The sequence below is a fragment of the Molothrus aeneus genome, chromosome 6 (assembly GCF_037042795.1).
Source record: "Molothrus aeneus isolate 106 chromosome 6, BPBGC_Maene_1.0, whole genome shotgun sequence".
NCBI classification, from domain to species: Eukaryota; Metazoa; Chordata; class Aves; order Passeriformes; family Icteridae; genus Molothrus; species Molothrus aeneus.
In genome coordinates this window covers 23,532,724-23,801,828 of record NC_089651.1, presented here as the reverse complement: position 1 = coordinate 23,801,828, position 269,105 = coordinate 23,532,724, and the positions used below count along the sequence as shown (strand labels likewise).

Sequence of the window (269,105 nt, the reverse complement as noted above, 5' to 3'; positions counted from 1 at the left end):
GATGAGAACAACAACAAAAGTTAATCAGTAGCATGGTACTACAGAGATGGAGTGCATTGGGATTTCTTTACGTCTGAAAAGAGGTTGCTCTGCAGCACCATCTTGTCACTAAAAGAAACTCTTAAATGTACTAATATCTGGACAAGACAACTTTTAGTTTAAACTTAAAGGCTTTCTTCACTCATTTCCACAGATGTTAAGGTAGACAATAGAATTCCTTGCAATGGGAACCTAGGACCCATGGTCTTAGGAAGATACATAAAGTATTGGGACATAGAGATGCAATCAGGAGCAACAGAGTTTTTAAGGGGAAAAAAAAGCCCTGCAGAAAAACCCTTGCAGGTTTAGCAGGGTCTTGTGTTCTGGGAATCAGCAAAGCTCCAACTGTATGGTCACAGTGAGACCTGATATGGTAGGCACATGCAGTAAGATGAGAGGCTTCTGGCTGACACATCTGATTGAAGCTGCTCTGAGATGAGTTTCTGAGCTGGATAGTGAAGCCTGATCTGGCCTGACAGAGCTCATTCTTGGGAGCAGTCTTCAGTACTCCCTGGTTTCTGTTGCTTTTATTCTACTACCTTAATGGTGCCTATGTGCCATTTCTGGGATTACACACACATGTGCTGGGGAAGCAATGCAGGTAAAAGTAACTGATAGCATTTTCCTCACAGCTATTTTTAAACAAGTTGAGTTCCCCGATGCCATTCATGGTGCAGCTGTCCTGGCAGTCATACCAGGAGAGCTGATGTAAGGGCTGGCTGCACACCAGGACAGGGAGAACTGTGAGGGGCTGTTCCTGAGGCCAGCAGCCAGGGCCCTCATGGGGCATAGCCCATTCCCACAGTACCTGACCGCAGAGAGCTGGGCAGGCCTGGCATAGCCTGGATTTCACCAAGAATTGAGATAGCTGGGCAAGCTCATGGTGATGAGGTAGCTTGAAGTCAAACTGGGTCAGGATCAGGCCCAGTGATTGCCAGGTGTGTCTGTGATCATAAGGCAAGGCAAGCCTGAGATCAGGCTGATGAACCAGCCTACAGGTAAAGATCAACAAAGCACAGCCAGAGACTACTACTGCTCTAACGTAGCTCAGACAGGGCCTGGGAACTCTGGGCTGAGCTTAAATGCAAACACACCCTCCCCAAACCCCATGGGCAGGGGCTTTGGGCAGAGCTGCAGGGGAGGCTGCTCTGGACAGTGAAGGTCTGTTAGTGCATTCAGGGCCCTGACTGGTGAAGCTACACAAGGGCACGAGAGGGAGTCTCTGGTGCCAGGTTGTGTAAGCTGCATCTTGTGTAGAGGAGGAAGTTCACATGATGAGAGTGCATTGGGAGTGTTTGTGTTCATGTTGGCTGGAGGTGCCTCAACCTGAGTTGCTTGCTCCTGCCCTGTCATCATCAGTTATGTGGTGCTGCTCCCCTTCTCTGCTTGTTTCTTTCTTGTGTTTGGGAATGGGATGGGCATCAGTCAGCAGGCGATGAGCAATTGTATTGTGCATCACTTGTTTTTCTTGGGTTTAATTCCTTTTTTCCTGTTATTATTATATTTTACTTTATGTCATTTATTAAACTGTTCTTATCTCCACCCACCAATTTTATCTTTTTCCAGTTCTCTTCACCATCCCAGTGAGTGGTGTTGGGTTGGTGGCGTGAGATGTGTGATGCTTGGATGCAGGGTTAAATCATGACACAGAGAAATGGCACATGCTCAGGAGGAGCCAAGCAGCCTCAGAGGCCAGTAGGTCAGTGTGTAGGTCAGTGTCACACTTTGTCTCTGCTGGTCTGTGCCAGGAGACCTGGGGACATACAGTGCCAGCTCCTCTCCTCCATGGAGGAAGCACGGTTTCTGTTCACTGCATTGTGCCCTCAGAATGCTTGCTACAGCAAGGTTGCTTCAGCTACTCTACCTCAGCAGGGTCTCTTGCAGGCCTTCAAACCCATGCTGGTTACTCCAGATCCTGGCAAGGCTGCTGATCCTGTCCATCAGTTTGGCATAAAAGCAGCAGGGAGAGCATGCTGCTGGTCTGAGAAAAAATCAGTTTTTTGTTGCCTTTGTCAGTACAGGAAAGGCCTCCTGCTGCTGACTGTTCCCTGTGAATGAGTGCTGTCACTGCACTGTTCTTGCTATTTCCTGCATCTGTTTCTTTTGCATCTCATGTGCTTTAGTGCTGAATTTCTGAGCTCCAAGCTGGCAGCCTGTTCTTTGGCTCTCAGCTTCCCTATCCATCTACATCCCAATAACATCTTCCTCTTTCCTCCTGACTGCTGTGACACCAGACCCTGATTTAGCCTCCAAATCAGAGATCCTCTTCTGTTATCCACCTCTGCCAATAAAAGATAGTTCCCAGCATTATCCAAGGCAGCAAAGGAAAGCAAAGGATGATGACCAGGCATGATCTTGGGAGTCTGCCATACCACCAGGGACACATTTTCAATACAGGAGTCTGGTAATCTAAGGGCATGAGGTTACTGTGGAAGAGCTGGAGAGATTCAGGAGGGAAGTGCTGTGACGGGGATAAAACATGCCCTGAACTTTCAGGCCTGAGCCAAAGGTAAGAAGTGCTTCTCTGTGAGTCTGTCCAAAAGCAGGGTGGTAGAGGGGAAAAAGAGACCCTGCTCTTTTCTCACTGCCCAGCAAAGAACATGGGTGATAGGACTGTGCAGGAGAGACATGAGGTGGCTGAGTCCTCCTCTCCTATTCAGACCCATTGGCCTCTCACACTTTTGTTGAATGAAAAGTTTTGGGAAAGGAGCTGGCCAATTTAGTAAACTACCCTAAAAGTAATAGGGAGATGTAGTTTCCTGTAGTTCACAATGTTGGGTGGAGTACCAGAAATCTACAATGATGCCTTGGGCAAAGAAGCAATTCCTAACACATATATTTTTAAAATTTTTTTTCCTCCTCTTTTACTAAGCAGTTCACAGACACTAACTAATCCATGTGATTTCCCTTGGGGATAGCCAGTAACTCTGGGAGAAATCTCTGCTCAGTGTTTCAGGGCAGCCTGGCTATTTTCAGTAGTGGAAGGAGCAAACACAGCCACAAATGGAGGAGAGGAAAACTGAGTAGAAAGCATTCTCACTACAACAAGGGACAGGTTCTCAGCAGGTATGCTCCTTCCCAGCTGAAAGGGAGAGTGTGTAAGAGGATGCTCCTAATTATCTGTGGTTTCAGGGATCATATGGAAAGCTTTTCCTTGGGTTAGGTTAGGTTTCTGTCAAGTCAGCTAAGTGCCCTGCCATGTATTCGCTTGGATTGATGCAAGGGAAGCAGCTGGTTGAGGGTTGTGGCTGACCAGGCTGCCAGTGTGCTGGACTGGGTGTAATTAGTAGCTGCCTCCCTAGGAAAAAGTAAAGCACCAAGGCAGGCAGTCATGTCACTCACTGGCTCCATGCAATGCTTCTAGCAAGATCTAAGAGAAGGCGCTAATACAGTATGTGTACAGTGAATAAAGTTCACAACTTACACAATTTTACTGCAGTCTTGCAAATGTTGAGGTTTGGAGAAAAGCCAGCAAAGGTTGAAGGAACACATAATTTAAGGAACACAACAGATGGGTAATAGTGAGAAGTGTAGTCATGGATGGCTTGCCCTAATTTGGGGTTGTGCTGCAGCCAAAAGGCTGCTCCTGCTGCGCGTGCTGTCCCTTGCACCCACTCTGGGAAGTGGCAGCTGTGGGTTGAGTTGTGTACTGAGCCCTGCTTAAACAGTGATTGTCATTGCATTGCTGAGCTCATCTTGGGCTTGTGCAAGTGCTGAATAAGTAAGGCAAGGGCTACGAAGTCTTGAAAGGGAGAAGAGAGGACTGTCCCTTTCTGCTGTGCCAGACAGCCTTGCTGGGCTGCCAGAAAAACTGCTGCAGTTTGATGGAAAGGGTGATGGGAGTGTAGGGCCAGGGCAGGAGTGTGCTGCTCCTGAGTAGTTGTTAAGTGAATGTCTGTGTGTATATACATGAGTATCTTCAGGCTTTGGTTACTCCATTTCCAATATTAAAGTTAAATGTTGATTTGCAATTGTTTGGTAATATTACCTCTGGCCTGGCAGGTGCTTTGGACCTGGGAAGCTTTAGATATGCCCCAAAGTAGGGGTATGCTAGCTGATGTGGCCTGGGGTTTCCTGGATCTGAGGACTAGTTTTAGATCTTGCTGTGGTGGTCTGTTTGGAGATGTTACAGGTGTCCCTGCTGGAAGCAGGCTGTTTGGCAGGGGACAATCACTCAAGTGATGGAAGACATACACATCACACCACATGGAAGCAAGGTGAAAAACTGAGAAATGAGTAGACCCTGAGCTCTCTTCTTTCAAGGGCAGTTGACAGCACAGGCACTAACTTGCCTGAGGTCAGAACCAGCAGGGCTGTCCACCCGTCAGACATGACTCTTCCAAATTTTCCAGTAGGTGTGTAATCTCTCTTCCCTGCAGATCACCCCACTCAGGAGTTTCCTAAATAAACTGAATCCCTTTAGTACAGGGACTAGTTGCCTGCAGCCCCTACAAGCATTGGGAGTGTGCCTTAGGCAGAAGACTGACCCATGAAAGAAAGGCAGGCAGAGCTGACCAGAAGACAAGGTAATAAGCAAGGCAAAATGAGAAAGCTCTTTTGAAAACAAAGGATTTTCAGAGTGGAATCACCACTGTCTAACAGGTCACTAGGACTGAAGGATTTGGGTGCAGGGGGAGTAGGTAGCAGTACTTCAGCTCCATAGGTGGCTGCAATGTGTAGAGGGGATGCAGAGCCACTGGTGAAACAAACATTCATAGAATTATGGATGCAGCATTCCTTAGGAACTGTCTGGCACTGTCTGTGGTGAAGCCCTGAAGAGAATCTGAGAGAAAGGGCTACTGTGGTTACAGCTGGGGGCCGTGACTGCTTCAGTGTCAGCCTTCTGCTGCAAGCAGGATCAATAGATTCAGGAAGGAGGTAAAGTCAAAGGGGGAGAGTGGAGGACCTGGAAGAAGACTTCCAGCTGCTTGGACAGAAAGAAAATGCAGGAAGGAAGGGACCACAGGATGTGTAATTAGGACCCAGTGAAAGTGCTGAAACTGAAGAGGAGAGCTTATGGATCCCCACACTAAGGGGGAAGAAGTATTGAGCACCACTACACTGCCTGTTGAGCTGTCTCAAGCTGCAGCTATAATTGCCTTAAGCTGAGAGACTGATAAACCAGAAACCTCTGCAAGCAGGGTTACTGAATGATGAAAAGCAGGACATGGCCAAAAAATAGATGTGCTGAAAGCCACTGAGGTGATTTGCCTGAAATTTAGTTTGGAAAACTTCACTGGAGCCATGTTGCTTAGTCAAGATGTTCTAAAGATAACTAACCAGTTTCTTCCAGTTACAGAACCTACTTCACCCCCCACCCCCTTCCCCTCCCTTTCAGCAAGGATTTGTTCATCATCTCATATTAATCCTCTTTGATCTGCTAAGAACCTAGGTAGCTTGGTAAAGTCTCACTCCCTTGTAGCCCTGAGTTTTTCAGCTCCTTGTAGCCTGGACCTGGGCAGGGCTTCATCACATGGTTACAAGTTTTTTGTTGGTTTTTTTTTTTTTTTTTGGTTGGGTTTTGTTTGTTTGTTTGTTGTTTTGGTTTTTTTTTTGTTTTGTTTTGGTTTTTTTTTTGGTTTTGGTGCAAGGTCCCTTTGAAGACACTTTGCCTTGTATCATGCCATCTTACTATTCTTGTTTATTTTGCACAACCTTTGCTGCCAGCCTGCAGTGGGTATTTTCCAACCACATTTCCATGGGTCAGGATGGGGTTTGTGGCACTGGCTTTGTCTCACGTTCAGCCCCATGATCTGTCAGCAGCTGGTCTCAGTGCAGTTACCCTAGAAATGATCACCTATGGGTCTGAGTGGAGTGTTCAAGCCCATTTAAACTGCAACACCAGCTTTCTTGGCAAGCAGAAGAGATTTCAGCAGCCTGCTGTCCCTAAGCATAATGCCAGCAGGTCACAAATGCAGCCAAGGCAGCTCCAGTTCACACAGAGCCTGCACTGCAGTCGGGGGAGCCTGCAGGAGACAACAGAGCTGAGCTGCACAGCTGTGGCCTTGGGCTGGACCTGCAAAGAGAGCAGAGCAGAGGTGGTGCAGGACACTTTTTAACAGCACCAACGGGTCTCTATGCAGGATTGCCACATACTTGCACCTGCCTCGCTGCTTAGTGCCAAGCAAAACAGCCACAAGGACACAGGGGATGGGAAGTGGGATGGAAAGTAAACTAAAGCAGAAATGGCCCCAAGCTCCAGGCAGGGCTGTGGGAGTGCCACCCCGAGCTGGAGGCTAACCACAACTCAGCTGCCATCCCACTGCACAGCTGGCCTGTGGGCTCTGTGACCCAGATTTTGCCTACAGGGCAAAACCTTTACTGGGTCAAGCGAGCTCAGCTGCTACTTTGGGGAAATGGGTGTGATCTGTCATAGATAATCTTTAACTTCCTCTTCCTACAAGATTCATCAACAGGAAATCCAAGCTTTGCATGATAGTTCTAAAATTCTTTTCCAGGAAGATGCCAGAACCAAATGAATTATCTGCTAACCACAGGTGTATGTGCTTTCCACAAGGAATGGCTTTATTAAAAAATAAAATATGACTAGATAATTATTCATTGTGTGGCCCATCAGGCACAGAGGTGTATTTGTATTTTCTTTTACAAAAACCATGGGGGAAGAACAGGCTTCACTGGCCTTCTGGAATTCAGGCACAGCAATTAGTTTCTGTGTACATGTCTCTGTTCACACACAAAACTTTTGGCATGGCACGGAAGTTTCAACTAGAACCTTTGTGGTTAACTAAAACCTCATTTGCTTCTGTGGAAAACCAAGTATCCAGGTAGAGCAATTACTTTAATATAAGATCATTAGATGTGGGTTGGTTTGGGGTTGTTTTTTCCTCCTTCCCTCCAGCTAGATCTTCACTACACAGGCTCTCTTTTACTAATCCAGATGGTTTTGGGTAGCCAGGACTAAGTGCCATGCCTGTTTCTGAGGTATAGCCCAGCCAAGCAATTTTTCATTCTCAATGTATTGTCTGCTGTCCATTACTTCAGCTCTCGGCAGGAATTTCTGATGTGCAAACAGTCATTAGAGAACTTGTTCACATAAGATACAATACGTCACAATTTCTAGAAACCTTCAAGCAGCCCACTATAATCAGGTGGTCATGTTTTCCTAGGACAAACAAGCCTGTTCGGACTTTGTCCTGTGGAATTTCAGGTTGTTTGTACTGTAATCAGAGGTTCTGTTCACTGGACATTTCTGTCCTTTAGCATGTTATGGCCACCCCTACCTCCATCCCTAATTACAGCCAGACTAGAACTCAAATAGAGTTAGAAGTAAATTTTCAATGTCATCCTCTGTAGCTCCCTTCTACCATTTTTTGACCTTACATGAAAGTCTAGCACTAGTGTTTGAAAGATGCAGGTTAATCAGGGAAACTTCAGTATTGTTTACAGGACATCTCAGGTCATTTTAGTGCTGTTTTAATCTCAGTTCTCTCAGAAGCCTGCCAGGCTCTCTTCACATTCATGTGTGCTAAGACAAAGGAGCAACAAACCATTCCACTGTGGGTCAGCAAGTGTAACACTTGCAATTACTGCACAACACTGTATTTTTACCTGGGACACAGAACTGAGAGCAGACTGGATCTTTAAATAAATCCAAGTGCTTATACACCGACATGTCTAATTACATGACATAAGCTTAGAGGCATCTTCAGATATTGAATCTAGAATACTAACTAAATTCATAGCTAAATCCAGCCATTTTTAATGTCTGTTGCTTAGATATTTAATTACCTTTTGGAAATACTTTCTCTTTTATTGAAAAATGACATAATAGACTCTGAGCAAAATGCCTTTTTCTTTTGGTTTGCACCCCTCTTCCCCATTCATGAAGTACATTGCTAGAGATATTTCAAGCAAAACTTTCCAACTGTAAGTTTCTGTGGTCTCCCATCTCTTTGTTCCTGGCAAACTACATTTCAAGGCATGTAGTATGCTGTAAAAGGTTAATTTCTGTTGTCAGCCAGGCAATGAGATATTTGTGATACATTAATCTTCATAAATTAAGTGTTTGAATATGTCTATCCCCTCCTCTGTTTCAGTCTACATTTTGGTTTACTAGCTGCTGTTAACACAATACTGGCCATTTAATCTCGATGTTCACCCATGACTTCAGCCTTTCTTATGTGTAGCACCCTTTTTCCAAACAGCTCTGAAGCAGATCATCCCAAGTGGTTGGTGGAGGCTAAACTGAGTTCTGTGAGTCTGACTGAGCCAGGTCACTCACACGTGCTAGGCCAGAATAAGAATGTCACTACAGAAGGTTACTACAAACTCAAAATGCATTTCAGCAGCAGTTTCAAGCAGATGTGCTAAGTAAGCCATTTTTAAGCAACTGCTTGTTTGCCTTTGTTTCTCTGGCAATAGGAGATTTTCCAATTTTTTGTTCCCTCAAGCTCTTGGGTTAATCAGTCCCTATGTTGGAATATACAGAGCAGGTCTTCCCAGCAGCCTCACAGGCTTTCAAAGGCATGAGGACAGGTGAGATAAAGATGTTGGATACATCCTCCCTGCTGAATGGCACTTAACAACTGGGCATAAGTGCACTTGCAGCAATTCAGGACAAAAAGGGGTGTTACCCCTCTATAGGTAATTTGTGCCAGCCAGCAGGCAACTTCCACAGTGCAACCCTCATCACAGTGCAGGGGTCTTTGGCAAAGCAGGGAGTGCACTTCTAGCCCTGTGTAAGCCAGGGCTAGATATTGGAAAGGAAAAAAAGAGGGTCTCTGCTGTGCACTAAGTGCTCTTGAAGAGAGGTGTAGCCAAAATAATCTAGATGCATTAGAAACCCCAACATACAGAAGTGAATTTAGGAATCCTAAGCAGAACAGCACTGGAACATGGCTGTTATTTTGTTAAAACCAGCCTTCAGCATGTGTCAAAGACCATTCTAGTTCAGGGAGCATTCAGTCAACTCCAACTTGCTGCACAACAGATCTGTACAGAACTCATTAGCCTGAACAGCCACACCATGCAAGACAGAAGCTTCTTTCTCCTGTGCCTCAGCTATACTATCATTCATTCCTGGGGTTATCCCAATAGAAATGAGGGCAGTGAAAAGGGATGTTCAGGTTGTAGCTGTGTAACTTTTACCAGCTGTCTTATCAGGGAAGCCAACAAGTTTGCAGGTGAGGGATACTGAAAACTTATAAAATACATGGGAAATAGAGACCTTTCTGCCAGTCAGCTTGATGGAGCTAAAAAGGGTAAACAATAGTAGAAGTTCCTTATTACACTGTATATCAAAAATTCATTGAACAAGAAGCCTGGTGGCAGGGCAGACCTCAACACCCAATGCACTATGGATGCATGTGCACTGAAGTCAAGGAAGTATGCTTTCTCTCTTTTATAACGCTCCATGAAAACACCTCCTTTCACTCAGTGCAAGTCAAAAGGATCTGTTTCTTTCTGCACTCCTACACTACTGTAGTGCTCAGAAAAGTCTTTATTCATCCTTGTTTATTTTTTAGAAAATCCCTACAGATCTAGATGTTTAAATGAAGCATTAGTTACATGGAATATGTGCCTTTAAAGTCCAGAAGCTGCAGGATATACTGCAAAGGCAGGTTGGGGCCAGGAGTGACCCAGTGACCTCGGCAGGAGATGCTGGTATGGCTGTGAGGCACTGGTGCGGCAGCAGCAATCATGATCCAACCTTCTCAACATAATTAGCAGGATAGAGTCCAACTTGACCAGTGAGAAGTCGGCCTTTGCACCAGCCCTGCTCATCTTCCTCACTAATCTTCATTAGTTCTTCACCTAAAAGTAAGAACAGCCATTAAGAGGCAGCCTTGAGAAAGGTAGCATGGCATTTTACCCACCCAAGATGACTTTATAAAAAGCAAGACTATTGGTCTCAATCATCACACTCTTCTCCCCTTATCAACACCCTTATCATAATGCAGTTTAATCAAAGCCAGAATCACTGATCTCTTCAGTATTTATACTCAGTACTACTACCTTGGCCAAGGAACTTAAACAGACCTTCACTTCTTCTATTCAGCATCAGAAATCTTTTGGCCCTATAGTTCTCTGCCTGCTTTTCTCTCCCTAAGGAACATGCCTACCAACCAGAGTGATCAGACTGATCTGAGACATTTTTTTCTTAGTGGCTCCTCTGATAGGCAAGTGGGAAGGAAATTCAAGAAGCTGCTAAGCTCTGGCTGGTAGGACTCAAAATGTCTATTCCATGATGGAGTGTCTGGTTTGGCCAGTAAGGCATGAGATCAACTGATTTCTCAGACTATGACCAGGAAAGACCTTTAACATTCCCACATCAATTTTGGGAGGGGCAGAAAGATCCCCTCCTCAACCAATAGTCATACTTCTGCCAGAGAGGGAGGGCTGACTGCATCAATAGGCACATCCCACATTGGCAGAGTCTCAGAAAGTCACTGCTGTTCCTTAATGGTATGTGTTGCTCAGAGCTGATTCAAAAAGGAGATGACTACAGCTAATAAGTCATACCCCATTTCATCTGCTGAGTGGAAAGAAAGAACAAAGTCAAGTTCTAGAGCACTCATATTGCAGGATATTTTAAAGCAACAAGTTAATGTTAGGAAGTTTACTAGTATGGTAACACTGCAGCACAGATATTGGCCTCAGGCACAGGGCCCTGCTACTGAAGGACTTCAGTGACTTCCAGTGAGTGTGTTTTGGAGAGCTATAGCACACAGATACCATGTAAAACTCAAAACAAGCAAGATCAGAGACACTCCCAAGATCATGATGTCCACTTGAAGATGAGAGGAGGCCACATGAAAACTTAAATTTAACTAAAGGAAGAAAAGGGGACAGGTCTGTCTGCTCCAGCGCTCAATCCTCTGCTGCAGGCCAGGATCTCCATTCATGAGATACCCATTCTGAGCAACAGTTTGCATAGCTGTTTTTTTCCCAGCTGACCTCTGCCTTCAGTAGTACATGTCAGTCAGGTGAGCTTCTCCCAAAATATCTATCTTCACATTATTTGAAAAAACAATCCAGAAAAGCCGTGTAATTTTTATATCAATGGTGCAAGGGAGAAACATTTAATAAAGGTTCAAGACACAATTCAGAATAAATGCCCTAAGAAGAGGCAGGGGTCTGCTCTCCCTGCACTCTGACCAAGGCCTAGGCAGTCTCTTGCCATGTGGCCTCACTACCTTATGGTCTAGAAAAAGCTGGATTTCCCACTGTGTCATCCACCTTGAAGGAGCTGGCAATGGTCAGACCAAGGGAAGAATAAAGGTCAGTTTTCAAGTGGACATCCAATTCTTACAGAGTGTTGCAATCATTCATTGAGCCCAAGTGAGGACAGTGGAAGGTTAGTAAGAGATTAGTGCTTCTGTACCTGCTTTAAAGCTCAGCTCATCAGCCTCCTGTCCCGTGTAATCATAGAGTGCTCGTACCCGTACACCTGGTACCTTTAGGTCTTCCTCATGCCCGTTGGCATCCAGGCACTTCTTGGGAGTGTCCTCATCTGACCACTCTGAAATGTCTTCCTTCCCTCCACTGTGTGCGTGGAAGGTGAGAGGGGACAAGATGGTTGTTAGTGGATTGATCTTTCACCAACCTTCTCCTGAATCATGCACCACCCTGACTCCCCCTGAGACTGCTCTGCTATAGGACAGGGTGCAAGAGGCCCAAAAGTCAAGCAAGGGCAAACAGGGAAGAGAGATCCCAGAAGATAATAGATTTTGTTGAGAGCACCCTAGCATTAGAACCCTGAGGGCCAGGAGGATAACTCACTGTCAAAGTATTTTTACACTCACACACACTCTTCATGACCTCCTCCTACTCTAGCAGACGTTCTTATACAAGGAAGGCCAGTCCTAACTGGACAGCCCGGCTGCATCCAGAGTTATTCCAGCCAAGAATAAGACAGAGAGGAAAAGCTGTGTTTTGCATCCTGACAAGATGTCTGGAATTATGTTTTCCAAGTCAGGGACAAGAGCAAAGGGGAAGAGCAGCAGAGGACAGACACCTGGAACCCAAAAAACCCTGCAGAGGCTATGTTCCATACTAACTTCACATTGGTTGGTGCCTTCAGGGTGTCATAGAAGAGACTGTTCTGCTCCTCTTGATAGGAAAACCTGTAGATTGGCAAATAGGGCCCTTGAATCCAATTGACTGTGAAATACAGTTAGTGGCCTTGAAAAATATCTATATCCCCATTCTTCTCTGCTCAGTTCACTTCTTCTTCTCCGCTCAGCCAGAGTCTATCTTTTAAAGCAGGACAGCTACTGTTACAGTAGGATGAGTCTGTGCTGCTTCTCCCTATTCTCCAGGCTTGCCTCCTGGCAAGGGAAGCAGCTATACTCAAACTTGTCAGGTACTGCTCAGCACCATACCAGGGAAAAACAATAAGAATTTGTTACTTTCATTTAGGAAACCACACAACCCCCAACTTTTCTCATCCTGTCTGGGAGGAAGAACTGGGGAAATGCATGCCAGAATCAGACAGCACTAGTCAGGATTGGGCTAAATCTTTTCACTAGAAGGATCTTTACCAGGAAAGCATTTTGTGAGGCAGAATGTGCTAGACAAAAAATCCCAAAAAACCCTACAAAACAAACCCAAAACCAAACAGCTACCCTAAACAGCATTTTCTACACGGCCTTTTTCCAGAATGCCACAGGTAAGGCCATGGGCAAGAGACAGGAAATTAAAGAAGAGATTACTCTTTATCAACCCAACTCATTCATGACCCTAGGCAGGACTGTACTTTTCCTAACATGATATATCCCAGAATTCAGCCTTTACCTAGTCTGCAGAGGGGTCTGTGAGACAACACCATCTCGTGTAGGCAAAATGCTGGTCAGTGTGACATCATCAGGCATCTTGCCACTCTTCTCCTTCTTGGTGATTTGCCTCTGTGTTTCGAGGGACCATTCCTGTCCAGGGAAAACCAGTAATACCATCAAAGCCACTCAGATAGAAATACTCTGTGCATCTTTTCTATCCAATACAGAACAACAGAAGACCAGGTTGTACTTCAGTAGCAGCTGAAGTGGTCAGCTCAACAGCCTTGCTGGTATAGCAGGCTCATTTCTGTTGAATCCCAAGCTGCAACAAGAGAGGCTGTGAGAAAATCATCACAGAAAGCTGTCCCACGGTCCTGAGCACCACTTCCTGTTCTCTGACCTTGCAGTTGGATGGCTGGAGTATAGCTTGGCAGCCTGCGTGTGCCCCTTTGGGCAGCAGATACCTTGCAACACAACAATTTCAGAAGAGCCCAACATCCTCAGCCTGCTGAGCAAAGACATGGTCTTTCCAACACAAGACTAGCAATGGCCAGTTTCAGCTGAGCAGCTAATTGTTTGGAAATAGCATTACCAGAGTCTAGAATGCTGCCCCACCTCAAACTGAGGCCAATTCATCGCCATGCCCGGTCCATGAGTGTTGCGCCACCACTTCAGGTCCTCCTGGTTGTCTGCAGCCATGATGACTTGGTGGAGATCCCGATACAATGCATGAAAGCTACAACCAGAACAGACAGAACCACCAGTAATCAAATCCCTCAGCAATTTCCCAAAAGCCAAGTAGGAAGTAAAAGATTAACCTCGTGCACAATTACATAGCATCCTCAATCTCGCAGGATTGAGCATCACCTATTCAGCCCTAGGAAAACACAGCCTCCCTTTCTGGAGAGTCAGCCTGGCAAACGGGACGGGCTTGTTTGGTGTGGCAGTGCCTAACAAGTGCCAGCACAGCTCATTAAGTGAGCACTGAAATAACTTGGCACACTCACACACATGGACAGGGAAGTGGCTCAGATTTGTTGTCTATAACATAAAGGGGGCAGAGAAGATTTTTGGCTACGCCTGTTACCCCTGTGTAACCTCTGCTAAGGGCAACTCGTGGGCATTACTTCACAAAAGGTCTCTCTACTAAGGGCAAAATGGGAATGGAATAACCATCAATACTAGACGGCAACAGAGCTACTACATTCCTTGGCCTGGGATTACATACATAGCTACATGAAGCTTTTCATAGGATAGAAGTACACACACAGGACAGTACTGGAGAGTAGTGAAAAAGGAAGGGTTCAAAGGCAGAAAATCCTCTCTGGGGAGCCTGGTGCTGCCTACAATCACAGACCCCAGCACTTGTCACTCTACAGAGACCAAATGCCAATTCTAATATACACTTGAAAGGGGAAGAAGTGAGATCTGCCTGATGCAAGCAGCTTCCAGAGACCAGAACTGGCACCCCTCATCAGAGCCTAAGCACTCCAGGCTGGCAGGATTCCCCTCTGCATCGGGGCCAGTACCTTTCACTGGTGGAGAGGTTGAGATGCTGGTGCAGATTCAGAAGCATCTCCTTGAAGAAACACAATCGCTTGCGCTCTGCCTCCTGACAGCCCTCAAACACTTGCTCCATGTCCTCCATGTAGCGGGGATTGTAGCGATTCAATTCTTCCAGCATCTTCTCATACTGATCCTTGCACTGTAGCAGGAACACAGCAATGGTGAGATGTGTTGCCCTGATGGCAAAGAAGTAACAACCCTCCCTACTCTGGCTTGGGACTGATAAATTTTTCCCCCCTGCACTGTTGAAAAAATACACCAAAGAATTAAGAAATCCTACAGCTGATGTGCCAGTCCATTGCTCTCCTAATATTCTTGCAAGTTCCCTGGTTTTCCTTACTACTCTCTTTCATACAGGACCTTCCACACTTTCCCTCCTGTGAAGGGACAAATCAGGTATTTTTGGTAGCCAGGTCTTCAGCTCTACGGGTTCCACTCCCTGCGCCAAATCCCCTACACTTGTTTCCTTTTTTATTTAAATTCATTTATAAATTAGGATCTTGCATAACTCCAAAGACCAAGATCTTAGTTACTGAAGTCTCAGTCTAGCTCACTAAAACCTCAGATGATGGGATTTCACATCTTCTTACAGGCTTCAGCTGAGTAATTTCACGGAGGGACATTCCCACCAATGCTTCTCCTTGAAAGAAGTGTCCTTGTGACCCCCATCCATAGAACACACACACCCCCACACACACCTTCTCAGCCTCCTGAGTGCACTTCTCTACACGCTCCTGCAACTTGCGCATCTGCTCCTGGGAGACAGACGAGTCTGCCTTGGCATGGTTCTCCCTTGTATGGGCTGTTTTCTCCTCCTTCCGGGCTGCGTGATAGTTTTTCTTAGAAGTCTCCACCTGCAGGAGAAGGGATGCAGAAAAAGCTGTGATCCTGCCCACATTGATCCTCCAATACTCAGAGGAGGCATGTTAACATTTGTTAGAGTCTGCAGCAACCTAACAAGAATGCCAGTTCAACATTCAGTAAACAATGCTTCAGTGGGAGTGGTACCTTCAAATGATCTCTTTTTCAGCGCTCACCTGCTGTGCAGGAATACAAAACCTGTTGCCAAAGTCTTCCCAAATGGGAAGGAAGTTATAAAACCACAAGAACATGAGATCCTCGAGAGATCCATCCCTCTCTGGGAATTCTCTGCTACTCTGGCTAACCTAGTTTGTTTGTCCAGTGGCTCTTGAAATCAGGCAGCCAGCTCAACTACCTTTATCTCTCTTTCCTCATTCACACTTTGCTTACATCTTTCATCTTCTTCACCCAGGGTTTCTGGGCTTTGCGGAACCCATCCTCTGCATCCTTTGTTTCCTTGAAGCCTCCAATCATCTGCTTGTGGTAGGCCTCCTTCTGCCAGGCCTTGATCTTATCGGAATCTTCACCAGCCAGGTGGTTCCGCACAGCCAAGTGAATTTCACTCAGTTTGTCTGCAGCTGTCAGGAAGGCATGCCAGGCCTTTTCCAGAGTACCATACTGCGGACCTGCAGGAACAAGCACCAGAGAGACTCTTATACCTACTGCCCACAGAAGGGAATGCAAAATCTCTTCCTCTTATATCTACCAGTATGGAGTCACTTTCTCATCCAACAATTCAGCACTGACTGGTCTCCACAGTTCCACCAGGCAGCATCTAGACTGGCTGGTAGAGCTGGATGAGATAGGGATTTCTTTGGGCAGCTTCAACTGTCCCAGACAGTGCCTGCTAGGAGAAGGTTTCTGTAGAAAAAATTCTCTTCCCAAATCTGGCTTAGGCTTCAGAGCAGAGAGCAACATTAATTCATGTCTGAGGCTAGGCTTCCAACAGGTCCTTTGGGACATCTGTCCCATTGTTTCCTGTTACTTTGTGAGACACTATCAGTTTGAACACACTGCCACTAAATCACAGCGTTAGTAGTTATTCTCAGACTGCAGGAGAAGACAGCTAAGCCATCCTTAAAGGGGGTATCTCCAGCTTGATTTAAGACATGGACTGCCCAAGGACTTGCCAAACTAAGCACCAAGTTTTTTTATTTTTAATAAACATGCACATGGCAAGAGAATACATCTCCAAGTGAATCAGAGGACTCACTCAAAAACAGGCAAATACACAAAAAAGACACCCAAGAAAGTTACCCCCTTCCTGGGGAAGGGAAGCCTGTCCCTCAAGGAAACAATGTCACCTCAGTAAAAGATAGCACTCAAAGAGGGGAATGAAATGATTGCTTCCTGTTCCCAGTCTGATATGCTAACTTTACCTCTCTCCACATTGGTCCTCCACTTACGGGACCATTCTGTTAGCTGCTGGGCATAGTTCTTCTCTATCTTGGCTCGCTCCTGGAAGCAGGAGATAAGGTCATTGCAGAGCCGGTAGCCATCATCCACACGTTTCACTGTCCGCCTGTAGTTCCCAGCCTGAAACGTCACACAGCATTATCCTTTAGACCGTACTGACTTTCACATTCCTACAGTACACACAAGAGCAGGTCCATCATTGCACGGGGAGGGAACATGGGTCCTTCTGAAGCATCTGCGCTCAGACCCTCCTCTGGCAGTCTCAGGCAGACACAGCACTGGAGGGAAGAAGCTGAGATGCTTTGCTTGCTTCTCTCACAGCTCAGATCAATGTCAGCTGAACAAGGAACTCTCATTCCACAGTATCTATGGAAGAAAGACTCACTACTGCCTGCAGTAACACACAGCATAGCACTGAACCTTCCCACAGCTCCTCCCTTCCACTCCTCAAGGGCAACATGTCACCACAGACCTGGAACTCAACCCAATTCCAGTGGGTGGTAAGATGACACTCCTACCTCCCTCACATTCCAATTATCCTTCCTTACCTCCCAGAAACTGCCCCCAGGAGCCTCCCCGCCAGCATCATCTTCTGATGACATCACCCTTTTTTTCTTGCAGCAGAGAATGTTTGCAGATTTCAGTTAACCTGAGAAGAGAGAAAAGTGATTTCCATCATAGCACTTGGCTGAGCCTTTGCAGACAGCATAGTTCTCCGTGGCTCTTGGAGCTGGAGGAGCCCAACTTGCTGCCCTTCAGTCAAGTAGTGTCATCAGTACTACTCTAGCTGCAGATGGCAAGGTCCAGCAAAGATGCCTAGGGCTGAACTGGCCTCCTCCCTGCAGACAAGAGGCCTCCTTGGCAGGCCTGTAACACATTGGGAAAGGATATTGTAGAAGACAATCTTGCCAGCCTTGGCTGTGCAGATATCAGACATGCTCATGAATCCAACACTCTTCAGCAGCACCAAATACTTCTGCAGAGATTCTGTTCTTAACCAAAGCCCTGGAGAGGGTAACAGTAACTGAGGTAGCTAAAGCTATTTAAAATCTGCCTTGAAAGACTTTAAATAAAGTCTTGTGTCAATGGAGATGACTCCAGCTTCCCAGTGTGACTCAGGATTACAGGATTACAACTGACTGGGGAAAACAAGGCTGAGCAGTCAGCAGGCAGGCATGTCTTGAATGGGGAGGAGCCCTATAAGCTGCCCACCAGCTGAACTGGGCTTGAGCAGAAGTACAGAAATGTTCTGGGGCATACCCAGCCAAACGGCAGCACAGCACACATGCCTGTTACCCATCAGCACTGCTTCCCTAGAAACATCCCTGCACAGCTGCTCTTTTCACTACACTCACTGCATTAGGCTCAAAATCTAGATTGGAAGGTAAAAGGTTCCTGTCATTCTCTGCTGTCTCAGAACTTCTGCCCATTTCCCTGTGCACTGCCAGTTTGTTCCTGACGTGGTATGGAGCCATGAATTCCTTGGGGAGAGGTTCAGGGTTGTTCTTGTGCAAGAATGAGAGAAGGAGTAACAGGACCCAAGCCCAGTCACTTGCTGACAAACCCAGGTCTTTTCAGACGAGCCCAGGTTAATGCAGCATGCATGGCCTTTGCTGACACTTCTCCTCTTGCACATTCCTAGTTATAAAAAGCTTCCCTCACACCCCAGAGAGGTATCTGCTCATTCTGCCAGCCCACAGAGCACACAGCAGAGAAGAAGATCAGGTCAAGAGTCCACATCTCCCACCTCATGCAAATCCTTCTTGGTGGCGTGAGCCGCATAGTGAAGCGCCCCAACCCAGACTTCAGAAATTTCCCACATTTAGCTATGTTTGCCCAGTGTCATCCCATGGAGTGTGTCAGAAGTGTATTAGTGCTGTTCCTCTGGCCTTCTTCAGAAGGCTGGAAATGCTGAAATCCAGTCACTAAAGCAGGTTGTTAAATGGGATACGACATCCAGGTACACAAACCTTGAAAAATTAATTCCTCCACCATGCCATCAGCTGTCCCTGTCCTCCCTCCCCACATTTGTCATCTGACTGCAAAGCCATCTTACAGCCTCCAGGGCACGGAACTCTACTCCTGGCCCCAGTAACTACATACCTGAAAGCTGAAAGCGAGACGCTGCTGCAGAGGAGCAGTGGGAAGCTGGCAAGTGTGTCTCAAGCTCTTCAGACTATAAAAAGACTGGAGGAGACAGAGATGGACATGGTCAGACACTCCTTTGCAGGGATGATGCCTGTTCTGATGCACACAAAGGGGTGTCCCTTTTCTACCAGCTACTTAGGAAGGGCACCCTCTGATATAGCAGCTGCACCCACTGTGCCTCCCGAGATGCCATGTTCCAGCACGTAGGAGAGATGCCAAATCCTTGTGTCACAAGATCTAGCCCCAGAGAGAGTTAAAATAGAAACACTGGGGTGGCTGACAGCACTGTGCAGGAAAGGCAGCATCACAACAGCTGAGCACAGGGAACGGCTTGGGCCAGAAAGACCTAAAATAAGCACCCAGGCACCCCACATGGGGCCTGCTTCCCCTCACTGGACAGTGTCCATTTTAGCAAACCCCACCGCCTTCATGCCCTTGCTGCATACACTTTTACACAAAGCTGCCTTTGGAACAAAGAGAAAAGGACACACACATACCTTCTCCAGTCTCTTTTACTAAAGACGAAGATTTATACACAAGTCAAAGAACTTGATAACTCTACATAAAGAAAAAAAGAAAAAGCCACCAAGTCACCAAAATGCATATTCTGGTCTACAGTTCCTTTAGTACAAGAGCACCTAGCACTGCACTGGTAGAATGTGGCCCTCTAGCAGGAGAGCTTTTTTGTCCCTTGCTTCTGTAGGCCGTTCCCATCTCATTCTCAGAAATACTTTATTTTGCCGTATGGCACAGGTAATGGTATGGTATGGTACAGCCTTCCACAGAGCAAAGAGAAGTAAAAGGTCTGCAGAAGCTAAGAAAAGCCAGGACAGAACAAGATATTTTTGTTTATCTCACATTTACATCCCTGGGGATTCACCTCAATCTAAAAAGTTTATTTATTAAAAAAAAACCCAGACAAAAATAACAAAAAACCTCAACTACAGACAAGCAAAAAAAAAATCCCTTCTCAGTCACCAGCATGCACTCAGCTGAGGCTGGAAGGTTAGGGCAGCTGAGAGTAGAAACCACAAAACATGGAAGTGGGATCTTTAGCCAGATGATAAGTCCATTATTGAGAAGAAATGAAAGAAGGTAGGGAAACTGAAGGAAGGAAAGAAAAACAGACTGGGTTATTGCAAACTATTGACTTTTGGTAAGGAAGGGGAAGGCAAGAGGTTGAGGGGGAAGAGTTGTGACTCTGAGTCGTCCAGGTCACTGGATTAAAGGTTATGGCTTCCCTGTAGTCCCTGATAAAACCAGACTAAACATTCCTGAAATTGCTATGATTAAAAAAAAACTTTGTGAAGGTATGTAAAAATGTATTTAAAACCCATCCTTTCTTTCTTTCTCCTGATGAAGACATAGATCAATGATACATGACACATGAATGCTGTATCACTTTTTCCACGCTACTCCCCCGTCCCCACTTTATCAGGAAGCAATGAATCACAAACATGCCTTCCATCTCTTCTTTCCAATTCAGGCTGACTACATGGCACTATAATTTGGGGGGTAAATGTGGAAAGCTGTTGTATGGCAGTATATGCTTGTTCATTTGAGGGACAGGCTAAGCAAACATCCCAAACCCTGAATCCATTCTTTCTGCAGTTTCCATGTTAGAATTTGAGTCACATCTGCTTGCTTTCTCAGGAGCTACAAACTCAAATAAGCAGATTTACTATCACTAACAGGCTCTGAAATATAATAGTAGCTGTGCTAGATCAGACTAAGGTATATCATGGCCTCATAGCCTTTCAGACAGCAGCCAAAAGGAGGTACCTTCCCTCACTTTGACAACAGAGCAAGCATACATGATGCCTACCTGCATGCTCTCCAAGCCTCTAACCACTTGCTGACAGGAACTTCCCTGAGATGGATGTGCCACCTATGAATGAGCACTCAACAGATTTCTCTTCCATTAATTTCTTCAACCTACTTTTGAATTCATATGATTTTGCAGCATCTGTAATATCATATGCCAAAGCATGCCACAACTTAAGGCTTTACTGTAGTCATCAGCACAGTAGCTGGGGGGAAAATACAATGAAGTGATATTTTTACAGACTAATCTACATGACCTGAGTAAGCAGTCAGTTGAGTACATATTTCCATAGCAGTTGTAAAGCCTTTATAAAAATCCAGAAAAATCCAGCTTGGTAGAAGCAAAAAGGTCAAAGAACAAGAAGGACCCTTTCCTGCTGGGCTTTTTCTGGACTTTACATACTTCATGAGTCCAGAAGAGTCAGTCAGCAGATCAAATTGGATCTGCATGCAGACATAGGGAAGGTACTTAGTACTGCACAGAGGGGCTGAAAAGAACAGCTGCTGCTGTCACCCTGAGTGAGCCCTGGATGAGCTAGTAGATTGCCAGTCCACCCCTTCATGCCGATCTATTCCTGAAACACCACATGGTGTGAGCCACTAAGTGTTTGAGACCAGGGAAAACCCAAGTTCGACGGGAAGAGTAAATGTATGTGCCAAAGCCTGGACGTTGTTTTACAGCAAAGTAAAATGACAGGGATACCTCATGGACAGCCTGATTTAGCAAGAGCCACCAAATGATTCAGGAGGGCTGGCAGAGCCTGTACAATATGAGAAATGTAGCTGGAGTTATATTGGATCAACTAGAGTTTTGGAGTGTTGTATGTAGGCCAGTACCACATACAAGACTCCTCCTGATGCCACTGCCACCTCTGCTAAGAGGAGGCTATCTAGCAAATCATATTTGCAGGGCAAAGGAATGTTTATGCCTACCTTCCCACCTTTGTTTATCAGCTCTCACAGTTAAGAGCTACTTAAGACCTCACAGCAGCTCCTGCAAGATAAGGTCTCTGAAGAAGAAGGAAAGAGTGACTACATTGTCATTCATTTCACACCTCCAGAGGATTAATGGATAAAGGCATCACAGACACCATACAACCAGCAACATCAGGCAAACTGAACTATGCAAATGACAGCTACAAGTATTTCTGCTTGCTGTGTTAGAAAAGATACCTCCCTTCTTCTCCCACATACCTGCTCTCACTTAGGAGCCAACATAATTATTAGGCCACACCTGCTATCAACTCCCTATTAAGTTATCAAAAAATGCTTCTTGTTCTTTAACTGCAGAAAGATGGAATGGCTCATAACTGTCTCACTGGTAATGAGCTCCACTCAGGAAAATACCTGAGGCCTCATTGTGATAGAGCTGTTTCTACCTTTAAGCCATATTGTTATTCTCACTCGTGATCCAGTCAGGGACACGTCTCAGACCACACATCCCTACCCTCAGACCAAGGTGTCAGGCTAAAAAATTCCCTTTCAAAAACATGTGAAACCCATTATGCATTGTAGGGTGTACCTTGTTGCTTCATGCTTTCACAGCATCTGTGCAACAGGGTCCTGATCCACAAAGAAAACTTCTAGATCCAAAAGTAATAATAGCTGTTGTCCATTGAAAGCTTTCCCTCAGGAGGTAAACCACAGAAATTCTCTTCCATCTATACCACATGCCAGTACTTCCAGCCTCCAAATGCCCAAGGCACCACTTCTATGCATTGCCTGAGAATCCTTATGAGCAACCGTTTTCCTAAGTTTCCCAAGATCAAACCTCTGAACTCTACAAGGGCTCAAAGGGCTGCAGTCCTGCAGGAATTCATCCACACAAATAAAGCTTGTATATTGCACCAGACAAGGCCTTCTGCTCAACTCCTCTTCCCTTTCCCAACTACAACAGCAAATGCTGGATACAGACACATGTAGGAACAAATTGAGTAACATTTATCTAGTAAGTGAGGCTTTGGTGAAGACGTTTTTATTGTGGATCAATTTCTATATAGGTGCTAAAGCCAAGCTAAGCAAAAGTTTTAACCAGTAATAGGTTGCTACTAACTAATTTCCACCTCAAGACAACTACCATCAGAAAGGAGGAATTTGATACTTTCTGCAACCAATTTGTTTGATTTCCGGGTCATTCTTCTGTACAGTACTCCAAGGCATTATTTTCCCTCCAAAAACACTGGCACTCTAGTACAGGTTGCAGATAAATGTTTCGATCTGAACAATCCAACCACACAAAATGGCAGCGCCCCTTCCCTTACAGCATGAAATCCCTTTTTTTTCTTCTAACTTGTCAGAATGAAACTAGAGAGCTGAAGCCAGGAGGTTCCATGTCACTCCAGCAGTGTAACAAACTCGATTGCTATTGCTACAGCAGAGCTAGGAAGGTCCCCAACAGAGAGAATGAAATGGGGCATGGGACAGGGTGTCCTTTCCAGACTCCCCAGCTCTGCAACTGCACATCCAGTAGCTCTGCACCAGTAACTGGGATGACGTCCAGTAATGTCCTCTCCACTGCCATTATGTAGGCGGTCTGGTATTTATAGGCAGACACTCACCTTTCTGAAGAGGGGACAGTTCTTGTCTACTGCTAGAAAGAATGCCAAGTAACACAAAGATCCCCCAAAAATTCCCTTAGAGGTATTTATCTTATTGCAGTGTCATGCCCTCAGCAGTCACCTGACTGGGAAAGGGACTAAGCCAGTGTTTCCCAGCCTCTCCCTAAGGACTGAAGCCTGCCAGAGCTGTCTAATACAGTTTCAGGCAAGATTTCAGTTTCAGCTCATTTCTCCAGCCAGGGAAAGGTCAGAGAGACAGCAGGCAGAACAGTAACTACACAAAGAGGTCACTAACAGAAGCCCATCTCCCAGCCCATGATTCTCTAGAGATCATGTGGCTGTCCACTAGCAAAATTCTCAACGATTATACAAAATTCTAAAACACAGACAAGATTGAAGAGCTGACCCTTTGAGTCCAGACCACAGCTTCTTTAGCTTAGTCTTCACATTCAGATCAAGTTAATGTACTGATGACAGGCATTCCCCATGTGCCACCCCAAGCTGTTTTCAAAGTGTTCATGCAGAACTCAATCCTTTCTACTATTAGCTATTCCCTGTCAGCAGCCAAGGCTACAGGACAGGCTTCTACTAATACACTGCTGCTGATCTAGGGGTTAAGATTGCCGGCTGACATAGCTTTACCAGACAGAAACTGTTTTACCAAGAAAAAGAAAAAAATCTGCTTTTATTTCCAATATGATGTAGAGGATCTTTAACATTACAGGAACACAGATCTATTCTGGTTAACATGACAGTATGAGACAATGTTAATGAAGGAATGTAGTGGGCTATCAAGGTAAATGTTACATTTTTTCTGAGTTGTTCTTTTTATTAAAAAAAATAAATCACAATCTCAAATACAGAGCTGAAGGAGGGAAAAAGCCAGCAGTGAACCATTGTGTACCATACTCAAACAGGGCAATAGGCTATGTTAATTTTTATTCCAAATGGCTGCTGGTATAATTTAAACATGTATGTTGTATCTACATGTTTAGCAGCTGCAGCTGACTTCTTAGTAAGAAGCCACACATACAAGTTACCAGGAACAGCACTACCCTAGCTGCTTTCTTAGACCTGTTAACAGCATCATTGCTGTTCCACTCCTTAGTCACAGAATGCCCACTTTCCAGCTCTCACACTCCCTCTCTTACCACTCTCTCAGGGCAATATTTTAACCCAGGCAGATATGGAGAACCTTTAATTGCTACTGTCCCACTCTTTGGCCTCTTCACTTGTTTGCTTCTACGCTGGATATTTCCCAGGGTACTTCCCACCCTGCTGCATCAGTCTCTGCAAGCAAACACCAAACACATGCACTTCCCTTTTCCAGATAGGACCCAAACAACTGAAAGTTCTTTTTTCCTAAATCACTGATAAACAGGTGTTTAAAGCTCTAGTAAAAGCTAGTATATCCCTCCTTAACAGTCTCAATCCACACTGAATGCAAACATTTTCCAGGATTTAATCTACATCTTACCTGGTAATGTTCTTTTCTGCATTTAATAACTGGTAAGATCAATAGTCCATTCTGTAACACAGTTGCCTGGAACTTTAAGTAAAGATAAGTTATTGCAGTAGCAGGTTGGACCAGTCTATCCTCTCCAACTAGGCTTGGAATAAGAAGTTTGGTTTGTTTGGATCTTTACGTGAACAACACTTATCCAAACAGAATAAAATACCCTGGACTCATCTAACCCTGAGTAAAGAAGGCAGAAGCAATAGGAAGTGGTGAGCAGGGGTGTTTGCTGTGGTTGTGGATGGGGAGTGGGTAGGGGGGCAAACTCCAGTAAGTTCCTGCCACTGGAATATTCTCCTGTGATTGAATCACCTTGCAATGCCAAGAGCAGGGATCAAGTTTACATGAATGCATTAGAAGTCCTAAGGAAGCAGACTGCCCTCAATGCAATCAAACTTTGTGGGAGCCACAAGCCAATTAGCTCCATTCTAACAATGAGCTTCTGGAGGTTTCTTGCTTCACTAGACTGCACAGCAGTCAGAAATCTCCAGCCTTCTCTGCTACCTTCTCCCACCTGGAAGCCACAGTGAGTTTTTAACTCATTTGTAGTTCTGGAGCTTCTGGGTTTCCTTTACCAACAGTTGTATTTTCCACTGGCTGCTTTTTGAGAAAGGGGAATGGGAGATAAGAGTTGGAAGAAATTTGTCCTTCAGACCAAATGTGTGACAATCATGGTAAATTATTTCAAAGTACTGCATTTCTTTATCTATGGCTGCATCAAATAGGTTTCTGGTTTTACATGGTAAAAGCTGATTTACTAGAACTGCTTATTATGTGAATACTTTCCTTCCAAATATTCATATAATGGAGACAAAAACATTGAAGATCATCCTCAAGGCATTTCTGAAGTTCATCCAGTTCCCTGAAGAGTTTTGAGTCCCAAACAGTGAGTAGAAGGGAGTGCAACCAACTCCTTGACTTGAGAGCTGAGTAAGATAAAACTGAGTGCTAAGGCATCTCTCATGGTAAAGAAGAACGAGGTTAAAGCATCATACCCATTGCTTCTGTTCCAGGTGTGACCAGTTCCTCCACTTTGACAGCAAGGCTCTTTTTTCACCTTTTGTTACCAGAGCTAGGTTTATTCTGCAGGAAAATCTAAACAGCATAAAAACAACTGCAAATTAAGGCAGATTGCAATACCATAAGAACTGGAAGGACTGCAGAGTAGCTTTTACACAGAGTCATTTTGCATTTTTTATGGGACCAGATGTGAAAAGAATGCATCCTTTGCTCTGTGGACTGGAGAGAACTTATATTCCCTTTGTAGCATCTCCTGGTTCAAGAAGAGTTTGGCAGATCAGCCACTTTGGAGGTACTCCACTTCTAAACATATTCATACACCTTTCTGACAGATTTCCCAGAGATACAGGTAACAAGGTTGAAGTAGGAAAGCCATTAGGAACTGGCCTGCTCTGTGGAGATTCATCCTTCATTGAATATTAGAATGGTTTTGGTTGGAAGGGACCACAAAGATCATCTAGTTCCATGCCCATCTCCATGGGCCTGGATGCCTCCCATTAGACCAGGCTGTTCAAAACTCCATCCAACCTGGCCTTGAATACTACCAGGGATGGGGCATCCACAACTTCCCTGGGCAACCTGTTCTAGCAATACTTTACTTAAAGAATTTCTTCATAACATCTAATCTAAATTTCTCCTCTAGTTTAAAAGCATTTCCCCTTGTCTGATCACCATCTGCCCATGCAAAAAGTTGCTCTCCCTCCTTATATAAGCTCCTTTTAAGTACTGAAAGGCTGAAATTCTTCTACTGAAAGGCTACAAATACTTCACACATTCTTCTTGAAGTTCATTGCCCTGCATGTCATGGAGCAGCTTTTATCTACTTTCATAGTATCTGCACAGAATCTGCTCCTTAGTATCCGTAGTGCCTCTTAAAATAAGTTTTTGGATCTCAGGCTGAAAAACAGAACTGTTAACACTTCAGAACAGAACTCTTAGCACTTCATATCCTAAATTTTATTCAGAATACTTTAGGACAACACAGGCAAACAGGGCAGTCAGCCCAAAGTGCACACGTGACAGGATAGATTTTAATGTTCAGCATCACTGGAATGTCAGTTGCTTTCTCAGTCCACTGCCCAAAGGAATGATTTCAGTTTCTGGTCCTCAAGATTCAACCTGACATGTGAGGGAAGAACACTGGAAGGCTTTTTAAAAAACCACAAGCACAACAAAGCAATCCAGTGAGCTTTATTTCCCTGCAAGGCTTCCTGAAGCAGCTCAAAACCCTAGCTGTTTGCTTGCATTGGAGTAGAAGCCTGCTGGAGTCAACAGCAAGGTTTCCCATGGGTTACCATAGCTCACCAGTCCTTGTCCGAGGCAGAGCTGACTGAAAACATCAAGAAGCAGAAGTAAATACTTTCAATCATTCAAGGAGTCAAATATGCTACATCTTCTCTCAATCATCCATGAAAGCTTCTTGCCCTTCTCAGAAAAAGCAGCAAGGCCACTTCAGAGCTCTGCACAGCAGCACTGCAGCTGGTGCAGCTCAGCACCCTCAGGAGTGGGAGAAGTTTGGCTCAGCAGCAGGGGTACTGTACTGAGGCATGGCAGGAAGCTACTACCAACAGCAAATCATCTGTAGGTGACTGAAAGGACTATGTCCCTGAGAGCCCAGGAGGCAAGTACTATGTCTTCCTGCAAACAGGAGAGACACAGCTTGGGCGAGCTCACAGTAGGGACAGGACTGAGGAGGCTGAAGGGTTGCCAGCACTGTTACTTCTGGGTTGCCTGCAGCAATTCTAACTCCTCTAGCCTGGAAAAACTCGGTTGCAATAAATAAGAGTCCTACCACAGTCACCTATTAAGAGAGCATAAAATCCCATACAAACCTAATGCCTCTGGATCCAGGCCCCCGGTACCATGGAGATCTCTCACATGCCTTTTCAACAAACTACAGTGCCCAGTGACAATCACTAGATTTAACACACAAATTCCAACTATCCCAAGTCTGAAAGGCTCATTCCCATCATCCCATTCACAGCAAGGAGAAACCAGTGAAGGCTCAAATGTGGTTAGGATGCCAGTCACATTTACTGCCTTATAGTGGTGCCCAGCTACTGGAGATCAATGTACCATCATTGAAACAAAGCTGGATGATTACAGCAGAGAATGCACCAGGTTCTTTGCACAACATTTTCCTTTATGCTGCTGGAAAAATTTGTGCCCAAACAGTCAAGAGTGTATTTTGATGTTAAATTACAAAGATCACCATGCTGCAGGGTAGTGGCAAAAAGCTACCACTTGAACAGCTTCTTAACTGCTTCAAGGATGCCAAGTTCTTTTTTAATTCTTCGAAGAGCAAAATCCTAAATTCTTTGTGGAAACTTCCAGATACAGCAGTCACTGTTTTCTGACCCATCCACTCAAGTCTTAGACTAAATATTAAGGGTTTTTAAAAATCTATCTGTCACAGTTGCCTCTCACAGAGTACCCTCTACGCCCATCACACTGAGTAACTAGCGATAAAACAGCTTGCCTGATCACAAAGTCTGTTTTAAAAAGATAAGAGCTCCTTAAAGGGCTTAAACAGCTCTTGTATTGTTCAGGCATTTCCCCATGAACTCTCAAGAGCAGCCCAAATTCACAGATCACTGATCAGCTGATGGCAAAAATAGAGGCAGTTTATTAATGCTCTCTGATCAAGAGTATAGCTTTTTCCATTCGGGCTATAAGCAGATACTTTTAGCTTTTGTTCAAACCCTGGATGCTAGCCATGACACAGACCAAATAGTTCAAACAACAACTGAATAATCTCCAGCCCTTGAGATGGCCAGAATAAAGAATATACAGTGTTTGCCATGCTTGCTGATATCATGAGTTCTGACAGAAGCTCACATCACCCCGTTGTGGTGGTAAAGGCATTCTTACAGCTTTGCATCTCCTAAGAAGTCCCATTATTGTATTACTGTGTGTATATATATATAGTATTACATAATCATATAATATATATACATTATATATATGTATATATATTATTTTATTTTATATATATATATATGCATGCATGTGTGTAAATATACATTGATTCTCTAATACATATTTATTTTCTTTTTGTTGTAAATTTATGAGCATCCAGGGAAAGCCCAGAAGATTCAGGCTAGGTCCACAAAAACCTAAAATGACTAAAAACACCAATCATTATCCTGTGAAGAAATTAATTTGGGTCCATAAAATTATCAGGCTTTTATGACTTGGTCACACACATGGTCTGCCAGTGACCTGCAGCATTTTGGTGCAGTGCAGCCACACACAAGCCTATTCACTTGTTGACATTTGATAATAGAGTTCCAGGTGGGCAGTTGTTCTCACCCATATACATAGATGATACACTCAGGTTACTGCTTTTTTCAGCCTGAGAAGAAGACAGTCTTCACCTGAACAAGTGCAGGCAAGCCAAAGAAGCTCAAACACACAGATCAGAAGAAAAAAATTAAAAAGCCAGTAAAGCAATACAATGGACCAGGCACAAAACAGGGAAGGCAGCAGGCAGCTGATCAAGCTCACACATTCATTCTGTTCCAAGCTGCAACTCAAAGGACAATCTAGTAAATATTTTAGGGAACTTCTAGAGAAATACCACTAATTACACAAAACACTATCAAAGCAGACTCCATCTCACACAAAGCATATTGTGGACTTCAGGGAAAGGTGAATCCTGGCATGAAAGAATGTGCCCAGTTACGCAACTCATGGGGAGAAGCTCCACTTTGACTCCACCCAAAGACCAGCTCACACCTGGAGCACGGAGTATCTGGACCCTGTCATTTTAGCCCACACACTGCAGTTGTGCATTCTGCTCTCATTCCTTCCCGAGAATGACTTGAGTCACCCACTGTAAGGCTTAGTGACACTTCAATGTCAGGGTGGAGTGGGAGGCTCTGCTTGGGTCCTGTACTGCAATCAATTACCATTGTATCAGAAATTCCTTTGTGTGAATTAGACCAGCAGCTGATTTGAAGGAGAGAGAAGTTCACTTCCAGTTTCAGGAAGTAGGGAGCACCAGTTCTATAAGGTGGGTCAAAGAGTGAACAAAAAGGCTAGACTACTTCCTAGGGCCAGGAACAAGGGTCTGGCAGTGGTCAGCTAACCTCAACCTCACCCGTCCCACCAAGCCCTGAGCCTTCTTGCATACCTGAAGAACTGAAGCAAGGAAAGAACACATAGTTGGCACAGAAAGTGGTGGAACAGGTTAATGTGTTTGGGCCACGCTAGCTTCACTTATCGATAGCTTTGCAGAGACCTTGGAACCCTCCTCCCATACCCAGTGACAAATCAGACTGTCTTCTCAAGCGCTGGATATTCAGGCCCACTAATACCCTCCCTGTTTATCAGCTTTCTCCTGCCCTAGTCTGGAGAGGACACAGTAACCCCAGCAGCCTGCCAGGGGCCCGGTGACACAGCCACAGGCAGCATCCCTGATGCCTGTCCCTCGCCCTCCCCTCACTGCTGTGGGCAGCCAGAAGAGAGGAGGAGGACGAATAAGGACAGAACGGTCCCATCTGCCGAACTTCTCCATTCAGCTGCCCAGAGTGCGGCTCACAGACCGGCAACAAGGACACCGGAGACAAGGGACTGCAGCCCCGCGAGCCTGGGCCCCGGCGCGGCCCCTTTCCCAGGGGGTCCTGGGAAGCCGCTTTAACCCCACTCTCCACAGCGCTGCCAGCGCCCGCGGCTCCGGTTTCAGAGTGGGAAGCGGCTCTGCGCGGATCCGGCACAAAGAGGCCCCTGTCCCCGCGGCGGAGCGGAGGCGCGGGCTCCAGAGGGAAGGAGGGGGAGCCTCGGCAGCCCCCAGTGACGGGGCGGCGGCAGCGGGCCGGCCCCGGGAGGCCGGCGGCGGGGCACCCGGCGAAGCTTAGGAACGCAAAGGGAGCGAAACTCTGGCAAGAGCTTCTCCAGCCCCTCGCGAACAGCCCGCCGGGACCGCAGCCCTGCCGCCCTTCCCAGCCCCGCGCGCCACCGCTCCCGCACCTACCGGGGGTCTCCGCTGCGCCTCCAGACGAACCCCACCGAGCCGCCTCCCAGTCCCCTCCTGCCCACAGCCAGCGCCCAGCCGGGTACCGCCTCCCCCACCCGCCCCCTTTCCATGAGGAAACTTTTCCCTCGCAGTTGCCAGCGCGTCCCAAGACGCGCTGCCCGCCGCGGGAAGGCGGCGCTGGGACCAGGACGGGCTCCGCCGCCAGGGCTGCCAGGACCCCCGGCACCCCACGGGGCACAGGACCGAAAGGCGCCGGGCCCGGGAGAGCGGAGCCCGCAGCAGTGACGCCGCCGCTTACCTCGCAGGCGGCGTGGCACGGCGGAACGCTCGGCGGGCAGCGGCCACCTGGGGGAGGGACTGGTTGAGCCCTCCCCCTATTTCAACCGCGGGACTCGGGGGTCCCGCCCCGCCTCCAGCAGCGCCCGCGGGGCGGGCCCAGGCTCGGGGTGCTCCGATGGCAGCGACGGGGCAGCTTCGGCGCAGCTCCCGCCTCCCCGCCCCCGCCGCCCGGCCCTTGATCCAATTAACGGGAGTGGGCTCTGCCCAGGCATGTGGGGTTGGAGGAGGATGTGGGGAGGGCAGCGCCGGTTTCTGTCGTCGTTCCACCCTGCCTCCACATTGGGAAGGGCCTGCAGCCGTGGGGTGAGGAGGGGGCTGAGGGAAGTCTCCCTGGCCGGGATCCCCCTCGTGGCGGGGGCGGGAGGGAGGCAGCTCTGGGAGCTGCCCTGAGTTCGGCTCCTGTCCGTGAGTTCGTTCATCTGTGTGCTCTACCGGGCAGATGACCTGTAGGGCCCGGAGCTTACCTGGTGTTGGAGGAGGAGGTTCCCCAAGGCTGGCTTCCACCCAAGTGAAGTGCTGTGGTCTCGCTTGTGAGAGGGGTGTGGGTCACTCTCCCTGGGCTTAGAGGGTGGCATCACCTCAGTTCGCCTTGGTATTCATCTTTCTCTTTTAGCCCGATATTGCTAACTGGTTTCAGTTACTCTTCCATTTCTCTGAAAATCTCTATCTGAATAATCCGGACCTCATCATTAAGTCCCCGAGTGCAATTTCTCTTGAGGCCGGGCTTGTACAAAGAGCACTATGAGACCTTGCTGGCCCGCCTCCTCTTGACTGCTTCCAAGTGACTTGGGACACAATTCCAAGGCCCAGCTGTGGGTTTGTAGTGATGTTTATTCAATTGGTCGAAAAAGGAAAGACTGAAGAGCCTTGCAGAAGGGAGAGAGGAAAGACCATGCCATAAATCTTCCACTTCTCTGGAGTACTTGGGTATTTTTACAAGTGCCCTAGATTTCATAAGAGCCAGAAAATAACTGTGCTGATGCCCTTCACATACAGTGAAATTCTGTGTTAGAAAGTGGATATTAGAAAACATTCCACTTAATTTCTTCTGAGACCAATCCTCTGTTAACTTTTACCAGCATAGGGTCCCTGGAAGATGGACACCCGACAGGTCATTGCTTATCATGGGTGTATGAGTATCCTATGAGTATCCTTTAAAGAAGTGAAGAAAGATGCTTGTCTTGTCCTCAAAGTTAATAACAGTTGAGAGTATAAGCAACAACATTGTCTTTTACTAAAACAAAGTTGAACCCTATTCTTTGGCTTAGATACTCCCTAATTCAATTAAGATCTGAGTTTTTGATTTCCATTATCAAATTAATGTTACATTAATGAAGGTCAAAAAAGGTAAACTCCTGTCATCCATTAATAGTCTATATTCAGTGTTTGCCCTTGTTATGTTTGCATACTGATTTCTATATTGATATCCCATGTGCATCTAAGATAGTGTGTCTAAGACAGATGCTGCCCATGTGGGACTTGGCCACCACCAATACTGATTGCAAGGTGAGAGTGTTAAATAGCATGGCTGTTACAATCCTGTCTTCCAAGGCTGAAATGGCTTGGAGAAGATAGGGTGCTTGGGTAAACGAGGCCATAATGGTAGTGATTTTTTTGTTCATTTTCCTGGTGTGGGCAGCTTAGCAATGGTCATGGAAGAGAAAGAGGTCAAACAGCATGATATTTACTCCTTCATCTCTAGGGTTTTATATTTTATTTTACTTTTTCATGAAATATAGGCTTGTTTTCATATGCATGGCAAACTCTAGTTGCTCTGATGATATATACATCAGTATATATAATTTATATATTTGTATATGATTATACATTTGTATATAATTGTATATTTAGTTAAAGTAGCCAAAATTATTCATGCTTTAGACAAAGATCCTGGAAACAAGGAGGCAGAACACCTAATGGTATTACTAATACTACTAAGCTGATCTTAGTTACAGTATAGCTTTACTGGACCCAGTGACAACACAACTTGATTCTGTGAGAGAGAACCATGTCCCATGACTGAGGTAGAGCCTCAACATAATTGTACATCCGAGAAAAGACATAATAAAAATAAGCCTAATATCCTGCCCATGCAGAATTCTACTCCTCTGACTTTGTTGCATACTGCAGTTCTAAAAGATGAAAGAATATTTTTTCAAACTAGTCTTTCTCTTGCTTGCTCAGACTACCATCCAGACACTGAGCTGTGAAACATCAGGGCAGTGGCATTTTTTCTGTGCATGAATTGTGTACTGTTGGCTGTTCTTGCCCTTAGCGGATAATAATTACAAAAATATCCCATGATTCTCTAGAGAGAAATCAAACTTGGTGTTAGTCATTGACACAAACACTCTATTTAGCATGTGACCTCATCGTGAGTACTGTGTGCAGTTCTGGGACTCAAAATTTGAGAATGGTGTTGAAGTCCTTGACTGTATCCAGAGTTTGGCTTTCCTAAGTTGGGAGAAAGTAGGCTCAGGGGTGACCTCACGGCTCCCTGCAGCTTCCTGAGAAGGGTAAGTGGAGTGGAAGATACTGATCTCCTGGGATCCAGTGATAGGATGCATGGGAGTGGTTTAAAGCTGCACCAGGGGAGGCTTATACTGGACATTAGGAAGCATTTCTTTACAGAGGGGGTAGTCAAACACCAGAACAATCTTCCTAGAAAGGTGGCTAATGCCCCAAGCTGTCAGTTTTTAAGAGGCATTTGGACAATGCCCTTTATACCAGGCTTTGACTAGGTCAGCCCTGAACCTGTCAGGCAGTTGGACTAGATATTCACTGTAGGTCCCTTCCATAGGCAATAGCCTTTTCTACTCTTTTGTATTCCATTCCATTTCTAAAAAATGCTAACTGTGATAGCTCCAACATGGAAATCTGTAGGTTACACTGTTTTTTGCTAATGGGTACAGTTGTAAGACAAATGCTATGTATTACAAAAGTGCCTGATGAGACTTTAAGATGTTCTAATTGGTTTGATGTGTATGTCCAAAACCAGATTGTATTAGTGATTATCGTTTTTGTGTATGGCATTCTGATACAGCAACTAATACAACTTTGTTACTGTTCAGGGAAAGAGCATAGAGACTGAGTATTTGTTGTTTTTCTGGGGAGTTTTCCTGTGCATTTTCTGTTATGTGAGAAAATCCACAGGTAACTGTTGTTATAGCTCAAAAAATAGTAGCACTTGAAACCAAACCCTACAGAAGGCATGACTATGTACAGCTACTTTAGAACCTGTGTTCTCATCCTGTGTGGATGACTGTACCTTAATTACTCAGCATAGTTACTGGCAGGCCTGAAGCCAGGGAACCTTACTGCTCCAGAGATGAGGGATGAGGTTCCCCATGGTACATGGCCCGCAGACAGCAGCCTCCTTTGCAGGTGCGGGAGGGAAGTGCTGGTACCTCCCTCTGTGTTGGTAGAGCTCTTCCTTTCCTGTTCTTGTCAGCTTCGTCATGTAGCATCTGGTACTCTATGAGCTGCTCTCGACAAGACTGTTATCAGCTTTTGAAGCGCCTTTTCTTGTTCATGGTCCTGATGCTATTGATGATGTTGTGTTCCAACACCAGGTGAATTTTCTTGTGGAAATGCTATTTTGAATTTTTTTTTGATTGCCGTGTTTGGGGCCCTTACCAAACAGCTTTAATAGGACAATTTGATGCTCTACAAACTAATGAGGGGCATATGATTTTACGTGCTGCACCAAATAAACAAGAGGCAGACAAAGACAGATCGCGCGTTTCAGGCCGGCTTGGCCCTCGCAGCCGGAGGATCTCTCGCTGGTCTCTCGCTTCCGGGAGCCGGAGGTGCTGCTCATGCTGAGGGCCGGGGAGGCCGGCAGGGGTAGGGGCGGTGGAGGCGGGCAGGGACTAGACAAGCACACCGAGTCATCCCCGACCTCCCCCGTCGATGGCGCTGCCCCTGCCCCTCTGCCTCGCCACGGCCGGCGAACTCGGTGCCGCTCCGGGGGCAGGGCCGAAGCCGCTGTCCCCCGTTCCCGCCCCGGTTATGAAACCGCGGGGGAGGGGCCAGTGCCGGCCGCCGGCCGCGGCGGCGCCGGGAGAGCGGAGGCCGCGGGAGCGCAGGTGAGAGCGGGGTGGGCTTTCCGCCCAGGCCGCGGGGGCTCCGGGCCGCGCCTGGGGCTGCAGGGCGGCCCCGCGCTAGGCCCGGAGCTGCCGGAAGGGTAAGAGCCTGCGCCGTGGCCGCCGAGCTATATTTAACACGGGCAGATATCCGTGATGGCCATTCAGGAATTCTAAATAAGCTCAGCGAGAGCACAGGCTCAGCCTAGGGATGCTTTGCGGGAAGGCGCTGCCGCTGCGGAGGGCATTTGGGGCACGGCGCGCTGGTTGCAGAGAAGGCTGTGGAAGGCCCATGCTTTTCCTCAGGGGCCTGCTGGTGTTGTGGCCGGCATAACGCGGGACACGAGTGGCTGAATCCCACCGCCGTCAGAAGAGCAGTTCCGGTGTGGTTGCCAGGCAGTGCAGGAGCCCAATCCAAATACCAGGTGGTGGTTGTGAGGAAAAGTGGCCATTATGGAGGAAGTGCCTTCTGAGCCCACTTGTTGCAAGGCCAGTCAGCCCTGGCCATCGTCACAAAAATTCTGACCTTTTGCTTTGCTGAATCTAAAGAGCTCAGTGTGAGTTACCTGAGAAACATTTAGGGTAATCTGTGGTTTCACAGATGTACTTTATGCACATCTTTGGGTTTTGGGTTTAAAAGTCTGGTAGAGGCACATCTGTCAAAACATAATCTAGTGCTTTAGGATACGTTAATTTTCATATGTGAGCAAAGAAGATTTTATTGAACCTGTTTCTCTCTTCAGTAGAGAACAACAAAAAGCTAGTGTCATCCAAATGAAAGAGGATACAGGTCTAATCACTACCTTCAGACTAACTGGGATATGTTCCATTCCAGTTTTTCTCTCTGTCCTCTGGTTAGAAGTGTATGACAGTCTTACCTTCCATGCTTTGTTTGCTTTCAATGGTCAGACAGAATGGCTCCAGTGAACCAGCCAAAGGACAAGAAGCGTGAGAGGGCATGTCAGCATTGGCCAGAGGAGGCAAAATCAGCTGGGAAGAAGAAACGGGACTATGGAGAACGAGGGAATGAGAAACAAGAAAAGAAGTTGTTTGTGAGAAAAACACCTAAACCCTCAGGGAAAATCGGTAACATTTCTTCAGGTTCTTATTTTTTTCTCCCTACCAGATTTACAACAAATAACAGGCATTGACTAGTTGAAGAGGAAGAATGCCAAGAAGCACGTTCAGACATGAGTGTTCAGATGGGGTTATGTTGAAGTAATAGGCAGACTTGTGTTGGGGTAGTACATCCTCCAAGTTTTTGTCTAGTGAGTGTGTGTGCATGCATGAATGTTTAAGTTTTGAGACTCTATACCCCTTGATAAAAGCCCGAAGCACTGAAGATGCTGTTACAGCTCATTTGAGGGTGGTCAAGTTTTATAGAATTCCTGTATTACAAGATCTCTGCTTTAGTGTTGGACAGACCAGTCTTGGTAATACATTCTTATTGTCATGCAATTCCGAATGCAGTTGTTAGTTTTAAGGCTGGTGTCCCACAGCATCCAGTCTGAACTGGTATTTGAACCCCATTCTTTTCCTGTTCTAAGTTTTGCTACACTAAGTAGGAATACTTTCTACCTCTGTTCAGATTATAAAGGACAGAATTTCCTCTATTTTCTTCTGCTTATGTGCATTTTTTTCCTTTAGTGACTAACTTATGAAAAAGACCAAATCTTAATGATTTTTCATGTCATGTGGAGTTGTGATTAATTTCTAATATACTGGAAAGTTTAATCCTTTGCATTTATTGAGGAAGTTGTCTAGCCTTTATCTACAGCAACTTCATAGAATCATTTAGGTTCAAAAAGACCTTTAAGATCATAGAATCCAACTGTTAACACAGCACTGCCAAATCCACCACTAAACCATGTCATTAAATGCCACATTTGCACATTTTTTAGAATATCTTTAGGAATGAGGACTCATCCACCTCCCTGGGAAGCCTGTTCCAATGGTTGACAACTCTTTCAGTGAAGAAATATTTCATGATAGCCAATCTAAACCTCTCCTGGTGTATCTAAAGACCCTTTTCTCCTTTCTATCACTTGTTACTTGGGAGAAGAGACCAACTCCCCTCTTGCTAAGCCTCTTTTCAGGTGGTTGTAGAGAGCAATATGGTCTCCCCTCAGCCTCCTTTTCTCAGATAAAACCTTTAATTCCATCAGTGATTTAGGAGATCAATAGGGTTACTGCCATGTGGAGATACTATGTGTTTTCTGTACGATTTTGGCTTAAGGATCCAGAAATTACTGAAGTGTTTTTCAAAAGTCAGAGATAAAGGATTCTATGATTTTTGCACATTTCCATTGTGTGGTCTGTAAGTCCAAACTTGGAGAAGTTAGCAGGGTGAACAGTGACTGTGGAGGCAAAATGCTCTGTTTGAAAGGAGATCTGTCTATAATTGCAAATAGTTAAAACATCTTCTGTAGTTAATTTAGCTACATGATTTTATTGAAACTTCATGACCGATTTTTGTATTCGGTAAGCATCTGCCATTCCTGTAAGATACTTCAGAAAAATGAGGCTAATAATATTTTTCCCTTAACCCTTTCTTAAAAAGATTAAGACCTTTGTATTTGAGCTTTCTGGTTCTGTGTTCCAGTTTGTATGTGTTTGGAATTTTTTTTCTCCTGATTCATATATGACAGTTTCTGTTTCTTAAAATTAAACTACCTTTTTAGAGGGTTTCTTTCAGCTGATCCTAAAAAGGCCTGAAGCTTTGTTTCTTAATAAGTTATCCTTCATTGTAAAATGGAATCTGAAAAAAACCCCTCAATTTCTGTTGCCTCTGAAGAAGGAACTGTGGATACCAATTCTTCAGTGAAAAAAAAAGCAATTAGAATAGAAATACTTATGTAACTATTTCAATGTGTGACAAGTGTTCTCACTATGTGAACAAAAAAGTGTGCTTTTCTCCATCATTGCATTAAAGAAAGATTTAATTAGGTTCTAATCATATAGGATGATCTGTGTGTTTTCAGTCTTCTGTGTTTGTTTTTTTAAAATAAGTGTCCTTAAATGAAAATAGCATTTGTGTTTCTTAAGAAATGCATTTGACATTTAGTTTGCCTGGGACAGACCATTGTTGTGGGGATGATTAGATCACAGACATGGAACTGAACAGATCTAATTTTTATGTAAAGGTCCCTGAAGACAAAAATTTGGAACATGAACAAAATCTAGAAACAAGCTGTGCTCTCAGCAAAAATCACTCAGAACAGAAAGGTTTTCAGGCAGTGAGGCATCAGCAAGTCTATTATCAAAAATAAAACTGGCAGCGCTATAAGCAGACTGTATGGGCTACAGCGTGAGCAGACAGAAAGTTCTGATTCACAGCAGGCTTTTCAGGAACTGTGTGGGAGCTCATGTTGCCATACTTGGGAAATTTTCAGGTGTTCCTGCTGATCACACATGTGACTTTTCTTTTGCTGTATGCATGGGCTTACCACCTCCCATGGCATATTTCCAAGTTGCTGGGGCTTTGGATAGCAGCATTGCATTTTGGGTATGAAACATTGAAATTGTATGTTGTCCAAGAGGTGCACCATCCACCTGTGGCATTACTTTAGTCCTTTCCTGTTATCTTTTATAAATCTGTGGGAAAGAGAAGGAAGGTTTAACAAGAGGAAGTATACACAAATCTCTGGTGGCCTATGGACTCCATAATTGCAGAAGCTGTTGCACCTTAGATGTGTAAGAATTATTTAGAAGCTTTTATCTTGTGGCTGAAGCTTTTCATGGATGTAGCAGAAAATGCAGATGTCTTCCTATATTGTTTCTATTGAATGAGCATGACAGGTGTTGCTAATCAGTAGGTTTTACTCTTTTCCTCACTGGCAGGTTGCAGTGGAGGTGGGTTTGTGATGAAAAACAAGAGAGTCCTTTCCTCTCAGCTCGAGCGGCGATGCAGCATTGTTCATTATGTCTACCAGAAAATGCTGGGGGGCTCCATTCAGGCACAGCTCAGGCAGGTGAGGAGTGTACCCTTCAGGACCTGTTGGACATCTCAGCTCCCTACATCAAAAGGTCTTCAGCACAAGCAGAGGAACTTTAAGGAGCCTAAAAAGTTCCCCATGTACACAGTTTGTGGCTCCAATTTTGGTGCACCCTTATGTTTCTTAATCCTGTAAAATGGAAGAGCTGAGATGACTTTCCCTTTTGGTTGACCCAGCCCTGCCAATTTTTATCCTCTGTTAATTCTGTACTTCCTTGAATCATATTTAAACTTGTCCACTCTCCCTGTTGAGTTATTGCACAGTGATACTTTTGCATGCTGGTGTGACTGTTTTGTCATACTGTTCTTGTATCCACACTACTTTGCCAGTCTTGTCACGTTGTTGATTTTTTTCCTCTTCACAGACATAGTCTTCAAGTCCATAATGTTTTACTGTTTTGTAGAGCCAAATGCCTTTCATTTGAAAATTAGTTCTTCCTGTAACATCTGTAGGTGGGAAGCACCTGGGCGAGCTTTGTTGTTAAGATTTTGTGTGAACATATTAACATACATGACAATTAGAAATTGTTAGCATTCCTCATTCAGAGAATCTCAGGGATGCTTGCAAAAGTCATAATTCTCTTTACCTTTTGTAACAGAGATTGGAGCTGGCTTTTCTGCGTTCTCTTTCCTCATACTGCCTCTTTCGAAGAGCAAGTCCCTTTGACAGGAGAGTGACATGTCTGGAATGGCACCCAACACACCCCAGTACGCTAGCTGTCGGTTCCAAAGGTGGAGACATCATCCTTTGGGACTGTGAAGTACTTGCTAAAACCTGCTTCATAAAGGGGGTAAGCCTTTGTATGTGAGGAATGGGTGGGAGGGAAAACTGGAGTACTATGAAATACTGCAGATAAAAACTGAGGTTTGTTGTGAGAAGCACATAAGGGTCTTGGGTTTTGAAGTAGCTAGTTATGGGTAGGACTGAGATGCAACAGCATGTCTGTTCCCAAGTCCCAGACTATTTTAGCACTGGGGAAAACTGAGGCATGGTGATTAAGTTCATAATGAAGCAGCACTTGGTCTGTGCTCAGTGGAAAATACAGCAACTGGCAAAACCAAGGGATGCCAGAAACAAGTAGGCAGAGAAGGTCTGTCTGGTTTAGGTCTCGATCTTTCTCTGCTCACCTTTTATTGTGGCAGATGAAGAAACATCTTTGGGGAAAAACAAGGTGCCTTCATCTCAACAGAAAAACTAAGATAGAATGAATGGTGTGTGCATCTGGCATACCCCCTCACTGCTGTATTCAGCCATTTCCATTCCAATAGGGGATCAAAGACTTTGTACCTTTTATCACTCTTCTAAGTTAAGATAGATACACATTGAGAGGTCTGTCCTCCAGAAATTCCAGAGTCACCTTTCTCTTTTTGTAAATAGTGTGGTGCCAGACAGCAAGTACCTTGCCTGGGGACTGAAGGAATTGCAGATTTGTCCTCCAGGAGGGCAGCTCCTGGTTTAGACAACCATCATGTCAGAGACATGGTTGTCTTTCCTGCTTAGAGGACTGTGGTGTGTTTCACTGTTACTGTTAAAGACATAGCAGTGCCTGCAGACTTACAGAACACACTTTTCTCCTTCCCCATCACTCAGTGGATTTTTCTTTTGTTCATCCCCTTCCTTGTAGATGGGAGCTGGAGGGGCCATCACAGCAATGAAGTTTAACCCTTTTAACCCTAGTCAGCTGTACACTGCGTCAGTTGCCGGCACTACCACCCTGCAGGATTTTAATGGCCATACTGTCCGGGTCTTCACCAGCACCGAGGACTGGGAGTAAGAATACAGTAATGCTTTGGGCCTCTGTGTCCTGCTGGCAGAAAGAACTACAGAGAGCAGGAGAAACAGGGAGAGATATGTTTGTCTCTAATATGTGAGAGCTGGGCTTCCTCTTCCCCATATACATGTCCTTTATTCTCTGAATTTCAGGGAGGCTTATTCTTTTTATTTTTCCTTGAAATGGGGTAGTGGGTAGGAAAGAGCTTTTCACTAGTGGGGAGGGACTCTTTGATGCTGCTCTTCCTGTTGTACATGAGTGAGTGGGGATCCAGTGGATTTCCTTACTTGTGTGTTCTTAACACATCAGAAAGCTCTGTGCCCTGGGGACTGTCTAACCTCTTCATCTGCTAGCAGTGCTGCTTGATGTCAGGTGGTTTTTACAGGACAATTCATAGTTCTCTCCACAAATACCACTGACTTCAAGCAGTGCCTGCCATTAGGGTCACACCAGTTAATCCCACCAAGCTTCTGGTGCTTGTCTAAAATACCAAAATTGAGTCTGGGTTCCTTCAGTAGTGAGTGAAAAGAGGAGATGAATTGCTAGAAGCAGCTGTGAGAATTATCTTCTCAAGACTGTTGTTTTTTCTGTGGACTCAAGAGGAAGCCTGAGATCTTCAATTAGTTACTTGAGTTCTGTGCTTAAAGGTAAGTGAGAGAATTTGAGTTAGCTTTCACTTTACTTTCCCCCACCTAATTCTTTCTGAGTGCAGCTTTCATGGTTACTTTTTAATTTGTCTGTTCCCCTGCAAGCTTGTAATAGGGCAGAAGGTGAACCCAAGTCATGCTGGGATGACTGGTGGGGTGAGCAAGGAAAGATAAACTGCATCCTGAGACCTAAGCAGTTGTTCTGTGAGCAGCAGATGGAGTGCATTTGAGTAGCAAAGAGTTGAGGGACTCCCAGGTAGCGCTCTTTTCTTCTGTCCTTGTGTAGGGCTTCCACTTTTCCTCAGTAGACCAGCTAGGGGAAAACGACATAACAACAATAACAATACAACATAACATAGAACATAACATTCCTGCCATGGGGTTAGCTTAAGTAAGATTTGCACTTGGCTTTTCCTGCTTGTTGGTACCTTGAGAAAGACCAGATACAGCACTGGAAGCAGCCTAGGGAGCTAGTCAGTGTAGTCTCTGTAAGAAAAGCTTGGTGCTGGGCTATGAGATTTTACATGGTTTATGCATGGAATGGTGCTGGTGTTGCTTGTGATCTCCTAAGCATGGTCTGAGCGAGGTAGTTCACTGCAGATTAGTCCTACCTCCATACAGAAGCAGCAGTCCTTGCTGCTAATGAGGTTTGCAGCCCAAACTTTGAAGGCTCGGATGTATGTGCTCGGATTTGAAACAGGTTAGAAAAAAAGAGTTCTTGTGTATGTGCTCTGCCAGAAAGCAGTGCTTGTACCTAGAGAAACCGACAGTGTGTACCAGGAGGTGACTGTTGAGTTAAGATTTTCACTTTCACTCTAACCTTGATGTCTCTTGGCTTTGTGTGTATTTCAGAAAGGGCCAGGAGATTCTCTCGGAGACATCAAGTTCAGTCCTTATGAGGCAGAGAAGCTTTATGTGGCATCAGGTGATGGCACCCTAAGTCTGCAGGATCTTGAGGGCAGAGCGGTGCAGGTGATCTCTCGTGCCCTGGACTGTGGCCATGAGCATCATAATGTTTGGTGAGAAGAGGGCACTGCAAGGTTAATTTTCTGTTCCTTGGGGTTAATGCTGTGTTGCTTCTTCATCTCTGCCAGTGTTAGGAGACTCTTGGTATGCATTGGTCCCATGGGGGAGCTTGGAGAAGACAGGGTCCTGGTTGCTAGGCATCACAGGGCACGTAGGCTTTTACATTAGCTGAGCGTGCCACGCACATCTTCCCATGTTACTTTCTGGTGGTGCCATCTCCTATCTTGCAGATACTGATGGCTTTTCACTTGATGAAATATGAGGTGAGAAGAGCAGGGTAACTTCCTTCTCTTCATTGTTGTCAGTAGTCTGTTTTGTCAGTGGCAGCTCAGGTACCGTAAGGAAAGCCACACCACATTCCTGCACAATCTGAGTTTCAGTTTATTGAGTTTACCCCGTGGCCCTTTTGCAGACTTCAGGCTCATCATGTTGACTTCCATGGTCTTGAATTCTTAGAATAATGTATCTTGTAAGTGAAGCTTTTGCAAGAAGTTCCCAAAGGATCCCAGCTCTATTCTCACTGCCCTTCTTCTGGGAGAGCTGGCATTAAGACATATGTCTTGATCAGATAAGTTTCTATTTAGTTTTGTTTCCTGGACCATGAAGCTGAGACAGTTTGATGTGCAACTCTTCAGTCCAAAGCTTCTGTCTTTACTGCTGCTTCAGTGTTTTGTGGAAAATGTAATTTTAAAGCTGTTTCTCCACATTTGTCAAAGTCCCAAGGATGTTCTGATCTTTCCCAAGGTATTTTCATGTGCAGGCACAAAGTGGTTCTTCAGTCTCAGTTATGTGCCACTGTTGCAATGTGTTACACTACACCTAATAAGCACTTCAAAATGACTTTGAAGTTGTTTCACATTCAGTCACAGACAAAACATTGCTGATAAGCCGTCCTTCTTCCTCATACTCAGACCCATACCACCAGGCAGGAGATTACAGTTACAATCTGTTGCAGTCTCCCTTGTCAGGGAGATGTGAACCAGAACTCCACTGCCTTCACTTTCTTGAAGGAACAGCACTGATTTGTGTCTTTCCCTCTAGTTGCTGGTACTGCAGTGTGGACGTTTCTGCAAGCTGCCGTGCAGTGGTGACAGGTGATAATGTGGGCAACGTGGTCCTGCTCAGCACTTCCGGTGAAGAGGTTTGTATGGCTCCATGCAGCATCTCCTCTACAGGAATCTTCATGGCTCATGTGCTTTCCTACTCTACAGGGACCCTGCAAAGAGGAGCAAGTGACTTGCAGCTCAGGAGATGAGTTCACTCATTGTGTGGGTGGTGAGAAATCCTCCACTTCTGCCACCCAGTAGACATTTTACATTGTTGAGTATAATGGTAATAATTTCTAAACAAGGAATTATTACCTGTCATGTGCTGCCCCTTCCTTAAGAGTATTTGCTACTAGCCAGAGTAATTATAGGGTAACCTGAAGATGTGAGCACCCTCTGCCAACAAGCTTCACACTTCCAGAAACTTAGTGCCCTGATGGGAGTAATTTAGGAGGTACTGCTTTGCTGTGCACCCTTCCATGACCTGAGGGTAGGCACGGAGCAGTAATGCAGTGAATGTTGGGATGGAAATTGCACTCCTGCCGTTGGACACGAGAGGGCAGGCAGAGGCGCAGACTGTGAGTCTGGAATGTGGTGAAAGAGGAGAGAGTACTTGGAGTGGGCCCTGCTTCGAGTCCCTGCTGTACTGTCACACTGGCACTGCCCTCTCTGCTGCATGTAAGGGTAATGTCTGTAAAAGTTTGCCACCCAATGATGTGTGGCTAGAGGCAGCTGTGCAAAACAGTGGGCAGAGTCAGGAGTGCTCCAGGTGACTTGTCCGTATTCAGTGTTAGTTGCTGACTTACTTTTTTTTCCCCCTGAAAGAATGTGACAGTCTTTTCTGCAGTAGGGAGATATCCATTATTCTAGAGAGGATAGGCCAGCTTCAGCCCTTAGATGAGAGATAACCTTCTGGCTTTGTATAGAAATTTATTCATGGCCACTTTGTGTTTAGTTGTTGTTGTTAATTGAAATATTTGTCCTACCCTCATGTTTCTTTGGTGACATGTTTCTAGAAGCCAATTATATCTTCTCTCACTTTTTTTTTACTTAAATGAAGGTTTTTTTGCTTTTCCACACAAAGCAGTTCCTTCCATCTTGTTATCTTGGCAGCAGATTTTCTCTACATGTTCCAGTTTGTTTAAATCTTTCTGCAAGTGAAAGGCTGGCACTGCTTAAGGTCTTCCAGATGTGATCTTGCTTTGTACAGTGACACTAATATTTCCCTCCATGAAGGCCTGGGCTTGTGTTTTCTTTTCTCATAGCTGTAATAAATTGTCAGATCAAAGTTTTTCTAGAATGAAATAGTTATTTCCCAAGGTCATTCTTTTCCTTTCTTGTTTCCAGTGAATACACTCTTGGTGAATTGTAGAAGATTTGTTACTCTATAAATGTGAGACCTCTTTACTTGGCACTAGTAGATTATAATTTCATTTCTTTACTCCAGATCTTGATTATTTTGTTCTACATGATTTTCTGTTTCCTGCAGGTCTGGAAGCTGAAATTGCACAAGAAGAAAGTGACTCATGTAGAGTTTAACTCCCGATGTGAGTGGATGTTTGCCACAGCATCTGTGGATCAGACAGTCAAAATCTGGGACCTCAGAAGCATCAAAAACAAAACAAACTTTCTTCATCTGCTTCCACATGAGAAACCTGTCAATGCAGGTGAGTTAAGGATTTCATTGCATGTTCCATTGCACTGGATTTCTGCAGAGAGTCCGCTCGGCTCAGCTTTTATTGTGGTGGCAGTATTGGGTTTTACTCAGATTCCAAGTTGCATGGTAATTAAAGCAAGGAAGATGTTGGGAATGTGTGGCCAGAGGCAGGGAGGTGGCTAGGGCAGCTGCAGCACCTTGTTAAGACTTGCCATACAAACTGTGACACTGTACCTTAGAAGTGAGTTTGAAAGGAGCAGTGGCTGAGATTAGAAAACTGAATTTATTGGGGCAATCCCTTTAACAAGAGCAGAGAATGGAACTCAAACCTCTGTTTCTTGGGTGCAACTTCACCAGTTGATGGAAGTCCAAACTGCAGGTATTCATCTCATTATTCCACTGTCTTTCCACTTGAATGAGCAAGTTCCTTTCTTTGCAATGTTTCCTCCTGTGATTCTGAAATGAGAAAAAATTTCTTCTTAGGTAACCCAGCATGGTAGGTGTCAGCTTTCTTTTTGTAAGAGTTTTGAGTTTGTTTGAGACAGGTAGTCTGTCCTGTCAGAGTCTTACCTATTGGGACACACAGCCATATTCACATATCAATTAAAGAAATAGTGATGGATTTTCAGTCAGTGAAATGTGACACATTTCTTGTCAGTCACAGCATTGTGATCTTTAGTTTGCCTTATTGTCCCACTTTCCTAGCTTACTTCAGCCCAACACATGGTGCCAAGCTTCTGAGCACAGACCAGCACAATGAAATCAGGGTTTACTCATCTTCAGACTGGACCAAGCCACAGCATCTGATTCCACATCCACATCGGCAGTTTCAGCACCTCACACCTATTAAGGTGAGTTAAGTCTAAGAGGAGCATCATGCTTGGTGCTAGCAGCCATCTGCAAATCAAAAATGGTCTGATTTCTGGTCAGGATACTACACTGGTGGGTGGATATTTACACTGCTGCAACTCCCAGTGGAGCAGTGTTCCTCAAGCTGTGGGTGGGATATAATAAGAGTTGCTCCCAGTGTCAGTTGTCCGGATTGTGTCAGTGCTGAGCTCTGTTCCTTTCCCTAAGCTCTCCATGACTCTGTTTCCTGATCAGGCGACGTGGCATCCTCGCTATGACCTCATAGTGGTAGGTCGCTACCCAGACCCCAAGTTCCCCGGGTACACGCTGAACGAGCTGCGCACCGTGGATGTGTTCGATGGAAACACCGGCGAGATGGTTTGTCAGCTCTACGATCCAAATGCTTCTGGGATCATCTCGGTGAGCTGAGCGCTGCAGCTGAAAGGGCTGTCAGTAACACTGCTCTGTCTGTGGGAAAGAGGCATGGCTTAGGGACTAGAACAGTATCCAGTTTACTTGTGACAGACTCATGCTGCCATGGGATATGGCTGCCAGCTAAAACTGCTGGCTCAAGCAGGGCTAGCCCATGGTCCTTTGTGGGGCTTTTGTGATACTCTTAGGGAACACTTTTTTCCAGATGGTTTGTTGCTGTTATATAAGCTGTGGTGCTCTTATGACTGTTACATAAGCAGTGATGCTCTTACAGACTCTGTGTTTTCATTTTCAGCTCAATAAATTTAACCCTATGGGAGACACACTGGCTTCTGGCATGGGTAAGTGAAGAGAACCTGGGGCACTAAATGTGTGGGTTGTAGTCCCAGGAAAGGGCTGGCTTGTTATTCCATGCCATCCATGAAGCAGTAGAAGAAAACAATGGAGGGGGAAAAGCCTTTTCCTGCTAGGCTGTACCATTTCCCTTTGTTTAATTTATCTCATTTCCTAGGCTGCAGAGCCAAGTTTAGTCAGCTTTTCACAGGCTGTGTGGGATTAAGTTAGCTGGCTATAGATTTAGGTCTTAGACCTGTGACAGATGACACTAGGAATTACGTATATTTCTTAGTTAGATCAGATTTCCATGGCTATGTGGACACAGCATCTGCAATAACTATTTTTACATCCTCTATACTTTGGAAATACCTTAGAAAAAATCTTTTTGAATTTCTGGGATTTAAGTGACATAGCCTAAGGTATTATGATTGATGCAGAGTTTCTGATATACAGTATTTAATTTTTCTTCTCAGGCTTTAATATTCTGATCTGGAACCAGGAGGAGATGGCAGCCAAGAAGCATGAACATCTCTTGAAAGCCATGACAAACGAGGAGATTGAACCATGAGAGAACAGGGGATTGGAAGCTGGAGTTCATCCAGACGTGGAGGGCAGGGACAGGCAAACCCTGGCACAAGCAAACTCAAAAGCTAAGTTAATGTCTGGGGAGCTGCAGGAGATGAAAACAAAAAGCAGTGATTCTAAACCGCAGGGAAGGAAGTAAAAAGAGACCGGATCTAGAGAACTGCTTTAGTATTTTGATCCTTTCTGAATCCCAGCATACAAATTGTTGGCAATGGGAGTATTAAGCTGTGGAATTAGACTTTGTCCTTCCTCCCCAGATCTGATGTTGCTTCCGTGATCCTCTTGGCCTCTCTTTCTAGAAAGTTATGTCAGTACTTGGTTCCTCCAAGTGGAGTTACTGCTCATTTTCTGAGGCACTAGGAGAACTTCAAAGACGTTCCCAGATCTTGCTGAAGTTACTGCTTTCAGCCTACCATATCTGTTTGTCATCACTTGTCACAGGTTCCCATTTCCTGTAGTCTGCAGTGGAGCAGCTCATGACAGGGTCCCCAGCTTGTTCTAGTCCAACCAAGCTGAGAAACCATTTGCTAACAGGATTAACACCCTGAAAAGATAGAATGTTCACAGGGGTGAATTTGTGGATAGCTTGGGTATCCTAGGAAACACCAAGCTTTCCCATATGCAAGCTTGGAAAATGTGTTGGTCAAAACATCAGGCTTAGCCTGTTCTCTGCTTGCAGCTGAACCACAAAGAACGGGATTCCAGAGGTCTCTGTCATTGATTGCAAGGACAGTATGGAGCTGGGCACCTACTGATTCTGTAGTTTCTATTTTCAGAGTTCTAGGCTGTTTCTTGCCAATGATTAGGCATTTTTTTTTCACCTATGCCTATGTGCTTCAGAATGTTTGGTAAGAGTGTTATAAAACAAATGAGGGATTTCTTCCAAATACCCCTGCTCAGAGCCAAATCTCAAGACTGTTGTTAAAGGGTTAAGTTTTGCTTTTTCTACTTTGTTTACAAGGCTGCTGCTGTCCCAGAGGTTGATGGGATGGGATGGGCTCCAGGCCTGTGCAGATTCTTCACATTCACGTTTATAGTTTTGCAATATTAATATCAATAAAATTTTGTACTAAACTAAAATTCTTTGATAGAGTGGCTGCTTTGAGGATACTGCTGAACTGCTTTCATAGGGGAGAAGTTTGAAACCTTTATACAGGAGGGCTATGAGACATAGTAGTGGGTCTGCAGCAGACCCCTCCAAGTTGGACAGGATGCATCATAAGCTGTATCCCTGAATAGCTGCTGCAGTCAAAACCAGTTTATGTCAAATCTCCCTGTGTGATGTGTGGGATTGTGAAACAGGGAATTCCTTTGGGGGGGGTATGCTGCAGTAAATTGTCTGCTTTCCAACACTGAGCACAGTGGTGCTAACCCTGTAAACTCCTAGAGAAGAGGAGAAGAGTTCACTGAGAAATTGATTTTAATAATGAAATGTATTGGAACAAGTACAGAAAGTCATTCACAGTCAAAATGTCTAAATCATCATAAAAATCTTTTCTGTGTGTGTGCAAAATTTGGTGCCTTTAAAAATAACAGGTCTGGTCCTTTTAAATGCACTTTCTATTACCTCTTTCTTGTGCCTGTTCTCACAGGCAGTAGCTTTTTCTTTATGACTGTCTTGCTGTGCAGGAGACCTAGTCTGTATCTTCAGAGGACAAAAAGGTGAGGAAGATGCTGAGAACAGCAAGCTGCTTCTGCTGATTTAGGGTTCCCATGCTGGCAGATGCTGATTACGGTGTGGAGAAAAGTCCCCATGGTACTCCTTAGGGGGAACAAAAGGAAATGTTTGTAACCTAAGAACTGGCTTCTGTATCCAAGAGGGGAAGGGAACTGCACCAGAAAGGGAAGTAAAAGTAGGAAGTGAATGTGCAGTTTCACCACGTGAAGAGCCTGTGCTTCTGGTGCCTGCTGCAGTCTCATTTTCTGCCAAAAACTGCAAGGCAGGTAGTGAGCACTTGGTGTGAAGATCTCTGCAGCAGCTGCAGTGTGCAGAGAGGCTAGGCTGGAGAAAGAATCACACTTTGGACAAAATGCCCAAAAGTGTGTCAAATAAAGGAATCCATACTGGCCTGCCAATTCTGATCCTTAATGTTTGTTGTCCATCCAGTAGGGAAGATAGGAAGAAAAACTATAAAACTTGGCATTTAATCTAGTCTTAGGTAAACAGCTCTGCTACATCTCTTAATTACAGCATAAAAACATTGTGCTAGTAAAGCATATTCCTTGGACTGAAATCTGGATTACCTGGAGTACTGGATACTCCCTTTAATAAGTCCTTGAAGTTCAGATATGGGAAGTAAAATTTAAACTTGGGATCTTTAGACAGAAACCAAGTTTCTTATCTAGAGGGACTTTCCTTTCTAGAGCAACATTGCACAAGAAATTGAGTGTGGGTTTGCTTCGGTCACAGAAATTGCTCTCTCTCATGAGAGAGCTTTTTTGGGTTTACTCTTGATTCTACTCTGAGCCCAATCCCAGGACTGACTGAAAACTGCTAGGTTTTCAGGCTTGTCCTGATTTCAGTACAGTCCTCTCTTGACCCACAATGTGAAGAGGGGAAAAAAACCCCAGTTGCCAGCAGCAGCTACTTGACAGCAACCTCAAGAAACGCTTTACATTTCTCCCATCATCTGCAGAAGTTCCCTCTGCATGGACAGTAGATGAGTCTTGGTGCATTGTTGGTGAGCTGTACCCCCAGCTCAAGTTCAGACTTTCTACCATCAGCAGCTCTATGATGTGAGGGAAAAGCACTCAAAGTGGGTTGACCCTGAAGGGAAATGCAACTGGATGTGGCAGCTACTGCACGCCCAAGCTTCTCTGCCACAGCCATGGTGAGTGGTAACGTTTACAGTCACTTGAAAGGAGGAAAACTTGAAACTGGCCATGTTGGGAATCATAGACTGGGTAAGCTGTATGAGGACCAGAGCACCACAGAGTATATTGGCTTCAAAGTTAAGGTGTCATTTCCTTAGAGTAGCTCAGTTCTTTTTCTCAGTTATTTCCAAAGGATGTCACCTTTAGAAAGTATCCAGAAATCAAGTCCAGTTCTGTTCTGGGAAGTAAAGGCCAAAATAGAAGAATGCTGAGTAACTGAAGGTGCCCAATCATCCTTAGGGGCAACACAGCTCCTTCCTACTGCCTGGGAAGGAGTTGAAGCAACTGTCAGGCCTGCTCTTCTCCTTCATTGGAGACGTGCCGGTAGCCAGGGGGCTGAGACTGTATGCGAAAGAGTACAGTCAAGAGGAGAATCAAGAGGAGAAGGAGAATGGATCCACACACAGCCAAACCCACAAAGAGCTCTGTAAGGGAGAAAATAAGTGGTCAGCACGGTATCACCCAGACTTTCCCCTTCTGCCACACTCTGGTCAAGCCTGGGCTCACCTGTGTCATGCATGCTGCTTGATACCTTGCATTCCTGCTCCCAGTCCTGGGGCACAACAGGATCTGTGAGTTCCAGGAATCTTTGCAATGGGCATTTATGCTGACAGCCAGGGATTGTCAGTGGGAAGGGCTCCTTCCCACTCTCATTCCGGTAAAACATCTCCACGGAGAAGTTACTGAAAACAAAATAGAGCAAGGTGGTTTTTTTTCTCTAGTTCAAGTCATCCCTTCCCAAAAACTAAGTGTGCACACCCTTTCCTTTATTCTGGTGATAAGTTTTCCTCATGAGTCTTCCACTAGGAGCAAGATTGCATGCCCCAGGAGTGGAGCCTAGCCTAGGTGTCTAACCCTCAAGGTGAAATCACAGCAGACGTCTTTACTGCAGCCCTCACCCATCATCCTCTTGGTACAGTTCAAATAAATGACATGAGGCGTATGGTGCTTGGTTCTTGTTGTAGACATCTAGAGCCGTCTGCAGTGCCACAAGTGTGGTGTCATGCTGAGAAAGAGGGAAAAAAACCAAATCAGTCACCCTTAGGGATGTGTCAGGGCAGCTCAGACCATACCAGTAATGGAGAAGGCAGTGCAGAGGGGACGTCACCTTTGTAACTTCCATCTGGAAATGGGAGAGGAACTGTACTGGTAGAACAGTGGTCTGTGATGGTGCCAGAGAAGGGGAGGAAGTGAAACAGCCATATACACTGTTTTTCTGAGAATTAATCTCTAGAGAGCAATTTGGAAGAAATACTTGGCCTTTCAGGCAGTAGGCTGCTGGAAAGGGGAGACAACTGTATCCACACTTCTGAAACATCATATTTGAGTAGCATCAACCCATCTAGCAAATAAATAGTGTCTCCTTAAAGTCTGCCAGTCTTGTTCATGAGCCTGAGCTAACAGGAATAAGGACACATTGGGAATTTTCCTCAGGGATCCCAGAAGAACGATGCCAAATGCTGCATCTCCCACCCAGTCAGAGGCAAAGATGCATGTCCTGATGACTGCACGGGGGCTGTAGGGAAGCTAGAAAGGGTTAAAACTATCACCAAACCCCAATCCCCTGCAGGCAGGAGGAGATGGCTAAAAGCCAGCCCCAGCTTTAACTTACCGCTGAATAGACAAGCAGTTTTAGGTTCTGATGGGCAGAAGCATTTGCTGCTTTGGTTAGATTTTTCCTTATGTGATCCAGCAGGACCCCTGAGGAATGAGAACAGCTGGTAAGAGGCAAAAGCCAGAAAGAGCAGCACAAGGCTCCCTCCCTGGTGCACTCACCGCCTTGCAGACGAGCTTTTTCTACCCGGTTGTGGATCCCAAACAGAAATTCAAAACCAAAGTCTTTTAGTTCCTTCAAGTGAGTCATGACTTCTGGAGTCACCCATCCAGGCAAATCCATTTTGTGTGCTTGCTAGAAAGAGAAATAATATGCATGTGCAGGTAGCACAGGTCACAGATTAAACAGAGAAGGGGAGGGTGTCTAGAGACCTGCCCATACTGCTGCTACTTTCCTACACTATTTTAAATATGCAATATAATATGCCCCTTTCCTATTTGTGCTTTTGAACCTCACACTGCTATGCTGGATACAAAGAATATATGTGGGTTTTGGTGTTATTCCAGAAAATAGTAATGAGAAGAATAAAGATTGCAACTTAAGAGCTCCATTTCTGTGAAAGCACAGCTGGAATGCAAGGTTATGTTCTAATTGATACAATAATCTTAGGGCATTAACTTTACATGTGGGTAATTCTGCCCTGCAGATGGCATGCAGTCGAAGGAAAAAAAACAGGTAAGTGAGTGAACACAAACTCAGGGTTTCTGGTGTAGCTGCACCTATTTCCCTGGAGGCTCTGAGGACCACTGAAAGACACTAGACAAAGTTAGCAAGTGCTCTGTGGACAGAACAGTGGGATGCACCACTGACAAAGCCGTGTACTCAAACCCAGGAGCCCGAGAACTGGGAACCAAGAGAAGAACTTGCTTTGCAGCCAACCCATTACATGAAAGGATTAGTTATAATGGCAGAGAAACAGCAGTTGTGGTTTCCCGGCATTACTGAGAACAATTTTCTTTGCTGCATCCCATTAGATTTCCGGAAGTTGAGGCTCAATATCCTTAAGGGCACATTCTGTCTGAGTGGTTCAGAGAAATTCCATCAGCAGCTTGGATATTTAGTTAGTTCTTCATTAATTTACAAAGAGAATCACCGGTAAGTTCAGCTATTTCTTGGACTTTTTTATTGTCTCCGTCCAGATAGCAGAATGACTCTACTGGCAGAGGTGAGAAAAACAATCCTCTTCAGGGCACTTTTTGCATGACTTACTAAAAAGGAGGAAGACCAAAGAAGCTGAAGAGACCAATCAGCCTGAGGGTACAGTTCTGAGTGAGAAACACTCTTTCCTTAACAACATTCTGGTTTTGCTTTGGGACTGTGGGCTGTTCTCAAAGTTCTTTGGGATTATAGTGGTTGTCACCTGGCCTTCCAGGCCCAATCTGCAAGTTCGTTAAGTGACTCTTGAAAACGAAGAAGATTTGAAATTCTGGATCTCTCTGACCAAAGGATATTTTTTTACCAATACATGTTGATTCACTGTGATTGTTACAAGATAGGAAATGAGATTTGTGATACAAAGGGCAGATTCACATAGGACAATGCAGCTTTGGACTGGAATATTCTCAGCTTGTAGCAACCCAAGCTGCTACTTTACATAGAAAAGTGCAATTCCCTGCTGATTTATCTTTTACACCCCCAAAATAGTGCACACCACTGTATACCACTGCCAGCAAGCGAAGCAGTCTTGCACTCTCATAGAATTAGTGTGACACAGTGTCAAAATGCTTTGGTTTACTGTGTCCATAATTCAATAATTCACTAGTTTGACATGAAAGATCACGCTGTACAGTTATACACTGAGAAACTTGTGTGTAACAACTTTAAGTATCCTGGATTTGTGACCTTTAGTTTAGCGTTACCACAGCACAGCTAACCCAATTTCTGATTTTCTTTACGTCTTCGTGAGATATGTTTTCAACCGAAATCGACTCAAATACTGAGTTTGGTGCCCCCATCCCAAATGGTAAAGGGTAATATCTGTCTCTAGAGTCTTTCTCTGACAAAGGAAAATATGTCAAAAACAGATGTGAGTGAACCCCGCTTAACTTAGGATAGCATTATTTTCTTTTAGATATGGCATTAAAATAAGCACAGAAAGATAAGTGATTGATTTAAAAAACCAGAGAGGTAGAGATATCACCAGGAATAGTCCTAATTAAGGTCCCAACTTAAATAATAAATTTAATGTTTCTTAACAGAGAATCTCATTTCTATGGTATTTGACTTAGGCTGGTCAACAGACAATCTAAAGATTTCAGATTGCAGTCATTTTCTAGCGACTTTCAAGAGAGGTAGGGCTTTTTCTGACTCTGGCATGATATATATCTGAGCTACAGAGTGGGAGGTTATAGGGTGCAAAAATAGGTAATTCTTGGCACATGCCTCTAGTGAGTGGGAGCTGTTATTATTCTGAAATTAGAACATTACTTCTAATTGTAAGGTGAAAAGTTGTTTCACGGGATTTTGTAAAATAATTTCCACCAAATCCAGTGAATACTAAAGACCAGATTCCAGTGGGTGTAAGATGATGGCCAGACTTACTTCACAGAACAGTGTGTCATATACACTCCATATACTCTCGAGAGAGATATCCCGGATCCCAGTCTCCTTTGCCACCATCTCCAGGAATTGCTGTAGGTTGGACAAAAGAGAAAGGTCTTCAATTTTCTAATCTCATACTGTATTATATGCACTGGTATCCCTTCCCTTTTCTCAGAGCTCTGATTATATGGAGGTGATAACTACAAGCCTAGAACCACCTTATTCTCATGTAAACAGTCACTTACCCAATTCTCTTTGGTCTTATTTATGTATTCTGCTGAGTGCCGTGTTTCAGTCTGTAGCTGTTCATACCGTGGACAAGGGGTCAAAGGGAACTTCAGTAGCTGGGCAGAGACAAGAGCAGCCAGGTCACCAAGAATGCTGGAGTACAGAATTTGCAGTAAACATGCACAGCTGTAATGAAACCCTGACTGCATCTATAAACAGCCTCAAGTATTGCCTGCTGACATACTCCCGATCATGTGTGGTCTGCTCAGGTGTTGCACCTGACATGTTGAGTGAACCCAGCCCCTGAATTCTCTCATCTTCTTCTGAAAATACGAAAACCTCTGCAAGGTAGGTCCCAGGAGAAGTTCAAGACAATCTGAATCAAGACTATAGCAAATATTTTTGGACACTACACTACTTGAGTAGTCAATACATGTCTTTGAGATGAACTTACCCTTTCATCAGACTCAGGGACTGTGTGCACAGGGATAGGCTGCCAGGAGATGTTAGGGTTGAACATCTCTTGTCCTCCTGGGGGATAGAGGCCTGCCAGATTGGCCTCTGCACTCATCAGTGTCCGATCACAGTCTGTGCTGCGGATGAAGATCTGCCAGGACAGGGACAGTGCACCATTACTAACGCTCCTGCAAGCGGTGATGCTCAGGCACAGGATGATGCACTCGCCCAGGAACACTGCCAAGTGCCCTGCAGCTGCTCATGGACAACAGGGGAACAGGAGTCAAAGGGACCGAGCCTGCTGATGTTGGCCTGGACAAAGCTGTAAGGACACACACAGAGACAATCTGCTGTCTAATACTGGAGCTGTCTGGTCGGGATCAATGGGATACGCAGGTGCAGCGTGCAGAGGTTAGAGATAGAAAGGAGTCTGAATCTGAGTCTGAGGAAGGTTCAGAGAAGAGGAAGACAAAGATGCAGAAAACTATGGGTACAGATAGGAAATGTGCCATATTTGCAGAGCAGGACTGAGGCAAACTCCTGCATTCTGCTGTCAGTTCTAGGAATGACTGACTGTGCTCAGGAAAAGAAATGGCTTCTTCAAACCTCAGTTTTTCCATCTGAGAAAAAAAGACAAAAGTGATCCGACTAACAGGAGAGTAAACAAAAACAGGGAGTGCTGGGATTTTATCTGATCATTGTGGGCTCTTGGGATTAATGGGCCAAGACCTGACCATTCTAGAGCTCAGAAGAGAGAGTTCTGAGCCAGAAAAAAGGAAAAATGAGAAAAATACAGCAATGTTCAGAAGGTCAACATGGCAAAACTTTAGTATTCTGGTATCTGTGTACTGAAAACAGTTAAGGGGAAATAGAGAAACCAGTGATAAAATAAGAGGACCAACAGGAAATCATAAATAAATGTCCCAGGAAACAGCATGTTTGATCCAAAACAAGAACAAAAAGCCTGAAGAATGAAATATAATGTAAAGATAGTGATTTTTTAAAGTGTTAGGACAGAATAGTAAAATATATATATACTCTGTATAATACCTCTCATGTGAAGTGTACATCAGAAACTTTACAGTCACAAGAAAAAAACCCAACTGTCTGCCCACTTTTACCTCTTAACAGTGGCTTGAAAAAACTGACCCTGTACTCATTAGACGGGTTTGCTTTTATCCTTGGTAAGCTCTGAAGAAATGAGATATTTTAAAAGATAAGGACCTAATTCTAGAAGTATCATAAAAACCCCAAGCAATTAAGCCCTAAGTGTACATGCTTTCTTCAGCACCTTTTGCCAGGCTCCAGCTTGTCGCTGAGTCAGGTGACAGACAGTCATATGGTGTCACCCAGAGGCAACACTTCTTACAAGGGAGGTTGCTCAACTTGAGCAAGGGTTCAGGCTTGGTTAGCAGAACAGCTTTTGTTTGCACATCTTGGTTTGTTTTTCTTTCTCAAGCAAGAGAAGGAAAAGAGTTCCAGCTTGCAGAAGGTGTATAAGAGTGAAGTATGTTTGGAAAGGAAATACTGAGGATAGTTAAAGGATCTGTGTTTGAGACAATGCTGGAAGTTTTGTTGATGAAGTAAATGTCAAAGAAGGGATGTAATCTTAACTGTGACAAACTGGGTTCTTACTGGGAAGCCCTAGAAGGGGAGAAACGTGGAAAAGTGTATGGGGATTCTTAGTTTGCCCTGTCTGTATAATCAGCTAATTGAGCTCAGATAAAATAACTGAAGTGGTGCAGAGCCTGTAGTAGGGCAAGAGGTCTTGGCTGCCTGCTGTCCATCTGAACAAGCCTCTCATCTGGACACCTGTTCATGTTTTCAATTGACTCAGTACCAGTTGATTATTAGCAGAGGTACTTGGGAGGACTTTTTATTTCCTTACTTTTTTTTATCTTTTATAATTTTGTCTGTGCTTAGTACATGGTTCCACAAGGGCTCTGTGACTTTTTCCAAAAGAAACCTACCAGTTTCTCAAGAACTATTATAAAGTGTGAGGACATCCTAATGAGAGAGAGGGGAATGAATAGCTTTGGGCAACTGTCAATACTTTACAGTTGAAAGGAAATGAGAGGGTCATTGCTGGCCAGTAACTACTACTAATATCTACTCTGGTAAGATTGTACCTCAAGTGCACTGGGGAGGGCAGGGCCAACACGGGCTGCATTCTTGTGAGCTATTGTAACAGGAAAAGAAAATCTCATAAGCTCGAGTAAGAAACAAATACCAGCTACAACAAACATTGCTGTTTAGTTCCCTGGACTTCAGAGTGAGTGGCTCGAACAGTCCCACAACTCTGGCTGGATTTGCCTTCCCACCCCGCGGCCAGACTCAGCACAGAGCCTGCGTTTGGGCCCTTCTTCTTCCTCTTGCAGTGGGAACGGGCTAAGAAACGAAAGTACTTGGAGACGAGTCCCGGCGCTGGCGTTTCCCTTCCCAAAGGAGCCACCCGCAGCCCCAGCCCGCGCGGCGCCCCGGGCCCACCGTGGGGCGGCCGAGAGCGCCGCTCCCCGAGCCGGGGGGCTGGCACTGACCTCCTGCCGCCGGTACGTGTCGCTGAGGAAGTCGCGGTAGCGCCGCCGCAGGGCCTGGCCCAGCTCCCACTGCTGCCGCATCCCCACCTGCAACGGCACCGGGCGTCACCGGCGGTCCGGACCTCGGCCCGGCCCCCGCCGCCCGCCCCGCCTCGCACCGCACCTGCGTGAGCTGCCCGAATCCCTGGGGCCAGGCGCTCTCCTGGTACGGGTCCCGCGGGAAGGCCTTGATGGGCGAGCGGTCTCCGTGCCGGTACACCTGCGGGCGGCACCGCGTCACCCCGGCCCGGCCCGGCCATCGCGGCCCGGCCCGGCCCGACTCCCCCCGCGTCCCCCCGTCCCCCTCACCAGCGTCACGAAGCGGAGGCTGCGGGCCCGGGCGGGCGGCGGCTGCAGGCACAGCGCCAGGAGCAGCAGGACGGCGCCGCCCCGCCCGCCCGCCATGGCGCTCGCACACCGCCCGGAACCAAGCGCCAGCGGCCGCCGGCCCGCGCGGACGGCGTTTCGCAGCGCACAGCCCGGCCGCGCTCTCGGCGCTGCGCCCGCCCCCGAGGAGGAGGATCCCGCCGGTGGGAGAGCCCTGCTCAGGCCCCTGAGCCTCGGGCTCGCCGGGCTGGCGGCCCTGAGTTCTGCTGTCAGCCCTCCGGAGGCTTCGCCCTGGGCTGCAGCCGCGCAGGCGCTCGGTAGGAGCGGCGGGAATGAGGGCGCTGCGGTGTCACCCCCGCCGCAGCTTCGCTCTAGGACACGAGGTTTCGCAGTGCTCTGACGCTGTGCGTGTGCTCCTGGGTAAACTCGTGGGCAGAAGTAGGGAAGGCGGCCTGGCGCGCAGTGCCCGGCAGCCGTGAGTCGCTAATCGTCGCATCCCTCCGGTCAGCCTGAGGATGCCCGTGTGGAATGGAAAGCTGCTGCTGCTCCCTGGCAAAGAGGCTGCCCAGCGTTGGCGGCTTTTGCCCAGTTTTGGTTGTTCTTTACGAAACTTGGTCGAATTAGACGAGTGTGAGATGAAACCCGGCTTCTGCTGCCGCCTGTGCACCCACTGGATCGTTGGTCGAGGATCTCGTAGGTGCCGTGTAGAGGGAAAAATCATTGGCAGTTAAACGAATTTACTGCTACTTAGTGCTTGCCTGCACGCAGAAGTGTATAGAGAGCGGTGAATGAGGTTCTCAGCTTTCTCTTTTGAGGAAAGAAGGAAACATGGCTCTCGCGTTTGCAAAGAAGTCTTGGAGTCATGAAGCACAGCGGCTCATAACCCAGCTCTTTGGTACCTGTTTATTTGCTTAAAACTTTCCGTAGTTTGCTGCGTTAGAAAGTTGTGTGTAAGGTCTCAGTAAGGGTGCCAATTGTTTGTGAAGCAGGGGGGTTATTTCAGGGCAGGGTTGGTGCAATACACGAGGCTCAGCTGGACGGAATAACGTGTTTAATTTGCTCATGCTCGAATGCTTAGTGAATTTAAACTGAATTCTATTTCCTATCTCTAGGACAGCACGAAGCCGCGTTCTTTTTTTTACTCTGTTTGCCGATACCGCACCACTGAGGAAGTTCTTGGCGAATGCTGGAAGGAAAAGGTTCTCTGCGGAGGGGGAAGGCGCGCTGTTCCTGCAGCACCTGCTTTGGGATAGTTCTGTTGTTGCAGCTGGTTTTGCTCCGCTGCTGGGGACTGAGCTGAGGGTGGGCGGGCGGGCGGGCGCGGCGCGGGAGGGGCTCCGGGCCCCCGTGCGGGTCCCACCGTCCGGGAATCACCCGCGCTCGGAGCCTTCGCGTCCCGCGGGACCCGCGGGGGCGGAGCGGGGCGGGCGGCGCCTGCACGTGACCCGGGCCCGCGTGACATCACGGCAGCTCCGCCGCGGCGCCGGGAAGAACGCCGGCAGGAGCGCCGGGAGCAGCGCCGGGCCGGGCCGCCCCTCCCGCCCGCGGCTCGGGCACCTGCGCCACGGGGGGCGGCGGCCGCGCATCGCCGGGAGCCGCGGCCCGCGCCGGTAACTTTTCGCGCTGGCTCTGGGGGCGGCGGCATCACCTTCTCGCCGCCCGCCGGGCCGTGACTCACGGCGGGGGACGTGGACGCGCTGTCCCGCCCCGCGGCCTGCGCCGGCCCGAGCGCCGCAGCGTTCCCTGCGACCCGGAGCCGGCGGCGCAGCGCCGCCCGCCCGCGTCCTGCTGCCGGCCGGGCCGGGCCCGGCGGCGCTGGAAGGTGCTGGAAGGAAGGGGGACGGCGGCGGCCCATCCCGCTGAGGCACCCGTGGTCTGGCGGGGTGCGGGCCGGGCTGGCGGCCTCAGCCCAGAGGGGCCCGGCGGACGGGATGGAAGGGGTCACTCTCGGCCTGGGTCCAGAGCCCAGCGCCGGCCGTAATGCGCGGTGTCTGCCGGCGGGGACTGAGCGGTCGCGCTGTCGGAGAGAGTCCCTTTGCTAAGGGGGTCGGAGGCGTCTGGGGAGCGGAGTCAGTTTCTCGTGGCTACTGTCGTGCGTCTGAAGAGCCTGGGTTTCTGTCTGCTGTCTCCGGACGTGCTGTCAGGAGATGTTTACTTGCTTTGTGGTAACTTGTTAGCTTTCCACTCTGCTCAGCTTGAAGTTCTCTGTGTCATTCACCTGTTGCATCCTGTCAACCCAGGTTGCGAGTTTTCTAGGACAGAAACTTGTCTGTACGGCTGTTAGTTTGCATGGTGCTGTTAAAAGGTAACTTTGCTTACATTAGTGGTTACTCTTCATTGTGCTGTTTCACTGACGCTTATGCTGCTGAAGTCCACAGATCTGTCAAGAGATGATTTCGTTATGGGCTGGAAGCAAACCTTGGATCACTGGTGAAAGAGAAATGCTCTGTCTCCTGAAAATTCCTTCCCTTCTTTTCTTTTTCCTAAAGGGACAGCTGGGCTCTTCCCTGCAAGGCTTTTTTTGAGGGAGTCTCCAACACTGAGTCACGTTTCTGACTAACAGTTTGGATCACTGTGTGTCAGACAGTTTCTGGCTATGACTGCAGGTTATGTTTGTCTGTAGGGAAGAGTCCTCTCGGATCTGCTTCGTGTTCCAAGGTACGTGGAGTTGATCTGCTGTTCCTGGCTGTCAGAGAGAGGGCTATACCTGAGCACAGACAAAAGAAAACAGAAAGCCTGTTTTTTATTTCCTTTACTGAATGATGGGGCTTGATTTTTTAAATTGAGTCTGAATCAAGACATAACCCCCTTGCTGAAATAGAAAAACATTCCTTATATTTTAATTATAGAAACAAAAACTGTTTGAAAAGTTCAGCCAGTTGTTGCTGAGCTCTACCTTTCTATCATTTGGGTTGTGGAAGGAGGGCATTGGATGTGGTACACATTGTGCAAGGACCAGGTGGAGATTGGCCTTGGTACACTTCTTTGTCACTGCACCTGTGGCATATTCACCAGAAGATACTGCTGCTGTAAGGCTTGTAAGGGTAGACAGGCTATGTGGCTTCCTGCTGTGACCCCTTCTTGGAATGTAGCACTTGCAGTGATACTTCTTTCTCATACATGAATATGCCCATGCATTCTTCTTCATACAGGAAGGCCAGCATTTGCAGGAGAAAAACCAGGGTGAAAATATTTAACAACTTTCTCCCAGACCCCCAAAACAAAAGGTGGAGGAAACAAACCTAAACCAGCCTGAGGGAGGATGGAAAATGGGTCATTTTTGAGCTGCATGGGAGTTCTGTAGCTGCCAGAGGAAAGTTGCAGCTACTCGTGTTGTGAAGGGATGCAGAGAGAAGTACCACAGCAGGATCTATGTCTATATAAATTGCCTAATCTAAAAAAATATGGACAGGAAACTTTATCACAGAATTAGTGTGTCCTGGCAGTGTGCCTGGGGTTGCTCTTGCTTGCTGTTTCCAGTTACTGCTGCTGCAGCTCCCTGTGCCTTGTCAGCATGTTTTCCTTACCAGCTGGCTGTGCAGGGAGGCAGGGGGAGGCTATGCAGGACAGGCGTGCAGCCCTGCGAATACAGAGCAAGAGTTTGCTGCCTTGTCCCTGTCTTACACCTGCAGGAAGAGTGTGTTTCCGCTGTGGTAAAGTTCATTTGATTGCTATGACTCTCTTTTCCTTTCTCTTGGATTAGTCCTCACAACTCGGCATACTTGTTCTGAGGCAAACAGAAGGAATTTTGCTGTTTGAATGTTAGCTCAAATGGTGATGGTCTCACATCTTGGAAGTATGTCTCTTGTAATTAGATCTGGCCTGTGATTGTATGGCTGTCAAGACTGACAGTTTTCAAAATTTCAAGTTTTGAACTTAAAAATCTTTAACTCTTGCTGTTCTTCAGACGTTGTGATTCCATCTGTCTAAGGAGAGTGTAGAATATAATGTGCTTTGTCTTGGGTGCATTGAAGGATGATCCTGCTTTCTGCTCTGGAAGCAGCTGCTGTGAAAGTCTCATTGTTGCAGATGTGTGGGTCTTTGCATGTTGAATAGGAAAGCTTATCAGATTGTTTGTCATTCTCCCTCTTCTCCCTCCCCCACCAAGTAATGAGATTCACACACCTGACAGCCTTGGAGAAAAGTCAGTCTTCCAGAACTGCCATAGGTGTTCCTGCCCATTGCTGTGGGGGTTGAACCTACCTGATTTTTTAGGTCCATTCGAAACCATTTTATGATTCTATACAAAGATACTTTGTTTCATTGTGGGAGAATTTTCTGCTGATCTTCTGTAGGATGTGTTGACTTGTTTTCCTTACAGCATAATAACTCAGGAAGGCAGATTCCCATTCTCTTGGCTATGGAAACTGTCTCAGTGTGAAGGAACTTAATTTTAGGTGGGAATTCAGGGGAGTGCTTCCTTCTTATAGGTACAGGTCTGCATTAAGACCTGCATTCTGCTTATGAACAGCTTGAACTTGATCATTAGATCATACTTCTGCTGTTTGACTTAAGTACTACGAGTACTGTTTGACTTAACATTTTCATTGTAGTTATTTCAGGTTTCAGAGATGTGTTTAATATTGTTAAATGAAAAGAGGCTGTCCATGTTCAGTCAGACCTTAAAAATATATCAGTTAGAAATGGAACAACGGCTTCCTTTAGCATTCCTGTGTCAGTTTTGTTCTGTGACTTCCTGTGACCAAATACTTTTTTTCCCATATTTGGAACATAGACAAATTTCTTTCTTGTGTTCCCGCTGAAAGGGAGACACCCCTAAAGTTAGTGTAACTTGTACTTTTATATTTGGAGATCTCAAAACTAGATTTCCTGTAAAGCAAAATTACTTGCTTAATGGAGTGTCAAAAAGAAAATTTTACAGTGATTTACATAATTTTGGTGTAATATTATAAATCACTTTGGAGTATGCACTGTCAAACTCTTAACAATCTTATTTGGGGAGGACAAAGGTTAACTAAGGTAGTGCACAGAGGAGAGCAGAGCGTTGCAGATCTTCCCAGTAGGTTTAAGGAGGGGAAAAAAAGAATGTTTATTTAGTGGGAAGTCGGTGAAGAAATGAAGAGAAAATGTTAGAGAATGAGAAATCTAATGCTTGTTTTGAGCAGACCGACGCTAGTGCCTATCAGGATTAAGTAGGAGAACTATCTTGTGGGATTTGAGAATTGAAGCAATTTAAAAGCCATGTTGCAGAGTCAGGTTATATTTTGTACTCATAGAAACCTCTCTGAGATGTAAATAAGGTGTTAGGTGAGTATCAGATTGATTGCTAAAGCACATGACTGACAAGAGAGTAGGTGTCTCCTGGCACATAAGGCTTTCTGGTTTGTTTTAAGATTTAAAAAATATTGGCAAATTTGCTCACAAAATTTCTTGAAACCAATAGTGCATGGAAGCCTATCCTCTCCCTTCAGGGAGCGGGGCAGTGTTGGCCCACCAGTCCTCCTGCAGCTGTGAAGCAAGCAAGGTCGATTGGTTCAAATCAAGGCTTCCCACTTGCTGATAGAAATCATGATTAAAGTTAGTGATTTAAATAATTCATTTAAAGTTTTTTTTGCATTTGGTAATTTCTTAAAAGGCAGCTTTAGTCTAATCAGTTAGGCTCATCTATTACTGCTTCTTGCCAAACAGGACGATACAGTGTATCTGCATACATCTATTTATGCTATTATATCACAGTAAATGTTTACATTACAAAATGGCCAGTTGTAATTACTGGGTGAATTTCTTTCCTCGTGAATTGTACAAAACTGCATTTGAATAACAAGGTCAAATCAAATATCCACTTTTTTATACTTATACTATAATCACACAAATCATGCGCTGGATACATAAGAAAAAATATCCTTGCTGGAGTGTGCTATTAAATAATAGGGATTCTATCAGGGTAGTGTTATCTGTATTTAGCAGAATGAACTGTTTAGTTTTGGTAATTGTCTCTTTCCAGATCTTAGAATGAGCATTACTCATTGTTCCTTGTCTTGTTTTCATTTGGAGATTTTAAGAGAGAGGTACCTTTCAGCCATTTTATGCTGCCTGCACCACCTTTGAGTGAACTGAACTAATTTAATAAGTGAATTGAAGAAACTAATCTCTCTGCCTTTTTAAGAAAGAATTGTTTTGTACTGACTCTGCATGACTTTCTGGAGTTTAGAGTTAGACTTTTTAATCATTCTCCAGTAGCCATGTCCTGCTTGAATAGGGCCTGCGTGTGTTTAAATGGTTGTTTTAGATTTAGTCATAATTTGCCGTTGACTTAGAAAATAAATTAACAAGTGTAATCTTGAAAACTGTGTGTAAAACCAACTCAAAGGAAAATGTTTGGAATTTTAAGTATTCTCATCTAGAGCTCTTATGAAACGAGGGTGAACAGGTAGGCTTCTGTAACAGCTCTGTAGTATGTCTTGGTTGCCACAGACATACATGCAGAAATGTGCCAGCCCCCGAAGGACTCCACATGCCTTGCCAGAGATTTTTGCTGGAGGATCTCACAGCCAGAGAGGCACATGTAGTGGCTTTTTGCACGTCTGCCAGCAGAAGCTCACATGCAGCTTTGTGTGGGCACATGAACTTGCGCTGGAACAGCCTTTGGGACTTGCTGTGGTGGTGCATGCCTTGACATGCAGGCACACATGCACACTCAGAGTCCTGTGGGCAGCCCTCAGCAGCGTGCATTGGCTTGCATGAGAAGTGCCACCGAGGCAGGGCAGTTCAGCTCAGCCAGCTGCAAGCTTCAAGAGTACAAGGAGAAGCTGTCACCTGGCCCTCAAAAAACAACTTTGTGATTCCAGTCTTCTGATTGACTGCTTCCCACCTTTGGCTGTTGTGTGCAGGAAAGGAATAATATGTTGATTTCTGTGAAAGGGCTAGGGAGAAGTTCAAAAGATGGCTTTTGTGTTAGCAGCTGGTGAGATGGACATTCTCAGGCATCTGCATGTCTGGACAGGAAGCCAGGTAAGGATATGATAAGTAAGGATGTAATTTAAGGTCCATATAGCATGAGGACAGGCAAGGTTGCACTAATGTGCCTTCAAGGAAGGTGTCAGAACTCCTTCCTTAGCAAAGGAAGAGGGAACTTCTGTTGTGAGGTGTGTTTTAAAATGAAAAATAAAAATTTAAAATGTAAGATATAGAATAGCTATAGATCATACAAGGTAGCCTCTGTTATCAGTATGTGTCTGAAAAGCAGGGACATAACTTTCTGGCCTGTATGAGACTGAAAAAAAAATTTCCTTGGTCTGCAGAAAGCTCCCAAGCTGTTGTTTGTTCCTGTAGAAATTGAACAGGATTGCAGAAAGGAGAAACTTTTGCCTGAAGAAAATGTTAATTTTCTCCCTAGCGGTTGTACTTTGAGGGCATTTTCTAAAGAGCTGCTTTTAAGCAGCAGACTAGGGGTGAGGGTTGAAGAAAAAAACAAGAAGAGACTGCAGATTTTTTTTCTCCCTTGTTTCAGTATCATCTTCCGCTGCTACTCCCTGATACTTGCTCTGGGTGGTGCCTTTAGCAGTGTCCCAGAATCAGTGGACCATCCACACCCTTCTTCCTTGACACAAGGATCAAAATAAGAAATGGAGCCACTTGTTGGCTTAGTCCCATTGCCTACTCCCACACACTTGTACACATGCTGCAATTTGCAGTCTTGATCTTGGATTTGCGCTTATTTCTGGGAAGTCAAGGTTATAGGAGTGCTCTGATAGGATAACACTTGCTGGCTTCCTGCAGACTCTGCTGGGGCATCAGTCTTTGCAGGATTGCTGGCTTCTCATTTGTCCTTGGGTCATGTGTGATGGCTTCCTTCTTGTGGCGGGGTTGTGCCGAAGTTGGGAGTAGACTGCAGTCCTTGCAGCAGGATGCTTGTGACAAACTCAGATGGTCTGATGGTTACCTTCTTTTGCATTTTTCTGTTAAAACCTTTGTGCAAACTTTCAGTCTGTTCTGAGCTGTTACTGGGGAAATAGGAAAACATTGTTCTGTTAGCACCTCTGGCTCTGTGTACCTTGGTAGGGCACTTTGTGCATGGATGAGGGTGAGGCCTCCTGGGTGCTTGGAGGCAAGCTGTGAGGAGAGTGGGTGGCTTGCTTTCCCATCTGGTGGGTGTGCCATCAGCGCAGCCATTTCACTGGCTGGGGTTTCAGCGGTGGATTCTATCCGGATCTGGACTGTTTTTGAGCTGAGTATTTGTGGTGATGTCAGGCAGTGTGAGAAGGGAACATGACTTGGCAGGACAAAGTCTGCAGAAAGTTCAGCTCCACATTTGGCCAAGAGCCTCAAAGGCAATGAGATTGACACACACATTCTGCTACACAGCCTGTCACACGCCCTCTCACATGCTCCCTTCCTGTCACACAGATCTCTTTATCTCACTTTCAGACCTTTAACCCTTCCCTCCTAGCTTCTGCTTGGTGAGTTTATAAAACTCAGAGAAGTCCTCCTTCTTTTGTTGACACTGTGGCTTGTAAGGGTTCAGTTGCAATGACCCCCAAAGCAGAAATAGCCTATACAGGCCGCAATCCAGAAGAGTAGTCAAAAGCAGGGCAAGTTTACTTTGCAGCAAAGCTCTTAATAGTCCTTTATTCTGACCTGCCCCCCTCTGCCAGTCTTTGCTTCACTTTCTTGGCAGCTCTTCTGATCTCCTTCATTGCTGTGCTGCAGTCTTCTGGCTGATCTATGTTTGGATATGTACATCTGCAACCCTGCCTCTCTGCTCCTGCTCTTCTAAGAGCAGTATTAGCAAAACCTAACAAAATAAACCCCTGATGATGCTTGAGTTGGGAATAGACTACCAGTCAAGCTTAGTCTGAAGCAGTTTAAAACTCTGTTACAGTATCCCTCTGATGTGTTCTTTGTATGGGTATTTCAGTAGTACTGTAATTTCTTCCTGACCTCTGTGCTACATCTAGGGATGATCCTTCTATGAATGGGAATCAGTGCTTTTCCCCTACTGCCCTGAAGGGAATCTTAATGAGTTTCCTGCCTGTTTTGCAATCCAGTACTGTATTTCTGGTTTGCCTGTGAGCATTAGTATTTGTTTGGATTGATGCTTTTGGATGGAATGGTGTTTGGATACAAAGTGTTATATAGAGACTTTATTAAGAGGTTCTTTCCCAGAAGCAATCTTGTATCAGTTATGGTGATGTGCAGTATGCTGATGGAAGTACTCCTGGGGTGGGAGGAAAGGAGGAAGTCAGTAAAATGAGCAAAGAGTTTTACTGTAAGCAGCCTTCCCCTTCTGTTCTTTCCTCTTTTGCTTCTCTTCTTCTTGTCCTCTAATTTCATAGCTGGTAGAGGATGGAGAAGACCAGTTTGAAAGAGAACGTAGTCTGGACAAGGGATAGGAGTTGAAAGCTTTTAACTTCTCTTTTTGTTTATCTTTTTGGCTTTGTCATTATATATGCTATGGCTCTATGTGTCTTTTGTCATCTTGTCTTCCTGATAAAATGGTGCAGCTGCTTATTTTTTGCTTTTGTCTGTTTTAGTAGCTCAGTGCAGTTAGTGGACTGTGCCATGTTCCTGCTCAGAGGAGTCAACAGCAGTTTGAGTTTCTGTGTTGAAGAGATGCACTGAGACAGCCTGGGGAGCTGAGGAGATTTCCCTTAATAAAAAGTGCTTGGCTAGAATAGGCATGGATCATGAAAAGCTGTTCTCTTACTGCATAGTTGAGATGAAATAATTTTTTAAGGAAACAGGTAAAAAAACCCCGGTATGTTGTGGTATTACTTATCACTACCATTTTCTGTCTGCAGGAAAAAGGCCTGCAGTACTCTCTTCTAGACATAATCTTTATTGATCCTCTTGTTCCTTATGGACTAGGTTTAGCCCTTTTCCCTGGCATTTCCACTACCAGGATGTTGTTATTTTGGGTATTCTTTTTTTTTCTTCTTTTTTTTTTTTTTTTTAAGTTCTGATCTCATGCTTCAGATTGGAAATAGCATTGGGGTGATTTCTCAAATCTGCTGTGAATCAGACTCATGTTTCCCTGAAGCTGGGCTATAACGTCTGTGGGACTGAGGGTCATAAAAGAGGAATGTAGGATTCATGGTAGAGTCTTTGGTCTGTAATATGGTGCTCCCAGAAAAGTCCACAATTATTAAAGAGAGAGGCTTCTCTAATTTTTCCCACTCCCTTCCAGCTTCTATGCAAGCCCCATTTAAAAAAACCCAGCTTTTTGGACCTAGTTGGTTATTTTCATTGCTTCTGATCTTGGTGACACTATTACTTCTTGCCTCTTTTAAAAACTGTTCTCTGGGAAGACAAAGGAAGCCCTGGGTTATAAAACTGTCGCTTCAAAGAATGCCTGACTGTTATGTTTTGCATAGCTACGTATAATTGTGCAGAGCAAGATATTGATGGCTGAATAAATATAGAGAAGGCATCCAGAAAGAAACTGAGTCTGTGGTCCTGTTTTCCATGATGTCGTGCAGTGGCATTTATAAAGAAACAGAGATGGTGGGGTCAGATTGCATTTTTGGCCTTCAAGTAGGATGTGATGAACTATTGCTTCATGAAGGGTGTGTAAGAGCTGGTCAGTAGCAGGATTAATGAGCTACAGACACCTCAACTTTAATTTTCCAAACTGAAGGGGGATTTTGTTAGCAGATTATTTTATAGTAGGAAGTTTTATTGGTTGCTTGAACACTTTTTACATTTGGGTTTTTTTTTGTTGTTGTTTTGGTAGTGATTTTTTTTGTTGTTGTTGGTGATGTGTGTATCTGGTGTTGTGGTTAGAAATGTGAAGGAATGACACTATTAGCCATTACAGGGACCCTAGAAAGAAAAACAGACGTGTAAACCAAAACCACATTTGCATAGATTCATGTGCAAGGGGAAAGAAGACTTACTGCTAGGATAGCTACATTTGCTTGGAGAAATTGAGTGCTACTGGCAAAAGAATGTTGTTTCCAATTTAGAGTGAGTTTCCATAGGAAAAAATTGCTATTACAGTTGATGCTGACACATTGTGTGGACAAGGACCCAGGCTGGATTTCCTCCCTTCTGCTTCCCCAGAAGCGGCACAGAGCTGCCCTTTGCTTTCTGCTAGCAGGAGGGGGCAGCTACTCTGAGTGTTTGATCCTCCTGGGAGGAGCACAGATGGAATTTTTCCTGTAGGAAGCCCCTATCAGAGACTCAGTCCTGCTTCCTGCCATCTGAAGGTTGGTGCTGATAGTAGTGTTGAGCTGTCAGTGAGCTGGAGTCGTGGCCAGGCACAGGGGATTATTGCAGTTCAGCAACAAACAGCAAGTTCTGCTCATGTTCATCCCTGTGAGTGCTGCAGAAGCTGGTGTCCCTCTAAAGTGACTCTGCTTTGTTTCCTCCCCCTGTTGAGAAACTGGCTACACAGCTCATCTGGCCAGACAGAGCTGAGGAGGGATGACTTGTCGTTTTACAGGACAGCATGGAGGGAAGGATGGAGGGATGCTGCTGCTGTCACATCTGTAAGCTGCTGTAAGCCTGTGCATGTCCTGGTTTGGCCATTCCTGTGGTGGCTATACTCTAGGTTAGCCAGAAACTTGAAGGCTGAGGTAACAGTAGAAAGCCTAGAAGGGGCTAGAGATTTTTTTTATCTAGATCAGGGTTATGTTGTTTTCCAGAGTTCAAAGGAACTTGTGTCAATGGCCTTTTAAAGGAATTCATGGCAGCAAGGTGGCTACATCACTCCTGATATGACTTGTTATTCATTTCCAGTTCATTAACCAGGGAAAAGTCTTATCTTCTTACCATAATCCCTTCCTCCCTCTCCTTGTTTCCCTCCCCTCTCTCTCTTCCCTTCCCTCTTCTTCTCACTCTTCCCCTATCCACGTGCCTGCCTCTTTCTGTCTCCTGTTGTCAGTGGGAGTGATATTTCCTTGCAAACAGGAAGAGAGGCAGGAGCAGCCCTGTGTGCAGTGTGAATGAACTCCAATAACCTCGTCTCCTTTCTCCTCCTTGCAGAACCAAGGACATCTGGCAATTGGGAGAGAGGGAGGGAGGGAGGAAAAATAAAGGCACAGTCCATTTCAGAATCTTACCCACCCTGAAAGTAGTCACATGTATGCTCTCTTTTCCTCTTGCTCCTTGTGTTGACATGGCTCTCTTTAATCAGACAGAAACCAAGAGTTGAAGGGAAGGGCAAACCCAAAACCTCAGCCTTTGCCAGGCAAGGTATAATGAGAGGCAGGTGAGAGAGATCAGGGAGCACCTGTTTCTGGATGAGGCATGTGAGCAAGAGAGCTGACTTGCAAAACAGTTGCTGTTGGGGGTGAGCTTTGCAGAGCGTGTAGTTCCCTGGGTGGGACTGGAGTCAGTGCATTCTGTCATCATCTGATTTAAAATTTGGGAAGCCGTATTTCTAAAATGAGGGAGTCCATAGGTGCTGCAGGAAAGAAACAAATATTGTACTCTGCAGATCGTGGACAAGGAGCAGGTTTGGTTTTTTTGGACTTTTTATGTGGAGCAAAGCAGAAATAGTTCAGGCTTATTCTGCCCTGTTTTATTGCATTGTGTTTGGTCATACAGTTGTGCCTTAAGATTCTAATTCAGTTTGCTAACCCATTTATTCACTTATTTCAGTCCTACATGCCTTATGTAGGGTGAAACTGGCTTGAACTCCTGTTGCTACTACCATTGTTTGTTTATAATAGACACTTCACCTACAGAATAGCTAAGTCATATTAAGTTCAGATTCATAAGTGTCCATGGAACTGTCTGTATTTTGGTTGTAGTTATAAGTTCTAATCCTAGAAGGAAAGTTATGGAGACTTCCAGCTCCCAGAACTTAGCTTTAGGGTGTTTTTCTGTAATAGGAGCCAGACTTTTCCCTTCAGTGTTCTTTTAGAGATACTGTCTTTCAGAGTAACACCTTTCTTCTCTTCCCAGTACTCTTTCAACCAAGTGACATACATTTGTTTATTTTAATCTTTTCAGTTATTAGTCACTTCTGCTGTTGTTCTCTGAACTTTGTGGTGGTTTCCGTGCCTGACCTGGGTAGGAGACAGCGTGCCTTGTGTTGAGACCAAATGCAACCCAGTGAGAGCTGGATGCTGCAGTAAGCCCACTTCAAAGGGAGAGACAAATGCCTGGGCAAAGACCATGCCAGGAATCAGCAAAGTTATGGGTAATAAAGGAGTCGGTCAGCAGCAGGAGTAAAACCTAAAGTAAGGTGGGGGACAGAGGTAGAGAGGCAGGCTTTGGAAGTGATGTAGGGAGGGAGAGGTGGCAATTAAGACCCTTAATTTGAGGGCAAGAGACCAGAATGCAGCTGCACAGCTGGGAGTGACTTGTAGGACTCTTCTGCATAATTGTCAATGGTAGCAACAACTTAAAAGGCTTACAAAGCAGTGCTACAGTCTTGGACAGCTGCTCATGGTCAGCTGAAGCTTAGCTGGACAGCGAATGAAAGCAATCAGGAGGCTGTGACTTTATCAGCTTGGGACTGACGGTGGCTCGCAAACTCTTTCCAGCTTATGGTTGCCTTTATGCTTCTGGGAGATCAAAATGGATAATGTGATTTCAAACTCTGTCCCTGTAGTTCTCTGAGAGAGGGATTTACAGCAGGGCAACTGAGCTAGTCTGTTCCCTGAGTGTTGCAGAACTTTTTTCCATTCTTTGTAGACATACTCTTCAAAGTCATTCTTCATAGTGTCCTGTTGCACTGCTTTTCACATTTTGCATTTTTGTGATTTGTCTCTCCCACTGTCAATCTGAAGTTACTATTTTTCATGTGACTTTTGATAGTCTTCACATGAAGTATTACTTAATTTTCAAAGTGACAGATTAATTTTCTGTCTTGAAAGGTACAAGGTGTCTTTTTCAACTTTTTCCTAATTGAAACGTGTCATATGTATACTTTTGCCTCTCTCATAGACCTCCTATCTGTTTCAGCATTTTTTTGAGAAATGTGATGATGTAGAGGGAAGGAAGAAGAATGAGCCAACATGAGCTGGGAATAATCTTTGTTTCTCTGAAGCAGCTACAAGGTAGTACCAAGATCCAATGGAAGATTTGTGAAAATACTCTGGCTGCTACACCAGGCACAGTATAGGAAGAGCATTAGGTCACAAAATATGGTTACTCTGTATGAAAGGATTGGAACAGTGATGTCTCTCAAGGGGCTTAGTTCTCTGCTGGTGCTGTAGAGTCCTGTGAAATCTCAGTCTAACTGGTGTTGTTTTTTTTTTCTTGGCCATGCTTGGCCATCTGCAGCCAGCATTTGATAGCCAATGTAGCATTATCACTGTGTCAGTTATGCATTTAGGTTTCAGCAGAGGTCATTATGCACTGCAGTGGGCCCAGCTTTCAGAGATAAATGCTAGCAGCCAAAGTGAATCTATACTGCATGTCAGAGCACACCTAGAAGCCAAAATGCCAAATTATATCCCTGCTTTAGTTACCTCTGAAAGATAGCCCTTCCTGTCAGTTCTATTTGTTCACCAACAGCCTATTAAGGCCCCTGCAGAGAGGTGCTGTCCTCTTGACACACAGTGAGCACAGTCATGTTAGCATATGTGTGCAAACATGAGGTCTCTTCCTCATGATGCTGACACGCTGCAGAGTGGCTGCTTGTGATTCATTACAGAACTGAAACATAGCTATATATGTTTGCCTTGGCAGAAACTGTAGGATATTGTAATTTACAGGGCCAGGACTGCAATGAGTAAATCCTGTTTTGAAACCTCACAGAGACTTGAAGAAACTTTCTAAAAAGCTACTCTGAAGAAAGAGCATCCATTATTTGGAGGTAAAGGGCTTGTTGTACTGTTCCTCTGATTGTTCATGTGTTACACGTGAACAGTGAGTTTCTTCAGAGATGTGCTTGCATCTGTACTGGTTCCTGATCCTTAAACTCCTCACAGAAAGTGCCAAAATAAGAATACCAGGGAGAGGACAGCACTCTTTAGCAGAAGGCTCACACTAGCTGCATTTGGTTTCTATATATTCTGTGCTGCTCAGTGATATCTCATTTACTGGCCCCAGTGATCTGTAGCTTAGTCTGTTGATGATGGGTCAGATCAAAGTCTTCCAGAAGAATGTCTAAGTGCTTCAGCTGGCTTAGAGGAAAGACTCAGCTGAGGGAATGGGATGAGATTGTTGCTGGAGGAAGTGATGAATGTTTCTGACATTCAGCATGAGGTACAAGAGCCAGGGCTGCCATCTTTAGTCTCTGAAAAAGCAGTACTTTGTTGTAGGAGTGCTGACCTAGAGACCATCAGTATCGGAGTTGTTCTGTTTTCTCAGAAAAGAAGGGGAGATGGAAGAAATGGAGCAGGGTGAAGCTGATGGCAGCACATTTCAGAAGTGTTTAGTGTTACATTTGAGACCTGAGTGGCAAGGGCTAGCAGAAATTTGTTTCCCTCAGCCTTTCATCTCCACATGTTTCTTCACTGGAGTATGTCTGCTCATCAGGTTACTCTCTTCAAGATGCTGCATTTGAGAGAAGCAATTGCTTCATCATTTGTCACATGGCCAGTCCTGGTTTCTGAAACTGAAGGAGTTGAGACAGACAGTGGGAAGCAGCATAGCTGACTGTGTCAAGAAGACAGTGTTCCCTCTTGCAGTTAGGGCTTGCATCACCTTTCTGCATTTTTGGTTGAAGTGGTGGTGCAGATTGGAAGGTGTGAATCTCTAATAACATCATTATTAGTACAAAACTTGGCAAGATTTTTAGTCCTATAAAAACAATCTTCATGCATTTCTGTGAAAACTAAGCCTCAGGCTTGTCACATAGCCTCTCACTTGTGTGCGTGTGAGGAAGATGCTCAGTAGGCTTCTTTACCTAGCACCAGAGTGCTGCTGTTCACTGTTAGGTCAGTTTTTCAGCCTGCAAGTGTTATTGCACCTACAAAAGGATAAGTGCTCTGTCTTAGGAGCAGAGAAGACAAGTAACCTTTTCTATCTGGCCCATTCTGTTTTGGGAAGGTTGGAGGCTAGTGCATGAAGCAGAAACACATTGGGTAGTTCTACAGTGCAGATAGTGGCTTCTCTGTTGCTGTGTCCTGGATGTGCACATGGATTTATAATCCCCTCTCTCAGTAGCTTGCAATCTCTCAAGACACTCCTTTTTGGTCTCCAGATGTCTTGCTGACAGCAAGTTTCACTCTTGCAATGTCAGTCATTGTGCAGATCACACAGTTCTGAAATCCCATTAGACTGTACCCTTCTGTTGTTTTCTGGAATAAGTTTCAGTTGAGGCAGGGGTGCACTAAGAATGGGTCACTGTACTGGAGGTCTGGGCCTGAGCACTGTTACTCAGTCCCTCAGATGGGTGATCAAACCCTTCCTTTGAAAAATTGCTGCAGTAGTGCTGCTGGTGATTCATTCTGCACAATAATTAATCTTTGAGTGAGTCTTTTGCGTGGTTTAAAGGAATGTGGAGATGCAGAGGCTTACTCTTAGCTTTCTTGTTTCATGCCCAAACATGTCCAGAGACATCTGTGTCAGCATTGCTGAGGAGCTTACATAGGACTAGGAATACAAATTGGGTTTGGATTTATTGCAGTAAAGTTCCCATCTCCATCTGATGCTCTATGCTGCTTCCACAAGGTTTTCAGATTCTGCAGGATTTACTGGGGAGACTTTTTTAAAGAAGTTGATTGTAGTAGCCACATGGTTCCTTTGAGGACCATGAGTTTCTTCAAATTGCTTGCAAATCACATCAGTTAGGTTGTACTATCCCATAGTAGGACTTCCTTCTGTCTGTAGGTTTAAGTTTCATATTTTCCGTCACTACTTTTATCCTAGATAGTCTGTTTCTCCAGCTCCCTTAGGGGGAGGGGAGCTCTGAGTTCCTGATGCAGTCTGAGGCTGTGTTTACAGATGTCACGTGAATTAATGTGCCCTGTGGGTTTTAACACCTGCATCCACAGTGTAATTGGAGATGACAGGATCTCAGCAGGCCTGACAATGTGACTTGCTTTTATACTTGATGCCTGTTTCAGAATTCTGGGAGGTGGTTCATTTTTAGAAGCATTGCTTTCATCTTTGTTTTTGACATTCTGAGAAAAGTTGTGTGGTCTGGTCCAAATACCCAGGAGGAAAGAAGGGACCTGGGACAGTGGTTTTCTGCCTCTTCGTGGTGAGCACTTGAGTGTGTGAGGCATGCCCCTGCTTGCCTGATGCTCTTGTATCTGAACTGCTTCAGAGCTTTCTGTCACCTCCTGCCTTTCGGGGACTGATAGGCTTCCAGTCCTGAACTCAATCATTCAAACAGGCCTTTCACGTAGTTGCTTTTTAAATCAGTTAATCTCTTTAGCTTGCATTGGTAAATCACTGAGTTAAGATGAAGTGACGTTCAACCAGCTTAGGGGTGTTTACATTAGCAATTTACATGAGTTTCACTGAATCTGTGCGATCTACTGAGTTGGCTCCTTTCTGTGCAGGTGGGGCTTTTTGGAAAAAGTGGTTGGATTTGCTTTCCAATTTCCAGATTCTGTAGTGGAGTTAGGGCTCTACTAACTGTAATGAAGATGCTTTTCAGTATGGTTTCTAGGTTCCACAAAAGGGTGTCCTCAGAAGGCTGGTGGTGAATCCATTTCCTGAGAATGGCAACATGGCCATTTCCCATAGGGGGGATGCTGGCTTTCAGTTTCTTACTGTAGGTGAGGGGAGGATTTGTCATCCTTATCTTTGATGCATCATCGACCTTTGTCAGTCTTCAGCTACTGATACTAATATGGAAATTCAATGTTTTGTAGTCTGCTAAATAGTTGTTTGAAAAATCTCTTTTCCAATTTTCTATATGCTCTGCAATGCATGCACCAAAATTCAGGGCAGCTGGCAGCACTGAGCTATTTGTTACTGGAAACTTTAACAAAGGCCACTGGTTATAATGTCAGGAATTTCCCTCTTACACACTTGGAGAGATCAGGGATGAAGTGCACTGGTAGTGTTGGCAGTAATGAAGACTTGTCTCGCTTTGATAAATCTGTTGGCATTGAAATAATAGTTTTGCACCTGGATATGCTAGTCTTGTATCTTTTCCCACAGTTTGTTAAAATAGTGTGTTTTAAGAGTGGAAACATTGATAAAACAAAGCTAATTACAGAAATGAAATCTTGAAGCTTGCTTGTGATACAGCTTGTAATAGATTTTGGAAGTTAATAGTTTCAATAGTTGAACTCTTGCCTCTTTTGCATCTGTTTGTTTTTTCCACAGGTACTTCCTGACTTTCAGTAGTAGAGAGAAACTAAGGACTTTGAAGATAGATGCCTGTGGCCCCTTGCTAGGCAGAAACAATGCTGCAGCGATGAGATTATAGTGAGCCCTTCCTGTGTGGCTTCCATGGGTCCCACTCAACTCAGCACACAGGATCATGGGAAGAGAGTGGCAAGTGTATTGGAAATGGAGGAGGAAGGGCTTGCACTCTTCCCTGGCTCAGAGAACCCCCCTGAGCATGCAGGTATGCAAAAATTCTCACTAAATCTATGCAAGATAAAGACTGTCCATTTTTTCAGCTGTAAGCAGCATTGCTACTTGGCAAAATTTTAGGACAATTTCTACTGTGCTTGAAGCACTCAGAGATGATGTCTAAGAATAGAGTCAGTTATTGATAGCTGAAGACTGGGTTTATCTATGTGAGAAATGCGTTGAATATTTTGCTTATTTGACCTTCTAGAGACTAGGTCCATGGCAGTAAGATAAAGATTTTTTGGGCTTACCAAAAGCTGCTGAACAATAAAGCTTTACTACAGGTGACAATCCAACAAGGGTAGGTGGTGCAAAGAAGTGATAGGGTTTTGCAGGTTGGTGCAATGGGAAGACAGTAGGAGTTTCTCCATGTATTTCTTAGGTTAACTGAGGATGAAGAGTATCAGACATAGAACTGAGATTCTGTAGTTAAAGCTGCTGCTGATAGCCACAATCCTACACTTTCAAACTGTAAGAAGACTATAATATCTCTGGATAGGTAACACAAAAAAAAAAGGAAAGTTTAAGTGCATAGGATCATCTTCTTAATGAAAATATGACAAATTAATGTGTTTGCTCAGCAGTGAGGCAATGGGCAATCTTGATATGAAACAAAGAGATAATCTGAACCTTGAATGAGGATTCCTCAGTGAAGTAGAAACAAAGAGAGTAGTTAAAAGGTGATATGAGATTTTTCAATAAAAGTCCTTAAAATGGGTCTGAGGACTTGAAAAGAAAGCAACTGATAGATTAATTCCTTATGAAAATGTAAGGAAAAAAGACACAAAATGTGGAAAATACTAAATAGGAAATCTACAGAGGAAGGAGGACCCTAATGAGAGTTGAAGGTTCAGAAGTGGCATTCATGCTTTCTTTATACATCTTACATTATTTCTGTAATATCTTTGACTACAGAAAATAACAATAATCATCTATGTAACTAAAATAATTCATGCTCAGAGATGGAAAGTAATTTGCATAGATCAAAGAATAAACCTATCTGTCTCAATAAAGCAGTCATAGAAAATGTAATAAAAAATTTATGTAATGTCTTAGAGACAGCTAAGAAATCCAAAAGAGGGACAGATTTATCTGTGGAAGTCATTGGAGTACTCTGATGTTTCTCAGAAGCATATGAACATCACTTAAGGCTTCAGCAAAGTTGTTACACTAGTTAGTCTGCCATTACATGTGTTTATACTAAGTAATCTGAAATAACTGTAGGCATTGCATCATTTTTACTTGGTAGTGTGTGAAAAGAAATATAGTTGAACAAGAGAGAAGAATATCAGAAATTTAACCTTTCTGATGACATTTTCTTGCTGTCCAATCTACAATGAGAAGTGCAGGCCAAATTGAGTGACCTCCAGGCCTCTGTAAAGTCAGTGGTATTGAAAATCAACACCAAGATACTTATGGCTGGAAACTTGTATTGAGGAACACAGATAATAATGTCTGAGAGTGACCTAAAACTGGTTACCATTTCAGGAACTTGAGCAGAATAGTAAATATAAAGACAAGTAAGGACAGAAGTATTGGAAGAGTAAGTAAAAAAATGAGACATGCAATTGTAACCCTGATGCTGGTCAAGAAATGCAGTAGCCTTTTTCTTCAAACTAAGCAGTAACTCCAGTGTAAAGGCTTTCCAGGCATATCTAAACATTACCTGGAGATTTATCAAGACATGCTGGTTGTAATCTTTATAACAGCTGCCATGAATCAATAATATCTGACACTCACAAAAATACCTGCACTGTGAGCTGTGTAGAGTATCAGATGTCAGCATAGCTAGAATTAAATGGATGGAAAAGAGAGAAGGCTAATAGAAGGGGAATGCACATGTAATATCGGCAAGCATTTGACTGGAGTGCTTAAGGTAAGATGTGTTGGAGCAGAGCAAAGATGTTTTCAAAATGCAGAGCCACTGATAAGATTAAAATCTCTCAGAATGTTATAGGAGGAGTTGGGAGCTGCTGCACAAAACCAGCTGAAATGTGAAGCAGTAGTTAAGGTGGCATATTTGAGATAGAGCAACAAGCTTTAGTAAAGGAACTGTCACTATGAGAGTGTTTCAGCTTTAGGAGTGGGAAGCGCCCTTCTTGAAGAGGAGATGCTGGCTTCAGGATTCCAAAGGCTCCCAGAGCTTGTGAAGTGTACTGCTTGTGTGCCTATTGCAGCTAACTCCACAAGCTGCTGTCTTCTGTTTCAACAGTTTTCCCAAGTGTTCAGTTACAGGGATTGTCTGCTCAGTCTGGTTTTTGTAGGGTCACAGTTTCAGCACTGGCTTTCTGTCACTACTGAATTGAGGAAATATTTTTCCTTATTCTTGTCCATATGTATGGCAGAAAATAGAAGTAAAAGAACTTGAGGTGAGTTCTGAAGAAATTTACTTTTTGCACAGTCTTGGATTTCAACTCAACTTTTTTATAGGTCTTTCTCACATTAGTAACATAACTGTAATTGGAAAGTGCAGAACACTTGGCCTCAGCGTGTTTTGGCTCTTTCCCTCTTTTATGGAGAGGAACAAATGTGAAGCTATATTTGTTTATATAGTTGAGGTGAAACCTTGTGGATTATGTCAGTAAGTTTGTTGCAGAAGACTTGTGTGCCCAGAAGGGGTGTGTGGCTGGTAGATAATGGGTTTGAGTAAGGATGTTAGTTGTCAGGAATGGGGCTGTCAGCTGCGAACACCACACTTCCTTCATGTCTGTGAGTTTACTTTTCTTTTTTTTTCTTTTCCTCGCTACCGTTCATTTTGGTAGAAAATCCCCCCTTGAAGCGGAAGAAGGGCCCAGCCCCTAAGATGCTGGGAAACGAAGTGTGCAGCGTGTGTGGGGACAAGGCTTCCGGCTTCCACTACAACGTGCTGAGCTGCGAAGGCTGCAAGGGCTTCTTTCGCCGCAGCGTCATCAAGGGCGCGCAGTACGCCTGCAAGAACGGCGGCAAGTGCGAGATGGACATGTACATGCGCCGCAAGTGCCAGGAGTGCCGGCTGCGCAAGTGCCAGGAGGCCGGCATGCGGGAGCAGTGTGAGCACTGGGGGTGGGGATGGCACAGCTGGGCTCTGGGGACCATGGCTGTAAGGCAGGGGGCAGTGCCAGTGCTTGGGGAGGGGGGATGTGGAAGGTGTGCAGGCTGAACATTGGAACATGTGTGGGAAGTCACTGAGAGCTCAACAAGGATCACTTGGGGAGGTGAGGCTGTTAGTGGAACTCTTAACACCCAGCCCTGCTTTGTTCCTTGTAAGAACTTGTGGAATATACCAGCAGAGGAAAGACTCACATGTTCATCAGGGTGCTGTAAAGTGTGTCAGGCACATCAGGCTTGTGACCAGGACTGTAAGATTGGTCACCGTGCTCCTTGAACAACAGGCACTTTTCTTTGCTTCCTACTGTGAGCTTGCAAAAGAGGTCAAGGGCAGCACCACAGTACTGCAGCTGTGTTTGTGCATGAGCTAATCTCATTGCTCCCTTTAGTGATCTCTGCTATTTTTCTCACGCTAGGCATAAGGCTGCTGTTTCTGAATATTCACCAATATTCCTGCTTGCATATCAGGAACAGCCCTCTTTAGCCAAGGTATCCAGGTTTCATCCCTTTGCTGGTCAAGACTGACTGAATGAATGCTCAATTAAAGTTAGATCTGTGTGAAGTCTTCTTTTTTGACAGTCAGCACCCAGAACAGCTAGGAACAGTGGGTGTTTCAGAAACAAAAAATAATTTTGCAAAAATTAAGTGCCAGTGAGCTAGGAGACGTGCTGTTCAGTTTTTCAGCATGAAACGCAGCACTTCATATATCTTTGTCTCACTGGTTTTTATCAGCATTATGTGTGTTGTCTTTATCCCATTTCCCCGTTTCCAAGAGATACAAAACAGATGTGTTTGAAAAGCAATGCAGTAAGACCACTTGTTCACTTTGGTTCTCTTTTGTTGCAGGTAGATAGAGAGAGCCTCAGTATGTTTCTGCATTTAATCATTGTTTTGTGTTGAAGACAGCTCAGGAAAATTAGGTCAAATGGAATCTTGGTGTTATTATCAAGAACTTGGCAATACTTGTTGATGCTGTAATCCCCACTGCAAATTTGCCTTGTTAGTTTTGACAGAAACTAAGGGCTTTTTCCTCCAGCTGTTTCACTTACAAGGTCATTCCAGAACTTCCCCCCTAGTAATTGCTGGAAACATTCTTCTAATTCCCAGACTGAAGTTATTCATGGCCAGTTTATTGTTCTTGAGCCAGTGTGAACCATGAGGTTAAATAATTCCTTCCTGACAAACCGAGTAAGTTAGATTGCTTTGAATTTAGCATGGTGTAGGAGCTTGCACATAGGCAGTCTTTAAGATTAATAGCCAGGTAACATGTTACCAGATAAATTTTTTTTTGTGCATTGGAGTCCCAAGATGAGGGACTGTAATCACTTGGATCAATTACTTCCCTTCTTAAACTGACACTGTAAGTAGCATTCTCTAATCTTATAGATCATCCTTATTTTGGTAATTGTATTGAATGCCTTTGCTGTTAGAATTGTTAATTTTGTGCATGGTGCATGTACTTGTGCACACATCCTCCCTGTTTGAAGTCAGGGATAAAAGTTACTGTTCTTTGTCTATCTTTCCAATCCCAAGAATGCTGTCTTACAGCAGCTCTCTAGTTCTTGTCTTTGTTTAATGTGATTCTGTTAAGAAGTACAGTTATATACCTGTTCAATTTTAGGGCCTCCTGCTTTTCTGTATAGCAGGTATAGAATCATAGAATCATCAAGGTTGGAAGAGATCTTTTAAGATCATTAAGTCCAAATGTCTACCCAGCAGTACCACTGTAACCCTTAAACCACTAAACCATATCACCGAGCACAGATCCAGGTGCCCTTTAAACACCTCCAGGGATGGTGACTCCATCACCTCCCAGGGCAACTTGCTCCACTGCATGCCCTAACAAGGAAAAATTTTTTTAATACCTAATCTAAATCTCCTCTGTTTCAGTTTAAGGCCATTTCTTCTTGTCCTCTCACTGTGGGCATGACAGGGGGAACTAATCCCCCCACCTCATTACAACCTCCTTTGTTTTCTGTGTTATCTGTGAATTAAAAAAATGGCCAAACAATCTTTCAGCACTTTTAAAGTCTTATTTGTAAAGTCAAACTTTGTTTATTTATCTATGTTCCTGAAGATACAGAGGGTGTTGGTTTTTTGTTCCAATCAGTTCTTTTCTGCTTCCCTTCCCTTCAGAGTGTCAATCACAGCACAGAGCCTGGTGCTGTCAGAGCCTTGCTGAGGCTGCACTCAGTCCCACTGTCCATGTCACCAACAAAGGTGTTAAACAGTCCCAGCACCAACCCCTGGGGAACAGCACTCCTCACTGATCTCCACCTGGACATTGAGCCATGGGCCACAGTCTTTGAATGTGACCATCCAACCAATCCAAGTGATCTATCTGTCAAATCTGTGCTATTCCAATTTAGAGACAGGGATACATTGCTCCTGAGCTTGGAGGAGGCAATCCTTGAATATTAACCAGCTTTCTTGGGCCCCTCTCCCTCCAGCACTTTATCTGATAGTACTCTACTGAGCAGATCCCTGAAGAGGCCAGAGTCTGCTCTCCTGAAACTCAGGCCAGCCAACTTGCTGTGCACCCTCTCTCTGTGATGCCAGTATGATCACAGCTGTGCAGGTGTGTGCATGTCTCTTAACTCCTCTTACTTGTTCCCTATGCTATGTGCATTTGCACAGAGGCATTTAAGTTGGGCTCCCAATGAACCTGACTTACTGTGGCAGGAATTCTGTTGTGCTGCCCTTCAGGTGCTCTCCCGTTGACCTGCATACCCTCTCCAGGCTCTGGACATCTCCTGCTGGTCCTGGCATCAAACTGGTTTGGGAGAGGAAAGGGATGGATTGAGGTTCCTGTCCCTAGGCAGCTTTAGTTTAAATCCCTCTTTGCTGCTTGACAAGCCTACGAGAAAAGATGTGCTTCCCTTTCTCTGACAGAGGGACCCCATCAGCCCTCAGTAGAGCAGATGCCTTTGAGTTCTGTTCCTTACAGTGTTACATCCAACTAACATCTGCCCTTTGACTTAACAACTGAAGGAGACTTGTAACCCTATTCCTGAAGGACCTGCGGTTGGTCCTCAGTACATTTATGCCAAGTTGCTCTTCCATTATTCATCTTGGGGTATCTTACTGCTCTAGAGTTGGCTGCAGATGGCCTGTATAGCAAATTACCTTTTCACTCTCAAACTCCACCCAGGGCTGAGTCTGAACTTTGAAGAGGGTGAAATGACACAAGTTGTTAAATTAACAATATTGAAAAAAGACATAACAGTGGGATAATATAAAATAGGGTGGACACACTGGCATATGAAGGGAGCATCTGTTGTAACATGACACTTTAGGGAATTGCTTTATGGGAAAAGTCACTGTTGTTTTTCTGAGATCTGCAGGGCATCATGAGGGGAGCTTCTGCCTTTTGTGAACACTTTACATAACAGTATGATTAGAAGAAAGGCAATGAAACAACTTAAAGGAGGGAATAGAGAGAAAAACAAATAAGTATCACTGTTGACTCTGTTGTGTACACTCTGCTGTGCCCAGTACAGGCAGCTCTGATCTCTGCCTCTCCATCCACAGCACATTACCCTGTGTTCAGTGTGGTTTCCACTGTGTTCCTATGATTGATCATGATCTATTCCTGCTTTAGATGTTCTGTCTGAAGAACAGATCCGACTGAAGAAACTGAAGAAGCAGGAAGATGACCAGGCTCGGACAGTTGTGGTGCGTCCAAACCCTCCAAATCCACCAAGCCCTTCCCACAAACTGACGCCGGAACAGCTGAGTATGATAAAAAAGCTTGTGGCCGCTCAGCAGCAGTGCAACCAGCGCTCCTTCACAGACAGGCTCAAAGTAACGGTAAGAACTCTACCAGTGTACCCAAAATAAGAAAAAGTGAAGTTTGGGGAGTTGCATTTTAGGTAAAAAATTTGGCAGAACAGAGTTGCTTTAGACATGGCGTCTGTGGGCTAAAGCTCTGTAAAGAATAGCAAAAGATGATATTCCGAAGTTGTCGTTTTCTTTCCTTGTTCTCTTCATCTTATCTTTCATCTTTGGCTCCATCTTTCACAAATACATGCTGTCTCTTCCCATTCTACAGCCATGGCCCCAGATTCCTGATCCAAATAACCGCGAAGCAAGGCAGCAGCGTTTTGCTCACTTCACAGAACTTGCAATTATCTCTGTGCAAGAGATCGTGGACTTTGCCAAGCAATTACCTGGTTTCCTGGAACTCACCAGGGAAGATCAGATTGCTTTACTGAAGACATCTACCATAGAGGTGAGTGTTTGACTCCACCCCAGATCATAGCAGCAGAGATGAAAGAATTTGGAGTTATCCACCCAGAGAATTAGTTCTGTCCCTTTTTTGAGGATGGCATACTGAGGGATCTGAGCTGTGGGACCATTACTGCAGTGCGAGGTTATATTGGCAAGAGGCCTGGTTATATACTGCAGTGCCTGGTTATACAGGAAGGGGATGAGGCAAGTGCCTTGGTAGCGGTAAGGAGGAATTTCCCGTTTCCCAGAAGCAAGACATCACAGACTTTGTCTTGGAATTTTTAAGCACTCTGAGAAACTGGAGTGGTTTTGTTTGGTGCTTGTTTTGTTTTGTGTTTTTTTCCAAAGATGCTTCAACAGTCAGCAATGTATTGATGTTGTAACATTTCTTCCTGCTTTCAAAGCAAGTATATCTTATTCCTGTCCTCAGGTGATGTTGTTGGAGACATCTCGGCGCTACAATCCAGAGATTGAGAGCATCACCTTTCTTAAGGACCTGAGCTATAATCGGGATGACTTCGCCAAAGCAGGTGGTGCATTAGACAGGTGTTTCTTCCTCCCTACTGTCTTGTGTTCTTACATATTTTCCTTTTTAATGTGGGCAGCTGGAAGTAGTTTGTGGTGAGAGGTTTAGAACAGGACCAAACCAATAGCCTCACAAACGATTTTTGTTTTTTTTTGCTTTTAATGTACCAGCTCATTTTATGTCTTTTTCTACATGTCAGTTTGCTTGGGAAAATCTGGACTCTTAAAGCATAAAAATATTGCCACCTAGGACTGGCAGTTGGTGTGAAATTCCTTGCTTGTAGAAATGTGGCATGGTGGTGGATCTGTATCAGATCATACCAATCTAAACCATAGTCTTCTCTCCTTTGCAAGTGTCACTTGCTAATCTGGATGGACGCTTGGAGTGCTGACATTACTGTGATTACATTTCAGTTGATACAAAGTTTGTGCACTGAGGATCCCCAGAGACTGCTTTAGACACTTTATCATCCTATTATATGGTAGCCTGTGGTGCTGTGATCTCTGAAGTGTATTTTTCCAGGAGCTATGAGTGTTTGTAATTTCAGATGCAGTAACAAAAAGTGTGTATCTTCAGCATTTCTAAAAACAAGACTTTAGCCTGTGCTTCAGCTGATTTTTAAAAAAATTTATTCCTTGACTGGCTATTTAACCATTTATACTTGAGATGGCCTGTATATACAACTTTTCTTTATGACACTTTTCCTGGTAACCTTTTCTTCAGGTTATTGGAAAGGCAAAAAGCAGGAATCCAGAATTATTCCCTCCGCTTTGTTCTTCCTTCTCTGATGCATTTGTAATGCTGGAAATTAGAAACTTGGGTGCTATTTTGGAGGAAAGGCCTGAAGTTTTCAGTATGATTATATAGCACAAAGGGACCTCATTTGACAGTGGTCTCTATTACGGCTATAAATATCAGTGCATTTCTGTCTGACTGCATTTATCAAATGAGGTGATTGGAAGCCTAGGTCAGACTCTGCCTCAGGTCTCCCAGTTCTTTGAGCTGAAGGAAATGGCATAGTTCAGAGTTCTTGGAACCGCATATTTTCAGCTCATACATGCTTTAGACGAACCTGAAGAGTGGAATTAAAGCTTTCTGTGAAAGCATGAAGGCTACTGGTGTGAAGGAGGTGATGCTGTGAGAGTGGACAGTATAAATGTTGTGCTTGTGACATTCTGATGTTTTGATGGACTTGTCTGATGGCTGATGTTGTGTTCCTTTAGCGTTGCCCAGTAATGTGCTGTGGGGCATTTAAGGCTTTAGGAAAACCCAGAAATAGTTTCATTTTACAGATAGAATCTGACTTCTCAGCCACTGTTGTTGGTGCTCACCAGTAGTGGATGTAAAGCGAAGATTCATTAAAGCATAATGTAAGGTTTTTTTCCCTGCCTGTCTCTCCTTCCCACTCTCTGGTGTATAGCAGTGGATTTCTGGCAGCCTTTTCCGTGAAAGGGAGGGGGAAAGAGGGGAGACAATTGTTACTGCCTCACCTTGTTCTCTTCTGTTTGTTGCAGGTCTGCAGTTTGAGTTTATTAACCCCATCTTTGAGTTCTCAAAGGGAATGAATGAGCTACAGCTTAATGATGCTGAATATGCACTTTTAATTGCCATCAATATTTTCTCTGCAGGTAAAAAGCCAGGAACACCTGAAGAGTTGCAGTAGTGAGTCAGAGGGCAAAGGAAGTAGAGTGAAGGGATGTTACATGCAGAAAAGGAGTAATTGAGCGTGTATAGAGTCTAGTGATAAAGGGAGCATATTGTTCATTATATTCTGAATTGTCTAGTGCCACTTCCAGAGGAAATTTAATTCCTTACTACTGGAAAAGTGTGCAGAAACGCCAGCCAGTATTTATCTTCCTCATTTAGAAATCGGTATTTTACTGCCCCCTTCATGTCCTTGGCACCTCTCTGGTGTGATGCAGGTCCCACAGCATGAGTGACATCTAGTGGGCAAGCAAACATACTCCTGACAAGAGGCAGTATCACTCCCGGCCAGGACTGGGCTTTGCCAAGAAGCCACCTCTACTCTTCTGTCTTGTGACCTGATTAATAACTGTTTTTCTTTGTTCCTGTTTCCTAACTGGCTCAACTATTGGAGAAACTTTCCCATTTGCTTTTGAATAGGTGGCTTCACATATTTTCTGGGACAGGAACATGAGACCAACCAGCACTGTGTAAATGTGTTTGGTCTCTCCACCTCTATAGGAGTTGGATTGGACTCCCCATGTGCAGTGGACATCACTGAGAAAGAACAGTTACAGGCAACTGCCACAGCTACCACAGTTTCATGGATATATCTCCCAACTGTGCTGGGTGAATGTGAGATGAAGTTTTGGGAAGACACCATAGGAGGAAGTGGGCTTAGACAGAGATGTTAAATCCAGTGAAGCTGCCCATGGCAATCTGCTTATGTCTACTCTGCTTACTTGTAACCTGCTTTTTGGCAGACCGACCGAATGTGCAGGACCAGTCCCTGGTGGAGAGGCTGCAGCACACCTATGTGGAAGCACTTCATTCTTACATTTGCATCAACAGACCAAATGTAGGTGCCTGACCAGAACATCTCCAGGGATGATGCAAGCAGATTTTGTATTTATGCAGGCAGAGTTCCTGCAGTATTGTCTCTAACAGGTCTCTTGCTGCCTGTACTGTCAGACTTGTCTCTTCTGGGCTCTTTGATAGCACCTGTAAATGCAGGGTTTGTGAGCTATCACAATCTCCTGTCCTGTATCATGTTTTATAGTTTAGGCAGCATGGAAAGTCTGTAGTTTTGGGACATGATGTACTTCTTGTGTTCTTTCATACTGCATCCTCCTGGAGAATGCTGGGTCTAGATAAGGATTGTGATTACAGTGTAATGTAATCAGTAGTGGTAATTTTTTTTTTTTTAAACAAAGTTTTATATGAATTTACTAACAACTGTCTATTTGGCCCTGCAGGACCGTTTGATGTTTCCACGGATGTTAATGAAGCTGGTCAGTCTTCGGACACTGAGCAGTGTCCACTCTGAACAGGTGTTTGCCCTGCGGCTGCAGGATAAGAAACTCCCGCCCCTGCTCTCAGAAATCTGGGATGTGCATGAGTGACTGCATGTTCCCAGGGCGCTGACATGCTGACATAATGCCATCTCCCAGCCTTTGCTAACGAGAAGCCAGCCTCCCCTCTCCAAAGCACTGAACCCTGGGCTGGACATGCAGGGAGTGATGAGCCTGGGGTTTCACTGTTGTCATGAGACTATGCAGGAGGCAGCTGGGCTAGATCAGATGGAGGGGTTGGTTTCGATGTAGTGCCCATACCCCAAAGGAATAACATGAAACATTCGAAAACGGTAGAAATGAAGACCTTTCCCCTGCCCCTCAACTCCTTTTTCTTCAGAGTCTTTCTCTTCTCTAAGCATATGCTGAGGGTTTGCCCCATTGATCCTCTTCTTGCTGATTATGAAAATGAATTTGCAGGAACTTGCCAAAAGCTCTCTGTTGAGAGTAACCCAGCTCAAAAGGCTTCTGCAGGGTCCCCAGTGTACCTGGATCTGAGGAGCTCAGGGAAGTCAGTGTGGATGTTCTAGGGGTTTCACTGGGTTTCCTATAAATAAAATCTCTTGAATGTGCTGCCCTTTACAATGATTCCAAGAGAAGTAGCTTTTATTTCTTTATTATGAGACTACATCTCTAAAGCTGCCCTTTATTCTGGCCCTCCTTTGGAAAAAGGATTCCTGTAATGTGTAGTGCCCTTTGTCTAACAAGGAGGTCCTCTGGGTAGGGAACATTGTGTATCAAAAAGATGTCAGGCATAAAGTAGTGGATTTTTTTTAATGTAATGCATCACAGTTTTATCTCATGGCAGTTCTCAGCTCAATTTACCTTTGATTTGCTAACAGCTGGACAACTTTAGTTCAAAACAAATCAGGGCATAGATTTTATCTTTAGGGATGAAATAGAAGGAAGATAAGTGGGTAGGCCTCGTACCTAGGTAATGTGGGTGTGGTGGAAGAATCTCAAAAACTTCCAAGAATCTGGAGCATGTGGTATGTGTTCCAAGGTGGGTGTGAAGATGTATTGACCAAGGAGAGAGGACACACTGCATTTAGTGAAATATGCGAGCACTGCATAAGCTGTGGGCTGCACAACTCTCAGATCACAGGCTGCAGGAATATTGGGTGTAATCAGATCCACTTGCATCGTCTTCCTTTTGCCAAAGTCTTTCCAAGGTACTTGCTCAAGGTTTCAGTGGTGATCACGGGATATGGAGATCCCTCCTGTATGAGGAGTACCAACTCCTTCAGAAGGACACTTGGGTCTTGTATCCTTTCGTCACTTTTGGGCATTGTGAGATCCACACTGGATTTATGGCCCAAGTTTTAAGTATCCACATCCATAAGTATTCTAGGATTTACAGCAATATTTTGTCTGGCGGAATAGAAATATACTGTTTTAAACATGTTCCTTATTTTCCAAGAAAAAAAAATCTTATGGCTGATCTCAGAGATGTAACCTTAAATATCCTGGTAGCTTGGTCTCATGACTCTTCTCTGTCATAGGGGTCTATGTTTGCTTGCCCGGTGAGCATCCCAAGAGCATAGGTTCACATGGCTCGGGGTTTTTTTGTCTGTCTGTTTTTTGGTTCGTTTGTTGTTTTTTTTGGCTGTGTATCTGAGCGCTATGCCCGTGGTGAGGGTATCGTGTCCATTTTGCACTTGAGGTTGGTCCCCTGCCACTGGCCTTCACTCTGCACCTTTGTAAAGCACTTGTAACAATCTGTAAAATAATCTGTTGTTTTTTATAACTCATTGCAATTGCAAAAATTCTTGTTTAAATCTGTATTTTTAACTAATCTGTTTGAGAAATGTTAATGTTTATATAAAAGAATAAAGCCTAATACAGGATTTTGACATTCTCTGATGTGTTGTCATGAGACTGGAGGAGGGTAGAATAACAAGCTCAAAGCTGATAAGAAATTATGAGTACATGTGTTGAGGGAGAAACAAGAAGTGTCGAGAAAGAAATAGCTGTGCAACCCCAGGCAGTTTGTTTTGGCCTTCGGTATGAGATTTGTAGCTCAGTATGTGCCTTGCTGTGTGCCAGAGCTGGCAAATAGCTGAAGTGGATTAAGTGTGTATCAGGAAGACCATGCATTATGCATACACGTCACCTTGATTTGTACAGCTGCATTCAGAATGTAACCCTTTCATTGTGTGTGCTCCTCTCCATTTCCTGCATTTTGTGGCTCACTGAAATTGAAAGAGGAGTCCAGTGTGCCCTGGCTGTCAAGTGGATTTCAGTGGGGCCTTACCTGACCCTGGTATGCTGCTCATTTCTGATGTCTCCATAGGCGAAACACCAGGAAGAGCTGAACATGTGCATTACCTCAAAGGGAGCGGCAGGATGAGGGAAAGCAGAGAGCTGTCCAGCATTAGCTGCTTCTGAAATGCTTGATGATCCCCTGCCCCAATGGGAAAGGAAAGCAATGGTCAGTTCAGCAAGGTTCCACACCTCAGGCTGTTCTGCTGAAGCCTCTAGAGTATCAAATTCCAATTGGAATCTACTGAACCAGAGGAAGAAGGAATAGCAGTAGGCTTACAGGAGACTGGAGTGGGGTAGGAGATGGGGAGTAATGAGCAGAGCTCAAGACCTCATCACTGCTGGGTGGATTAGAGGGTGGCTGGGCCCTGCTGTCAACAAAAGAGCTGCACCTTAACTTCCAGCTTTATATTCTTTGGGCTGCATCTCCTTAATTTGAAAAGAAAAACTGCATGGGAATTTGAGGGATTCTCAAGGTGTACAACGTATAACATTGCTGTGGAGGGCAGTGGTGAAAACAGTGATTTCTCTTGCCTCTGTAGTGGTTTAACCCAGACAGCCACCAAGCCACCAAGCCCCACACAATCACTCACTCACTCCCCAGCAGCAGGACTGGGGAGAGAATCAGAAGGGTAAAAGCCAGAAAAGTCTTGGGTTGAGATAAAGACAGTTTAATAGGGAGAGCAAAAGCCACGCACACAAGCAAAGCAAGGACTTCATTCACTGTTTCCTGTGGACAATTCATTAATTCACTGTGAATTCACTAATTCACTGTGGACTTCCAGGTGTTCAGCCATCTCCAGGAGAGTGGGGCCCTATCACATGTAATTGTTATTTGGGAAGACAAACACCATCAACTCCAAACATCCCCCTCTTCCTCCTTCTTCCCCCCTTTATATACTCAGCTACATGGTCTGGAATATCCCTTTGGTCAGTTGGGGTCACCTGTCCTGTGTCTCCTCCCAACCTCCCATTCACCCCCAGCTCCCTCACCACTGTGGCAGCATGGAAAGCAGAAAAGGCCTTGGGCTGTGTGAGCCCTGCTCAGCAATAACAAAAACATCTCTGTAATATCAACCCTGTGTTCAGTATAAATCCAAAACACAGTCACTGTGAAGAAAATTAACTCTTCCAGCCCAAACCAGCAGCATGATATTTTCATTATCATGTAGTCAAATACAATCTTCTTCTTTACATCTTCACATTCTCACTTTTTTTGAAAGTGCAAATCAGTACAGAACCTTTTTTTCTTTGTCTTTTAGAAGCTTCGCACGTTAGCCTGTCGAGTTCAAGTAAGCAGGTGTGGGGGAAGAACCATCTGTGAGATTGGTGACCCTTTGTACATTTATGTTTACAAAATGCTATCTCGGCCTGAGATTCAATCCTGCTGCTCTAAGTCTCTATGCCTGATCTCTCTCATATCAATTTTGCTGATTTGGCTGCTGGAGAAATCTTGCGATGTTTGAATTATAATCCTGGGAAGTGTTCCTGGTTGGCTGTACCCTTATTCAACATCTGTATCTGCTCATGATACATTCAGATCAATGGGGAGGGAGGAAAGTTATTTCTGAAAACCCAAATCTTCTACAGTGGGCAAAGTATAGATGACAAATATCAAAGAGTGTTTCTCCATTTTGCACTCCAGATATATAAAAATTGTGAGTTACTTGTGCTGCTTTTGGTTGCATTTTGGATTTATTTTAGTAGTTTTGGTTTTGTTAATAAATGGATTTGTTTGAGCAGCATATTGGTTTTTAGAAGCTTGGAAGGAGTTAAAGCTTTATCTCAAGCTTTTAATAACCAAATAATCTTGTAATCTTATGAAGCTGCTAGCAAATCAGCAAGGATGTAGCTCAATACAGAGGGTGAAAGTACACGGCATTGTGTCTCCTTGCCGCAAGGCAGCGTCTTCTTGTCCGTCTGGAGCCGAGCTTTGCTGCGAGGCCTCAGCTGCTGCTTGCCAGGACGAGGTCTGAAAGCACCAATTCGAGGGGCTGAAGGGGTCCTGGTTTTCTGGACGCCTGCGCAGGAGAGCTGCGTCTCTCCACGCTTCCTGACACCCCGCCTCCATCCCGCCTCCAATCCCGCCTCCATCCCGCCTCCATTTTCCCTCCAATTCCGCCTCCGTCCCGCCTGCCCCTCCGCGGCTGCAGCGCCCCCTGCGGGCGTCTGGCGGGGCGGCTCCCCCCGCCCCCGCCGCGAGTGGTTCGCTCCGCCCGCCCCGCTGCACCCCTGCTCTGGCTGTGGCGCGCGCCGCCGCCGGCGCTCGATGCGGAACTGGGCGGGCGGCGCAGAGCGGCGGCGGCGGCGCAGGTGAGTGGAGCGACCCGACCGGGCGGGGCCCGGTGCCGGTGCCGCAGGCGGCCGGGTGCGTGCACATGTCACAAGCGGAGCCTGCCGCACCGACCCTACGTGTGGGTCGGGCTGGGAAGCGCGGAGCGCGGCCGGCAGCGCTGCCTGCACCCGGACAGCTGGCGGCGGGGCCCCCCCGTTCGCCCCGAGCGCTGCCGCAGCCGCCCGGTCGGGCGCGATGGTGATGCTCGAGAGCGGCGAGCCCTTCCTTCCGCAAGGTCACGGCCGGCGGCGGACAGAGATCGTGTCCCCCCGCTGCAGGAGCGGGGCCGGCCGGGTTCGGCTCCATCGTCCCGGGGCGCCGGTGGCGGGCGGGGCCGCGGTGTCCCGCTGTGGCCGTGGGCTCAGCCGGCCGCTGTCGGCAGCAGCCCCTGCGGGGTCGCTGCGGGTTTCCAGGCGGGACTGGGCCGCTGTGGGAATAGCGGCGTGGCCGGCGGGCAGGGGGCTCTGCCGCCGGCGGGGCTTTGGGCGCGGGGCCGGCGCCCTCGGTCCCGGCCACCCCGAGGCTTTTCCTCGCTCCCTGCCGGGTGGAAGCGGGCAGGGTGCTGAGGGAAGGGAGAAAGCGGCTCAGGGCGGACGGAACCCCTTGGAAAGGGTGAGGCGTGCAGCCGTGTGAAGGGGTTGCTGCGGTAATGTGACTGGAAAGGTGCTTTTACTCCTTGGTTTGTAAACAGCAGATCCTGTTACTCTGCAAGACAATAGAATAGGAAATCCACTTTATACTGGGTAATTTCTTGTGAAGTCGACTATAAATCAAAAACATTTTCCTCTCAGAAATGGGTGTCACCACCTTGTTGTGTTGCTTGCTTTTATTGTCAGGTGGAGGAGGGGAAGAAAGCTTGGTCTGTGTCACTGTTTGTGTGGAGTCACGATAAAGAAGTGTTTCAAGAAATGATAAGCGTTGAAGGAAACTGATTTGTTTCCTGTCTTCTCTCTCTTTCCCCCCTGAACTCCTCCATATACCACACTGTTTTCAGTCATATGTAAAATAACATACATTATAAATTTGCAGCCCCATGGAGATGGGGCAGAACTGTGATCTGGCAATATGTTGTGCTCTCCCTAGACAAGCCAGCCATTTTCTCTGTGTCCAGTGTGACTCTGGGTCAGCATTTCTGTTGGTGTGCTCTCAAGTGTCCTTGCTGTGCTCCTTGCACCATTGCTTATCTGCAAAAAGGATGCTACTTGTAGACACAAGCAAGAGGAGGGAAGATTTATTCTTCCCTCCTCTTGTGGTGTGGTGTCTTGAGGGTCACATAATCAAAGTCATCCAAATATAGGTTGTTTGGGAAGTGTCTCTATTTTTGGACTTTATACTGCTTGGACCCAGGCAGCTGTTTTGGATTGGGCACAAGATGCACTTGCTGTGTTCAGCACTAATGAAAAACTGCAATCCTGACACATCCAAGAGAGCACTTCACATCCAACACAGCTAAAATGCAGTTTTTACAGCATCTAATCTGGCCATCCCCTCACAGCATGTTATGTAACACTGAACTGATAGATCATTCAATCTATAAAATACTATTTTTGCATTACTGTTGTATTGTTAGAAAATGCACACCTTTTGAACACAGTTTAATAGACACTGTAATTAAATGCACACTCGTTAAGTATCTTACTGTGTGTTTAACAAAATGCAAAATCATCAGCAAGTCTCTAGAATGCTTTTGTTTGGAGAGTAATATAGCCTTGTCCTCACTAAAAGATCTTGTAGCTCCCTGTCCAGTGGTGCTGCAGTTGTATCACAAGTCTGGACTCCTGTGTTCTTACCAAATTAACAGGTTTCAAGCTGTAAGCTTCAGAGTCCTACTGCATTGCTTTCCGGGTTACTGCTTTTAAAACAATTCTAAGTTTACTGGATGGGCAAAAAAGCAAAACAGTATCATCCCTGAAAGTGTGTTGTCTACACAAAATGCATAAAATGGCCAAGATACAGTTCTAGGATGATGTGTGTTATGTGCCAAAGCTATGAAAGATGGCGAACCAAAGGCTGTGTGGAAATTGGCAAAAAAAAAAAAGAAAAAAAAAGGCTTCTGGTTTAAAGTTTTCATGGAAAAACATAAATATATACTAGAGGGCAAACCTCTTCTTCAGCCATGGTACCATTCTGTAACTCTTTTGAAAGCAAACAGGGCAAGTATGTAATGAATCACAGAATGTGCTGAGCTGGAAGGGACCCACAAGGATCATTGAATCCAGCTGCTGACCCTTCACAGGACCATCCCCAAGAGCCACATCATGTGCCTGAGAGTATTGAGTCCAACTTCTGTCTGTTTTAGAAGGATTTGGGGGTCAGGGGAGTAAAAGTTTTGAGGATTTTTAACAGTAATCCTTGCCTACCTAGCCAAAGTAGCTTTTTAGGTTTTAGAGCATCAGGACTGATGGTTCAGTAGAAGTGGTAGAAGCATCAGTGCATTTCAGGCCTTACTAGAACACTTGTTCATATTATCTTCCTGAATTAAATTATTGTTGGCTTTGATTTTATCTGCCTTGGGCTCAGGGGCATAGAGGCTCATAATTTATAGCTTTTCCCCTCTCAAGCCATATCAAATACTCGGGTTCTGTATAGACAGGATATACTAGGCATACCTCTGTCAAGATGTTCAGTCTGGTCTATTTAATATCTTCTGTGGTGAGTCAGTTGCAAAACCAAATATTTATAAAAACTTTGAGTATTAAATTAGAAAGTCTCAAGTACTGCTAAATTCTAAGAGAATAAATTTCTTCAAACTTTAATTTCCAGCATTCCAGCTAGTAGATTTTCTCTGATACTCCTTTCCAGATACATTTGTTAGAAGAATGGCTTTCTTTTTTGGGGGGGGGGGGAATTGGTAGAGATTTAGTATGTGAGAGGGGATAACAAATGGTGTAAAATACTGTGTCTTCTCTGTCATTTCACACTGTCATTTTTTAACTGGATTTGCCATCATACTCACAAGATGTGCCTCGTGAAATACTTTTATGTTAAAACTTAGTACAGAGGTGAATGGTTCACTTACTTTCCATTAGGAAGGAATTGAAGACAGGCAATGCATGGGTTACAACCCAGATGAATTCCTGCAATGTCCTTTGGCCCTGTTGTGCCTGCATTTAAGATATACTGCATTAAATTTCCAGGCAGTTATTTAGTGGACTGGTAAAAAGTACAGATGCAGCTTCTGATTAGGGATTTGTGGCAATGAGGAAAGGATTTACTAAAAAAGAATGAAAGAGCTTGATATGCAAGATTAATATCATGTCCCCAGTTTAAAGAGCTTTCATCTATCTCAAGCTATGAATTTTTGTGAAGTGAAAGCATTGTCAGTGACCTAATAAGAAACAAAGTGAAATAAAAATGAACATCATGAGGCATCACTTAGAAAGGAAGGTATTTTAGTGGGATAATCTGTTAATCTGTGGAATAATTGTGGTATTTCTTTTGAAGACAGAATACTTTACTGCTTTTCTTTCTCTACCTTGAGAGCTATGAAAAACTTCCATCGATCTACTGCTCACTCTCTGTGGCTGAGCCTGTATAATTCAGCTGGTCTTTGCTCTGTTGTTTGAGCTGGAAAATAATTCTAGAGCAGCTAGATTCTCTGTCACTGGATCTCCTTAAACCTGTCATAGCAACATGGAAATTACTGTTGATTATTGACAAACATGCTCCTGATTTCTGTCATAGAACTAGAATAATCAGCTGAAACCCCAAACCAAGCAAACTGAAGAACTGACCCATGTACTGCCAGGAGCTCTGAAGTATCTTTACACTGGGAAATTCCTAGATGGGGAGGTTGTGCCTATTGGTGCCCAGAAACCACTGAATTGTGCGAGGTTGTGTTCACTTTATATCACTGCTACTAGCAGGACCCTTGCAGGGATTTAGAAATAAGAAGTGCTGCTTGCATATGCCTAAATTACCCAAGCTGAGGCAGTTCTCATGCTGTTATCCCAGACAGTGCAGTTAAATGAGAGCCTTGTGCTTCTGGTTTGCTATGAGGAGAAATAATGCATCAGAGTAGCAGCAAGGAACGAGGTTTTATGGTTTTCTGTTCCTTCTACTGCCTTCATTATTTCAAAGCAGCAGCATTCCTTGAAACAGAGCTGGTCATCATGTTGCCATTGATGTATCTGGTAATATTTGACAGATAGCACCTTTTTGTTTTATTTGTGACTAATCTCTAAACAGTTGTGACAATCAGGGAATTAACTTTGCTCCTTTGTGCAAGGGACAAAGATACGTTACTGTCAAATTTGTTATCTGATGACCTCCAGGAACTGCGTGTTATCTTTTGAGCAGAGCAGCCTTTTATTTCATATCCTGTTACTTTGTCACATCTCCAAGATCAGTGTCCTGGTTGTGTCCTGCTTCCCATTATATTCTGACTGAATTTGCCAATGTCAGTGTGAAACTTTTGATCGCCTTCTTGCCTGTAGCTTTGACACCAGCTTTCCTGGCTCTCTTCTTGTCTGGGTATCTTCTCCTTGCTCTGGAAAGACCTTGGTGACAGGAGATGAGGAGTTGTACCTCTGCCTGTTTCCCTGTCATCAGCTAGCGGGAGGAGAGGAGTGCTTTTTGTGATACAGATAATTAAGAATCAAACCCACCGAAATTTGCTGCAGCCACGAACGCTGATCAGCTCTGCTGCCGTGTCTGTTTCCTCTTGATCAGCAGTTAAACTGCTCTGCTGGAGCCATGAGCTGGGCACGCTGTTTCTGTCCTCCAGGCCACCTGGTTTCTCCCTTCTCTCTTATTAAGTAGTCTTAAGGCATGCCCAGCAGGGTGGTGTTTGCCCTCCCTCCTTTGCTGTGGTGACTGCCACTGCCAGTGTCTGGAAGGACCTCTGGGGAGCCCTTGCTGTGTCGTTTGCTGGCTCCAACAGCCACTTGAGGTGGTTCCTGTCCCTTCTTCACTCTGAGCTTGCTTCCCCCAGTGTTTACGTGTGGGTGAGTCTGCCAAACGCACGCTTCTCACACCCCAGAGCTCTTGTAGAGAGAAAATGGGCTTGTCTCTTTTATTTCTTTTCAGTTTTGACCAGCTGGTACTATGATTTATCACCAAAATTAATAGTAGGATCGGTTTGAGAGTAGGAATTTCTGGTCTCCCACAGTGTTGATGAAGAGTAGGGGGAGGTGTGTAGAGGGAAGGAATAACAAGCAGGTGGCACACCTGGTGAGACAGGCTGAGTGCTTCTAATACACAAGGCAAAACAAATGTGGGGCTCTGGGTTCTGAGGTGCTAACAACAGCCAAATGACTGGATTATTTAAAGTACTTTATTTTCTGGTTCACATTATCCTGAACAATGTTTCAGTGTTTCCACACTGCTTGTGATCATTCCCCCTCCTCTGTATTACAAATGGCTGTAATTTATTGTTGGGATCCCATTTGTCTGTGTGACCGATTTCCAGGAAAGAGTGAATGTGCCTGTATCTGTATCTGGTGGTGGTGATGCCAGGAGTGATGTCTCCTGGCCCAGAGCTGCTCACTGTGGCTGGGGGAGGTGCCGTGGCAAGGGAAAGCACTGAATAATTTAGCAGTTGCAGCTGCATCCAGCAGTTCTCTCAAATGTCACATGCTTTGTTGTTTTCTTGTTAATTTTTTTATGGCTATACATTTATACTATTTGGTTTTTGGAAAAAACCCTCTGGTGCCTGCATTATGGGAACTGTGGCCTACTGCTCAAATTCCCAGCAGAGGGCTGGGAATGGAAGCATCTTGTGGGGGCTGGGGTCTGGGCTGCACCAGAAGCAGCACCAGCGTTTCTCAGCTCAAAGCTCACACCAAAAGCACTTCTGGTTTGGAAAAGAATGTAATGCTGTTGTGGTTGCAGGTGATGTGAGGCTAATTGGGCTTGGGGCATTGTGTGGGCTTTGGTTTGCCCTTCCTTCCTCCCACTCCTTCTCCTTGCAAAATATTTAAGTGCAGATTTGAGGATCAGCGAAAAGCTGATGACGTATAGAAAATGAGAAGGCTCTTGTATTTTGTGATGGTAATGTTTCACAAGGAGGGGCAAAAAAGGACAGACTTCAAAAGAGTTGGCCTTGTGTTACTGTTCTCTCATGCAAATCTCGGGAGATGATTTTTGAATAAGAGGTGAATTTAAATTCAGACAGTGTAGAGCAGGAGAACTGGCCAGATTGAGAGAGGGTTTTTATGCCGGAATTTGTCCTATGATTCTATAGCGAGTGGTGCCCTGCACAATGATCCTGCCCAGGAAGGATCATGAGAGAGATTTTTAATACAGTAAAGGAGGGGAGGAGAATAAGGTCTTTAACCCAAATTGAAGCGTGTGAAATGTCCTGTGGCTGAGGCTAAAATCTGTCCTCTCCTTCCTGTTAGGAAGTAGAGTGCTATAAAAGTGTGTGCTTTTCCTGCATTAGGTTACTGTTGATGGTTTTCCCCAGGAGTGTAGTGGAATAAAATGGATAGCAGTATTTGCATACCGTTCTCCCTCACATGCTTATCTCTTGGTCATGATTTTTCTTCATGGCTTTCAGGTACTACCGGTGGGTGCAGCTGTGGCTCTGTGGGGCAGGTGCTGCTGCAACCTCTCCTTTGCCTTTGCTGCTACCTGCAAGTTCCTGTTAGGATTGTGTGTTTGTGTTAGCACACTCTGCATGTTCTTTCTGTGCCTGCACTGTGTGTTTGTGGAAGCATCCTGTGGGTGCCTGGGTAAGCGGATTTTGTCAGCTGTGGTTGGTAACTCAGCTTTCCGTGGGCAAGAACGCCTCCTGGTATTTGTAGTACTCGTGGCTATGGCACACTCACGGACTGCGGGGTGTTTAGCATGTTGCAGGTACTGTGCTCTCTTCTGGCCTGGGGCCTGCAGGTGCCAGGAGGGCTCTGTTTCAGCACTGACTCCAGGCAGTTCTTGTGTCTGGGTGAAGCTTGCTGGTAGTGTGGGCAGTGCTGGGAGCTTTGGTGGTGGAGCAGAGGGGGTGGAGCGCTGCAGCTGCTCTATAAATATACCCGACAGGCTGAAATCTAGGGACTAAAAGATTGGGTTGCTATGGTGATTGATCTGAATCAGATTACCTGTGGGGCTGTTCTCACAGCATGTGCATGTGTGGTGACTGCATGATCTTGCATGTACAGCAGGCTGCATTAGCCAAGCTTTTGGCTGAAGCAGGGAGGAGAGAGGAAGCAACACTGAAGGGCTGACATATGGCAAGGACGGGAAAATCTGTCACTATAGCAACCAGGAACCTGAATCAGTCCAGCTTCACTCCGTGATACTGCAGAAAGGTTCCCATCTGTCTGCCATGATACTTCTGTTTGTGGAGCAGTTCTGGTCATTTTCAGTTTATCTGTCAGCACCCCTGCCCATGCTACTTCCATTTTGCTCTTGACAACTAATGTGGAAGCTAAAGATGCTTGACTGTGTCAGTTCTGTTTTCAGAAGGCAAAGAGATAATATTACTTAGTAGGAAAGGAAGAAATCTTTTATTTTTTATAATTATTGAGAAGGCCTTCAAAATAAGTCTTCTTGTATTGCCAAAACCTGTTTTCCCCATTCATTCTTTAATTTTCTTTTATCTGGTTTGTTTTGTCCTTTCCCTCAAGATTTATTGATAGATGAAAAGTGGAAATAGTTGGGGTGCATCTGCTGTTTTACCTGTAAGCAACTCTTACTGATTGAAGTGATGGATGTGCTCCAGGGCAGATGTTTTTAGAATTTGCCTGCAGTCCTGTTCTCTAGTGGGTGATTTCTTATGCTTGGAGCTATCCCCATAGCATTTTGCAGAATCACACCTATGTTATAGGTTAGCCATACTAGATAAATATGTAACTGTCTGTTTAGGTATGCTTGCAATTCTTTGAAAATGCTCTTTTTTTTTTCTTTTTTCTTTTTTTTTCCTCCAGAGTGCAAGTATCTTCTTAGGAGTCACAGTTTTGGCAGGCACTGCTGCCTTGCCAAGGTGCATGGTAACACACAAAGCAGCTGCACCAGTATAGCAAGTCCATCCAGTCAGATTTTAGAAATTGTTCCATGTTCTGTCAGATTCTGGAGAATGGGAAGTGTTCTCATCTCTGCTGTTGTCTGTTTCTTGTGTTAGCAGAAACACTGTAGTATCTGGAGAATAGCAATAATGAGCTTCTTAGAATGTTGCATATTTTAAAGTATCAAACTATTTGCAGTGTTTTATATAGTTAAGCCGAGGAAGTGAAAAATGGCTCATGTGAAAAGAATACTGCCTGTCTGCTTCTTTAAAAGTTTAGTACAAGCAAAAATAGCATGTGCTATACCAGAGATAATGTCTGGCATAATTTGAAACACACTTGGAAGAAGAAGTAACCAAAATTTCAGTGGTACAGATTCCATAAAGATTATTAAAATGTCTAAAAGCTACGATGAACAGTTCATACTGGGCTTCAAACCATGTTGTTTCCACTTCAGCAGTGAGTGGAGTTCCTGCCCACACAGGTGAGGTTGGCTGGTCCTGAGGTACTCACACCTATTTTTCATAGCTTAGCAGATAGGTCAAGGTGTGTGATGTGAGAAAAAGAAACATAAATCAGTCCAAAGGTGGGCATTGAAACTCCTGGCCCTATCTGTGTTTGTTTCAGTGCTCAGTTTAGTTCAATTGGTGAGCCTTGAGTTCACAGAAAACAATGCACTAAGGTCAGGCATAGTGGCTATTAGAACTGAACTCAGTACAGACCGTCTTGGCTGAGAGTAAATAGAAATTCAGGATGTTCCAAGGAAACTAAAAATTTAGTTCTTTTTGGGCGTGACTAGAAATCTGGTTTTTCACAAGGTGAAATTTCAGTGAACCGTAATTTATGTGGCTTCTGTCCTATAATTTGTTCAGTCTCCTTCACAATTTCCTCTTTTTTCTCTTACAAATTAATGTCCCATGTATGCTCATTATTCAGTCAGTGTGCAAATTGAATTGTATGATGCTGATTTATATTCTAAAGGTATCCATGCACTGGTGAATTGTGCAGTATGATCCTTTTACCAGCTAAAAACTGGAGGTAATTAAAGGAGAATCCTTTCTGGTCCCATCTTAAAGCATGGAAGAATTGTAAGGAAAGCAGGACTTAGCACCTTCCTGTTAGAAATTAATCTGTTGTCTTCATACCATTTTTGCAAGCAATGATGTAAATACCTGCCAGGCATTGTGCAGGTCAGTGTAAGCCTGGCCCATCAAAGCTGGGAGCCTCTGTGTGAGGAAAACAACTGCAGCTGAGTGGGGGGAGTTGTCCTTGGCTGGATGCCACTTGTCCACCAAGCCACTCTATTGCACCCCTCCTCAGCAGAACAGGAGGAAGAAAATAAGATGGAAAAAACCTCGTGGGCAAAAGTAAAGGCAGTTTAATAAAGCAAAGATTACATTCATAGAAGCAAAGAAGCCCAAGAAATTTTATTATCCACTTCCCAGAAGCAAGTGCTGTCCAGCCATTTCCTGGGAAGCAGAGCTTCAGTAGGCTTAGTGGTTGCTCCAGAATATAAATGTTTTAAATGGATTCTCTACCCTTCTCCTCTCTCTTAGGTTTTTCCTGAGCAGATGTGATATGGGATATCCTTCTGGTCAGTTGGGGTCAGCAGTCCTGGCTATGTCCCCTCCCAAGACTTTGCATACTCCCCAGCACTGCTGGGGGTAAGATATTGGAGAGGCAGCCTTGATGCTGTGCCAGCACTGCTCAGCCATAGCCAAAACACAGATGTGTTGTCAGCATCTTTCCAGGTACCAGTACACAGCATATCACTGGGAGGGCTGCTGAGGGGAAAATGACCTCCATCTCAGCCAGACCCCATACAGTGACACTAGTTAACACTTTGTTGTATCAAAGTTATTCTTAGACTGAATTGCTTTGTTCCTCTAGATTTGTGTCTCTAATGAGAAGACTCCTAACAAACATCAAGGGCTCCAAGGGATAGATGAAATAGGATAACTGCACAACTCATTAGTCCCAACTCAACTTGGGACTAATGCAGGGCATGGCTCTGACACAGCCAGGGCATGGCTCTGACACAGTTTAGATGACTCTAAATTGGTAGAAAGTCTGCTGTGGTTCTTTCATGCTGCCCTATCCATGGTGTGCTGTGGTGCTTTTCATGAGTGTGTGTGTTTGTTTATATAGGCTTTTATTTCTGGGAGGACTTTAAATTGCAGAATACCATGCAGATTTTCCTCTAAGAAGTTGTGCTGCAACCTAAAATGTGGGTGTTTGGGGAATTTTTAAATGCAGAGTAATGCCAATAATAGAAGTGTTTGTTTTTTTGAACACTTTTTTCATGTCATGGTTACTGGTAAGCCGTGGTTTTGTGCTGGTTCTTGTTTTTTGTCTTTGTGCCTAGGCTACAGTGCCAGCTTTTACTCGTGAGTATTGCTGACAGCTGCTACAGTGGGTGGGTAGTGTTAGTTCTCACCAACCCGTTCACCATCCATATAAGTGCTTATTTCAATTTTGGTGTTGTCTGAGACATGATCTGTTGGTGCAGTATTTTTCTGTGGTGGGCCTTCCCTTCTCTGTTTTTCTTCTTTTCTAGAGATGAAATAATAGGAAGTCTCTTCTCAAGTGCTGCTTGAGGATTCAGCCTTCCAAAGGCTGCTTCCAATATGTTTGCAAAGAGAAAAGACACTGCACAAGACCTTTTCAGAGAAAGCAATGTAAAGTTAAAGCAGTTTGAGAGAGAGAAGAGGTTTTGACATATCAACCATCTTAGAGTCAAGATAATTTCTTGGTTCATGTCCAAATTCCAACATAAAAGAGGAAATAATGAAGTATATCTTGGTTGTTTGATCTATTTCTGTCCTAATGTACTTAGTCTCTAAAGTCTAGGAGGATGATTGGAAGCATGATAGGAAATCTCTTAGAAAGAAACTACTTTACCTCTGTATTGCCTGTAGAGGTGCTGTCTGTGGTTCTGTGATCACCTGTGTTCAGTCAAGTCTTCCAGATTCCCTTAACTGCTTTCTCCTACCTTTTCTTTGTGCCTGCACAAGCATTTGTGGGGTCACTTGGTGAACGAAGTAAAAAAAAAAAACCTTGTAAAAACAAAAACAGGGAGGGAGAAGAAGGGAAGCTGTTAGGTTCAGTCTGTATCAGTTCCACAGTCTGTTTTGCCCTGTAGCTGCACAAACTCTTCTGCCAGCACAGGGAACGGAACGATACTGGCCTGAAAGAAAGCTTTTGCCAGATAGGGAGGGGGAGGCAGGACTGGGATGCCTGTTTGTGTTGCCTTATACAGATCATCATCTGTGGTGTCTGGTTCCAAGCAGGAGTAGGAAGACGAGTTCCAACAGATGCTGGCGCAATACTCTTCTAAGTGGTGTCATCAGCCATTGCTAGATCTCTGAAGAAGCCAGAGATTGAATAGAGGAAGGCAAAAAACCTACACTTGGTTCTAATTCTTCTACCTCTCGCTCCAATCCAGCAATAAATCATCTTCCCAAAAAAGCCTTTGTCCTCTTATGCCTGACTGTAACTGTTGTGTTGTTAAATATAGTAAATCAATAAAGGTGGCTCTGGAAGCCCTGGCACATCTGCATCAGTCTCATCTCCCTGGTACTTGTGTTAAAATAGAAAGCAGAAATTGGAAAGTGCTCAGGTCTTTTTTAAAAAAAATGGACAGAAACTTCAGTGTTTGATGTCAGTGGGTTGTAGCTTCAACCATTCCAGGGATATTGTAAGCCCTGCATATATTCCTTGTACTTGTCTGCTCAGATATTCTTGAAATTTCATGATTTCTAAGACCTTCATAATGCATATCTTGCTAACTTCTTTGCAGAGCTGTGGGACACATGTGTAGGGAATTGCAGTCATAAGACAAATGCAGTGTATTTTCTCCACCTTCACTGAGGGGTTGGGTAGCCTCTGTTTTTGAGGAAAAACATCTTTGGTTACCACTAAGTAGCAGAATTTCCTCGAAGTTGTACTTCTAGGTATGTCCCTGTCTGACTGAGCAGTTTGTTCTTTAAAGAGTTCTGGGGAAAGCCATTTGGAAAGAAAACGGATAAAGTAGTTCTTCAAAATGGAGACAAAAAGGACCACTTGATATCCCAACTTCATCTTGTTCCTCTTAAGTTTTTCTGTGCCAAGATATTTGCAGAATATCAAGGATCAAGAGCTTTTCCAGGACAGAATCTACAATGTTTTCAATAATGTCATTAAAATCTAGAAACAGAAACTTTACTTCCTGTGTCTGTATTTTCTCTGTTGTTCAGAGAGAAGATAATTTACAACAATATTGCTGGTCAGAGAAGATAATTCATACTGCTGTTACTTAGGACTTTACAGTAGCTGTAGTTGAAGATCTACTAAAAACATGGCACAGTTTCACGAAGTGTGGGATTTTTTATGTGTGAGGCTTTAAGTTTCTTTCAGTTTATTACTCCTTTAATAGTACCTACTGACTAGTATGATTTTCCTTTTTTATAAATTGCATATGTGCTTTTTTTGTTCTTACTGTTGTAATGTTTTTGTGTTCTTACTGCTGTTTGCAGGGCTAATGAATAAAATTTCCCTGCTCTGTATGTGGTATGTTTACATCCTGCCTTAGGATGTAAACATGAACTGAAATGGAAACCTTATTCTGAATATGTCCCCGAAAGCACTCAATTAAATTTTTAACGTAAAATAACTCTTATTTAAAAATCCATTGGAATACTTAATAGACTTCTAGAATACTCTGAGCATCTCTGATTTTTTAAGTTTCTGAGACCTTTCAATTTCAGGAAGTTTCTGTTTTCAGGTTGGTCTCAAACACTGTAGGGAACACTGTAGTGTGGAACTGTATTCCTTTTTAAAACTTTTTTTTTCTCCCTGTTCTTTCCTGAATTCTGTGAACTAGGAATGGTGGGATTGGAAATAATTATTTTCTGGATATCTATTAAGCATAATTATTGACAAGTAGTAATGCTGCAGTATAATCTCAATTTTACCAAGAAGATCTTTCTATCATAAAGTACTCAGAGAAATTTGCTGCAGGAGGCATGGGTATCAGGAGTAAGGAGTGAGGTTAAACAAGATAAATGGAACTGAATGAAGTAAGTGAAAATTTCAGTGTGCTTTACAAGATGCACTTTTGCTATTGTAAACTGCAGTTCTGTAGAACTGCAGTTCTGTATCTGCACAGAAAAGGTGTTAGAGATCATAGTCTTTGGGAATTGTGGAGATCATTCCTGCTGACAGCCATTTGCAGGTTTGGGAAGGTGGGATGCATTTTATCAAATTGAATTTCTGGTGTTACCCCTTTGTTAGTTGTTCTGTTTATCCCACAGCTAAAGTTCAGGTTGTGGTTTTTTTTCCTTCAGTCTTGCCAGTTGAAGCTCCCTTCCCAAGCACTCTCAAGATCTTATGGATTTGCCTAAGCAACGCACAAACCATGTGATGAGTAGCTCCTTGGCAGTGGTAGGCAGCTTTGTTGGTCTGTGTTCTCCCGTAGAACAGAATCGTAGCATCATTTACCTTGGAAAAGACCTCTAACATGATTGACTCCAACCATTAATTCTTGAGATACTCTTGTACTTTTTTTGTGTGTTTTTCATCTCTCTGCTTTTGTGGGCATATGGCTGTGTTTTTGTACTCATGAAGACAGAGATTGTGGATGACCATGACTGCACCAAATGTGGAGGCTTTTTGGGAATATAATTAAGGTCATTAAGTTGCTTGTATGTATTGGGTATTCCTGGTTGACACTCTTGCTTTTCTTGCTTATAGATTGGACTTGGCAGACTGTTCCAAGCAGATTCTGTTCCCCAAGGCAGCAATCACGGCTGATGGGATAGCTGACCACTGGATCAATGAACAGGAATTCCTTGAGATGACATAGGGAGGGGCATCGAGCACAATGGTGCAGAAAAAGAAAATCTGCTCTCGGCTGCTTGACTATCTTGTGATCATTGGAGCCAGGTAATGTGAAACAATCTCAGCAGAACTTTTGCTTGGGCACTAGAGTGAGGATAAATAGCCTTGTATCCACTGATGAAATCTTCCTGATGCTCAGGAAGTGCTGTCTGAAATGTGTGCAGAATGCTCCCCTAAGGGGAGCACCTGCTTGAGCCAGGGCACTTCTTGAAAGATCCTAGTGTAGTCAGAATTTTTTAACTTGTGGTCTTTAGACTTCTTTTCAAGGGTCTGCAGAGGGTGACTAAGAAAAGCTAATTTAACTATCACTCTCTGGTTTTCTGTGTCTGAACTTTGCTTCTACTGGCATCAGGACAGAGGGATTCACAAATTGAAAATACTGAAAGCTAAAGACAAGTAAAATACAAGTTTTCTACTACTTTTATTACTAGTAATGTGCTAGTAGTAGAATAATACTACTTTTCTAGCTTTTGAAATGTAGTCTATAAACTCAGTTAAAAAAAAATCTGAAACTTGCTTTACTTGGCTGTTTTTCCCTCTAATACTTATTTATCCTCACAGGAATGACATGAATGCTTTCTTGTTTTAAAGACTTATTAATAGATAAAATGTTATGCATATTTACTTAAAGCACATATGAAATGAAGGGTTGATGTGTTCTGTTTGTCAAACATAGAGGTACTCAATAAATGTTATTTTTTCCTTATTCAAAGTTTATGCAGCAGCCTTCTGCAAATTCTATGTAATGGATGTATCTCAAAGTCTGTTTTGCTTTCATTTCTAAATATCAGTGGTTCATGCACATCAGCCTGTTGCTTTACCTCTTGCTTTCTTTTCAGAATACTTTGAATGCAATATTTAAATAGGCTGAGTGGAGGAAATTACATAATCCTGACTAATAGTTATTTTATTATTGCATTTTACGGACTGAATGCTATAATAGTTAAATACTTCTTACTGTCTGTAGAAAAACAACCAAATTTTCTATATGTGTGTCACCAGCTAGGAAGAGGAGGGAGAAATGTTAGCTGCCTCCTCCAGTGAAGCTTATAGTGTCTGATGTTCTCACTTAGAAATTTACTACTATCACTTCTGGACTCCTACAGTTCTCTTGCTTTTTGCCAGCCCGTGCTGGTTAGGCTACTACTGCTGTCTTGTTTGGCACTTTGGCAAATGCCTATGATGAAAGATGGAGCTGACTGAAACAGCCTCTCCTACAAAGCCCTTAGGAGCTCCATGTGGCCTTTACTATTACATCTTGTTATCCACTGTGCATAAACAGCAATACTTTTTGGAACTGTTGGGTTAAACTTTCCCAATGTCTGAGAAAACTCTGTCCTTGTAGCTAATATTACAGCAAAGGCACAAAGTGGTGATACATGCACTCGTACTTTGTTGATGTCATTTTTTGGACCATTTGCTGCCAAATAAACTCTCTAAATAGTAGCAGCATTATTTGACATTTCTTTTTCAGCAGATGATGCATTAGTTGTGTCCATTAACGTATAAAAGCATTTTAGTGTTTCTCTTTTTTTCATACAGTATTTCGGTATCTAACTTTACAGGCAGTATAAATCTTGTTACCAGTTTTATTATGAAAGCATATTTACTTGTTTTAAATAAAATATTATTTGTTTGGAAGAGTTAGTCAGCAGAGCTATTTACACCAGTGATTTTTTTTTGTAAATTGTGAGCATTCTATTACTACTTGTTTGAATTTTTTCACATCTCTTATATGAGAAAAACAAGTGTCATTTGTATTTTGAAATAGGCAAAGGTATAATATCTTGAAAGAATCTAGTGGAAAATTAGGAAACAACAGTTTTGCCTTTCTGTCTTCACGTTTCTGTGGTGATTTGTAGTCCAAAGATTAGTGAGTCACAGTGGTAAATAGCTGTGCATATTACCATGCAGTTTTTATATAAATTACACTTTAAATCCCAATTTGAAAATCAAACACATATGTTTGTGTGGTTGCTAGAACTTTTAATGAAAGTGGTTTTAGGATGAGGTCTAAATCCCTCCACTGTTGATCTGAGTTCTTGTAAATTCTTGCTTTCCCAGTTAGGAATTGATACTGGATTTCTCATTTAATTTTTCATCTTGTTCATAATGGCTGAAATCTAGGAGCTTTTCCTCTGACTGTGTATTTGGAAAGGGACAATGTGTTTCCTACTGAAATGTTGCCCAGAGACCTGTGCAGTTTAATTAATTTTGAAAATCAAAGTCAGAGCAACTGGACAATACAGTGTTCTCCTGGGAACAGCATATTCCTGGAAGGCCTTTTCCTAATCAGATTTGAACAGGCTCCTTGCTAATGACTGTATAGACTTAAACTTCTTTACTGAACCTTTCTGCCTTGTGCTAGTGAGTGAGCTTTGTGGCTCATGACTGAGAAGCTACTTTCCATGGACAGTAGGGAAGAGAGGGAACAAAGGTGAAGCTGAGTCCACAGGCTCTTGGCACATTAGTAGGAAGTTTGCAAAAATATTTATTACTGGTCAGCTATGTATGTGGTTTTTTGTTTGCTTCTTTTGTAGGCACCCCAGCAGCGACAGCGTTGCTCAGACTCCTGAGCTGCTGCGGCGTTACCCTCTGGAAGACCACGCAGACTTTCCCCTCCCGCCCGACGTTGTGTTCTTCTGCCAGCCTGAAGGATGCCTGAGCGTGCGGCAGAAGCGCATGAGCTTCCGCGATGACACTTCCTTCGTGTTCACCCTCACAGACAAGGACACGGGGGTCACTCGCTATGGAATCTGCGTCAACTTCTACCGCTCCTTCCAGAAGCGAGTACCCAAGGAGAAGGGAGAGGGCACGGGGGGACATCGAGCTCGAGAGGGACAGAAGATCCCTAAACCTGGGGATGCATCAGCACCGCAGGAGGAAGTGGGCACCGAGAGTTCAGAGAGCGGTTCTTCGCTGCAGGCCCCCAGTGCGGAGTCTACCCCTGACGTGAATCGATCCCCGCGCAGCAAGCGCCTGGCCAAAGGCAGCCATCGCTCTCGGAACAGCACTCTGACTTCTCTGTGCATCCTTAGCCATTATCCCTTCTTTTCCACCTTCCGTGAGTGTCTGTACACCCTCAAGAGACTTGTGGACTGCTGTAGTGAGAGACTGTTGGGCAAGAAGTTGGGCATTCCGCGTGGGGTGCAGAGGTATGTTGAGAGGGAAGAACTTTTTTCCTCCTACTGTTTGTGTTCAGTGCTGCAATTTATTTGCACAGTAAATTGTGGCTGCAGATGTGGTTGCAGAAGCAGCCAAACGCCAAGGGTTGGCCTTTTTCACTGTTTTAACCCAGGTTCACAGTAGGAAAAGGAAATTTTTATGACAATTTTTTTAAAACTTCTCTCTCTGATTCTGTAATCTGGTATGATTTTAATTTTTGATGCACCTAAGGAGTCACTACCCTTCTGATGACTGAAGCTGAGTGCTTATGCTGCTACTGTTGCTTTGGCATTTAAGCTCTGTGGCAGTATATGTCAGGACTGATTCTCTGGGAAATTAGAAGCAGCCAAGAAATAACAGAGAGAATTTCTGCTTGGGGCAGGAGGGAAATTATGAAAATGTGCTTAACAAGCTTATGAAACAGTCTGAACTTCAGCGTGGGAGAGAAAAGACTAGAGAAGCAGGATCAGCTGAAATAGGTCAAAGTACAATATTTGAAGGAGAGTGGGAGGAGCGGTAGAAAACAAAGTAGTTGTCTAGGAAACATGGGAATGGTTGTTGGTAACAGTAAATTGACAGGAACGTGGTGTATATTTAATGTAATGTAGGAATCGTAACGTATTTGCTGTTGTAGTGTTGAGTATGTAACAGAAGCTGTTGCACTGTAGAGTATGGAAGGGACAATATCTGTATGTATTTCAGCCAAGGATGTGCATCTGTGCTTCTGTGCCTGACACCTTCGTTCCAGGATGGTGTTTTCCTTTCCAATGTGCTAACTGAATAGAAAAAGTATGAAATTAATCTCTGGAGAAGCAGGGGATTATCTCAGTTTGAGAGACAGGACTGTGAGATAGTACATAATGTGAGTTAAGTAGCTTGGTACACTCAAAATTTAACTTGTCAAAAGCAAAAAATGACAGGATTATAATTATTTTAATTTTTATCTTTATAAGCTCTTTACATTTTGTATGAAATGGAAAATGTGTCCCATTTATAGAGCAGTGGCCTACTTCTTGGGCTACTGCCCTGGAATAGTTCTACGAGACTGTTCTGGGCTAGTATGACTGCATTAGCAGATTTATCACTTGAGTCCACTGATGGAGAATAAATTATTTTGTCAGAGCAAAACTTCCCCTCAGTGGAAGTAAGTGTTAAGGAATGCTGTTTTGTCACTTGGTTTAGCCTGATAATTATTGAGGAAAAAACACCCCACTGAATTTCATGGTTTTCCTCAATTTGGTGTTTGAATGACATGTGGTATTTGAAAAATTTGCTCTTATTGGGCATAATTCTTAAAGAGAATAATTAAGTGATAGATGAGGATAGCAAGAGACAGAATACTGAGCATACATCTCTGGGAAAAGTAAAGCAGCAGGTTTGAATTACCATGTGATTTTCTAGTGGTGACCTGGAAAAGTAGAATAGTTTTGAAGTGGTGGCAGAATAAAGGTGAAACTGAACCCTTACAGCTGGCAAAAGTGGAGCACACCTCTTAGCAGCCTAATGTCTTATGCATGACAAGTAGCTGAAGGAAGAGTGGAGGATGAGAAGCATTACAGTTCCTGAGAGGTGTATCATGTACTCAGTGTAATCTCAAATTGCTCTTATTTTGAGCCATCCAAATTTCTCTAATTATTCTGTCTTTGTGAAGCCTCCAGTGTTATAATCTTTTTTCCTTTTCATTATTTTTTTTTAAAGTTGTGAACTGTAAGATAAAACCTCCAATTTGAGCCCATAGCTTTCTAGGGGATCTGTTCCAGTAACTCAAGATATTTATCAGGCTGCAGTTATTTGGAGAATGAATACAGAAGGTTTGCATTCTTCACTGTGCTACAGGGTAAAGGGCTGAAGTGGACAAGACTCTGTGCTTCCCTTGTCAGACCTAGTTTTGAGTTGTGAAGCTCTGAAGGCCATGAGCAATGCTGTACATGCTTTTTGGCCAGCCTGTCTGTGAGCTGCAGGTTTGCAGATTGCCATCTTAGGGTGTGGAGAACTTGCTGCTTGTTTTGCTAAGGTACCTAAATGTTTTCTACGCAGCTTTCTGAGATTTAGCTGGAATAGATCCATTTTCCCATGGGTTATTCAGCTCTTAAGAATGATACATTGCAATTTAGGACAGAATGATGAAGGGTATTTTATCATGCTAAAACATCTGGGAGATCTTGGATGTGGCATATTTTTATTATCTCAGGTTTAATTCCTATTCTTGCAAAGGTTTGTAGATTGCTAGAAGCAGAGTCCTGCAGTCAGTGTGCTACAGTTCTGGATGAGATAGGAGAGTATCCTGTGTGTCTGCTGAATTTCAAGCATGAGGGTGATGAGAGTTCTTCAGAGATCTGGACCTGAGTGAATCCTTTAAACGTGTGAATGAACTCTGAAGTGACATCCTTGTGTTGATTCCTGCCACAGAAAGATTTATTCTTCCTCACATTGTGGGTTGTGTCAGTATGAATGCCTATCTTCCATTCCTTTGTGTGATCAAAGGTTTGTTAGTTGTCTCTTTTAATCCTTGGTGGATCTCCCCTTTCTCTGGAAGAATCTTGCAGAATGGCTGTCAAGTGAAGTTCTTGGAGTGTTAACCTTGGCGTTCTCCCTGTGTCCAGGGACACAATGTGGCGGATTTTCACAGGCTCCCTGCTGGTGGAAGAGAAGTCCAGCGCCTTGCTTCATGACCTGCGGGAGATTGAGGCTTGGATATACCGGCTGCTGCGCTCCCCCATGCCTGTTGCTGGGCAGAAGCGGGTGGACGTGGAAGTCTTGCCACATGAGCTGCAGCCAGCTTTGACCTTTGCTCTTCCTGATCCATCCCGCTTCACTTTGGTGGATTTTCCATTACATCTGCCTTTGGAGTTATTGGGAGTGGATGCCTGCCTGCAGGTGCTGACCTGCATCCTTCTGGAGCACAAGGTAAGAAGGGAATATCATTGATCTTTGATAAGTATGTAGGAAGTTCTGCCCTCTTCAAAACCAGGGTAGGCTGGATGTGTAGAACAGCTGTCTCTCTGCACTGCCTGGAATGAATTTTGTCTGTGGAGATGAGGGGAATAAATAGCTCCTTCTGAGGTTCCTGTTTTGAAAACTTCTGTTCCCACTCAAAAAAAAACCACCCAAAGCTTGTTTTCAGACAGTTTAGTGGAGGGTTACTCAGTTCACAGCCATTGAATTTCAGTCTGTGGAGATCACAAAATCTGTGGTCTTTGTATGCACCTGAGGGGAGTATTAGATGTGAATGGTTGCTGCAGTGCTGATGGGAGTTTCTTTGGTTGCAGGTTGTATTGCAGTCCCGAGATTATAATGCACTTTCAATGTCTGTGATGGCCTTTGTGGCCATGATCTACCCACTGGAGTACATGTTCCCAGTGATCCCTCTGCTTCCCACCTGCATGGCCTCTGCAGAACAGGTACATATTTTTCCTTTATTGGTCTTTCGCAAAAGATGTTTCTGTGATGTCTAAAATTCATATAGTTGTAGTCCTTTCTTTGTTCACCATCTTTTCAGAGATTGTATCAAAGTCTGCCTTGCAAAGAACATTGCTTGAATGTGACTATTTAAATCATAGGTAACACCATTTATGTAGGATATCTTCAGAGCACACTCAGTGAATAGAATAATTCAAAGCAGTAATTCACAAACAATGAACTGGATGACCATAGATCAACAATATTATTATGATATTTACCCCCTTCCCCCTCTAAACTGAGTAATAAAATTTGTTGAGGAGGGTCCAAAGTAATATTTAAGGATGCTTGAGGGCTCTATAATTCAGAGTTCAGAAACTATTGCTTGCAATCTCAGAAATATGAAATGTTGTTTAGCTTCAGCTGGGAGCCTGGGTTTTGCCAACAGTCAGTTCTTTGCAGGAGCTCATTATTCTGCTTGGAAAGATAGAATTCAAGCCATCTTACTACTTCAGTGCTATCCTGCGACTGATGCTGTAGATTTGTTCTTGTGCCACTCCTTGGAGGGGACCAACAGTTCTAGATTAAAAGAATAACTTAGCTCCCAAGCCACTGGTCTCAAGCTGCTATGTGCCTAGTTGATTTGAACCTTTTTCCTCTGTTCATTGCCTTATCAGAAGCAACCTGAATTTGCCCATAAGTTTTCCACATACATATGAAAAAATGTGTCTATCTTGTACTTTTTAGAATGTTATTATTTTGAAACCAAACTACCACTACGAGCATAAGGGTAAAGTCCTTGTATGTGCCTATTTACAGTGGCACAGACTCAGTTTGAGCTGAGGATGTATTCATCCATGACTTCCTGCCTTTCAACTTACGCTCTTAGTCTGAACTTTTTTTTTTTTTTGGACCATGATAGACACAGCAAGCTGTTTGCAAAGAGCTGTGTAGCCATATAAATTATGTTCTGGGTGGCAGTGGGACATGAAACATGGGAGATGGAAATGTATTTTCTCCTAGATGAAAACTGAGGCTTTCTGAGTAGGAGCTTTTATTCTTTTTTTTTTTTCTTTTTCTTTCTTTTTTTTTAATGCTTCCATTGTATGGTATTAATTACTTATTTATCAATGCATTTTGTGTTGTTTACCCTGCTATAAACATACTGTAGTCAATAAATAAATATTTGGGAAGAACATGGTGATATCAAATGCAGATCTTGTCCTTAGTAAAGTCTGTCTTTCTCTCAGTTGCTTCTAGCCCCTACACCTTATATCATCGGTGTTCCAGCAAGTTTCTTCCTTTACAAACTGGATTTTAAAATGCCTGATGATGTATGGCTTATTGACCTGGATACCAATAGGGTAAGTGGCACACATAAGAAGTTATGGCTTTGTTTCCAGAGCTGTGTACTGTCACCAGTGTACCCACTGAGAATTCAGTAATGCCTGGCCTCAGTCTGCCTTTGCCACTCCCATTTTAAACTTTAGGATTCCATTCCTTGTCGTGTCTCAAGGTCCCCATGTCTTTTGCATTAGGCATCCTTTTTCAGTTAATTGACCTGGCTATCTCAATAGTAGGTGAATCCTCAAGCAAATGATAGAACTTTCCTCTTGACTAATTGTCAGACTGGCTTACAGCCCTACTTAAGAAACCCGATCTGTTAAGAACCTTCCCACAGGTTGTCATGGTTCAAGTGGGCTATGTATCTCACTTTCTACAAGGGTATGAGCAAGGCTAATTTAAGGAAAATGTGAATAACATCATCATATTGATGGAAAGTATGGGTTGATTCAAATGTCTTGGTTTTGTAACCTTCATTGTTTGTTATATTGTAAACAATAACAACCTTAAAGAAGTGAAGAGCAGGTGTCTGTCTGAGACTGTGAAGTTTTTTATTTCTTATTTTACTTTTGTATCTTTTATTCCCTGGTGTCTGGAGTGCTGGAGATTCTGGGGATTCTGTTTTGGAAATGACTACAGCTGGGGAATTTTTAGTCTGTTGTTGTGCTTAATTCCAGGTGATTGTTCCCACAAATGCAGAATCTTTGCCAGCACTGCCAGAACCTGAAGCTTCAGAGCTGAAAAAGCATCTGAAACAGGTAATATGCACTTTGGGGAAAGGACTCAGATGCAGCAGAATGTAGCATATGTAGTGTTGCCCAGTCTTCTGCTAGAATGAATAAGAATGCAAGTCAGTGAATGTAAAGCTAAAATGTCCCTGTACACAACAGGTGGTTTCTTATTTTATTGTTTGAGGCCAACTTGTTTCCAGTCGATGAAGAAAGTTCCAGATTCCTCCTTTATGTTTGCCATGTGGGCTTTAAATTCTGACTTGATCCATCAAGCTATGATCATCTTTGTTTCCCCTCCATTCACAGATCTGTGTGTGAAGTGTCAGTCTCTCCTCTCAGGTCCTGCTAAGCCATTAATCAGCTTGGGTCATCCTGGCTGATCGTGTCAAGCAGGTTTTATCTCTTTATTTCTGTTTTCCTTATGCACGCTGCATGCAGTATCTAAAGGTAAAGTGTGTTACTAATGTGATGAGGTTTGCTCTTTCTCTTTCCTCATAGACCAGGAGAGCAAAGTGTGTAACCTCTCTGATATCCCAATACCTGCTGTCAGCACAGATGGAAGTGATGTATTGCCTGGAGTTTTGTTAGATCAACCTTCCCCCTACTGCTGCCTCACCCCCTTGCAATTTCAGGCACTATTTAGCAGAACTTTCTCACTAGTGCAAAGGTAAACTCAAGTAGCAGAAGAACAAATTGCAGTTTTTTTGAAGACATATTTAAAATTCTCAGTGTTCACCCAAATTCAGCTTACATTCCCTGTGTATTCCTATGGACATGGTTATTAAGGTTTTGTCATTGGCAAAGGAGTGCTGCTGGTACAAAGCAGACAAATTGTGGCCCACATTATTAAGGTTAACACTTCTGTGTGCCTTTGGTTCTTAGAGTGAATAAATGAATTCCAGGATATCTGCTTTTAAACTGCTGTAGAAAGTTCTTAGCTGCATCATTAAGGACAACAGGCTTGCCTGTTTCCAAAGTGGCCAGATATGAATGTTTGGGGGTGGGGCAGTTATACCTCTTCCCCAAGATGTGTCTATTTTGTGGTCCGTTTCGTTTTCCTCTCATTTGTGATATTTGGTAGTAATAGATATTTTTTTTTCCTTCCATCTGTTTCTCTGTGGTCATGTGTTCGTCTTGGCTCTGATGGGCTGCTGTGGTGTTATCATATGATCTTCCATCTTGCCTCCAGTGTCTGGTTAGCATGACTGCAATCACTCAGAAACAGCTGCTCACTCCTGACAACAAGGTTCTTTATTTTATTCTTTTCCCCTCAATTTTCCATTTTACCCTTTTCCTTTAGAAGTTTTTTTTTTTGTTTGTTTCTTTCTTTGTTTTGGTTTTATATATTTATTTATTTTTTAAGTGAAAAGATGAAACCTCGGTGGCAAATGGGAAAAATGAGGAAGATTTAGGATAGGTCTGGGTGTGCAGGACTGATTCTCCACTTGTGCTGCTCCTTGAAGATTTTACAAGGGTTGAACTGGTATCTTTATGGACAGATGAAGGCTTTATTCCAATGGAAAGTGGAGGTTTTTAGGGATAAATCAGGTGTTTGTGAAGAGGTGTCTTCACATTTTCCTGGAATATCAAATTACTGGTTGAATAGTCATCTTTAAGGGCAAGTTTCAAGGCCTCTAATTCCCAAGATGTATTCAAATTACACATGGAAATAACTTTACAAGCAGTAGAGTTATGCAGTGCCATACTACTAGTGGTCCAGTTAGGACTATCTGTTTTCATGTCATGAATGATCTAGCAAAGTGGAATTCTGTGCTACTCCTTGACTGGCTCCAGGACTGTTTCAGCATTGAGGAGATCATTTTGACAATCACCATAAAGGAGGGGCTGGAGATGCTTGTTGACTCAGCGTGGAGGTGGTTTAAGAGGAATTAATGGAGCATGCATAATTGTTGCAATTGCCTAGAGGGCAGGGTAGCTCTGATCATTTGTTCCTTAAATAACTGTTCTTGCTGAATGTGTGCATAATGTCCTTCAATAGGCCCTGGCCAGCATGAGCCTGAATACCCAGCCAATTCTTAATCTAGAGAAGTTTCATGAGGGGCAGGAGGTGCCTCTGCTGCTTGGAAGACCACAGAATGATTTGCAGTCTACTCCCTCCACAGAATTCAACCCTTTGATCTATGGAAATGATGTGGACTCTGTTGATGTGGCTACCAGGTGAGGCTTAACAGGAAGGTGGCATTGAGTCTTCGTAGAAGTTTGCCCTTGAGGGCAGCACAAACATTTCCGTGGGTGAAACAGTATCTCTCAGGTACTATTGCAGATTCTCCTTGACATCCTGTGGGGAAAAAGAGCAGTAATTACAGTCTTTATCTCACACAGTTATGTTCATGCAGGTAATAGATATATCTTGAGGGGGTGTTTTGCTTCTTACATTTTCCTATAGATCATCCACTTTACCTGGATTTGTCAGTCTGATACTGTATCCTCAGCTTAAATCACAAACCTTAACTATGGAAAATAAACAACTGGGGACTTAGTTGTTACCTCAGCTCGTAGAAACAAGAATGATGTCCTTCACTGAGTGAGTGTTTGTGTTAAGATGGTGAAGTAGAACAAAGTGATTTCTTGGGTTTTGATTTGTTTGGATTTTTCTTTTATTTTTTGCAAGACAGCTGTTTTCGAAGAAGAGTTAGGTTACTGTTCTTCAAAGGTTTGAAACATATGGCATACCTTTTAAGGGCTCTCTTTATTCTTTTTTTGTTATGCTCTGTGTTTTTTTCTAATGTATTGTTCTCTGTTTCTTTTTAGGGTTGCTATGGTGAGATTCTTCAACTCACCAAATGTTTTGCAAGGTTTCCAAATGCATACTCGCACTCTTCGCCTCTTCCCACGACCAGTGGTAGCCTTCCAGGCAAATTCTTTTCTTGCCTCTAGGCCGAAGCAAACACCTTTTGCAGATAAGCTTTCCAGAACACAGGCAGTAGAATATTTTGGAGAATGGTCACTCAACCCTACTAATTACGCTTTCCAAAGAATTCATAACAGTAAGTGTTGGTCTTGCCTTTCCTGTACTTGGATGTAATGCAGGAGCTTAAAAACCAGACATTCTAGGGAAGGATTTAATTTTATACCATATTAATCCTGCTGGGGTGGGGTGGGGGGGAGGAATCTGGTTCAAGGAATATTTTTCTCTTTTTTTGTATGGCCTCATATGTTTCTCCCAAGTTAGCCCTGCTATTGGTGAGTTGCTCCTCCAATTAATTTTAACTCTTGTTTGATTATGGAGAAGTCTTGTAGGTTTCTTAAAGACTGCCCCTTTGTGCAAGACTTAGTAGAGGGTAGTGTCATTGTGAATGAAGCCTTTGACACCAGTAAATGAGTTTGGTTAATGCTCTCCTTGGTTTTTTGTGCAGACATGTTTGACCCAGCCCTAATTGGTGACAAACCCAAGTGGTATGCTCACCAGCTGCAACCCATTCACTATCGAGTCTATGACAGCAATTCACAGCTGGCTGAAGCCCTGAATGTCCCAGCAGAGAAGGAAACAGATTCTGATGCCACTGATGACAGGTTAGCGGGGAACATGCCCGTAGTCACATGAGAGTTATTTCAGATTGCTGGACCTGTCCTACTTCTCATTTGCAGCCTTTTCCTGTAGTCTGCCAGGCTGTTGTTTCATTTCTTGTCTGGGCAGAGTACTGACACTGAAGTAAATTTTCTTACTGCTCTGTTATCACAGCAAACCTCTTAACCCTTTGCTAGTGTATTCATTTAATGTGATTCTCCATACGTATTTTCCTGTTTTCTTTTGCCACCCTTATGCAACTTGACATTTGTCATTTCCTCACACCCTAATTGTCTTTTCTTCCATGCTGTTCTTTCTCTGGTTATTTTTGTTGCAGTATTGCAAATACTCTCATCCATCCTACAACTCTTAAATCTCTGTTCCCTATCCATAGTTATGCAAAGCTTGTTAGTACTACCCACTGCCTGTGACCACCTTGTGTGTTTAGTAAAATGAAAGGAAAGTTTATATAGTAGTTCTTGGCCATATTTCATGGAGTTTTGTGTCTAGTTTTATTCCCTTTCGTTCCTTCCTGGTTTGTGAGATCTTTCAGCCTTGGATTTGCGCGTATTTTGCATTCTACACAGCACCAGTGGTCCTAACAGAATGGAATTTATCACTAGTGTAAAAAGGAAATGCTTTTACTTGTGATTCCCAGTTCCCTTGAATTTGTCCTACATAAACACACACGTTTTGTGAATTAATATACTATTCTCTACTCACTTATGTTTAGCCTCATAACTTTACTAAGAGATTTTAAATGTCTTCCTACAACTCTTCACATACCTAGAAGTTATGGTTTTTGCTCTTACCTTTCATGAAGTTGGCCTGTGAAATTTGTTGGTAGCTACTATAATATGAGATTTTTGGGAGGTCCATGAAACAGTGCTGATTCAGGTCTTTAAAGCATCAGAGCCTGCTGTTGCTTTGATGCTGCCACTCATCTCTCTCTCTCGTGGCAGTGGCAGTGACAGCGTCGACTACGACGATTCAAGTTCCTCCTACTCCTCCCTTGGTGACTTTGTCAGTGAGATGATGAAATGTGACATTAATGGTGATACCCCAAGTGAGTAACTTTTGCTTTTACTTTCACAAGGTCCACATAGGTTCCCTTTCCTAATTCATCTGAAGCACTTTGGGAAAATGGCCTCCCCTAAATCCCTGAATCAGAATGAAGTATTGTCCCATAGTGGTCTTGCTCTGAGGTAAAAGTGTGTGGGTAGACTGAGAAAGGACATTTCTCCTGCTTACAACCAGCTTCCTCCAAACAACACTGTGAAGAGGAAGAACAGAAATAGGTGCTGCTGAACAAAACTGGTTCACTAGATCTGGAAACAACCTGCTGCTGCCAGTAAATACTGTGCAATATGGACAGTAGAGTCTCTGAGACAGTGAGCTCTCTCCTGTCCCTGCATATTGGTTCTCAGTGCTAGCTTTAAAGTATTGCTCTGTCCTAGTGGGGACAGAAAAATGCATTCTCTGTGGCTTATATGGAAGCTGCATAAACATTCATTTTGTTCAATAAACTAAATCTAGAAGTCCCAAAACATTTCCTGTGTCCCAAGGACAAGAGCTAATAATCATAAGCTGCAACAAAGAAACTCTGCTTGGATGTAAAGAAAAGAATTTAATAGTTATTGTAGTTGAATAGTTCCCAGGATCACTGTAGAATGTCAAGCCTTGAAAACTTTGAAAACTCAGTGGGACAAAGCCCTGAGCAACCTGCTTTAATTTTGAAAGTGTTCCTGCTTTGAGGAGAGAATTGGAATGGATGACCTCTAAAAGCCCTTTACAACCTAAATTTTTATGCAAGTTGATTCTGTTGAACAGTCCTCATCTTCTAGGAATACTTAGTTAGATGGGCAAAAGGCTGAGGAAGGCAGTTTTGTTTAATGAATGATGGTGTGTTTGCAGATGTTGACCCCCTGACTCATGCAGCCCTTGGTGATGCTAGTGAAGTGGAATTTGATGATTTTCAAGAATATTCAGGGGATCCTGATGAACAGACCATGGACAGTGAGAACTCCCAAGAGAATAACCAGCCTCGTTCAAGTTCCAGTACTACAGCCAGTAGCAGCCCCAGCACTGTCATCCATGGAGTGAATCATGTGTGTACTGAGATGAGTTCAGCCTCAAGATCAGCATATTAGGATATAAAGAATGGGAGAATGCACATGGTTCTTTCTGAGAAGGGCAAAAGCTAATAGGACTATGACACCATGCACAGATTTAATTGCATGCACACCCTGGATTTTCTGAGCAAGGTGGAGTTTGCTGGTATCCTCTTATGCTGGGATAGACCATTCCTGTACAAAAAGTTCCAGTGCATTGAAAAATGCATTAGCAGAGAGAAATGGTCCAGGTTGGGACTGCAGGAATTGCTTTTACAGAGTCTGGAAAGACCTGATATCTTTAAGGGAACAGGTAGTGGGGTGGGGAAACTCAAGAATTTGTGGTCTTTTAAGAAGAATGGGAACATGGTAATGGAAAGCCATTATCCTGAGCTAACACTTCCTAGTCAGAGCTGTTTTAAAGGGAAGTAAGTCCCTAGAACAATGCACAAATACTGTAGTGTGTATGAAATCCTAGTTTAGAGACACAGATAGTGAGGATGTGGTGGGGGCCCCGTAGCAAGTAACAAGGACTGTGCAGATTTCCCAGTTTGAAATAATTGTTCTTGTCCTGCCCTTCAGTTGTATGTAACGCAAATTAGCGAACAGATCAATGATTTGACTGGTCCACAGGAGGCAGCAGACTCAGCAGAAATAGAGGAGAAGTTGGCTGCTGGATTTTCAAACCATCTCTCTTCCTTGCCACTGCAACCAAGCTTTCCCAAGATAAGCTTGGATCGTCGTGAGAGTGACATCGCAGCTGGCAGCATGAGCTCCTCAGAAGGGGCGGTGAGGAAGCGAGAGTATGACAATCCATACTTTGAACCACAGTATGGTTTTCCTACGGAGGATGAAGATGATGAGCAGGAAGAGAGCTATACGCCAAGATTTAACCAAAATCTCAATGGAAGCAGGCGAGTCCTCCTTGTCTCCTGCCCTTCTGTACAGTACTTCCGGGGTTTCTGTCTGCTTCATGTAGTTTAACATTCATGCACTCAAATGTCTTTGGCTATTGAGATTTATTGTTGATCACTTTCATTTAATATTGAAGTGCTGTCAACTCTTCTGGTTTGAATAGAAGTCTTTTCTTAGTCCCTCAGTTCCTTACTTTTATGTAAGCAGTAGAAGCTGTGAGAATTAACAGTTCTTTTTAGAACATTCTAGTATATCATGTACTGATTTCTGGAAACTGTTTCAGTAAGTCTTTGTCTTTTGGGGGAAAGATACTGCAGTGATTGGTGGCAATAGGTTTTCTTGTTACTCCTTTCAAACCAGAACCCTTTCACCTACAAGTCTGCCAATGCCCTTTTGTAGACAAGTTTTCAGCATGCCCTGAAAGGCTATAAAATCCTGAATGTAAAGATGTTTCAGTTCTCTTTTTTTTTCTTTTCCTTGTTTGTTTGGGTGATTTTTTTTTTCTTTTCCAGAGGGTGCCGGTAGTATGGTGAAAACTGGTGGGAATGAGACCAACATCAGTCTCCCACAACCATATGATGTATTGATTTGGGGTGGGAAGGGGGAATGCTAATAACAGTTGTACTTAATTTCTTTAAAGGTCTCAGAAGTTACTTCGGCCAAACAGTTTAAAACTGGCCAGTGATTCTGATGCAGATTCAGATTCCAGGGCCAGCTCCCCAAACTCTACTGTCTCCAACAACAGCAGTGAAGGTTTTGGGGGCATCATGTCTTTTGCAAGTATGTACCATGCATTAATTAAGCTAGTTTTATTTATTATATCAGAGTGTACAGAGAGATGTAATAGAGAGATGGCTAGTCAAGAGAATGAGTTGGTTGTCAAATTGTGACCAGCTCTTGAGTAGTCATGGTGGCTTACTGACAACTGCTGACAACTACTGCTTTATATATTCTTCAGTAGGAAGGACTTTGGTTTTGTGGTTAGCCCCTTGAGTTGTATGGCATTTTAGAGCGCAGATCAGAAATTTCTTCAGTTTCATTTAAACAAAGCATTGTGTAATTTTATGAAACTGATAAAAAATCTTACACTAATATGCCTTCCATACTGCCATGTTTTGTGCTGAGGTGCAAAATTCAATTCCTTTATTGCCTACTTTCAATTATATTTTAATAAAAAAAACCACAAGTGTGGAACATGAATCTAGAATCTCTTAATCAGTGACAGAAGGCATGGCCACTTGAGTCTTGCACTACAATAAAAAGCAGTGAAAGAAGTTTTTAGCACTGGGGAAAATATGTTAAATGTTTCTGGTAAGATGACTTACTAAAATAAGGCTACAAAAAAAACAAAGAACCAAAGAAAATTGAAATAATAAGTTGACACTTTAAATTAATAACTTGAAGTGTTAATCAGCTCCTTTATGTAAATATGATGCTTTCAGGCTGTCTATGGGCTATGTTGATGATGCATAATTGTGTCCTTAAGATCTGCCAGTACCAGGAAGAATGTATGTTTTTTCCTAATAAATGAAAAGCTTCTATTTCAAAGCATGGTTTCATGGCAGATTTACAGTATTTCGCAAGACACAGTGCACAGTCCTCACTTCAGAGTGACATGTTTTACAGATCTTCTGTCATCCTGTTTTCTCATGTGGCCCAGCCATTCATTTGCTCCCAAAAACAGGATCAAACTAGAAGATAGACCTAAAGTGATGTGATCTAAGTGCAGGAAGACAGGAGGATTTTGCTGTTACATTTCAGCCTCGAAGATCCAACATCAATTATTGTAACACAAATGCCCAGACTTACGATTTTGTACTGTTTAGATTAATCTGATTACAGATGTGGTTGCAATGTGAATGAGGTCATATTATGGTTGTGAGACTTTTGGGTAATAAAGAAGAACTTAATCATTGAGGATCTGAAATAAGATGGCAAATTACAGGATCTTTGGGTGCATGCAGTGAGCAGTAGACATTAATTGTTTTTGTCTTCTGTCATAGGCAGCCTGTACAGAAACCACAGCACAAGTTTCAGTCTGTCCAACTTGGCCCTACCAACCAAAGTTGGGAGAGATAAGAATACTCCCTTTCCCAGCCTGAAAGGTAATAATTTTTCCCTTTGTCTTCTACAGCCTTTTCAGTTCTTGTGACTTGGCAGTCTGAGGTCCTACCCCTAACAGGAATCCTGATAGTGATGCCTTTTGGTTGTTTGGGTAGGGGCTGTGTTAAGGAGCAAGACAGTAAATTGTTAAAAAGGAGCAAGAAAGTAAATTGTTATGATATTTCTCAGTCAGTCTTTTTCCCACAACTGTTGAGATGGGAGAATGTCTGGTCTAGGCTGAGTTAACAGATACAAAACAAAACCAACATTCATAGTGTATTTTGTTCTGTTTTATTTTTAAGTACTTAGTATATATACTAAGAATGGGAACTAAGAGGTAGGTCCAGCTTTTGTACTGCCACTATCTTCATGCTTAGCCTTATGTAATTTATAAGAGTGATGATGCTGCATTTGTAAATGGGGGTAATGCCAACCTCCCATGGAGACTGCAGATTATGTGAGTTTCAAAAGTGTTTATCATCTTTTCAGATTGCTAAATAGAAAATCAGATTACAATCACGCTTTCAGTTCTATGAGAGTGAAGATCAATCCCTAGCATATGTGCACAATCTTTTCATTAGAACATCTCCTGTTTGTCTGCAGTGTCATTAGATAACATGTCTGAATGGGCACTAGAGAAATGCCCCTCACACCATGGGTGTTAGACAGCCTGGTCATCCTTTTACCAAATGTAATATCACAGGGGTGACTGAGCTTGTACTGGTGTTGTAGTGTTGAGACCTTTTCAGATGCTACAGAGGAGAGGTTTTATTTTGCCTTTTGAGTTATTCTATCTGATTAGAACTTACTGCTTTTGTTTTAATGTGTTGATTTTTTTTTCATTTATTTTTTCCTCCTCATCACTTTTATCGGTAAAGATTACTTTAATCTGGAATTGGGAAGGGATGTGGATGAAGGTTGGTATGATGTTTTGCTGACCTTTGACCTTGTAGAAACAAAGACCAAAAGGTGGATTTTGTGTTTCTGCTTTGGACTTTGTTTTTGAGACAAGTAATCATTCCCTGTGTGTAAAATAAGGAGTAACAGGACTGGTAGGGTGAAAACACTAGCAGAGACTCTGCACAGCTGTTTTTGACAACCTTTTACCAGTTGGTTATGTTTTTATGTCCAGTTGTACTGGATAAGAAACATGCTTCGTGTCAGGGTTGTTTCCATGGGTAAACTTAATGACTGATTCCATGCATTGGAAGAAAACAGTGATGGGGTTTGCCATTCCTCATTCATGCTTTGTGCCTCATCTTCTGCACTTTGGTGTTCTTTTCTTGACTGTTTTAATCCTGTAGGGCCTTTAATGTTACTGTGCAGATATGAGGATGGGATTTCCATGGAGTAGCTCAGTCTGTTTTATGCATGTGCAAGTGTGTGTGAGAGAGTGTGTGTGTGTGTGTGTGTTCTTTTACATGTGCATGCTGGCTCACTGGGATGCCCACTGGGCACTTCGGTGGTTTTTAGATGTTTTTGTCTCTGTTGTAGAGATACAAAGTTGCTACATTAACTTGTTCTTGCCAAGTGTGTGTTTCTAACTGTAATGGGAAATGATGCTGGGACTCCATTTCATTGCTGCTGTTTGACCACTTTCCATCTTCCTTTTTAATTTTTATTTCATGTGCATCCATTGATATTTTTTCCTTGGTGATGCAGATGGTTTTTGTAGTGCCTTTCAAATACAATATGTGCAATAATGTCCTTGAAGATGCATTACACTGGTTCCACGATGCCAAATTTCAAGTCAAGCACTATCTCTTAAGATAAGTTATTCTGGCCCTTGTGGTCTTGGGCTTTCAAACATCCTTCCTGCTCTAGTGTCATTTGGGTTTTATTTTGAGGGAGGGCTGGGAAGAAGCTGGTAGTTGGATTCTTTTGATGCTGACAGTGGGGAGTGTAGGTATTTCAGTACACTACTAATTGTATATTTTGTGTCCCAGTATTTGGGTTAAATACTATAATGGAGATTATTACTGAAGCTGGCCCAGTAAGCAATGAAGGTGGGTTCCCTACAGCATGAGCTGTGCATGATGTAACAATTTCCAGCATTCCCTGTGCCTGACTTCGGGCTACCTTTCTCGCTGGGTAACCAGTACCACATGATCTATACTAGTCACCCTCAATGCATTATGCTTTTACATATAGTGACTAATTTGAAGATGATTCTTGTTGTGGAACTGCATGCAGAGCAGCCAAACTTTTCCTGCCTCTCACCTCCTGCTCCCATTACCATCTCTTTTTCTCTCTGCATTACTCCCATTACTGTTTTCTGCCGATGTGTGATGCTAGAATATGATATATGCTGCTGCTTTTTTGGAGTTTCCATTTTGTTTGAAGTCTGTTACCTGTAATTCAAATAGGTGTGTTAGCCAACTTTAGTGTTGCTTGTTACTGTCCTGGGATCAATTTGTTTTCTTCCTGCCCTTTCCTCTCATTCTGTTTCCTCTCCTCTTTAGGAAACAGACGGGCCCTTGTTGATCAGAAGTCTTCAGTCATAAAGCACAGCCCAACAGTGAAAAGAGAATCTCCATCACCTCAGGGACGATCTAGCAATTCCAGGTAATATTTTTTTCCTGCTTTTCAAGTATACAGTGTAGTTAGAGTGACCTCATACCTGTCCAATATTTTCTCAGAAGTCTAGCTGTTGAAAATTAAATAGTACTTTTCTCTTGCCCTAGACCTGGACATGTTATTGTCTAAGAAGATTTGGTACGGATGTCTTAGAGTTAATAGTGCACATGCTTATTTTTCTGTGCTCCAAAATGTATCCTCCTTCTGTCTGAGATCCAAAGTCTTCTAGGTTTCTACTTTAATTCAGTAGTTATTCTTTGTAATTGAGTGTTCTGAACAAGGTGATCTAGCCCATTGGAGTTTTAATGCACCGTGCAGGGGGATCAACTGAGTCCAATGAAGAAGTTTGATTCCATAAATTCATGTGAAGTGCTTTTCTCAACCTTGGGAAGGGACTCAGAATGGTGCAAGTAAACATTACTTGACCTGTGCCTGTGCTTTCTTCTCCCTTTCTTATGTAGCAGTCATGGGTAGAGTGAATTTATTTTGACCTACTGGGTTTGGTGGACAAGTAAGAGCAATAACTGCAGTTCAGACTGGGGAATGCAGTAGGTTGCACAGGAGTTTCCTTCTTCTTACCTTTCCCTCTGTGGCAAAAGAAGCTGAGCAAACATGTGCCAAGGCTGCTGCAGTAATGCATTAGTAGTGCTGCACTTCCTCTTTTAAAGGAAGCTTACAGCTCAGATGTGGGGGCTGTGGAAGAAGGTTGAGGCATAAAGATTCCTATGGATTCTGAGGGATGCTGTGAAAGTGAAGGATAAAGTGGTACCTAGAGGAGCTAGAGGAAAGCCTGATTATGGCTTTTTATAGGAAATAAAGGACAAAATAAAGTATTTGATACTATACCTATGGAACAGAGCTTGAGCTATGTGCAGTTACATTAGCAGCAGACAGTGCTACATGTCAGATATGTTGATAGGGAAGGTACTTCTGTGTGTGCCCTGGCCATAGCTCTCTTCCCATGCAGGGCAAGGTAAGCAGAGGTTAACTAACTTTTGCCTGCTTTCTCTTAAATATATCAGTGAGAACCAGCAGTTCCTGAAGGAGGTGGTACACAATGTTCTTGATGGGCAAGGCGTTGGTTGGCTGAACATGAAGAGAGTCCGACGTCTGCTGGAGAGCGAGCAGCTCCGTGTCTTTGTGCTGAGCAAGCTGAACCGCACGATCCAGTCCGAGGAGGATGCTCGACAGGATGTCATACAGGACGTGGTCAGTGCTGAGCTCGGCAGGGTCCTCACTCTGCCTGTCTGCTGAGGCTCAGTCCACAGGAAGTTTTTGTCAATTGCGAAAAGATGGTGTTACAGCAGTTTGAGATTTTATGTTCTTGACTTTCTCACATGAGAAATAGCAGCACTAATGGGGCTTTCATTGCAGGAGATCAGCCGCAAGGTTTATAAAGGCATGCTGGACCTGCTGAAGTGTACTGTCTTGAGCCTGGAGCAGTCATATGCAAATGCCGGCCTGGGAGGTATGGCCAGTGTTTTTGGCCTGCTAGAGATAGCACATACTCACTACTATAATAAAGGTAAGAAAAGTGTTCGTGAGAATATAGTGTTCATGAACCAAACAAGATTGGGAAGGTAGCTGGTTTTGTGCCTTTTGATATTTCAGGGCTTTTCCAACACTTCTAAAATGCTGAGAATTGTACCATTGTTACTGAGGTCTTATAAAGCTTGAAGCCTGTTTCTTACACACATGTTACTGGACCGAAGCAAAATAATGGCCATACTGATACTTAATTGAAAATGGAAACTCTGCAGTGAGATACAAAACCTGGCACTTCTACAGCTGAAGTGGAAAGTCTGGGAATAGGGACCTTCAACTAAAACTTCCCAGCCACAGTCTTGGAAAGTTGTTGCAGGCAACCTCAGTAGGGAGGGAGATACTTGTAATATGCAACCATATGGTGACTTAGGTCTCATCAACCACATTGCACTACACAATTATTCTCATACAACTAAATATCTTAGAGAAGAAAGTCTGGAAGCATCTCCTAATTTTTCAGCTGTTTCTTAAGAATCTGATTCTTAATGCTAAATAAGAAAGTGCATGCTAAGGAAGAAAGCAAAAGATAACAAAAAGATAAATCTCTGCTTAGTATCTGCCTTTTCTGTAATCTCAAATGATGAAAAGTTACTTATTTCATTGTAGCAGAGAAGTAGCATCTACTAAACCCTTTATAGCTGGTGTTCTGGGTCTTGTATCAGGGATTTTTTAATGAGTCAGATACACCCCGTGTCCCTGTCCAGCATTGTTGGAATGCTGAGGAAAGTAAGGAAGGCTGTGCTAGTGGAACAGTCCTGAATGTGGAGAATGGGCTGATCTTGGTAATTACAAGCTTTTAGTCTGACACTGATTTCTAAGAAAAATTGGAGTGGTTGATGTGAATCTCAGTAGTTTTAGAGTGAAGACCAAATAGCATAATTTGATGGTAAGTAGAGTTTTCCCAGTAAACTAATTGTGGTCATGAGAGACAAAATTTGGTGCAAACTTTTAAAGATTCTTTTCAACTTTTAAAGACTCTTCTCATCATTGCATAACATCTTAATTTGTAGTCATATTTTAGCTGTTTAGTATGTTTTACTTGTTTTCAATTAGTTGAAATTAGTATTTATTTCTAGAAATGTTTTACAGATATTAGTCCTTATGTTGATATTATTTAACATATAGTAATAGACTAGTAATCCTACAGGACATGATGGATATAGCTTATTTGTCTGGAGTAAGCTAAGTCTTAATAAAGCATGGTTGTGATTAAGTTATTATAATGTGGTGAAACTAAGGACTTGTTTTTAGAACAAGGATAGTTGGCAATAGTAGTAGGATTGGGAGGTATATCCTAGGAAGCAGTCTCCTGCTACTGTATGTGAACTTCCCACTATTTACCATGTCTGTAAAAGCTGGGAAGGGGGGCACTGTGTATCTGTGAATACACATTTGGAATGCAGCTACTGTATAGTATCTTGATGTATCAGTAACAAGACCCACAACTGAAGTAGTGTTCCCACTTCTGGTATTCACATCTTACAAAGTTGAGGAGGTTTCTGAAAGATCTGCAAGGAATTGGGGAAACACTTCAGCTCTGAAGGAAGGAAGTGTTCAGTCTGTAGAATGTTAGGTGTTGATTCTTTTCAATTACTCTAATTGAAAGGTTTTACTGAGAGCAGAATCTAAAATCCACTGAACAAAGGTATCACAAAATCTAGTGATATGACAGATTTAGATAATAGGAATTGAAGTTTTGACTATTAGATTCATCAGGTATTGAAATAGTTTGTGCATGAAGCTCTTTATGGAAAACCTGGTTTTAATTATTCTTTTCTGAAGGTTTTGCTGTAGTTCAAACTGTGAGGTTTGCTACAGAGAAATAATCCAAACTGCCTTTAGGGACATGTGGTTATAGGAAGTCTCAGAGATTGATGGAAGAGCTATAGCTAATTGGTATTTTTGGGAATTTTTTTCCCTAACTGAAGTTTCATTTAGTGCTACCCATAAAATTGATTGCATTTGTCCTTTTTGCACTGTGAGTGGAACTTACTTATCTTCTAGAAATTGTATTCTTGGTAGTTTATGCAGAGTTGTTTAACTCGTCACAATTTAGCAGAGGAGATGCTACAGTTACTGTGTCAGAGAACTTTCCTAGGTTTCAGATATACCGAAATGAGATACTTGAGTATCCCTAAAACAGTACTCTGGCTTTCTCCTCTACTGTTTCCACCAGTGTGTCAGACTATCAGCAAGCCAGGCTGGCCTATGGGAACAAATGTGGCACTGAGCTGTTTCAGTGCCAGGCTTAATGATTTAGGTGAGACCATCTGTCTCATCTTTCTTCTCCTGCTCTCATTTTCTTTTTTCTTAGGTCTCTTTCTATTTATTTATTTGTTTATTTATTTATTTATTTATTTTCTCTCAACACTGTTCCTTTAATTTAAAGAACCAGAAAAGAGAAAACGAAGTCCTACAGATGGATCTGTCACTCCAGTTGGCAAGGATCCTGCATCATCCCCAAGAGTGGAGCCAAAACCTGCGATGCAGCTGCCGGTACCTCAGCTAATGCCAAAGCCACCGAGCCCTGCAGGCAAAGGGCCAAGGGAGTTTGACACAAGGAGTCTAAAGGAAGAAAATTTTATTGCTTCCATTGGTGTGTATTGAGGTGCATGTGGAGTGCAGGGGGGACTTCTGGCTTGGCATTAGGTTCTATTTGCATTTTCTCCATTTTAACACACTACATTGCTACTGTAACATGCTTCATTTACACCTTGGATCACAAGGAACAATCATATGTGTTTTCACCCTACTCTTGGATAAACTATCCACTGCAATTTTCTCCCAGAAGCTGTTTAATCTCGTTTCTATATTTCATTACACCTTAAACAGCCTTATTTTTTGTTCTGTGATTGCTGTTTTCAAGCAACAGGAAATGGCAAAAGAGGAACAGGGACAGCAGGACTTCAGAAAGGGCAGCTGTGGAAGGGAGACATGAAACAAAGGTTTTCTGTCATTGCTGGCTACCTATGAATTATGTAGATTGTATCCTGATGTAGTGGGATCCAAAATCTGCTGTTTGTTAACAACAAAATTTCCAAAAAGATTTTAGTTACAGTGTTACAGTTTCAGTGAGCAGGACTGATGGATTTTCCTTCTATGCAATAGCAAATAGAATGTGTGTTCTTGTAAACAGCATCTGCTGGGCTGGTCACTGGAGATTTTCCTGTCTTACTCTTAGATGACATAGCTTTTCCCTATGTCATGGGAAAAAGTTTGAAATAGGGCTTTCAGAACTGTTTTATTTAAAAAGGGCTTTACAGACTTTTTTGGTGGGGGAGAAAGAAAAAAATTACTTTGGTTGGATCCTCTGGGCTGTGGGTTGTAAACATGAGAAGTATCATCAGCATATGAGAAGTTTTTTCTCAACTGCAAAAATATGTCATGTTAAATTATAGATGTTGCTTGCAGCCTGTTTAAAATAACATTTTAGTGGAATCACTGTGTGAAAGGTTAATCTTCTGAAAGTGTGGTGCTGTGAGGATTTGTATGTAGTTTGTGACATAGATTTGTATGTAGTTTGTGACATAAGACAAGGGATTGTGTGTGTTCAGCAGCTAAATGACAGGAGCACAGACACGCATTTTTATACACATATAATAACTGCAAGCTGGGTGCTGTCGAGTCCTGAAGTGATACTGTACCCCTCTGACTTGATTGGCTTTCTGTTTAAAGAGGCAATCTATGGAGGCAGTTGCTCAGAAACTAGTCTTGCACTCCATTTGAAAAGCTGTCAGGAAACTGAGAGAGTTGCAAATTCAGATGTCCAGCATTTCAGTTAGTTGTTTGGTTTGCTCTGGGTACTTCATTCCTGTTCTGTAGAAGAGAAAAAGGAAAGTATGCTTCTGGCACAACTAAGAAGAAACCAGGCTCTAGCACAGTGTTCTTTTAAAGAATGAAGAGAGATCTTTTGATGAGATTGCTAAGACTGCTTCTTTTCCTTTGATGAAATTAAAGCCTCATAGAAATGGAAATCATAGACATCAGATAGTTCCTGTTTGTGAAGCATCATAAGAAGTGCTTTTCAAAAGAAGTGCTATGCAATATGCCATGTTAGCTACTGTTGCCAGAATATAAGCCTTAAACAATTCACTGTCTTCAAGGACAGACAAAGGTACATTCCCGTTGATGGTTCTGATGTTTTCCACTTGTCTCTTATGGAGCTAAGTTACAAGAAGAAAATGGTTGTACCTAGACTGACCAAAGTTCCAAAGACTTGAATGTTTTTCCTGAAGCCTTTTTTTTATCTGCTTTTGTCATTCACCACAAAACATGAACTGGTATGCAAGTCACTTCTTAGGAAATTGCTGTAAAAATAGTGTAGTCTCCATAGTGTGTTCATCTGACTTGTGTGATCTAGAAGTAAAGAGTGTTTCTCTTGTGTTGCAGAGAGGTAATTTAAAGCTGCTTGCCTATTATACTTCCTTTATATTCTGTCATAGAAACTTCAGAACAAGACAGCTTCAGATATACAGGGCTGGTGTTAGTTGTAGCTTAGCTGTGAAATGCAGGTGTTCTCATTCAAACTAATTTATTTAGGGAAAAGCATTTGGTAAACATTTACATCTTGCTGAAATAACAACGTATTTGTAAGTAGTTCCATTTAAACATGGGAAAAAATGTTTTTATGTGAAGATGATCCAGCACTAGAACAGGTTGCCTGGAAAGGTGGTGGATTCTCCATCTGTGAGGAAAGTGAATACCTGAATGGACATGGTCCTGTGGCAGGCAGCTTCAGTTGATCCTGCTTTAAGCAGGGAGGTTGGACTAGGTGATGTTCTCAGGTCCCTTTGAACTTCAGCAGTTCTGTGATTCTGTGAAGTTTGGAAGGTACTTGCAGCCTCAAGTTGCAAAAATGTAAATACAACTTTGAATTAATCTCTTGGTATTGTACAGACGAAGTGCAAATTGGGCTGCTACCCTTTTTACCTAGATACAGGAAGAAATACTAGAATGAGAAGTCTTCAGAAGGATGGAACAAAATAATGTACAGCTCTGTTTGCAGTAGTCATATGTAGAGTGTATGTTAGTGTGGTGATTAAACTGCATCTCAAATATAGAGCTGAATCTATGGTAGCTGAATCTGTGGAGTTTTCTGGTACTACAGAAATAATGGCCATAAAGTTCACAGGGTTTCCTATTTCTAAGGTGAAGTAGGATCTGAGTTACCATCTGAGCTTTGATCTTGACTGTGCTTGATACCTAATTCCTACCTAGAAAATTCAGTATGAAGATGATGCTTCTGATACTCAACAGTTGCTTACTTCTAGAGTTCTTGTCTTCCAGGGCTTATCACCTGTAGTATAGGCCTTTTTGTTAGGATACTGGTGGCTTTTAAGTTGATAGTTAATTAATTTGCCCCTTCATGTTAGTGGTAAGTTTGGTTTATTGCGTACTTTCCGTAACTGTTAATGAAAATGTCAGTACTTACTGAAATTTCCATTACTAGTTTTTAAATAATTGTTTAATCTGGTCAGATCACTTTTTTTTGGCTGTTTTTTTTTAAACAGAAAAGACTGTGCTACATACTTCATCCACATCAGGCCCTTTCTGGACCTGCTGTCCTGTTTAGTTCAGGGTCACGTAACAAAGCCATAGGTGTAATATTTATGCCCTGTGAGTTTATTTGAAGGTTTGTTTTTCTTCTTCGACTAAGTAATTAAGAGTAAAATCTAGTCTGTTTTTAATGTGCTAGGATATGCTCTACACTAAATTACCAGACAAGTCAGCTAAAAGTAAGTTAATGGCAGGTGTTGTAGCTTTCAGACTGGTGGTTTTTAAAGTAAAGCCATATAGACTGAGCATGGAAGAGGCCAGATGTTTTCAAAGCCTTTTAACAAACAAATTCAGTCCATCTTAGAGATTGTTATCTCTGTCAGTGTATGCTCAGCTTGATAAGCCTGTAGGATGCTGTTTGGATCCCTCAGCAATTTTATCTTATCCGTCTGTCTGTTTATGAAAGTTGAAGGAACATCCATCAATCATGAAGCAGATCTAGAAATTGGTAGGCTAGAAACCATCTTTCTTGCTTTTTCTACCTTGTTTTTCATAATACTTTGGAGTCTTCCTTCACAGTTGTAATCTATCCTTTTAAATTTTTTTTTAGTGGACATTTTGCTCAATAGAACTTATTTAGAGCCTGTCTTGCCCTTATTTCTGCTATTTGCAGGGTGGAATGGGTTTCTAACACACTTAAGTGACCTTTCAGTTGCCCAAGAAGTTTTCTTAAAGAGCAGTAAAAGAACTTTTTACTTCTTTTTCCTTCCATTTACCACTTTTTTAAGAGGATCTTCCTCTGTAGCGTCCCCAACTGTAATGGTGCTAGTGAAAGAGGACAGTGCCTGACACTTGGAGTCAGCTGACCATGGCAGCTTGTAATGTTTCCTTTGGCCAAAGGGCCACTGCCTGGAATGATCTGATGTTTCTGAGCGGAAAAGGTGACTGCATTTCAGAGAGTTGAACAGAGTGATAGAAAAGTGCAAGTGTCTCAAGACCATTTTGTCCCAGGGCTGAGTTTCAAATTCAGTTTTAAGAAAACTTCAGACTGTTTTGCTGGTCTGCGCTTTGTATATTCTCTTATGGAATTCGCTGACTTGATTAGAGTGCTGTGACTTCTGTGACTTTGAGTTTTGGAAGTTGGAATGAAGCATGTCTGATATCTTGATAATTTTAGTTCTTCATCATTTTCTATTCTCTATACCCTGATGGGAGCAAGTGGATGCAGAGGAGTTCTGCTCTTTGCATATAGGAGAGGTTCATAGGCAGAGCCAGGAATTTATTGAGAATGTTGTCAGGTCAAAAATAACTTGTAAACTTTGTGATAATATGTAAGACATAATATTCTTTAAATATTGTGTTAAACTACACTTTAATATTTTTGGACTTGCTGCTGTTGTCTTTTGTGTCTTTCTCCTTTCAGTGATATAAACTAGAGACATAATTATTTGTTCCTAAGAGCTGTTTTTCTTAGTTGAGTAACTGCTGTCAAAGTGTGGCCTGTGGAGGGGAGGGGGGGTGCACCACCACCACTGTATGAAGTCATCTCTAATGTTTGAATACTGTTACTGAGAGATGATGCAGTGCTCAATACCTAACATTGATTTCTTTTAAACTGGTGTTAATTAACCCTTCACTCAGTAGTTGTCATAAAATTCTTCCTTTTTTTTTTTCCTTTTTTTTTCTTGTTTTTTTGGTTTTTTTTGAGGTGAAGGGGTGGGATTTTTGTTTGAAATTTTTTCCCCATTTTCACATGTCTGACCAGCTGCTGACTCTTTCTCTTTCTCTCCTGCTTTCAATGCATCTTGGGTAGAATTGTGGAACAAGCACCAGGAAGTGAAAAAGCAAAAATCTTTGGAAAAAACGAGTAAGGAAATTTAAAAAAATGTAGAAACTGACTCCTCCAGCCTCCCCATAACTGCCAACTCCCCAGGTGCAGGGTGAGCTTGCATCTCTGGCACACAGGTTTTACACTCACAAGAACAAAATCTATCAAGAAAGTCTCCATTAAAGTACCAAACAGATCTGTTTGCCCTGAGGAAATTATGTTCAAATGTCTCTTCTTTTTTTTTTTTTCCCTTTCTTTTTCCCCCCCCCAATTGTTGCCTTCAAAGAAGAGGAAGTAGGTATTCTGCATCCTCACCAATCAGATAAATATTTTTTAAGATACTCCATCTCCTTTCTTAAAAGTTAAAACTTATTTAACAAGTTGTTGACATGGATATATTGATTGATTGCTTGATTAAATGTTACTGGAATGAAGAATTCCTGTTTGTTCAAGCTGTGGGATGGTGAATTTTGTTAACTGGCATCAACCATGAACAGTCAGTCTCCCACAAGAAATACTTCTGAGGGGGAGAGAGAAGGTGTATGTGAATAATTGTATTTAGTGATGACTTCTAGAGAATAGCCTCATAATAAGGAATCAACCCGATTTTGTTTTTCATATCCCTTGGTAAAGAAGGAGTGAAATAGTTTGAGGCTGTTACAGAGTCTAAATAATAGTCTAAATCTACACAAATCTGAACATCTGTTGAAATATGATAATGAATAAAATATTGAATATGTATACTCTGCAGGTGCAATATCAGGTTTTGCTCTTTTGGTTGTCACTGTTGTAAATAGGGACATATGACTTAAAGGCAACAGCCAGTTTATAACAACCATATTGTGGTAGGTGTTTCCTAACCATAAGCTTAGTTTGTACTTTGCAGAGCTGATGCTACCTATTTTACAGACTGAAAATTGGGAAGGATTAATAGCTGAGATGAATGAGTGAAGATTCCTAACATTCTGACTAGGCCTGGATTTGCTTCCATTAGTTTTAGGCACCTCAGTTAAATATTTCTGTTAAGTACAAATTAGCAACTTCTGTCAAGTACAAATTAGCATGTGGAGTTAGTTCAAAGAGGATGGGGTGACTGGGGCAGCTCTGCAGTGCAGCTCACTGTACTTCAGTTGTGAATTGCTTCCTGCTGGGGTAGGAGTGTGTGAGACAGACACACAGCACCATGCACAAACTGAGCCTTTCAGGTAGGTGCCTACCCTGGGAGGGATAAATTGAAGCTTTAGTGTTCCATGTGTATTACACATGTCTCCATAAAGAAAGGAAAGGGAGGTTTTTAAGTGCTTGTAAATTGACAGTGACAACAATGGAGTTGTGGCTATTGTGCTCCTTAAACTCAGTTACAGGCCTCAAATATCCGAACTGCTTCAGTCAATTTCAATTCCTTTAAAAGTCAAACTGCCAGAAACATATCTGAATTATGTGTTGGGACAGAAAACTCCTAAATTGCGTAAAACACACAGCTGAAATTTTGTGTTATTGCTGTAGTAATGAGATACAAAACTTTTGGCTGTATCAGAACTAGAAATGATGACCACTTGAATGAGTGCATATAGACTTCTAGAAGTGAGCTATGTGTATTTCAGTGGAAAATAATACTCCAAATTCTTAGAAAAGATATTTTTAGTTATTTTTCTTCATAAATTCTGTTTATGCTTTCTCTTTCTTAGAATCTTTGAGGAGTTGATTTACAGTAACTAAGGCATTTGGGTCTGGAGGCAAAATACTATAGCAACTGAAGAATGCTTTCTGTAAACACTTCACAGGAAGAATTGGTGGTTGAGTAGTAAGCTAGTATGGTCTGCCCAGCCCACTTACGGCTTTGCTATTCATGAGTTTACATATCATCTCAAACTCACTCCCACAAATCTTTGTATATTATCCTTCTCTCTCTCTCTCTCTCTCTCTCTCCTCCCGTCCCTTTTTCTTTCCTTTTCACGATCTTATCCTCTCTAATATTACATATAATACAAACATGTTCATAATTCCCAGGTTGTTGTGATCAGTGCTAACATAGGTAGTGGCATTGTTTGTTTGGAGATACTGGCTATAGACATGGGTATATAATACAAATATTCCAGCAGCTGATCATGTCTTCCTGTTACTGAATAGTTGGCAGATATGGCTATGGCAGCAGTATTGCATTCAGTCTCTTCACCTTTCTGAGAGTATTAACATTTTGTGTACAGCCTATAACACACTCTTTTCTTGCATTGTTATTTACTTCATTCAGTGCTTATCCAAATTTCTTTTCAGGCTCTACCTCTCCATCATTCTCTTTTCCTTCTACCATCCCATCTGAGGACAATAGATGATACGATTCTAGAAGTGCATGGGAAATTGAACATAAAGTTCTTTATCCTTTCTTTCCCTTTTTTGTATCGTTGGGTTAATGAATGCATGACTTAAAAGCTTGCTGATTTCCTCTCTCTCTCCTACCTATGTGATTGCCAACTCTGGAGAGCCATTTGTTAATGTAATTGGGGAATGTTGTGAAGTACAGCATCATACAAGTTTAATCTTTGAAAATCTTACTGGGTAACACCAATTGTCACTGTTTATTTTCTTGTCATGTGTTGCCTGATTTTTGCCTAGATAGTTGCAGTGGGAAACCAAAAAACTCAGTCCAGGACTTTGAGCAGTTTAGCTGTTCAAAACAGGATTCTTACTTATAAGTAAATAGGTATTCTTTTTTATTACCAAGAATCAAAGGAAGTGGCTTCCTAGAGTTGAATGTCAACTGCTCTGCATGTGTTATTGTAACTGGAAGCTACTTGACTGTTGTCTGTCCTCTAATCTCTCTTGAATGGCTAAGAAAGGTACTGTTTAATTATAGTCACTCCTGGATGTTGGAATATTTGAAATTCACATTAATGTTTGAAGACTAGCAGATATGTTCTGCTGGCCTTGTTGTTTTCAGTACCAAGGAATAATAAAAAATGCATTAAAAATCAAAGAAATGAGAAAGCAAATCTGTTTTCTTGGTACTGTTCCTGCTTCCAGTCTGTCATCTGCTTTCTCCTATGCTGTTTTTTCTTGGTACAGTAATTATTTACTCTTTCCTTTGTTCAGGACCAGAAGGTGTGAAACAGTTTGATTTGGGAGAAACAGATGAGAAGAAATCCCAAATCAGTGCAGACAGTGGCCTCAGTTTGGCCTCAGGTTCTCAGGTCAGTGGCTCCTATGTTTGCAGTATTTATGTGGTAAGAGACAGGATTCTTCTATTCACTGCTTAATTCTGGGAAGACTTCTAGGGATTGAGTATTCTTGAGAGGGTCATTTGGTAAAATTTCTTTGCCCCTTTCTCTAGGGCATTGATCTTTGTAAACTAAATTACAGGACACCGTGGTCTTTTTTACACTCAGACAGTAGTTTCTATTTGATTGGCTAAATATACTAAGGAAGTGTAAGGCATGGGATTCAAGAGCCCAGAAGAATGGGAAGTGATGTTCTCTCCTTATGGTATAAACTAATGTGATTCTTCTTGTCCTTTCTATGTTTTGACTGCAGAAGAGTGATTTTGACTCTATTCCCAGTGGAGGACCAACAGTTATGGTCCGAAGTACAAGCCAGGATTCTGAAGTCAGCACTGTGGTAGGATATGCCCAGAGTGAAATCTGGATGTGATTGACTGCTTGTTAAAGTGAGGAAGGGCATTTTGTGCCTACATTTTGTGTGGTGTGGCAGCATAGTGTCACACATGCATCATGTACTCTGTGAGTGCTCTCTCCAGAGCCTCTGAGTGGGTAGGAAGCATGTGTGTGTGCCAGAACATAAATGGTACTTGCTTTATGGGCACATTACATGGTACTTGCTTTATGGGCACATTACAGCCTTCATATATGCTGCTCGTTGCTGCTACATATTGGTGTATTTATGGAACTGGTAGATTGCAACAATTCTATAAATATATCCTAGTTTTGTATAAACTATCTATAAAAAACCAGAAGTTTTTGAAGGTAACCTGAGAGCAAAAATGGCAGATTGTTTGATGCATTAAAAATACGAGTAAATTCTCTGGTGTGTTATCTCTTGAAGGTAATGGCTTTATTTTTCTCCACAGGTTAGTAACAGTTCTGGAGAGACATTGGGAGCAGACAGTGACTTGAGTAGCAATGCTGGTGATGGCCCAAGTGTGGAAAATGGTGGCAATTTAGCAGGATCCAGAGGAACTGTGTCAGACAGTGAAATTGAGACAAACTCTGCTACTAGCTCTATCTTTGTAAGGGCATTGCAAATTTAATTTTTTTTTTAATAGATCTTGTACAGTAATATTTCAATGTGCGTGCATTGATGCAATAGGATCTCTGATTCAGTTCTAAGGGTTGATCAGCAATGACTTACAATACTACAATGTCAAAGATGTAGTTTTGTCTGGGTCCACATACCTTTCTTCATTTCCTGTGCAATAAATGGTTTTTTGAAAGTAGTAGATTCAATCTTGCACCACTTTAGAGACTCTAGTAATGTTTAATATTAATTCAGTATTTCTCTCAACCAAATGGACATTTGGTGGGCATTGTTCATCCTTAACTAAAAGGAAAATTCCCTGTTTCCTAGGAGAAACTGCTTGATAGAGTAAAGGAGTGATCTATTTTAGTTTTAGCAGCTGTTCTGTTTGTTTGAAGTATTACTTTAGTCCCATTAGAAGTGTAGGCATAACTTTCAAATATATTTACCTAGTTGGAAGATCTGTATGTAGTAAAACCCAAATAATTTGTGAGCACTTAGTTTTGGAAAGTCTTGATTATTGTGTATAACCTCTGATATACATCTTACCAAGAAAATAATGATACATTTGATTTGGCTAAATCAAGCTCTCAGCAAAATAAGAAAACTTGCAGTGCCTTAAGATTGGTCTCACTGTGTTCATTTTTTATAATCTTGATAAGTAGAAGCCTTTACAGGGCTTCTACTTCTAATGTTAAAAAACAAACAAAATGATTGTGTTTTATGGCAGATTCTGCAAAAAGCATTATTAAAATGCTTTATTAATTATTTAACCATCTCTGCTTCCTTAGTTGCAAGTGGGTGTCCTCTCAGTTACTGAAGAGTCAGGCATTTTTTTTAAATTTACTTTTCTGTGTTTTTGTACCGAACTAAATAGAATAGAATTAAATAGAAATGAAGTAGAATTATAAGAAACCTTGCAAGAGATTTAGAAGAAAGATGATGGGTGTATATGATGTGCAATGAATTCAAATATTGCACCATAGTTTACCTGGTGTAGCAAAATAAATGGACCAGCTTTGGCTGTCACTGTTGTCACAGTTCCTGCTGGCTGGTCTTCCCAACTCTCACTCTTCAGCCAGATGAGATGGAAGCCAGATGGCTTAGTGTCACACCTTTATGAATGCATAAGTGTGAAATATGGGGGATGACAGAAGAGGTTCTTCCCTTCAGTTTGGGGCTTGCATTTTTGTTTTGCCTCAGTTTTCCTTCAGGGAAACACTGTGCCTCCTCTGTGTTTTGATTTCTGTGTTTGTCTCTCTTTGATTTTTCTTTGGCTGACTCTGGATGTTTAAATGTATAACGCTGCTCTTTGAACAAAACAATTGTTTTGTGAATGTTTGCAGGAGAAGCTTTTTTGAAGTATAGCTTGCAAACTTGTGTCTGTTAAACCCAACAGCACAAGAGAGAGCCCTGCAGGGTGCAGAGTTAAATTGCCAATACCTCTTGTATTATTTTCAGGCCAAGTCTCACAACCTGAAGCAGAGTGTGAAGGATAGCAAAGGGAGCACTCCAGGGAGAGGTCCAGAGGATGGGAACCAGCGTGTCTATCTATATGAAGGACTGTTGGGTAAGCTACCTTTTTTTTTTTGTGTGGAGGGAATCTTTCAGGTTGAAGTTCAAATGAAATCATGTCTAGGACAGACTGGAATTTTCACTTCCCCTGACACCGTTTTTAACCTCTAACTATTGTCCATGCTGGTAAAATAGGAAGGCACATCAGACCATTCAGAGTGAAGCCAAAGTTTTGCTGGGGAAATTGAGTAAGTGTAAGAGGAGATTGGTGTGAGTGGTGTAGTTTGCATAAAATTAAATCTGTCCAAGTCTCTTGCTCTTCTTGAATACAAATTCTTTAAACAATATGAAGAAGGGGAGAAGGAAGTTAGCTATGTGTGGAAAGCTAAAATATTTCACTGATCTTGAAAAAAGATCATTCAGCTTAAGTCACTGAACAGAGGGCTAAACTCAGAATACGAAAGGGCTTCAAGTAGCTCCCTTGAATCAGGAGTGCATTGGCTATTTTGTATTTTGTCTGGACTTATTGTTAATCAAAAGCTCTCTCTTCCTGTGTTTTTCATCCTTCCCATTTATCGTTCCTACCTGCTTGGAATGGTGCAGGTAGGGATAAAGGATCTGTCTGGGACCAGTTAGAGGACGCTGCAATGGAAACCTTCTCTCTGAGTAATAATCTTATCTTTCCACTTCTCTGTGTGTTTGCTGTGATCTGTGTCTGTATAAGATATTCCTGTCTCTTTTGGGCAGTTTATGGAAGTTTATGGAAGAAGCTATACTCCTTAAAGAATAGAGATGAGAGGTATTTAGCTGTAAGGGATTAAAAATATTGTGCCATTAATTAGAATGAGAGATTTGTCTTGTCTTTTCTTTTACACTTTTCTTCAGTTGTGATATTGCTTGTGGTTTCAAGTAACCTTTTTTTAAAAAATATAGTTTCATTGTGTATTGGCTTAGGGTATTTTCAAGGAGTGGGATTGAACAGGAATTAATGATAAAGTATCTGATTGGATTAAACAGAATAAATGCTCAATTTTTTAATACATTGCATAGGCAAAGAGCGTTCAACTTTGTGGGACCAGATGCAGTTCTGGGAAGATGCTTTCTTGGATGCTGTGATGTTAGAGAGAGAAGGAATGGGGATGGACCAGGGACCTCAGGAGATGATTGACAGGTAAATTCTTTAGTAGACATTTTTCCTCCTCATTGTTTCACCTGGGGCTGAAATAGTAAAAATAGTAGGGAAAAATTATTTTAATTCTGCTTAACATGCTATTGTCACTTTGTAAACCTTATTACTATACCTGACTATTCCAAAGGGACCCTTTCTCTCTCTGCTGGTCAGTAGCTCCTGATACTGAAATACTTGTCTTTAGTTATGACATACGTTTTTACTCTTGTGGTGAGATATTTCCTGAGAAAAGGGTAATGTAAGCATAAGAACAATATGAATGGATGGAATAGACTAGATCATTAGTAAAGTAAGAGATTTCTGTGACTATGTTCTGGAATAATAGTGTGTTGACATACAGTGAAAGAATTAAATAGTTCCAGAAATGGGATTTTGAGCCTTCTCAAAATGCAAAGTAACTTAAAGGTGTTTTCACAGCTTGTAGTTAAAACAAAACAAAAAACCTCATGAGGAAACCACTCTCTAGAAATATCTACATGGTTGCCTAAGGCTTGACTGCTTCTAAGATGTCAGTCTTGACTCATTTCCTCTTCCTCCCCCCAGCTCTATTAACAGCTGATCATTCTGTGCTCTTGTCTACCACCTGCAGCTCTACTGCCTCCATCCATGCTATCATGGAACCTGAAATCTGGTAGCCAAAATAAGAACTAGTTTGGGGTGATAATTTCAAAACTATTATTCCAGAAACTGCCTACCTTACTGGAAAAAGAGAGTGCCTGGTGCACTTCCTTCATCAGCTTTCTTCTGCCTTGCAGTTGTATTTAAGCTCTAATGTGGGATAGCTCTTGTGCTGAGCTATGTGTTCCTCTTCTCATAGTTGTAATTGTCACGGAGCTGCCACTGCAGAGAACAGGAAATGAATGATAAGCCCAGCAGACCACTAACAAATTTCCCACTGAGCAGATGTTATTTGCTTCAACTAGTTAATAATTAAGGGAAATGTTTAATTACTGATAACAGTGTTTTACTGGAAAATGCCCATTTGACTTAGTGTTTTCAGAGGTTTTATTTGCTGTACGCTTTGCAAACAGTGCTGTGTCCTCTGGCAGTGCTTTAGGGAAGTGGATGAAGAATGCCTGTGAGTCTGCCTCAGATGTAGCTCTTCTTGCAGGTATCTTTCCCTGGGAGAACACGATCGAAAGCGTTTGGAGGATGATGAGGATCGCTTGTTGGCTACACTGCTGCATAATATGATTGCTTATATGCTTATGATTAAGGTGACTTCTTGTTCTTTTTAGTAGATTGCTACTCAGATTTAAGCAGTATATTTTGTTTGTGTTGTTTTGAAACCATACATCTGTTTATGAAACTCAGAACTGTGGATAATAAGGGCAGTTTCTAGTAGAAACTGCAAAGTTGGAAGGCTTTCTGTTACTAGAGAGATGAATTTATTTGAGCTGTCAAGGGAAGCATAATCCTGCTAACCAAACACTTTGGTACTTTATTTTCTTGTTTTGCATAACAGAGCCTAGTAGGCTTTAATTTTAAAATATTTTGAAAAATACAATGCTTCTTTCAAGCACAAAGTATTCTTGTCAAAGGAAGGAAGCAGATTGAGTTTGTTTTATATACTCCACAACATTAAGGTCATAATGCAAATGTGTTCAAAAACAGTGTTTGATCCAGCTTGAAATCAGCACTCAAACAGGGGTGTAAGGTCTTTGAAGCCTTTAGTATCAATGGCTGGCATTCATAGTAGCCTTTTGAAATGGCAACTGAGGCAGAAATATTTTGCTTCTGAGCTTGCCTGCTGCTCATCTTCAGGAAGAACCTTTTGCTGTTTGAAGGCTCTCTGGGAGTGTTTGTTAGAGCCACAGCCTAGTGACCAGGAAACACATGGTGAAAGAACAAGAACTCTGAAAGATACCGTGTTGTTTTGAGGGCTCCACAGCTTCATAACTTGAGTCTGTGCAGAGAAAGAGGTGGAGGAGCTGGTATGGCCAATGAGACTCAGAAGTGGTAACATGGAGAACCGAGGCTTTTGGTGTCAGTAGTTGGAAGTGGTGGGTAGTGGAACTGCAGCTTGTGCCCATGGGCAGAGTGGAAATCTGTTGTGCACAGCATCACTTGCACAGTAGCTGGAAAAAGTGGGATATGTGCAATGTGGTCCTGTACTGCTGATTAAAATGCCCTAGCATGGGTGAATTGCATATAAGTTATTTCGCTTCTTAGCAATGGAAACCAAGATATATTTGGGAGATTGGAGTTGTCTCCTCCTGTGAATAGAAAAGAGTATGCAACTGTCTGTATATCTGCTTTCTAGGTGAACAAGAATGATATTAGGAAAAAGGTGCGACGTCTAATGGGAAAATCACATATTGGATTGGTGCACAGCCAGCAAATAAATGATATTCTAGACAAACTTGCCAATCTGGTAAGTAAAACAGTGATGAGTGGGATATACCTCTGGGAACTACAGTGGAGGAAATAAATTGCCTGAAAAGTCTTATGTATATTCTCTGCAACACTACTTTAAAAATATTAAAAATAATTAATTGAAGTTTTAAATGCTACTCTTCACAAATATAGAATAAAGACTGTGACTATATGACCCTGTTTATAATGTTTTAATGTTACACAGTTATCAGTTAGAGCTGCAGTACAAATATGTATAAACATGACACTTATGTACAGCAGTTCTGTGCAACATTAATGTTTTCTTAATAACGTTTGTTGGCAGGAACCTTTATGATAACTATGACTGTAAGAAGAGTTTAGTTTTCTATGAATTTCCAGGCCACTATAAGACTTAGAGCAATCAGTTTCTGTACAAAACTGTTCCCAGTATTCATAGAGAATAAACCTGATGTCCTCTAATGATCATTAAGAATATAGGCTAAAGCTTCAGTTAGTAAATCTAGCCAGTTTTTAAAACAACCATCACCAGGGTAGACACAAGTTAGGCTCTTTTAAAGGTAATTTCTACCTTTGGAACTTACTTTTCTGCACAGAAAAGGCATAAAATGATCTTATAATTAATTGGGAAAAATCAGACCAGTTTACTGCAATGATACCAGAACTCAGATACCTCAATTTCCCATACTGAGTATGCTACCACGTGAATACTGTGTGCTGTCATAACTCTCCCAGTCACACTTGTTGAAACTAAACTTACTAGAGTATCTTGCTTACAGCTTTGTCCAAAATTGTCTCCAATGAGCTCATTAAATACTGTTAAAATTCTTTCTTTCATTTGTGACACCTAACGTTTTGGGATTTTTCCAATGTTCATTCATGATTGCGTGTGGGTTTTTTTTCTAGAATGGACGGGAACTCCCTGTGAGACCCAGTGGCAGCCGCCACATCAAGAAGCAGACTTTTGTAGTACATGCTGGGACAGACACAACAGGAGACATATTTTTCATGGAGGTAGAGACAAGAATAATACTAATGCAACCAGTAGCAGAAGAAATAAGAGAAACAGCATTAAAAATCTTACATAATATTTTGTGCTCCCAGGTATGTGATGATTGTATTGTGCTGAGGAGCAACATTGGAACTGTGTATGAACGTTGGTGGTATGAGAAGCTCATCAACATGACTTACTGTCCCAAAACAAAAGTGCTTTGCCTCTGGCGTAGGAATGGTCAGGAGACACAATTGAACAAGTTCTACACAAAGAAGGTTTGTATCTTGTTTAATATACAAAATACTGCAGGGAAAACTGCACAGAAGAAAATAAATCCTTTGCGTGTCATATTCCATGTTTAATCAAAAAACAGCACTCTCTTGCCAGCACTGGTTACTGAACTGCAATGGCTGTTTAGCAGCACTGACATCTGAAGCTGGCCTTGTGCCCTGTCATTTACTTGAAGACAGTTGTCCACCAGAAAGTATTTAAGAAATTATATGTAGCTTTTTTGTTGGAAGAAGGAAAGCATCAGTATTACTAAATATTGTGTGAGCTTGCAGGCTTGTGAAGATAGTAAAAATACTACAGAGGATTCATAGGCAAAACCTAAATAAAACTATGCCCTAGGAGTTAATTGTATAGTTTTTGATCTTAGAATTCTGGAATGGCTTGGGTTGGAGAGGACCTTTGAGATCATCTACTTCAAGCACCCCACTGCCATGGGACACCTTCCATTAGTCCCTCTGTCCATGTCACTGACAAAGGTGTTAAACAGCGTGGGACCCAGTACTGACACCCAAGGAACAGCACTTTTCACTGGTTTCCACTTGGATGCCGAGCCATTATCTCAACTATTTTGAGTTTGTCCATCCATCAGATTTGTTCCTTTCTAGTACAGAGTAGCTCAGCTCTGTGTCCTGTATCTTGGGCTATTGACAGAAAATTTTCTTAAATTTAGCTCTGAGATTATGGCTTAATCTCAGAGTTGAAGGAAGAGGAAGAGAAGAATATGCCATAAGGAAATTGATAAGAATAACAAAAAAATAGGTATTAGGTGCATGACTAACAATATTGATTGCTGCAAGCTGAAAGAAAGGGAGGGATTATTTTGATGCCTATTCTACAGTAAGAAACTGCATAGGCTTGGTTAGAAGGTGCCAATGCATGAACTCTTCACTAACTTATGTGGTTAAATGCTATGAAATAGTTTCTCTATCATCTTGTAAAACAAATATAAATACTAACTAGTAATAAGGTGTGCTTGAACTTGTATAGGCTTTTGGTCATTGGGCACCACATGGGGCTTGTTCTTTTTGTAGAACCTTAGAATATTGCTGTTCTTTTCCCTCCCTTGGTAATTTGGAGGAATAACATTGTATTACTCTTGTATCTGTTAGTGTCGGGAACTGTACTACTGTGTAAAAGACAGTATGGAGCGAGCAGCAGCAAGGCAGCAAAGCATTAAACCAGGTACAAGATTTTAAATGTTGGGAACATTTGTTGTTTAATCTGCAATCAGCAATTTTTTAAATTAATAACTCCTTTGAACATAATCTCCTTTTACTTGGAAATCTTGCGGTAACTTTGTGCATCTATACGCAAGTAGCAGATTGTTGTCTTTAGCAAGAGTGTATTTGAAAGGTATTTTAAGAATTGGACAATAATGTAGTATTAAAAATATGTTTGAAATGTGTTTGCATTATGTTAAAAGCCATTCCCCAGAGCTGAGTGGTTCTGCAAAAAATTATAATTTTTCAAAAATAATTTTAAGAAGGCTTTTTTTAGCTGAACTGAATAATGCATAAGAAACGAGATGAAAATGTCTAGATTATTTACCTATTAATAACCTCTATTAAATTATTATTTAAATAATATTTTGACATTTTAATTACTTAATACGATGCCATGCAGCTCACAAATACAAGCCTCCTTTGTGCTGCTTATGTATCTGTACTTAAGATTATGCTCTCTATGGTATTATGTGATTGCAGGATGTTGCTATTCAGAAATGAAATGTGGCATTTAAAGCAAACAAACAATACCCCAATATGACATACAATAAATACAGGATGAACTGACATTGATGTTACTTCATGTTACCAGAATGAAATTTATTACAATTCGAAAAATTCTAGTGGTTCTTAGAAAGCTGTCATTAGTGAGTGGGCTCACTGAAATGGTCTCTACTATTCTTAGTAGTGTCCTTTTGCTATGCAGATCAATAGGAATTATGTTTTTACTATTTAATATTCCCCTTCAGCATACCATGACTTGGCTGACTCCTTTCTGCGCTCTCTCTCTCTCTCTGAATTTTTCTTTTGGTTTGTTGTTTTTGTTTTGGATTTATTTTTTCTTTATTGACATCACAGGCCCTGAGTTGGGTGGTGAGTTCCCTGTGCAGGATATGAAAACCGGTGAAGGAGGTCTTCTTCAGGTCACACTGGAAGGAATTAACCTGAAATTTATGCACAGTCAGGTATGAGGGAAATCTGTGAGAAGACTGAGCATGGAGCTTTCTGCAGCATGCCTGTATAGGTGTTTCCTCTTCCCAGAGTATCAGTAAGGAGAGGGGATAGTTTGATGTGGGTAAAAAAACTTAGATATATTTACACTAAAACCCACAAGCATGTATCTATCTATCTATCTATCTATCTATCTATCTATCTATCTATCTATCTATCTATCTATATATATATATGTAAAAACACTCTGAAATTAAATATCCTCAGGAAAACTATAATCTGTTAAAGAAAAATGTTGATAGATCTTTCAGCTTCTTGTTTGTTGTGGTCTGAATTGTCTAAGCAGAAAACAAATGTTAGCCTGTATTAAGAGACAGAAAAAGTGATCAATGATAATCTAAGCTGCTGTAATGCATCACACTGTGAACAAATCCTCATTGCATAAGCAGTCAGCCTTAAAGATAGTGTTTGAGTATTACAGGTACAGAAGGCAACCTTCTGCATTGTATTTAATCTATCGTATTTTAAAATTTTAGAAATTATCTGTAGAAGTTTGTAAAAAAATAAAAAAGGACACTGGCTCTTGATGTAATTCACAAAAATAAGAAAAAAGTACTGATTTCTTTTTCCTTCCAAAAAGCAGATATTGTGGGCATAGAGGAAACACAAGTAGAATTGTCGTTTCTTCCTTTCTCTGGATGTTGTTTCTGTTGCTTCCTTTGATCCTTGTTTTTTATTTTGCTTTATGTTTTTTTGTTTTGCATATATTAAATGCATGCTATGCTAGACAGTAGAATCAATTTTTAGGGGAGAAGGGAGAGTGTGTATGTGTGTGTGAGAGTGAGAAAGAAAGAAAAGCTTCTGTCAGTTCTCTGTGAAGTGTTTTTTCCTTTCCTCCTGACTAGACTTTTCTCCCCACACAAGCTTTGTTTTTCTTTGAGGATACATCAGTGTAGATCCCACTGGAAGTGCACATGCATCTCAAACACACATGCTCAGAATCTTTAATACGTCTCCCAAGGTCACAGCAGCACCATGTGCCACTTTGAGTTCATATGTGCCAGTGTAAGGAGTGGAGAGTTGTGAACCTCCCTCAGTTTTCTTGCTGTCTCTTAAAAGTCCTACCTGCAATGTCCAACCTGCTGTAGAGTTTCAGACCTACTCTGTGATGGAACACTCTACTCAACTAAGTTACAGATTTTATCTTTTCATTGAGTGTACTGAAATACAAAGAACTGTAAGAGGAAGTTATTGGTTGCACAGAATGAATTTTCATAGTTCTTGAAAATGACAGGTCTAAAGCCTTTGAAAATTAAACCCTGGTCTCAAAGCAACAGTATGATATCCTTATAGATGGATATAATAGAAATTAATTTGTCCTAAGGTAAGGACACAAAATAGGAATGTTCTGTTTGCTACTTTGCCCAGAAGTCAAAAAAGTTCTGCTATAACTGCTCATCTCTATGGAGATGACTCCATTTCATAAATGAAAAGGCAGGCAAATTCACATTTGCAGTGAGAAAGCACATAGGAAAAGATAGCCACATCAGCAGCAGCATGGTTTCTTAAGCATTGCAGGCATCTTCACAAGACAAAGACCCTCAGTGTTAAGCACATAGTGAGCACTCATGAATTTGTGCAAAAGAAAAACTCCAGATGCAAGCCTTATTTTTTTTTCCTGAAAGGTTGGAATGACATTCAGAAAGAATTTCAGGGAAACCTTGTACTGATTTTTAGTATGGGACTATCTGGAGCATTACTTTAATTTTGTACAACAGGTACTGAGACCTGTGCTACTACCAGAATTCACAGAGTACCAGCTTTATCATATCCTTTCTTAGAGAGAATGGTGTTCTAATTCGCTGTCTGTCATGAAGATTCCTATCTTTTTTCTGGAAAAGAGTCTGTACAGGCCAGACCCATGAAATATGCCAGTAATAAACCTGAAGGATTATTCCTACTCTTCATCACCTTTCCAATGAAGCTATTGCCATTACTTAAGATGGATATTGAAACAAGTGCAGTTCTGGAAAATACACTGGGTTTATTCAATATGTTTAATTCTTGGTCTGTTAGATTATGTGACCAGGGCATTCAGTACCATTTAGGGGATCCAAGATATATAACCCTGTTTTCCTTCTCAAAGCAAAGTGTCTAGACAGATAACGAACATGTATCATTTGTGGGTATCCGTAGAATGGACAACTGTATCAATTACATAAAGGACTCCTACTAGTTGCACCATGCAAAAAAAAAAAAAATCCCCTCCAGTTTCCTAATCTTTGGAGCTAAAGGATGTTGGCATTCTTATTCTGACACTGATCAACCAGTCTGTTTTCTTAATAAAAGGTCTGCTATTCTGGATGATTTTTTTTCAATTCTTGTATACATTGTGTGAATTGCTTCGTAAGGCGGTTGATTTCAGAATATTTATATAAGCATCATTGAAACCAGGATCCCACAGCTGTTTTTTGGTGTTGAAAATGGCATTTCTATTTCTGTTGAATTTGAATGGGAATACTGACCAACAAAAGCCTACAGGATCTCATCAGCCCCAACTTTCTCTTCATCTTCCTCTCCTTACTTAATATGATGGCCCTGTTCTTGGCTATCTTTCCAAGTACTCTTTTCAGTATTGTGGCTTACTATTGCTCTGCTTGATTGGACATCATAGAATTAATTCAGAACATAGGAAGAGGGGGTTCCACTTTTTAAAAGAAAAATGTATATGGAGTCTATGTGAGAAGACTGAACATACTGCTTCAGTGTGAAGCTTGCTTTTATGAAGGTGTTTTTGAAGGCTCTTGATTTGTGGTGTGTGTACTTTCTTACCATCTTGTGAATTCCTTAGGCAATGTCTCAGATACATGGTGGGACAACCTGTTATTGACATGTGAGAGTTGTCTTTAGTGTTCACAGATTGTCTCACCATGCTGCAACACATGTAAGTTTAAGAATAAAAATTTTGAAGTCTGTCTGCGCCTAGCAGGTTAGAGGATGTTCTTTAGAATAGTGAGGAATCAAGTGTACCTGTGGCGTTGGCAGATAATTCTGAGTTCACATGTACAAACTCTGTTGATATTGGGACTCAGTAGCCTGTGCCTGAATACATCTGTGTCAAAAATAGATGGAAGCTTAATAAAACATGCATAAGGCACATGCCCATCTACAGTAGGATCCACACTGAATGCTCTGTCTTGAGGAACCACAGTTTCCCTAGGGTAAGTAACTGCTATTTCCTTTATGTGTGTTTTCTGATGAAGTGAGAGGAGAGGATCTCTGTCCCTTAAACAATATAGCAAGAAATTGCCCTTTAACTCACATCTTCTGAAAATGGATTGTAATTGTGACAAACTTGATAAATTTTCATCTTGCTCATAGGTCTTGTGGAAATGCAACACTCTGTGACATTAACTCAGATCATGAGCACCTGGGGCAGTCAAGTCTCTTAGGCAGTTTTACTCTTCCCAGATAAAATGGCCAGTGTTTTGCCTGAGCCTTTCTACTGAGTTTCTGAATTTTTGTACTTCAGACTATTAGCAAAAACTTTTCACAGCAAATATTACAGAATAAGCAGAACTAAGTGCAGTAAAGAAAGTATTCTGTTATTGATTTGTTTATTCTGTAAGTGTACCTCAAAAATTAAAATGTTTTTGACCACGTAAACTCATATAGAATATGAATGAAAACAGGCAAATAAAAAAATGGGATTAAGTCTCCTTTTCCTTGAGTGCTTGAACATATGCAGAAATAAAGATTTCTGGTTAAGTAAGTGGAAGTTTTGAGTTTTTATGTTGAACAAAAAATATCTCAGGTCTGTTGGTTAGTTCTCTGTCAATAAAAATAATCATAAAATTCCTTTGACTTGAAAATCAGCATGTCTTATCTCAGGTGTACAGTGGATTTACTGATCTTCTTGGCAATAAGTCTCTTCAAAAAAAACTCCGCAACAATTTCTAGTGTTGGCATCCTTTGTCTTTCATGCATAGCATATAATGCATGACTACATTGGTGTTGCTAGTATGGGATTCAAGAAGGTTGCAGAGTTTTCCTTTCCCTTCTTTCCAAGACAATGAAGTTTCTCTAGTACCATTTAAAAAAAAGTTCCTGAGATCATGGTGTCGTAAAGGTGTAGGCACTTGAAGTATCCAACCACACTATTGTAATACAGTTTTTAAAAGACCTCTCTAAGGTGTTTGACATAGACACTCCAAATATTAGGGCAATGTTACTCTTAGTGTTTCTCTTGCCTTGAAAAGCAAGTCTATTAGAAAGTGGGATGTGGTTTAGAGTCTTTATAGTACTTGCTACAGCTTCTTATGTCTGTGTACTGACTTTGACCCTTCTAGACATGTGCACATAAGAAGGGTCTGTTTTGTATCTTCAAATAGATTGGATGTTAAACAAACTCATTATGCAAAGAGAACTTGTTTATTCATGCAGTCTTGGTATCTGCGTTCTGGACTGAGAAACCTCATTGTGTAGTTCAACAGCTTTTATCTTTTGGGGTTCATGTATGTAAACATGACTTTAAGGCAGGTTTGTTTTCTAAATGACTTGCTCAGCTGGCAGAACCATATGTGAAGTGAGCAAAACCAGAGAAGGATCCAAACTCTCCCATCCTGCTTCAAGCAGAAAACTGGTACTGACTGTTAAAAGGAGATGGTTCCAAGAGTAACTCTGAAGATTATGTGTCATAAACTCCAGTAAAATCTTACATGGCAGAAGTGTCAGGGAGAAGAAAGGTTGGTGGTTCCTCATTGGATTCAATTTGACTACTTGGTAGGTTAGGAGGATCAGTATCAGGGTGGGAAGTATAGTGCCCCTTACCTGCCCTCTGTGCTGGAGGAGGATGCATGGAGGGGCAGAAACTACCTGGGATGGATCAGAGGCTACAAATAGTGCCAAATTTGGGAGCCAGCTTTATTCTCGTCCCCCTCTTTTGCTGTATTTCAGGTGTGTTGGTATTCTTTTTGCAATAACTCATTTGAGTGCCTGAAGGGGTAGCAATGTTGGATATGTCAGAGTTACTAACTCCTTCGTTTCTCTTCCATGCTTTCTCCTCCTGCAAGGAGCGGAAGGTACTTCATCTTCTGCTGTCTTCGCTTCTTAGCACTTTTAAGTTTTTTGTTGATTTCTAGCATTGTGGCAAGTTTGTCTTCTGAATATTTATTTCACCCTTTATTTATATATTAAACTGTAAATGAACTGGTAGTGTATGCTATCAAACTTCAGGTTGTACCTGTTGTGATGATGTTTTTGTTTAATTTTGATTTTTGGTTTAAAAAAAACTGCCAACTAATTTTATGTTACTTTTCCTCCTGTTTTTGTAGGTTTTCATAGAGCTGAATCACATTAAAAAGTGCAATACTGTGCGAGGAGTCTTTGTCCTGGAGGAATTTGGTAATTACATTATTTTGATATTAGGTCTGTACTCACATGGCAGTAACTCAAATTTCCAGTCTTCAGATTCAGAGTTGCACTGCAGTTTCAAAGATGGGAGAGAATGTAGATTGCCTATAAGGAGTTGCCTGAGACATGGGTGACTTTACATAAAAATTTCCACATTAATTTTTATCATATTAAGATTTCTGATCTAGGTGCTTTTTATTATTAGACAGAGAAAAGGTCCTGAGTCTTTTGAAACAAACAGAAACCAGACGTGGATGTGTGTGAGAATTGTCTTGGTCTGTTCCTTTTTCATCTGAGAAACCACATTTTTAAAGCAGGATTTAAAGTTGATCTTTCTCAACACATCACACTTTCATTACAAAGAATTACTGTTAATTGCAAAGCTTTCTTTTTGCTCTAATGTAGTTTAATTTTTGTAAAATGGAGCAGAAGCTGTGTTGTCAAGTTGTACTTTATTTATCTTGTGATTGTTATTTTAGAGAATGAGTGGAAAAGTAAAGATTAGGGAGAACAGAAAGTTTGTGCTGTTTTGGTCAGTTATTGCTGTTGCATATCTGCCTACACCGGAGTCTGGGCAATATTTCAGGTTACTCTTCAATGTTAGTGTCAGTCACAATATTCTTAATTAGGGTCTGAAAAGTACAAGTGACTTCAGATGCAGCTCTCTGGAAGGGTGATCCACGCACTTCTCCTGAAGCCCAAATTGGTTTATTCTTCCAGCCATCTTTGAGACATTTGTTCAGGTCTTAGGAGTATGTCTGAAACATATAAAAAGGAGCTGAAATTTAATTCTATAGTAGATCAGCATGCATACTTTGGCCATTAAACAGAATCTGCATCAGCAGCTCCCATTACCAGGACTGTCATTGTTCTTTGGTACTGTGAACAGAATGTTCTGGCTGAGGGCTTCTCTCTTTAATTATAGAAGACTATTAACATGAGATTTCTGAAATTAATGCCTTTGTCCATGAGAATATATTGTTTCCTTTGGGTGACACAAAGTTCCAAGTGATAAAACCCTTCTGGCTGTTGCAGTTTGCTTGTTGTTTACTATAAATCTTTCAGGTGTTTCAGATGTGGATTGGTGAACAATTTTTTTCCAATTTTTGAAAATGTTTTTCATGGTTCATATGATCAGATCTGTATATTTAAACCCTGAACATGTTCTAACAGCTTAGATGTTTATAAGTTCTGTTCAATTTCTGTTCGTTTGATAGCATGTTTTCACGCTGATGGGCACTATTCATTTTATTACTTACAGAAATTTCTGGAGTCAGTAAAAGATTATTGATTGGTTTAACGAAGATGAGAATTCAGAAGCCGTAAAATTAGCTTAAAGAATGGCTTCACCATCTGAAATCTTTACTTAAAAGAAATTACTTCGATCAGAAATTAGTTTGGATCATTTTTTGAGGTTTTATGCAAAGAACTTCTTTTAATAGTTTGTTTCTATTGCACAAGAAGAAAGACAGTGTTTGACTTTGTTATTTCTAGTTGATTTGTATTGGTGACTCTGTAACAGAGCATTTAGCCCCTAAATAATATCTGTAAGAAATGTAAGAAAAAGGGCTTCTTATTTTTTTACAAAAGATTTTGTAAACAAGGGTCTATTGCAAAAGCTACAATTGTCATATGGAACTTAAAAAGGGTAATTTTAAGAAGTAACTAAAAATAAATTGGGAGTTGAAATCTACAAGCAAAAACTGAGAAATTAAACCACTTGAGTTAAAAATGTCCTCTCTCACAAAATAGAGGTCACAGACAAGAGCCAATTTAGATGTGCCAAAAGACATTGACAATTTGCCCATCCAGCTAATACAGAGAGAAAAAAAAAAAGGAGGGTGTTGCAGGGGAGTGCAGGGGAGGCAGCTTTTCTTCTTATGCTGAGATTAGAGTCTACCTCACAGCTGTTTTTTGGATTGTTGTAAAGTTGAGAGAATATTACAATCTGTCCTGTTCAAGATAAATGAACATGTTTGGTAGTAGTGGACTAAAAGCATTCATCAAAAACTTGCTTTAGAAGAATGAAGTTATTTAGTGTTAAACGTTGTAAACCTTGCCATGAGATTTATTATCGTAGGAGCATATTGAAGTAGTAGATGCTCTTATAAAGGTAGAGTCTGGTAAGTGTGCATACTCCAGTCTGATGAGAAGTACTTAAATGCAAGATTTTGATTTTACCAAGCATGAGTGCTCCAAATTAGTGGTAGCACAGGAGGAAATTAAAGGTCCGTTTGTGTTAATGCTGGGTTTAGATGGCAGCATCACAGCTGGACTTGTGGTTTCAGAGCAGGATGCAAGCAGAACTTCAGGAATTGTGTCCCACAAATGAAAGTGTAAACTTAAGTGAGGAAATGAAAGGTTCTTCCCTCTGGAATTTGAGTTACTGCTGTGTACTTGTGCTTTACTTTCTTGTGGCCCCTTCACCGCCGCTGCTATGAAAACCTTCATTCTCCAGCAGGTAAAGTGATCTCCCCTAAACTCATTTTGTGGTAGCACCATATTTTCATTTACAGGACCAAAGGCTGCAGGATGGTGCCTAATTTACTCCCTTCATCCACTCAGTTCAAGAGCATCGGGAATAACTTCTAATGTTAGAAGAAAATGCTAATCTCTCAGTTTAAGGCTTGAATCTTTGGAAGCTTGGGTCTTTTCTTGGGGTTTTTTCTTGTTGTGGTGGAGGGGTCTTTTTTTTGTGGGAGGGCAGTTTCTTTTTTCCTTTCTTCCTTTTTTCTTTGTATTCTGCAGTAGTAGTGCTTTGACTTCTGTGTTTGTAAATGCAAACCCACTCTTCTTAATCTTCCTAACTCAGTCCTCTCAGGAGAATTTTCTGCATTGGAAGGACTGTGAAGGAGTACTTTAAATAAAAACAAGGCAACTTACTGTGGAGAGATAGTACCTTGCCTAGCTGCTCTCCTCTTCCTTCTCTTCCTATTCTCAATTATGATACAGGACTTTACAGTTTCCCTTCTCTCCTTCCCTTGTGGCACAAGGTCCTTACAGCTTTCCCTTCCTGCTTTTTGAAGAGTATATGAACAGTTGTATGTTATCCAGTGGGCAGTGAGACTTAAACAGCTGTAAAAGTCCTACCCTATTTGGCTGTGCACCAGCCTCACTCCCACCTTTATTCCCTGGTGACATGGAGTTAATTTGGAACATCTGGTGCCAACGGGTAAGGTAGCTTGGATGTGCACCTCCTTATCTCCCCAGCTTTAGTCTCTGGTATCACGGGGGCAGTGCAGCCTGGGTGTGCACTTCCCTTCTTTCTCAGCCCTTCATGCAGCTGCCAACTCCAAGGAGAGTGAGAGTTGAAAAATAAAACAAAAATATTACTTTTTACCATCATTTCCTGTACTTTTCAATAGATTATTTTCAAGAATGACAATACCATGACATATGAGAACTAGTAGGTACTGGTTTATATTTTGAGAACTTTCTCAAACCCAGTCTGCACTGCCTACTCTTGGCCCCTTAGAGTGTGATCCGTCTCCCTCTCCAGCGTTTAGCTGTGTCATACCATAGTTGAAGAGATGACATCTGCATGGACAGGTTTTGTTGTGGACTTTTCCTGGCTCTTCATACTGAACTCATCTGCCTCTGTTTCTTTTCTTGTCACTAGTACTATGTGTAATAAAACATTTATCCCTCCTCTATGAACCTGGAATGATTTGGTTTTGCATAATTTCTGTACTGCTTCTTCTGAATTCTTTTGTTGTGACACAGAAATTTCATGGCAAATTCCAGCTATTCTGGAAGGGAAGTACTCAGAGCTGGCCTTGGTATTCCCCTGATACTGACATTTTAAATTTGCCAGTTGAATGTTCTAGTGTGGTCTTTGTTCTCTTCTGGTGATTTCCCATGGTATCTGTTCACAACATTTGCAGACCGAGTGCGGGCCAAAGGCACAGTTCAGATGCACTGCGCACAAATGGGCTGGTTACAGTTTGCTTTTTTGTGCATTCTACAATGAGAAAAAAAGACAAATTTCCTTTACCTGTACTATGCCAGTTTTCTTTCTATCAGTTTGAGGCAGTGCAACGGAACAAGGACAGATTTTCTGGATAATAGATTTTTTTATCAGTGCCCTAATCTTCCTTTTATATAAAGATTTCTATAAACAACCAGCTTGGTATTTTAGGAATATGTGTCACTGAACTCAGCATTTTATTTTAAGGCAACTCATTCAAAAACTATGAATGTTTTCAGTGAGTATGTCAAGTAAATACCATCACAGACAAGAGAAAGAATATCTTGAGAAACATAAATAGAGCTGGAAAACAGTCTTCAAGTTAAGAAAAAAATTCTCCCTCAGCTCCTTTTTTTCCCCCTGGATTTCACTAGCTTACTATACAGTATACAGTGTCCAACAGTTCTTTTGAAATTTGTTGCTCAGCAGAGAAGATCTCAAGGGTAAAATCTCTGGGATTCGTATAGTGACAAATTCCTATGGAATTTTTGGGTTATGTTTTATTGTAGTAGGCATTAGACATAGTTTGTTATTAAGAATATTTTTTCGTTACTTTTACTGTCTAGCAGGAATAAGTAATATGAGAAAAGCCAGAGTCTCTTAAGAACCATCGAATATCTGCTGTGCCAAACACAGGCAGTGAAAATTTTTGCCAGCTTTAGTAATTTATTATGAGTAATTTATTAGTGTCTTCCAAGGATATATGTTATGTAAATGAAAAGAAGTAGAAGTATGTAGAAGTGAGGGATAGTGAAGTGCCCTGTACCTGCACCTGCTGTCTGTCTGCCTCCCTTCCCTTTCCCATGGGAACATTGTGCTATTTCTTCCCCATTTGCCTCTCGTTTTTTGAACTTTTTGTTTTGTCTCTTGCCCGTCCGGTTTTAGTTCCTGAAACTAAAGAAGTGGTGAGCCACAAGTACAAGACGCCAATGGTGAGTCTACTATGATGCCTCTGGTGGTTCTCTAGAGGATGTATCTTTACATTTTCATGTGGAGAAAAGAATTACATTGAGACTGCAGGATTTACAGTGAAACACCAGCTGATCTTTATGATGTTTTCAGTAGGGGGAGACAGCAAAACTCAGTGATTATTGGATCTATGAAAATAGAGGAACTCGCCAGTAGTGCAGAAAGCACTGTTTCCTTTTTTAAGACAGATAAAGATGAAAGGTTGCCAATTTGGCATTGAACTTCAGCACAATAGGACCTGGTGGAACTGTTAAATTTTAAGACAGTGCAGAACACAACCCTTACTCCATAGAAGTGCTGGAAAGGGAGGCTACTTCCTAAGAATAAAATGATTGTTAACAGTTTACAAAAAATTCCCATCTCCTCACGAGCAATGACTTGTGAGAGAACAGTAAAAGTATTGATTCCTGCTGTATAGATGAGTTCGTGTTCTGGAATAATATTCAGTTTGTATAGCAATTTTTGTGAGCATGAACTGTTGAAAATGATGCCTAGCACTTTTATAAATGATCAGGCTTATATGCATTCATGAGGAAGAAATAGGAACCAATGATTATCATCAGAAGGGAAATTTCAGTTTATGTCTGATGTGCACTGTGCACATTTGGTGATTTCATGGAGACTCAGTCTTTCAAGAGCAGAGAGAGGAAAATTGTTTGAAGAAGCTGGAAATGTTTTAGAACAAAATGCTTAGAATATATGTAGTTTAAGAAGCAAATAGCTGTATCTGCTAGTAAGAAAAGCCAGTTTAATGGAAAAAAAAGTATTTTATGGAAGTGTTTTAGCTTATACTGTAATACAACAAAACATATTGTTATGCTTATTACATTTACAAAGATTTTAAGTGTCTCAGTTTAAAGGACAAGAATTTTTAAGATCGTCAGAACAGCTGGCATTAGAATTAGTATATAAATTAAGTCTAAGTCTTACCTTCACCGAATTGTGCTGCCAGTCACGTGGTAAAAGAGGATTTTTGGTTAAATAATAGCACAGTTAATCAGTTAAATAATTGTAAAACTGAGTAGTGCTATATGAAACCCTCTCTTTAGTTGGCTCTTTCAACCCGTCCCAGAAAATATCTTGTAATTTCATGCAAAAGACCAAAAGCAAATATACAGAATGGTTTTTCCAAAGCCAGTTAGCCAACTTCCTAGCTTAGCATGCTGTTCTTAAAAATTATTAAATCATACAGTTAAGCAGCTAATGTTTTTATCCCAAAGGAAGTTTTTAGTTTGTTATATGGCTCTTCTTCTCTCTCTGTCTCAGTTAGAAGGTGGTAGGGGACACATTTTCCTGATTTTGTCTGTAGCCAGAGTACTTGTCCCATGAAGGAAGACATGCAGGAAAATACAAATGTACAATGGATTTTGTAAAACACTTAATCTGAATTTCAGTATCTCTTCTAAATTGTTGTAGGCTCATGAGATCTGCTACTCCGTGCTGTGTCTCTTCTCTTATGTGGCTGCAATTCGTGGAAAAGAGGCAGAAAACAAAAGCAAACCACCTCGACCAGTTTCCAGTTGATCAGGATACTTGGAAATATCTACCCTTTGGCACACTGATATGCAGTACTCCCAGTTTTACTGCAGTTACTGGAGCTCACTTTCTGTCTTTTCTGAGAACTTGATTATTTATGTATGACCCTGCAAGTCTTTCCCCATAGAAAAACCTAAGCCTTCCCTGTTCAGTCTCCTTCTGAATTCATCCTTAATGGAGTTTTTAAATGAGCTTTTAATTAGACAGTTTTGAGCATCTGCATCCAGCTGTGAGTGACTTACTCTGGACATTCCTTTGAAATACCTTTTTTGTTAAGATGAGTAACAGCTTGAGTTTGGTTGTTTTTTGTTCTAGTGGTACTTGTTACAATTTGATCACTTTTCAACTGCAGGCTTCTGCTTTCAGATTCTCTGGTATGTGCACAGTGGAAGCAGCCTGGTCCTGTATGTTGTTTCAATGTTGTGTTTTTGTTGTTTTCCTTCTGTGTTGTTCATTTTAAATTACCAACACGGCGTTCCTGTCACATAGTTCTACAATCCCTTTTGGTAGAGGTGAACAATTTAGCTGTCATAGTGTTAAACTATCATGTGACAGTTGAAGTTTGGTTATTTAATTGGTCCATCTGTGGAGATGGCTCTTCTCAAGTGGAGAGAGAAACTTTGAAGGTAGTATAGTGTAAAAAACCTCAACACTTCATGGGTTCTGTGGATTTTCAAATGGGATTTTAGGTAACCTCTGTAGCTACCCCAACAGTAGAGTTCACAGATGCAAATAAGCACTCCCTAAAGCAGTTAATCACAGGATAAGAAAATTAATAAGGCAGTGTAAAACTTGGAAACATTATTGGCAGAAGCACAGTACAGAAATCTGCAGAACATGTTCAGAAGCCCAGAGGATTTTGATGTCTCCAAATTTTTTAAACTATTGCTTTTTATTTTGTTTTCAATCTGTACCTGTATATGAAGGGATCTTGAAAATATTGTGTTTATGTATAATGAAACTCACATAGTTAAAACTATCCATCACATTCCTTATTTTAAATAGGCTGGATATGAATGTTTTTTTGCATCCTGTTTTTGTTCTTGAACTGTACTGCACTTGTCTAAAAAGCTCTTAGGATGCTGGAAGGTGAGACTGTCTAGAGAAAATAATGTTACATGTAAAATACCAGGAAAAATTGCTCTGACACAAACAGATGTATTGTATGTTTTGACATAGAATCCTGACTAAATGCACCCAGAAATAACCCTGTTTTGGCTTGGTCAGGGTATCTACCATTTACAATGGAATATACTAGTATGGGTGAGGATGATGTAAATATTACAGTATCACATCTATTTATAGAAACTGTACAGTTCTCTGAATGTGAAAATAAAATGTCATTCAACCAGCAACTAGTTTTCATCCTCCTGTGCTTTTCTATCATTTGTTATTCTGAAACAAATGTAATTATATACAAAATACATCACACACATAGATGAAATAGTGGAAAAGAGAAGACTCTAAATGGACAATCTAAATTTCTTTCCACATAAGCAGCTTTAAATAATGAGGGTTTTTTTTCTTCTAAAACAACATCTGTGTGTCATTTGTCTTTAAAACAAAGGTTTTTGAAAAACATGAATAGGGAAAACAGACACATCTGAAATATGGAAATTTCTTTTGCAAGCTTGCAAGTGGAAGTGGTACCTAAATGATCTTTCATCCTTTCCTAACACAAAAGCAAAGCTGAAATTGGCAAATAATGAAATTAACCTGGTTTGAATTTATTTTCCTTCTTTTGTATTCTGAGACTATAAATTTTCTTATAGTAATATCTGAATTTTTAGCATTTGTAGTTTTCTGCATACTATATTTCAAGTACAGTTAAGACTGAAAGCACTTTGGTCTACAGTAGAGGTTCCATTTATGCAATGCTGGGTCCCACTGAGGTAGACCATTTCAATTTTTAGGTTGTAATTATGTTAGTAGTCCTATTAACATAATCAACTTAAAATTATAGGGGGAAGATTATTAAATGCACAACATCATTTACTATGTACAGCTCCTTTTAAAATTACATAAGCTGCTGTCTGCTTTAGGCTGAAGAGAAACGTCAGTGCAGAATAAGACTTTTAAAGGACCTGATAATAAAAATGGCCCTCTGTCCCTTTTGACAGAATTTGTTTTGACAAACAAGTGTGGCTAAATATAGAGCTTGCTGTTCCATGGCTGGGATGAATCAGTAACAAGCTCAGCTTCTGCTCTGACACTGGGCTTCTGCTCTTCAGGTGAGACTTGGCTTCAAAACTGAGGACATTTTTGAAATACATGAAATGTTTCCCATACTTGATGTTTTGGGTGTAGCACATTCATCTGAGCCCAAGACGTGCTCTGCAGAGTTTCCACCACCAAATGACCAGTGCTGCTCTCTGGATACCAAATGCAAATATAAGGTGGATTTTAAATTGTTACAAAAGTGTAAATCTTTTGGAATACAGTCTTCCATCCTTTCCACTCCATCACCCTGAAGCACTAAGAGACAGATGAACAAAATTGTTACAGTGATTTGCAAGTGTTTTTGGTTATATCCCACTCATTTTGATATTTAGGTAGCAATACTTTGGTAGCAGATAAGAACTTAAAGGCCTCTAAACCTTCCAGAACCAAATGAAAGGCTAACAGACTAATTAGGTTAACAGACTAACTATAAATCGTTCTAGAAATTTCCTAACACAAAAAGAATAATTCCTACGTTTTTACCACTAGGAGGAGCTTGTGTCTTAGTTTTTAAGATTTTCAAAATTGCAACCTTTTTATTTTAATGCTTGTGTTAGAACATAAACTTGCCTTAAAACTTCCTTATGGCTGAACAGGTTTCTTTTTCTGCTACAATTTCTTTTTTGTGGAAGTTGGTTTTCGAAGTGAGGGTTATAAAGTGTTCTCTCCAAATGCTGGAATTTGTGAGTAGTCTTCCTGGCAGTTTTTAAAGTGGAACCTAAGTTACTAATTTATCTGTATTCTGGTTATCAGATCTTCATTGTGATGTTCCAAAAATGCTTTTTTTTTAATTTGTGAATGCAGTGTCCACTTCTAATATGAATGGGTCCACATTTTAAAGGTTAAAAGTTTAAACATCAGCGAATGTCACGATGCTGGTACTTATTAAGTGATATTTGCTAAGGATATGTCTGGGAAAAGCATTTTGAAGGTCTGTTGAGGGAAAGAACTCATTACTTTAAGAAACCTTTTGTAAAAATTTCCTATACCCAGATTCCTAACTTCAGATAATCCCTACCATCCTACTTTAACACTTTCAGGATAGCAGAGCCAGATGAAATGTTCATCTATATATTAAAAAGATTAATTGCTAGTAAATATAAATCATTAAGAATTGCAATTCCAACTAAAGTTCTAGCTTAGTAATCAAAGTGGATGGGAAAATTGGCTGTGATTGTAAGCCTTATGAAGCTTTACATTGCAAAAATATTGAAAATATTTCTAGAATGATGCTACTTATGCCAGAAGAGGGCTTTTGGCTCACAGAGTGTGTTTCTAATAAGGACACATTTGCCTGCAATGGTAACAAATCAGCTCTTGCCCCAGTGTCAGGCAGAGGCTCTGTTATCACTGAATTCAGAACTAGGCAGGAAATAGAAGCTAAGCTTCTCACAAAGAGCAATATTTACATCCCAGTTCCCCTTGACTGCCAAAGGGATGAAAGTCAGATGATGTTGCCTCTGAGGCAAGATCTTCCTTTTGGGAAAAAAATGGTTTCTGCTTAACTCTGACTCCAGTGGTACTTACAAACTCCAAGTCTCTGCTCTTAGACAAGCCAGGTGTTGAAACAAAACATCTCAGAGCTCCAGAAGAAGTGGAAATTGGAAGCAAGAAGCAGCAGCTTTGTGCAAAGGACCTTGTCATACAAAAGGCAGTGCCAAACGGTTTCTTGCTGTTCTAGAAGTCACAATTCAGCCAGAGGTATCTGCTTGTCACAAGGGCAGGACACTCCCAGGCAGCAGAGTGGTGACTTAGTCTGTGCTGGTGGTAAAGGCTTCACACAGAGCCCTACCCTGTGACACCCTTGGAAGGTGTTAAGTGTGAACAACAGCTTTGAGATTCTGCGGCCATTCCCAGTGTGGCTGTTTCACTAAAATAAAGGAAATGTGATGAAGCTTTAAATAGTAGGTATGTGATCCCTCTTTCCAGCACTGTGTCCGGAGGTTTAAAAGCTTGATGTTGGTGACAAGGGAGGTTTGAGTGCAATTGAGTACATGGCAGCTTAGGCAGGACCTCTTTCAGGCAGGTACTGTACTCAGATATGACAAAAATGATCTTGTTTATACCAAGGTTAGTAAAATCATAAGTTAACTTTCTGTTTACAGGTGTACAATGTTTTGAAACTTCTGCAGCATAGTACTTCTAGCACTGATTGATTTTGTTTTAAAGCATCAGTCCAACAAAGAAGCATATATATGTCAGCCAAGGGCAAACAGTCCTGCTTCTATTTGCACCAGTTACTATAGTGATTTAGGAACCTACATAGAAATAGAAATCCCCATCTCCCAGAATAGCTTTATATAAAAAGGAACAAACGGTGTCAGGAAAAACACCAGTACAACTCTAAATAGTTGCTTCCTTCAAGTATGTGAAAACTCTGGTTCTGTATTCTCATTCTTTGCTCTCATTTTTTTCAGTTTCTCATACTAAGTACAGTGAGTACAAGTCTATCCATAGTGCTCTGGATATCAAAGAACTCTCCTTCTTTTTACATGTCGCTCTGCTTGGATTCCTCGCTGTTTCCTCACACATCCTTGGCCTACACTCTCTTCAGCCAGTCAGGCTGAACTCTGCACCTCAATTTCCCATCAGATCATCTCCATCTGTTTCCCTTTGTAGTTTTTCTATACATTCTTCTTGCCTCTGTGGCCATCATCACCTCCCAGCCTCTTTGCCCAGGCACTTCAGCCTTATGCTCTTCCCGGTCACCTGCTCGACCAGTCCTTGCCCCTTTCCAGCATCCTGTCACAGTCTCTCATCCCTCTCTCCTGTCCTTACCAAGTGCTCTGTCATCTGCTTTCATTCTCAGCCATGCTTATTCCATGCTTTCATTCCTATTCCATGCTTACTCCTCTTGCATTTAAATCAAGTTATTTTTGGTGGAGTGCTGAAGAGTGCTATAGAGGGAAAGGAAAGGTTTCCTGTCTTAGTGCTGCTGTTCTGTGATAGCTTCCAGCAGCAGCTCTTCCCTACACTGCTTGTTAGAAATGACTTAACCATTTAATTTGATATTAAAAATAAATAAATTGGTTAATCCAGATTAATAAATAAATAATAAATTGGTGTAATCCAGTAGCCTAAAAAATGTCATAAATTATTAATGTTTTTCAGTACTGTAGGAAACAAAAATCATAAAAGCAAATACTATGCTTTGTAAATACACAGTCCAGTTATCCCCCCTTGTACCAGTGAGGAAGAACAAGTCCCGTTTTCAGGTAGAAATTTTTGAGGACTTTCCTATGATCAAAATCTGCTGTACTTGGGGTTTTCTTTTCAGGCATCACATACAATGAACTCACCTACAAAGAAGAAGAGAAGCTTGGATTTTTTGACCATTTTTTCCCTGGGTACATGAAACTGTAAGTAAATAACAAAAGTGTGTTTGAGAGTTATATTGATACTTAGTCTTTTTGTGATCATAATTTCTTGGAATATATCTGGATTTCTAGGGCAATTGTTAGCATTATGACAGGTACCAAGGGAGTGCAACCTTATTGAAGGTTAAAGTGTATCCATCCACAGTTTGGGTTCATGTATTTGGGTCCCACAATTTATACTTCCAAGCAAAACAGTGGAAACTATGTATATTGTTTATGTTTCCTAAGTCCATTGTATAGAACATAAAATCACATTCAAACTCTTATCCATGGATAAGAAGAAAAACGGAGCACACTTAACACTTATTTTTGTTTTATATTCGCTTGTCCACTGATGTTTTAAATATTTTAGATTAGTCACTTTTTTAGATTATTTGTCTTTGGTACAGCTGTGGTAATACACAATTATTGACTGAACTGTGTTCTTAACCATGACACTTATCTGTGCTTTCAGGGCTGGTTATTGTCAATGTTTCTGTCTGGCACAGAAAGCAGATGCTTGACTATTTTTTCCATATCTGGACCTAATAAGTGAGGCTGTTCTTATCTATTTCTTTTAAACTTTCACCAGTTCATGCTGTTTAGGATGTGTTGCTTATGCAGACTGTTGTGGGGACCCTGCCCAATGACAAGTAAAGGATATCTCTGTGACAGCTTTTGTTTCCCTAAAATAGAGTTCTCTTCTTGCTAAGCACTTGAAAGGTATCAGTGGGGCTATTTTTAATCTCAGCAGACTGTTCTTATAAAATTCTTTTGTAAGGAGACAGGAACAGCTTGTAGTTCTAAACCTACTCTGAGATGACATGTTAGTGACAAACTTCTCTCCTAAATACATACAAGGATTTTGTTTCAGAGGAATTCTGTGATCAAAGCAACATAAATGATTTTCCTGACTTCCAGAAAAGTCTTTTCTCTTGCTACTGTCCTTCGAATGGCCATTATATGATTCCCTTAAGGAAAAAGTTCTACCAAATAATATTTTCTTATGTTTTGATTCATCCTACTCAATTGTAGATCTCTCTTGAAATAACTAGAACAATAATCCTTTCTCATAGGGAATGAAACATGCAGGTGAGATGTCCTGAGGCTATCTTTAAATGTTTGGCATGTCCTGCACTGAAAAATTTGTTAAAATAATATATAGGAATGCCTGGATCTCTCACTGTAATTTTCAAAAAGTAGAACTGAATTTTTATATATAATTTGATATAGTAAACCTAGAAAAATCTGAAAGAGTTGGTAAAGATAACTGTTCCATCTTACAGAGAGGAAAAGGAAGATAATCTCAAGACAGGTGAGGTACTTTTCATAAACATTTTGTTGGGACAATTTCAACTCAATCAATTTAATTTGCATTATACCCCACTATATCAGCAAGTATTGTAGCTTAGGCAGCAAAGCTGCTTAAGAATAATAGAACATTTTGGGTTGAAAGGGACCTTTGAAGGTCATCTAGATCACCTAGGTCATGGAAACATTGGTGACAACATACACTGATGGAAACATGGCTTCTTATTACACAGGTTACCTTTCCTTGGACACACAAGTATTCACCTGCATTGTGGATGGTATAAAAATATATTAGAAGTTGGCACCCTTTCTGCAAGAATAGCTTTAGTACTAGAGCCTATACTTGGATTTACAGTGACTTGGGAATGAAATACTCCTGAGATTTTTATTAACCAGTCAGAAAACTAAGGCTCAGGAAAGAAAAAACAATCACTTTTATTCTGCAGGTGTCACCACAGATAAGCCTGCTAGTTTTAAAGTAACAGTTGTGGATCTATGATAGCAGAATACAGAACATGCTGCAACCTGAGAAGCTCTGCCAAACAGTCACTGTCATGACTGCTGTGTGGACATAACTGTAATTTCCTTCTTTAGCTTCAACTGATCCACTTGTTATTTGTTAATAGGAAAAAAGAATTATCTCCATGGGGGACCATCCATTAACTCCCACAGCCTTTGACAGCTTCTGTATAAGCCTGCTGAAGAGGAAAAGGAGGAAACCCAGAAGCTTTACCTTAATCTGCTATGCTCACACCACAATTTGAAGAGATTTTCTTCATGCCTTGCAGCCCTGAGCAATAATCTCTCAGAGCAAGAGTTGACAAGTGGGTGGGGGAGCTCCTGGCAGTGAAGGGGAGAGGTGGTGCTGCAGCATGAGAGAGCTCTTTAGCCTGTAATGGTCAATCATTAACTCATTTTGCTATTATTATTTGCTCACAGAATAATGGTCAGGATTTGAGGACTAAGGCAATCTCAAGGAAACAAGGTGCTCAGATAAGGTTTGTTTTAATTTGACAGTTCAATTTCAGCTGGTGGCTTTTATGAAGCTTCCCATTGCCAGGAGTAAATAAATATTGTTTACTTCGAGTATTTACACAACAGTGCTGAAAACACGAATGAAGCAAGAGAATTGATACTGTGGTATGAAATATGTGTTGTCTCAGGCTAAAGTGTCAGCAGAGGGTTTGTTTGGCAGGTAAGCCACCCTGAGAGAACTGGGCTTGTAGGAGTACTGGAGGTGCTTTTTCTTTGTCATAATATTTTAGACTTGATGCTTCTTACCTGAAGTGAAGCACTGGGCTTAGTCATGCTCTGCAACACCCCTGTGCTTCAAATGAGTCTTACATATGTTAATTCAAAGCATCCAAGTATCTCCATCAGGTGTATAGTTCATAGTCTGAAGGAAAGGCATGTACACTGAACAGGCAGCCAGCAGCCTCAATTGATGGGATTTAAATGGAAGTTGTGGAAGCATCAAAACTTACAGTCAGTTTCATGTCCAACTGGATAGAAATAATCAGCCTGAAGAGGTTATGTTTGTCTAAGTTACATATATTTTTCACATGGAAGGGTTTTTTTACTGGAGCAATAACAGATTTTCTTTTGTCTTGATGGAGAAAACTACTGGAAGAACTTCAGTAGGACTGCTGTTTTTGTAAGTAACTGCTGTCAGCTGTGAAAGGCACTTAATGTGCCAAAAGAGACTGCTGCTAGGTAGGAATTTTTAAACTTTATGACCTATTTTAATTTTTTCTTTTACTATTGAACAAACCTTACACACTTCCAACAGTACTAAACAACTACAAGGTAAGAATATTTGCCATGACATTTAGAGATAAGGCTGATTTTACATCAGAGGAGATCTCACTCAGGAAATGATAGTGTAGACTGTCTTTCATCAAATAGTCTTTCAGGTGTGATGGGGGGAAAATTGGGAGATACTTTGTTGCTCTTAACCAGGTAGATTGGGAAAAGCTTCTCAGTGTATAGGGTTTTAATCAGATTGGGATGAAGATTGTTTACTTAATCATTTATTTATTACCAGCATGGAATTAATGGGCAATTAGTGACTCTACTTTTAGGATCTGTGTCAGCCACTGAACAGATAAATGTCAATAGTATATGCTGGCAAAACATCAATAAACACCTACAATTTTCTGAAGACCTTTCTTGAAATAATTACAGGAAGTTGAGACTTTGCAGGTGCAACTTGCCCCTTTTCCTCTTTTCAGGAAAGTGAGGACTGGTTAGTGTTTGGAACTCAGAATTCTTATTTTTATGAAGACTTTTTAAAAACCTAGTTAGAGTTAGTGCTTCTCTTTTGTAATGCTTTGGATTTGCATTTGACTAATTGTCATTGGAAGTTTTGGAAATCAAAACTAATTTGTGTTTTTCAAGTGCAGCATTCTTAGAAGGCCCTATGGAATTAGGCTCCAACTTTTGCAATTCAGTCACTGCTTTGCAATATGCATTGTCCCACAAATGCTGGGATGGTCCTTTTGGTCCACTGCCTTCTGATCCCAAGTTCTTTAGAATATAGATAATCTCTGTCTTTTATCTGTGGCATGTGCCTTTTAAAAAAAAATAATAGCATTGCTCAGAAAGTGTAAGCACAAAACAATGTAAACCTGGCTGCATATTTTCCTTTTTAAATTTTATTTATTCGAATATTGTTGAATAAAATTCAATGTTGAATATTGTTGACATAGTTGTTGAATAACAACAATGTGCAACAGACAAGTGTTAACCTGGAATAAGTTTGCTTTGGTTTTAGAGGGTATCCTTTTTTGTTCTGATATCATAATGAAATTATTAAAATACACATCTTATGACCATCAGTGCTTTTATTATGAAGATGCATTTGCTAGGCTAATACAACTAACACACTGTGTCAGATATGCTTTGCCATCCCAAGTGGCATGTTGGAGGCAGAGGAGGAGTGTTACTTCAGTTCCTTTGTGTAGATTCTTCCAAAAGACAATGCTGTCTGGATTAACATAATCTTCTTGCCATCTCCTGTGATCCTTAAAATGTACTTCCCAGCCAGAAACTATCAACTACTGCAGGAAAAACCTACCCCAGATACTCTTCAAACTTGTAGGTGAGAAGCTAGAAATGCTATTGTGTTATTTGCTTAGATCAAATCATCTGCAAAAATGCTTACATATCACTCATGGCCTTTCACAAACCTTCAGGAAGAGTTATTACAGCGAGTTTATTTCATTCATTCCAAGCTTCTCTTTAGAGTTTTTTATTTACATGCAAATAGTCTCCCTTGCTAGAATTTTCACTGTTTCATCTGACATGCAAAATTATCCATGTAGATTTGTGTGATGTCTCTGATTGGTAGAAAAAAACCATCTAATAACTGGAATTCTATGCTGGTGTCTTTTTAAAAGCTAGAAAACAAGTAGTGAGTAATTATCAAAGGAATTATTTTCTATAAAAAGTATAACAGTAGCTATAGCCAGTGGTTCCCAAATGGTGTGATTTGGATGCAGTTCTGCTTGAGAACACAGCAGTGGATAGTTCAAGCACTCACTGAAGCAAAACCAGCAGGAATGAAAGTTACATTCTGTTGCACAGAGACAAATATAATGACTATATACTGTAAATAGTATCTTACTGCTTCATTATTCTGAGCTACTTGTTTCTTATGAAGAATGTCAGAGTTCTGCAAAGAGAAAATGGAGTGGACTATAGAATTGGGGGATTTTTGCTTGTTTCAGACATTAGGAAATGACTAGGGTTTTTTCAGTTTTACATAATTTTACTATTTAAAAAACCCCCATATTTTATGTATGTAATGGGGGAAAAGTTTATCTTGATTTATTTCAATTACTTCATGTGGAGACAAGGGCAATCTAACTACGACAGATATAGGAAAAGAGGAAATATTGTCTGAAAACACACTGAGTAAGCAGGACATTACAAGACACTGCTGCCTCCTTGTACATGTGTATTAAGTGATTGCTAAGATGAGCAGGACTCCTATATGAGCAGAATTTGTGTTTCATTAATCTCTTCACTTTTCTTCTTTTCAAATTCCACTCTAATGCTGAGACAGAAAATGGAGAGAAGGATTTATTGTCAAATGCATTACCTGACTGCTATTATACCACTTCATTCTTTTTAAGTCTAAAATGTACATTACACATCTAGATGCATTTAAATGTTAACTATAATTTCTTTGTTGAAGCAAGGTTATTGATATTAGTTAGTCCTATTTTAATAAATAACTGTCTCTTAGAGGGAGTGCTTGTAGTGGATTAAGAAAAAATGGCAACCAAGTATTCTGTTATTCTTACAGATTTTTACACTGGCACAATGTATTAAAGGTGGAGACCCATGAAATACTGACTACTGAAAAACAAACAGAAATCAAAACAAACACACATTTCCCACCAACATTATAAACATTCTAAAAAGTCTCTACCATGAATATTTAATGATTGTTTATTCACAGATCTGACTAAACAGCCATTGCTCCTTTTCCCAGCTGAATTATTTTTATTCTTACCTTGACTTGCAGATCAACTGAGATTCAGAGTTTTACTGAGGAGCTGGAGAATGAAAAAAAGTTTAAGACATTATCAAATATTAAAGAATGGTAATTTTAAATTGAGACTTGGTACTGCAAGTGAAATATAGACACTAGTAGATGCTTTTATCTGAGATTCTAAGAAGATTTAATGTTCCTAAAGCAAGCTTCAGATGATGATACAATTAATCTGTGAGCCCTGAGGGTATTGGCACCCAGCACTGCAAGGTGTACTGTATGCACATTCCTGATTTAGCACCGAGTCAAATATTCAACTTGGCGCTGTGTAGAAATGCCTTCAGGCTTGCTGTGCTGAAAATGGATTTCCATCAATTACTGTTATGTAGGTCACTTTTGCAGCTTTTACTGGGTTTGAGCACTTAAAGTAATGCTACATACATTTGTATTGATAAATAGATACTTTGCTGGCAGCTTTACAAAAAATATTTAATATTTCATATTTTTTATTCTGTTATAAACATGTGAATTTTGTTCCTGGTCCTTTTGACAAACAAAATAATTTGTTACAGTTCCAAAAATGTTTGTGATGTAGCATGCACTACCTTTTACATATGTCTAATAGCCAATGATGTGATTTAAAACCTTCAGTTACAGAATAAGCACAAAGTCTAATGAAGTTATCCTCAATGCAGTGGTTGTAGATAGATCTCCCTTCCACTGCTAAGTGTCTGCTCTAGAAATAGCAAGTCAGAAGTGCAATAATTGTACACCATCAGACCTGTATTACCTAGCAAGTAACCTAATTCTATCATAATGCTTCAGAATGAAAAAACAATCTTGCTGATGCATGTAATTAACAAACTTTTTATATACCACCTAAAAAATCAGATAAAGGGGAACTATGATTTTATTTCCTTTTAACTACCCATTACTCTCTCTTCATTGCAGTGTTAGGGTTATGCATAGGATTCATCTGATTACCTCTGACGTCCAGCCTGCACTCTATTTCAGCTTCACCACACTCATTGACAGCTTTGCAGGTGTAAATGCCTCCATCAAAGGGAGTGGGCTTGCGGATCTCCAGGGTCAGCACCCCCTGCTTACTGAACATGCGGTACTTGGCATCCCCAGAGAGATCCATTTTGTTTTTGAACCAGAATATCTTTGGCTGAAGAACAAAGAAGAAGATTTTTAAAATAGAAGTTAGAGAATGGAAGACTTACACCTGATCTTGCGGCCTCCTGTAGCCATCAAAGGCTAAGTAGTATTATGAGGAGTATTTAAAAAGAACTGTTAATAATTTTTCAAGGAACATCTAATTCAGTAGAAATTAATGAAACCAATAATTCAAAACTTTAGTATTTTTGTTAACTCAAAAACAGCACGCAGAAAATGTAGGTTTTTTCCCTCTTTTATTCCAATTAAAAAAAAAACAAACCCTAACCCCTATTAACTGTCTACAAGTTCATTCATTAGGCGTTATTGAGTTGTGCTTATTAAAATGTATTTGAATGCTGCAAGTATCTTATAGAAGGGGAATTAAATGTCACAGATTATTAGAACAGTCATAAAAGTCCACAGATGCTGGGTGGCTGAATTAGAATGCCAAGGTTTGGTCCAGGAAAGGGTTTTCCAAACTCTCTAGTGTATCTTTAGAAACTTCAGGAATTTAAACATGAAGTTTTGGAATTTAAACATGTTGGCTTCCACTGTGGAATGAAGTGGCTGCTTCTATACCAGTTCAAGCTTTTATGTTTTGTTTCCAGTCCCTGAAAATGTGCCTTTAATTTTTATAAATGAAATTTTGAAAATGAAAAATCTGATGAAACAGATTGCTTTTGTTTATTTCAAGCTCATTAGTACATACAGTGAAGAAACAGTCTTTAAAGAATAGAAAACCAAGCTTTACATTTATCTGTTTTTCTTTCAGACATTAATGTCTTCTGTTTCTTCATCCATAAACCCCAAAACTACTGCACTGTTTTTACAGAGTGCTTTCAAATCTACTGAATTACTTTTGTCTTTGACCTGTGGTATAACAATCCAGTGCATCCCACCTGCCACTTGCTAAATTTTCTTGTCAGATCTCTGCTGGAATTTTTCCTGCCTTAACATTTTTTCCCTGTTTGTCTATAGCCTCTTTATCTTTCTGGGTATATGTCTCTTGTTATACCACATTACTGGCAGGGCATGAGTACTGTCTCTGCTTGCAGTGGTAACTTTTCCATGCCATGCAGATCATCCTGAGGTGTGTTTGAGAATCTACAATTATTAAGAACTGGGAACTTTTCATCCACATAAGGTAATGAGAGCTTTTGCAGAGCACTGCTGCAGGTACTGAAACATTTAATCAAGGTTAATTTGGGCAATGGAAGTACAAAAACATATCTGGAAAAGCTGCTTTAAGAGCATTAGGTGTACTGAAGGTTGAGGACTACTTGGATCCTTCAGGCTAATGTGAAGGAGGAGCTAGCACGCCTGAATTGCAAAGCCTTCCATTACTGCACAAGAACAGCTGTAAAATTGAGAAGGCTTTTTAAAGAATCTTCTTAAAACCATGGAAACAGAATGAAGTGGATGCAGATGCACAAAAATGTCAGTTAACCAAGAGGGAATATTGTCAATAACACTGTAATTTCTAAGTTGAGGCAGCTACTGGAAGATGGATTTTGCCTACAGTTGCTGGTGTTTATTCTGTAATGTTCTTGTTTTTTTGAAGCCATTTACATGGATATGCTTCCTTTTTACTTTTGAGTTTTGTCTGGAGCTCCTTCTTTATCTAATGAATGCAGCAAATGATTTTTTTTCATTCGGACTGAGTGTTACATGTTTTGCTCTGTAGCAATCAGATCCTTTCACAGGTATAAGGTCATGAAAGAAGCTGAAAATAAGCAGCCAGACATGAAGGAATTGTGCTAATTTAAATTTAGGACAAGGTTATGTCATAATATGGTAAATTCCTTCACTGCAGGCAAAAATCTTATTTCCCTTTTCTGAGAAGTCTAAATTTAGCTCCTAGCTGATACAGTTTTTACTGCTTGTTCCTGATTAATAAAATAGTACATCTTTATCTACTCTTTGATGGGACTTTCATAAATATATTTAGAATGAGAAAATATTCCTGTGAGATTAAAAAAACCAAACCAACAAAACCCGTGTCGGGGCAGAGACAGACAGCCGAACCTGACACCCCTGCAAAAAAACTTCACGCGAGACCAGGCCTTATTCTAGTTAGTTTTGCAAAATAGCTCAGACTGTCAAAAACTTCTGTGGATGCATTGGTGTTACAGAAAAACTGCTATTCCTCTGTGTCATTTGGTTAGTGGAACAGTAGATGACATTTACTGCTGTTTTCTTCAAAGCCTGAAGAGAGCAGAGTATAGATTGTGAGCAGACAGTTTTGTTGTTTGCCTCACTTTGCAGTGAGTAGGTTTTGTGCAGAGGGGGTACATTTCCAGTGGCGTGGTGCCACCAGGAGCAGTGAGTGCCCTTCCCTCTGTCCCCATCACTGTGTTGCCCCCCAGTTGTGCACTCGCCCCCCTCTCTGCAGGCTCAGGTGTGGGCAAGGTGGGCATGACCAGGTGGCCTCTGCTGCTCCTCTGCACAGCCATGCCACACTCAGCCACCCTGAGCTGGCAGGAATTCCTGCCTTGGTGCAGCAGTCTCAGTGAGAGTGGTGACTGTACCTTGGGGATGCCTCTGACAGCACAGCTGAGAGTGGTGTTGTAGCCCGCGATCACAGAGCGGTTCACCAAAGGGTGGGTGAATTTAGGGGCTTCTGAGAAGTCGTGTTCTTTGTAACAAGGGGGTTTATAAGTGGTGCCTGCAGTTCAAAGAGACAAAATAGTAAGAACCGTGTTGGCAGTTCTGCTGACTTCTGTATAATCTATCTGTCATTTATTTTGTCTGTATCATTTTAAGAAACTTCAAAACTTTTGGCGTTTGTGATATTAAAAGTCTTTAAATACATTTCATTCCAAAACACATCTCATGTTTAATATGTTAGTTAAGGTAAAATGTCCTGGCAATCATGGGTTTTCAACTTATTTTTAAAATATGACAGCCATATGTGTGCAGAGAAAGACTTCACCACAGACATCTTCAACTTTTAACCCCAAAATAGAAATATAGTCTCCCAGCTGTATTATTTACTTCAGATAATATAGTTTAGGAAGACTCTGTGATTAAATATTTTTAACTAACTTTTGTATTAGTTCAGGAGATCTTCCTAGATAAAGGCTCTTTATGCTAAAATTCTTTATAAGTTAGTAAATAATGAAAATATCTTTAGGGATGCAGCTAGTAAAACTATTTTCCATTTTCCAGTGTATTACTTCTGGTATTTAGTGGCTTTTGTGATCTTTGGTTTGAAGAATATGTTACCTGTTTTTTGGATATGGGCAGGATTTTTGGTGGTTGCAGCAGTTTCACTCAATCCACACAAATTTTCACTGAAGATTCGAAAAAAATAGTCATTTCCCATAATGAGGTCTGACACGATACAGTTTGTGCGACGATAGTGATCAAACACCGTGTACCATTCCTGTAACAAGACTGTACTGTTTAGAAAGATGTTATGAGAGGTCAGACTGGTGCTACTTTTGGTATGGAGAGAATTATTTTCTTACAAGGAAAAGACAGGCAGAGAGGTATTTAGCACTAACCTGTGAAATTAACATTATGTTGCTCCCTGTGAAGATCAGCTGATCTATTTTCTTACTTTTATATTCTGGTGGTGTGATAGGCATATTAATGCTTCCATTTTGAGAAGAAAATTCCCTCAACTCTCTACCATATTTTGGCCACTCCTATCTGGGGAATCTGGTACAAGATGTGTACTCAGAATGTGACTGCTCAGGGGGCTCTTCCATTAGAAAGATATTTTCCAGTTTGACAGGCATACATACCTCTCCAGTACATACCCTGCTATGCCTAGCATCTCACTTCAACTCTAATTCTTCCTCCCTCCCCTTCAATTTTTTACTGCATTTATGAAAAATATAATTCCAAATAAAAACTATCATTCCACCTTCTAAGGAAGCTGTCTATGCAGTCACCACCTGATACTGCACAGGCTTGGTCTCTCTTCCATTTTCTACTGAGTATTTAGATTAATCTTTCACCTTTTGGGGTTTTTTTAGATTTTATTTTTCAATGTTTTATTGCCTCTGAGGTGCCACAGGACACCTTGGACACACAAATGAGTGTCATGAACTCAGTCATTTCCTCAAGTCTCTGTGTTCCCAGAGCAGGTGCTGGTTTAACTCCCTTCAAAGCCACAGACCCAGCCAAGTTCTTACCATTGTTTTTTTGTCAGCTTTCTGAACTGTGTAGCCCAAGATCTGAGCATTGCCATCATCCTGGGGAGGTGACCACTCCAGGGCTGCATTAAATCCCCAAACATCCACAAGCTTTATATTCTGAGGAGGACCAGGCTTGTCTGCAGAGGAGACATAAGAAAACATCTTAGCTTTTAGTTTAAGATTCAAGAGCTTTGTCATTTCCCCATGCAGGGAAAAAAATAGAACCTGATAGCAATCTGTAACATTCCATAGCAACACACTTCATTAATGTGAAATTAAAACTGTAAGAAGAACATTGGGTATTTTTCAAATATTTGAATATTCTTTTGAGAGGCTGAATCCTATGGAGAAATAGAAAACACATGAGAATTAGTAACATCTTTAAAATAGAATAAGAAGTTTGTGTTGTTTGGATGGATGTGATTAACTCTTTAACTGCAGTTTTATTACTTACTTTGTTACCTCAGTGCAATTTCTTGGCCATTTATCTACACTGCTATAACTACCAGGGCAATGGGTGGTGTGCCTTCCAGCTGAGGATGGCCAGCCATTTGGGAATACACCTTTTCCCTCTTGGCTCAGTGCTTGTTAGCTTGCCCACTAGGTGATTTCTCTGTAATAGCTAGAAAATGAACAAACTCTCAAAGAGATAGAGAAATCTGTATCCTCTTTAAGATACATGGAAATATAGAGAAAAACAACATAGTATGAAATTATAATAATTTTTTTTTCTTTTTATACCATGTTGTTTAGTCAAATGCTGTAAGATTTAGATTAGATTTATTAAATAATATTTCTGTCTTTTTTAACTTGAGGACGCCAGTCCACCTTTTTGATGTTAGATTGTTGCACCCAGTTATGGGGCCTGCTGGGGACAGCTGGATAGTTCATCTTGTTATTGAGTGAAAAATAGTTCAAGATCATTCTAAACACCTGAAGGGAAACTGTCTCCCCATTGTGTAGCTAAGCTGGAAAAATTAAGAAAATTGTAAGAATCTGATGGATGTAGGTTTGAGATGAGCAAAGCACAGAGGAATGTAATTATAGGTGGCTTGTAATGTAATTCCTTAAAGAAGGATATTCAAACCAGTAATAAATTAGCCTTTTTTATTGGGGGAACTGTGACTTTCTACATCAAAGCATAATGCGCTAATTCTCTTTTCGCTGACAAACTTTGGAATTGAAAAGCTGCTTTATAATTAGGTTTGACCCCTACTGTCCTTCTTCAAAGTGGTGCCTACTAGAGCACAGCATGATGTCTGATAAGGGATATGGAATGCATGGCTCTCATTCCATTTATCATCTTCTTTCTGCCTATCTTAACCAACATTTCAGAGAAAAACCTGCCATCTTCTGTGTTTCTCAGCAGCCACCAACCAGGTAAAAAACCTTCATACATTTTCTTCTCTGTTTCTGAAGTAGGGAATGGCAATATGTTGTCAAATGAACAACATTGCTTATGGGGATGTGGAAATGCATTTGTTGTTAACTTGAATCACAACTTAGAAGAAACAAAAATCTAGTTGTTTTGTTAGATATGTATTTCATTTTACAGATATCAATCAATCTATTCCGATTTAAGAGAAGAATTTTTCATGCTACATACGTGTCTGCATATGTGTAAAGAACAACCTTAAAAAAGGCAGAGATGGATAAATTTGCTACATGGGTTTTTATGTTCTTGATCTTTGTGGTTCAGTGGGATAATGCAATCTGCAAGAAGATCTATCCAAAATTTCTTCATAGAATGGTAGAATATTTCTTTCTTAGTAATAACCAGTACAACTCTAGCTTGTGGATAGAGGATGGGAAAAGTTAAACTTATTGATGCTTCTGACTCAAATTATTTTCCTCTGTAGAGCACTGTGTTGGAGTGGGGATTTTTATTCTGAGGAAGTATTCTGTCTTACCCGCAGCACAAGCTCAGCTGAGGAGTTTTGCAAACTAATGAAATTTATACAATGGGAAGAAGAGATAGTGTGAATTATCTTTCAAAGATAAATTCTAATTTATATTTTCAAATAATACATAATTAGAAAAAGAATTAATTACAGTTAAAAAAATAAAGTATAGATCTGAGGTTTGCTTCGGTCAAAAGAAGTCATGATGAAAGACATAATTTATTGATTCATGTAGAGGGTGAAAGAAGTTGAGGGCACCATATTCTCCAGAGATTGAAGATATTTTCATTATCTTTGAACTTTCTAGAAGTCTTTAGTAAATACTCGATTCCCATAGAAATAGTGCACATCTTTTTTTGATCTGCAGAGTAAATGGCAACAACTGTTTTGGCAACGAGGGAAGGTGATGGCAGTAACAGAACTGTTTCCTCTTGTTTGGAGCTGACCTGACTCATCACCACAGCAGAGCTTTTGGCTACCTGCACTCTTGCCTTACCCCAAAAAGAGATAGGTGCTGAAGCCACAAGCATTACTTGTTCATCAAGGAGACTTTTGCCAAGGGAAGTGAGCTGATGAAAAGACACCTCAAAAGATCACTGGTTGATTTGTTGTGTCTCTGAAAGCCAGGGTGGATTTTCAGCCTGCTGTTCTACAGCACCTAAAGCACCACTAGGAGTGTAGAAAGAGTGCCTGAATCACCCATTTTCTGTCGTGCCAAGAGAATATAAAATCTGGGGAACAAAAAGTGCAGTTAACAGAATTGAGAAGAGGCAGTTCCTCTAGAATAACACAATCAAGAATCAGAGTAGATGCCCTGATTGCAGAAGTATCTGCATATGTAACGAGCCCTTTCTCTGCATGGTCATGAATTAATGAAATATATATATTCCCATTCGTTTGACCAAACTGCCCAAGAAGTACAAAATAAATGTCCTACAAGTCTTACTTGTGTGATAAGATTAGTTCTCTTTTTCAGTCTTTCATTTTCTGTATAGTATAACTCTCTGGCAATGGTAGATGGATATGTTTTTGTGACTTTCTACACAAACAGTAGGCAGAAGATACTTGGTGCTATGGCCTAAAAGCAATGGCCAGAATCAAGAGTCACTAACCAGCTTTAGAAAGATAAATTAGAATGTAGAATGCACTACTCCCCTTTCCCTGAGTCATAGGGTCAGAGAATGGTTTAGGTTGGAAGGGACCTCAAAGATCTTTCTGTTCCAACCCTGTGCCATGGGCAGGGACACTTTCCAGCAGACCAGATTGCTCAGAGCCCCATCCAGCCTGGCCCTGAACACCACCAGGCATGGGGCATCCACACCTTCTCTGGGCACTCTTGGGATTATTTTGGTTTAGCTGCCATTTACTTATTTTGCTCTTGCAGAACTGCAGTCAGCCTTTGAGCAGAAGCTGCTGCTAGTATTAAGACATATTTGCTCCAATTTTTTGGGCCGTTCTTGTTTTATGTTGGCACCATTGCATACCCATTCTGCCAACATAATTAATAAAACTTTAAGCAGAGCAAAGTCAGCATTTTTAATTCCAAAGCATTAGGAGGTGAGCCAAAACACATATTCTAAAAATGTATTGATACCCTGGAAGAAATTCAGGATAACAGTGTGAAAGTGTGGGGAACGAGAAATAAAAACAGTTATCAAGAATGTTAAAAAGAGTGCTAATGAGGAGAAACAGAAAAGCTCTGGCTAAACATTAATGAAATCTGAATAGGCAAGATCTCAGAATATCCCTCATATAATCCCAACAAAAGTTATGGAAACTTTGGCAATGACATTGGAAATGAGACTAGAAATTGTATAATAGACAATAAGCCCCAGACTAACTAGACACTCTTAATAGAGTAAAGCATTAAATGTAAATTTTTCAAATTCACAGGACTGTGCCTTCTAATTTTTGGAACTGTAGAGGTATATTATGGCAATGATTTTATCTCCCTATCCTTATCTAATGAAAAAAACCCCATGTACAAGTACGTCCATTCCAAGAGTCATATTTCCTTCCTTGAGTACAATATGGCTATGCCTAGGAGCACCAGAACTCTGAAATTCTATCTCTCTCAAAGTGACAGAAGGGAGATTGATAAGGATGACCAAAGATATGGAATGACATCTGTTTGAAAATAGTCAAAATGAAGAGGGTAAAAGTTGAGAAAGTTAACTGAGGCAAGTGGGACTGAAGGTTATAAAATCATGAGTAACATGGAAAAGCTGAATGATTATTCATGGTTTTTTCTGATACAAAACTGTATGGATGTTAAATGAGATTGTCAGGAGACAGACTCGAATCAAAACAAATAGGTATATGTATTTAAAATGAAATCCTTTATAAAAGGATGTTTGGATTCTCAAACTAGACCTGGATTAAAATACTGGATAAAAATTAGGCAAGAAAAAGATCACTAAATAGCTATGGGACACAAAAGAATTTCCCTCACCCTCTGAAGGTCTCTAGGACACAGATAATTTCAAGGTGGGAAAATGTAGTAGGAAAATAAGGTCACACGCTAGCCCTGCTCTTTGTCCTACCATCTGCAACCAACCATTGCAAGAGAAGGGATTCTGAGGGAGTTGGACCTTTGGGTTGCCTCAGTCTGGCCATTATTTTGTTTTGCATGATCTGCTTAATTCTGATGTTGTCAGGGTCTTACCTATGATTTGTATTGTTATTGCAACTTTATCAGACATGTTTTCTATCTGAAGAGTGACTTCATATGCTCCTGAGTGATGAAGCTCTGCTTTTCTGATGAAAAGGATTGTGTCCGTGCTGCTGTTCCGAATTCCCACATCTTTGGAGTCTAGAGTTTGACCATCTTTCAGCCAAGTGATTTTGGGTCTTGGTTTACCCTAAATAGAGAAAAAAAAAGTTTTAGAGGCTTTAGTATTTCCATTTTTCTCTTAGCAATAAATCTAGAAGGCTTAATATAGTACACAGAGTTGAGATAGTAAACTCTATAAATACCTTACAATTTCTGTTTTCTTCCAGACAAATATTTGCTACCATCTCTGTGGTTTAGTGGCACCATGCTCTGAGGATGCCATTTAGTTCAAGACTGAAATGATACTGAGAACAAATCCAGAAATACTATGCATGTGCTGGCCTGGTACTCTTTGCCAGGCATCAGTGAAGCCAACAGGTGATATGACTTGGTCTGATTGTTATTAGCAGAATCTTTACACACCTGAGGACTTATTAGCTCTGCTCCCCTTCTCCTTCCTTTCTTAAAATGTTTGATGTTCTCTCCTCAGGCATTTTAAAGATTTTTTGAAAATTTATTGTAATCTTGCAGTCTTGGGAAGTGAAATTTACTGTATAATTCTTTCTGCATTGCAAAATTATTTTGGTGACTGTCAACCTAAGCAGTCAGTGTTGCTACACCCATGGAAGATGGCATTGTGGAATCAGTGAGCTATCAGTGGTGTGCACTGCTCTCATCCAGCCATTTCCAGGAAAAATGGTAAGTACTATTTAGTTCTTCAGAAGTTATTGGGGTGCTACTTCCACAGTACAGCTCCAAACAAGGAATCCCAAAAAAACAGAAAATGGCCATAACATATTTATTAAGTGTATTAATAGTTAATCCAACAGAAAATAACTGTGGGGGAGTTTAAGTTTCTAGAGTAGTTCAGAGGGGTGGGGAGGGAAAGTGGGACCTTGCAGGGTCAGCAGTCACCTCTGCTCAGGCTGCCCTGAACTGGAGCCCAAGGCACTGAAATGGGGACACTGCCTCAGGTAAACAGCAGAGAAAGCAGCTCTGGAAGGTTCCTCAATCCAATGGAAAGACTCCTTCTCACTCTGAAAGACTGTATCTCTCCCCTTAGCCTACAGAGGGAGATTAAAATACTCAGACTCTTGGTTTTGGTGCCTAAAGGTAGACAGAATAATAATGAATCTTTGTGCATTGCTACACCTTTATTTCAGGTTTTTCTGGTATTTGCTCAAAAAGTCTGTGTACCATCATTCATTTTTCCAGTGGTATTAGGAAAAAAACTTCACCTTTTATTAGAGTCAGGCCAAGATCTGTCCAAAATTATACTTAAAGGATGCCTAAAAGATCTAGAAATTGCCATTTGTTCATTGATGCTCTTTTCTCTTGCTCACCAGATGTATTGTAGTTTATTTTATATCAGGGCTGATAAACACCTTGAATGAGCTGTGGTTTTGGATCTTGCATTCTCTCTCTCTGATAAATTATTTTCCTACAGCTTTCTGCCAAGGAGCATAGTTAAGAGCACCTCAGGGCTGAAATAATAGATACAAGAGAGTTTTGTCCTGTTATGGTGTACCTGTACCCTGAAGGTGGTCTCATTTCAGAGAACCCTCACAAAAACCTGTTAGAGCAAGAAATGGCTTCCTCTCTTCAGCTGGAATGTATAGTGGATATTCTGGAATAAGTGAAAGGGTTTGGGTTGTTTTGTATTTTATTTTCCATATCTGATTATTGGTGAACAGGCCGAGAACTGACTCTACTTTACTCTCCACATATGCCTGGATTTTAAAGTGATATGAAGATCCTCCTTGAAAAATTTGGCTAGAGAATGCTTTAAAAATAAAAATAATCTGCCTAAATAGTATAGTTCTATGGGCATTTATTTAAATTTCTACTTTGCCAAGACAAATACTTGGCAGGTTTTCAGGCTGATTACAAGGTTGTTGCTGCTGGTGTTCTAGTGTGGTTGATCAGACATGTTCACTCACAGCTCCTCCTTTTTTGAGGTGCTGGGAGAGCCAGTGAAAGATTCCAAGTGTTCTAAGTGTTGGCTTTCATATACTCTTATATTTATAGACTGTGAAAAGCATAATCAGATAGAAAGCATGTTCCTAATACATATGTCAGAGGATTGGATTTCTGCAATGTGTAATAGATAATCTGAGAGGGAATAGTGAGTGACAGAGTAGCTAAATAGCACCAGAGAAACTTAGGGAGTTCACAGCCAGGGAAGAATGAATTTAAATGCTCTTAGATATTTATATTCACACATTTATGATGGACAAAAAGACCGCTCAGTACTACTCTGAATTTTATCCACTAATAGCACATAATACCTCTCCAATCACCTGCCACATTCTTAATTTTGAAGCAAGAATGTGTTGATTCTCTTCCTTTCACCAGAATGTTCCACCTGCTTAAAGCACTCAACCTAAAAAAGGTTAGTAATAATGTTTTACTTTCTTTTCAGGACATTTTGATCTAAAGGTTTAAATAGATCTGCCAGTAGCATTAAACCCAGGATACCTTGACAATGTATTTCACAGAATTTTCTGTAATGACCACAGAGGTCACTGGAAAGGTAGCACAGAGACTGTAAATAGTAGAAGACATTGACTTCCACTTTCACTAGATACCAGATTCTGTATTTATTTAGAGTCATCTTCTGCAATAGAAATGACCAGTAACTTAAAATTTTTCAAAATGTGAAGGGAAAAGATCTTTTTGATTTGCTTTTTTTGAAAGGTCACCTGTATTACATATTCTAAACTGCTATAGCCACAATTTTTAATACTGTGAGAACTGAAATTCAACACTATGACAGATTTAATTTACTCAAATAAATACTTCTTGAGTTAAAGTCTTCTGGCTTCATTCTCAGAGTAAAATCTGGTGTTGCTGGATAGATTTTAGCATTTTTTGTTAGCCTTACCCTTTAGGAGACAAGAGCTTATACCAACACATGATTTGTCAGTCAGCTACTCAAATCACTTTTCAATTAGTTCGTTCAGTTTGGCCAAATTTGCCAGAGTACCTGAAATCACTAAGATTAGCTTAGAGCAGTTCTGTGAAAAATCAAAATGCCAAAACCTCAGTTAGTGTCCCCACTAAGAAAAGTCAGGGAAAGCTCAGTCTTTTAACTGTTTTGTTTTGCAAAAGCAGAATGATGAGGCAGGATTAAGTGAAGCTCTGGATTAGTTGCCACATGCACTTAGCCTGGCCAGGGAACTGAGGATGTGTCAGTGAGGGGAGGAGGGCACAGAACTGGCAAATCTCTGGGAATATTGCAGTGAGGCTGCTCTCAGAACAGGAGGTGCTGCATGTGCTGGGACACTGGTGATATGGGGCTGTCAGGGTTTATTTAGCACCTCCCTTCCTGGCAGAGTCTTGTGGGGAGCAGAGAAGGCCTTGACTCTATGTATGCACTGCTCTCAGCAACAGCTAAAATACCCCAAAATTATCAGTACTCTTTCCAGCACTTATTCAAAACATCACCCCATAGTATCTTCCATGAAGAAAATTGACTGCCCGGTCAAAACCAGCACAAGGGGACACAAGACACAAATCTCTAAAATGCTAAACTTTATTCCCCTGCTTATGGGACAGCTTGTCAAATTTGTGCAATTTTTCTTCAACCTGGATATCAAAGCAGGAAAAATATCTGTTTATTTTAGGGGTTTTTAAAAATAATTACATAACTCAGAAATAGCAGATGTACAAATCTTGAATTTTGTGTGTGGCTAGACATCAGTAAAAAAGTGATTTTAACAATTTTGGAGATAAGAAATGTGAAAGAAAAAAAATGCCTTATGATTATGCTGACATAATTCAAGCATGCAATTCAAGAAAGTTATCCATTCATGAGCGTACAATTGTGTACTAATCAGATATATCTCTGTGGAAAAGCAACTTTTCATGTGACCCAGAAACCATAGTGGAAAAAAGACATGTACCTTTAAGTTTATATAAATTTTGCTCTAATATTTTTTTTCCTGCTGATGCTACTCAAACAAAAAAATACAGAGGATGTGTGGCTATTTGTCTCCCTTGTGGAAAAAATGTTTTGCATATCTCCAGCATCTTTTATATGAAAATTTCAAAGCTCTTCACTAATAACAGGATTACATTTCTATAAATGTCAGTCCTGGATAGTAGAGAAATTTCAGTGTCTTGAAGTTTTAACTGAGGACTTGATTAAGTGGTATATCTGTTATTACTAAGGACATCTGTGTCAGAGCCAGAGTCTCTAATTGACAATTTCTTTTGCTATTTCCCCCTTAGGAAACCATTTCCTTACACACATTCATTCTTGCACTCTATTGATATTATACTCATGCATCTGAAGAAAGTCACGTGGGGTTTTAGAAACAGTCAGATAGTTGTCTGTACAGCTCTAGAAAATGCCAAGATGAGGTAACTGGTCAGGTCAGTCTTTGTGTATATTTGAGCACTTTTGTGCATGCCTTAGTGAGGTGTAGTTACATACATGCACCCTTGATAATCCTCAGCAAGCTCTGGTTTTTATACCTTCATGCACAGTAATGCCCAAGCAGGTCTTTATACACACACTGAGGTTCTGCATCCCAGGGCCAACTGGGGTCTTCTGTTTATGTACAAACTCAACTTTTTGCAGTCAGCGTTTCAGAAATTAACATACACACTTTTGCCAAAGAAGTTGCCCAGTGACATCACATGCCTTGTTTCCAGAAGAGTAATTAGTTGGATTCTTACGTTTTTGTCTACTTCTCTCTAAGGTGCCTCCTGTGCTCAGTAAACAGGAATGGGCTTGCACTTACTTAGAACACTTTTTTCTTCTTCCCCAAAAGGTGGGATTAAGGAAGAAACTCTGACTGTAAAAAAACAATTACTGAAAAAAAGAGTGATTCCCTCCCTTTCTCAATTTTTTGAGAGGGTTTCATGAATCATCAGCCATATTTATGTAATTCTGCTTAAGCAGTGAAGTAATGGGAACTTGCATTAAGGAAATTACTTTAGGTAAGTAATCATAAATAACCATGACAAAATAGAAGCTGATACATACCTGAAAAGGGATCACAATATTGATTGTTTCACCCACTTTCTTTACCAGAGTCTGTCTGAGGTGGCGTGGCAGCCAGAATTTGGGACGCTCTGCAGTTAAGCATTAGCACACTAAGTACAAAACTTTTGAGAATATGCAACATTATTTATAGCAAAAATAAGGCAATGGATAACTATAAGCATAAGAAAATTGTGGAAACACTGTTTACATTTTTAGGGACTATCTCAGTCTCTCAGTAGTTTCAAATGTATTTGCCTACTGGATAAAAAGTTAATATTAAGTCTCAGTTATATATTTACATCTGAGCATGTTTTCAGTGACAGCAGCATTATGAAAACGTGTCACATCTGAAATGCCAAATTTGGGTGGCTTCTGTTGGATGTGAGTCTTCTATATGGACTTTGTTTCTTTGGAGAAATTCTTCAGTTCAGTAGAAAGGATGGGACAAGGGATGTATTGGAGTAAAAGAGTGATGATAGATTATGATTATCTGTTGCTGTATTGATACTGCAGCACCTTGTAAATTGCCACTGGGAGGTATTTATGGACATACTCAGAAAGCACAGCAACTGATGGATTCCTTTATCTTGCTACAGTCATTCAGCTACAGTTCTTTGAGATGGATGTAGTGTGATCTCTTTGTAGCATCTTACTTTCACTAACAAATAAGGACCTTACTGCATGGTTTTTTCCTTGGTCTCTGCTTTCCTCTACTTCACTGGAAAGCTTTTTAGGCTCTCCTTTTATCTTTAGTCTTTCCCCTATTATTTACAGAAGGAATTTCTTAACATACAGTTGGAGTGTCTGTCTTCATGACCATTTGGTATTGAGATGCATTAAACTTTGTTTTATTTACATTGGCTCAGTTTACTGCCAGTGAGACTCTGGCAGACACTTTGTGTGAGCCAAGGTTGAGGAATTCACTATTAGCAGCTCTTGATGTCTTTTGGACTCCAGTCAAATGAATTTTAATCTACTGCTGTTGGGTGATACACAGGATGGTAATTAATAATCTGAGACAATGAAGTAAATAGATCTCTTGCCATAGCCAACACAGTCATTTTGCAATAATACAGCAGCTTTTCAAGCAGAGAGGTAAATATTAAAGAAATGTTTCTTAAATGCTGAGAGTGCCATTGCAAGAGGTGAAATGTCCATATTTTGCAAGTAAGAAGTAAAATTTTATTTTAAGAGCTATGCTTTACAAATATAAGACCTGGGTGCTGTAGAGCTGTTCTCAGAGCCAGAAGACACTGGGCACCTAATCAAAGTGGAAGAGCAGTTTGTGTGTTATTCTTAGATAAAGGCAGAATTTTGGCCAGAGGAAATGAAGGAATAGGATTTATTCAGTATAGATACTCACGCAGGATCTCTTGAACGGTAATTGGCTCTTTTATTGTTGCTGCTGCACTCTCACCAGCCAGGTTTACAGCCTTGATACGGAAATAAAGTTTGTCCCCTGTGACCAGATCTTTAACCAGTGCAGATGTGCGCTCGGTTAGGCCAGGGAGGGCAGGAATCCATTCTGTAGCTACAAGTACAGTATTTGCATATTGCATTAATACATTATTTTTCCAAACTGAGGCCTTGTTTGCAATTGAAAGTAAATTTCTATTGGGATAAAATGAACTCAAGTTACAGCACCATACTTAAAAGGGAACAAAATAAGTAGGAAGGAGAACTCTGGATCAAGGAGATTTGTTTACACGTGGAGTTAAGCAATCTCTAGACTTCATTACTCAAAACAGCTAAGGATAAGGGAATCATGTTTGGGTAGTTCCTTTGGCATTTTGTTTTATAGAGCTTAGAGCTGTGGGACTTCTTGACACATATTTTACTACATGGGAATGGGGAGAATTTTGGAAGAAAGTGAAGCCTTAATTGAATTTCTTTTCTTGGAGTAAATATACCTTCTGCTACTGTCCAAACAGATCAATGAGAGCCACATATGCTGAAAATAATAATAGAGCACATAACTGTTGGAATTTATTGTTTAATTCTCAATTGACACAGTAGAACAGAATTCTTAGTGCTTCCTTATTATAAAGCGCAGAAATATGACTGATAAAATTGTTCTGCCAGACAATGACATAGAGATTCTGGTAATTCTATAGTGATGTCTCATTAAAGACTCTAAATTATTTCTGCATAAATTATGCCCTATAAACCCCCTAGTTTAGATTATTTGGCAATCAAGCCTAGTGTTAGGGAAAATGTCAATATTGAAGTGACTATAAATTTGTTCTCAGACTGGTGACATAAGTATTATGTTGTAGCATCACAGAACATTGAATTTTGTAGATATGGTGCTGTTACACTCTTTATTACCAGTAATGGTATTAAATGAGGTAAGGTAATGGTTACCTTAAAGTTTGACTGATGTTGTCACAATCATGTTATTTTATGTGTTTTAAGGAATATGCAATTCATGAATGATACAGAAGTCTAGAAGGGACTATAGAACAGTAATGATATTTTTGTATTACTAATGTTTATTAAAGCTTATGATGACTGTGAAGATGACATTATGGATGTGATTTCCATGGTTTTACGGTCACATCATAGTGAGTATGGTGATGGTTGGCAAGGATGGTAGACATAGATTAGAGTTAAAATTTGGTCATGCTGGACATGGTTAGGTTGTTGGTAGTGTGTTGAGGTGAAGTTATTGCAACTGTAGCATTTTTTAAATGCTCTGTTGCTGCTGCCTAGTAGTCATGCTTACTTACATCCATCTTTGCAGTATTCCACCATGTAGCCATCTAATCCCCCAGCTCCAATCCGCTCAGGGGGCCTCCACTTCAAGGAGACAGTGCTGTCAGAAACATCCTCCACTGTGAAGTTGGTTGGTTCACTTGGAGGAGCTGTAAGGAAATACAGACAAGTAGATTCTGAGAAATAGCAATACAACTATGAGAATTCAAAGGCTATACAAGGATTGTTTAACCACTAATTTATGTACCACTGTCTATATTAATAAAATAAATCTACCTGAAGCTGAGTTGGAAAGCATAACACCTATTACATCATTTAATAAAAACACAGCATAAGGTTCCTATAACAAGAAGGGGAACAAGAGGTTAAGATAGTAGTTCCTATTCACAGATGCTCCCTTATGAGAAAAGCCACTGAAAAAACAAAGACTTGTAGAAGGGAGTCAAATTGTCATCATAAGTCTGCAGAGAAGTTTAAAAATGAAAATATGTACCTTTTATATTCTGTACTTACACCCTGATTGTAACTGGACAAAATTTGCATGGTCAAAGAAGCAAACTGACAGTAGCTAAATTTTACTTCACTCATACAGTGAAGAAAATGACCAAAAGTTATGACTACATGTTTAGAGAAACAGTACTTCTGATTTGTGCATTTGTAACAGAGACATACTTGAGAAAAATATTTTAGGGATAAAAAATTTTGGTTTAGATACAGCTTTTTCATATCTCTTCAGAACAGGATAAACCCACAGTTCAGAAAGACCACTAGCTAAATTCAATCTTCTGCAGTATGACTATTTTCTACTAATTTAAAATAATCAAGAAAAGCCCTTACTAGAGGATCCAAAATACACATAAATGTTACTGTGAAATAATTGATATCAAGAAGTGAACAGAAAACAACTTTTTAAAAATAACATTTAGGGTGCAGGACCATAAAATTTAGTAGACATACCATAAAAGCAATCTTATTAATGATTCTGTTTGGCATAATTTGTGTATTTGTGTATTATAAACTGAACATCTACTGAATATACATAATAGATTTTACAAGGTAAGTTAAATACAGGTTCACATATTGTGGAATAATTGAAATCAGTCTTAGTTCCCAAAGTTACTGTTTAAAAAAAAAATACCACCAAAAAATATCACCTAATTTCGTTTCTGTAACTGTTAAAAATTTTTGTATTCACATGCTAGCAAGGACAGCACACAGGAGGAAATGCAATTGGGAGCATACACAACCACACAGTACACGATCAAAACCCCAAACCTCTTCTCTGAAGAAGTAAGTGTGAACTTTATCCTTAATCAAGTAAAACTCTGCCTATCCCATGAAAACTTTGGACCTTTTTTTTCAGTAGCTCCACTTGATGGTTCTTGTTTGACCTCTTTTGTTGCAGACCAGCCGTTGTGAGTTTGAAATCCAGAATTAAGAGACCCTTCTTGCAGTTCAACCTTCCCTTCTGACTCCTTTACTGTATCATCTGCTTTTACATGATCTCCATCAGCAGGCTGTCCCCCTTCGCTGTTATTTGTAGATTTAAAAACTCTAGTCATTTTAATCTCCAGCTATTTGTACTTTTGTGGGTCTTCTCCCTAAAAGACTTAGCAGGCAGGCTTCCTGAGGACTCCTTTAGTTTGCTCCTTGCTCAGGGATTGCAGGAGACACTGCACTGCTGTGTTGGGAAGGATTATTTATAGAAAATCATTCCTCAAATATTTTCTTAATCATCTATCCTTTTAGCTGTGGAGAGGGCTGGGATTAAGGGAGCACTGGACGGGATACTGTGATATTTGCACCCATAAGGGAATGGAAGAAGCTGAGAGGGACAGCTCTAATTGACTCTGTCAATTAGTTATCCTCCTTTTTTCAGATCCAGCTTGACTCTCACACTTCTAATTATAACAACTAAAATTTCATCAGCAATTTCATGAAACTGGAACCTCTGTGCTCTTCAGGAAGAGGAATGAGAGATAGAGGAACATTACAAAGGAGAAGGTTGATTAAATATAGAATATAGAGATGGCTGATAGCCTCTTTCCTGACACATTCTTTTTAGCTGTAAGAGCAGTTGAAGAGAAGAGGTCAGAATTGTCCTGTCTTGGTTTTATCCTAGAAATACCATGGAGTATCAAAACTCACCAATTGGCATGAAGGGTTGTGAGGCAGGGCTTGGCCGGGACATGCCAATAGAATTCACAGCATAAATCCGCATCTCGTAAAACACTCCTTCAATCATCCTCTTGGCTTCATAGGTCAGCTCCTTTAAAAGGTCAAAGTTCAGTCTCATCCATCGATAGCTCTTCTTCTTCTTTCTCTCTAAAATATAGCCTGGAAAGGACAGCTGTTATGTGGTAAAAGAACTGGAAATTGTTATCTCACATGAAGGAAAAAAGAAAATCTTTTTAAGTGAAGGAGAAATGTCCTTGAAATGTCTAAGGTGTGGTATAGAGTTAAAAAATTAATTTATTTCGTTTATCCTGCTTCAATTCACTAACCTTGACTAACAGCCTAAATCCCCCACAAAGAATTAATTGGATGAACAGTTTGAAAATTCCTTTTATTTTAAATTAATGTTTTATTAAAGAACTGATGCTAGATCTCTGTGTTCTTTGCAAAGCAGTGGAAATGCAGAATGCTTCCCAGACAGTGCAGATCTCAGCTTGCTTCAGCCCTACAGTGAGTGAGATATGGCCTCTCACAATTTTTCTTGCTCTGATTTCCTTGGGAGGGAAAGAGAGCCTGTATGACAGCGGAGAACAAAGAGAGCCGGGTGCACTGCAGACCACATCTGCAGTACAGCTTAAGGTGTCATATGTATGCCTGGAATCCATGTCTTAGCACTTCTCCAGAACATCCATAGCCTTTCCAACACTACCATGCTGTTTTCCATAATGACTGAGACTGGATAATCAGTATAAAAGATAAACTTCTCATTTCCCCAAACTGGGAATGGAATCTGTGATTTCTGATGCCTAATATGGAGGATGGTTGTATATCACATTGGAAACATAGATATTTTCCAATTGACCTGCTACAAGGACTACTGAACTGTTTCTTTCCATTTAGCTATATTAATTTCTGCTGCTTCTCTGTGTTGCAGATAGAGTAACTGGATGGGATCCACATAGGCTTCTTTCAAACAAACTTTGCTAGGAAAGCTATTAATCTTTTAACTACAGAATGAATATCAGAGAATAGTCATGTACGCATGCCATGTATGTGAGTGTATTGTGTGGGTGTGCTCCTACCCATGGACTGCAGAGGTCTCTACAGATGTCTGTAACAGGGGGCAGCTACAATAGTGTGAGTCCACAGCAAGGACTTAAAATTGAAAAAAATTGAGCCATGCAGGAGAGTGATTCAGTCCCTGCAGCTCACAAGGTCATAGCTATCAAACTTGCAGAGGTCCCTTTGGTACACCTGGGAAGTATGATTCACACTTCAGGTGTCTCCAGGGATTAGGAGAATGACAGGCACATTTGATTTGCTGGCATGCTGTAGGCACAGACACCATGCAGCCTTTCCTGTCAATGCTGAAATGCAAGAAGTGCATGGGAGTCTACAGAATGTTCTGGGAAAAGAACAGTGGAAGTATCTTTAAGCTGACAGGTTGTATCATCACTTTAAATGCATGAAGATGTACTTCTGTCATACTTGTTCTCAGTAACTTTCAGAGTTAAATGCTGTAAGCGATGAACCTATGGTTTTTTGGGTATGTTCCTGGTTTTTTCTCTCTTCAGCAGGGTCTATGAGACTGAGAGAAGTTTCATCAACTCAGTTTCTGGGGTTTTTTGCTTTTATAGATAACCAGTGTTAAGCACATAAGTGTCAAAATGAAGAGGTTTGCAATTAAAAAAAACAGGCAGAAAAGAGGTAAAATGACAATACTGGTTGTAGTGGTGACATTTGGTAAAGCAGATTATTTCCCCAAATGCGTGAGAGTTAAAGATACTGCTTTAGTAATACAAAAAGCACACAAAATCTCAGGAAAGGTGAAGATGGGGTGTGAATTTCTTTTTTATATCTGTCGGATATAGCTAATAAAGACTATCTGACTGCCTACAAAGCCATCTGTAACAATATGAAGACAGATGAGAATGAGTATGCCTTTTCCCCCCTGCCTTCCTAACTTGTTTAAAGCTCTGTGTGAAAGGGTAGTGCTGCATCTCAGTTTTCCTCTCCCCCTGCTGCAGGTGTTTTACTGGAGCTCTAGCAGTAGTGCAGCCCTGTGTACCTGAAGGAACCTCCTCAGGTAGTGTGAAGGGTTGTTACTGGAACAACAACAAAATCCTTCCTTTGACAGTGAGAACAAAGCAAAGAACTTTTCAAAATATATGCCCTGAGAACCCTACAAAACAAAACCATAGCCTTTGTTTAGTCAGTGAGGTGGGGGTTGCCTGTGGTAATGACACAACTACTGGTAAATGTCTTTGCATGTAATATTTTGGCTTCTTCCTTGCCTCCTGTCAGAATAGATGAAACCACAAAGCACTGGCCCAGCAGTACCTTGTTTATTCCTGCACAGGTAAATTATTTGATTTAAATAATACATATCTTCTGGAAATGAATGAAGTCCAAACATCCAAATTCAAATAAAACTCCTCTTTTCCAGATACTATTCAGGGATTAAAAGAGTTTTGGACATTTCTAGCTCTGGCATTCCCATGGGAGTCCATATAGCTTTCAATGTATATTTTTTTCAAAGAAACTTAAGCTCCAGAGATCTTTGTTAAACAAATTGCTAGATATGGACTCCAGAGGAATTTTTTCCCTTAAAATTGGTCAAGACCCTGCATTGTTTTCTTTTTCTTCGGAGGATCACAGAGATTTCTATCAAAAATTTACCATTCTCTGTGCAGAACTTAAGATGGCGTCAGTGATAATCTTGATTGTGCCTGCTCATTTCCTGCATCGCATGATAACTTTGCACTCTAAGTTTTAGTGCAGGTTTTAAGGTCACTAAAATGATTGAAACTATTTTATGAACCATTGTTTTATATGAAGTAGATTTATGAAGTAGTTTTCCACTATAAAACATATATTACATAAGTGCCTGAGATTGCAGATGTCTGGAGTTGATGACTGAGGTGGCCACAGATCTCTTTGGATATTCCTAGGTAAGCACAAAGGCCTGTACACTGACTTAAAATTTCAGTCTTGAATGAGGATAGTTAGCTTTAGCTATTTTTCATCTCACCTTTTTGTGCTTTGGTAACTTGTTTGCTGAAATACTTCTGACTCAAATTGCACAGGCAGGGGGCACTCTCTGCTCAAAATTGCAGGGCCAGACCCTGGGCCGGTTTGAAGGTTCAGTGCATCAGAGTAGCTCCTGCCTGGGGGTCTGCCTTCCTTATGTCTAAACAGAAAATCCTTCTGTGCCATTTAAAAGGAACAGCGAAAAATGTGTGCCAAGCTGCAGGGGACTTCATGTGTTTGCACTCTTACCAAGTACTGGTTGCCCACCATCGTATTTAGGGGGTTGCCACTGCACAGTGCAGTAATCTTCTCCAATGTTGCTGATTGTGGGAGCTTCTGGAGGGTCAGGAACATCTGAAGAAAGGGTGAGAATGAATGAGAGTTTTTATTGTTTGAATTTCTTTATGCAAGTAAATGAAATATTTTTAACACTTTTTTTCCTGTGTGGTATTGATGTAATGGTGTCCCCCAGGAATCAGTGTTGGGCCCAGTCCTGTTTAGTATCTTGAGTGATGATCTGGAAGAGGGTATTGCATCTATCATTAGAAATTCATGGATGACACCAAGTTGGGCCCGAGTGTTGATTTGTGGGAGGGCAGGAGGGCTCTGCAGAGGGTCCAGGACAGGCTGGATCATGGGCCAAGGCCAATGGTGTTAAGGTTCAACAACATCAAGTGCTGGGTGCTGCACTTTGGCCACAATAACCACCTCCAGCACTACGGCTGCAGGAAGAGTGGCTGGAAAGTGCTCCAGTGGAAAAGGACCTGGGGATGCTGGTGAACAGTGGCTGAATATGATCCAGCAGTGCCCAGGTGGCCAAGAAGGCCAAAGGCATCCTGGCCTGGATCAGCAACAGTGTAGCCAGCAGGACCAGGACAGTGATTGTCCCTCTGTACTCAGCCCTGGTGACGCCACACCTGAAGTGCTGTGCCCAGTTTTGGGCCCCTCACTACAGGAAGGACACGGAGGGGCTGGAGCACATCCAGAGAAGGGCAGCGGAGCTGGAGAAGGATCTGGAGCACAAGTCCTGTGAGGAGCAGCTGAGGGAGCTGGGGGTGTTTAGCCTGGAGAAAAAGAGGCTCAGAGGTGACCTTATTGCTTTCTACACCTCCCTGAAAGGAAGGTGTAGCCAGGTGGGTTTTGGCCTCTTCTCCCAGGCAACCAGAGACAGGATGAGAGGACATGGGCTTAAGCGGCATCAGGGGAGGTTTAGGTTGGACATTAGGAAGAAATTCTTCACAGAAAGGGTGATTCAATATTGGAATGGGCCACCCAGGGAGTCACCACTCCTGGAGGTGTTTATGTAAGGACTAGATGTGGCAGTCAGTGCCTGATCTAGTTGACATGGTGGGGTTGGACTTGATGAGATCAGAAATCTTTTTCTCATCCAAATTTATTTTCTGATTCTGTGATACAGCTTTGTCAGATAGCAACAGTAGGTACAACCACAATGTATTAACTTAGTCTAAAGGGAATCCTGCTCTTTGATGCTTCTTTGTTAGGTTGATTTCCTTTAAATAGCATTGATTATTCAGCTCCCTTTTTCTTCCCAGACATAATAAAATTTTTGCAAAAATGTAAGGTAATTCTGTTCTGTAAGATGAGGCTTGCTCCAGGGTTTCCTATTTTCTCTAGAATAAATTTTATAAAATACAACTGCATGTCTCACATATTATGTCACTTTGGAGATATTCATAGTAAATATCCTGATTTAATATTTATAAAAGATGGAAGAATACTTAGTATTTATCAAGCAATTCTAAATTTTAATACTGTAGGTGAAAGTAATTTTCTTTTATCATTTCTGATTTGCTTATAACTTGTTCTTTTGTTATGTGTGCCAGGGTATCAGCAAATTAAATATTATGAAAAATTTATAAAACTTACTGACTCAAAATCATATCCCTCCCAGGTCTTTTGTGACTCATTGAAGAGTCTGTCAATCTGTTCAGCTTCTATCAGATACATTATATTTCTTTATTCCATTAACCATTTACTGCTTACAGAATGAAGTAATCTCTGCTTAAAAACATAACCCACGACAAAATGACTAAAAGCTTTTCTTATTTCTGACAAGCATGAAGCATGTACTTCAGAATGGAATGTCATCCATAAAATGATAGAATCACCTGAAACAGGGAATACCTGGGTTACTACTGGGAGTTCTTCTCTTTTCACCTCTGAAAAAAACACTTCTGCTGAATGGATGATTGATACTGTTCCTCTCTTTGTGATCCTTTCCCACTTTGCTAAACCTAAAGTCAGAACTTGTATCAGAGAGATTTTAGACTTTTTGAGAAGGGTGAGCTTCAGCAGACTCAAAATTCTTTCATGCTCTGGCTGTTTCTTTCCTTCACTTACCAATAACTTTGACTGTGATATCAGCCTTATCTTCTCCAACTGGATTCTTAAGTATAACTCTGTAAACTCCCTCATCCTCTTTTTCTGCCCCTTCAATGATGAAGACACAATGGTCTTCATGCATCTCCACACGGACTCTGCCTTCAGATTCAAACAGGAGCTGTGGGCAGTGAAAGGGACAGATAAAATCATTGCAAGTTGTGCCAGGGACAGCCTGATGAGTCTGTAAGGTAGTGAAAAACTACAAATCATTAAATATTACAATAATTATTGAAAAGCTGTAAAATGTTTCAAGTTCTTTTTGTATGTGGAAGAGAGGAAATATAGACTGGTTGGCTCACATAAATATCATTTGGGAAAATTGGTTCTGGAAGTCTGCAGGTTGTTGGGATTCACCACTAGTTACACAAACCCAGTTATGTTTCAAAGAAGTTATTGAGTACTTCCAAAAATTCCTACCTGGGACAGCTGCTAACATCACTGTGAAGAGTTTCATGGATAACAGTTGGTTTCTGTATAAATTAAACCAAGATTCTTGTAACTGTTAATGGCATCAGTGTGATTTCTGCCACTCAATGGCCACAATTTAGTTGTACATATGTAATACTCTCCTTTTTTCCTTATGTGCCTATGTATCTTTAGATTTAGAACAGGAACCACTAGAAAGAATACATGTCCAAATAGTGATTAGTGCAGCAGGATCCTAACCCTGAGAATGGTTTATTGCTGTATAATAAATGTAAAATATTTTTTACTCTATCAAGAAAGAAGTAATTTATGTGAAAAATGAAAGTTGCTGCAAAGTGAGTCCAGTTTCACTTCTTTATAGTCCATCCACTCTTTGACTCATTGTCATTTTCCCATGTGTCTGTCCTTTAAGATTTTGTTCTAGTTATTATTGGAGCTTACAAGTTACTGAGGGGAAAGCATCACCACAAATAAATCTAAACCAGTTTTCAAATAACTGCTTTGATTCTTGTAACCCAGTCACCATGTGATGGTGATTAGAAAGGCTTTCTCAATCAGCTTTTTACTCTTAAATTATTCACCACATCTCTTGTGCCCAGCAGGGGTCTGGTAATTAATTACCACTGTGAGGCAGGATAGTGGGCCTGATGTACTGTTTGACTTTTAATATCTACTGACTTAAAGGTTATTTCCTTTTGAGTATGACCTTTTATCTGGAAAACTAAGAACATTGTGTGGTTGCATAAATAATAAGGAACTTACCTTATTATCGGTACTTAAATCACTGCTGTTTTCTGAGGGAGTCATGGAATCATCACTGTTTCGAAGCAGGTCGTTTCTCTAGATAAGCAAAGAAACCACAGAAAGTCAGCTAAGGCTGAGCAGAGCAGTAAAGCTGTTTCTGCAAGACAGAGAAGAGTCTGTTGGGGGGGGTTGAATATGGAGGTGGGAGAAAAGCAAAGTTAGGCAGCAAGCAGACCTGGGAAGGAAATCTTCCAAAACCAAAGTAAAAAGCAGAAATGGAAAAAAAAGTATCAGGATGCAGTGAATTAAGGGAAGGATAAGTCAGTTAACTCAGATTTGCTGCTTAGCAAAGGAAGAAGAATGACATTCCTGCAGTATTATTGTAACTGGTTGTGAACCTGGCTGTGTCCTCTGGTACTAGTTACTCTATATGTGTAAGTATAAAAATAAGGATTACTTCTCTCTGTAACAGTGGGACAGTAAATTGATGTAAATATTTTAACACTCAGAAATAGTCAGGTCTGTAGCACTCATTGAACAACATCTTTTGAGGCTGTGCTACTCTTTGTTTGGAATTTCATTAGTAAATGTATTTTACACAACCTTCAATCAGGACTGGCTGCTTTTCCTCATATATTGAGACCTGCCACCTCATAAGTAATGCTGTACAGAGATTGTCTGATACCCAGTCATCATTTTATCAGAGAAGCTTCTGTATAGAAGAATCAATTTCTTGGCTTTTTAAAAATTTGTTTCCATACTAATTCTGCATTGAAGGAAAAAGTTCTGAGTACTATTAGATATGCTAACCTGAGCAAGAATGCAAGAAATAGGAGATTAGGGGAATTAACATAATTGGCAATATTGTTTTTTCTGTATCTACACATATGGATGTGTAATGGTGCTGTAGAATGTTATGCAAAATATTTCTGTTTTGTGCTAGTTATAGCTCAAAAGCCCACAGATGGTGAGGGGTGGGGATATTTTGAGATACCCAGAAAGGAAGCTCACTTAACATTTTAAGTCTAGATTCTAAACTCTTTCTCTGATGTTTTGTAATCGCTTTGATAAGATAAATAGCAAAGTTCCTCTATTTTTATTATATGAAATTCTGTTTTATGCCACTAGTCTGCTAAGATGACATTTACTTCACAAATGGTAGAATCCTTGATAACGACTAAAAAAAGAAGCTGCCACCTCCAGAAGACGTTCGTTCTATCAGGTGAAGGTGATGGGGATGACTCATAATTTATTTATTTTTCTCTGAGGTAGGAAGAGAATAAATATGTATGATATCCTTCTATCTGCATCTACATATGTCTCCTCATATATAGTCAGCCCCTTCTTTTGGACTAAAAAACCAGGGAACAGTTCATAAAAAGGAACAGTTCAGGATGAATCACAAAGCCAGCTATGTCCCAAGCAGCTGCAGTTCAGATATTTAATTTTTTTTTCTCTTGAGGTTTAAAAACATACAATTGAAAGGAAAATGGAAATACTTGTAAATAACCATAAACCAAAGTAATATTTGAGAAGGAAAAATAAATTTGCAGTTGTGACTTGCCTCAGACACTGTGTCAGGTTGCACATTACCTTATTCACTTTCTGCCAGATGACAGTGGGTGTTGGATCTCCTGATACAGGAACATCCAATCTCAGTTTGTTCCCAGCCACCACGACAATAGTGTCAGGGGATTGGCCCAGACAGTCAAGGTGGATTTTAGGGGGCTCTGTAGTAAAGATAGAGAGGATAATTTTTAAATATAGTTTGAGTAATCTGAATGGAAAATGAAATAAAAAGAATATTCATGCATTAAATTAAAAAAAAATCTGCTTATTTTGCTATTGAAAACATTCTTACTTGCATATAAATAATGACTGCTGTTCTTACCTTCTCTTGGTACAAAATCTATCTTGACCTCTGGGGGGGAAAAGAAAAGATGAGACAGGGAAGAAGAAATGGATCAGAAAACAGAATTTACATAGCATACATACATAGCAAACAAAGTAATTTAAAAACTGATTGCAACTTCATAAGGCATATTAATCAGCAGATTTATACAATAAATTAAAAAACAGGCTCTGTAAACCCATGTGATAATGGTAATGCAAAATAACGGGGAAAAGCAATGTGTCTATGTTGAGGTATCAGAAAAGGGGTTGGCATTCTCTTGCCTGGTATAACCATGATTAATATCACCATTTTATCCCTGTGGAATTCCCATTACATGTTCTAAAATAACTTACCCAAAAACTGAAGCTTGGCAGAAAGGTTATAAGCAAATCCTTGAGGAATGAAGGAATAATCAGCCTCGTCCTCTGGTGTTACATCCTCAATAGTTAGCTTATGGATTCTGCAAAGATGAACAAATATATTGCACTCCCTTCCCTTGCCTCCCCAGGAGAAACAGGGCTATCTCAAGAGACAAGGTGCAGGCTATAGGATACTAACAGAAATTATTATTTCTTCTTCCCATGCCATGACACAAGGCAACAACCACCAGCGCTGCTGGTGTCTGCTCTGCTTTCAGTATTAAATCCAATCCTATTAAAGCCAGTACATTGTCTATGAATGGATTTTTTTTTGTCAAGGTAGATTGTTTGAAGAGAGGTAGCATTTTCCTTGCTCTAGTCCAGTCCTTTGACATTACAAGGGCAGTTGTAACGCTGCTGACTGGTTTCATTTGATCCAATTGTGAAACAGTAACTCTGACTAAACAAACTGAAAAGTGATTCTCCATCCCTGTATTATTTTAAGTTCAAAACAGAATACAGAAAAGAGTACCAGGAAAGACTTCACCTGGTATTTAATGCTGAATCTTCTTGGTCTCCATTTCCATTAGTAGCTAGACTGCTAGGAAACTTGAGCGCAGAATTACAAACTGTATATGTTAATATAAATGCTAATTTTTCTGTAGGGTTTACTCACATGTACTATCTTAACACTACTGTTAGTTTTAAAGTTCTCAACAATGTGTTTTGAATACCAAAACACCATGTAATCCTAATGAAAACTAAGATTTACTTTTGCTGATGCACTGCTGAAGTCATATATAGAAAATGCACCAACTCAGAAAGACTGCACACATGCTAAAACAAGTCTGTCACTAAATGTTGGTTGCATATGAAAAGCTTCTAAACTTTTTACCTGTTAGCTGGAGTCAGGACAAAATCTCTCTTTATATTCTTAACCCTTGAGATTACAATTCTTATGGATTGCACTGCAAATCCCAAGCCTGTACCTGCTTTCTGAAACAAGACTGACCTGCCAATATGGGAGATCTTTATCCTTTCATCTGGGATCACCTCCTTTCCGTTTTTCAGCCAGATTCCTTTCACGTTTTCATCTGAAACTTCACACTTGAAGACTGCCTGGTCACGTGCCTTCACTGTCAGGTCTGCAATGCTCTGATAAACTTCCAGCTTTTTCTCTGATATCGTGAGAATAATCGATACACACATCAAAAATCAGAATAGCTCTGTAAGTAGATGATGTGGATTTACTGAGTAGAAAAGGCAAGGGCTGAGCAAGCAATATGAAGGGAAATAGACAGCCTGCAGGGCTTTAACAGGACTGATAGCTAAGCACCTGTTGTTATCAGAGTATCTGCTATATCCGGCACACAGGTCTGAGTTCTCCTCAAAGCCTTTATTATCAAACCCTATGGCCCTTATTGCATCTCCTTTTTCCCTGTCAGGGGGATTATGCTACCACTATGCACTATCTGGAGAAGGTTACCTTCAGCCTATTCTCATTTTTCAGCTTCTCTGGTTCTGGGACATTCTCTGTGCCTACCTTGCACAATCAGTTCAGCGACTGATACCCCACCATTGGTCTTCACAGTGTAGTGTCCACTGTCCTCCTTGGTTGACTCATTAATAATGAGATACTGTTTTTTTCCATCTTTCTTGAATCGGTATTTAAATGTTTCTTCTCGTGTCAGTTCAATTCCATCCTTTTCCCTGAAATACCAAATAGCGTTGAGTCATTTTTGCTGCGGTTGAAAGAGGAGAGTAAGGATCAGCTTGATGTTACTAGGGATTGGAAGACACAAGGTGAATCCAATCTTTGTAGCATTTCAAGCTGGCAAAAAAGGGGATTGTTGCACAAATGTCAGTGCAACCAGAATGCCTCTATCTTGACCATTAATTTTCCCATAGGTATTTGACTTTTGGTTCAAGAGAATTCACCACAAGTCATTACTTGATTTTTTTCTATTTATATGCTATAGATAAACATGAAAATATGTTAAATGCTGTAGGAGATAAAAGGTTGAAAACACACTTCACTAGCAGGAAATTTACTGTCTTAAAAATGGCCATAAATTAAATGGGACTTGATGGGATATTACTTAAAAGTCTTAATTTTCCTGATGTGAAATATAATTGTTATAAATCCATGATTTGTGGGCATCAACAAAAGGAGAAAATTTTAGGATGGATTCAAATGAATGTGTATTTTGGATTTTGTAGATCTTTCCATTCAAGGATGCCATAGTATACTTAAGACTTTACTAAATTAAGCTTCACCATCTAGCACAGGAGGAAATTGAATTACTGTAATTTCCAGTCATCACGAAGGGAAATGCACAGGGAGGACTCACGCTGTTTAATCAAGGACATACAAAAATACATAAGGTGTTTCAAGGGTTTCCTGTTGCTAATCCTAAATAACATAAACAGCAAATACTTGTAATTTCTTCAATTTGCTAATTTTGTAGCATTACATTTTTTGTTATTACTTGAATATACTTCTATTTTGTTACTTGAATACTGCTCCAGTTTGTAAATGAAAAAGGTTTTCTCTTTGATAGCTAGTCACATGGAAAAACAAATAGAAAATATGTGTGATTTTAATAGAGTAAAAATATTCTTTCTACTTTTTTGTTATTTCCCTTATTTGTGACTTATTTGTGACCAGTGACTCAGTGACTATTCAGCTTACAGAACAGCAAATTGAAATGCTACTTGGGACTCATTAAAATACTACAGCTCTAATTTCTAAGTAGATATATGCAAGAAAACCTTTTACCTCTATCAGCGTCTGCTAATGTAAATAACAAGATCAAAACTTTAAGCAGAAACAAAGATCCTACAAATTGTGACTTAGATGTTCCTGATGCAACTGCATTTCAGAATACCTACAGGTATTCTGTACATGACTGTTTGTTAGAGCAGAGCTCACTGGAACTCAGAGCTGGTTTAGAGAAGGACCGGCCTCCCTTCCAGGTCACACAGCAGCGCTAGTAAGGGAGGAAGCAGAGGATGCCTTTAACAACTACTTGAAACACAGCACTTGGTATGATTGTCGGGATAATGTTTCCTTTTCTTTCCTCTTCATTACTCTTCAGACAAGAGTCTGAGACAACATGTAAGATGATCTCTTAGGGCTGTTGTGATTCATGCAAATTAGTTCTGGAACAAGTGCTACAATGCTTTACGGAAACCTTTGCTGAATTGCTGAGAATGGACTTTAATCCCAAAGCTGAGCATGCTGCTGTCACTAAATGCAAAGCCAAGCACACACACACTGTGCCTAGACTTTTGGAGCTGAACTTTTACATTTTTTTTCCACGGTCTCTTTTGATACAGAGCTCATGAAAAATATCTGAATGTTCTATTCACCCATTGCTAAAAAAAGAGTTCTCTTGAAATCTTGACTAAATAATGAAAATAGTATTTTTGTAATGATTAGTGTCTTAAATCCCTAGGAGGAGAATACTGTCTTTAACTTGCGTTTGTTTTACTGACTGGCACATTGCTGGTCCTGTGGATGAGTAGAGAGTTTGCAGAAGGGTATAGTGACAAATAAAGACTGTAAGCCTTGAAACAGATCTCCAGATAGCATTTAGCTTAAAATAATACTCTGCTGCTGTGAAAAGCAGAAAACCTCTTTAAGGTAATATTACAAGCCTTCCTTTGGCAATTGGAACTATAAAATAGAAGAATCTGTTGATATTAAAGTGTAAGTGAAGCATTATACAGAGTCATAGAAATGTTGGTTTACAGAACACCATAGGTCAGTGGCCCAGCCTCACATTTGAAGCAGAACTAGTGCAGTAATAGGTAGGTCAGCTGTGGTTTTGTCTTTCCAAGTCCAGAACATCTGCAAGGTCAAATATCTGTTCTCAACTTCACCACTCAATTCCTCTTTGTCTGGAAATGCATTCCTATTTCCTGTTTGGATTCTGAGGATTAATTGCTTAATGTTTTCTGAGATATCACTGATGTAGGTGATAATTGGGACACACAGATTTATTGCTATAAATATATATTAACATGGTTTCTTTTGATTTGGAGCTGATAAGATGGTACATCCAGCATTCAGAGATGGAAAAATTAGATCAAAACTATGTATTTTATTATATCTTTTTCTTCAAGTATTATCTTATTTCCAAGACATCCGGAGTTTAGAAAAAACCTGTTCCATGGTAATGCATGAGATGTAATAATGTGCAATCTTCCTTGGTGATCAAGAGAACATTCTTTTCTGATTGCTCTGAAGACACCTACATGATGAATTCTCCAAGCCCTAGTCTGATGGCTGTGCCTCAGCCTTATTTCTGTCTTGTGCAAGTCACATAATTGCCTTTGTTCATGTGCTTGTGGTTTTATATCCTGGGTTTGAAGATTTAAGAACTATAACAGGTGTTCTGAGTTAGTGCCTGTTACTTGGCTTAAACTGTTGATCATTCCCTAATGAGCCATAAAACTGGAACTCTTTCTCTGCATTGTGTTTCAAGTTTTCCCTGGACATTTTTCTCTGTGGTCCAAAATGTTCCCTTTTGTTGGCAAAGTGTTTTTTGTTGACAGAGTCTCACATAACAAAACCAGTAAAATACAGTGTGAATGTCTAACTGCTCAGTTTTCCATTGCAATGATTTGATGAGTTTCTCTGACCACTTGCTGCATTTCAGACTGGGACAGCTGCTGGTTTGCCCTTGTCACATCAAATGCCCATCCCACAGATAACAGCTCTGTGAGATGTATGGGAGTTGTTCAAAGGCACAGGATCAAAGTGTGGCAGCTGCACTGTGTTCTGAGAGGGACAGATCTGGTTGTCCCCATCTCTTGTGACCAGGCATCTACAGTCAGTTCCTGAATAATAGAATCCGTGTCCCTGTGTTTGTGGATTTAATAGTGTAATGCACACCCTGTACTAGCTCTCGGACTCCATTTAAATTCTCAGTTCCTTCCTTTGGGAGAGCAGATCATTAGTTGGCACTTTCCAGGAATGTAATGGGCATTGTGGGAATGCTTGATAACCATGTGTCTGAAGCTGTTAACAAGCACAAAGGAATTTCAGCTGGTAGAGAAATGAAGTGAGAATATGAGCCCTGGTTGTCATGCCTGCCCAAGCAGCATGCACCTTCCAGATTCTGCTCAGCTGGAGTGCCCAAGAAAACAGGATCCATGGTCTATGTGTTTGTCATCTTAATCCGTCTCACTGCAGAAGCATAACGACCAGCTTTGCAGGATCACCACAGCAGATGTGTTCCCTCTGTGTCTCAAGAGACATTTCTTTTTTACCTAAGAAAAAATACTTTAGAAACCCAAATGCCTCACTGCAGTTGAGAAGATTTCAAAGAGTACATCAAAGTCACCACAGTATGGATCTGATTAGTCTGGGCAATACTTAGGCATTACTGAAGCGTAAACACTGAGCAAGAAATTCTAGAGACACTATAAAATATGTATACTTAATCTGGGGTTTTGTGTCATATTTTTGCTTCTCAGTTCCTCCTCCATATTTGACATATAGGAGGAGGGACAATCTTTTGATGGAAACAATTATGTAGGATGTGTTCTCCCTTTTTATTCCACACCTCCTGGTATGTTCCATGGAGGAAGATGTTTTGTGTTGGTTTGGTTTGCTTTGCTTTGCTTTGTTTTTTTCTTCTTTTCCCTTACCATTTCACAGTAGCTCCTTCCTCAGACACTTCACACTCGAATTCCACTCTCTCTCCAACCATCACCATCTGGTCCTCTAGTGGGTGAGTGATCAGGATTGGAGGTTCTGAAAATAAGGAGAATTTTATTAAAACAGTATTCTGAAACAGTGGAGACCAGAGGTAGATTTCACCATTCCCTACTCCACAGGAAGAATCCGTGGACAAATAAATGGTGATGATCCCTGTCTTAGAACTTAAAATTTACTATGCCAGACTGTCTTATCTGAGTTTCCAAATGACATTTTTCATGAATTGGAATAAAAATATAGAATTAAACAGTTTTCATGTATATTGTAAATTTCTAAACAGGAGGCATTACTTTTCTGTACTATTTGATCCACTCGTGGAGCTTGGGTCAGATGTTTGTTTTCAGCAGAATCAAATTTTTAAAGTAAGTTTCTAGCCCCATTGTTGAGAGGTAAATGAGAATTAATGATAACTATCACTGTTCTGCTTTCCTGGTTGCTGTTAGGCAAAATTTTCCTCAATTTAACTGTAAGAAAAATACCTACTTCAATAGATCTCAGAATTTGTTAATATGTTTAAGAATTTCCTTTCCTGTAAGATAAATCTGTGAGTAGAAAAGATGACAGTAATTCAATGCTAATTGTACGGGGAGATCTCTTTCCTTTTGCTACCATTGCTCACCTTTTACAAATAATTCTGTGAAGCTCTTCTCATCCCCTACCACACATTCATATGCTGCATCGTCAGCCAGGGAGCAGTGGTTTATGGTCAGTATTCTCTTATTCCCAACAGCCTCAAAAATATATCTGAAAAGAGAATCTAAATGTAATTATCAGAGCAAATCCCTTCTAGACCCAGTCACTGTCTTCTCCTGCCTGGAAGAAAAAAGATTCCTCCTCTTTTTCTGATATCAGTGGCAAGATTTGTAAGGACTCAAGCCCAACAGGCCTGTCCTGGTGCAGTGAACAGCAGCTGTGTTTGAAAAACTAGCTTAGGAAATTGTGGGGAATCTTCCTTCAAGTGTGAGATGTGATCATATGAATGGTGTTGGATGCTATCCTAAGATCTAGCATGACTACCATTAAAAATGGCTTCAGCACAAAATCACTGGAAATTTGTTTTACATACAAGTTACACGGAGGTATATCCCAGATCAGGAGAAAGTGCATTTGTACCCATCAAGAGCAGAGTATAATCTCAGGACTTACTTGCTAAGTTGGTAGATGAGGGCATCCAGTCCCACGTGTAGATATATAAAGCAGAGGGAAGAAAAAAGAAAGAGTTATGACAACAGCACACTGCCCCTGAGCCATAGCACTACATGGATTCCTTCTCAGCTCCTATTTCTCCCTGTTTATTCCTTTCTTTCTAAGAAAAGCTAGGTTTTTCACTTTGTCCAAGCTGTAGCTCATTCCATTTTGGATTTCTCGTATTTCTAGTTTACCTGCCGCTCACTTGGATCTCCTGCCCATTCTTCAGCCATTTCACATCAGCATCTGGGTTGGCAACTTCAACCATTAATTTAATCTTCTGCCCCTTGTCTACTTGGTAAGCTGGATCCAGTTTCTTGAGGAATGCTATGATAAAGAATGATAAAAAAAAAAACCTTATAATTTTTGTACTTGTGTTTTTTTCATTCTGGGTCATGAAACAAATCTTTATTCCCTTTCATGTTGTTTACCATCATGTTAAACGTTCCCCGATTTCTGCATCCCTGTTTGAATTTTTACCCTTTCTGTCTGTTCTTCATCCTGTACTGTTTTTCCTTAATGTAGGATGACAGGCATGTGTTACAAACCAAAATAAGCAAAGTAGAATATTCTAAATAAGATGTGAATATGTACTTCAACACATCCTAAATAGACTTGCATCTGCTCATATGGGAAAATTATACTTGGTCTTCTCAGTACTGATGAATGAAGGCTGTTTGCCTTCTCTGTTTCTGACTTTTTAAGAAGTCAGTTACAATTAGGTAATTAATACTTGACAGGACTAGGAAAGGCTCAAGAATTTCAAAGGTATCATACCAATGAAAATAAAATTGTTCAAATACATCACTGTTGCCTGACATACTGACTAACTGGGGTGGAGGGCAAGTAGGGGATGTTGTTTTATGTTCAGGGAAATATAAGGGGCCAATCTTGTGGAACTGGTGAAGTGACTGCGTTCAGTATGTCCAGAGTTTCAGAGCAAGGTATCTCAGGGTGTTGGACATAGCTGCAATCTTTGGTAACCAGTATTTCATATGCAAAGGCTGGGTAATAACTGGAACAGGAAATTACTATTTCTCATGGTCTTGTATCTTGCTGCTGTAAAGAAGATATGAGCATCATATTTGGAAGAAAAGCATCTCACCAACCTGTGCTTTTTTTCTCTTCCTTCTTTATGCGTTTGAGGCGTTTCAGCATCCCACGCAAATCTGTGATACCATACTGGAAAGCAATTTTCTCATATTCTGTAGGAGGAGCTTTCCTCAGGATATCCCAGACATCAACATCAGATTGTGATTCAGATTTTCCTTCACCTCTGCAGAAAGGGATTAGAGTTTGAGTGCTACTATTAAGAGTATTTAAAGAAAGCTGTAGGGTTGTCAGCTACATATTGTCTTGATGAAGCCATTTCTTAAAAAAATAATTAACAGTCTAACTTTTTACTATATTATGTAAAATAATGAAATAAAACTGGTGCCTCATTTTAATTTTATTTTTATATGTAGTGATTAAAATTGAATTCTGTCCTGAAGGGTTTATTTCTAGCAACCAAAACGAATACATTTTAACTTTCTTTAATGATTGGTAATGGAAACATAAGGAAACTTATTTTCTTGTCATGGTCAATGAACAAAACATGGAACGTGGCAAAGCAAGGAACTGAATGGTATGCTGGCAACATCTTAGAAAAAAGGCACTTGGTTTATGTTGATAAGAGCATATCCTTTTCTACTCAGGACAATTTTTTTCTTCACTAAAAAGAATCACAGGTTATTAAGATGATTATCATCTGTTGTGAAGAAGATTGTTGTCTGTAGTAATGTATAAAACATAAGAGACTGGTGAGTAGTGGCAAACAAGACAGTATTTACAATGAACTGCTTATTTTATATTTTAGTCAAAGAACTAGAGATTATGAAAGAATTAATGTTTGGTTTAGTGAAACTAGGGGAAAATTTGGCTGTCTGGCTTTGGGAGAGGTGTTCTTTTTTTATCTGCCATCATATCTTTGTTTGAAAGATCGTAAATAGAAAAAGAGATTGGCATGACCTTACCGGTTTGAAGGGCGCAGGAAGCTGCTGTGCTCCAGAACGATGCCGAGAACCATGTGGGAAAACACACAGCATCCCAGTGGGCAAGAAAAGGGCATCATGTGTTAGTACAAAAGAGCCATGAACCTCATCTTCACCCTTAGCAGAGAATGCCTGTGCTTCAGTAGCAGGGAAATGGAGGAATTCATGCAAATGCTCTGAAATGGGCTTGAGGAAAATGTTGATCCATACTGAAATCAAACTTGCTCCCACACTTTGTATGTACAGGTCCACTGTGGGATTTATCTGCTAAGTGCAAGCACTTCTGTTTATTCCTACTTATGGCTGATCACCTTCCAGGGAAACAAATAACTCTACTTCCCCCAGCCATCATGGCATTTTTGCCTGTCATCGTTTTCATTTTGATAAATAGAGTAATTATAGAAGAACTAACATTTTACTAAAAAATTTTTAGGAGAAAAACTTCCTTTGGCTGCTATTTCTGATTATCACCAGCACCAAGCAGATCCTGGTGCAGCAGAACATACTCTTATAACAAAGTCATGTTCAATGGTAAACCCCAACAAGAAGACAAGTTATGCAACAGGTGATGCAGAGAAAAGTGGCGTGTTAGTGGAATGGTGTATTTCCATTTTTTTGCAGGAAAATAACAGTCCAATTAGTCTGTGAGAAATATTGTTACTTAACAGTACTGCTGTGGTCAGTTCAGAGAGCAGATATAACCAAATATTTCTGGTGCTGTTTTTATTGCCAAAAAAGTGCCTGCTTGCTATAGGAACACTGTGTTTATTAAAGTGCTGCAGTCCAAGCTTGGAATTTCCAGCACCTTGTAACTCTTGAACAGAAAGGAAGCAAGAGAAGGGGATTTCAGCTCAGTGAGACTGAGCTGAAATATGGTAGGCAATATCTCATATCTTCAAAGTGGTTTAGCACTTGCTAAGCCCGAAGCCCTCACCAGCACTCACTGAATTGATAGGAGGAGCTGAAGTTTGGAGTGCCTGTGATAAGAGCAGCACACTGGATATTTGCTTTGCTATAACACTGCATCAACATCACCAACAAATTTTACCAAATTTTACTCTTCTATATACCAAGCATTTAGTTTGAAGTTGCTACAAATAGTTTTTAGTTTTGCTTAGCAGGAGACAGAAAAACTGAACTGATTTTCCACATAGATCAAGATTTTTTACATAAGCAGTTCTTGGGCTTGTTGCTGTGATCATGCAGAGGAGTGGCTTTCAAATACTTGTAAATACATGTAAATTAAAATAGATATATAAGTACTAAATACTAAGTACTATATAAAACTAAGGGCATATAATATTTCTAATATGTATTTAATTTTTGTACCAGTACAATTAAACTTCTGTGGAGAAACTGTATCTTAAAAAATATAAAATCATAGGAAATAAGAAAGACTTAAGAGATCAAATATTTTAATCTTCCTAAAGACATTATATAAACATTGGTAGTTTCTCTATCTACCTACTTATAGGCTTGTCTGTATATACACACTCTATATCTGAAAATTTGCAGGTAGGACTATTAATGGAGCTTTCAAAAATGTTTTGCGTGAGTTATTTTTAAGTACATAATGAGAAAAATCTTCCAATTTCAAAAGAGTTCCAAAGGAGTCTAATATCTCACTATTGAGAAGACTTCCCTAGTTTTTGCTTTAGCTTTTCCATTACTGAGTGTCATCCCATTGTTTTATCTTGCAATACTGTTCTGGTGTATGCAATATAAGAAAGTGAACATAAGAAATAATATAGTCTCTCCCTAGGAAATACTTTTTTTTTTTAATTAAAAGAAAAGGCTTTTGTGTTTCATGAAAAATGGGACTAAAGACTAGAAGTTGCAATTCCTGTTTAAATGAGTTCTGAAAATGAAAAGAAAAAAATGTGTTTGCCTTTGAGCAAAGTTTTCCCCATCCCAGCACTTCTTTTCACCATTTTGCATTTGTTAAAATATTCTCTTTGATCCCAGAGACACGGAGTTTGCCCAGAGAAGCTGTACTCCTCCACTACCAACAGGAACTAAGCAGTGTATGAAAAGGAAGAGAGCACTTGGACTCATGAGGTTTCTCCCCCTCCTCTGCTCTCCTCCCTGATGCTGGGGATCCTTATTCACAGAGATCACCTCATAGGTTAGCTATGCACTTGGGGGCATCAAGATGCAGCTCAGTGAACCTGCTGTAAATGGAATATGCAGCTGATATGTTTTAAACATATGTGGAGGGGTTAAAAATAGTTTTGTACATCCCAGAAATGGTTCCTTCCTATCCAGTTACTGTCAACTGATTGGACCCTGTCAGCTGTCACCTCCTTCAAGGTCTCTGCTCACTATCCCATTTAATAGTCCTGTGACAGCTGTTCCCTTTCTCTTCCCAATGACCTTTCCTTGGCCCATGACATCTGTACATCAACACCAGTTAATTAAATTACAGTGATAGGAGATACAGTGTTAAATGAAGCTCTTCATTATAGTGAAGATATTTATTATAGAATGATCATTACCTGTGGATTGAGGGACACTTGTAAAATGGTGCAGAAATGGTAAAAGAATAATTCTCGATTCTGTTTGAATCTGCAAAGCTCTTGAGAGTTCCCCAGCATGAGATCCCTTTTCCTCATCTATTTCAATGAGGAATTATTTCATTACATTATGAGATTTTATGCCTATCTGTTCTCATTAATAAAATGGTCTTCAGCCTGAGGTGTGCAAAGACTGAAGAGTCCACAAATTACTTCTGAAGTGGCTGTGAAAAACAACTAGGAGCAGTGAATTTATGTTCTTAAATTCACTAGGCAGAGATTTTTAAGTCAAGAAATGGCAGAAACACTGCTAAAACGTAGAGAAATGTATAAGCTTATTTTAATAAATTACATTTCTAGCCTAAAAAATAATGAATAGTTAAATCAATAAATCTAACATTTCTGTAAATACTGAAGATTTTTACTGCTGTTTTGAGTATGACTATTGCTCAAAACTAATTATGAGAGCAAAAGAGAAAGGCATGAGGAGAGGGGCTCTTACTACCCAGCACCTCATTCCAGCTGGAGATCCTGTATGAAATTATGCAAATATTTTCATGCTGGTTTTCATTTATTTAAAATTTTATAAAGAAGATATGCAATTGCTTTATGCCTTACATCTTCTATGGAAACCAGAGTGTGTTTACAACAATTTGTGTTCATGCTGGAACAAGAAACTTAGTTATCAATGTCAGCTATAGAAAGGTTGATAGGTGTCTTTTCTGTCTGATCTGTCTGTCCCCCTGAAGTGTTCTGCTTTAGGTGTTACTGCAAAGCCAGGATTCACCTATAGACAGGTGCCCTGCATGGAGTGTAACACAGGGGTTTGTGCAGCATGTGGCCTTGTTTGCACCACTGAAGTTTGGTTGAGTTAACCTGAGCCTACTGTGGCTTTATTGCCTTCTGTAGGAAGTTACTTCATATGTCAGCACGATCCTGTACTCTTTGTGAGGATAAAATACTTTTTATAAATAGTGATACCACTGCCTGAGCAGAGACAGAACACAGATTCACGACAACACTCATCCAAGTAGCTGATTGTGAAAACTTAAAGTAAGAAAGGCTAGACTTGCAAAACATGAATCTAAGTGATAGTTTTTATAGTAGTTTCAGGTGCTGGAAAGACAGAGTGAGTGGTCAGTGAACAGAAAGAAGCAAGCAAAACTTCATCACCTATTTGGTAGGCAACAATATTATGTAAATTATTTTTCTAATTCTAAATACTGTGAAAACAGGAATACAAAGCAGCAGGTTATTGAGAAAATCTGGAAATTTAAGGGAATTTTAGAACTGGTTGCATGAAAGAAAGTGATGGTAAAAGCCAAATGACATTCAGAGAAATACATTGATTGTATGAAATTGTCTTAATTTTAACTGTAAAACTGTTTAAAAGAATTTCTGTCTCAGAAATTAGCAGTCAATAGTTTTCTTTCATGATATACAATTTTTGTCAAGTTCTACAATAAAGAAGACAAAGATGCATGCATTATTTCAAACCAAAGGGTTCTTATATTCAGTCTGACCCATGCATTTATAATACAATTAAATAGAAATCTTACTCTCTGTTGGCAACAGTGGAATCCAAAACATTGAGATTAAGAGTTTGGTAAAAAGAGAAGAGCATAAGTAAACAGGTTATAAAAACAGAGACATCAAGGAAAGATGGGAATTAGAGAAGAAATTACAGCAAAAAAAATAGTGAAAGTGAAAGTAACAGAAAGAAATACAAATTACAACTGGAAGAGTAAAACATATTTGTCATATTTATGCAACAAAGAATATCTATATAATAGATAATAATAGTTGAACAGTGTAATAGTTACATTAACTATCTAATAAAAAATCTTGGTTCTTAATAAGGCAGCATTATAAATAGGTATTTTTAATCCCCCCATGAAAAGAGCTGCTGGAAACATGTAATTACCTGAGTCCAGGCCTTTTCTATCTTGGGAAAGATTTTTTTTTCCTCTTTTTTTTTTTTTCTCCTGTATAAACCTAGCAGAAATGCAGCAAATGCTGTGTATTTCAGGAAGTAGCCATAATTACCTGTCATGCTTTTTCCATTTAGAGCTGCTTTAGGAAAATGACAAGGATTCTAAGTTTGTGAAACTTTCACTTATTCCAGTTCTGGTATTTCAGAGTTGTTCAACAGAAGCCTTATTTCTCTAAGTCTATGGATTTTTTTACTCACCTTTTTTTCAGTAGGGAGCTGAAATTAAACTCTGCCCCATCATCATGTCCTTCAGTACTGTACAGTAATAAAAAGCCATAATTAGTTTCAGAAGGAAATGAGAATAGCTTGTGAGACTATAACATAATATAGATGACATATTTTTGTAGAGGAGTAGTAGATGGGTTTATAATTAATTAGAATGTGCATTGACGTGGAAAGTGACTTAAATAGGCTCTGTGTTCATATTAATTTGCATTTAGGTTTAAAAATAAATGTAATGAAGTTGTATTTTTTCTGCGCCGATTGTGCATGAAGTTGTACAGGGTATTAATTTGGTCATCATATTGATTTGGAATGTATTCATTATCACAGAGGTGTTGCAGAAGCTTCCCTCTTTCCTCTGTCTTTCAGGGGTGTGGATATTGTTTACAGTTGGGGCACTATTTAATCAAGCTTTGTGTGGAATGCCTCACATTCTAAAATCACTGGTTTTATCCTTAGCATTATCCCAGCTGTAATTTTTTCTTGAGGCTGTTTGTGTTACCAGAATTCATTACACTGAAAAAAAAGTGTCACATCATCTGTGCCTGGGAGAGCTGAAGGAGGAATTCTGTGATCTGTCTTTCAGTTCAATATACCTTTGCTCAACAAGCATCATGACAAGCAATGTTGTGGGGAGTTGGTCTGGGAAAACAAGAAGCACCAGGCAGGAGTTTTTTGATGTGTAGTTCTGCCCATTGCACATGGTAAACTCAGATGGAATGCACAATGTTATTTTTGGTGTTCTGAATCCAGTGGGTTTTAGCTGTGCTTCTGAACATTTGTAATACTGACCTACTCTGGAAACAGCATAAAGTCACTACAATCACTTCTTTAGATTTAATTCCTAAAAAAAGGTCTTCTTTGCATTCAGACAGGATTTAGAAAGCCCAAATGTATTTTCTTCATCTCAGCCAGTCTACTATCATCAATGACCAGCTGCTCTTTAACATCTCTGTTGTCTTGAGTGAAAGAATCTGGTGACTCCACCTCACAGCATTAATATTCTTCCAGAAGCAACACCTTGCATTTAATTATTGTTTCATAAGCAGAATTTTTTCGTTCCAGTTGTACTGGTGGTAGTTGTAGACCATAATGCTGCCTCTGTCCACACACAGTCCTAGTTGCTTCAGAAAAAAACAGTCCATCTACAGAATGTAAATCGAAGTGTTGGGAAAACTCAGTATTGCAGGAACAAGAATTTTTAGAAATAAGAAAACAGCCTCAACAGAAAAATGATGGGCATTTTAACAGTACTATTAAAAAAATGAAACAGATAAAGTACAAAGTTCTTGTGCTGCTGGACAATATAAGGTTAAAGAACAATTGAGAGTTGGTGTAATTTGAAATATGCTGTGAGAAGAGATCTTTTCTTTAAGAAAATACTGGCTTTACATCTTGGATTACTTTCAGAATAGTACAGTACTGGAAAGGATAATTTCCTAGGTATAAAGCTCAAACAGAGAAGTGTGGTTTTGGCCCTACTTTCACAAGAATTTCTGTGTTTGCAGGCATAAAATGTACATAAAAATAACTGTGGTAATCCCAAATTTGGAAAGGATTTCCTGTGATCAAATATTCAGTAAAACAGGTCTACAGCTAGCAGAATAACTATTCACCTTATTGTTTCACAAGTGGTAGTTAAAGTTTCAGGAAAGACCAGCAATCAAGGTTTAGCTTTTTTGAAGAATAAGACCCTAATAATTGCTTTAACATGCATATAGTCAAATCTAATCTCAGAACTCCAGTTCTTGCTATAGTAGAAAACATTAGGAGCAAAAGGCATGGAGTGAAAAATTTAACGATGATATGATAAGGAGTGTGCCAGGAAACAACAGATTTTCAGTTGTGTTGATACAGTTCTGTGAGCAACAGCAATTTTAGTCAAAATGTGCTCAGTAGAGAGGAAAACATGTAAAACAGAGAGGGCAGACATGCATATAATTTAAAGTTGCTTTTTTTCTTCTGATAAGGGTGAGAAGATGTCACTTGCCAAACACATGCATGTTTTCTCTAGATGAATCTGCCTCTCACTGAACTACCAAGCTACTCTTTTCTTTATTTATCTGTTTTTATCTATCCTTTTATATTATGTTTTATCTTTTTAATTTTTCTTTTTTTTTTGTCTTACATTATTTCATATTCATATGTATTAATCTCATATAAATACTACACATTATAAACAGTGATTTATTTGAAATTTAAGCTGCATCGTAATTCTTTGGGCCTGTTTTTTTTGGTTTTTTTGTTTTTTTGTTTTTTTTTTTCCTAAGCAGAGAGAGACAGTTCATTGTAAGACTCAACTTTGTCTGCTGACACAGTCAGTGACTACCTGAGAAAGGCTGAAGTCATCCGTCTCCCCCCTCCTGCTAGGCTCCTGAGCGAGGGTATCAAAGACAAAGCTTCAGATTTAAACAGTTCAGTTCAAAATCTGGCTTCATTCTTACAGGAGAAACTGACAATCTGAACAGCCTGAAGCTGCTCACACTGCACTCCCTTCGAACTGATTTGTAATTCTTTTAATTGTGCTAAAAAGAGGAGAAATTCTCACTGCAGTGAAATAACACAATGCACTTAGGCACTGAGTGGCCCCCATTTTACAGTGAGGCTGGTGAGCTACCTACAGATGGACTCTACAACTGTAGACAAATTCTACTAGCCTTGTTTAATTCTTTGTGATAAATCTTAGAAAAATTCTCATATAAAAATAGGACTTATAGAGAAATACTCAGAGTTGCCACAGATGATTTGTGTCCTTTAGAGAAATAGATGTCAAAATATTCTTGGTCTAGTAACTTTTCAAAAATACATATAAAAACTAAAATAGAAACTTATTTATTATTGCATGAAGGAAAAAGGGAGCACATATTAATGTCTAACACTAGAAAAAATCCAACCAATTTTGTGAATCTTACTAATAGAAGGGAATATTATTCCATTAGGAGAGACATCAGAAAGTATTAAAGATGGGGGAAGATTGGCCTTTTCAACACCAAAGACTACATATACCTGAGTTTTCACCACTCACAGCGTCATTGTCTTCATTCAACTAATATAGGTATAGAACATGAAAACAGATACAATCAAAATGCTTGCAGGAATGTTATCAGTCATATGCTGCTTACAGAGCTCACACCAAACTCCACTCTCCTTGTTTGGCAAATGCAAATGTTTGTACCAAGATACATGTAAGCCAGACAAAATCAAGACCAACATCACACAGTATCTTTTCCATCTCTGTTGGTCTATATCTGGAATGCTCTTTACAGGCCTGGAAAAAAGGTGCTGAAGTTCTTGTTGCAATTATACACATTATGGATTGCCTAATTGAAGGCAAGCATGATTATTACACTAGTACAAAGTCCAAACTCTCTTAGGTGATTTCCAGGAGTTGTATAGTATTTTAATAGAAGAAATATATTCTTAGTAGACATCTCTATCTTTGTGTTTGTTTGTCCAACAGCTTTGCTTTTAGCTAGATTTATCTGGGAAAGTGATGAATTCCACAAGGATGCGTAGCCTGATCTAGACAGGTTTCTGCTGTGCATACTCACGTGCGGCGGAAGGCAGCTCGGATGTCCAAGTCTCCACTTACAGGTGCTTCTGATGTGACAAAAAGTAATGAAGAGAAATGGGAAAGCAAGTCAACAAAATGTAAAAATAAGCTGCTATTTTTAAAAGTTTTCCTTTGCTGACATTTTTAGAAAGAAATTCTTATATTGTAAATTGTGATTAATTGCATATTGAAAGATTAACACATCATCTTTAAGCATGTAACCTTCACTAATTAGCTTTCAACATCCAGTGGTTTTTTGATAACTTATTTCTGTCTCATGTTTCATAATAACCTGGAGCCTGATGGACTATCTTATCTCTTGCTTGTCAGTTCTCCTGCTGCAAAATTTAAATTTCAATAGTTTCTTCACAGAGTATTTAAAACCTAATGAGAATATGACTGGACATCAACTGAATACTATTATTAATAATAAATTATAATCTATCCTCTGACAGCAGAGATAATTCCTGGAACTATGTAGAGAGGTACAGAAACCTAATTGAGGATGTTGTATGGAGAGAATTTTATTACATTGTTGGTATAAATTGGTATGCTGCTACTGCTGGGAGCAAAATGGTTCTCAGTTGCTGCTCCTAAGTCTTATGAGTCCTATCTATTGAAACTACAAAAATTAACACTGCTGATCAAATAACTTAATAAACCTTTGTCATTAGGTTCAGTGGTAGCTGGACAGAAGTTAATATTGCAGCCCCTTCAATAGAATTGCTGAAACCAGAAATGGTCCAAACATTCAGTTCTTTCAGTCAGTCCATGCTTATACTCTTTTACTTAAACTTTTCCAGAGTCAAGGCCAAATTGATGTTGAAATGTACTTCCTTTTTAATTTTTATAAACTTTTCAGTATAGCACTTGTGAGGGTGGCACCACTCATTAAGTAAAATGAGTCATCTGCTCTTAAAGCAATTTTATCTCACAAGGTGCTTCTGGATGAGTTGAATTTTTTTATATAGGAAGGACAAAGGAATTGACAATAGTGTCACATGTCTAAATCTATCTTTTTCAAATATCCATTTTTAGTACTGAACTTTTGCCAAAATAAGAATGAACTTATCTTCTATTCTAGTGAAATTGAACTTGATGAAAGAATTAATCTGAAATCAGAATAAAGCCAGAGAAAAGGTGGGCAGTTTTACATCTTTGTGTGTGCTTTCTTTAAGAGCATCACAGTTCTGACCAGAGTGACAACCAAGTGGTATTTCTAATGATCTCAATCCCATTCTCCTCTCTAGATCTTCAGGTCTATACTTCAGATTTGTGCTTGTCTAGTGATCATAATGTACCAGAAAGAATTGTTGGTGCACAGGGAAAAAAAATACAGGGGCAGGAAGAAAAAAAAAGAGATGGAAGGAATTCACCTTACCATTGACTGTCAGGCTGAAATTAGAGCTATCAAACTTGTCCTTGGTAGTCACCTCACATCTGTACCCTCCTGCAAAAGTCATGTTTGCTTCTATGATTTCCATTTCAAAGGTGTACACCTAGAAGAGACACCAATGATACAATAATTAAGTTAGAAAATGAAATGGTGAAACCTGAGAGAGGGAATACATGGAGAGAAATAGACAAAGGATGAACTGTGTCTGTGTGTTCCTTTTAGAACTAAGAACCTCGTGAGTGTCCAACTCATTACTGTAACAAAAAATTATCCATAATCCCCAATTCAGTAGAAACAGTTGATGAGTGCTGTCAGTACAGGTATTCTTGAGGATAAAAAGGTGTATTAGCAAACTGTGCTGGGGCATACACTAATTCCACGTGCACTGGAAACAGGAATAATGCTTTCATTAAGCAGTTTTAGCCTCTTCCCAGAACGTTTGCAGAAGATGCCAAAATTCAGGGAAAGGAGTGGCTCATGTGAGCCAGTCTGTCCAGTTCCCTCCAGGAGAGGGTGGTAGTGATTCATGTACCGCAAGGAAAAAAGTCGTGGTACAGACTCGTGTTCCTCCTCAGGTACCTTAGGACAAATTTCTGGTAAATAATGTGTCTTACTCAGCTTCTTAAAGCAGTCTAGACAATGCAAGAAAGTAATGAATTCCAGCACTAATAGCAGAATGATTGACCTATTAAGACCAAGATAGACTATGCTTAAATAGCTGTCTGATTGTTTTCTCTTAAATATACCAAGTTTCTTGAAGGAAGATGAAGGGAATCCTGCAGTAGAAAGTGCAAAACTACTCCCCCAGTCCTCCAGATGTTTTCTCATTTCACCACAGATAAGGTTTGCAAGAGTATGTAGAGTTTGTCTCTTGTCTGTGTGGTCAAAACACAGACTTCTGTGGATAAGAATAGCCTTGTGTGTTGCTTTGGCTACCTTAACATCAAACCAGTCCTATTTTAGTTTCTATTTTCCTCAGATTAAAGATTAGTACCTAGAAGACTGAGAACTCTATTCTGCCAATTGTACCTTGGTATTTCGATCATAACTGTCATGTAGCTGGAGATGTTTCCCCACTTTGCTTCCCAGGTCCATCCACTTTCCTTTGAACCATTTCACTGATGGCTTCTTCAGCAGGCTCTCACCTGCTACTTTGGCAGTGAATGTGATGTTTCCACCTTGTTGGAGAAGTAGGTTAAAGTAAGATTATGAATTATGTTTATCTGTTGTATCACTGCTGTCACCCTGTACTTAAGAGCTAATGATAGTCAAGCAACAGGTGCAGTTTACAAACTTCACTTGGCCAACGTGCACTCACCAACAGTAACTTCTCCATCCTGTGGTCGTGCCACAAAGAGCCCAATGGGGTCCAGAGGTTCTTCTGGGTGTGTCTCAGCAGATAAAACTGAAATAAATATCATAATTACTATTTAGATTTTTTTTTTGGCATCAGACTATATATGAACTACTTAAATATTTTAAAAATTTCTCAGTAGATTTCTTCTGCCTCTGAGATTCCTTATTCTTTATGATCTGTTTTCACCTACTGTCTCTATCTCACATTAAGGAGTCCCTGTGGATGTTCTTCCCTTCTGCTAATAAACCAGACTTGATGTCAATGTTAATTCTCTATTACCTTCTGTGTTTTGGCTGCCTTCTGCTGGCGGAGCAGGTGACTCTGAGGCAGCTGGGGCTGGAGCAGCTTCTGCAGGAGTGACTGCCTCACTCTTTTCTGGAAATGAATGTAAGCCAAGATTAGAGAAATTCTATTTCCTCTTTCTTTTTGAAGAAATTTTGCAAAAGAACAGCCTTTAATATATTTTAGGAAATGCAGAGAAATTAGCTGTTGTTTCCTAGAGCTTAGAGGATGTGCTGGAAGCAGAAGGGGCTCACTGAAGCTGGATGATGAGGCTTTTTCTTCTGATGAGCTCAGAAAAAACTAATGCCTGGTTTTTAAAATTCTATAGTCTTGATGTGTAGAAACTTATCAGGTGATGAATAATGCTGTTATTTGTTGCAAACGTCAGTAAACTAAAGTAACTACCAAAGCAGATGGACAAACAAACACAAAGATGTCAATTTCTAAACAGAAAAAGTAATGAAAAATGATGTAATTAATATATTTGTAAACAGTTTGCTTATTCAGGAGATTTTGTTTAATGATGCTGTTGGAATGTAATGTTACAAAGCCTATTGTTGTGGGCAGCTTGGAAAAAGCTCTAGACAGTGCTAGTAAGCAATGTGGAGAAAGTATTTTAAAAATCCATCCATAATGTAATAATCCCTGGCTTATGGAAGTTTGTATCCTCTCAATTAAACCATGACCTCAGAGACAAATTTAGGCAAATGCATTTGGCACAATGGAGAAGACAGAATTGTCTGAAAATGGAGTAGGAGTGAGCAACTGGAGCAGATGGAGGGAGGTAGAATTTCTTGAAATAGATCAGTTGCAGGAAGATATTTTTTCTCTGTAGGTAGTGGAGCTGCTTCCAAATAATAATGGACAATCCAGTTACTCTGTGACATTACATACTCCATTATGCTCCATAGCATTATTTGCAAGTATTCTGCCTATAGCAGCCTCTGCATGGAACTAACCTGAAAGGCAATGAGGAAAATATGATGAGTACAATATGGCCCAGTTTGCTTTCAGGATGAGATAGTCAGCAGGACCATATTTCTGCATGCTCTGACAGCTGTCAAGTTGTCCTAATCCATACCAGGATTTTCCCTTACACATAATCTGTCATGCCCTGTCTTTGCATATGGAACAGGACATCTTGAAGCATGTTAAATTTTCCTCCATTTGTTTTCAGCTGACCAGAAGGTGTCACAAGGTCCCATCATGTTGCTAGAACAAGCAGTGATAGCAAAGAAAAGGAAGTGATATAAGCAATCTGAGTTTGAGGCTTTTCACCATGTTGAAAAGCAAAAAGTCAAACACCAGAAGTGGTAAATGGATACAATTTTGGAGGGGAAAAAGGGATCTGGAAGGTCAAAATGTTTCAAAAAATGAGTGATTTCATCTATCCTAAGCATCTTCAGATACTTTTTCATGAGAAAATTCCAGGGAGTTTGACTCTTTAAATTTATTCCCAGGAAAAGCCTGGGAAAGTTTTTGAAACTTCCACATAACTGGTCTTTTAATGTGTACAAAGGTAGTAATAATGGGAGGTACACAATAATACAAAGGTTACTCTTCATATTCCAGCTCCTCTTGAAATACGCATTTTTGGTAGCAGGAGATTTTGAGACAATTTTGGGGAATGTATGAGCTTCTAGAAACACTACAGTATTACTTGTGTTTTGTCAATTGCTACAGTTTTGTATTTAAATTAAATAATTATAAGAAAATTCCAGTCTTAAGATCAGGCATCTCAGTTTAGTTCAGGGTGAGGGTTAGTTTAGATTGCTTTGCTTTTCAGTAGTTAAGTGTAAAAGCTTGACAGAATTCTGAAGATGTACATTGACATTTCCCTTATGATCTCTTCTCTGTGGACTTCTGACACCTGGAAAGAGTGTCTTAGCCACTGGAAATGTATTCCTCAGCTTAATAGGAATTTGCAGCTTCAAATAGTTGGGCAAAACAGATGTATTGCTGGTAGAGAAATTTTACAGTGTTAAAATAGGATAATTTCCATGGGCTTTATCTGTGAAGGTTGCATGTGGGACTGGAAATACTGATTAAACCAGAGGAAATTGCATAGGAAATTATGTACCTGGTTCCTTGACCTTGAGTTCAAATTTGACCTTGGAACTTCCAGCTATTACAGCATATGTCACATCATCTTCTTTTCCTACATTATTGATTGTCAGTGAATGCTTGTTGCCTTCTGTCTTGATGACATATTTTTCACTTTCAGTAATTTCTGTGCCAGCTCGCTGCCATTTCACCTTGATGCCAGATTTTTCTGTCTCTGCTTCAAACACAGCTGTGTTTCCGGCTGTCACCTCTGTTGTCTTTGGCTTCTTGGTAAATGCAGAAACTAAAAAAAGAGAGAGGGCTCACTAAAATCTGTTTTGCCATTGTGGCATATCTGGTGTAGTCAGCTGTTGTGGCTGCAGCAGCTGTCTCCTTTCTCTCCCATCTGCCCATGCAAGTTATAAATTACAACACTTTCCCCAGAGAAGCTGTGGAATTGCCTTTGAGTTTATCAGGTTTTGTCTCTCACTGGGATGTCTTAGCTCCTCCACGTTGTCATGAAATAAAGTGAAATGGAGAGCAAAATCGCCTCACTTTCTGTCTTCCTCTTTCTTTTTCCCCATATTGAGCTCTGGTTTTTCATAAGTGAATGTTTTGGTTGACGACAAGATGGCATGGAATATATTCTTACATATTTAGCTGTCTACATTAATTTGCCATGCACTTTCATCTAGAATTATTAATTTTGTCCTAACAGCTGCTTAATACAGTTGTTACAGAGGATCAGGATCTGTTCTTCAGCAACACTGCAGTTAGTGTGTCCTAATAGACTGCAAGGAATTAATGGTTCATCTTTAGTCCTTCTGTTTTGACTGATGAAGGCTTTAGTGGAAAGGAATTCACATTCCTATGATGACCCTTTCATTCCAGCTATAAGGATATAAATTGTTGTTTGTATTATAATTTCATTCCAGCTATAAGGATATAAATTGTTGTTTGTATTCAGAAGTTTACCTCAGAATTAAAAGTTGAAGTACTTGCCTACATGACACTCTACAACAATTACTTTCAAGGTGTAGATTAAAATATTTCCTCAATGTGTCAACACTTGGGAAGCTTATAAGGAGAATTAATGACATTATTAATATATAGGGTGAACAAGTGTAAACCAAATGATGTTTTACTTCATATGCAATCAAAGTAGCACACCAGATAGAGAACTGTAAACAAATAATGTATCATGATTTTGATCCATGGGGATCCCAATCTCTCTCAAGACTAGGTTTTAGTAAAGTAACTTGTTTTACTAATTTCTTTAACCTGATTTATTTATTTATTTATATTTCTTCATCTTTATTTTGAATCAAGTTTTTCATTTCATGTTCGTGTTTTTTGTCTTAATGAAATCTGTTATCATTTGCTAATTGCTATGAGCTATGTTGATGTGTAAAAATACCAGCAATTAACATTGTGATTCATACACTGCATGTTTTTTTGTGCATCATTCTGTCATCTTTCTATTGACTCACCCCTGTATAACTACATTTTAAAAAATACTAGTCATTTCATCACATCTAATTTTATCAGTCACCTCTGTGGCAAATTGTCTATGGCTCTACTCCTCTGGCAGTCTCAGGAACTCTTCCATACAACACAACAACGGTTATAATTAGCTTTGAACTTTTAGTTCTGCTTTATAAAAATGAAAGAAACATGGCATGAATATGTTTTAAAAGAAAAAGCTTATATTCATGTTCAAACAGGTGCTTAAGTTCATGTAAATGGTATATTGTTAAAAATACCATCTATTATTTTTATAAAATCTCTGCTCCTGTAGCATGTCTTCAGACTGCATAATTTACTTGACCTTAGCGGAGTTACATCTGCAAAGATTTAATCTGATGGCCTTTGGTCTTTAGCCATAACACAATTCATGCTTCTTGCATTGTTTTGCAAAGGATTTGAACCTTAAGCATGAGGTAAAATATGAACTATAAACACTTTTAGAATTTAGTAAAGATTGAATTTTGCTTTTCTTGATTATATAAAAACCAAAATTACATATTTTCAATTTCTTTTTCTTCCCCCTCCTCCCCCCCCCCCATTTTATATTTCTGATGAAAACATAGTTTTAGTTTTCAATGAGCCTAGGAAAGCCTTGAAAAACCTCCTGTTTTATTCTTCTGCATGGTTTCCTTCCCTGTTAAAAGTGTGGAAAATTTCCCCTGGGAGTGGAATGTTCCTGCATGTTTATAATTAAGGTTTCTTCTAATCTGGTGCAATAGTTCCTTAAAAATTTAGTACTTTGTAGAATACAGGACTTTGTACTGTAGTGTCCTACAGCGTGCTGCCTGTTACCAGCTGCACACCTTTAGATACCGTCCTGCACTTCTGTAAATAACACAGCAGGGTGTGCATTGGTGCAGTGTATCCTGAATAATTGCAGGAGAGTTACTGTACACAGCAGGCTGGGCATGCAGGATTCCAAAGACCTGTGAAGGTGGCCAGGCTGCTGCACAGCGGGGAGACAGGTCAGTTCTGGGAGCCACTCACTGCTGGCTGGCTGGCTCCTATGATTCTACAGACAAAGCAGCAAAGAGGCATGTTTTCAGTCTTTGAGTGCTATTATCATCACTCTTCTATTTAAGCACAAAAGAATCTATAAATATATTAATTACCTAACAGCAAAGTGATTTGTAAAGGTTCCAGCCTACAGTGTCGGGGTTTCATGACATGCATACTTGGAAGTAACTCTGTGATCTGCTGCACACCCTGTAAAGTGATTAGGTTTCTTACATTTGCTCTGTAGATGACTCAACAAGAACAAAATTGTTGGTGAGAACACAGTGAGAAATCTCTACCACTACATAACATTTCTGGCTTTTAGGAAATCTAAACACATGTGCAGAAGTTTATATGTAAGGCTCCTTTTATTCCCTCCCATCTTTCCTGCCAAAAGACACTTTAGTTCCAACTTAAAATTATTGTGAATATTTCTGGAATTGGAAAAGCCCAAAATCTCCCATGAGAATGGAGGCCTTCAAGAACAGCTGCTGTGTACCCACTTTTTCACTGGTAAAGGAGACTCAAGTTTTAAATGAGTATTTTTCCTGTACTTGCAATTCAGTCAGGGGCAGTGTCCAGAGTGGCTTCTCTCTATCCAGCTTTTCTTTCACCTTTCACTGCTCTTTTTGCAAAGGAAAACTAAAGATGTAGGGCTGGAGATTTTATAGGAAATTACTTTGCTGCAGAAGAGAGATTGCTGAAGAAGCATCTGAAGAGAATACCGTATTTTTTCCTTTTGGGGAAGAAAAGGGGCTGCTTAAGAGGTTAAAGAGTTCAGTTATTCCCCGTCCCTTCATTGTGGCTGCTACTTTAAGTAACGTGTAAATAAATCCAAGTTGACCAGAGGTTTTTTCTCATGCAGTTACACCAATGTAATTCAGGTAATTCCTCACTAGGAATACTCCTAAACACCACCACCCAAAACTTCTGGTCTGTCCTGAGAACCACACTTCTGCCTGCTTTTATCAGAAACACATTCCCCATCTCACAATCTCTCTCTCATTACAATGTTTCGCTTCTACCCAGATACACCCCTCTGAGTTCTATATATTCATCCCATACTCTAAACACTCTTGAATATGACCATCACCATGAGGCTGTGGAAAACCCAGCGACTGTGACACGTCTTGTGTGATGCTGTGGAATGTGTCTGTCAGCCACTGACAGATCTCAGCCGCTGTCCTGTGTTTATCCAGGCTCCAGGTGCCCATGAGTTAGGAGCCATAGGCCTGGGGCACCTGATGTCCTCTGCTGCTCACTGTGTTAACTCTCTGATTCCTGGTATGTTCTAACCCAGCCACACAGGGGGAGAGAAAAGTCACATTAGCACTAACACACCATGGCACTTCTGGAGAGATCAGAGAGCCACGTGAGTTACCAGGGCTGATGAAGACAGAAAGTGTTGAATGGTGCTCTGTATGTTTATTGGGGATAGAGTTGGTGTTGCTGTGGGGATTTAATGAAGGGAGAGAAGAGGGATGTGAAGCTAATAAAAGAAAATGAGCCTAGGGCCACTTTGCACGAACCCATTTTTCAACACTTCACCTCTCATAACCCAGGCCTTCCTAGTCACTTCTAGCTTCCATAATGCAAACACACTCACATAATTTCTGAGTAACATAAACCAGCAGATTTTACCCCAGGCAGAAGAGGAAACAGCTGTATGTGGTCTGCAGTTATCTTGCAGAAACTTTTTGGTGGTTAAGGCTGAAGCTACCAGAACTTGTATCCTCTAAAACTCTTGAAACACCTGAAGATGTAACATGAGCCATACACTGTATATGTTACACAAGTTTCAGCTTAACTGGTCAGTAATAAAAACCTCTGTTTGACATCTGTGATCAGATTGCATTTTTAAAATTTACTGGTAGGTCTTTCAATCACGAGGATGAAGAAAAAAAAATACATTTGCTTTGCGCCAAATTAAACTAGAATAAAATAATTTGAGTTCCAAAACTAATTTTCTGTAATAGTCACCTAAATAAAATAACAGAATTAGTATTCTGCCTTCATTCTGCTGCCATTTATTAAATCTTGATACTAGCACCTTCATGCTTTCTCCTTTACTTTCTGACCTGCTTTGAAGCAATATCCTTCTAACATCCATCATCAAACAAGTTTACTACTATGATTCAAGTCTTTTTCATACTCTCCTATGCAAACCCCAAGAAATGGCTAAGCTACCACCAGGGTTTCTATCTATTGCACTAATAATTGTTTCCTTTGCTCCCTTGTTGAGCTATCGATCTATTTACTGGGCTTTTATTTTATGAGTGTTTTCAGGCAGAGAATGTTTTTCTGTTGTCTTTGTACAGCATTAAATTGTTAGTAGGTAGCTGCTAAGTACTGTTGTATCTCTAATAAGAATAAAAATGAGTATTAGAACCTAGAAAAGCCATTCTTATTTCGTTATTGTCAGAAAAAATGGGGGTAAGGTATATAGTATAATAATGTTCAAATTACCAAAATAATTTCATTTGCCAGCAACATTCCCTAAATAATCTGGCTTAGAGTCACAAGCATCAGCTGAAAACCTATTCCTGAAATACTAGAATTTCAAAGTATGTGTGAACCAACTGAAATGAAAGTGAGCAAGAAATATGTTTTCTACACAGAGTGGTAGAGGAGAATATGTGTTAGATGACATTTTCAGATTATATTTCTGCCTTTCTGTAATAAAACCTGTTAAAGGTATAAATTATTGAGGAGAATCTAATGTATCTGGTTGAATGCAGCTGCTAGAAACTACAACAGAAATTTGTGATGAGTGAAATTAGACAAAATAATCACAGGTTTCTCCCACAAAGCTGAGTTATCTTATTGCACATTATCTGTATTTGGTGTTAAAATATGTATTGGTCAATATATTTAAATAATATTACAAAAGCAGTGTTAGCTTTTGGAATTCTTTAATTTGTTAAGATGTCATGTTGAAAATTGATCTTTGCTTGCACTTGGCATCTAGTTTTGCTTCTATATCATTTGCTCTTCCATTGAGTTAAAAGCCCAACTGAGGATAAGCAGACTTCAGTAATGGAGCTTGTAAATTCCTTTCTGAGGAACTATATAAAGATGCTGCACGTTCCTCAGTCAGGACCTAAGTGGCTTCTTGCAATTACAAGCTTAATCATTCCATGATCCAGAAGCTATTGAAAGACTCAATCTTATCATTCCTTGCCTACTTCAGCAGCTGAGATTGCAAATTCCTGCAGCATGAGCAACAGGCGAGGAATAGTTTCACTAATCAGTCACCTCTCTCTCTATGCATCCATCACACTTGCTGTAAAAGGGGGATAATAATGTTCAGCTTGGTTTGAATCTTAACTTGCACAAGAGGAAACTGTCTGTATGAATTTATGGTTTTTTCTGCATTCCTGCAGTGCATAGAAGTTTGTTGCAGTACTTTGTTCTGCTAGGTGCTTGCAAATGTGAAAGAATGATCTCATATTCAAACTAAAATTATGTGGTTTACTCTTAATTATGCAACGACTACTACTATTATTATTATTATTATTATTATTATTATTATTATTATTGAAGCCTCTGTGTACTTACAAGTTATTTGTAAATTCTTGATGAAATTTCCTAATCAGAACTGCAAAATCTAGACTCCCCAATCTACAAAATATGTGAGTAAAAGCTGACTGATTTTCAGAGAAGGTGAGTAATATAGACTTCTCCTTTCCCAGCTATAATAAAGCACACACTTCCCATTAAGTCCCATTTATCTACTAAATTTGGTATTTAAAAAGTCAACTATTTCCTCCTAATGTCATAAAATATTTTTAGGGAAATGGTTGGGTTTTTTAAACATTTCTGAATTTTCAGAACAAAAAAATGATAAAAATTTTCCAAATAGTGAGCTTTTGAACAAAGATACACTATGAAATGTTTAAATCAAAGGGAGAAGAACATAAAATTTCTGCCACAGAATCCTGCAAGAAGTGTGCTTTTCAAAGTTTGATGGTTTACTCTAACACTAAAATCTAACAGGTCTTACAAATTCTGTTTCTCTTTTGGATGGTGTAGATTTTTTAGAATGCTAAGACAGTTCTTTTGGCATTCTTGAAATAAGTAGGGAAGTGCTTTGTCCTGAAGTATTTTAGTTGGGCAGTTGAAAATGAAAGAATGTCTGTTGGAAAATCTACTTCACCACACCATTTTAATTTGATGGTTTATTAAATTATTTTTGGGTTTTGGTGGGATTTTTGGGGGGGCTTTGGTGGGTGGCGTTTTTTTGTTTATTTGTTTTTTTTGGGTGTTTTTTCGTTGTTGTTGTTTGTTTCTTTTTACATGTTAAAAGCCCTGTTAAAACAGCAGATATAAGCAGAATATCTCTGATCATTCTTTGACATGAAGAATTTTCTTTAGCCAATACACCAGATGCACAAATTTCAGTAGTACAGACTAGGGACTTCTTTGGGCTCTTCAGTAATCTAGCTATATGGTGTGTGAGGGGCAGGAATTGTGATTTATCCAAGTATGAATTGCCCAATGGTTATTTGGCCCTCCTGAGATGGTGCTCAGCATTATCCCATCTTGAAATGGCTTGAACTGTATAAACAACATGAAATAGAAAACCAAAGGGATTAGTGTCTCCTGGGAGACTGAGAAGATCCTCTCTAAAAGTTGTGGGGCATGTGACTGGTTCTGTCTCGGTCAGAGTGTGTAACAAGAGCTTTTCCTCCCCCTGCTGTGATAATCCCAGTGTTTGGTCTGGTTTGTTCATAAGAACTGTGTAGGACTAGTGATGTTAGACACCTGTTAGATTTCTCTGGAGAAATAAGTTGGGATAGAATTTCTCTTCGCCATTAGCCAGCAAAAGTGGGCATCTTCACAAACAGAGACATTGCCTCTCCCCCACGGAGAATGGAAATGTTAATTTAAAGGCAGTTAAACAATTAGAAATCAGAAGTCATAATGCCAAGGTGTCACTGTCAAATTTTGCCTACTCTGTTGTATTTCTTTTTGTCTGCATTCGCAACAATTAAACATTTAAATAAAACTTAAAAATCATATGCCTTTAAAACCAGAATATGAGTATAATTTTCTCATTTTTGAGGTGATGACTGAAACTTTGCAGCTTATATTTTCAAGTTTTTGTCTATAATTACAGGATCTAATATATATTTCTTTTTTATATACAAATCTACTTTCATTAGAAAAGGCACCCTTATGAATATGAAATGATGTTATATTTGTAATACTGTGTAAGGATTGCTGACACCACTGTTGCTTTAGGGTTATCACACAGAGGGAACACAAAGAATCTTGTTGGAGTTAACCATGCTTTGATGCTTGGCAGGTTGTAAAGGGGGAGTCTCTGGGCGTGTAATTGGTCTGCCTCTGGTAGTGGCTGATTTCAAGTAGTTTGGTCAAATGAAGGTTCTTAGCAAGTTCTCCTTTTGTTATTGTAACAATAGGAGATTGTGTCAGTGGCCAAACACCAATGCCTGCTCAGGCCTTTGCAAAGCACAAAGGTCATTATTAATAAGTCTCCACAGCTGGCACTGGCTGACTCTGGAAACTGCACATTACTAAAAACACGTGCACCTTGTACTGTACATTCAGGTAGTGGTGATTCTGGATGTTCACTGGCATCAATGAAGTGACAGCTTGAAAGTGGAGAATCCCAGATTTAGTACAAGTTTCTCCAGGCCTGACTATTGAGCATGTTCACACTTCTCAAACAATCATAAATTCAGCTTTTGTCAGCTTTTTTTTCCAAACTTGTGGATGCAAAGTGCTCCTGAGGCATCTTCCTCTGCAGGTGTCCTGAAGTTAGCTGCCTCTTCCTTTTCTTCCCAGGCTCTCTTCCTCCTACAAACACCAAATTCATTGCACCTTGCACCCCATTCTAGGCCTCCTCTATGTGGGCAGCATCTGAGTGATTCCTTATTGGAAGATTTTTAATTAAAACATTAATAAATTTGAAATAGTTTCCTGGCATTTTTCTCTGTGGCTCTGTGACCTTGGCTTCCTGAAAAGGACTAGTTATCTTCTGGCTCAAGGGGAAAGGATGAAAGAGGGCAAGGGAAAAGAAATTGCCATGTATTCTTCACAGTACAATGTTGCCTTTTTTTCCTAGAATTCTATAGTCAGTGGTTAAAAGAAACAGAAAGAATAAACTCTGAACAGGTTCTATTTGCTTTCATTTTCACAGAGATTTCATTCACAATAAATACCATCAAATTTTGCCAATAATACTTCTACAAATTGTCAAGGGGAAAAAAGCCCAAACCCAAAATAAAAGCAGGAGAGATTTGTACTATTTAGCTGTCTAAGAGAGAGACTACAAGCCTTTATTTATTTTTTTTTCAGAGTCCTAAAGGTGACTAGGAAAGGAAATGAGAAATTAAGCGCAAGTGAGAATTAAATGTGTTTCACCTCTATTTTTTCCTCATCCAAAGTCTCTTGAGAAAATTCTGTGGCTGAGGGTTATGAAAGCAGTTAGTGATTTCTCTTCAAGATCACTCAATATCTCTTACATTTATAACTTAATAAATTTTTTTCCCTGTCTATTTATTTTTGCCTGTGAGGCATCTCATTTCTCTAGCATACATAATCTACTCACATTTTCCTGTCAAGCTGTTCCTAGTTTTGTCTGTCAGTTATGATCCTTACCTGTTTTCTTCACCGGCTCTGGCATCTTCCCTTTGTTTCTGGTGGAGCTCCCAGCTGTATCTAGAAAGCAGGGTGTGAGTCACACAGGAATGGGACTGCAGGGCTTTTGAGACCCCCTAAAGCCCCACGGGGTGGAAGCCCCCATCCTGCTCCTCCCCCTTGATCCCCCCCTGTTGTCGGCTACGGCACCTTATCAGCAGCAGGGCACTTGACAGGCTACATCAGCTGGGATAAATATAGCCAGGTTCCAGGAGCCAGGGAGCTCAGGCCACCCAAGGCTGGCTACCACTGATCTGTTGGTATAAACCAGAGCACAATGTGATGCTGCACATGCGTGCAGAGCGTTTCTGGCTCCGGGCATGTACTGCATGGAGAATTCCAACACTGCCATGTTTACAGCACATGCAGCAAGCTAGATCTGATAGTTACATCTCCTGTGTGCTGGTTCCTGCTTACTTTAAGTGTGCATTTGCTTATATTCTTACCACTTATTTCAGGTTTTTTTTTGCCATAATTGGGTCAGAGCTGAACAACCCCTCACAAACTGGTTTTCTTGTTTCTTTTTTAGCTCTTCAACCAAAGATTGTATTTGTAGAACTAACTGTGAACTTTAAGGAAAGAACTTTCTTTTGCAGAGACACTTACACAATACTGACATTTGCAGTCACAAGTAGAAAGCATGACACTACTTAAATAGTTTTAGTCCTCCCTCCCCATCCACCCACTTGATCCACAGCATACGTTTCTTGATAACTAGCAAAATTTTTCTTCTTCTTTTAACTATCATTTTAAAAATAGTTACAAGGTTCTGTTTTATGCCACTAGAAGTTTCAATTTTGCTTAATCATATAGAAAAAATCTGAGGGAAAATCTCACTAGAAAATAATTCTTGTATGGCCATTTCATGCTCCAATCATTGCTTCTTATTTATTCCTATATTTAGCAAAATTCATATATGTCAAATATATATATATATTAAGATTTAGCATATTCATATGCATATTATTTAGCATATTCATATATGGCAAAATAGTAACTGTGGACAGTAATTTTTTATTATCATGATGGTTTATCAATTTTGAGTTTTAAGCTTTACCAGAAAAACTCTGGAGGCCAAACATTGAGCATATTTTAGCCACCACTAGTATTGACAAAATAATTAAAAAAAAAAAAGAAAAAAGGTGTGGTTTTCATTTCCCTCCCCAGCTTTACTCTCCTGTAAAAAACCTCATTTTTAAATGATTTAATCTTTTGGCATGGAGTTCAGAATAGACCAGTGTGCAAGCAGGTCATCAGTCACTGTACTCTGTCTTTCACATCTGACTCTCTCAGTAGGCTGATAGCACAAACGTGATCATGCAAGAATCACTGCTGATACTTCTCCTGATTTGGGGCGAAGCACCTCCTCCCCTTCCCTTGAAGCAATTTTTACTGGATGAGTGAGGAAGATGGGCAGGATGTCGCCTGTGTTTATTTTCCATTGCCTGGTTTCTAGTGAAGCACAAGTTACCATGATATGTGTTTGGCTACTATCCTGTGCCTGAGATATTTCACTGGGAGTCAGGAAATTTTGGCTGTTTGCTTTGCCTTGAAACCTTTCAAAGGGCTTGGGTCTCACTTCTTCCCCACAATGAAACACAGCTATGAGGATTTAACCTGATGCAGGGAAATGATCCTAACCCAATAAAAAATTTGCAGATTTTGTGACTTTTAGTGTTATTTAAAGTAATATTTCAAATATATTGCTATGTTCAAGACTGGGAAAAATGAATGTTTTGTCTGCTATTACTCATTAGGTTACCAGGTGGCAGCATTGTTGTAATAGTAAACTTTTTCTAGCATTTTCTATATTATATTACATTACATTACATTATATTATTTGACTACTTTTAATAACAAAACTGCTATGCAAATGAAATGTATAATTTCAAGGGCTACCCTGACCCAAAACTATACAGTTGATTGTGATAACTGCTTTCTAGTGCACTGCAACACTAGATAATTGTTTAGCAAGTGTGTGAAGTTTCTCCTGTATTCAAATGAAACTAATGTACAAGAACAGTGACGCAACATGTAATACATGTCTCAGGGCCTGTGCTTAAAAAGTGAGTGAGAGGGAAAATTCTTCCTTGTCAGAAGAATTACTCTGAAATTATTGCTCTGTGCTTCAGACAGTGTCTTTCACCACATAATTCAAAATCAAGTTCAAAAATGACAGAAATTGGTGCCCTGCCGTGACATGCTGCGCAATTTTGGATAACTGCACCATGGCTTATACAGAGAAAACCAAGGATTTATTATTTATAGCCAAAGTTAACAGCACCTCCTTCTAAAAAGACTACACAACTTCTTATTAAAAAGCTATGTATTTGGGTGCTTGTGACTCTGCCCAAATTTAGCTATCCAGACAGAAAGTCTATATATTACTTTTCTATTTTGGGCTTCTTTTCCTGGTAGATTCTGTCATGCCATTTAATTTCTTGTCTCTATTTTTGTTTATTTGTTTCTCTGCCTTTTGTTTTGTGTCATGAAATTATCACCTCCTCAGTGGTTCTGCAGTTTCTGAGGACAAGGCAGTAAAATTGCCTCGGTGGCTGCAGATTTACTGGTGGGAATGGTGGGACAGCTGAGGTGGCTCAGTGCAGAGCACAGGCCTAGCAGGACTCATCCACTGAAGTGCTCATAGAATCATGGAATATCCTGAGCTGGAAGGGATCCACAAGGTTCATCAAATCCAGCTCCTGACTTTGCACAGGACAGCTCCAGTGCCCACACCAGGTCCCTGAGGGCATTGTCCAAACATTCCTTGAACTTTGGCAGGCTCCTACTGTGACTTTCCTAGAAGTTCTGTTCTAGTGCCCACCGACCCTCTGGGTGAAGAATCTATTCCCAATATCCAACCTAATCCTCACTGTTTCCTTTGCGTTTTTGAATCACAGAGTGCTGGTGTGTACAGTGCAAAGCCACTTGACCTTAATGACAGAGCCTGAGTTTATAGGGATTTAGGAGATTTGGGTAATGCTTATTTGAGCTTTCCTCTGCACAACCATTTTGTATCCCTACCCTTTGCACTCCATACTTGAGTTCTTTCTGTATATTTGACAGCAGCTTGCTTTTGTTTAAGGGATGTTCTTTTAACTGGCTTCATGCTAAACAACCTGAGTTGCTGCATATTCTAGTCTATGGGGAAAAAGTGCAGTCTCCATATGCTCAGTGAGAACTTTCTACATTTCATCCTCTGAAGAAGGTTTTTTGGGTCAATGAGGTCCAGTGCAGGGGTCAGCAGAGTTTTCTATGCATTTATGTCAGGGCTAATGTGGGACTTGGACTTAATCCAGACACCTAAAGTAAAAGCAAACAGCCTTTGTGTCCTGTGCTCCAAACATTATCTCCCTCAGGCATATCAAAATAAAGGGGAGAACCAGCAGGATTGGGGGGCAAATAGTTGGAACTTCTGAGAGGGAAGGGATCACACCAATTTGAGTGGGAGTAGGAAATAAAAATGTGTGATTGAAGGGCGTGGATGGGGGGAGAAAATTGGTTTTTCTAGGTAATATGGGAGGGATTTAAAACAGATTCTCAAAGGACAAGAATATTAGATGGGGAGCTGGAATAGAAATGCGAAGGGAAGAGAACTGGTGATAAGACTGAAACTGTAAGAGGATGTGGGATGGAAAAACTATAAATGGCTGAACAAATAATTTGGAACTGAGAGCCATTCACATAAAGAGAAACTGACTGGAGGCATTTGTGAGAAAAGTTGGCCTGAGAGGAAGCAATGAACTAGCTGGGCAAAAGTTGAAAAGGGACATTGAGAATAAAGCAGTTGGAATCTACTAAATATGGAGGCATCTACTGGCTGAATCTAGGTATGGAGAAAAGCTGACCAAAGAGCTGGAAATTGATAGCTCAGGTTAGCAGAGAAAGGAAAGCACAGTGTGGGTGAGTGGGAAAAAAGGGAAGAGGGAATATCTAGAGAAGAAATCTAAAATTATGTTTCTGAAAGCAGACACCCAAAACTCAGAAACGTCGGTAAATCTAAAAGAACCCAAACTGATTTGTATAGGCAAATGCCCAGCTCAGCACCCAAACATTCTTCACTTTGCATAAGGCAGAGGAATCGAAGCATTCTGCACAAAGGCACCAGTGGTCAAAGGGCTCCTTATACCTAAAGCACTGCTGCTCTGCTGCTGGGGAGTTAAAACAGAAGCTCAGAGGGAGCCCTTAAGGCACAGAAACTGCATTCCTTCCTACCACAAAGCCGCTTCCCCAATCCTTTGCATAACCTTGGTCTCCCCAAGACCTCCTCCCACCCTTCTTTCTCCTCCTCCACCTCCTGCTAACCCTTATCTGCTCCACCACATCCTCATTCCCCTGCTGTCCATAGACTGCTCTGCTCATTCTCACGTACTGCTTTGACTCCTCAGCAGCAAAAAGTAACACTGTGGGGAACCAAAGGCATGAAGGAGGATGTGGCTGGATGAGTGGAGAGAATGGAAAGAAACACAGAATGGAAAGAAAGTTGCCCTGAAAAACCTGATCTAATAGGCCTGCTTTGAGTAGGGGGTTGGATGGGGTGACCTCCAAACATCCCTTCCAACCCAGGTTCCTCTGTGTGCTGATGTGAGGTGCTCAGCTAAGGCAGACAGGGGTGAGTTGTGAGCGAGGAAATGAGAAAGAATATCTCAGCCTACTGCTGTTTCCATGCTCTCTGGAGGACATTCACATTCCCCAGCTCTTGGAATAGGACTGATTATTTGGTTTATATACAGACCTCTCTAATAGCACAGGCTCAGCTGAGCCAACTGAATTGCAATGTGCAAATTTTTTAAAGAAGAAAGGTGAAATTGGTGAAGTTTTAGCTACTGTCACAGTTTCTTTAAAGAGCAAGCTCTTCATCTACTTAACTGTAATATGTAAGTGGGTTCATAACAGTAGCATTTTTATTACAGGCACTACATGTTTAGTGTTTTAAGTATATGGGTATGCAAAATTATGTAAATCTCATTTGAGTGTTTCTTAGAAGAAGAAAAGGTGGCAAGATAGCAAGGTAACCCACAAAATAAATTAGAAATAAATGCAAAATCTTGGCATTGGTACCACAGTCTGTGTCATACCATAGTCTTTTCTATCTGTAATCCATACATTTTAAATACACAAGTGGGGGATTTCCATTGAGAACATACTGTTCATGGCATTCTCAGAGGAAAACTGCTCATTCTGTTGTCATCAGCAATAAAGTCTTTTCTATGAATTTACAATGTGCAGCTATGGTACAGGGAAAATTTTGAATAACACTAAAAATACACTGAATTGAACTGTCATGTGATGTATGTACTAGTTATGAAGCTGTCAATATAGTTTGAATTAAGCTCGATGATAATGAAGGGAATTTTGTTGTGTGGAGATCTAAATAAGGGAGGAAAAAAATAGAAAGAAATGGAAGGAAGTCAAAGAGATTATGTGATACAAATAAACTAAGGCAAAAGGCTTACTGAGGAAAAGAAACCTGGCAATGTACAGAGCCTAAGCCTAAGCCTAAGTTGAATTCACAAGTGAAGACAAACATGGATTGTAAGACTCTGTCAGTGTATGAATCTTGAAATGAGGGTATAGAGATAAAACTTCATGAAGGAGGAGACCAAAAACCTCCATCAGATATATTGGGATCTGTGTACATGCGTTTTTTAGGAAGTTTGGAGGACTCAATAAATGTGGGCTTTCAGGCAGAAAATAAATAATAACATCTTCATCTGCAGTTCTGTCTGGTTCAGGTGAGTAGTAGCTTACATCTAGAAATGTCTAAAACTCTCTTTGACTGAGTAGAATTTAAAAATACATGCTACCACTGTAAATTGTTATAAGCATATTATCTGTATAGCCAATGCAATTTTTCTAACTTTGATGCCTCTGATGTACTGCTAGTGGGAGTCTAATATATTGTAAGTGCAGTTTAGTATTTTGAATTTAGCTCACTGATAGTTTCCTGAATAATCTTTCCACAATAATTGATTAAGAACCACTCAGTGGCTAATAAAGCTGATTTTTAAAGCAGGCTGCAAGGGCCAAATATAAGTTGACTATCCAGTTAGAGTATGAACATTTGCTTTGAAAGAGGATTAATGATCTCTAAGAGCAGTGGGCTGCAAAATGTTCCAATGAACTTGTCCTAATCATGGGTCATCTCTCCAAATAATAACCCCCCCGACCTTTTTTGATCCCATCTGCCTGTCTAGTACTTGGCCACCTTCAGAGAAAGCAACTCCTCTGTAATTTTGCAGAACCCGTGATTTAGTCATATTCATGTTGGTATTTTTGTCTAAAACAGCCAAAGAGCTTCTGTGCTTGCATGAGCAGCTGAATGGCAATAATTCAGCTTGCCTAGACTGCCTAGTGTCCTGAGCAGTTGGATTGTGTGGCAGACAAACAGTACTCTGGCAGAGAAGCATCATCATTTGGTCTCTTTCACAGCTGCAACATATGATTATTCACTCTTTATGCCACAGATGAAAAACCTAACCAGAAACAGATGGGGAGCGAATATTTTTAGAAACAGTATTTCAAAGCATTAACAAGAGGAAGAGAAAAAGTTTTCAGCTTTGAAGATAAAATTTTAAACCTTCTTGTTAAAGTATATTCAATATTGCTTTTAAAAATATTTTTTTGCTAATCCTACTATTCCCTCAAGATAACTTTCTCAGAATCTTCAATTTCCATATTTCTTGTGGTCAAAACCAGTGTAAAATGCAAATTCTTTAATTCAAGTATAAGTAGTTGCTCTAAATTAGCATTTTGAAGTAATGCACACACTCAAATAGCTCATTTAAAGGTTCTTGTTGTTTGTTTGAAGGCTTACTTTGTATTATTTCTCCAGCATCTAATAAGATTTTATGCAAGACTTGCTAGGGAAATGGAAAAATATGTCTCATAGATCTTAGAAAGCTTTTTGGTAAGCTTGAAATGGCTTTTGTGATATCCTAAGCATCTCCACAATTAACTCATCAGTTGGCTCTTTTCAGTTATCTCAGTTTTCCTGCAAGAGGAAATGATCCTTCTCCTTCAAATTACAGTGTCAGAGAAGGATCAGTTCTGCTTTTGAAGCTGTGTTTGTGATAAAGATATTTTTATGACGAGAGGAATTATTACTCTACTTTTCTTGAATATCAAGTCTGCAAGTCTGATGAGTGAAAATGTCTTTAATCTCTTTTTAATTCCAGATCAGCAGTGCCAAACATCATCAGTACCAAGCAGAGAAGTCCTGAGTTTCTACCTCAGCAAGAAGGAACCTTAATTGTGTCAGTGTTGGGTGCTCTAGTCTTCTGAGAGCTGCCTTCAACAGCTTCCATCCTGAAACTTCAAAATGGATGCAGGTGGAATGATCCAAGTCTAATTTAGTGAGTATTACAGTATTTCCTATAGGAAGTAAATCCTTCCAGTACAATTTTAGAAATAAAATGTCTTCTTAATTTGACTCATCCTAACTCTAAGTGAATGAAAAATGATCCTCAAAGCACAGTAACTAAAAGTTGGATTACAAGATTTTTAGAAGCATGAAAGATAACTCTCTGCTAATTTTTGGCACTGACTGATGTATTTATCAAGTTCATAAACTGGGAATAAAAATTGGGAAGTAGTACTTTGGGATGTTTTTTAACCAGGAGCTTCTTTCTTGTTTGGCTCCAAAGAGACACTGGAGGCCATGATGCCACCAGATTTTCACTTCCACAGTGAGATTGTTAGTGCAGACAACAATGACTGTGTGTAGATATAATTTTGAGAACTCAAGTCTGTAAGAAGCTCATCACTTCAACTATTTCTGATTTCGGTGAGGAGCAAGCTCTGAAAAAAATTCAGATTATTTAGTGATATTTGGCATGTTGTACTGCATTTCAATATTGCTAAAAAAATTTCCTTCTCTTCATTCTCAATCTGCCTCATTTCACCTCATCTATTTTGGGAAAGTCCTGATTTTTGAGTGATTGAAACAGTTGAGATATGTTAAATAATGTTAAAATTTGAAATGCTCATTTTCTTACTGTTGCTTGAATTTAGATTTAATTTCTGTGCTTAGATGTACTGGGTAAATTTACCATGATATTTCAGGTATTGAATTATCATTTATTTTGCATTTTGAGTGTTATCTTTACAGTGCAGTTGTTATTAGTTACTATTAATTGTTTTACAGTAGGGCTTAAAATCCACAGTTAAAATCTTGAAACTCTTTTGTCCTGGAATTCCGCAAAAACATGATTAAACACAACTTACTTCCAAGAAAGATTCAGGAGCGAGAATCAAGGTATCACTGTGGGGGAAAAGAAGACAAAGGAATAGGAGCAGGAAAATAAGTAAAACTGCAAAAGAACATGGTTAATTGATACATTCTAAATGGTATGGGGATATAAATGCAATTCTTGGTATATGTGACCAGAAAATGTTCAACTGGCAGGGTTTTTGCACAGGAAAAAATAGTGAGAAATATATACATATAGGTATTTTTAAATTTCTTTAAGTACTGCAGTCTCTTTCATAGTAATGTATTTCACCTCATAACATTTGTTACTGAGTTTGACACCACTGATGATGTTTCCAGGTAAATTAAAAAGTAGCTACAGATGAATAAGGCCCTACAGCCCAGTGCATCTTTTATTCAGACATCACACAGGAGCTGTATCTGCATAACTGAATGCGTGACATGTGTTTGTAAAGTAATCATTTATTATGCAAACATCAAAACTTCATTATACCTAATTTTATTAAATATGTACATGTTATTACTATTTAAAAGAACGAGTCTCATTCCAAGATCTGCAAACTTCTCTCTAGCTTTGAGAGCTGCGGCAGAGCCTGTATTAATGCTAGTTTAAAAGCTGGAAGCTAACGCGGTGTCACTGTGAGTGACACAGCACCACCTCTGGAGGCAAAACTTCATTGGCTGTATTCTTTAGTTACAATACAATCAAAAAAAAAAAAAAAGAAAAAAAAGAAGAAAAAAATATTTTTCCTGACAATATATTTGTACATTGTTTAAATTTCCCAACTCTGTCCAACTTGGAGGATGGAAGCAAAGAATTCTGTCATGATTGGGATTCTCAGATGCTGAAGAAGGGGATTCGTACCAGAAACATCTGATGATAAAGGCTGTTTAAAGGCAGAGAAGGGGGCACAGGAAGAAAAGAGAAAGATGCGTCCATCTCCTCTGCTGGAATCCAGCCAGGAGCTCTCAATATTTTTCTTGCTTAGGGTCCCATGGCCTCAGTGAGGATAATGCTTCCTATCAGTGGCCCCCCTTCCCATAACCTCTCCACTAAACTGGTAGGTCAGCTTCTTCTTAACTTTCTTGACCTCCCCTGTCTTGCCATAGTTTCTCAAAGCCCGTGCCATCTTCTGGTAGGTCATTTTCTTGCGGTTGCCTTTCTGGATGCCCCAGCGATGCGCCAATGCTTCTTTGTGTTTGGAGGAGAACTGGAAAGTACCTTTCTCCTTGTCCACCCACCAAATGCTGTCCTTCATGTCCCCACTGCGAAGAAGGTCCAGAAGGAACTGATACAGACGTATCTTTTTCTTGCTGCCTGTGTGAGAGTCAAAGAAGAAAGCCAATGGAGCATTAGTATTTGTGTGTAGTTCCTGGAGAAACAGCAGAAAGTATCTAAGTATTCCAGCTAGCTTGGGAGACATAACTTCAGTTTGCAGCATTTATAACAGTAGACAATATAACAGTGTGAGGAAAAAATGTGGGTTTATATACCAAGAAGAAAAAGCAAGAATAATTCCAATGGCTAAACTTCTGAAATTCATTTGCTAATTTGAAGCTAATTGAAAAACATTGCTAATTCAAAATTAACTTAAACCTAATTTTGGCAGGTTATACAGAATGTGACTCTCAGATACTGAGCAAAGAGAGCTAAATATTTTTTTTAATTGGTTCTTCTTTGACTTTCTTGTCTTGGTTTCCCTGGCTGTTATTAGAAATTGGAGTAGAAATGGCAAAAGCCATTTCCATTCAGGAAGCCTGAATAGACAAAGCCAAAGGAGGCAAGGGAGTACGTTAAGAAATGAGGTTTGAGATAGTTTTGGTTGTGAGATTCAGAGGACAGGAGAGTGCAGTGAGTCAGGGAAAGAAAAGCTTTGGAAGTGGCATAAAATACTAGCACAGCAGTTCTACAGTTTCATTCATTATCCCCCTGGTAATAAAACACCTGCTCAGTTCATAGCTTGACAAAATCCTTCTGTTTTCACTGACCTGTTTCTCCATGCATAATTCCAGGCCCAGGCTCCACACCATCATTCTCCCCATCTGACACCTCCAAGGGGGGGCTCTGCCTCTCTATGTCCTCCTCATCAGAGCTGGGCTGAGGTGGAGAGAAGTACATCCGGGGCAAATAGGACACCTATGGAGAACAGAGCAGTAGAGGGAGAAAACAGTGACACAGAGTAGGACATCAAGATTAAAAAAGGAAATGCAATGAAGAGAGGCACAGAGAAAAGGAGGAAGAAAATTAGAGGTATGAGAAAATGTTCAGTGTAATACTGAGTGACTTAGTTGTTGACATTTATAATAAATGCCATCCTATTAAGAAACACTTTCAGATAACAGTCAACACACATGTACAATGATGCACCTTTACTAGAGGGAAGAATGAGTAATGTAAATGCCAGAACTTTCTCATACCTTATCTCCTATGCAAGTAACACTGTCCATCTTCCCCATATCTCCCCAAAGCTTGCTTTCTTCCTAATGAGTTTCTGATCCTGGTTGTCTATCCCAGAATGAAACTGCTTTTCAGAACAACTTTTTCCTAACGCAGACCATCTCGAGCTGAATTTGAAAGGGATGAACAGTTCTGCCCTATCATGGCTGGCTTTGGCTCTGTTGTCCCGTTCCCTTCTCAGGCACAGCACCTCCTGATGGCACCGAAACCCTATAGAACTGCATCCAAATTTGGAGATGGGATTGTACCGGTCCGTCATCTTTCTCTCATAAACTTCCCCCATGAGTAGCCTTAACACTAAGATAAGGATATATCATATCAGCCCCTACTCTCTTTTCCCAAATGGCTATCTGAAAATTCCCCATTAGGGGGGAATTTCTCATCTGCAAAGCTAGCAAGCCAGTTTTTGTGTTAAATTCTCTTGCCCTTATATAGAGGTGTTGTCAGAAGCAGTGTGGAATATACCTCAGCTCTGTAAATTCTCAGTTGTGGTCTGGTTTGCTAGGAAACATGACCAGTTGGCACAGATTATTGCATCTTCTTATTTAATAATGTGAAACAGGTCAGTCTGAGGGGCAGGGAGTAAGTACCCAGTCCCTACATTAAAAAAACCCAACAAACATTCCCCAAACCCAGCAGCATATCTTATGCAGCTTTCATGAAATGGGACAGATGATAGTCCTTGAAAGTGAGCTCCTTTTGTACTGCTCTTCTCCTTCACCAGAGAGGGATGTTTTGAGCCTGATGCCCTCCCCAGGGGACCTCAGATGCTGGTGGACAGTGGGTGTTCATGAGTCACTCACCCTGTGCTGGCTTTGGCCGAGTGGGGCTTTTTGGGTGAGTTTTGCACCACCTTGAAGTGTCCCAATAAGGCGTGTGCCAAGGGCTGCGTGGGGCACTGCAGCTGGCAGTTAATGAGCTGGCACATTGGCTGCAGCCAATCTGGCAGGAAGGGCAGGATTGGGCAAGAGCCCCTGTAAGCTTCCTGTCAGATCCCCAGGAGTGAAACTTCAGCCCTCACCACAGCCACCTTCAGCTTCTTACAGTTAACAAAGCTGCAGCGCTGGGGTAGAAGGGAAGGGAGAGACTGTGCCATGGGGGAAGGGGAAGGAGAAGGTGGGACAGGGTCCCACAGAGGAGAGGAACAGAGATTGGTGCCCTTGAGAAAAGAGCTGTGGAAACCTGGAGGGCTTTGGGAGGTCATATGGGAGTAAGGAACTGCTTCTTTGTGGCTCAGTGGGACAGTGGGAGGGGACACGGTGTCTTGCAGAGGCCAGCCTGGGATGTTGAGTGAGCGTTCCCCACGCTGTCCCCACTGACCCTGACTGCTGTACCTTTGCTTATACTTCCTCTGCATCTGAAATTCAGCAAGGGCAGTCAATACAGTGTCACACAGTTTTGGGACAGAGTCACAGAGCACTGTCCCATGTGCTATAAAGAGCCAGGTTACTAATACAGCTTTGGAGAGAGAAAACTTAAGGAACTACTAGCTGCTTTCCATATTCTGATGTCTTCCCAGGGTCTGTGGCCTCTACCTATGATTCTTCTCTTTCTAAAAGTTCTTCTCAGAGCTTTCCAACCTTCTCTTTCACTCTTCCTTCAGAATGAATTTTTTTTTTCTTATTGTAGTATTTCTGAGGTCCCTGTTGGCAGGCTAACAAAATTTCAAAAAAATCTTGTTCATGAACATGTTAAACTTCAAATATAATTTCACAAAGTAATGTGATATCCACAGAAAATTAAAGAAATATCTTTGCACCTTCCTCCTTTGCTGCAAACAGTAACTCTGATATTGCAGGACAAGCATACTAGTTAAAAACTAGCAAATTTAGAGGAGGATTAAAACTTGCTTCTTGCTTGTTTCTTTGCCTGGGACTGTAACTGAGACACACCAGAAGCTGAACTTCAGAGCATGCCAAGTACTATTTGTATGAGCTATTCTAGGAATAAAAGTAAAATAAAGTAAAAAGCCAAAGATCCCCTGCTGGTAAGGAAAAGAAGGGTAGTGGTGAATTCTACATACTAACATCTGCAGCTTGGTAGGGTGTGGGGCAGGGAGAGCACAGTGCTCTTTATCAAAAGTTGTAACAAAATTAGTTCCCTGCCTTTCATCCTGAAATGAAAGACCATAGCTGAGAAGAATGAACGTGGATACCAGAAGTGCCCTCTCTTGCTTTTTTGGTTGTGCTTCCAAAGACATCCCTAAAGGGGCTCATTTTCATCCTTTGCCCTTGGCCAGAGGTCATGGTTGGTCATTAGGTATTAGCAGTTGCGATGAGCAACTGAAACAACTTGAAGCTTCCCACAGGCTGCTGTTCCATGATGCATTTTTTATAGTTGTAACTTTCTGTTCCTAATTCTTTGTTTGTATCTACATCTTATATTCTATTCCTGATTTTTTTGATGGCTTGCAGTTTCCTGTTGTCAGTGTTAACTTACTCATTCTATTTTTTCTCTTCTTTCTTTTTGATTAATACAGTACTAACATCCAATTTCGGTTTGCTTTGAGCAGAGAAACCCAAAATGCCAAGCCCATGCGTGCAGTTTTTCTCACAAAGTTTCAGCAAGGGTACTGTTAGATGCAGCACTGTAATCAGCAAACACTCTTTTCTCTAACTTCAGTTCTACTCTGTCTTGTATTTAGGACATTTCATGTACATTGGGGAACAATTTAGCACAAGATCTTCCAGCTTTCTTACTGCCCCCAGTAATGACTTTGGGCATATTCGTGTAGGATCAAGAGTCATTTCCACATCTGCTGTGCTTAGTATCTTTGTAGTATGATGGAACACCTTATAATTTCAGGTTCAGCGAGAATTCACTGGTGCTTTGGTGACTACTGCATAGTGGAGTATCTTTTTTTTTTTTTCCAGGGAAATGCCTGGCTTAATGTAAAATCTGAGCAAAGACAAGACAGTGTGTTTTGGCTTGTGACTTATTTACTCACAGATAGAAGCACAAGTAGGGTCTCCTCAGCCTGTGGTAGAATTGTCAGAGACTTGTCTTTGTTAGCATTTCTCACACAAGTCATGTCAAATTTTCAGGGTTCCTTGGAAATATTTAAAACTTTAGTACTACTTCAAAGCTCAGAATTACTTCTTAATAGTCCTGGGTACCCTTGCTATGATGATACAAAGTTTCTCACCTCCAAATCATCTGCAGAATTGCAAACCAGTTGATCTTCATTCCAAATGAAACAAAAATTGAAATTCCAAACACCTCCACAAAATGCAGTTCTCATTTTAGACAGTGTGGGGAGCATGATTTCTCATTGGCAAAAAGAATGTTTAAAATACATTAGTCCTGAGAATGAAGAGCTTTACATCCCCTAAGAACCTGAGTAACTCATTCCAGAAATTTCTTTCACTTCATAGTATGCATTCCCAATGTATTATTTTCTTTACCATTAATTACAATCTGAAGTTCTGGGCAGGGCTGCTGACCATACCTGATGGTTGAGTCCGATGTGTGTGGTTGGGATTGCAGAATCCAGGACGTGCATTTGCTCGATCTCCATGTGCCTGTAGAGCTGCTGCAGCTGGGGAGGCTGCACACTCTGCAGCTCTGTGAAATGGTTGTCTCCAAAGGTCTCAAATTCACTGTGCATGTGGTGTGGATGATATTCCCAATAATGATCTAAAGAAAGTAAAAATAGATTGTCCATCACTGCAAGATGAAAAAACATGGCATTTACCTGGCTTTCATGGATTCTCACTCTTGTCACAGCCCTTTCTGCCCTCTCCAAACCACTCCTGTTGACTTGTCTCTGCTGACAATTTCTATAGATCCCTGCAAAATTTCTTTTCCTAATCTCATAAATTCCTGTGACTGGGAAGTATTACTTAGGCCACTTTTAGTAGGAAAATACTGTCAGATAGTGAGATGGATTTAAATGATAATTTAACACAAGATGCAGAAGATGTTAATGCTGGCACCTTTCTCAAGAAGAGACCATAACAAGTTTCAAAACATTGTCATTCTTGAGACAACAAATTCTACTGATTTACACACTGTCATATTCTTATTACACTCTTCCTCATGGCATGGAAATGAGGAGGTGGAAAAAATGTAAAGATTATTCTGCAGCTATCTTTAGACTTTATTTTACTATGCTAGCAAAATTTCAGGAATGCTGCAGAAAAGTCACTTCCTGCTGTTTTGCTATATCACACATTTTTAAGTACCAAGACTAGAGAATAAAAGGATAAACACTTGGAAATCTGGTGTACACTGTATACAGGAAGGCTGAATTCTAATGCAGATTCTTTCTCTACCTTTTTTATCTCTTTAGTACATTTGAAATTTCTGTGATAATTTGGATTTAAAAAAAATATATAAAGAAGTACTTAAATAACCACTATAATGTTTCCTGATTAATTTATCTTTGAAATGAAATTCCCTATAATTCTCGGTTCTAGATTTCTGGATTTTTTAGTTCAACATAAGCCTTCAACTTTTTAGAATGTCATATTTTCTGCTCAAAATTTAAAATTTTCTGCAAGAAATGTGAAGTAATTCTAATTTCTCATATACAATGGCTGCATACATAATTCTGCACATATCTATGTGCAACCTGTTTTTAAAATCAGTGTCAACACTACATCCTCTGCTGTGACTGAGCTTGGAACTAATTTTCTAGGGTTCATCTTTTTGTGTATCACTTTATGCATGGCTGAAATTTCTTTATGATATTCTGTGTAACAGTTCTAATTTATATCTTACTATTCCACACCAATCCATAAATTATTTTTAAAATTTCTGTCCTCCCCTTTACATGTTTTCACGTTGCTGTCATGTACTCTTACAATCTACTTCTCTTCATCCCTTAAGCTAGCATCAGCTCTGGGTCTTTCAGTGTAAATCAGTATATTCACCCCCCTATTCACACTTGTACACTTCTCCAAGCTCCCTCCCAGCTGTTGACATCCTTCCAATAACACAATGAACATAGTTGAACATGTTCCTCTAAATGTTGTTAAATTTATAGAGGAACAATTGTCTCGTTCTGCAATATATGTTATTGTGCGTGATATCTGGATATTAATGTGCTATGAATATTTTTCTTAAATATCAAGTTATTTCTTTTTCTCAATCCAAGGGAGGGACTTTGAATGTGGCTTCCTTTGGAGTGAACCCAGTGATAAGTTTATACCAAGCACACTCGTACCTGAGAAGCTATAAGCTCTTTCAGCTGCCTTTGTGCTCAGGCCAGTAGAAATTTATTTAGAGGCTCTATGAGATCATTTCTGACACCAGCATTTACTTTTTTGTCCTTTCTGCTTTTCTGATTCATGAATAAACCTCTTCATTGCATGTGAAAGGGGTGGAAATGTGCTTATAAAAGTATCCAGGGAGCTGCTGCATTACTTTGTCATTTCTTCACTTTGTTATATGGCACTTTCTATGGGCTATGTATGGGTTTTATAGCCCTAAGATAATTACAATGCACAGTAGCACTTCTTCATGTTGCACTTCAAGACAAAAATTTCAGTTTCTAGTGTAAAAAAGTGGGGTTTATGGATGCAAAGCACTCAGGTGTTTTTATATCCACATCTACTGCAACCCAGGAAACAGCAGTGTGTGAGCTGAAATCCATCATTTACCTAAGGCTGTGTCCTGGTAGGAAGCTTTGAGCACTTTCAGTGTGAAACCTTTCAATTTAGTTGGGAGACTGGGCCACACTAACTCATGCTTTTTCTAGGTTAAATTAGTGCAGATTTCTCTAAGTAGAGCCAAGCCTTGAGGTCCCATATACCATGGGCAGCCCTGCATATTAAATTGTTGAGAATATATCCCAGGAATAATCTAAACTCCTGTTCTTTAGAGTGATGCGGCTCTGCTTGCTGTGTGGAAAGTGCTCTGTCAGAGGGCAATGTATATTCCCAAAGATCCCTTGTCACTGATAATCCACAACAATTGAGATCAGTGCATAATTGGGAGGATGACAAAGCCCAGGAAAAAGTCTCTGAGGCTGTCAATGGCAGGTCTTCAGCTGTGGAATGTCTTATTAGAAGCAAATATGGTGGCCACGAGAGAACAAAGACCATTTCCAACCTGCATAGCCATGAGTACCTGTGCACCCTCTAGGTGGTCTACTTCTGATAATTTTAAAATATTTTTTATCAGTAGTGTTTTTATACTTTGAGATACCTCTTAGTTCTTTGGAACCTATGACAAGGTTACTGTGGCTCCAGAAATGTTTTAACTTTTCCCTTGGCAAATTAATTAGCTCATGGAACACTATTTATGCATATTCATGCTAATAACTAATTAGTAATTATCATACTAATTTCTAAATTCCTTTTTTATGGAATTAGATGCTGTTGTAAAAATAAAGTAATAAAATAATACTATTAACACAGCATATAGGATTTAAAATAATGACATCATAGTATTACACTACCAATAAATCTATGCCAGAAATTACTTCAACACAAACTTATGTCTAAATGTTCAAGTTGTGATAGGGAGCAAAGTCCTTATTCTTTCCAAAATATCTATAATTTCCCAGTAATCCTTAGGAAAAACAATATTGGTTTAGTAACATTAGAAGAGGAATTACAAACATGTCCCCACAAGTCCTTCTGCAGTTAACCATCCTGGCTAAGTTATTGCATATGAAAATTAAAGAGAAAAATTTAAATATCTGCAGATATTTGAGTTACCAGTAACTCTTTACTTCCATGCTCTTTGTTAGTGTTATGTCAGTTACTCATACCAATTTGTTCTTTTCTCTAAAACATGAAGGTGGAAGCAAGAAAAAAGATAGGAAATAAAAATTCTAGAAATGGAAAGTGCCTGTTCTTTGGGTAAAGGAAAATATCATTAAAAGCCAAGCTATACCTACACAATGGAGTCATTATGAGAAATTTCATGTGAAGTGAAAGAGGATGTGAAAAAAATTCTCTCTTACAGAGGCATGGAGATTATGTTTGTTTTGGTCTTGTATGTAGTGAAAGGTTAGAGGAAGGACAATAATGAATTCTAAACTCCCTCTCATGACAGAGAGGATGTTAACCTGTTGGGAAGCAATAGCTGACCTAAAGGCATTGTGTCAATATTCACCATGGAGGTAGATCCTCACTCTGCAAGTGAGAAAACCTGACTGAACGTTTCCATGCACCTTCTCATCCCTGTAAGTTGCTTTGCTCCTGTTTTAATAGATGAATAATGGTACAAGCAGTGGTCAGAATACGAAACAGGCTCTAGGAAGGTATTTGTAATAAGTGTGGAGCAGGAGGCTAGATCTGCATGATGCGGTGCCAAAGGGTGCAGCAGTGCTGAGGCAGCAGTGGAGCAGGAAGCCGGGAGCTCTGGGAGCTCTGGGAGCTCTGGGAGCTGTAGGAGCACTGTGCTCTGCCCGGCCGGGCACCGCGGCTGCCAGGGCTGTGCTGCCAGCCTGGCCCTGCGCCTCGGGACACTGCTCCTGCTGGGCTCACCTGCCAGCCCATACATGGAGAGCTAGGACGGGGCTTCTGCACAGCCCCACACCGCATAGCTTACAAGCTCCCACTCTGTTTTGCACATCTGAAAAAGCAAGTCAAGGAAAAAAGCCATAGAGGAAATTAGAAAAATATTGAAGGGCACGGGAAACTCAATGTCTTGTTCAGACACTACAGAATCACCCTTGAGAACAGTGCTGTGGTCCTGGGCCAAGCACCAGTCTTACCTAAAACAATGTTAGAATCTCATTAGCTCTCACTTTACAAACTTCATGACTTTAATTATGCCAAATGTTCAAAAGCCTATGGGTCAGGCCCCATCAAATCATGCGAAAAGCTTTGGAGGGAGGGGATTTTTTAATGAAGTTTGGAATTCTTTCTCTTTTTCCTGTAGCATTTAAGACTAAGGTTTGCACGTTTGGACTTTCCCCCACTTCTATGTGGGCTAACAAAATCAAAGCTGAGATTCCTAAATGGTCACATTACTCCAGGATGTGGGACAAAAATAAAATCCCAGATCATGAAACCTAGAAAGTTCCATGAGGCTAGCAATGAAGTGAACAAGGGTCAGCACTCAGCTTCATACAAAAAGTGATTTTTACTAAACCTATAATGTTTGGTGACAACATAGAGACAAAGCTGCAGTGGAATTTTGTAATTACAAAGATTGCATTAGTGTTACAAAATATGCTGTTACATATACAGACTTACAAGCTCAGGGTAGGGAGATGGACTAATACATGATCACTCAAAGCAGCTTCTGTCCAGCATGACTGTGTCTCTGTGTTACTTACAGTATTTAAAACAGTTACACTGCAGTAAAGAAAATAATCGCACACAATGCTTGTGCTGATGAACATATCATGCTGTGGTTTTGCTTGTTAATTTCAGTGTTCACTTAATGGAAATAATTTCCTAAATATTACTCACTAATGGAACAGATCTACAAATTTTTTGTGGACTTTACTACTTATTTGTGTAAATAAGTAAGTAAGGGATAATAAATAAGGTGTAAGGGTTTCCTTCAGTACTATATTTGAGGAAAAGGGACGGTAATGCAGGTAGCACCAATTTACAGATTAAGATATTGCCATCTCCCTTTCACAAAATAATTTTTCTAGCAGTGAGAGGTAGTCTGACACCTCAGGAAATTTTCCTATTTCTTTAACAGTCCCTTTTCAGCAAGATCAAAAGCATTATACTGTCTGGTGGCATCTATTTGCATTAATTGGTAGTATTGAGGTGCATAGTGGTACTAAATAGACCTGCAAAATTATTTTTATGTATTGCCAGTGATCTCACTGTACCCCAAGCTGAAGTTCTCTCTTACAATTCTGTTCTTGTTTCTTCTTTTTTTACTCCCATCTAATCAAGTTCTTGTCTCTTTTACTGCTGTTACTGCAGCACCTTTTTATTCCTTTCCCCCTCAATTTTTCAATCATTGTGCCTTTATCCACTTTGTTCCGAATACTTAGTACATATTTCTAAATGTACTTTGTGGCATCCTTTTCCTGCACTTCTGCATGGCTATCCTCAAGACTTTATACTTCTGTCATGTAAACAAAATTAAAGCCGAAGTTGGGTTTTTCAATGTTTATCAGAAAGATGGAAACTACAATAATTTGTGGGTTTTAGTCTGCATCTGCATTTTTTGGTTGTTCATTGCTGTTTTGGACTGTGAGCAATTCAAGACAGCACAAGGCACAGACATTTATATACAACCAACCATATTGCAGATGCTTTCATAAATTAAAATTTGATTGAAATGTGCAGGCTGGGTTTAGGTTGCATCTTCCATAAGCACTTACTGTAGGAGTTAAAATGCTTTTGGGGTCTATAGGACAAGCGCAGCACAACTTTAGGAACAGACAAATTTCTGTTTGAAGTGCATGTTTACATACTGCTTAGGTTATAACCCATACAGGTCACTGTCCAGGATTTGTTGTGTTCATCATGAGGAGTAAAACCATGCTAGTGAACTCAGAAGCTTAGAGGCAGCCTTTCAGTAGAAAAATGGGCAGTAAACCAGATGGGGAGATAAAATGATGAAAGGTAAAGGGAAGTTTTTGCTTGAGGTAGCCTGGACTTAATGACAGAAAAGTTATTTCCCAGTGCTTTTTCCTACATGGCATCTTTTATATTTATTGTTTAATTGTCACAATTGCCTTTTGAGATAATCAATGTTATCCTGTTTTATGAGTGTGCAAACAGGTATGGGGTATAATGTAAAAACCCTAAATTTCCATGTGGAATTTGCTGGGTTTGATTAATGAGACTCGACAGATGCCATGAGATAACTTATAAAAACTGAATAAATTCTTTGTCTTTAGGTGTTAAGAATATCAGAGGTGTTTCCTGAATGAAGTGTAGAGAACAAATTTAGGTAGGAATCTCTTTCAGCTAAAAGCTCAGAGCCATCTTACTCAGTAACTCACTGCTCTTTTGTTGCCACAAAACAGTGCTGTGCGATGATTAGTTCATGTCTTAAATTATAACAGCAATGGGCCTGGTTGCTATATCAGTGGGATTCTTTCAGGGAAACTCCAGAACCTGCAGGGACTGCCACCACTAATGGAGTAGAACGGTGCTTTTCCTTCCTGAGTCAATATTGACTCTGGTATTTCCAGGGTGCTCTTGCTGGAGACCGTTGTATTGCACGGGAGACAAAATCCACAAAACAAGACTCTTGCCTCTGCATTGATTTAGAGTCCAGTGCCCAGACAACACTATAACATAGACACCAAGGCTTTGAAATCACATACATAAATTGAAGTAATAAATAACCATACAGTATTTTTACCTTGAGTTATGTTTATGTACAAACAGCTACAAGGAAGTTTTACATAGATTTAGAGACAGGAAGTACTTGGGTGTACTGGGGGAAGAGTGAAAGTTAAAGTTAGGTGTGGCAGCATGCAATAGAGATCAAAAGAAAGAGGAAAATATATGGAGTTGAAAAAGGCTAAATACCAAAGAAACCTAAGCACAAATAGATTATTTAGGACCTAAGTGAAATGGGAGTTGGACATGGGAACACAAGAAGAGGAATACAGTGCTGCAAATCCATGCTTTAAAAAGTTGAGAAGCAAGCTAAATGTTTTTGGTCTTCAGAGGAGAATAAAACCACAGCAAAGATAATGAAGGATAGAGATAATGAGATCCCACTTTCCTGGGAACTCCTTGCATCATAGAGTTCTTTGTAAAATGCTCTTTCAGAGAAACCATGTTGCAGTTGCTGGACTGGAACAAATTATATAATAATATTATATTATTAATAAAATAATTTTTGTTCCTGATTCGAAAATGTGTTCCTATACATTCTAGATCACAGCAATAAATTTGTTATTTTCTTGTATGTCCTAAATCCATTTTCTGTGATAACCCATGAGATTTTATGCTCCAAGGAGATATTTTTTGACTTACCACCATGACTCTCTCCATCACTGTTGAGATACTGGTAATAGTCATGGGGCTGTCGGTAGAGGTCTGACTCATAGGGTACCATATCTTCAGAGGGCTGTAAAAAGAAGAGGAATTTTTAGAACAGTAAGCTTATACAAATCCTTTCCAAATTATTCATATAGTTGGTGAAGGGCTGATGCCAACCCATTTTATATTGCTTAGGGAAAGAAAGGGGAGACTTCAAGTTATTACTGAATCAGCAGAAATAAAATGTATGATGCCAAAGACTGGTTTTGGGGGAAAAAAAAAGAGTTATCCCAGTAGAAAAGAGACCCAGCCTGTGTAGCAGAACTTGTCCAGTTGTAATACAGAAATCCCTTGTATTCCACATTCCAGCCTTCTGAGGATACTGCTTTAGAGTTGTTGTAGATATTATGCACAAGTGCAAATATTTTCGTTGGTAGTAACAGACATTTTCTTTTATTTATGATAATGATGATGATGATTATTATTATTCCTGTACACAAAAAGGAAAGCAGAAACTTGTCTTGCCTAAATATATTGTTTCTACAAGGTCTGACTAAATGGTGGGAGTCTGTCAGAGGGTACTGACACTGACAGAGGGCATAAACACATTTTCTTTCTCAGTTACTGTCCAAGATGACCTCTAAATGTTTGCTGCCTCAAATCAACTGCACAGGGCTTCTAGATACACACAGTGAAAACTTTAAAAGTCCAAATGTGGGGCAAATAGTGAGTTGTGACCTGTTGGATGCTTAGCTGTAGAATTAAAGTCTTCTCTAGCTTCTCAAAACAGGTGACATAGGCTAACTTGCCCACTTCTCTTCCTCTTCCTCCTCAGGCCTAGTATTCCAATTGGAACACTGAGTAAGATCTTATGTTGTCACAATAAAGGTTGTTTACTATTAGTTGTGCACAATTTTGTTGCTTCATCTAACGTTTCATCTTGTTTATTTCCAGAATAAGAGTTAGAGAAAAACAGTGTCTGTTTTGTTAAACCTTAATTCAATTAAGTTTGTTACAGTATTTCCTTCCAATCTAAACAAATTCTTGCACTGTCAACAGCAAAGAACTCAACCACCTTCTTGCCTTTTTCTGGGAAGGAAATTACTCTTAGTATTTTTAGGTGTTAATAGCAACATTTTAATTCTATCAATGACTCCATCATAACTAACTTTGAAGGACAAATATTTAGAATAACATGATAACTATATGATCGGTGTATTTCTTGTGTTTATATTTCATATGCCTATCTGTATGTCCCAAATCCTTTCCCTCCATGAACCTGTCACATTTTTGGAACATCTGCATTTTTTAAGCTTAAGCTGTGATAACAGCATGACAGAAATACAGGACAGCTTCTCTTTTTCTTACTCCTCTAGACTGTTTGAGAAATGGAAAGTGATTACAGTAGAATTGCCCTTTATTCACACAGAGATACAATATGAAGTAAAACATGTTTTCCAGATTTCATGGGGGTGGTCAAAAAGTCAGTACAGCATGTATCTCCTCAACATTTCTGCTTTTTCTCCATGTATTTTCTTGGTGTTCTCTCTGGTTATATGTATTTACTCATCTTCATTCCTTCCACCTTTGGTGTACTGTGATCTCTGACAAGAAAAAGTAATGAGACTGTATTTTGCTTTCTTTAGGATAAAGTTCTGAATGGAATTTCTCCTTTTCATTATCTTTGCAAATTAGTTTATCCCATTCCCTCATTTCCTTTCCCTAAATATATGCTTCCTGGTAAATATATAAACTTATGCATTCATATTCAAAATTTTAAATTGTTATATTATAAATTAAAAACTAAATTTTAATTAATATTGTAAAGTACTATAATTCAAAACAAAGCATTGATGTTCTGTGAAAGGGGAAATGTCAACATCTAAATGGAAAATGCATATCATACTATTCAGGAAAAACAGAGGTTAAAAAGTCATATAAATGTACATTGTTTGAAAGAAAAATCTCTGTTTTTTCTCAACTAAGATACTAGAAACTGATACAAAGATGTTAATACCTAAATGTATTGGAGTTTTAAATGCTGATAACTGTTTAGTCAAAAGTAAACTAATTTCGAAAGAAATCACTATCCTGATAATATAGGCTTAATTTGCTAAAATTTCCAGTGGTACAGCAAGGCATCTATCACTCATATCTTTACAGAAGTATAGCTTGGCAGGAAGGCCAAGCATCAGTCCAAAAGTAGATTAAAAATACATATTTTAGGCAAGGAAAAGAATGTTTGGCTTTTCCTAGTTGTGCTTTCCTGTGTTGTCTTCTCTCAGTTTCCAAACTCCCCCACTTCAGAACAATATACATTAACAGGCAATAGTGTCTCACAGTCTGACAGCTGAGAATGAAGTATTTTACCATTTAAAAGCTACTTTTACAGTTCAGATGCATATTCAATGAGCAGAGCTCAAGGGAGGTGTGTTAAATAGACTCTTAAAACAATATTAAGACTCCCTTAATATTTACAGATATGACTGACAACAGAGTGAATTGCAGATACCCAACATCTAAGAATGATTTTACATAGGGCATTGGGGTACTATAAACTTTGGTTTGAAAGGCTGGGGCTTAAAATTTATTTATCATGGATCCTTGGAATTTTTGTCCTTGGATTTGTTTCCTGTCCAGTGATCCTTTTGATAAAATACATGTGTGTATATCCTTTTTAACTCATGCAACTGAACCAATCTGTCCCCACACAGGACTTGTAAAGCCACTGCTTTCTATCTTGGTGTCTGATCTTCAAGGGCACAGTAACTAACATGGCAAGATGTACAAAATATTTAAAAGTCTACTTATCATCAACTTAATCGGATGGTGGTTAAAGGACACAGAACAGCATGTATTCTCTCTGATTATCCTATGGGAAAGTGGGATATTTCCCTCTATTTATTAGAAAGGCTATTTTCAATAACCTGTTTTTAATTGCTTTCTGGTTTTTTGGGGAGTGGTTTGTTGTTTTGGGTTTTTTTAAGAAAAATTTCTTTAGAAATGTTTTCTCTAATTAGAGAGAAGAGGTTTCACCATGTACTGCTGTTGCCTCTTGTGTCAATCTTTACCCACTTGCCCCGTCCTTCTCTGGAACCTCCCCACCCACACCCATTTCATCATCTTACTGACAGCTCTTCCATGACACTGAACTGTTTTGTTACTCCTGACAAAAAGCAAAGAATAGCTTATGTTTAATATTTAACTGATGTCAATGGCCATTTGTTCTATCGGTTATTTCCATTAAAAGAATGACTGAAAGCTTTGTTACAATCCCATAGTTGTGGTCTAAAGTTGGTATCTCCTTGCATGCATGCCATGAGTTGCAGTGCACTATCTAGACAGTATTCTACCCTCAAGTAAGAGGTCAACAAACAATACTTTCTGTCACAGACTTTTATAAATGAAGAGTGGCCTCAGTCTTCCATCTTTGCCCTGAAACTCAAGGGAAAACCACAAAACCAGTCAGAGAAAGCTCAGTTGGCATTGGTTAAGAGAGACGCATTGGACTCAACTGAATTGCAGTCTGAAAATCTTGTTATTCCCCAAGACTTTGTCAGATGATTCCAGGGAATTGTAAAATCACTAAATGCTGATCTGTTTTTTATCTTGATATAACTGTTCACTGGCATGTGATTCAAAAATACTTCAGACAATTTCCAGTGATGTGCTGCTGAGACAAGCTTTAAGGCCAAGATTAACTTTATTTCCTTGGAAAAAAATTACAGTATAACTATTTTAGAAAAGATGAGTAAAAATATTAGCATGATTACTCATTGGGCCAGCCTCACTGGACCGTGTTGATAATGCAGTTATGTGGAACAGAGTAGTTCTGTGGGGCATTTTTGCTCTCATGCAAAAATACTTCATTCAAAGCTGTGATTTCTACAGGTGGCTACTTAAGGATTCATATAAAACTGGAACCCTCTTCAGGCAAAGGTGTTTGACTTAATAATGTTTTGACCCATAACTGAATTCTATCCCGCACTGGAAGACACAGACCCAGTCTGCAGAACTTTTCCCCACAAAATTTCTAATCTTCAGAGGAAGATGCAGTACTCCCAAACAATTTAAATAGTGTTTTCCAGCTGAGGGATAAGAATTTCCTAGCCCAGGCAAGAGAAAGCAGTTACTGACCCACCCTCAACTGAACGGGGAAGGGTGGAGGAGGGAAGTGTTGCTGCAACCCCTGCCTAGAAACAGGCTCGAGTCTCCCCACTGAAAAAGTCCCAGGAGACAGACTTGTAGGACTCTAGCTGGCAGTGCTCAAAGTGCACTTAAAGACATTTTGAAAATACAAACCACAAAATTATTAATTTTTGACGGTTTAATCACAAAACAAAAAAACGCAAATTGCTCTATCAAGAGCTTCAGTAAGATGCATTTGGGTTTTCACTGCCAGTTGTATCACTCATCTGAACGCAGTACAGACATTAACTGCAACACAAATTAGGATATGGGCCAAACTGTTTAGATTTTCACTCAAGTTATTCAACATATGTCCTGGAATTCAACGCTGGGGAAAAAAAGGCAGAAAACTTGACTATGAGCTACTGAATAGACAGAAAATTAACAATTGGGTTTTTTTTAATGGAGATACAGTTTTCTGGGGTAGCTAAAGACAAGGTTTGTGTTTCTTTACAATTTATTTTTTGTTAAGCCCAACAAGTAACATACTGAGAAATCTCTAGGTATGTTTTTTTAAGCTTGTTTCTATTCAGATTGCAATTCCGTTGCACTTACAGGAGACCCATTGGGAAATTCTGTGTATTTAAGAAAAAGAAGAATTATTTTTAGAGTCTCCTCACCCTTTGGGTAGATAGGTGATTTCAGGAGGATTGATGATAAATTGAGAAAATAAAGGTTCTCCCCCAAAAATAAGATAAATACTTTCAGTTTTCATGAATTCTGAACATGACAGGGAATCAAAGGGCAATCTTTCTGGATGAAAGATAAGAAATGTCTTTAGTCTTCATTAAATGGGACAAGACAAACCCAAAACTTGATAAAAGTTTTTGTTAAAAACCCTTTGGATCTGCATTGTCTGTCTCTGTTATCTGACACATGTAGAGCAATTACTGTAAGCCATCTACCACATAAAAAGCCAAGTCAACCACCTTATCTGACACCTCTTCAGCTTCTACAAACTTAATGAAATCTAATTAAGGCCTCTTGTACCCAATCTCTTTAGAGAGTTCCCATTAAGCCTGGTTTCTGAACAACAGGTATGTGACATTATTTTTTTCATAAATAATAATTTTTTAACTCACCGTACGATAAATTACAGCAGTGTGACAATGCTTAGAGTTAAAGAAAGGATAGACCTGCCCCATAGGCACACAGAAAATTTTATATGTTCGGGAAAACATTGAAAGACTTAAATAAGGACCGTAGGTTTTTTTCCCCATTAGCCAGTTGCTTTTTCACAGTCAGTGAATTCAAGAAAATTCAAGAAAAAATTAGGTTAAAAACTAAAATGCCATCATTGAAAAGAACACACAGAGTCCTAAAATCTGCAATATGTAAATCAACATTCAACAACTCTTCTCTCACAGATTAGTGGGCAGTTAAATACATAAACTATGTCAGAGACTTCAGATGATTAAGAATTACAATCTGAAGAAAGACGGCTTTTATATCACATAGGTAGCACTGAAGAAGAGAGATTTACTGACTTGTTATAAACACCTTGTACAAAAATACCATACATTTATCAGTGAAAACAAATGGAGATCAAAATCAGATACAAGTTTAGGGAGGAAATGTTAATTTCCCTTTCATTGCAGTGTTGACACTAGTTTTATATATTGACCCAAGCCAAACTTCCTGGCATTACAAATACAGACCAAAACAGAGATATTCTCAAATAACAAAAACTGGTTTATTTTGCCTTTTGCTACTGAACCTAATGATCCATATTACAAATAAATCCATATACTCACAGGGGGAATAAGGGGAAATCCTTCCATCTTGCAAGCTTGCAACATTCAGCCAACTTCTGAGTGAATTTTTCTTAATTCAGTTTTCAAACATCCAGAATAACTGACTTGCAAAAAATCATATTTAAAAATGGTGGGAAAAAAAGGAAAAATAACGAGAAAAGAAAAAAAAAAAAGAAAAAAGTGAGACCCTTGGACTCCGTGAAGTCCCTTAGCAGTGGTGGATCTCAGGACAGGAGGACCCTAACAAGCTTTCATAGTTTGCCCTAATAGGTTCTGAGGTGAACTTCTTCCCGAGTTGTATGCGAAGTTCCTGATTTTATCAAATGTCTGTAGAAGGCAGATAGGCCCTGGGTCTATCAGTGCGCTGTGACATCACACTTGAGCCAGTTTGCATAAATCTCATTTCAGGGCGCTGTGGCGCTGCAGCAGGAAGTCTGCCCCAGCCATGGACAGGTGCTTGGCTGTATAATCAGCAGCCCAGAGCCTGCCATCAGTAAGCGAGGGGGTGCGTGCAGCACCGGGGGAAGGCTCTGTGCTTCCCACTGCACATGAACCAGAACCATGGTGCTGCTGCTCTCAGGTTTAATGAGAGATCATAGACACAGCCCTGACAACTTCTGAGAGGCCAGAGCAGTGGCGTAGACTTGCATTAATAATAGTCCTGTTCTGAAATGATGTGGCAATGCTTAGCAGGTAGGAAAAAAAGAGTATGCAGTTTCAAATACACAGCCTTAGGTTTTTACAAAACACTGAAGTTATGCCCATGAGACTTTTGTCATCAGCTTTGCACCAGAGTAAATTCAGTGAAAGTTACTTGTTCTCCTATTTGTTTTTTGTGAACTCTTTTGTTTTATAATTCCTGCAAGGAGAAAGTGAATGGGGAAAAGGAGAAAGTATTACATGTCTCTCACAATGACTTCCCTCAGGTCCTGAGTGCCTTCAACAGTGAATAGAGAATAAGATTTATAGACTCCTGCTCAAAGTGTCAGGGGCAGAAATACCTTGTAGAGATTTTGTGTTAGCTCTGCTCACTTGATTTTCTCCCCTCTCTTTATCCCAGTGCTCTGCTGGCATTTGGCTGTGCTGAACAAATGCCCTTCATATGCAGGTTCTAGCAGTGCCAGAGGTGAGTGGGGCTTGGGGCAGGATGTAGGGGTTGAGGCCTGGCTACAAGGGGAGAGAGCTCTCATTCTGCAACGTGCCCTCTTGCTTTGCAGTTAGTTACTACTGTCTTGGAAAAGTGAAGTTTCTTTGTCTGGTTTGTTCCCCTTCAGTGTATGCCCATGTGCCACAGGTTCTGCTTTTAAAAGCAGCCTGCTTACCACTCACCTGGATCTGTGTGCAAGGGGAATTTCAGCCACTCCAGACTTCCTCCCTTGTACACTGGTAAAACCAGAGGCCACTCACAAGTTCCTCTCATTCCCCACCCTCAGGAACTCCACAAGCAAACCATATTAGCAATGGGATAATATCAAGACTATGATGGGATATTAACTCTTGAAGCCTCAGACTGGATTTCGTCAGCATTAGCTGATGCATAAGCATTTAATTCTTCCTTAATTCATGCCATGAACTCTTGACTTTAGCCTGGGAATAAGCAAGCTGCTTAACAGTCCATTTCTGTTTCTGAGGTGCTTCTCAAGTCTCCCCCTGGATACCAGCCTGGAAGTGATCAAACCACCTGGGGGAAAAGGAGAGAAGCCAAGTAACACCCTGGTGATAAAATTCAGTGCAAACAGAGGAGAAGGGAGTGAACACACAAATCTTACACTGGGTAATTGAATAATAGGTGATAAAAGCAATTGTGGAAATTGTGTGTCTATTAACAAGGCTATTCAGAGCAAGGAAGATATGCTATCTGATTCACTGTGCACTGAAAGATAGCTTAAGCAGCTTCTGCAAATATTAAGCGTGTTTTATACAGAGAGGCTTCTACTAAAGTGGCATGAAACTATATTCCATAGGCTGGAGGACATTTCTGCACTGACTTTTAGCACAGGAAATTGCCTAACAAGGACAGATATTTTGCACCAGCCTTACTGCACTCGGGGAATGCTGGGTTGCCAACATTATCAACCAGGTCCAAACATACAGTAATTGTAAGTGCACCAAAGCAATCTATATAAATAATTAAATTGATTCTCTGTATGCTGAATCAAAACTAAATGATATGCCATAAGGTTTCAGGACGAGCAGGAAGTCCAGCAATTGAATAATCTTCCCGGAAAAGAGAGCATCTCTGTGGATGGAAATGCTCAAAGTGAGATAAAACACTGGTTTATCCCACTTGTATAGGAACATCACTAGTAAAAACCTTGCTCAAGTTCAACAGACTGATTTCTCACAATTGCATATAACTGGTATTTTATCCTCTCTTTGTAAGCACAGAATCTTCTCACCTCTAAAGCAAGGCCTACTAGAGGTGATACTTTTGCCCCAGATCCTTGCAGTTGCCTTATTAGATGACTTACATGAAGAAAATAGATGAAGTTACAAAACAGTTGTTTAGTAGCAAACTGATTTCCAGAGGTATGTGATGTTAACTGCTCCGCACAGAATGTATTTTGACCTTTAAAAATGCTTTTGAATTAGGGTGGAGATCCCTCTCCATAATGGAATTTTGAGAACTAGAGAAAAAATGGATGAGTTGAAGGATTAAGTTTTTGAAAGATTATTTCTGATAACATTAAACACTCATACGAATCCTTTCCCTCTAAGCATCACCTCACTGTGTGCAGTTTTTTGAAGCATTTCTTGCCCTACCTCTAGCCATTTTTTCTTTAAGCTATTTCTAACCACAAACTACCAAAGCAAAAGGGTTTCTTCTAGCAGCCACATCACAGAGAGGTCTCATCACCTCAAACCTTGTTTGGTGCTTGGAAGGTAATTTTCCCCCCTACTAAAACCACAGAATATCACTCATTCTGTAGTCCTTTAATCAGAAACAGATGTTTACACAGATTCTGCTACTGAGTTTTCTTGCAACAGAAAGACAACACCTCTAAGCAAGGAATTCCCCTGTGTGTTCCATATTCTTCACAGTACTATGTTTTAGCATGGAACTTGTTTTTATCTAGGCCTAATATGGGTTGTCGGTCTTGTATACCACCCTTTAACATTTATTATCCATTGAGATGACATGAGTCTCTGACTGTGGAACCTGTGGGGTCTGGAGGACAGTCCTCTCTTGATAACTGCTTGTTGCATGCACTCCTACTGAGTTGAAGATGTGAATTGAAATATCTTTGTTGCATATGTAGATATGAGAGAGTAGGAGGCAGAAAATGGCTGCTGCAAATTCTGGCTAAAAAGAATTTGTTACCTCTTTTTCTCACGTGGACCTGTACCTTAGGACCTTTAACAGTCTGACTGTAGACTCTCCTGAAATATGTACTCCCATTTCTACTGTGGTAGTGTCACTCACCCTTGTGATACCCACAGGTTTATTGGCATGACTACATCTGAATAAAGGCTTTTCCTCTCTATGTGGGTATCCCTTCCCAGAGCTGATGCAGTTCGTACCTGCAAAAAAGGGCTTTTGACAGTTCAGCTTTCATGAGTTCCTGAGTTTTATGAACGAGCATCTGTACAAAAACTTTTCCTAGTGGGAAATGTCATAAAAATGTAATTAAAACATCAGTTTTAACTAGCTTCAATATATTGGCAAAGATTTTCAAGCATAGACTAGACTCCATCCATATCAGAATGGAGAAAACCACTTCCATTTGGAGGAAGAGAAAATTCCATGAGTATTTTAAGAACTATTATGATATGCAAGCACTTACAGAAATGAAAAGCATTTATTTCTTCATTTGATTAGTAACTTTTAAACTCTCCATAAAACAGAATTCAGCAAAGAAGAAAATCTCTCTTTGGAAATTTATACGGCTTTAAGATCTGTTTACATGCCAGCTGCATTTTATTACTTACTATATTTGGGAAAACTTGTTTGGGTTTTAAGGCATTTTGAAATAACGATAAGATTTTATATGGTTTTTAATGATCTTCTGCATTCTGTGGGCAACAGATTTTCAATTTACACATTTCTGCTCACTTATTGTCATCCAATTTCTCAAAACCTTAGTATCATTTCAAGCGATTAACATGGAAGACTGTTTTAACACCATCTACTTTTGAAGTCTATATCCAGTGTACATCCTACCTACAGTCAGCAGCACCAGTAAGGTGAAGGTAGAATTGTCTATCATCCGTTCATAAAGAGCCTACAGTCCAATAGAAGTTACCTTCCCTCTCACCTCCACCCCCGCCCCCGAAAAAAAAATCAGATACTTTAATGGTAAAATTAAGTTATAAGGTTAAGGTGAATCTGTGATTCAGCTTGAGAAGAATATATTTGTAGAGAAAAATACTTGCTGCTGATGGAGGCTCAATACACCCGGTATTTCTTTTAATGAGGCATCACTTCAGACTGATTCTATTCTGATGCCATGGAATTCCCATTTGCAGCTGGAGACCTGAGCTACGCCTTCAGTTTAATCTGAAAAGAATCCAGTTTATGCATCCTAATACTGCTGTGTGGTGCAAAGTGTAGTAAGTGGGATCAGGATATTGATTTTAGAAGTGGTTTTATGATCTGAACTATTTTGTCGATCTACATTCACCATTGGAGAGGATTCTTGCCCTGAGTCTGTAGTGACCTCTGACAAGTTGTGTCAGAGATATCTTTGCTGTGTGGAGCTTGATTTGGATATTTAGGCAGCAGTTCTTTCCTGAGAGCTCAGCTGTACCTAGACTTGCTCTCCTAATGTAAATAACACTTTCCAGACTTGCATCTTATTAGGATTATACCCCTTAGCAATCTCTCAGAATTCTAAAGAGAACAACACTTTTCACAAATAAATGTGCTTACATAGCTGGTGGGTTTGTAGCTGTGCTTCTGGCTCTCTGCCACCATTTTGACAAGGACTTGCCTGGAATGGTGCACAGACAGAGGAACTGAAGTACCGGGAGCCAGTGCTGTCTTCCATCCTCCCCATGGATGTTTGGCTGCATAGGAGGTGAAGCATGTATGCAAGCCCAAAGGCCACAGCTTTTTGTATGTGACTAGGCAGATGTGTATGACACACTCAGGAGTATGTTATCTGTAGAAACTTTTTACTAATTAGAAAAATTGTGTTTTAATTGATTACAATTCATTCTTTTGTAACCTCAGACCGTCTTTACTAAATAAGTCACATGCAGTTAGATTATTCAGTCTTCATTTTTACTTTTTTACCTGTGATTTTTTTCAGGTGTCTTGAAATCTGCAGGGTTTGGTAAAAAGCTGAAATCCTTACCTTAGCTGGTAGAAAAAATTAACAGCCTAGAGATAAGTAGCTCCACCTTAAGCTCTACCTTTCTTTAGGAGCAAAGTTAGCTTACTGCTTTGACAAATGCTACATCAGCCAGGTAAAGACTACAGGCCCATTGAAGGTGTTGATGGATTTTTGTTTGCAGTTGTTTTGCTCTATTTTTTTAGTACTATGTTTTTTGCAAAGTTGTTCTGCTAACAATATGTGGGCTGATACTTTATTTCCTCCCTCCTCTTGCTTACATGACTGTGGCTATTGGTCCTCTAATGTTGCAATCTTTTTATTTTAATGCAAGTAATTTGCTGTATCTACAGTACAGTAGGTACTGTACTGAATTCTATTTAATTTTTTTTTGTTGTGCCAGCAGTATTACATCAAACATTGAACAATTACATAACGTATTGCACATTAAAGAAACAAATATTAGGGGGGAATAGCTGTGTGAAGGGTCTTAAAGGACATCAAAATTTGGTTTTGATGTGATAGTTTAAAGGAAAATAGTGGAGAAATGCAACAGAAAGTTTTTAAATAGTGATTTGATCTCCCCCTTAGAATGAAGAAAGGAGAGAAAGCAAAAAGAATCTGATGCCAGGAACACCAGACAGAAGAAGACTTGTTTTTCAGGTCATTGGTGGGCAAGAGTTTAAGCAATGAAAGGAAAGTGAAAAATATTCCTCTTACAAGGTGTTCTACAAGAGGAAGCTGCACATCCTTGATAAAGCCTGGTTGTGTAGATTGGCATAATGTCAGAGACAACACTCAAGGACAGCAAGCTTTACAATAGCTATGCTAATAGAAAGAGGGAGAAGGAAAACTGAGAGGTTTTGTTGTGACCATATTATATGAGTGGTTGTATTTTAAAGGATGTTACAGAAGAGTAAACTAAGAGGTATGTTTCTTGGAAAATGAGAAAACTGAAATTATCTTCCTGTTTTAGGAGAAGAAACAGTCACAAATCTGAACAAATTAACCATGTGGAGAGCCTAAGGTGTTCTGACAGGGATTTCAGTGCCATGGCAGTGGGGTGCAGGGGAGCAGAGCGCTTTGAATGCAAAGTGCTGGTATACGGCTGAGGAGGAAAAAGGGAAAGAGGAACTTGGGGTATCTTCATTTGTAGGACTGGATCAATTCACAATCATTACCAGAAGGAGTTAAACATTTTCTGGGGTTAAAGTGAATCAGAATCTGCACACCATGTGCTGGAAATTCCCTGAATGATTTCAGTGGTCATTAAGAAAAGGGAAATGGTTCTTTTCTGAGTAGGAGATGATAGGAGACAGAGGAGTAGACACCAAAACAGAGCAATGGCTGAGTATTTATAACTCAGATTACAGGACTCCTGCCAGCTGAGAAGAGGACAGACTTTCTAATGGCTTTTTCTGTTGAATGGGGGTCTTGCTGGTAACCACTGTGACCCTCTGTAACTGGTAACACGAGAGGCTGAGATACTTGCAGTTCTACTAGAAATATTACAAGTAGTTATGTACAGCATGGGCAAATACAGGTAAAGCTGCTGATAAAATATGCTCTGCTGATGAATGAAGCTTCCACTCTTCTGCAGTGACCTTATTCCCACTCCTATGCCCCTGGACTTACTCAAGTTTCTTGTCTCTTCAGTCACAGACCTCACCCATATACAAAGCCTTTAAAATTTAATTAAAGTACTGGATTGTGTATTTTAAACAGTGACAAAAGTTAGCATAGTTTACAGTTGCAGCATGCTGTTACCAAAGCTGTTGTTTTCCTTTAATTCAGTACTGCAGAATAAACTTAGTTTAACCAGCAAAAGTATTGTGTTTAGACCTATATTTTCCAGTCAGTATTTAGGGATTTTTCAGCTCATGATCTGTAGGCCTTTGCAAGTCAATGAAGCATTTCTGAGGAATCTGAGAGAAATATAAAAAATAACACTCTTTTCAGTGGGCTTAAGCTGGCCATGTAAAATGCATGCGTGCTTGCACCTACATAGATGAATTCTAGAGATCTGCAAGTAAGAATATTTTTTAACTCTGAGATCTAGAGGTGCCTCTATTTTATTTTATTTTATTTTATTTGTACACCTTTTCTTCTGAGTACCATTTGTCTCCAGCCAAGATCTTGCCATCATCCCCCAGTCCATAATGGGCTGTAGGATTTCTGCTGTGGTGAGAAAAACTAGAACATGTCTGTCCCAGCAGCTTCTCCAGTGAACAAATGGCAAAGTTGTCCCTGGAGTAGGAGGCAGAGTACAAGGACTTCAGGAGTGCTGGTGCTGTTTATCTCACTACCCCAATCCGTGGTGTTTCCTCAGTCCTGCTCCTGCTCCTTCCCCTTGCTTCTGCCTGCTTTGCTAGGAATCTCTCCTTGATGCCATGACTAACTTTTTCACTGTTTCATTCCTGATAATTCCTGTAATCATAATCTTTCTGAACAGCATTCTACTCACCTATCCACCCTGCCTCTGGTGGAGACTGAAGTCTGCTGTCTGAGGAATTTTAAAGATTCCTCAAAAAGGAAAATCTTAATATTGCTTTTTTGTTCCACAGCTATTGTTCTGGTCATGACATCACTTAGCATACACAGTGCAGATTCCTGTCAACCTAGAATCACCCAGTACTACTGCCCACCCTGCCACAGTTTAACCTTCCAGAGGCTGTCACTTTGTGCAGAAGTTTTTTACTATGTATTTAGAAGATTGCATTTCCACTTTTAGCCTATGCTACATAACTATGTATATTTAGTGGAAAATTCTTCTTTGAACTGAATTTTTTTCAATATACAGAGCATCTTGGGTGTTTTGGAATCAAAACTATGGTGGTGGGTACAGAATTTAGAGCAAATCCGGCCTGCAATGAAACACAAACCCACAGCAGTAGCTGCAGGACTGAGCTCACCATGTCGTTTCCAAACAAGCTGACAGCAGTAGGAATCGTGGTTTATAAAAAGCTGCCAGCAGTGCTGAGCTGGTGAAGAGAAAGAGGAAGCTACAACGGGAAAGAGAAAAACATCACAACCAAAGGCAACTTCACTTCTCTGCCTTTGGTTGTGATGTTTTTTAAATAGATTTGGCTCTAAGTTGCTGTTGAGGGTGATGTGAAATCTTACAAACTGATCCTCACAATATTTATCCCTTTCTGAATACCACCTGCATATCTCACCCAAGTTCAAGGGGTCTTTGTGTTTTTTGTGCATACGTGTGAGAATCTAAGTTTGTGAGTAGGAATACACCCCATGTTACCGAGGCTATTGCTCAACAGCGTGCCAGTAACTAGAAGTTTACTAGAACAGCTTTTGCCATTTCACTCCCCTTCACACGATATGCTGAGCTGTTCTCCTGAGATTGTTTCCTGATGTTTACATCCACTTCATTCTGTGGATTAACTCCTTGTCCTATGAAGCATTAAAAACTGCTTCTCACCCTCAAAGCACCTGTACCAGAAAATCATCCAAGGCACTATTGACAGAATTGTCTTGCATTGGGCGTGAGGACTGTGGGAAGGTGGTCTTGAAGACCTCATCTAGGGAGTGGGACACACGCTTACTGCTTCCACTTTGGTTGCTACAAGTGCTAAGCTAGGTGATGGAAGATATGCTGCATCAAAGTGGGTGTTAAAGGTAAACTCAGAAAGATGAGAAATAATGTGAGAAAGGCTGATGTTTAAAATTACTTGCATTAGCAACTCCTTTGTTTTTTGTCATTCTGGGTTCATATCTTTGATTCTGTGTATTTTAGTTGAGATGGGATTGACTTTTTGTAGAGCTAGTCAAAAGAAAACATTGCCAAGGGAAAGTCATTAGGGGCTTTGCAGGTGAACTGCATTTTGTGTTACACCACATAGTTCTTGAAAGAAGGACCTGGCAGAGTCTCCCTGCATGTTTACTGCTCTGAATCTGAACACAAAGAATCAAAACAAAAGCCATACAAAGATGTCTGAGTCTGTTTTTAGTGGCTGTGCTAGTCCTAGGGAGGGGGCTGCCATTGGCATGCCCTGGAAGAATTGAGCATGATCTGTGAGGATAAACTGAGCATAATCAATCTGCAATCAGACTGTCAGTGGGAGGCAAAAGGCAGCAACAGAGCACATGACTCCTGTGATTTCCCAGCAGCTAAAATGCTGAGCATAGTTGCAAAGGGTTAAGTGCACAAAAATTATAATAATTATTTCTTTTCCTTCATCATTGCTTTTTGGCTGCAAATAGATGAGTACATTTTCTTGCAGGGCCTGAGGTATCAGGATATACCAAGGTGTTTTTAGCTCTGGTTCCAGAGCCCTTTATATTTAGCAAACAGCTATGAGTGGGTACTGGGATCTGCAGTGCTTTTTTTCTTATTCTTGCTGAAATATTAACATCAAATCCTCAAGAGAGTCAACACTAAAATTACTTCTTTTCACAAGCTACTTATAGGTGATGTAAGAATGGCCTAGTAAAAAATTATTATCTTCCTGTGAATCTCCTTCAGAGAACAGTTCCCATTTTTTCCATTCCTATTTTGTAGGAGATCAGAAGAGACCGGCTTTTCTTCATGGCCAGTTTGTGTAGGCTTGGAGAGAGACACCCCTTCCATCCAACAAATACACTTCACTCTTCTACAATGTGCACAGGCCTGGGATCACTCCCAGCTGCCTTTCTCCTATCATGGAAAGAAAGTTTTATAAATATTTTTCTGTTTATTCTTGTGATCCTGTTATCCTGATATCTGTTCTTAGAAAGATCAAAACTGAATGCAGTTGTTGTACTTATAAAACTGTCGTATTTGAGACAGAGACAATACAAAGCAACACACTTCATTTTCAGAAGGCTTCAAGCCTGTTTTTATTCTAGCATGCATGCTTTTTATACATTCTTACAAAACTCATAAGTTTACACTTTAGTCATTGGTCACAAAAGACAAACAAAGTGCTTATTGGAATAGGCAGTCACAGGTTTCTCTTATTTATCCTTCTCTTTTTCTTGGTTTCTAGGTCAACAATCTTGCTAGAAAATTCTTTCAGGGGTAAACATGGATCCTCTTATCAAACCTCTTTCTGGCTTAGAGGAGTTGCTGTAAAACCTCTTCCACATAAAACAATTATTTCTGAGACAAGGATATTTTACAGTTCTTTCAGGGTCAATCGTCATCAATATCCTAGACAGACTTTCAAAGAAGTAAGGGCAAATTTTTCACCTTGATCACCAAGTACTATATCAGGCTTGGTGTTGGGAATGGCACTGATGAAAGGCGCTTGGCTGAAATATGAAAAATAACCCAAATCAGGAAGTCATTACTAGGTTGTTTCAACAAAATTAAATGTAAAACATTTTTCAGTGGTTTTTTTTTTTCAGTAACATCTTAATCCATCCCAAATTAATTTTCAAAATCTTTATTCTTTAGTCCTTAAACAATCAAGACTTAACTTTTGAAACTAAATATCTTAGCCTGTAGTTCTAAGTTTAAAAGGAATTACATTTTTATTAAACCTGATTGGTATTTATTTTCCTATAGAGAACCACTTCCGATTTGGAAATCTGATAAGTAGAATTTGTCAAATCTGTGATAGTCTATTTATTTACTACTTTTTCATCAAAAATTGGTCTTGTTGCTGTCACTCTAGAAAA

At 40.7% G+C, this 269,105-nt stretch overlaps 7 protein-coding genes across 33 annotated transcripts; 3 read left to right on the top strand and 4 right to left on the bottom strand.

The window, feature by feature from the left end:
- Window positions 1-6,539: 6,539 nt before the first annotated feature.
- On the bottom strand, window positions 6,540-31,037 carry PACSIN3 (protein kinase C and casein kinase substrate in neurons 3). Of its 5 annotated transcripts, XM_066552276.1 has the most exons (14): window positions 25,661-25,700; window positions 24,627-24,698; window positions 19,265-19,325; window positions 18,723-18,806; window positions 17,168-17,268; window positions 16,583-16,739; window positions 15,594-15,829; window positions 15,041-15,196; window positions 14,306-14,481; window positions 13,392-13,512; window positions 12,796-12,926; window positions 12,060-12,125; window positions 11,384-11,544; window positions 6,540-9,813 (listed from the first exon to the last, which is right to left on the bottom strand). In XM_066552276.1, the coding sequence occupies exons 5-14, from the start codon at window positions 17,219-17,221 to the stop codon at window positions 9,698-9,700; spliced, it is 1,374 nt and encodes a 457-aa protein (XP_066408373.1). In that variant the 5' UTR covers window positions 17,222-17,268; window positions 18,723-18,806; window positions 19,265-19,325; window positions 24,627-24,698; window positions 25,661-25,700; the 3' UTR covers window positions 6,540-9,697. The 5 variants fall into 5 exon arrangements, with proteins under 5 accessions (XP_066408373.1, XP_066408377.1, XP_066408374.1 ...); XM_066552280.1 differs by lacking the exon at window positions 12,060-12,125 and having other exon boundaries at window positions 25,661-25,693; XM_066552277.1 differs by lacking the exon at window positions 25,661-25,700 and having other exon boundaries at window positions 24,627-24,794.
- Window positions 31,038-35,035: 3,998 nt separating this feature from the next.
- On the top strand, window positions 35,036-48,578 carry DDB2 (damage specific DNA binding protein 2). 2 transcript variants are annotated; one of them, XM_066552275.1, is made up of 11 exons: window positions 35,036-35,090; window positions 35,997-36,173; window positions 38,928-39,058; window positions 39,681-39,872; window positions 42,353-42,519; window positions 43,568-43,667; window positions 45,062-45,239; window positions 45,935-46,080; window positions 46,334-46,498; window positions 46,806-46,851; window positions 47,320-48,578. In XM_066552275.1, exons 2-11 carry the CDS (start codon window positions 36,002-36,004, stop codon window positions 47,412-47,414), a joined length of 1,392 nt encoding a protein of 463 aa, XP_066408372.1. In that variant the 5' UTR covers window positions 35,036-35,090; window positions 35,997-36,001; the 3' UTR covers window positions 47,415-48,578. The 2 variants fall into 2 exon arrangements, with proteins under 2 accessions (XP_066408372.1, XP_066408371.1); XM_066552274.1 differs by having other exon boundaries at window positions 35,997-36,188.
- A 255-nt stretch (window positions 48,579-48,833) lies between these two features.
- Window positions 48,834-58,130, bottom strand: ACP2 (acid phosphatase 2, lysosomal). Its single transcript, XM_066552281.1, has 11 exons — window positions 58,031-58,130; window positions 57,846-57,941; window positions 57,683-57,769; window positions 55,144-55,296; window positions 54,707-54,805; window positions 54,462-54,551; window positions 52,082-52,214; window positions 51,918-52,006; window positions 51,205-51,311; window positions 50,813-50,988; window positions 48,834-50,730 (listed from the first exon to the last, which is right to left on the bottom strand). The coding sequence occupies exons 1-11, from the start codon at window positions 58,124-58,126 to the stop codon at window positions 50,594-50,596; spliced, it is 1,263 nt and encodes a 420-aa protein (XP_066408378.1). The 5' UTR covers window positions 58,127-58,130; the 3' UTR covers window positions 48,834-50,593.
- Window positions 58,131-58,282: 152 nt separating this feature from the next.
- On the top strand, window positions 58,283-89,169 carry NR1H3 (nuclear receptor subfamily 1 group H member 3). 5 transcript variants are annotated; one of them, XM_066551787.1, is made up of 10 exons: window positions 59,603-59,658; window positions 60,538-60,706; window positions 76,193-76,436; window positions 79,207-79,473; window positions 83,133-83,341; window positions 83,583-83,762; window positions 84,192-84,291; window positions 85,802-85,915; window positions 86,735-86,829; window positions 87,227-89,169. In XM_066551787.1, the coding sequence occupies exons 3-10, from the start codon at window positions 76,319-76,321 to the stop codon at window positions 87,371-87,373; spliced, it is 1,230 nt and encodes a 409-aa protein (XP_066407884.1). In that variant the 5' UTR covers window positions 59,603-59,658; window positions 60,538-60,706; window positions 76,193-76,318; the 3' UTR covers window positions 87,374-89,169. The 5 variants fall into 5 exon arrangements, with proteins under 5 accessions (XP_066407888.1, XP_066407886.1, XP_066407885.1 ...); XM_066551791.1 differs by lacking the exons at window positions 59,603-59,658; window positions 60,538-60,706 and adding an exon at window positions 58,283-58,365; XM_066551789.1 differs by lacking the exons at window positions 59,603-59,658; window positions 60,538-60,706 and adding an exon at window positions 58,435-58,452.
- Window positions 89,170-91,854: 2,685 nt separating this feature from the next.
- On the top strand, window positions 91,855-160,487 carry MADD (MAP kinase activating death domain). 18 transcript variants are annotated; one of them, XR_010783776.1, is made up of 36 exons: window positions 91,855-91,897; window positions 105,593-105,784; window positions 108,280-108,894; window positions 111,508-111,811; window positions 112,174-112,305; window positions 113,554-113,667; window positions 114,325-114,405; window positions 116,378-116,556; window positions 117,151-117,386; window positions 117,756-117,912; window positions 118,867-118,973; window positions 119,822-120,015; window positions 120,601-120,932; window positions 121,574-121,713; window positions 122,937-123,038; window positions 124,983-125,042; window positions 125,499-125,601; window positions 126,636-126,822; window positions 126,988-127,138; window positions 129,548-129,754; window positions 134,468-134,521; window positions 137,573-137,670; window positions 138,011-138,094; window positions 138,564-138,722; window positions 140,192-140,300; window positions 140,849-140,911; window positions 141,296-141,416; window positions 142,546-142,651; window positions 143,698-143,808; window positions 144,696-144,803; window positions 144,894-145,058; window positions 146,184-146,256; window positions 147,156-147,262; window positions 152,582-152,651; window positions 155,654-155,832; window positions 157,513-157,560. XR_010783776.1 is itself a non-coding variant. In XM_066551411.1 (36 exons), the coding sequence occupies exons 2-36, from the start codon at window positions 105,723-105,725 to the stop codon at window positions 159,118-159,120; spliced, it is 4,992 nt and encodes a 1,663-aa protein (XP_066407508.1). In that variant the 5' UTR covers window positions 91,860-91,897; window positions 105,593-105,722; the 3' UTR covers window positions 159,121-160,487. The 18 variants fall into 18 exon arrangements, 17 of the variants coding, with proteins under 17 accessions (XP_066407512.1, XP_066407520.1, XP_066407516.1 ...); XM_066551411.1 differs by lacking the exon at window positions 155,654-155,832 and adding an exon at window positions 159,013-160,487 and having other exon boundaries at window positions 91,860-91,897; window positions 118,870-118,973; window positions 120,652-120,932; window positions 157,513-157,559; XM_066551409.1 differs by lacking the exon at window positions 155,654-155,832 and adding an exon at window positions 159,013-160,487 and having other exon boundaries at window positions 91,860-91,897; window positions 118,870-118,973; window positions 157,513-157,559.
- Window positions 160,488-171,448: 10,961 nt separating this feature from the next.
- MYBPC3 (myosin binding protein C3) lies at window positions 171,449-230,719 on the bottom strand. Its single transcript, XM_066552532.1, has 33 exons — window positions 230,695-230,719; window positions 221,582-221,848; window positions 219,499-219,594; window positions 219,181-219,267; window positions 218,892-219,040; window positions 217,848-217,965; window positions 216,465-216,513; window positions 215,243-215,287; window positions 212,890-212,946; window positions 212,258-212,260; window positions 208,168-208,191; window positions 207,262-207,428; window positions 206,347-206,479; window positions 206,111-206,113; window positions 205,584-205,708; window positions 204,895-205,000; window positions 200,780-200,946; window positions 200,249-200,414; window positions 199,231-199,337; window positions 198,875-198,904; window positions 198,577-198,713; window positions 197,002-197,079; window positions 195,772-195,931; window positions 193,660-193,764; window positions 190,354-190,542; window positions 188,220-188,354; window positions 186,854-187,021; window positions 185,491-185,579; window positions 180,390-180,585; window positions 175,821-175,960; window positions 174,904-175,063; window positions 174,207-174,343; window positions 171,449-171,688 (listed from the first exon to the last, which is right to left on the bottom strand). The coding sequence occupies exons 1-33, from the start codon at window positions 230,717-230,719 to the stop codon at window positions 171,449-171,451; spliced, it is 3,858 nt and encodes a 1,285-aa protein (XP_066408629.1).
- An 8,994-nt stretch (window positions 230,720-239,713) lies between these two features.
- SPI1 (Spi-1 proto-oncogene) lies at window positions 239,714-258,517 on the bottom strand. Its single transcript, XM_066552344.1, has 5 exons — window positions 258,217-258,517; window positions 252,269-252,362; window positions 244,852-245,039; window positions 240,935-241,082; window positions 239,714-240,263 (listed from the first exon to the last, which is right to left on the bottom strand). Exons 1-5 carry the CDS (start codon window positions 258,259-258,261, stop codon window positions 239,947-239,949), a joined length of 792 nt encoding a protein of 263 aa, XP_066408441.1. The 5' UTR covers window positions 258,262-258,517; the 3' UTR covers window positions 239,714-239,946.
- Between the last annotated feature and the right edge of the window lie 10,588 nt (window positions 258,518-269,105).

What these genes read in the sequence shown, in the direction of transcription:
- MADD (XM_066551407.1), top strand. Translation starts at nt 105,723, where the DNA reads ATGGTGCAGAAAAAGAAAATCTGCTCTCGGCTGCTTGACTATCTTGTG. An exon ending in TTTCCAAAGAATTCATAACA is followed by an intron (nt 117,387 to 117,755) that starts GTAAGTGTTGGT and finishes TTTTTTGTGCAG; the next exon opens with ACATGTTTGACCCAGCCCTA. An exon ending in AAATTTTATTGCTTCCATTG is followed by an intron (nt 129,755 to 134,467) that starts GTGTGTATTGAG and finishes CATCTTGGGTAG; the next exon opens with AATTGTGGAACAAGCACCAG.
- DDB2 (XM_066552274.1), top strand. Translation starts at nt 36,002, where the DNA reads ATGGCTCCAGTGAACCAGCCAAAGGACAAGAAGCGTGAGAGGGCATGT. An exon ending in TGAGAAACCTGTCAATGCAG is followed by an intron (nt 45,240 to 45,934) that starts GTGAGTTAAGGA and finishes CCACTTTCCTAG; the next exon opens with CTTACTTCAGCCCAACACAT. An exon ending in AGCACCTCACACCTATTAAG is followed by an intron (nt 46,081 to 46,333) that starts GTGAGTTAAGTC and finishes TTTCCTGATCAG; the next exon opens with GCGACGTGGCATCCTCGCTA.
- NR1H3 (XM_066551791.1), top strand. Translation starts at nt 76,319, where the DNA reads ATGGGTCCCACTCAACTCAGCACACAGGATCATGGGAAGAGAGTGGCA. An exon ending in GGCCGGCATGCGGGAGCAGT is followed by an intron (nt 79,474 to 83,132) that starts GTGAGCACTGGG and finishes TTCCTGCTTTAG; the next exon opens with ATGTTCTGTCTGAAGAACAG. An exon ending in CAGACAGGCTCAAAGTAACG is followed by an intron (nt 83,342 to 83,582) that starts GTAAGAACTCTA and finishes CCCATTCTACAG; the next exon opens with CCATGGCCCCAGATTCCTGA.
- MYBPC3 (XM_066552532.1), bottom strand. Translation starts at nt 230,719, where the DNA reads ATGCCAGAGCCGGTGAAGAAAACAG. An exon ending in ATTTAAGTACCGATAATAAG is followed by an intron (nt 195,932 to 197,001) that starts GTAAGTTCCTTA and finishes CACTGCCCACAG; the next exon opens with CTCCTGTTTGAATCTGAAGG. An exon ending in AAGCTGACAAAAAAACAATG is followed by an intron (nt 175,064 to 175,820) that starts GTAAGAACTTGG and finishes GTCTTGTTACAG; the next exon opens with GAATGGTACACGGTGTTTGA.
- PACSIN3 (XM_066552278.1), bottom strand. Translation starts at nt 17,221, where the DNA reads ATGTCATCAGAAGATGATGCTGGCGGGGAGGCTCCTGGGGGCAGTTTC. An exon ending in GCACTCAGGAGGCTGAGAAG is followed by an intron (nt 14,482 to 15,040) that starts GTGTGTGTGGGG and finishes TTCCTGCTACAG; the next exon opens with TGCAAGGATCAGTATGAGAA. An exon ending in AACCTCTCCACCAGTGAAAG is followed by an intron (nt 13,513 to 14,305) that starts GTACTGGCCCCG and finishes TTCTGGTTGTAG; the next exon opens with CTTTCATGCATTGTATCGGG.
- ACP2 (XM_066552281.1), bottom strand. Translation starts at nt 58,126, where the DNA reads ATGGCGGGCGGGCGGGGCGGCGCCGTCCTGCTGCTCCTGGCGCTGTGC. An exon ending in ATGACACACTGTTCTGTGAA is followed by an intron (nt 52,215 to 54,461) that starts GTAAGTCTGGCC and finishes TTCTCTTTCTAG; the next exon opens with CAAGCACACAAAATGGATTT. An exon ending in AAGCAGCATGCATGACACAG is followed by an intron (nt 50,731 to 50,812) that starts GTGAGCCCAGGC and finishes TCTCCCTTACAG; the next exon opens with AGCTCTTTGTGGGTTTGGCT.
- SPI1 (XM_066552344.1), bottom strand. Translation starts at nt 258,261, where the DNA reads ATGTTGCAAGCTTGCAAGATGGAAGGATTTCCCCTTATTCCCCCT. An exon ending in ACATCGGACTCAACCATCAG is followed by an intron (nt 241,083 to 244,851) that starts GTATGGTCAGCA and finishes TGTTCTCCATAG; the next exon opens with GTGTCCTATTTGCCCCGGAT. An exon ending in AATTATGCATGGAGAAACAG is followed by an intron (nt 240,264 to 240,934) that starts GTCAGTGAAAAC and finishes ACTCTCACACAG; the next exon opens with GCAGCAAGAAAAAGATACGT.